At 39.3% G+C, this 244804-nt stretch overlaps 9 protein-coding genes, 2 long non-coding RNA genes and 1 pseudogene across 15 annotated transcripts; 7 read left to right on the top strand and 5 right to left on the bottom strand.

Moving 5' to 3' along the window:
• The first annotated feature begins 8134 nt into the window (after positions 1-8134).
• LOC119894876 lies at positions 8135-9677 on the top strand. The gene is made up of 3 exons (XR_005442989.1): positions 8135-8266; positions 8920-9007; positions 9214-9677. It is a non-coding gene; the product is annotated as an uncharacterized LOC119894876 (long non-coding RNA).
• An 81-nt stretch (positions 9678-9758) lies between these two features.
• Positions 9759-10948, bottom strand: LOC119894877. Its single transcript, XR_005442990.1, has 2 exons — positions 10478-10948; positions 9759-10140 (listed from the first exon to the last, which is right to left on the bottom strand). It is a non-coding gene; the product is annotated as an uncharacterized LOC119894877 (long non-coding RNA).
• Positions 10949-16820: 5872 nt separating this feature from the next.
• On the bottom strand, positions 16821-25872 carry LOC119894861 (excitatory amino acid transporter 3-like). 2 transcript variants are annotated; one of them, XM_038707553.1, is made up of 14 exons: positions 25817-25872; positions 25514-25657; positions 23867-24007; positions 20740-20832; positions 20279-20390; positions 19933-19975; positions 19760-19840; positions 19460-19647; positions 19025-19132; positions 18622-18744; positions 18289-18480; positions 18022-18156; positions 17377-17493; positions 16821-17115 (listed from the first exon to the last, which is right to left on the bottom strand). In XM_038707553.1, exons 2-14 carry the CDS (start codon positions 25644-25646, stop codon positions 16854-16856), a joined length of 1728 nt encoding a protein of 575 aa, XP_038563481.1. In that variant the 5' UTR covers positions 25647-25657; positions 25817-25872; the 3' UTR covers positions 16821-16853. The 2 variants fall into 2 exon arrangements, with proteins under 2 accessions (XP_038563481.1, XP_038563482.1); XM_038707554.1 differs by lacking the exon at positions 18289-18480.
• Positions 25873-30541: 4669 nt separating this feature from the next.
• Positions 30542-43284, bottom strand: sar1b (secretion associated, Ras related GTPase 1B). The gene is made up of 7 exons (XM_038708191.1): positions 43125-43284; positions 39249-39324; positions 35852-35971; positions 35615-35680; positions 34888-34991; positions 34001-34132; positions 30542-32268 (listed from the first exon to the last, which is right to left on the bottom strand). The coding sequence occupies exons 2-7, from the start codon at positions 39304-39306 to the stop codon at positions 32152-32154; spliced, it is 597 nt and encodes a 198-aa protein (XP_038564119.1). The 5' UTR covers positions 39307-39324; positions 43125-43284; the 3' UTR covers positions 30542-32151.
• Positions 43285-44168: 884 nt separating this feature from the next.
• sec24a (SEC24 homolog A, COPII coat complex component) lies at positions 44169-65193 on the top strand. Of its 2 annotated transcripts, XM_038707819.1 has the most exons (24): positions 44169-44555; positions 47139-47741; positions 49940-50104; positions 50538-50615; positions 51209-51271; positions 52275-52441; positions 53567-53754; positions 53837-53939; positions 54559-54685; positions 56274-56383; positions 56536-56648; positions 57033-57151; positions 57538-57593; positions 57849-58055; positions 58280-58403; positions 58780-58938; positions 59257-59430; positions 59581-59691; positions 61240-61415; positions 62160-62297; positions 62564-62668; positions 63089-63181; positions 63370-63473; positions 63632-65193. In XM_038707819.1, exons 1-24 carry the CDS (start codon positions 44495-44497, stop codon positions 63744-63746), a joined length of 3459 nt encoding a protein of 1152 aa, XP_038563747.1. In that variant the 5' UTR covers positions 44169-44494; the 3' UTR covers positions 63747-65193. The 2 variants fall into 2 exon arrangements, with proteins under 2 accessions (XP_038563747.1, XP_038563748.1); XM_038707820.1 differs by lacking the exon at positions 50538-50615 and having other exon boundaries at positions 44170-44555.
• A 2230-nt stretch (positions 65194-67423) lies between these two features.
• On the top strand, positions 67424-77536 carry camlg (calcium modulating ligand). The gene is made up of 4 exons (XM_038707818.1): positions 67424-67735; positions 72506-72969; positions 73626-73691; positions 74880-77536. The coding sequence occupies exons 1-4, from the start codon at positions 67585-67587 to the stop codon at positions 75069-75071; spliced, it is 873 nt and encodes a 290-aa protein (XP_038563746.1). The 5' UTR covers positions 67424-67584; the 3' UTR covers positions 75072-77536.
• Positions 77537-78767: 1231 nt separating this feature from the next.
• ddx46 (DEAD (Asp-Glu-Ala-Asp) box polypeptide 46) lies at positions 78768-90936 on the top strand. 2 transcript variants are annotated; one of them, XM_038707816.1, is made up of 23 exons: positions 78768-78898; positions 79175-79339; positions 79891-80013; positions 80566-80653; positions 80766-80934; positions 81442-81677; positions 82068-82178; positions 82465-82630; positions 83278-83398; positions 83738-83913; positions 84289-84410; positions 84850-84928; positions 85970-86052; positions 86333-86497; positions 86602-86764; positions 87228-87421; positions 87558-87695; positions 87971-88120; positions 88322-88549; positions 88903-89121; positions 89274-89418; positions 89597-89670; positions 90413-90936. In XM_038707816.1, exons 1-23 carry the CDS (start codon positions 78882-78884, stop codon positions 90458-90460), a joined length of 3180 nt encoding a protein of 1059 aa, XP_038563744.1. In that variant the 5' UTR covers positions 78768-78881; the 3' UTR covers positions 90461-90936. The 2 variants fall into 2 exon arrangements, with proteins under 2 accessions (XP_038563744.1, XP_038563743.1); XM_038707815.1 differs by having other exon boundaries at positions 78778-78916.
• Positions 90937-91233: 297 nt separating this feature from the next.
• On the top strand, positions 91234-99849 carry cunh5orf24 (chromosome unknown C5orf24 homolog). The gene is made up of 2 exons (XM_038707817.1): positions 91234-91480; positions 94056-99849. The coding sequence occupies exon 2, from the start codon at positions 94062-94064 to the stop codon at positions 94683-94685; it is 624 nt and encodes a 207-aa protein (XP_038563745.1). The 5' UTR covers positions 91234-91480; positions 94056-94061; the 3' UTR covers positions 94686-99849.
• Positions 99850-101360: 1511 nt separating this feature from the next.
• LOC119895030 lies at positions 101361-102611 on the bottom strand (annotated as a pseudogene).
• A 4683-nt stretch (positions 102612-107294) lies between these two features.
• On the top strand, positions 107295-111511 carry txndc15 (thioredoxin domain containing 15). The gene is made up of 6 exons (XM_038707813.1): positions 107295-107490; positions 107972-108291; positions 109074-109220; positions 109797-109960; positions 110646-110776; positions 111126-111511. The coding sequence occupies exons 1-6, from the start codon at positions 107394-107396 to the stop codon at positions 111320-111322; spliced, it is 1056 nt and encodes a 351-aa protein (XP_038563741.1). The 5' UTR covers positions 107295-107393; the 3' UTR covers positions 111323-111511.
• Positions 111512-111970: 459 nt separating this feature from the next.
• LOC119895028 (pterin-4-alpha-carbinolamine dehydratase 2-like) lies at positions 111971-129091 on the top strand. The gene is made up of 4 exons (XM_038707814.1): positions 111971-112150; positions 113298-113429; positions 126531-126611; positions 128766-129091. Exons 1-4 carry the CDS (start codon positions 112037-112039, stop codon positions 128859-128861), a joined length of 423 nt encoding a protein of 140 aa, XP_038563742.1. The 5' UTR covers positions 111971-112036; the 3' UTR covers positions 128862-129091.
• An 18750-nt stretch (positions 129092-147841) lies between these two features.
• Positions 147842-160241, bottom strand: pitx1 (paired-like homeodomain 1). Of its 2 annotated transcripts, XM_038709317.1 has the most exons (5): positions 160181-160241; positions 159137-159191; positions 154206-154355; positions 152768-152970; positions 147842-149165 (listed from the first exon to the last, which is right to left on the bottom strand). In XM_038709317.1, exons 2-5 carry the CDS (start codon positions 159180-159182, stop codon positions 148617-148619), a joined length of 948 nt encoding a protein of 315 aa, XP_038565245.1. In that variant the 5' UTR covers positions 159183-159191; positions 160181-160241; the 3' UTR covers positions 147842-148616. The 2 variants fall into 2 exon arrangements, with proteins under 2 accessions (XP_038565245.1, XP_038565244.1); XM_038709316.1 differs by lacking the exons at positions 159137-159191; positions 160181-160241 and adding an exon at positions 154456-154696.
• Positions 160242-244804: the final 84563 nt, after the last annotated feature.

Raw genomic sequence — 244804 nt, 5'->3', positions numbered from 1 at the left:
GATGGGGTGCTGAGTGTACATTACTGAGAAATAAAATGAACTTTTTTGATTTTTGGAAAATGGCTGCAATGAAACAAAGAGTGAAAAATTTAAAGGGGTCTGAATACTTTCCGTACCCACTGTACTGAAATGTAAAACCCACTAGCCCCGTCCCGTCCTGTGTTGTAATACCACTTATGCCTCGAGAGGCAATAGTGAGTCACTGTAGTGTCCACTCTGCCCTCTGTCTAACATGTCAAGTTGAATGTGTAGAGCTCATGGGGGAGCAACCATGGCGACAGCAGCAAGAGCAGAGACTACATGTCATAAGCATGTGTCGGCAGTGTTGTGCAATTATTCTCACTGTCAGAAGGGGGAGACAAAAGTTGGTTCCACAATGCAGATTTAAATAATCTCCAACTTCAATATACTTGTAAATATATACAGCTGATTTTATGGCCATCACTGGATTACCCAATAAAATTGGCACAGTAAAATGACCAGATGATAAATCACAGTGTCAACATGCAGATTGTGTCTAATGATCAGAATCTCCTTTACATGTCAATATTTTATTTGGTTTTAGGAAATCTGTGACAATTTATAAAACATCTAAAATATTTGTTATTAAAATTTGTCAATCCATGTACCTCGTCATGCTTTTCTATATATTGATGATTTGAGACATCTCTCTCGAATAAATCAGTCTGTCAACTGATCCAATAGCTCAATGGTGCAGAAACTTAAGGAGGTGTAAGCAACAATCACTGCCACTAAATGTCGCACTGGAGCACCAGCATCTCAGACCAAAACAAACCTGCCAGATTGTAAAACACACTTCAAACTGGACAGAAACAATACAACACTCACCCAAACCAGCAATCACCAACTCTGGTTTGGTTGAAATACATCCTTATTTCACGGCGTTAGATAAGAAAAGAAACAGCCGTTGTATCGCTCTCCTCAAAGCCAACAGTTTCACAGTATGGGACTGTAATGCACTAACATGCACAAGAGCCAGACTGGCTATTGCCAGGCTACTGGCAAAGCAAAGCACAGAGAAGCTCAGATGACAACACACAGGAGAGACGGGGTGTGACGTCAATCTCTGCTCAGGACGCCATTATCTCACTATATCTTTACATAGGAAATAGATGTTTGCTACTGTATTAATTTTCCAGAAATTTGTCACATCATGTGTCACTTGAGAATCAATTATCGTTAAAGAAGGGATTAAATAAAACGTGTGTCTTGTAATTATTTTATTCTTACAACGAACTGTCCTCCCATGTGTCAGTGAGGGAGGTAAAGTATTGATGGTCATCAGCTAGCTCATTATCATTCTAGTAAACACACGTTGCTCTATGAGGAATGCTGATAAGCTTTGTCGTACTCCAAAAGACACGCGGCAGAAGTAGTCTCCTCCAAGTAGCTGGCAAACAAAAATGACAGATGAAAATTCAAAATGTCAAGGCATCCATTTAACAGCCTTTTGTGCTGGCAGCCAGTTAATCTGACACATTGTTGAAAAATCAATAGAGAGCAGAAAACTGTTAGGATAAACTGTTGGCAGCTGACATCCACCACTGTGAAGCCGTGAAATCCACATTAGTTTCAGGACGTCCAGCAACCGACAGAGGAAGGAGGTGGGCGGCTCTGCTCGGGGGGTTTGAACAATTCTATCTGTTACAATCTGATATACTGTCCAACACACACACATGCAGTGACAACATATACACACCAGCAGATCATCATAGTCCTGGCACAGGCACTTGAACTCTCTTTTTCATTCCCTGCTCCCAGGAGATCCTTATCAACTACACCAACACATCCAGCCCAGACCAGTATTTTCACGTTAGGTGTTGAAACTATCCACTATAACTGCAGGCCGAAATGTCAAGAGGCCACATGGGGTTTAGTGTGTTCCTGATGAATTATAAGTCATCTAGTTCCTCTTAAAGCAACAAACAATGGAATCAGCAGAGAGCTTGCCTTAAAAAGAAGAAAGAAAGACAGCAGACCCTGTGGACATGAAAAGATGGTTTGTTTTTGTTGCCCTTGGTCGAGGTCCAGGACTCTCTGCAGTAAGTGACGAAGCTCTTCCCGTATGAGACCCTTTGTAAATACTTAGTAGAGTCAAAAGAGGGTGGAGATGAGATGGGAAGGAGGGAGGGCTATGAAAAAATAAGACCAGATGGAGAGAGCAAAGTGGGTTTTAGCTCCTTATAAATTAGAGCATAACCAAGAATGGGTTTATGAGTTCTATTTATATCTGAGAGTTGATTTTAAAAAGCTAAATTTAGTTATTGAAGTGTTGTGAACAAGATACAGCAGGCTACTGTGAGTTTTAGGCAGGTGTGGAAAAAAGGCTGTAAAGTCAGAATTCTTTCAAAAATAGACATGTCAATAGATTATATCTATTAATTAACAAAATGCAAATTGAATGAACAGAAGTAAAAATCTAAACTAAATCAATATTTTGTGTGGCCAACCTTTGCCTTCAAAACAGCATCAGTTCTTCTGGATACACTTGCAGACAGTTTATGAAGGAACTCGGCAGATAGTTTGGCCCAAACTTCTCGGAGAACTAACTACAGTCCTTCTGTGGATTTAGGCAGCCTCAGTTGCTTCTCTCTTTATGTAATCCCTGCTACTGTAGACTCACGGTGGCGATGAAACAGTGGATAAGACACATGCATTTGGTGTGGGAGCACCTGGTTCAATTCCCACAGCAAGACATCCACCAATGTGTTCCAGAGCTGTGTGATCTCTGACATGTGTAGCAATTGTAAGTCACTTTGGATAAAAGTGTCAGCTAAATTAGTAATTATATGTTGAGATCAAGGTTCTATGGCTTTACGCTAAAGATAGTCCTTACTGACTTTTGCTGTATGTTTGGGATCGATATTATGCTGCAGAATAAATTGGGGGCCAATCAGATGCCTCTCTGATGGTATTGCATGATGAATAATTATCTGCCTGTACCTGTCAGCAGACCATTAATTCTCCGTTTGCAGAAATGCAGCCACAAACTTGCAACAAACCTCCACCAAGCTTCACAGTTGCCTGCAGACACTCATTCTTATACCACTTTCCAGCCCTTCAACGAACAGCCTGCCTTCTGCTACAGCCAAATATTTAAAATTTCAAAATCAGCCCAGAGCACCTGCTGCCATTTTCAGCACCCCAGTTCCCATGTTTCCATGCATAGATGAGTTACCTGGCCTTGTTTCCATGTCGGAGGCATGGAATTTTTGCCACAAGTCTTCCATGAAGACCATTTCTGACCAGACTTCTCTAGACAGTAGATGGTTAAACCAGAATCCCCGTCTGAGCTGATGAAACTTGCAGAGAAACTTCTCTTCTTCCCAGCCATTAAGTTCAGAGATATTAGGGATGGTGGAACTTCAGAGACTTGTGCAAGTCCACCTAGGAGCAGAGGAACCTTCACCTCTGTCCACCATTGCCACCAGGACCCTGGAGCTATGCACAGAGACATAGAGACGGTCTGAACTTCATCAGTGCAGTTGGCATGATCAAAATAGGGACTATGTAGATTTTGCCCAACTGAGGGACCACCTTCTCAAAATTAGCCAGCATGGGATGTCCCAGGGCCACCTCAAGAAGCTCCAGATCTGGCTAAGTTCACCTTACTGAAGATCTACAATGTTTAGGAATAGCGAGCAGTCCTTCAGGTTGAGCAGGACGCCCAGGCTTTTATACCTAATCTGACACCTGAGGCCTGTACTACGAAGCATACCCAAAATCTCTTTTCATTATCTGGCTTCACTAAGCCTCACAACCACAATCACACTAAGAGGTCAATCGACAGTGGTAATCAACTCGGTAAGTCGACCCAGGTTTTCCCAATCCAGACATGAGCACGTTCATGTAAAAAGCGGCTGTGTTTTGTCTACTGGCAGCACAACCGCAGATTTTATAAACAAGAACAAACTATAAAATTAGAGAAATACAAAGAAGTTAAACACATAAGCACAAGCAGATCCAAGTATGATTACATTTGTTTATACACAAATTATATAGTCCCTTAAATGAATGTGTTGCTTAGATGTAGGCCTATTCTTATGCCATGTATTACATTTTTAATCTTATTCTTTTAGCTGCAACCCTGGTGCAATCAATCTCTGTTGTAGGATGATATTGGTATACAAAAGCACAATGAAATGGCTTTGGCATTGCTTGCTGCCAACAGGGAAAAAATAAAAAGACAGGAGGGGGCTCTCCATAGGAGTACACTCCTGCTGCTCCTGCTTTGCGGTCTTTGAACACTCTTACCTTCCTAAAAGAACCTCTCACGATCCACACACCAAGCTCCACAGGATCTTCTACAAATGGTGTTGCCATTTTACAAGACAATTGATTGGCCAGTAGGCAGTGCTTTTATAGGCATTGATCTGTTATCTCCAACATAATCTGCCCGGGAGCAGGTTAGGTGTGCAGCATTTGTTACCATGGAGATGTACCCTGGTAAGAAGTGAACAACCATCGTTACCCTAAAAAACCCAGGGTTAAACCTGAAGTACCTCCAAACTCCAAATCCTGCTTTGTGGGATTTTTCAGGGTATAGGCCTAAAAATAATATATTCAAGTTGTGGGGATTTGCAAGGCCTGTCTATAGTTATACTTTTTTATTGTTATATATAGTCAAGACTGATTTTTTTTTTTTTTTTTTACTTCAGTCTGACCAAGTAATACATATGTATATATAAAATATACCCTACAGCTTAGCTGTGCATGAAATGCGCCAAAATATGCTAAAAACCTAGAACGGTCATTATAATTAACGGGTGACAATGACATAGGCGACTTCCATCTGTTTAGAAGTGATGGGTCATACACACATGCAAGTTGTAAAATAAGAGGGGTAAAAAGTAGGGTGGAAAAAGTGAATCATGCATATGGGAAAACTTGCTAACAATACAGTCACAGGATACAAATTGTGTTCCTGTGAATTCACTGAATATGCTGTATCTCAGTCCACAACAGCCCTCTCCCTACTGCCTTTTCATAGACCACAACTGTATCTACTCCTGAGTAAGTTGCTTCACTAAAGAAATAATATCCAACAGAGCATTTTTCAAAGTAATTGTGTTCTGACAGCCAATTATCATCAGCACACAGACGTGCCTTCAATTCCAGGAAAGAATATCCTCAGAGGAGTTTACACAGCAGTTACTGATACACACACACTATATGGAATGTTTTTTTACACCAAGGTTTACATACATACAGGACTTTTTCTGTGTCTGTGTACTTAAATCTGTATAATATAATAAAGATATAATATAATAAAGATGGAAAAATGCCTTCCACAGTCCTGTGACAGACAAGCTAGGTAAACTGCAAACTTAAGCCATGCAAAAGACATCTCCTAGTCTTTTCCTTTCAACTAATGAATGCCAGTATAGGCTCCAGCTCCCCAATATCTTGAACTTTATTCAATATTTATTATTGTCACCATCAGTGTCATGCATTTTCCTTTATTTAATTAAAAACTGACTTTTGTATAATTCCTGATCATTTTATTTAATCATCACTTTTTGTTCTGCACTGTATATGCAATTCTAATTTGCAGATAATAAATATACTCAGATGTGGAGGGGGCTAAACAGCATGCAAAACTATAAAAAAAAAATATAGCTGGGGTCAAGAAAGAAGGAAACAGCAACCTCGTTGATGGTAATAACTATAAAACAGCACAAAATTACAATTACAAACATGAACTGACATGTTCTGAAAAGACACATTACAAGATAAATACATTTTCTGTGCCTTATTTGACATCAACCTCAATCTGGCATATTGTCCTGTAGCCTTTCTGTTCACACCAGAAGCACTTTTCCCCCCTGCACCGGTCAACAAGCGATTCTGCATTGCTTCTCTTTTCTAATCACCCAAAGAGCTGATCTTTATCTGGGGATATGAATCAGTAGGAGATCACCAGTGAGAGGGACAGAGAAATCAAAAGGATTGGCAAGCATAGGACACATATTTCATCTTTTATAAGAATCAAAAAATGTAAAATATGATCATATATCATCTACATAGTTTATAATAGATATTCAGTGTGTTTTCATGCCAGTTTAAAATGAGAGCTATCTGTTGCGAACACAGCCACCCTGTATTCGCAACAGATAGCTGATTGAAAATGTCTGTTGCAACATAGGGGCGTTTGCGGGGTTACAGTGATTCACAACTTAAAAAGAATGTGGACCAGTGGAGTACAGTGTTGGGGTACATGGCCCCTTGGACCCCCTTCTTCCAGAGGCCATGCTATGGTTGGTTAAGATGTTTCTTTCTTCAGTGTACAACAAATCAGTGAACATGAAAAATAACACATTACATGTTTTTATGTCTTGCACAGACCCACACTCCACTTGTAGTCCATGGCTGGAGCAACATCTGGCAGTGTACACTTTAGGACGCCGTCTGAGCCTTCTGGTCCAAGTCGGGTTGCTTTCTGTTTAGAATTGTATTGGGTATGTGGACCACAGGTCTACCTTCTTCTGCGTCTTTTTTCTTTGTCCCTTGTAGGTTCACACCAGCACTGAAGAAACATTTTCTGACAATTTGTTGTCCTTAAGAATATTCTCTGCTCTGATTATGGCTACTCAGTACTCATTGCAGGTATTTATTCACCACTGTGGACATAATCACAATAATAGTTATTTCCTTGCCATGTTCCTTCCTCTCATACTAGTAATGATCTTTTAAGAATAAGGACAACGCAATGTTCTGTTCAGGGTATGAAAGTCTATTGTGAGTCTAAAGTGTATCGTTACACTTGAGGAAGAGAACAACAGGAAAAACATACACCTGGACCTCATTTGTAGCCCAGGAGATGACAGTTTGTTTCCCTCTGGTAAAGAATTCAACTGAAATCTAGTTTTAAAGACGCACATGTATATAAAAAAGCTCCTGCTTGAGTGAAGAATCTAATTTGAAACAAAAACAAAACCTGCCTCCTCCATTGACGGCAAACACAATTAAAAACTGATTATGCTAACTTAATAATGCACGTTAGTCAAGAGTTGAAGATTTCTGATAACATGTACAGAAATGATTCCAGGCACTGTTGCATGAGCCAGACACAGAGTTTAACACAACTAAACTTTAAACACAACAGACCTAATGGCAGGAGATTGGTGTGGTTACATTCTAAGAGTTTTTTAAGCTAAAAATTATTATCATCAAGGTTAATGATTATAATGATACAGCACATCGGGACAGACCATGTGGTAAAATGTGATATGCATACAGGCAGTCTGTCTGCCTAATGGCCACATTGCCCTAACCCCGTAACCCTAACCCACAAACAAAGCTGAATAATATTTGATTACTGATGGCTGACAAAGTTATCTCTGCACTGTGGGCTGTTAGCTCATTCTATCAACACCATGCACAGAGCAGTGTACAGAAGAAGAATATAAAACTAAAACAAATCTAAAATTGTTGATGCAGATTGTGATCATTTAGCTAAACTTGGCCATAAATAGCATCAGCAAATACAATGCGTGCCAGGTCTAACAAGCTGTGTGTAGAAGACAGTTTTGTCATGAGTATTCAAAAAAAGATTTTAGATAGTAGGTCTAGACTGGCTCTGACCTTACTTCATCACAGTTAACTCTGACTACATGATGGTGAAACAGAGCTCTTTGCAAATATTGATAATAAAACAATGGTTTCAGAATGTTTTAAGCAAAAACAGGTTCCAGCTTCTCAAATGAGAGGATTTTATGTTTTTCTTTATTACACTGAGTACCTTTGGGATTTGTACTTTTGGTCACACAAAATGAGACATTTCAAGAGGGCATTTCCCACATTTTCTACATTCTATGGACAAAACTATTTAATTAATCAAGACAATAACCAACAGATTAAAGGCAGGGTAGGCAAGTTGTTTCTAAAACACTTGTTGTCATATTTGTTGAAACTGTCTATATACACCAATACATATTAAACAGTTAGGTGCACTTAAAAATAGAGTATAAACCTCTGCTGTCTCTCCTCTCAGCGCTGCAGTAAACACAGCCATCCGTTTCATTCGGACCGAATGCAGTGATTGGCTGGGTGACTGTCACTCTCCCTCGCTGCCATGGCTACCAGCCCTGCTGCTACAGGAGCTGCCCCCATGCGCGCATCCGGTCAGCTCTCTCAGACTTGACGAGCGAAGCAGTGAGATCGGGTGGCTTCTCAACGACGGTGACTACTGAGGTAGCCCAATTGGCTGAAGTTAAACCGTGGTCGGTTCATGTCTGCTGGACAGGTAATCTGGCTTTTTTCACTTTGATGGTAATTTGTTACTTCCAACCTAGCCAACGTAGCTACCTACTTAGCATACAGCTAACTGTAGCTACCTACTTAGCAAACAGCTAACGGCAGCTCCGAGTGCAGGCTGGTGGAGTGAGCCAGAGTACAGATGATGAATTATATGTAACTGTAGCTGAGCTGGATGCTAACATTAGATAAGACAGTGTAGGCGTAGACTGCCCCGGTTTAGTTATTTACCACCTAGGGTTATTGTTAAACTATGTTTACACGTAACTTTATTTTTACCTTGTATCTAATCTATTTGTGTGATGATCTTGTGTCTGCAAGCGTTGTTTGACTGTATGTTCCTCTGTTATATCTTTGAACAAGACATTTTTACAAAATGTGGCGATGTAGCTGTGTGTTTTTGTAGTTATGAGAGACATTTTAACATTAGGATAACGTTACATAAACAACACTGGCTAAAGGTCCCCAAGTATCTGCGTTTCTGTTATATAAGCTACTTATATAGTTTGACATTGTTCATAGCTAAACCTGCTGGGTGAAAACCTTTTACTGTAATTGGTGCTGTTATGCCATTATTTATTTTACTAGAAGTAAAAAATCCTGTATGTTTGATTTCTACTGTGCCGCTGTACTTCTCACCAGTATAAGCTGATCAGACCATGTTGGCTGGCCTGTGTTACAACCACTGTGTCCACAGTCCAGCCAGGAGAAAAGCTGATGACACAAATCAGTATGTTGTATTTTTATTACTCCTGTGCATTTTACTCAATATAAGTGATGAGTCAAAAAAATTATACAGTATGAGGAATACAGATAGATGGTGCTGATTTATTGTTGTTATTGTATTTTATGTGCTAATGCTAATTACAGTATAAGAAAACAATGTCAGGTATTGCAAACATTTCACTTAGCTGATTCGCCTTTCTGTGTTATCAGGTACAGCAAGGTGTACTACAAAAAAGTCCAGGAATTGGAGCTTGTACTCAGTGAAGGTGGAGAAGGACTACAGTTACATCGCAGACCTCCACAGTGCCATCCTCCTCCGACTGTTGTTTACTACTGAGGAGCTGCCTAGAAGCAGAACCAGGAGACCTGATGATCCCCGTCAACATGGGGATCAGTCAGGTGTCCCTGCCCCAACTGTGTTGCTAAATACAGCAAAACGTACAACAAAAAGTAATATGGTTGGTTTTGAAATGTGGTAATCATGTCAGAGAGGTGATTGTGATATATTTAATCATCTCCACAGAAGCGATACGATGCTACGAGTAAAGTCTGAACCATCTTCATGATCAGTCAAGATACATCTGGACACACCTTGTTTAAAATTATCTATTTGTGATGTAGGTTGTAGTTTTAGTTGTGTATATATAATAACAATAAACAAGTGTTATACCACATTTGGATGTCATTATTTCAGACATAAGACAAATGTAGTTGCTTGATTGTTTTGCTGCAAGTGTAAAGAAAAGGCATTTATCATTTTCAATGTTTTATTTAAAAAAGAATGCAAATATTCTCCAGAACAGGGAACAGTATACTTCAGTATACTATTCTCTACCCTCCTGGGCATAAAACAATGTACAGGTATTATTCACACAGTGGATGGAATTATTTGTGTAGCAGTTAGTGACATTATATCTTACACCCTTCTAGGATTAAACTTCTGTATTGTCTTAGTTGATCAGGATAGCAGCTGCATATCTTCCAGAAACAGCAAATTAGTATCACGACTCTTTGACAAAGTGCTCCACATTTCCACACTTTCCAACTGTCCATTACTCTGTCCTGGATCTGGAAGATCATGTGTGGTGCATGGAAACACTGTAGTCTGAATGTTGTCCACAGTGCTCAGATTCTGGCCTGTAAAGGAATATATAGTTGTTAGAACCCCAAATTGGAACGATTGGTGAAATAGGACAGGACATCAACATGATCAGATATTTTTACTGAACAGGGGTTTGTTGTTCTCTAACAGGACTTCTGTGTCCACATTACACACCAGGTCAATGTACATGACACAGATGAGCAGAGCTGTAGTTAGTTGTAATCAGTAAACAATAAAAAAGTAATAACAATAGTGATGGATTACATTTTATAGCACTTTATTTTTGACACCAAAAGGGTTTAGGGGGAAACACCAGAGAAACTTTGAGACAAGTACACTGGAAACAATTTACTAATATTAAAATATATATACCTGTTCATATGCAGTTGTTGAAGTTTGAAGCTCGACACAGGTCCTAGAAGATGTGCTCCTTAGCTTGCACCTCGTGCTCCCCGTCCTGCCTCTTCTTCCTCGGACCCCGGCAGCCCTCCCTCCTCTGCTTCGCCTCGAACCCCAGTCCTGTCCTGGTCTGTGCTTGGCTCTGGGGTCCAGTCCTCATCAGAGACAATAATGCTGTCACCGGGTAAGCTCAAACATGCAAAACCACGTACATGTTAGGAGTCTAATACGAAATTCACGTTTGTGTAGTGTAACTGATGGAAACGGGAAAATGTGTATCAGCCTGTTTTTCGCTTTGCGCAATGTTACCACAGCTGTTAGCACAGCTACCTGTTGCTAACAGTTAGCTAGCCAGCTCCTTACTGATTAAAACTCAGTCTTTTTAAACCTATCCAATATTAACATGCTAGCTTGATAATGAGCACTAACAGCCTGGTTAGTTGTTTATTTTCATAATGATAAAGTTAGATGTTTTCTTACCCCTGATGAGAGCCGCTGCATCGCGCTGCTCCGCTTGTCACACTGTGCTCGTCCTCCTGCAGTGTCGGCAACGCACGTTCATATGTTTTCGGGGCGTGGCTTTGGAAGGAGCCCAGAAGGGAGGGGGTGGGAGTTTCTCTGTTGGATACTTTCAAAAATCCAGCAGTTTCTTGCTAGTTTCTCAAACGTACCTACCCTACCCTGCCAATAATAAAAATAGTTACATTCCTATAGTGAAGAGCTGAATACAGTGGTTCATCCATCCACTATGTCTCTTTGTCCACCTCACCTGAAACTAATCCATTAGTGGCTTTGTTTGTAAAAAAAAAAATACCCATCACAGTTAATAATCTTTTTCAGTTTATGATTGTGTTTCAACCTACATATTTAACTAGTGGTCATAAGCACCTTTGGCATAATCGTGTAATCATACACCTGACAACATGTCCACAAAATCCCTGACTTTGTGCAAGTGTACCTAAAAGTAGCAATGCTGTTTTGAAGGCAAAGGTCACATCAAATATTGATTTGATTTAGATTTTTCTTCTGTTCACTCACTTTGTATCTTGTTAATTGATGAACATAATCTATTAAGATGTCTATTTTTTAAAGCATTCTTACTTGCCATACCTGCCTAAAACTCTTGCACTGTACCGTATGTTACCCAGAAAGAGTCTGCGCTGTGTGGAAGTTAGTTTAAATTAATTAAGTATTGACTAACTGGACTAACTCCTTCAGGAGCTCCTGATTTTATGTTTTATTGAACTGTGTGCTTAAACAGTTCATTATCAAGTATAGAGACTGCATCACTGTAGGAAGAGAGAACTGAGGAAAATCACCTCAAGGATCAGAGTAACTGTTATAAATGCTCTCATTGAAGTAAACAGATTAATACTGATTATTGTTTTGGTTTTTTTAAATCAGTCACAGCAAAAATAAGAGATTTGGAAGGACTTCAAGAAAGGAGATGGTGACAGACCATCAGCTGCCTTCCTGTACTGCCCTCTGGTGGCATGATATGATATAACGTCCATCCATCCATCCATCGTCAACCGCTCTGCGTACAGGGTCGCGGGGGGGGCTGGAGCCAATCCCAGCTGACATCGGGCGCAAGGCGGGGTACACCCTGGACAGGTCGCCAGTCCATCGCAGGGCCAATGATATAACGTTTGAAATAAAAAATCTTTTAGCACTGTTTCAGGTAAGCAGCCATGTATTAACTTTATTTTACTGGTCCAAATTATTTCCTCAGATGATTCCTAAAAAGGGATATGCAAGTTGCTACTCCAGGAACCTTCCTAATAAATTACAGTTGAAACCTCCATTTTTAATTAATAGGAAAGTATGGGACCTGTAAAAATAAGGTTTTACCCCTATATGTAAATGTGACCAATCTGCTACACAAAACTGCCAAACCTAGTTACACGTGGTCAAGATTACTTAACTAAAAGTTCTTGATTTTGCAACTTTGGTCACTGTATATAAAAGTAGTCCAACAACAATAGTAACACTAAAACAGTGGTGTCATGATGTAAATAGTTACTCAACCAAAATATAGTGAATACTTGATTCAGTAGCCACTCTGCCTTTCATACCAGCCCCTACCCCTTTTTCCTCTGAGTTTCTTTGATGTTTTTTGTGTCTGTTAAGAGTTAGCTGTCCTCAGTAAACATGTGTGTTTGTGTGTCATAAGTCTCTCTCTCTCTCTGTTGTCTAACATGTTATGGAAAAAAGAGCTCGCCAAGACCTTTTTTCCCCCCCCACTCTGTGCATGCATAGAAGTTGTCTTGCCTTTCTGCATGTGTAAAAGCCTATGTGTACATTTACAGTACTGTACTGCTGCTTTATATGTTGTCTGCCTGCATATTATGACACTAAGTGAGGTCCCTGCATGTCCATGTTGAGCGTGTGCATACGTGTGTTGTGTTTCTGGCAGGCAGCGTTGTTCAATGCAGTGGTGAAGGACACATTGTCATGGACTGTGTAATCCCCCCACCAGGCTATTATATATAGCTTCTAGTGTATTTGTAGTGTGAGTGAGTGAGTGAGTGTGTGTGTTGGTTACCTTTGCTATCAGAGATGTTTACCAGACTGTTGATTAAGGGAAGGTGAAGAGAGAGAGACACAAAGAAAAGCAGGAAATAATATAAAATAGAACATTAGTAAGAAGAAAAAAAATTCAGCACAGGTAGAGGATGAAATAAATAGGCAAGTCACCTTAAATGTCTTCACTTTTTTAAAAATTTTATTTAAACTTTGCAGTGGGATTAGAACCGCAAAGATTAGTCAATAAATTGATAAACTGACTAAAAGAAAATCAATCTGCAACTTTTTTTAAGTGATTCATTGTTTAAGTCATTTTTCAAGCAGAAATGTCAAAAATTAGATGGTTTCAGTATTAACAAATGTAAATGTGTTGCTGATATTCTTGGTCTTACATTATAATAAATTAAATATTTTGGGGTTTTTGGACTGATGGTTGGATAAAACAAGACATTTAATAATGTCACTTTTTGCTCTAGGTTTGGATATTGTGATGGCATGGGCATGTTCACTGTTTGCTGATGTTTTATAGATGGTTACTGGAGAAAATAAGCAGAAAATAAGCAGATTGATCAGCAATGAAAATAATCGTTAGTTACAGCCCTACAATATTCATTCACATATTAAAATAATCATCCAAAAGTATCAATGCATGTATCACAACAATTTACACATACCTATTACTTTTATGCTTGTCATATAAAATTGGCCCACAAACAGTTAGTCAAACATTAAAGCAGCTTAAAAAACAGGAAGAACAAATGCATTCTAACTAGTAGACCTTCTACACAGACTATAAACCAATGCAAAATTAAAATTGAAATCAAGACTTTGTAGTGTCCAAACAGCACTTACAACAACATTAATATCCAGTTAAAACAGACACAGTACTTTTAAGCAACATGACCTCATAACATCAGCCAAGGTTACGCACAATATTACAATAGACATTTTACTCATGCTAAAAGCACCCACTGCAATGGTTCTTCTTTGTTAATTTTTTGTTGCCGTTTTTCACCAGAACTTCTGATCTTCAGATATATACAGTCTATGATCTAAACCCTCCGTTAGTGCCAGCTAAGTAATGTTAAGGTAGAGCAAAGCACCACCATGTTTTTGCATAACTTTAATATGTCTAGTTGTATTTCTTTGGTGATTGGCCTCCATACTTTAATAGTGATAGACATATGTACACAAACTTTTGGACTTTTTATTTCCTATTTGATTTCAACTTATTCCTGAGTGTTTAAATTTTAAGATGGACAAATGTATTGATGAATTATTTGCTTTATTGTATGCTATAACTTTCTGTGAATATCCAGTTCAAATTTGGTGACATTCTGATCATTATTTCCAGAGATACATGTGATAAGGCAGACGCTGTCCCTTTTGGAGAAGTATCACTATTTTAGGTTTTGGGGAGGATCCAAACATCAATCAAATAAACTAATTTTGCATTGAAATATTTTAACAATCCATTTTCATGACCAAACATATTAAAGTAAAAAAAAAACAACAACAAAAAACCATGGTTGTGCTTTGTTCCACCTCGGGTAGAGGTATCGGTTACGGTTTGTGGTGTGGAGAAAGTTGGTGGACCCAAATGCAGCACTCATAGCAGAGGAGGTATAGTTCAAAAGGTTTATTTAAACGAACAAAAGGCGAGCACACTTACTGGCAGAGTGGCTGAGACAAATCCAAAAATGAACATAGAAATCCAACAGAACATCCAGAATGGGTATAATCCAAAATACTAAGAACTAACAGAGAATGGGCAGGTAACAGGACAAGACAGCACAAGCTACAACAGACAGGGCATCTACACTCTACAATGACCAGTCAAACACCGAGGGGAAACAAGCAAGGATATATACACAGGGTTAACGAGCTGGGAGGAGGTACACTGGTGAGGGACATGAGGTTAACGAGACACAGGCAGGCAGACCGAAAGCAGGGGAAAACAGAGAGATTGGCATGCAGAGTGATAACTGGGGAAACAGACATGACACAGGTTACTGAACACATAACAGATCACCAAGAACTGCAACCAACAATGAATACAGACTGGGATTATAGAGAACACAGAGCAGACAAGGGCAAAATAACACAGAAGTACATAGACCAAAAGTAAACACTAAACACTGGTGGTGAGGGTGGTGATGGCGCATAGATAAGATGTTTGCCTTTGGTGTGGGAGACCTTGGTTCGATTCCCACTGTAAGACATCCACCATGTGTCCCTGAAAATACACTTAACCCCTAGTTGATGTATAGCAATTGTAAGTCACTTTGGATAAAAGCATCAGCTAAATGAATAAATGTAATGTAACATGAATGAAACAGAAGCACACATGAATCAATGGCCAAGCCTTTTGGGGAATCAATGGCCAAGCCTTTTGGGGGGGATTTGTCCCTCTGTTAAGTGTTTAAGGACAGCTGGACAAGTGAGGACAGAACAGTTCAAGCACAGCTGTTTTTTGGTAAACCAAAAGTATCACTAGTCAAATGATTAAAACTAATAAAGATTTTCTTAAAGGGCAAAGTGAACTGAAAAAAGGACCTAAAGGACGCATAGGCCATCATCATTTGCTTATGATTTTCTTTTTTGTTTTCATTATTTTTCTTCTTCTTCCTTGCATCACACTAGAAAAACAAGTTCCAAGTGTCATGTTTTACCTGTACTGGTATACACTCACCGGACACTTTATTGCTTATTAACACATAGCTAATCAGCCAATCACATGGCAGCAACTCAATGCATTTAGGCATGAAGATGTGGTCAAGACAACTTTCTGAAGTTCAAACCGAGCATCAGAATGGGGAAGAAAGGGGATTTAAGTGACTTTGAATGTGGCAAGGTTGTTGATGCCAGAGGAGCTGGGTATTTCAGAAACTGCTGATCTAGTGAGATTTTCATGCACAACCATCTCTAGGGTTTACAGAGAATGGTCCAAAAAAAGAGAAAATATTCAGTGAGGAGCAGTTGTGTGGACGAAAATGCCTTGTTGATGTCAGAGGTCAGAGGAGAATGGGCAGACTGGTTCAAGATGAAAGAAAGGCAACAGTAACTCAAATAACCACTCGTTACAACCAAGGTATGCAGAATACCATCTCTGAATGCACAACACGTCGAACCTGATGAGCTACAGCAGCAGAAGACCACATCGGGTGCCACTCTTGTCAGCTAAGAACAGGAAACTGAGGCTACAGTTCACACAAGCTCACCAAAATTGGACAATAGAAGACTGGAAGAACGTTGCCTGGTCTGATTAGTCTGGATTTCATCTGCGACATTCAGATGGTAGGGTCACAATTTGGCGTAAACAACATGAAAGCATGGATCCATCCAGCCTTATATCAACGGTTCAGGCTGGGGATGGTGGTGTAATGGTGTGGGGGATATTTTCTTGACACACTTAGCCCATAGCCCCATAGTACCAATTTGGCATTGTTTAAACACAACAGTCTACCTGAGTATTGTTGTTGACCATGTCCATCCCTTTATGGCCACAGTGTACCATCTTCTGATGGCTACTTCCAGCAGGATAATGCACTATGTCACAAAGCTCAAATCATCTCTCACTGGTTTTTTGAACATGACAGTGAGTTCACATCATGGAAGTGCAACCAACAAATTGGAAGCAGAATTATATTTTGCAATGGGATAAAATACGTAAGACAATCTCTGTTAGTCTGCTGCTTTCTACTCTTTTTATCTGCTGTTTTTATTTTATTAGCTTCTTTTAATAATAATTATTTATGTGTATTTTAAATGCGTACATTACAAACATTAATACATTTGAATCCCCGTTTATTGTCAGATGACATTACACATTCTCATAGTCATCGCTGTCTTGGGCTGACAGATATTCTGGTGTGATGTGCCAAATATCGCTGGACTGGTCCTCACGCTGAGCGGGCTCCTTGTCATCACTCTCTTGGTTGTACAGCTGTTCTGGTGTGATGTGCCGGATCTCACTGGACTGATCCACGCGCTGAGTGGGCTCCTCTGTATCACATTCTTTGGGTGGGATTAGGTTTTCAGGCAGGGTGTCATCATCAGAGACCTGGCTATCACTGCCATGCATCCTAGCCAGGCAAAGCACAACAAGGTCATTAGTGTGAGCAAAAACTGGAAAAAGGCGTGTGTCCCATCTTTGAATCACATGTAGATGTAACTAAGATCAGCATTATTTTAGGGAGATGTCTGCTACATTACTGTGCTGCTAAGGTGACTTATTTCTCTTTGGAATAATCATTTGCGTCAGACTGAAAAATGCCTTTACAGGTTCTGTGAACGTACTGGCTTAAAATGAAGATGAATTGACACTAAGACCTTCTAGATTGTACCTTGTCATTTCCTGTCCCTGTTCCTCCCTTACATCGAGGTCTTTTTTTGACAGTTCGTGAACAATTACCAAGCCAATGCAGTTACCAAGGACATTGACAAGCGTGTTGAAGTGGTCTCTGAAAGACACAAACAACATCAGACAATGAAAGCAGAGGATATACGGTATGCTGCTTTACAGTGACTTTGTTTGTTTGAACTCTTTGCACATCTAATGTTTTGTTAACCTAACCTGCATGCACTATGAACCACGTGCATACATAGACAGGGAAAAGAAAAAAAAGTTACACATACATTTACTAAGGATTGGCTATTAAGTTTACTATATCGCTTGGCATTCTTAAACTGTTATATTTGAAAGTTGCAGTCTGTGACGCAAAAGTGACAGTGACTGCTTTTGATTGGACGGTGCTTCAGGTATTTCCTTGAAACTAATTTGTACATTATTTAACTCTTGCTCAGACATTTCTTAAGCTTTAATGGTGAAACCTGATTAAGTAAACATCTAGTTTGAAACTAGATAACAGAGGTCAGGGTGGATAAATTGCTGGGGTAAACCAATCCAGAGGCAGAAAAGGCAGCTTTACTAATCCATCCATTAGACATTTTGTATCAATTTCTAGTTATGAACAACAGATTCAACTTACAGGAGCCATTCTACAGCCACCAAAATGGAGGCCTCCCTTGCAGGTAACCCAATAGCTGTCAAAACTAAGAGAGTGTTCACTGCTCCTGTAGATGGGATCCCTGCTGCTCCTATGCTGGCGACAGCTGAAGTCATACTGCAGATCAAACACAGATTCTTAAGTAATATAAAAGTGTACCATGCATTTTTAAAGTCACTCTCTCTCAAAGGTTCCATATTATACACGTTTAACCAGTATCAAAACTAACTAACAGGAAGAGTGGCTTACAAAATGATAATTAATTGGCTGAAGTCCAGAGTGATGTGGTTGAGCTGGGCAATGAAAATTGCTGCGACCACTTCGTAAAGGGCAGTTCCGTCCTTGTTCAAGTTGGTCCCAATGGGCAGCATGAAAGAAGTGATTCTTTTGTCGATGTAGAGTTGCTCACAACATTTTAACGTTAATGGCATAGTGGCAGAGCTTGGGGAAACAAATTGAATCCTTTTTTAGTGTTCTGCTTATATGACGAAAAAAAATCAGGCAGCTCTGATTATGAATGTACAAATAAGCAGTGGTGCCAAACACGCCATGAACTCACAGTTCTCTGTTATATCATCCTACCTGGACGAGATGGCCAGTGCAGTCATTAAAGCAGGAGTAGAAACCTTAATAACAGCGTAGGGGTTGCGTCTCACACACAGGAAATAAAGCAGTGGCAGAGTTATTGTTCCATGGATTGTAAGCCTGAAACAAACAATAAATGCACAATCAGTACTGATTCAATCAAATACAATTACTGACAACAGCAAGAGTCTGCATTCACTGTGTAGCTGCTAGGTTGGAGACTTAAAACAAGTAAAGTTACAACTATGTAACTTTTGAAAGAAGTAACACAACACTCCTCTTAACAAGTTAAATTCATGAGTAGCTAAATACACTCACACTAAATGTGCATCACTAGTTGCTCAGAAGGTCAAATTTACTTAACTAAACCCAAGTGCTAAAACAGCGAAGGCGAACATACCCAGCAACAACCACGACCACAAACTTTCCGAGGCTGTAGACAGATTCCCAGTTTTCAATCTCAACAATATGGCTTGCAATCAGGAACACCACTCCAAATGGCAAGTACCTGGAGAGAAAACCATACAATTAAACAAATGAAGGAAATATGTAAGTCCAAAAGAAACCAGTCAGGCTTCTCTTACATTTAATTTCAGAGAATGAAGGAAATTAAATGTAATTATGAATACACATTGTTGGGCACTGAAACCCCTTTAGAACACAACATTTAACAGTGAAAGATGCTGCTATGTTTTGTCTGAAATACAATATTACTATTTCTAATGGCAATGCTGTGAGTACTACACTCTCACTTCCAAATGAGGGATATGTTTCAAAATGTATTAAATATGGAAAAAGAGAATGATATACTTTATAGTATCTTGTTTCACTTTACCATAGTATCAAGTTGACCACACATTTTGTGGCCTCGTTGAAGACAGTGAGGACCTCTACAAGGACTTTCCCTTCTTTTCCCATTATGTTGAGGGTTATGCCAAAAAAGAAACACCAGACAATCACTCCGACTGTGTTGGCTCCTGTAACATAGCGGCCCACCATTTGCACTTCTGACGAGTTCTGGAACTAGACCATAAACTCATTAATGGTCCGAAAGCGACCTCATGTATCAAAGATCATCACTGCAAATAGAAACTTCACAACATAATCTTCTTAGTGACAAGGGGAAAGTATTTACTGTTTCCAGGCTAGACTGTAGTTCATGCTCTTCCTCGTGCCCCTCTGTGTCAGTTTCAAACTCCACCCTCTCGGTCTTGTACTAAAAAAAACATGAGTTCACATGATAAACATTACATGGAAAGAGAAGAAATGAGCAGTATAATCTATAATATGCCTTAATGAAAAACATACCTGTTCGAAGCAAGCCTGAATCAGATTTTGTGGGACTATGTTCCTATCAACAATAAACAAAAGGCACACCATCAGTGAGCTTGTAAACTACACAAGAAATGCAGCCTTATCAAGGGCATGATGTGACATTTGCATAAGAGTTTTGCATAACATTGTAGAACACCTGATATACAGCATTATTTCTGCTTAATACAAACATAAATGGAGGAAGGAATATAAGTGATTTGAAATATCTACTTGGATGTTCTTGATATCTCTGAAATGGCATTGACTGACCTAAAAACCTTGCAGAACTGAGTATGCAGAGAAACCAGAGATGATGTAAGAATATACACTTTCTTCTCACCTTACTAGATCCAGCAGGGAACTGAGAGTGTCGAAGGACTCCTCATCATCTGTCTCATCCTTTTCAACAGCTTTAGCCACTCCTGGATTGATCAACATTACCAGTAGTAACCCTACAACAAATAATCCAATTCCACTTAGTTGTCCAATTTTGTACTTGTTGGCTCACTGAGGTATTGATAACACCTCACCTGTTTTCCTGCTATGATAAGTGAAATTGTTTGCTGTGACAAAGGTCAAATATGCATAAAACACGATCAACACATTTTTGACAATGACCATGGAAGAATTAAGTATATTTTTTACCTGATAGCTTGGTTAAAATTGTGACAAAGGAGTGAGTTTTAAATTGCACATTTACGCGTGCGGGAAAAAGGTGACTTGAAACATTAAAATGCCTCAGGTAATTTGTGGTCAAGCGCACCTTTCCTAATGAAAGCATATGTGCAGTGTTTATCTTACCTGTACTCACAGCCAGAAGAGTGGTTATAAGAAAGTATGCTGCTGCACGTAATGAGATTCTTCTGCAAGTTTCAATGTTTAGAGCAGAAATACCTTAAAAAAACAAAAGTTGGAGGGTCAGACAGGTCATATATGAGTGTTACACAAGGGCAACGGAAGGTTAGGGGAGCACAGTTACATCTCAGGAATAATAAAGTAAATAAGTAAGTTTAGGCGTGTTGTTTGAGACCGTAATTGATCATTTCGAGATATACCAGATGTCATTGCTAAACTGCGAGGCAATGGAGTCAAATACTGTATTATTAAATTACTACTTGTTTGAAATTTAAAACGTGACTTCAGTAAATGCATATTCATAGTTGATGTTAAATTAGGTATTAATCCCATGAAAGAATAGCTTACTTTATGATTATTTTTATACCAGTAACATGACAACCAATCTATAACCATCATCTATGCTGCACAAAATAAACAGCTATTCTACTTGGCATCTATGCCATATAATAACTCTGTAAAATCCGTTGGCTTTGAATCTTTATGAGCCTCCCGTCAGCCATGGGCATTTATTGAAAGTCACAGTGTGTATCAAACAGTGCTGTACCAGTCAACAAGCTGTCAAACATGTTGTTGTACATATTAAGCTCAGCGCAAGTTCAACCAGGAAGACTGTCCTTATGCGTCACTTATTCACAACTCTCTCTCTGTTATGGTTTGGCTTCGCCCTCTCCTCCCTTCCTTGTGTTCTCAGTTTTGTGCCGCCTGCCTGCCTGCCCATTGATTCACCTGCCTGTCTGCTCTTTGCCCGCAAGCCTGTCTGTCCGCCCTGACAGAGTCCAGAAACACCGTCGTCAGATTCTCTCCATGCCTGGAATTCCCCGCTACCTCCCCAACCCTTTGGCTTTCCCTGTGCACGTTAATAAATTCTTCCTGTGTTCCCATAACCATTTTGTGTCGGCACCTGAATCCTTTTCAGTGGAACCTAACACTCTCCCTCTTTCTCGTTCACTTTTTCTGCCCGAACAGCTGACCATGGGCGTCCCCTCATGGTTTTCCACTCAGGTTCCACCACGATCAGCTCAGCAAATCAGGAAGTCAAGACCACACTTTAAATATGCTCTCTCCTCTGCCCACAGCTATCATTCAGTACGGCTGCAGCCCTCCCACACCCCATTCACCTCCTGCCCATTGGATCTAGTCCCTGTTCAGCTCTTCCCATTGAGGTCTTCAGCATCTTCTTCATCCTTCATCTCACCACCACCAGTGTCTAGACTGCATTGGGGGATTTCTATACATCTGCTGCTCTACCCCCTTTCATCACGATGGAGTCTAATCGCCAAATGACTTTTCACATTCTCACACAATGTATCACACATCAAAAATTGTTCAAATCAAGTCTCTCCTGATGTGTGCAACAGCTAACAGAGAGCTTAAGTTTCACCCACTTTATAATTTAGCCTCTGTTCCACTTGCCTCAGCCTGGCAATGTTCCATATTTTACCATAGAAGGTTTCTTTCATTTGTCTTTCTGAAAAACCTGAAACATAACCCTGAAGTATTCTAAGATATGTAACACTAAAAAGGGATAGGTATGTAGTCTCAGTTAAAGATAGATAGATAAGATAAAGATAGATAAAGAAGAGACCACGTAGCACCATGTGGCATAAAAGAAGGCTTTGAAAATGTTTTACACACACAGAACTTAACAAATAATTAAATGTAGCCTATATTAAAATATGGTAACATATAAGATAAATAAAATAATATAAATAAATATGTTTTTCATATCTACACTGCTCAAAAAAATTAAGACTTAATCATCACAGTATAACATCAAGTCAAGTAAACTTCAAGGATATAAATCCTGTCCAATTAGGAAGCATAAGCGATTGTGAATCACTGTCACTTATTTTGGTGGAAATGAAAGTGCTAACAGGTGCACTGGAGAGGCAACAGAAAGACAACCTCCCAAAATGGAATGATTTTTCAGGTAGTAGCCACAGACAGTTGCTCTCTCCTTATCCTTCCTGACAAATTGTTCTTTAGTTTTGCGTTTTGCTGGTGTCCTTGTCACTACTGGCAGCATGAGGCGGTACCTGCAGCCCACTCAGGTTGCACAGGTCATCTAGTGAGATCTGTGCTCATAGCCCAGCACTATGCAGTTCGACTGGCATTCGCCAGACATTGGTGAATGTTACGCTGCCTGCAACATTATCCAGCATGATCGCTTTAGTGGTGGGTCAGTGATGCTCTGGGGAGGCATATCCTTAGAGGGTCGCACAGACCTCCACATGCTAGCTAACAGTAATCCAACTGCTGTTAGGGATGAAATCCTCAGAACCATTGTCAGACCTCATGCTGGTACAGTGGTCCTGGGTTCCTCCTGGTGCAGGACAATGCCCAGCCCCATGAGGCCAGAGTTTGTAGGCAGTACCTGGATGATGAAGGCATTGATGCCATTGACTGCCCCTCATGTTCCTTAGACCTGAATCCAATTGAGAACCTCTGAGACGTTATCTTTCGGTGCGCCCGAGACCACCAAGTAGTGCCAGAGACTGATGCCCTGATCCAGGTCTGGGTGGAGATCCCCCAGGACACCATCTGCCATCTCAGAAGCCCAGATGTTGAAGGAGTGCATACAGGCAGATGGGGCCCATATACAATACTGACTCACATTATGAGTTGCCTTAATGAAATGCATGCAAGTTGGATCAGCCTGTGATTAAAATTATTTACTGTGATTTTCGGCGTGATTTTGAATACAGTCCTCAGTCAGTTGCTGATTTTGGTTTCCAATTACCTTTGTTATGTCATTTTGTTCTCAACTAATTATACAATCTACAGTAAAGATTTTGAACTTCCAATTATTCTGTTCATCAGGATCATCGGGATTTGATGTGTAATTTAAGTGTTTCCTTAATTATTTTGAGCAGTGTATGTATAGAACAGTTATTTAAAACTGTAATACATCCAGAACATTCCAAAGGGCATTTTTTGAATTTACACCCTCTATTTAGGTTTAATAAGCTTAAACTTGCCAAACCACCATCGTGTTCCTTTTAAATGCTGTGTGTATAATATGTATCCTAATGTAACAGTTAACAATGTGAGAAATGTTCCTGTGGCTTACTTCTTATCACATTTGTGGCGATGAGAGGAATTGAGACCAGCTGAAGCATCCGCATGAGCATTTCTCCCGGAAAGCCCACGTGGAGTTCGTCAAATTCAGACAAAGGGACAAAAATTTTGAGAATCAAGCCCAGGGAAACACCTGTAAGACATTAATAAAGAAAGAAAAGGGATGTGTTAGAGGTAAAACAATGCTAAAACTCAAACATTTTCTGGGAAAGGGTTTTCATAATTTTAGCCAACTATAAGTTGTGTACTGGAAATTCATTGAGCACATTGACCAATACACCGAATGCCATTTTTACGCTAAAGCGTGGCTCTTTAATAATTAGGCTACATGCACATCAAACAGATGTCACATAATAATATATAGTCTACACAATCTATTACTTTTTTTCTTTGCTTCCATGTTAACTGTTACTGTATTTGCTATAGACCAGGAGTCGGCAAATAAGTCTGGCATCGGCCAAATTTTTTTTCAAGCCGTTACATAGTGGGCCAGAACAAAGTCAAATTATTTTGTATAGGCTAGATTACTTTTGTGCATGTGTAGCACAGTCGGTACTGTGTGTGACTAACGTTAGGAAGGTTGTACGATCATTCGAAATAACTGTGGATATTTTTTTCTCCCTTGTTAAACAAATTGATTATAAGGACACTTTTTCAGAGGTGTGTAAAGCAAGCCAGTCTCTTTTGAATGTCCTTCAGAGAACTCTTTAAAGTAAAAGCTCTCAATGAACTCAACATAAAGCATTGCTGCAAAGAATGTTCTCACACTTTTATTTTGAAGGCACAATCACTTAAGAGGAAGTGTGAGTAACTGTAGCTGTCATGCCTGAGATCTATTTCATTACCAGCCACTAACAATTTTTGATTTTTATTTTTTTCAGCTATCAAAGCAATCTGGCCCCAGATATTATTGCTGGCGGCCGGTTCTGGCTCGCGGGCCGCCTATTGCCGACCACTGCTATAGACCAATTCTGTCTTGAAGTTGTGCAATGTGAATCCTTATGTGCTTAAAATACATTTAGACTGTTACGGTACATTGCAGTCAGCCACAGTGTTATTATTGATACTACCACTGGATGGCACCAAAGAAATACATAAAATCCTACACATAGCCTAATGGCTTTAAGACATGGTGTACAAGAGACTTTACCTTATGTCATAGAATAGTCCCATATATTTATTAATTATGAAATGATGAAAAGCACACCCTGTTGTACTGTCATGTGACTACCCGAACATGTTGCCAGCACACTAGTTAAACAGGAATAAAGGCGCTACTTGTAGCGACGCTACTGCCCAACACTGCTATACAGGCACAACGTTGCAATCAAAACACAGTTGCAATCAAAAGTATGCTTATGTGATAGTATGATAAAAACGTCAGGGCACGAAAACTGATGGGTCACAGAATCTGGTGCAACAGTAGCGACGGCGCATTTTCAATTACTTTTGCAGAATGAATGGATGGTTTGGTAGCCCAGGCAACAGATTGTGTCATTTTTATTAGATTTCAAACATGTTCCCAGAACAGCATTTCTCTCTTTCTAGTTTTAGTCAGTGCAGGATATTGTGACAGTGGATTTTTGGTGTTATTAGGACGTAACTTCTAACATACAATAGGTAAAAAGAAATCACTTGCCCAGCCCAACAGCTATCAGACTTGAAGCCAGATATGTATTATGCTGAATGTAACCATCGCAGCATTTCTTCATGTTGTAAGGGCATCCAGTGCTGGAAGTGACATGATGCTCCTCAGCAACGTTATTCTCCATTGTGTAGTTGGCTAAAAGAAAACAAAGTGACATTAACCAGCTGTATCGACATACTTAACAAATACGTTTTATACTTATACTGGCTACTTCTAATTCACTATTTGAATAACAGAATTTATGGCATTTATTACTCAGATAAACAGGTTAATTTGATAAAGTAGCCAACTCACCAGAATATATGAAGAGAGCTCAGTAGCATCAGTCAGTCCCTGTTTTGCTCTTGTTTTGGTTTAAACCCGATTTTAAACGATATTGTTGCAACAAATATGATGAGAATTTTAATTTTTTTAATTAAATTAAATTTTTTTTACACACATAAACAGACACTTTTACTGTTTTATTTACTTTGTTTTTAATATATTATTATTATTATTATTATTATTAGAGTCATGATTCTTGTGTCTGAACAATTACAGACATATTTGAGAAAATCTTATGCATGTGTTAGTGCTTTAGGAAGTTACAATATGAGGCTATATTCTTAGCATGACATTACCCTTAAACTGCTGGATGAAATAAATTAGTTAAAATGGCAGAAATGGGGTAATTTGAGCCAAAAGACCTGGGGGAAGTTGAGCCAGCTATTTTACTATAATTTTACATTGTATTCCTGTGCCTCATCGAAATGATGTGACATTATGCATTTTAGACCAGAAACCATGTCATGCTTCTATAAATGGAAAACAGACAGGATTCAACTCTTGTTGTGGGTTTGGACAGAGTAGTGGGAGAAGTACAGATATGGGAATTCGATACATCAGGACAGGACGATCAACAGGATGACTTTAAAGCAATACATTGAAATGAAACAACTAGAACACACAGCTGCAGTGTTTTATCTAAGTGCAATTGAATGTTAGGACCTGGCGTTTGAGTTTGCATGATGAAATGACACTGATGTCCCCGAACCCCATGTGGCAAACTTATCCTCTCCCTTAGCTCAACTTCCCTCATATGGGGCAAGACTGAGCCAAGAGTCCACTTTTTTGGGGAAAGCCGTATTTGAAAACAGTTTTTATTTTTGAAGAATTGATTATTCCTAGGGACGCACTTCCATCATGAATGAGCGAGTGTTTAGTTGCCAGTGTTTAATATTCTTAAACAGTATTCCTGCAGTGAGAGTCTTGATAAAGGGAACCCAGTGACTGCGAGCAGAGGGCCCATGGGCCTCATATGTTAAAATGTCCTGTGATTGAATGTACCTCTTTTTTTAAATTAATGTACCTCTTTTTTTAAATTATAAATTCACCTGATTTATAAGAATAGATTCAGCTGAACATATCTGCACTTAAAACATTCAATCTATAAACTGAAAATGCCTCTGAGTGTGAGGGCTTCAGCTCCCGCAGGGCGAAGTTCTTTATGTCAGGTTCAAGCACTATAAATAATGATGTTCATGTGGACTTCTACTTTTACTATCACATTTATTTTATATTTTTAGCCATGCAAGGGGCCCAGAGGATGAATCCTACTGACTCTTGTGATCCCCTGACTTTTCCTGTAGCACCACCATGAGGTTCACATTTGTGATTTTGAGTGAAATTTCTGGACTACAACTACTGGAGCGTGATAATTTGATAGACCTAAATTACATGTGTTAAAGTCCCTTTGAAGATGAATTGTAATAATTTTGGTGATCCTCTGACTTTTCATCTAGCACTTTCATCAGGTAAAGTAAAGTTTCTTTGTCCAATACTTTGGTTTATGTGGCTACATTGCAATGGCTACAGTATATTTACACACAGAAAAAAATAAAAACTGAAGGTGCTTTAGGGGAATACAGTTATTATTCCTCTGAACTGTTTGTTCAGTAGGCTGTTTTTCAGCTTCTTACATTCACAAAACTTTTTTTGACCTTTAAACTAAGAACCTATAACATTTTATATTTCTTGAGGAAGCTTAAGAAGGTCAAATTCCGGTGCCATGTTCTTGCCAGCTTTTACAGAGGAGCAATAGAAACCATCCTGACTGGAAACATCACTAACTGGCATGGGATTTGCACAGCCCAGGACCAGAGGGCTCTGCAACGGGTGATTAAAACTGCTCAGAAGATCACTGGTATCCATCTCCTGAGCATCAGTGGTATCGGTGAGGCGAGGTGCCTACGCAGAGCCCAAAGGATAGTAAAGGACAGTACCTACCCAGCCACAGTCTGTTCACCCTGCTGCCTTCTGGGAAGAGATAATGGTTTTTATGCTGCCACACCACCAGACTGCAGAGCAGCTTTTCTCCCCAAGCTATCAGACTCTTAAGCTCAAATTCATTCTCAGCACTGCTCCATTGAATATAATTTATTTCTGTTTACCATTTTTATAATTGCTCCTGTATTCATGTATATTGTCTGCTTTGTAGCAGAAGGGAGTTACAAAATTAAATTTCACTATATAAGTTGTTATATTGTGACAAATAAATGTACCTACCTACCTAGCATTTTCACATATTTAAATAAATGCTCTTTTGCTCCTCTCTGTTGCTTACAGACTAATCAAAATTCCAACAGTAGAAACCTATAAACAGGAAGCTGTCAATAATGTTGTTAAGCTATAGCAGTCAAATGAACCATTATTACAAGTAATACTTATTGCCCCCTTTTTTAAATGACCATCATCTTGAATTTCTGCTACTTTTGTCTATGGAATATTCAGGAAATATTCTGTTTTGATTTATACCGTTAAGCTCTCTTTGTGACATTTTTAGCAAAGCGATTAATTTTTTGTCTCAATCCACTTCTTCAAGAGGTTACAGCTTGATTACATGTGGATTTAAGATTTAAGTTGTGCTGATTAATGTAAAGAGCAAGGCAATACATTTAGTCAAAACAAAGTGTGTTAGTGTATTTTTTGTTTTTGTAATTTAAAACTGCTGAATTGAATGTTCTTGATTAGATTAATCTTGTTATGTCATTTTCAAATGAAAACGTTTGTTTTGTTTTGTTGTTTTATTTTGAAAACTGCTTTGGCTACATGGTTTAAATGAAACATTTGTGCAGATAAAGCACACTTGACTGAACTGATTCTGAAAATGCTGATTATTTGTAGTCACATTTTTTCATTACAATCCTCTCATCCATCATCTGATAAGGCACAACCATTTAATAAACTAATTTTAAATTTGTCATCCTTGCAAGAGGAGGCTGTACATATAAAGACTCAATTTCATCTCTGGGAAATCCTAACATACTCTTAGCATAAAAAACCCACACCTGCAGTTGAATTTTTAAGCTATCCAGCTTTTATAGTACAGCACATTTTAAAAGGGTTTACTTCTTTTAAAAAATACAGTACAATACAGTAAAGTGTTAGGTAGCCAGGTGAAGAAAATTAAGTTAAGTAAGAATGCTTTAAACAATAGACATGTTAATATATTATATTTATCAATTAACAAAATCCAAACTGAGTGTACAGAATTTCAATCAAATCAATATTTGGTGTCACCACACTTTGCCTTAAATCTTCTAGGTAGACTTCCACAAAGTCAGGGATATTGCAGGCATATCACCAGGTGTACGATTAAACAATTATACCAAACAGTTGCGGTTGATCACCAATTTAAAATGTAGATTGAAACACAGTCAAAATTATTGACTGAAACTGAAACAGCTGTGTTGGAGACAGCACAGTACTATCAGATAGCATTTCCCTCTGAATAGATGAGTTTGTACAGTAGATGCCTAACCCCCTTCTTGTTAACTTCTGGTGTATTGTTGTAGCTAGGTTCAAGTGTGTCTTGAACGCTGATTGGAAGTGAGAAGAGACACAGGAGGCTAAGTTACCAGTAAAGGGACGTCACCTTCTCTGGTTTCTCATATGCTTAAATCCCTGTGAGGGAGGACAAGCAGCATCAGATTCCTCACCAGACACACACACACACACACACACACACACACACACACACACACACACACACACACACAGGTAAGATAACTGACAACTAATACACTACAATAGATGTATGTATTGATAGTGGCTGTCCAATATTATTGCATTCAGTTTTGTTGCTGGAATAGGAAATCTTTAAGACAAACAGTGACACCAGCCGACAAATCAACTGTATAACTCCAGTAAATCAGTGTTTAAATGTGGTTTTTGTGCAATGCTAAAATGAAACCACTTAACTGACAAAGAACATGCTTGAGATGCTTTGAAAAACTGTTGACATCAGTAAAATGGGATAAAAGCAGATGGTATGATCCAGTGCGACAACTTTGCTTAATGTGTAATTGATACTCAGCAATATTGTTTACTTTATACTAAATATTAGTCATTAATTTAAAGAATGAAGATAAAATTGTTGTGCAGTAGTTAAACATACACTTTTCCGTGTCACGTGCGACACCCAATGGCCTGATAGTACAGTGCTTGTACTGAAGCTAAATAATAGGTAGGTATTTAAATTATCAGTCAGATCAAGAGAATTAAATTAGTTATTTCACCCAGTGGTGGAAACTAAGTACATTTACTCAAGTACTATAGTTGTGTAAAATTTTGAGGTACTTGTACTTTACTTGAGTATGTCCATTGTATGCGTTATTAAAGATTAAACCAGTGTTTTTGGTTTCCAACTTTTTTGTCTTGTGGCTGCTTACAAATGCAGTATAATTGGTGCCCCTTGTTATGTGCCAGATGTCCACGAGTTACAATCTGATTATGTAGTATATATGTATAAATATATGTCACAGGGGCTATTTTCCCACCGAATGACTATTTTTACTTTAATACTTTTAAGTATATTTAGCTGATACATCTTAAGTGGGATTTTGAATGCAGGGTTTACTTGAAGTAGAGCATTTGAATACTGTTCCATTGGTACTTTTACTTCAGTAAAGGAATTCAATACTTCTTCCACAGGTGATCTGACTAAAGAAAAGTGACAAAACAATCAGTCTGCATTGTAGATCAATGTTAAAGCCTGTTATTCATTGAAAACATTTATTACATTTCTTATGATGCAAACAACAGCAAGTCCCACCCTTCTTGGAACAGCTCATCTCGTAGTCATGAGGGAATGAAAGAGACACAAAGGGACAGGGACAGAAAAAAAATGTGTATTAAGCACAATTCCATAGTTTTCGTTAAAAAAAAAACAAAAAAACATGACAATCAGCTCTCATTGTAAATTTTGGCATCTTTTCCCCCCTCCTGTTCTACTCTGGAATAATGGTCATTACAAATCAAAAGAACAAGGCATGCGTAATAGTTTCTGGTAAAGCACATAGATCAAAGGATACCACTTATAAATACAAAATCCATGTACGATGTTCATGTACATTTCATACATATATGGTCCCTTTTCTTAGAGGTGTCTCAGGCCTATTTACCTGTTCACACTGTGGGACAGTGCCCTCAGTTATCTACGCTTGGTCACTAGACTCACCATGTAAAAAGGTCTGCACTGGGAAATACATCTGCAGGATGGACTTAATATTGACGATTACAAGATGTTACAACCATCTGTTTATTTCTCCCTTCATCTCGTACTGCATGTTATTGTTACGCTATTTATCCAAAGGTTTCATTTACTTAAATAGTTTTCTTTGTATCAACTGACCATTGTGCTATCTACACAATTTCATCAAACATCGGTGGGGTTATAGCCAGTATCATTTTCTATTAAAAATCTTCTCTCATCTGCTTTACGATGTCCACCCTATCCACCCCATGCTTCTCTTTAAAAAGGGGGGCCCACAGAGTACTTAGATCTATTCAATGCTGCTGTACCCCACGATATAGAAGTCTAGAAGTCTGGAACCAAAAGTATTTCAACTTCCAAGTTACTTAAAGAAATGGATCTAATTTCTGATACGCTAAGATAAATGCACTGGTCCATTTAAATAAATGGGTGAAACAGCCATGCGTCTATGGTGAAGGCTGTATACGTGGCCACACACTTTATTTTATTGAAAACATGAATAACAAAAAAATAACAGGAAAAACCCAATATGTGTTGGTTAAATATAATGTTGAATGAACTTAACTGTTAAAAAAGTGTACTGCAATGTATACAACTATGCTGCTCTCGTTGCTCGAAATGATTTGAAGAGGGGAAAGAGGCATCAGGGATTGTTGATATACCAAGGGAATCATATACAGATTTACAGTTATAATGCATCTATCATCACACACAACAGATGGCAGGAAGGGAGGGGGAGAGGGCAGTAAACGACAGACACAATATAGAAAAGATTCATCAGTTTGAATTTGAACACCCTTTGCTGTGGAACCAATGCTATGTTACTCTCTTAGAAAAAGACAGATGGAAACGAGTGTGTGTGCGTGCGCGTACAGGTATGAATTCTGTAAGTGCTGAACCAAATGTTCGACCAATAAAAGTCTATTGGGATCAAGTTGTACTGGTTTCTCTGAAGGTGGACAGACTTGTTAAACCAAACACGGGGCTGAGTATGATGGTACTGGTGGCAACGGTGGGCGCCTTGAGTGGTTGGATTTAGCGCGCCCCCCCCCCTTCGATGGTGGTGATGGTGGTGGTGTCACTGGGCTTGGCTGCTTTAGTCGATGTACTGGGAGAGCCAGCGGAAGCCCTCGCCGTAGCCCTGCCTCTTCAACACACTGCACATGAACACCTCCAGTGGTCTCGTGTTCAGCTCCTTCATGGGAATATTACCCTGAGAGAAAGCAGGAAGAAAGTCACACTAAACCCACTTTCTTCATTTTCTCTTCTGCTGTGGTGAGTTTGGAACTTGCAAGGAGATCAAGAGTGAGCACTGGATTGAATTGTAAATATGCATTTTTAACTTGGCAAATAGGTAAAGGCAACTTCTGCAAGACAACAGATTACCTAGCAACTCTTAACTTGATATTTTAAAAGGTTATGCTGACAAATGGACCAGTCAGCAGTATTTGATTTCACTATGACTGCAGGGATTTGGGTCTGCTTTGTCACCATAACTGAAGAACTTTTCACTGTCTTCTGGGGTGAGGACTCAACCAACATCATATGAACATTTTATATACACTAGAGATGCACTGATAGCATTTTTCCTGGATGGTTACGGTTCCCGATGTTTTAAAAAAAAGGTCCCTCTCGGTCTCTCTCTCCCTGTATCTGTCTGCACTGGTGACCTTATTTGTCAGCAGTTTTAAAAAGACAACTTGCGTTTTGAAGCACGGCAGCACTCAATGCTTGGCTCGCTTCCTCTCCTTGTTCTATGCAGAACATATGTGAAATGTGGTGTTATAAGAGCAGCGTAACTCTGAAAACTCTGAAAAGTTACGGTGAACGCGAGTGGAGGAAAATATTCTGGCAGTAAATGTACGGTGTCTGTTAGAGTGTATTAGCTTCTGAAGACCACCTGCTGGAAAAGTGAAGCGGGTTTGCGCTAAGTTAGCTAACATCTCCCCTCCCCTTTTGACTGCACAGCTCAGCAGGAAAGCTTCTACAGTAGCTACATAGCTACTATGTAACTTAACATTAGCTCAATTTATAGAAAGTAACTGGAAGCTGTATTTTATTACTGCCTACTTGTCCAATGTTGAGAACATCAGGTACAAACTTAGACTAAAGTGGTGTAGCCTGCAGCTCTGTCCTGTACAGACTGATTAAATTATTTTTCAGTTTTCAGTCTGAAAAAGTGGTTTTGGAAAAGAAAGGACAGAGGTGACTGGAGGAGCTGAGGTTAGTAAAGCTAATTAGTGATGCAAACTAGTCCTTTTAAGCTAATGAGGAGACGTTACTTTTTGGATTTTAATGTGCAAATAAAATGGAGGACATTCATACGTGCCAACGCAAGAAGGTTTTCTGTGTCTCCCAGCACATTCTCAAGAGCATGGAGGGGGTACTAGGAGACGGGCCTTTACACTAGGAGAGCTGGACAGGGCTGTAGAAGGGCATCAACCAAGCAGCAGGACCAGTATCTACTCCTTTGGACAAGGAGGAACAGGAGGAGCACTGCCAGAGCCCTACAAAATGAACTCAAGCTACCGGTGTGCATGTTTCTGACCAAACCTGCCTCATCAGAGCCATGCCAAGACGTTGTAAGAAGTGCATACAGGCACGTGGGGGCCATACACAATACTGACTCACATTATGAGTTACCGTGATGAAAGTCATGCAGGTTGGATCAGCCTGTGATTTACATTTTTTTTACTTTGATTTTCAGTGTGATTTTGAACGCAGCCCTCAGTTGGTTGGCAATTTTGGTTTCCAATAACCGTTGTTACCTCATTTTGTTCAACAAATTATACAATTTACAGTTAAGATTTTGAACTTTGAACTATTTCGTTTATCATCATCATCTGATGTGTAAAAAGTGTTTCCTTAATTATTTGGAGCAGTGTACTTGCCTGTCCAGAAAACGGTATAATGCACTGTCCCGACAGAGTTCTGAGTCTACTCACCTTGCCTGTCGTCTGTCCGTACAATCCAAACATTTCCCTCAGACTCTCCTCGCTGATGGCCTCTGGTCTGTCGATCTTGTTGCCCAAGATAAGGATAGGCACGTTTCCGATGGTCTCGTCTGTCATTAATGCCTGGGAGGGTAGAATAGGTATTACTATGTGGCTTTCCTTTTTATTCTTAAGATGATAAAAAAAAAAACTTCTACCCTCAGATACTGCAATATTACACATCATGAAACTATGATGTAAAATATATTTACTGCCTTCCAGAAGTCAGAAAGTGATGTGTGCTGTCATGAGCTGTGTCTACTTATTCAACAAAAATGCCATCAAACAGGGAGTTGTATTTCGTGAGCTATTGTGAGAGCAGAAATGTATAGCTTTGCCCCTTCTGCTATGGATTCCTCTTTGCATAATAATTTAACATTAGCTATGAAAGGTGACTGAAGAAACAACAAAAAACAAACTATGCTTCGTTTCTGTGTCTGGTTTAAAAAATATATTTTTTGTACGAACTATGTTGTGCATAGATATAACCGCCACAAAAATAGTGCAGATGTTTTTATCGTTAAATGTGTCTGAATGAATTATTTTAATATTTTACTTCATCTGTAACATTAAACAGCTAATATACTGCACATTAGCTATAATTTCAATATGTCTAACTCAAAGGCTGTTTGAACACTGCATTACTTCTGTTATAACTTACTTGGGTGGGAAGAATTTCTCTTCAGTTAAAAAAACAACAATACAAGACGGAGACTACAATTTATCAATTTCATTGTAAATTCTTACACTAACTAACCTACCACTACTGTGAGTTCTGAAAGCTGTCAAAAATACTGCTCCACAGTGTGCCGGTGACCTACTAGGTAGCAAGTACTTACATCAAGTTCTGCTTTTGATTCTGCCAATCTGGTGAAGTCTGCACAATCCACTAGGAAGACAATGCCATTAATGGCAGGGAGGTAGTTTTTCCACACTCTGCGGGCTGTGTGAACAAACAGACAAACATGAAAGTTTTACAGCACGGCAGGCGTCTGTCTACTCATGTTAGACACATTTTACATTCACTGAAACTGTGATATATTGTATTGGCCTTATTTTAGTAAGTGTACTGCGGGGGAGAATTTACTTTACTTTACACGCTGCATTCTCATCGGGGTCAGGTATGTCGCTCTGAAGGAAACTGCTAATATCTCAATCATTTTATTTCTAGATCATTTCAGCAGTGAAAAAGTGACATTGGAGCATCACTAATACATACTGTGACTAATGAAAGCCAAAAGTGTTGCATACACACACATGTTTGTTCCTCTATCCCTGTGGGGACATCTCATTGACGTGATACATTCCCTAGCCCCTTACCCTAACCACAATCATCACATCTACATGCCTAACCTTAACAATTACCTAACCGTAACCTAATTGTAACCCGAACCCTAAAACCAAGTATTACCCCATCAAAAAGCAGTCTCTAACAGCAGGGACCTTAATTTATGTCCCACTGGTGACACAAGTCCCTATTGTTTAGTGGGCAGTGAGGGTGAACTCCCCACCGTGATATAAAAAAAACTCACTCACTCACAGACACACACAGACACACAGACACACCTTGTGCGTGGCCTCCAAGGTCAAATGTGGTGAAAGTCATGCCAGCGATCGTCAGCTCTTCCGAGGCTGGAGAAAGACAGAAAAACAGCTCACACACATCCAATAGTGGTTTGTTTAAAAAATAGGGCAATCTTAAATGAATAATGTCAATTATCTGCCTGAATGTTTTTGCACGGGTGGCTTTCAACACATAACAAGGAGAATGTGTGTAAGAAAGAGAGTGTAGCACCAACTCACTTGGATGTAAAGTTGGCACATGCTGTCCCAATCTGTCATCTTTGAGCATGTGCAGTAGCGTCGTTTTGCCAGCATTGTCCAGCCCAAGAAATACTAACTTGCCGGATTTCTTGTACAGTCCTGAAACAAGGGCAGAAGCACTTCAGAACGGATCATAAGAAAACGTCACCACATGAACTCAGGTGATCAGTAACAGAATCCCCACAGAATGACAGTATAACTGTTGTGGGGACGCAGCCTTTCAAAACGATTGAAACCAACGTTGTACCAAATGACATCTGGACTGGTGTGTTCATGGTTCACTTGCAACATAATACCAGATACCAGAACATCACTCTCTGCAAAAATTTGACAGGAGCCAAAGATACTTTGGTGGCCATTAATACACCTGGACAGCCGCCCAATTATAGTCTATATGTGGGGAAACTAAGTTAGTTGGTACTGAAGGTCTGTTATGGCTTAAGAATTTAACAAACTAATCTTCAAAACATAAAGGTGACACTTGACAAAAGAGTTGCCAAGCTCGGACATATTTTCAGGCATGCAACTAAATCTTTCATTCACACAAATAGTTTCTTTGATGACACATGCACAAGCGGCTGTGCTCCACCTACTGAGTTTGCCATTTTATAATATCTACTTCACATTATAAATGTTAAATGAAACAAGTAAGGTAAGTAGTAAGTAGTATTTTATTTGTAACTCTTCAAAGATTTTTCTCTTACTATCAGTTCTCTGTGGTGGGTGTACCAACTAACTTAAAACAGGAGAAAAAGGGCAACTACGGTTTCCTCGACTTTCCTAACAAGATTACACTCTGAGTCATGCAGTGTTACCCAGTCGAGTTTCTGACTGACTCAGCTCTACTAGACGTCGTCATTACTCTCAGCACTATACTACCTGTCTGACAGGGAGAACAGGAACAACTGCTTTACGGGAGAAGCTCTTACATAGAAACTAAAACAGCACGCTTTGTGGAGAGGAGCAGCTGGCACACAGCCACCAGGTACACCAGATTTCAGATGGACACAAAATCGTATCTGTCACAAAATCATATTGGACACAAAAGCATTCCTTATTGAGCCTTTCATGTTCACATTACATTAGGGTTGTCACAATAGTCTGTTGACAAACACAAATTTTTTGCTGGGTGTGTTGAGACAAGTCAGTGAGAAATTAAATGAATCATTAAAAAGGAATTTTTACTCTCAATAACTACAGGTATTTATATGCATTCACAACTGTTTTCACACTCCAAACATGCAAGCTGGTCTGAGACTGTGCCAGATGCAAAAGGGATTGTAAACGGGTTGCTTTAAATTAAGGAGCAAAGTAACTGATTAACAGTGATCACCATCACCGCGCACAGACATGCCACTCCATCAGAAACATCTCCTGTAAAAAAAACAGGGGGGGAGCAGATTTAAGATTTTATTTTCTGGAACAATTTAGTTCCTTAATATCCGCAGGTGGAAAGAAATATCGACAAACTCATGGGCAGTGAGCACAAGACTACATAACATATGCCATTTGGTGGATGCTTTTAGCCGAGCCACTTTACAGGAACATAAGCACGTGTGGCTCCAATGGGAATTGAACCCATAAAAGGCCTTTTCACACGAGAAGCGAATTATGCGCTTCGTAATTCATTTTCAATAAGAGGCGAGCGTGTAGGATGGGAGGCACGGGCATTGCGACAAGCGGGCGTGTTCCCGTGAAACTGCTCGTCCCAAGCACACGCCCATCTGTTCACATGAGAAGCGCAGAGCGACCCTGCGGGGCCAGGCGACTACGCAGGCGGAGTGTCGCTTCCCATGTGAAAAGGCCTTAAGCCAGCATGTGCTAGTGCTCTTACCAAGGAGCTATAAAGGTACGTTTCAAGCTACACAGAAACATTTAAGGAATGGTGGTCTTACTACATGGACCACATTAGAAACTGGTCAGTGTGAAAGGGCTTGTGATGTCTTTCATTATGAAATAAACTAATGTGTTTTGACTGACAAGGGCTTTGACTGAGGAGGCAACTGTGCTGAAAATGTTTAACTGCATGAAATCCTGGAAGTGGATTAACAGTTATGGAGTGGTGCTTGCTGAGCGGTCAGGGTATTTGTATTTCAGATTTGAGTCCGTGGGGCACAACATAAACTAACACCAGTACAGAAACTCTGTTTCTTCCTATCAACTTCTACAACAACAGGGATAGAAGGAACAAAGCTCACTATTGTGAACAACACCCTTGTGGTGCTTTTAGACCAAAATTGAAGTGAACGTTGTGGGCGGTGCGCTTACATACAAAGTCAATGCAAAGACGCAGAGAGCATCAATTTCCTGTTGGGTGGTGCAGTGGGGGCGCTGCCGGCAACGCGAAGGTCTTCGCGTGAGTTAAAATTTTTTAAACCCGAGCGAGAAAGTCGCATGACGCTGAGTCGCAATAGCCTATCAGGGTTGAGACTGTCCAGACGTCACTAACGACTTCAGAGTGTTGTTTGCAGAGTAGCAGGCAGAGTGGGGTGGCTAAACCGCCACTGGCCGGCAGAGAGCTACTAAGCTGCGGGAAGATGCCGAGGACAGAGCCGGGAGCAGCGTTGCAGCTTTTGGACAAATAAACACCCGTAGTAGGACTGGATTATGCTCTGACAACTACGCCGTTTACCTGCTGGAGGAGCTCGGAGTAAACTGCTTTTATTAAATTAGCTCTTTATTTTAGTTTTTGAGATTATAACGTTGATTTATCTTCACTGGAGCTTCTCGGCAGCTAGCTTCCATGCACATCCGGTTCCACTGTTGTTGTTAGCGTCGGTTGGCACCCAGAGCTCTGTTGGACTACTACTTCATATTTATATTTTAAAAAAACAGACAAAACTGGACATTACTTGGAGAAAAGAAAGTTGAACTACCTAGTGAGTTCAGAAAATAAGTGCCCTGATCGATCCGAACTCTATTCAGAAAACAAACATTTGTTGTCCTGCTGACAGACCTGACAAAGCATGAATTTATATTTTTAACAAATCTGCATCATACTGTAGTTATTTTGGCATCAGTTTAATCAGTTTATTGCAATGAAATCACAGCAGAATATTTACTTTGGGTTCATACTGCTGTAGTAATCACGCGTTGTGTTTATTTGCGTAATCAACACTTGGCAGTAGTCCAGTTATAAACCTCCAGCGAGGAAAGTGTTGCAAGGATTGAATTCGCGTTTAGTCTGAATGCACAGTTAGCCCCTCTTTTCACTAACACTTCAGACAAACCAGTCGTCGTTACAATTAAAGTGTTGTGGTTGACACTATGGCAACAACATTTTGATTGATAAAATTAATTTGCAATGTTGACAGCAATCTTTTTAAGCTGTCAACACTGAATTAATATGAATTTGTGTTTGATCACCAGTACTCACCTAAAAACTGTAGTACACTATTGAAACCGTTATAAATCCAATCAATTAGGAATGACATATCCGGAGCTGTTGAATCCTGAAAAACAAACGGGGAAAAAGCAGAAATAAGAAGACATGCATGCACAAAGAATGAGAAAAACAGAGCTAGGCTGTAAAATCCATCAATGTCAAACAGCGAGTGGACATAATTGAAGCAAATCTATGCGACAAAGGGGATTTACACATTTGCATTAAGACAGTCTCCTTCATCCCCAGCATGGACAGGATACTGAAGTGCAAAGAGTTGTCACAATAGCTGATATGACACACCTGTAAAATATCTGAGACTGCAGGCTGTTTGTTTCTTCATTATGCTCTAAAGTTAACATGCTCAATATATTGTACAGTAAAGAAAGATGGAAGTTTTGATTTATCGTGTAATATATGATATTGAGATTCAAATAGAGATATTGGGAAGAGAGTAAATATGAAGAAAAATGGGCAAATTTCTATACATAAAATTACTTTTTATCCTCCATATAAGGACAGTGTCTTATAGGGATGAAACGGTATGAAAATTTCATATCACGATTATAGTGACCAAAAGTATCACAGTTATCAGTATTATCGCGGTATTGTAAAAATGTGCCGAAAAAGATGCACACACTGAAACCATTTCAACAAGTTTTATATTGAAAACTACAAATACTACTGCCGTTTTGTTTGCATAAAAAATAAAATAATAGCAAATACCTTTTGTAAATATGAAAATCATCAGTAGGCATTATCAAGATTTTCTATTTTCTATTATATAGGTAATACAATGACCCCATGGACAATTACATAAAAACAAATAAGTCTTTAGAAGACAGTGATAGTTACTGCAATGAGCCCAAAAACTGACATAAATACAGAGGAGTCTGTAGCATTTCTACATATGCTGGTTGGATGACTAAACTACGTAACGCGTTATCATGTGCAGTGGATGAATAGTCTGCCGACACATGACGCACACAGCAGCAGAACAACATGTAGCGTTTTTACAAGAGCAGCAACACTGAGAGCTTCAGTTTACACGCTGTTCGCAAGTCAGAGAGACGAACCAAAGCTAAAAGTTAACTCACCCTGCATCTACTATAAGGTCATTTTCTTCAATCAAGTTTCCCTCAGCGATCTCATAAAAACTAAAATACGACCAGACTTCAGAGTGACTGATAAATCTCTGCAGCGTTGTCTTCCGCTGTGTTGTCATTGACTCAATCAAACCCACGTTGCATTCAGCGCATGTGCGCCTGCTTCTGGGAGATGCTGGACAGTGTTTGCCATGAGATAATAACAGCACGGTTAACTGTACCTGGTTACCATGGTAATTAAAATGTGTACGGTAATAATAACTGTCGGGAACTTTACCATGGTTTACCGTTAAACCGGTAATTGTTTCATCCCTAGTGTCTTAATGCTGCAATTTCAACAGTAACTGTTTAATAATATCCAGATGTCAAGATGGCAGAACTGTTTTAATGGCACATTGTTGGACTAAATAATGGCCTAATATTAATATTTATTACATGTCTATAGCCTACAGGGGAGAGCATGTGAAATCACTGAGACAAATAGACACAATTAAGAGTATCATCCAACAGGAGACAGACAGTCAGATCAATAGGAACCAATCAGCACCCCTCTTCACAAACCTCATACAAGTGATGGCACTTAGCTCTAAGAATATGCATGTTGCCTCAAACTATCAGATAGATTGTGGCAACTGGTGATAACACAGCCAATGATAAGCTTGTTCCAGTAAGAGTCTTTGGACAGCAGGACAGAAGATACAGGGCACTGATCACATACCATCTGACAGCTCCTTGACGGGCAACATGAGTGTTTTGTCCCACACAAACCATCTGCAAGGCCCTTGGAGACGAAGCCTAGTGTTAGCCTTTCACGATAAGCTAGCCAGATTGTTTTTCCATTAAAACAAAATGGATCTGAGATAAGACCTGCTATAACTGTGTGATCTGTGTAATCAACAGTTCTGACTACACGCAACAGCTTCTAATACTGGAAAAACTTTAGTATAGTTCATTTGTTATTTGAGTTCACGCAACTCCCCCCTTCTTTTAAGTGACATGTGATCAAAGGTTTAAGTATCATGAAAAGTTGAGAAAAGGGGCGTGATAACCCTGTAACCAAAGAAGAAGATTTTAGTCGCATAAAAAGTCCTCCCCCGTATATAACCACTATGTTTGCTACATTAGACACAGACACACATGCCGTTTCAAATTTCATCTGATTTCCTACATTTCCTAGCCCTCTCTCTTTGACATGAACAGGAGGCATCAGAACATGGTAAGCTGGTGCTGACCTCTTGCCCTAGTTACGTAACTTGCAAACAACTCCAGGGCTAAAGTATAAGGTAGCCAAAGTTCAAGTCTATGCAAATACAGCTGAACTACACTACGAGTCGGCTGCTGCTGTAGTCCAGTCCCATTTGCTCCCATGCTTGGCCCCATTGGGTGCTACGACACGGTGGGCTGGCATTACAGAGTGATGCTCTGACGTGTGGCGCGATGCAGCTGCGGATGGCAAACAGTGTAACAGTTACTGACAATAATCACGAGCAAATATGGGCTCATTCAAGACCAATACATTCATGAGTTTTTAAAATTCAGCCAAAAAAAAAATATAACGTGGCAAAAGTTCAACTTGTTTCAAAGGATCTGGGGTTGTTTACAGGATATAACTGAGCAAACTGATAAACAAGCAGGACAAACCACACTAAAGTGACAGTGATAAAAGAAAAAAATGCACACAGGAGGAGCAAGAAAAGCCCTGAGAGCTGAACTCACCCTCAATGAGACATCTGCAGTGAATTAAATCTATCAAATGAGTTAAGGACCATTATTTCAAGTTAAAACTTTCAGTACAGGGTTGTTTATGACTGAATAAGAGTAAATATACAAAAACCGCCATGTTTTGACAGCTTCCACGCTCTCATCCTTCCATGTCTCAGAAACAACAGAAAATAAGTTCTCACTCAGATAATAAAGAGTTATTTACAGGTTGTTTATGCAAACATATCAGTGATCATTTAGAAATGTGTTTAAGCTCACAAAGTAAGATGATCAGTAATAGTAGGAGATATGGTCTCTAATCAATTCCCATCTACTAAATGATTTCAGGCAGGTGTTGTGAATCAACATAGAGGTCATGAGAAAACTGTGAATCAATAATAGGCTAACGTTAAAGACACTGGATGTGGTTTGACAGCAGTGTCAAACAAGTCCAGCTTTCACAACCACTGTCAACGTAGCAACAAAGTTAGCTAACCTTTGCCTTAACGGCTACCGTTACATGGATGATTGGTCTCCGACGGGTTCCAAGTTGGCAAAAAAAAAAAACTAACAAAACGTCTCAAATATCAGAATAAAAACAAGTTATATCAAAGTTACACATGTACGGTAAGTGTGATTTTATAAAGCTTGGGTGAGGCCGGCTAGTAGGCTGGCTAGCAGGAAGCCACTAACGTTAGCTACGTGTCATATTCTCTGAGAAGGCGACGTTGCATCGAGGGGTTACTAGCTACGTTAGCTAATCAGCAGTTAGCTAACGTTATAGAAACACTTCACTGGCGTACCAAACACCGGAGACTTGTAATAGTGCGAGTATTGACCTTCCAATAATAAATATTAATGTTAAGATAAATATAACAGCGGATCAACTTCAGTTTAAATCCAACTCGAGGATCTTAATAAGCCGAGTTAGCCAACTTGGGTTTAGCAATGCTAACGTGCTAGCATCGTTAGGAGCCGGGATAATTTGCTAGCCGAGATGCCGAACGAGTCACATAAGAATCCTTTCTGATCATTGTTAAGAAAATGTATTTAAAAAACTTACCCGTTATTTAGGTGCAGTTAATTTACAGAAGACGTTCGCTCTTTTAGTCATGTAATTTAGTATCCTGGTGGAAAAAAAGAGAGCCTGCGAAACGCCAGGTCTTCCTCTCCCTTTTTTCGTGTTTTGTTACTGAGCCACGACACTGCAATGGCTGTCCAAAAACTCTGCCCAGCCGCTTCCTGTTTATGTTTCACAATCATCTTTCCGGCAGGAGAACTGAAATAAAACAGGGTCTAGTCTTTTTCTTATTTTACCCTTTCCGCAAACATATATTTAACTGGATATTTTTTTTAAATACAGTAATTTACAAATGTAACCGCGACTGGATTCATATCGAACAAAACGATCAACACAGAACGATGGTTCCTAGCCTGTTAGATCATAGTATCTAACGTTAGCCTGTGAAGTCATGAAAAACATCTTGTTAGGCACTTAAATGTCCCTTTTCATGTAGGTGACAGCGGGGCTGGGCATTAAAACAATATAACAAATGTTCAATAAATGTTTGATTTAATTCATTTGAATCACAAACAAATTAGCACTTAATTTTTCTAATAAGATATTTATTTTGTTGAGGTAAAGGGGACTGAAAAAGATTTTACTCATGCATATTTGTTGAAAAAAATACTTTATCATAATTGTTTTGAATGTTCTACCTCAGATCTGTTAAGTGATCCACTTGTTTAGTATGATGTGTTTGTCATGTTCTGACCATAAAGAATAGTTTAAAAACCACTACTTTTTACTCAAGTGCAAAATAGTCAGTCTTTAATCTTGAAAGAAATAAAGATTTGGCAATTATCGTGATGACACTGTTGGCCATATCGCCCTAGAATAACTCTGGTGATCGTTTGAAATCTATATGTAAAGATTAGCATATATTTTACTGATTCTGCCACGTCAAACTAAACGAGAAAATGCTTAAAAACACAGTGGTTGTACCTTCTCCTCTTGTTTCCAGTACACTCGAAAATCCAGAGCACAGGAGGAAATGCCACGTGTACATACTGCGCATGCCCGATGATTTTTACGTCGATTCTTCTGGGTGATCCCAACTTCCGGTAAAAGAGGAGAAGTGTCTCACACGATTACTCTTGACGAGGCCTATCGTTACTCACCCGTAGGTAGTTGAACGGGGTTTCGGTAATAGCTATGGCCCTGTGATCGCCAATAAACTCAGCTAATTAACTTTTTTTAAGGAATCAGGAGACGTCGCCGTTGACTCCGCTTTGACTAAACGCCACATCGTCAGAGCCACAGGTTTAAACGTTACCCCGCGACTGTCAGCTAGTTAGCTAGCTAAGGACGCAGCTAGGTTAGCTATTCGCCAACCAAGCACCTCTAAATTTGATCCTGGTGTGTGTTTCAAGATGTCAACTGCGGGGTTCAACTCTCAGAACGGGACAGGGACAGGACAGGCCTATGCGAATGGTGAGTAACATTTAAATGTAGGTAAAGTTAACGCTAGTTCAAGGCAAAGTAGCTAGCATTAGCATACTCGCTTAATCCAAGCAACAAGCTAAAAGCCTAGCAGCATTTCTTGGATCTGTGTCTGTATGGCTATTTGCTAACTAGCTTGCTTAGTAACGCTGTAACTTAAGGTAGCCAAGCAAGAGCAAGCTGTCAGGTAACTTTACAGTTCGACGGCGGGATACCTGCGGTTAATCTTGACCTGTGTTTCCTTACTGACATAAGATGACAAAAATACTTGCTATCGATACTACTGTATGTTAAATATATATGTTTGCTAACTAAATTAGCCAGTGTTTGCTACCTATGGTTTGTCGAGGTGGCAAAAACATGTTGACAAACCATAGTGTCAATAGGCATCCTAACTTTTAAGAAACGTGTTAAGTTGTCCTGTCTTCTCTCAGTAAACAAAACGGTGGTGATGTGATCACACTGTCAATTTAGCACTTGTTCTTCTGTCAAGCTCGTCGGTTAGCCAGAACTTTTCCTGTCATATTTAAACGAGCTTTGACTTGTCTTTTCGCATGTGTCTCCTTGGGGCCTTTCTGTGTAGTTTCATTGCCAGTGAATAATCCTATCTGCAGGTTTATTAGTTCGTGTCACTGTTGTGCAATACTTATTTTTTTAACCATAAATCGCGTTCTACGTTGTACTGTACATGTGGCATATTGGGAATGATCCAGATAGGTTACTGCAGAACTTTCTCCAGGCTCAGCCAATTACTTTGTTCAGTTTGAGGTTACTCACATGGCTATTGGATTCCCATGAACGCTGGTAAACAATCTAAATGCACTGTGACAGCTGACAAATGTGTGATTGTGTGCAGCCTTCAGTAGCTTTTCTTATCTGTGTACATGTAGGGGATCTCTTGTACTGTACAAATGAAACAACTGCAGCTCGAGTTTATAGTGCCTCTGTGGTTTTCCTAAGCTCAGTGTTCACAGTATTACCTGTTAATCTTATTCCTTTTTTCCTTGAGTAAGATGGGAGGTTAATTCAGCTCTGTTCTTGAAAGTCTGATCAATATGAAAACAATGTGTCAACAAACAATGACAACATGTCACTAAAGCTAGGTGGGATGAGTTTTCAGGACAATGCTTGTAAATTCATTCTTATCATGGGATATCTGTAATGCAAATGAACAATTCAAATGGAATTAAGTATCGCAATTAATCATTAAAAAAAATTATATTGCTACACTAAAATATTTCCACAGGTGATGCGCATGCAGTAAGGATATTGTATGGCCATAAGCTTTACGTGTAAAGACTGCAGTTAACTGTAGTGAACTTACCTACTGTAAACTTTACATTAACTCACACTTCAGGATGTCGTCTCTTGATTGATTTTTATTTTCTTGCATATTCTTATCATACTCCCACCTGATGTTAGTGAGGCCAATAGTAATAATGGGTGTGGACCAAAGACAGAGAGAGACTACTTCTTTTTTCTTTGAAGAACAGCTTTACTGGCAGTACATCTTTATTAGTATGAAGAAGCTCTGGTAATAATTTTGCTATCCTCCTTCCCCTTGGAAAGCTCTCCTATTTGAACAGTTAAAAGGTTGGAGATACATTTCTCAGCTGTTATTTGAAGACATAAATCAACCAAATGCTCACTATTCTAAACCTTTCTCTCAATCAGTATTATTATAAATACATTTTTTAAACTAAACTTAATTTCCCCTCTCATTGTGTTGATTTGTGATTGGCTGAGAAATCTTATTCCACACCGGGCTCTTTCTGACTGGACAAGAGCTGTCACTGACTATGAGCTTTAGTTCAAAAGATTTCCTTGCTCTCCGTAAGGGCTAAGGTTTGATGTGTGTTGTGTACTTTCATCTATCTTTTCTCATTGAGAAGAGTTTTTTTCTAATCCCACTCACGCTGCTGATTGTGCTCTGATTCCTGTTATGTAGTGTGGACAGAAGTGAATCTGTTATGTAATAATTTAGGAAGCAAACACTAACACGCTGATAGTGCAGTCTTAGTACTGTTGCCTGTTCATTATTAGATTTGTATTTAAGTAACACATTGACATGAATTGCTACTCCTACCCATTTCTCTCCTTTTATTTCTTACTGACTTGTAGATAAGCATTTGTGTTTTGATGTTGGCAAGATTTTGCATCATCTACTAATTCAAGAAGAGTGAAACCCTGATTTCATATTTGACATTCAGGAACTTGAGAAATAGATGATATCTGTGTAGCATACTTAATTGTGCAAGTGTCTTGTGTTTTACTATTACTGTGTTCATTTGAGTAAGATCAGACTTGGCTTAGTGCCCCACACTCACTGTCACAGATAATTGTGAATTAAATCCAGGTAAAGAGATTAGATCCCAGGCTGTCAGTTCATTGGTCATTGGGTGGATCTGAGTGTCTTTCACTTGGTGTCATCACTACCAGTACTTTGCCATCTGTTTTTCATATACCTTTTTGAACTGTGCTTCAGACTTAATCCCAAGGATTTGCTTTAATTAAAAGACAAAAAATCACAGATGGGGTAATTACATGCCTGTATTTTACTTTCTCACTTTCCAGGTCCATCACAGAACCCAGTTGCCCTGCAGCAGCTGCCAGGGGTTAGCTATGGAATGACCCACCAACCAACCTACAACCCAGTGCAGGCCAAAGCCCCCGCACCCCCCGGCCCTGGACTCTACCCTTCTGGGCAATACCAGCCAGTCAGCTCCTACCAGCCTGGCCCACCACTCACTTCCTACCCAACTCATCCAGGCCAGCCTCTGTTAACCAGGCCTCAAATGGTAGGTCCTTTATCCCATACCCCTCCTCAGTCTGCCAGCCCCAGCCCCAGCCCTGGTCCTAGGCTGCCCCCTGCACAGGCCACACCTCCCCCTCCTGCTATGTCTTCTAGTCACTACTACCCAAACCCCCAGCAGCCTCAGCCTATGGCTCCATCATGGCAGTACAACACAGCTCCACCGCTAATGGGACCACACACTTCTATGAACACACCTCCCCGCGGCCCCATGGCTAATCATGTACACCCAGCTGCAAGCTCGGCGCCACCACCATCATCATCAACTTACAGCTCTGCACCACCAGCCCATGCGTCCCACAGTGCGACTCAGCCCCCAGGCCCAGGGATGCCCCCCACCTCTCTGCATGGATACACCCATCAAGGTAGGAACACAAAGGCTCCACTGAAGTCCAAACAATACCTTCCAATTTTTATTTTCAAATGAAGGACCGCATGAGACACTAATGATGCAGGCACTCCTTGGTTCAAATCAATAAAAGGATGAATCATCTTTTCAGGTTTCTATAAAATCAGGCCAGTGAACTTAAGCCAATTAATTCTAGAGTCCAGATCACTTTAATAAAAAGAAAACATGAGCCGTTTTTTAAACCATGACTGTCCCCTTCTAATAACTTTTCTATAGCATTACTGTGTCTTGTCTCTATAGACCGACATTGTCTTCTTACACTGACATGTGCTGCAGATATACTAGAATGCTGATATGTTGGAGCTGGACATTGCCCTCTGCTCCTACAATGAACATGTTGGCTGACTGCTGTCTCTGGCTCCCTCCCAGGTCCAGAGCCTCATTTTCTTTGAATTGGTACAAAGTCCAAATAAGAATTTTATTGTTTCCAATGCGATTCTGAAGAAGCGGTATGACGTGGCCTTTAGGACAAATTTTGATTCAGGTCCTGATGCAGGTCGTAACGCTAAAATGGTTTCTGGTGAATTACTGGCGATAGTAGCAGAATGCACACCACCATATCTTCTGGGCATTTATGCAATTTTGACAGATTTCAGTAGTTGTTTTATTCCTTTCGGTCAGAGATTAAGGATTTTGTCTACTGAGAGAAGCTCACAGTGTCAAAAACAAAAGACCACTCATAGAGAATGTCAGTAACTTTTTAAAGAAACTAGTCATTAACATTTTCTTTGGAGGAAGTGGCTTTGTTAAGTGATATGAGCATGATAGAAGTTGGTTGTGTAATCTGCAGCCACAGTGTCTGAATGATTTGTCATAGCATTGTGTAAATTAACCTTGATTTCGTTCAGCTATATATAGCGCAGTACTTCTGCATTGAAGAAGATCAGAACAGACCTCAGTCTGTCTGTTAACAGCATCTCTCTCAATCTTAAAGTCAGATTGGCTTGAAAATTGCAGTTCACGGTCACACTCGCAACAAGAGTCTACTTGATTTTTGTGACCTTTCCCCCAGCAGCACCATCCGAGCATATCTTCCCAGTACAATGGTGTCAGTGAAAGTAGCAGCTAACTGGAGAAATTATTAGGTTAATCAGCTAAAATTAATAAATAAATGTAGGTCTTTGTGGGAGGTGTGTTCTCTGTTGACTGCTTTAAAATGTCACTAGCGATTCTAAAATGTAACTCATTTCACCACCAGCAACAATAATCTGAGCTGAGTCTCCAGTAGTCACAAAGTATTATGTCATTACAATGTTTTCATATCAGTGTAACATGCCACAGTGCTAATAATGCAAAAATGTACTATGTACTATGCAGTGTGAAGTAGATTAGATTTGAAATAAAGAGGATTATCATTTTAGTCATTATCATGCGTCTTCAGATCAGTCTAATCTAATAAAGTCTTTACACTTTAACCGCCTTGTGTCCCTAAAATAATAATAAATTCTTCCCTATAGATAGATAATTTGACTGTCACTTACCATTTCTGTCATCACTGTAAGAATTATCAACCTACCTGACAATGGTAATACTCATTATGCCCTTAATGAACAGTGCAAGTACCATTTATAAAAATGGTGTTGTGTAGGACTTAAGTGTCCCACGTTTATTAATTTATAATGTAGTCAGAGAGTTTATTTGATTCCAGACACATCTCTGATTTGGCTGGTTTGTCAGAGATGGACACGTCTATATCTCTGTTTTGACATTAGCTGGCTGAGGGTCAGTAGTGCCACCAGCTGTTGTCGCCTCTAGTCAGAGCTTATAATGTTACACATCAGCGATGGCTCAGATCTCTTCTACATGATATGATCATAGCTCAGCCTAAATGACCTCACTTACAATGCCGTTTCACCCGAGATGGTGGAGGGTGTTGGTGTGTCGTCATCTCTCGAAAAGTCAGTTGAAAGAAAATTGTTCAACAACAACTTTGATGAATGATTAATTGTATGTCATTTATCAAACACAAATGCAAAATTGTTGTAGCTTTCGAAAATTTGAGTATTTGCTGCTTTTTCACTGTAGGTAATTGTGATGAGCATTGCTCGCTATTTTGTCACATTTTATGTACTAAACATGTAATTGATAAATCGGAAGAATGTAATGATTTGAAAAGAATTGGTAGTTGCAGCCCTAAGAATTGTTTTTCAACAGGCACTGCACCTCCACCAGTGAACCCCATGGCTCCCCACACTTACCAACCAAGCAGGGCTCCCTATGGCCCTCCACCTACAGGCCCACCTCCAACCTTGAAACCCACACCACCACCCACTGGACCCCCAATGGCCAATGCCACACCTCCACCCCCCGGGGCAGATGGTAAGTTTATGTTTATTTACATTTTACATTGTCTGATTAATTTTGAGCGGTTTGAAAAGAAAGTGGAGCCGGTTTTCCGTGTGACAACATGACCAGTCACCTAGGTAGTGTTAGTATTTCAGACCGATTGCAGATGGTCAGATAGTGGTATGTTTTAACTAGGTTAGCAAGTTTGGGGAAATGTTGGAGGTCAAATCAGGGGCAGCACAACATTTCCCCCACAAATTGGGCAAGAATAGTTTGGTGTTAATGGGACGGTTGAAGTAAACATTATGAAGGTGTGTACCGATTGTGAAATCAGAATGCTGTCAGTGATGATCATGATGTTGTATTACTTAGGATCTGTAACTGTATGTCCTTTTATAAGCCAGCCCCTTTTGTTCTGATCACCTTCCGTTGTTTCCCTTCCTCCCCTCCTTCCTCTACATGCCAGCTCAGTGTGGGAGGGCAGTTAACAGCATTGTGTCCCCCACTGAGCCCGACTGCCAGGAGGGGGATGTTGAATGTCCAGGTGTGGCCAAATCTGTCAGTAGCTGTTAGATGTTTTGTCAGTGCTGTGATGCCTATCCTATCCTCTCGGTGCTGTTCTTCATTGTATCTAGGGATGCACACTTTATTTTTTTCATCCTTCAAATTGATACCAAATATAAAGTCCACAGAATAAGCTGTCACAGAGCTCCAATCTGTTACTTACTGAGAGCAATGCAGAAAAGAGATATTGGTGAAGATTCATTGCTTTGCTCTCCATAACTTGCGCTTATTTAGCTGGGTGTAAGTGCCTCTTTAGCCCCGTATATTTTAGCATCAGTGCATCCCTGGTAACATATTTCCTGATGGTATTTGTTCGCCTCTCTCCGTCATCCATTCCCACCATATCACACACATGACCTCAGATAGTTCTTTACAACAACGTACATCAATTCCCAGCATCACTGTTCGTATTGTTTTTTTGCTTCAGCACTCCTTTGTCTCCATCTTACATGCATATTTTACTGTAGATCAGATCATTCCATGTCCATCGCCTGTGGTTAACACACTGGGAAAGAAATAGTGAGAAGTGTCACTAAAATTATTCACATCACATCTGTGTTTGCTTTGAAACAGGAACTGCGGCTGGCAATGGCCCACAAGCACCAGACAGCTATAATCATGTTGACAACAAAATGGGTAAGGCCATTTTCTGCCACATATTGGATTCTTTTCACACTAACCACATGTACAGTCTAGGTTTACCAAGTAGGTTTTTAGAGCAGCTACACAGTGGGTAGTCAATGGGCTAATGTCTTTTTTTCAATTCACATCACAATATTCAGATGAGGCAAAGCATTTCTAAAAAAGTGTTTATTTTCCTTACCTTTTATTTCACACACTTTAAAATAGTAAATTCTTCTACAGTACACTTAACACTTATGTAACACATATTATGATCTGTTGCATTGATGGTTCTGCACTAATTACGCAATGTTACAAGAGTAAATCTCCCACAAAGCCCATAAATTACTGTCACTTCTGGCATGCTGTAACCAATTGCAAGTCTCTCAGGTTTAAATTCCATACTTCCCACATTATCAACAAATCCCAAAAAAACATCCAAAACCAAACAAACCTACTAAAAGCTATTATCTGTGCATCCACAGGCCTGATGTAGTGTAATCCTCTGTGCCATAGAGCTCCATCGTTGTCCACAAACTATTAAAAACACATTATTGAGCATCATATTTTCACTGAGTGGCTTGTTCCTTCATTACCATGTAACACCACCACTGTTGTTCATTTAGAAGTCAATCCCACATACACCATTATGCTGCTGCAATACGCATCAGCGACCAAATATGTATTCACACAGCTAAAAATAGTCCCCACCAAATGCACCATTTACTCTTGTTTGCTCAAAACCACAGTGCCTGGCTGTTTTAAGAAATGTTTAAAAAGTGAAACTATATAGTTGCATCCTTCAGTAGAGGCTTGGGACACTGTGCCACAGAGCAGGGAAGTTGGAACATGTGGAGAGATGGACTTAATGCATTGTTGTGTTTGGTATTGTCATGGACTTTGTTCACAGCAGTCAAATACATATAAAGGGCATCACTTTTTTCAGTAATCACTGCTACTCAGGGGGTTTGATCTTTGATATAAACTGAACTCATCTCTGTTCCCTTTTCTTCCACAGCTGGTCCGCCCCAACCCGGAACACCTGGTCGGCACTTGGGCCACTACCCCTCCCTTCCTCCTGGGTACCAGAACACCCCAGCTCCCCACAATACCACCTCTCCCATGCACCCTGCGATGCAGGCAGCCACGCAGCCTTACACTCAAGCACCTCAGCCATACCAGCAGGTGAGAATGAAGTCACAGCCATCCGCTGAGTGTGTACTGTTGGAGCATTTTGCATATACCTCTTGTTAGCTTGTTCCTAATGGTTATGGAACAATGTGCTCTGCCATTGTTATCATGCATTTGCTTTTCACCTATTACACATGCAAAACTTAAGCTATGTGGAAACTTGAGTTATGACAAAGCTGACAAAACGAGGAGCAGTTAGAACCTACATAAGGTTTGCTTCATTTGTTATGTAACAGACCTTTATTTTTTAACAAACTTAAGCACCTCAACAAATTTTAAAAGTTTATGGCAACAAGTGCCCTTTTTTAGGAACCAGGTTGATACATCGGTTTGCTGCTGTATTGGACTGATTGTTGTTTCTTTGTTATATAATGGATGGTAGTCAGTAGCTGTGTTTCCATCAACATTTTTTTTATGCGCATTTTAAAGTATCGCCTTAGAAAAGGTTTTTACGCTTGCTTGAGGTGGTTTTTGCCTTATTTGGAAAAAGTGTTTCCATCTCCCATTTAGCGCATTAACAGTTTTTCGACAAAGTTCTGATATAGCAAACTTATAACTCACGTCTGATCAGCTGTTGCTACTGTCAGCGTCTTGCCGGATATTCCCATAACGTGTGGAGACATGGTCGGTAGCAACTTGCTCGCTTGAAACACATTCCTGAGGACCTCTCCGTTTTTCTAAGATCAATGGCCATCAGTTCCATGCAGCTGGTTTTGTTTCTGGTTTGGAACACATACATCTTGTTTATTACAGCCATGTGTAACGTCAACTTCTGACATAAATTTGCTTGCCATAGCCTGGTTTATTCGCTCCAAACCAGCTGATGGAAATGCACCTATTTCGCATTTCCTTTTTTTTTTTTCCTTCTTGTTTTGCAACATTTCAAGTCCCGCTTAAAATTTGCTTGTCTGGCTACATGGCTAGTCTCAATATTGATATTGAGTTTTATTTGGCTGCACCACGACAAGATAAAAATTCTGGAGGAAATATGACATCCATGTGATCTTTTGAATTTAAAGTAGAAAAAGCATGGGTGGCCATCCACGATAAATGATTCGGCCATCATAAGTTTTTGGTAAATAGATCAGCTGAATAGCTTGTTGTTTTCCCTTCTCTCAGCCACGTGGTGGCGCAGGGCCAGCCCAGCTGAGCCCATCCCTGGCAGCCATGAGCCTCCAGTCCAGCACCCCAGAGGCCCTGAGAGTGGTCAACCTGCTGCAGGAGAGAAACCTGCTACCACCAAACCCGATCCCTGCCCCAACACCCTGCCTCCCACAGGACCTGCAGAAGATTAACTGCCACCCAGAGTAAGCCATGGTGGACAACTATTGATAGTGATCTCTGCATGCAGTTGAAGTACTGTAAACTTCTGTTTGTGTGTCTCTCCAGGGTTTTTCGTTGTACGCTAACCAGCATCCCTCAGACCCAGTCTCTGCTCAATAAAGCCAAGATGCCAATGGGTCTGCTGCTCCATCCCTTCAAAGACCTCTCGGTAACAACTCGGTTCAATATTTAATGAACACACACACCTCAGTGCATGAACTTAAATAAACACGTTATTGTTTGCTCTCTAAAATAACCTTAATTCATTAGATGTCATGTAAATGTGAAAACTGGTTTACTAAGTTGGTGTAAGGGATTAAGAGAAACTTGGTGAAAACAACTACATTTTCCAGACTATCTATGTGCGTAACCAGACTGGTTTGAGCATGAGAAAGACTTTGGATAATGGAATGTAGATATTAATCTGTATTTTATTTATAACAGAAGTCTTTGCCGAATGAGTTTAGAAATCATCTACAGCCTCATCCTTAATTATGTTTCTTAGATTTAGATAAAATAACTACATCAAACTTTTACATTGAGAATCCTGTTTATACTTTTTTCAGAATAGGGTTTGACTAAATACGCCTGTTGGCAAAATCTGTCAGAACGAATTTGTGTTTGTTCCTGTGTTAATTGAGGACACAGACGACAGAGATGTTGCACAACTTGGACAGCAACAAGAAAGTCTTATTGAAATGCCAGTTACAGCCAGCTGCAAACAAGTAAATGAGTTTGCCTGGAGGCACTTCTCACACAGAGGCTGGTTTTGTTCTGTGGTTTTGCAGCAACTTCCCGTAGTGACATCCAGCACCATCGTCAGGTGTCGGTCCTGCAGAACCTACATTAACCCGTTCGTCACTTTCCTGGATCAGAGGAGGTGGAAGTGCAACCTGTGCTATAGGGTCAATGATGGTAAGAGGGGTGGGGGAAGTGATGAAAGAGATATGATCATCTCACCATCTCGTCTTGGCACACTTAACTAAGATAAAACCCTAGTGTGGACAAACTTGGGTGTTTTATTTCTTTTTGTATTTACATTTATTCATTTTGCTGACATTTATTCATTCATTCCAAAGCGAATTACAATTGCTATATATGTCAGGTCGCACACCTCTGGAGCAACTAGGGATTAAGTGTCTTGCTCAGGGACACATTGGTGGATGTGTCACAGTGGGGAATTGAATTTTATCTTATCCACTGCTCCATCACCACCCCACATTTAACTATGAACACCAGAGAACGTGCACTGAACCTGATGCTTGAGTTTCAGGATAGACAGGTCCAGTGTAACAGGAGAAATTTGTGTTTTAAATTATTCCAGCAGGGCTAGAAGCTGCAAATGAAGAGGTACAGCCCTGTTTACTTTTGGTGAACTGAATTCCATTTTAAATAATCCACTGCTTTGATTGTCAGCATTTTCCATGGTTAGATTAAGGAAAAAGGAAAAGAAAGGAGATATCTGCTGTGTTATATGATCATTTATTATGGTGGTAGTAATAACAATACAGTATTTTATCATTATTTTATAATTAATGATACAGTGCATAAAGGGGTGCATTTCAAGTGGCTAACATTTTTATAGTAATTACATAACACCCATATTCTGCTAGCTCTCTCAACCCAGAATATTTGAAAGACTGTAGGGCACATCAGCTTGTAGCTGCGTAGCGTGTGATGCGGGAGGTAAGGGTCACCGACCAGAATGACCGACAGTGTGACACTGACCACCGCTCAGCATAGCAGGAACAGCCATATGGATCTTGTAGTCTGCACTAACCAGCCAGAAGCAGCTCCCGTCAGAATCTCTGTGCTAAGTGCTTGAAACACAAAGTGTCCGCTGGCCGGAGCTTTGACAGTCACTAGAAGCACATTCAAGTTTCTGTGTGGTACCTGTGTTGAGCTAGCGCTTCAGAGAGGCTCTCCTGCGTCTGCGTAGGAATGTCTGTATGTAGCTGTATCCTTGCTGTTTATCATGGGATCATCCGATCATCCTTCTACAGCTGTCAAAAGCACAAGTGCAAACCATTGTGCCCAAATAGGAAAAACTATAAGAGGATTAGCAAAAGAAAGTGTAAGCCCATGTGAATGTTGTGTCTCAATCAGCATATATTTAAAAATAAGCATGGTTTCACAGACTGGCTGGTGGAGGTGGGCCGGCCACCTCTGATTAGAGGGTGTTAACATTCTTTTTTTAATTATAAATAATATGGCGTAAATGTCAGCATTGGCCTTGCAAGTTTCAGGATGATTTAAAACAGTAGTTGTCAAATGTCAATATATTAACACCAGCGGCGATGTGTTTCACCACAGTACAGTCATACAATTTACTTTACAGCTCAAAAAAATGTTTAAGTTCTAAGGTCATTACATTAATAACGATCCTCCTGCCTTACTTTTCCTTCATACTTACGATTGAGAATTGAATTACTCACACTAGTACATAGTATACACTATTTAATACTATGACCTCACTAAATGTTTTGTGTGTGTCTATGTGTAGTTCCAGAGGAGTTTATGTACAACCCAGTTAGCAGATCGTACGGAGAGCCACACAAAAGACCCGAGGTCCAGAACGCCACCATCGAATTTATTGCTCCTTCAGAATACATGGTAGGTTTCGTAAGCTAACAAAGTAAATTAGACAAATGCTTACTACATGTAATTGTTACATGTGACGCATTGTACATACATCTGTGTGTGAATGTGATGGTGTGTCTTTATTCACCCTGGGTTATTTTACATGTTTGTCCTGATTTACCCAGCTGAGGCCACCACAGCCGGCTGTTTACCTCTTCCTTCTTGATGTATCCCACAATGCAATTGAGACCGGCTACCTGAAAGTGTTCTGCCAGTCACTGCTGGACAACATCAATGCGTATGTACAACAATACATTTCCAGTTACTAGAGACGTTGAAATGACAGCAGGGTCTGGCTTTTAAACTGTACAGAGGGTCAATACACAAATTCAGTTTAATTGTTTTGACATTTAATGTGGGGATAAACCGACATACTTTTATAAGTCCCTAATTTATGATTGCTTATGAGGGTGTTTCATCGATTATACATAAACTTGCTTAATAGAATGTTTCCCTGTATTAGTTAAGCATTGGGACACCATGTAAATATTTCTGCCAGAAAGTGGCAAAATATAGGTAAATGGTTAGAAACAGGGCTTTTTTAAAATATAGTTGAAAGTGGATAATCTGTTGTAGCTTAGTTCTAGCTTTAGTTAAGTGTGTGTGGGTGTGTGTTACCTAGGCTTCCTGGAGACTCACGGACAAAGGTAGGCTTCATCACCTTTGACAGCACCATTCACTTCTACAACCTCCAGGAGGGACTTTCGCAGCCTCAGATGCTCATCGTGTCTGACATTGAAGGTGAGACGCAGCTGACAGAAAAGGCCACATACTCATTACAACTCAACAACTTGACACAAGCTGTATGCAAACTTACTGCAAGAATTTAGAACTATTAAATATATAAGATATCAAGAGATCACATACTGCTTGGTCAGTAAATATGAGTGTTAGCAGTTTTGGGGGATTGTTGCTTTCTGCTTTAGGTCAAACTTCTGTGAAATAAATCTAAACATTCAGGTGGATCCAATTTTGTAATTTATAATTTAATATATTTTTGATGTCAAGGAAGCTTCACCACAAACACAACATGAATTGCTTCATGGTAGATTCATCACTATTTTAATATCAATGTGTATATGATTAGTGTGATTGTATATTTTTGTAATAACTTTTGTGTTCCACAGATATCTTTTTACCAACACCAGACAGCCTTCTAGTAAACCTCAATGAATGCAAAGAGGTAAGAACGTTTACCTTGATTTAAAGCTGAATAATACACAAATAACAGTCCAAAACCTCTTAAGTTTGTCATAGTTGTGAATTTTAAGCTTAATTTTACATGAATAACTACTGTACATTTAAACATTGTGGACACACTGAATGAGCGAGAACTTAAATCACCCAGATGGAAGAAAGATGAAATGTGAAACGAAGGTTTTCCCTCAGAGATCAATAATGGGTCACAAAAATAAGTCTTCCTGCATTTGTTTTTCAGCTTGTGCAGGATCTACTGAAGAGCCTGCCAAATTTATTTGAAAAGACCATGGAGACCCAGTCCGCCCTGGGTTCAGCTCTCCAAGCAGCCTTTAAGCTGCTGTCGCCCACCGGAGGGCGCATGTCTGTCTTTCAGACCCAGCTGCCTAACCTCGGTGTGGGGACACTCCATTCCAGAGAGGACCCCAACCAACGGGCATCTGCCAAGGTAAGAGCTCTCCAGAACTCCAAAGAAACGTATGTTGGAATTTCATATGGTAGGATTCAAGAGCTGTTTTATTAATCACCAAATTTTTAGGACCATATCAGACAAGTAAAAGTCAGAATTCTCTGGGGAAGTCAGAGTAACATAGTAATACAAATAAGCCATTGAGTAGTTGCATGGCGTTCAGATTTTCAACTCATGGTCCTTATTGGTGTGTTTTCCTTCAGGACATCCAGCACTTATCCCCAGCAACAGACTTCTACAAGAAGCTGGCTCTGGACTGCTCCGGCCAGCAGGTGTCTGTTGACCTATTCCTGCTCAGTGCTCAGTACTGCGACCTGGCATCGCTTGGTAAGTCCTGGACTGAATGGATGTAAGATAGAAGAAAAGAGGGAGAAAGGGTTTACTGGACCTTTTTTTTTTTTTTTTTTATGTTGTTCACATGTCTAGTGCTCAATACAGAATACTTGGTTTTGCATTGCTAATTTGGGTTTCACAGGTCAAACTTATAATTTAAGGTTATAACAATGTATTATTATGTGTTTATTATAGGGTGGCTTTATACTTATTTTAGTAGATGTATTTATTTTATTCATAATACCAGATGCTAGCACAGTTGGAGAGAGTGGGGTATGAAAAAAACAAAAAAACAACCCAAAAATAAAAACGACAGTCCGCATGTTATTGTTGCCTCATCTTTCCTCTGTGTGCCTTCTCTCTCTCCCAGGCTGTATATCCAGATACTCGGCAGGGAGTGTTTACTACTACCCCTCCTACCACCACCAGCACAACCCCGCTCAGGTGGAGTGCTTCCAGAAGGATCTGAAGAGATACTTAACCAGGAAGATCGGTTTTGAGGCCGTCATGAGGATACGCTGCACCAAAGGTCCGTTGGGACAAGAGCTGTCGCTTGGTCGAGCATTATCCCCCTTACTGCTTTTTTGTTATTATTCATCTTATCATGAATTCTGCATCATTGTTTTAATTGTGATTTATTTAAATAATTTTGATGCAGTATTTATAAACAATACTTACACAGCATTCAAATGTTCTGCATGGATATTTGACTTTAAAGTTTGAACTCCTGTCTGTCGCTTTTCAAGAAAATATAATTTCTCTAGGACATTTTTGTTGTTGTTTTGGGCTTATTGTTTTGCAGTTGAGTTTGGTGTCCAGATTGATTGACTTTTGTCTCTTTCTGCAGGTCTGTCCATCCACACGTTCCATGGAAACTTCTTTGTGCGCTCAACAGATCTGTTGTCCCTTCCCAACGTGAACCCAGACGCTGGCTTTGCAGTTCAGATGTCCATTGAGGAAAACCTGGACGACATGCAACTCGTCTCTTTCCAGGCGGCGCTGCTTTACACATCCAGCAAAGGTGCACGCACACATGCATGCATGCATGCATGCATACATACATACATACATACATACATACATACATACATACACAGCCAAAACTGTTGAGTGAAAACTAGAAATAATCATCTCTGTCTCTTTTGTTTAAATAACATATGTTTTCTTACAGGAGAGAGGAGGATCCGTGTCCACACTCTGTGTCTCCCTGTGGTCAACTCTTTGGCAGACATCTTTGCTGGGGCTGATGTTCAGGCCATCACGGGACTGCTGGCTTGCATGGGTATATACCACACCATCTAACACATTTTTGAAATCCCCTATAGACTTGTTTTAAGACAGAAAAATAATGTGCTTTTAAGTTCCATTATCCAGTTACAAATATTACACCTACCTCTTCTCCCTCATTCAAAAGTCTAGCATCTATGAATATTGATATATATTGATAATTTCAAAAGTTAAACCATTTAGACACAAGATGCTTTTACTTCACTGAAAAGTCCATTCTCCTTGTATGTGCACTGGAGGTTTCAAGTTTCCACATCACACTTGTGTAAGTTATATAATGCACCATGATTGGTTTAACAACTATTTTGTAAGTCACAAAATCCTGCTCATATGTTCACATCTTTAACTCTGATTTAAGAATCTGCCTTCAGCAGATGAATGTGAAAACATTCTTCTAGTATTAGAGTTGGGCCATCGCTGTGCAGAGCGATGTATGTGCAAACATCCAAGTGAAGTAACGATAACCAAACGTGTGTGTGTGTGTGTGTGTGTGTGTGTGTGTGTGTGTGTGTGTGTAAATGCCTAAACTTGGATTTGAATGACATGCATCACTCTGAAATAATTTTTCTTTGTTGCGGTAAATAGTGCTTCGATTGGCCACATACTAAATCACTGCAGGGTTTTCCTCCACTACTCTGTCATTAGCACTGACAGATGGAGATGAGTGTCGACAGCTGTGGTTACCTCGCAACCATCGCATACTGAGCAGTCAAATCTGTCCTGGCTCATTTCACATTCAGTTAGATAACTGACGCTGATATTTTGCTTTCTTCAAAATATGGCACAGAATGAACTACCATTGTTGGTTTGCCTTTTACTGATGTTCTAAACTGCTCTTTATTGTATGCAATGCTAAAAGTTAAAGTTGCATTGACATAAAAGAAATCCATTTACTATTAATGTGTCTTAAAATGATCAGAAATTCTGAAATCACATTTTGTCAAACTTAGAGGTCAAGAATAAACTTTCATGCTCAGGTTTATTTATTAAATGTTTTGGGTTCTTACATGGCATAAGGTTTAGGCTGCATTTAAAAAAAATAAATAAATAAATGCTATTTACAATTGAAGCAAATCTCAAAGGGCTACAAAGTCCAACCATTCATACCATCACAGATTATTTTCCTCTAGACCGTTCACCACATGGTTAGAATTCATTTTAAAGATTAATCCAAACTGGCAACCTCACAAGTTTGTACAGAGCAGTGTTCAACCTGTAAATACTTCACAACATCTCCCTCCCTTAACATACAGTAAGTAACAGAATTGTCTTTTTATGTCTCACCTAAAGTCATTATATGTAGAATGTGTATGTTATCATACCATCTCTCAGAATATTCTCCGTTATTGTTTTGTGAAAAAGTAGATGTATACCTTTTACATACAATACAAAACTGGTGAGGTCAATGTGTTTATGTGGGTTTTGCTACTACTACAGGGGGCTGTCAAAATCAGAAATGTTAAAATCGTATGCATAGAGGCTTGAAAGAATGAGATTCCGACTCCTCCTGCTGACAACTGCAGATGTTTCCCCCCCTCTCCAGCTGTGGACCGCTCGGTGACGGCCAGTCTGAGTGATGCCAGAGATGCGATGACCAACGCTGCCATTGACTCGCTGTCATCATACCGGCAGTCTGTGTTGACCATCCAACAGCCTGGCCTGTTGGCCCCGGCCTGCCTCAGACTCTTTCCCCTCTTCATCCTGGCTCTGCTCAAACAGGTTGGCTTTTATTATGTTTGCTTATTTACTATATTAATAAACACTAAAACACAGTGGGGAGACCTCTTATAGTGATCACGTCTGTCCAGGTAAAATTCACAATAAGTGGATGATTATTATATACAAATAGTTATTTCTTTTTCTTTATTTCTCATGCAGATTTCCATCTAATTGACAAATGTATAGTTATTACAGGAATACAAAGTAATGAAACGGACAGCTTTGTTATTTACTGAATTTTGACTGTTTCAAAATACAGTGCAGCTTTTCAAGTTACTGTACAAATTCAGTTACTGCACTATGTATAATTCAAATACACTATACAGTAATTTATATAAAATATAGCATACTGTAGTTTCAATAGCCTATAGCCTAAAAAGGTATTGTGCTGTTACAGAAACATCAAATAGGCTGCTCAGTCACAGCTTGGCGGTTTCAGTGCATTTCTAAATTTTTAAACAGGCCTGAAAACTGTTCGCTATCAATGCCAAACTGGTTGCAGAGTTTGAAAACAAATATATTTATAAAATACTTTTTTCCATATGTTATTGATAAAAAGACCCCAAATGAACACTAAGTGGACTGCTTGATCACAATAAGCGAATTATTTAAACATAATTTGTATAGGAATGATTCTGTCCCAAGATTATTTGATCCATATAAGCGGTTGATGACTGGCTTTGTAAACTGACCCATCGAGCCGTTAATGATCCAGTTTCATGCGTTTGTGTGTGCACCCCGCAGAAAGCCTTCCGAACGGGCACCAGTACCAGGCTGGATGACCGGGTCTTTGCAATGTGTCAGCTGAAGTACCAGCCGCTGGCTTACACCATGCTGATGATCCACCCTGCTCTGTACCGTATTGATGATCTGACTGATGAGGTGAAGAGGATGAAATTTCCCATTTGTGCCTGCACTACTCAGTTAGTGCAGAGAGATTTCTGAAAGAAGTTTTTAGAAGAAGCAAAAGAGATGTGATTTATTATTTAATGTTTATGATTAATATTACACAGTTGAAGTAAAAAATGAATTTTTTTGTACAGGAATTTGTGGAAAACACTGTTTTGGTAGGGAAGTTACCAAAAAAAGGAAGCTGCAAAAAATATATCCCTGAGTAATCTTTTTCCATCTGTTTCCTACATCCTCAGGGAGCTTTGAACATCAACGAGCGGACAATCCCTCAGCCCAGACTGCTGCAGCTGTCTGTGGAGAAACTCAGCAGGGAGGGAGCTTTCCTCATGGATGCTGGAACGGTACAAAGCTTTCAGCCCTGCTTTTAGCACTCATAACAAGCTAACAGAAATACAAAGCTGATGTCTCAAACTTGGCTGAATCCTGAGGAAATATCTAACTTGAGATTGCACTCAGGGTCTGTCTCATTTAATGATTCACTACATTTTCCCTAAGTATTTTTATCAACAGCCCCAAAAATGCTTTTGATATAGCTTCTCTCTGTAGATGTGGGTTATAGTATGATGGGCAATGGCTTTAATAATCAACCTCTCTGCAACATGTTGCATAATTTGCCCAGTTATTCAGTATGGCTTTTAATTAAAACATCCTCACGAGCTTTGGTTTTTATCTCTTATATTTCGAGCCCCGAGTAATGAGGTATGCAACTGTTTTATTAATTTGTGAGTGTATTTATTGTAAACCTTATACTGTTCCAAAAGGTTATGTACCTGTGGATCGGACGGAACTGCCACCCCAACTTCCTCACACAAGTCCTAGGAGTTCCCAGCTATGCTGCTGTGCCTGATAACCTGGTAGGAAACCTAATGTTGCATCAGCCGTACCTATAAAACACTGTTTCCACCTGCTATCACTGTTCACTCCTTAACTTTGCCTCAAAACTGGCAAAATGGTCACATTTGCCCATCCAGTACAGCTACAGTTTGACTAAATGCATCCTCCCCCCTCGATGATGAAAACTTGACTGTCCCTCTCCTCACAGTATCTGCTCCCAGAGCTGGACACTGCCGAGTCCCAGAGAACCAGAGCTTTTATTGGTTGGCTGAGGGATCAGAGACCGTTCTTTCCATCCCTGCATGTCGTCAGGTGGGCAACAGACAACATCCTGTATAAGAGAGTAAAGAATCAAGGAGCGAGAGTGTGCGCTTGAATTCCCATTGTCAGCACTTTGAAATGAATGAGCAACTAAAACTGACATCTTTTGACTCGTTTTGTTTTTTCCCTCTCTCTCATTTGAATCTAAGGGACGAGAGCCAGCTGAAAGCCACTTTTATGCAGAACATGATCGAGGACCGAACAGAGTCGGCCCTGTCATACTACGAGTTCCTGCTTCACCTCCAACAGCAAATTTCCAAATAATCTCCAGTGGGACTGGTGGCAATGTGAGGATGTGCATCAGCGTATGTGTGTGTATCTGTATGTATAGTGTGTGTGTGTGTGTGTGTGTGTCTGAAAGCAGTGGGAGGCAGACTGAAGGAATGGCTCATGCTGCATCTCCAGGTGTGGTTCACCATCTCTCTGAGGAAAAGCTTCTGAACTGAACTGGTGCGAAGCGTCACTTAAATCAAACTCGGTGACAGACAGTGTGAGAACGGATAGTGACAAAGAATCAATTGTTATGCTTATTTAGCACTTTTTACCCAGCTGAAGCAGTGTGTTGGAAGGAAAAAAAAAATAACGATAATGTATGTAAATGATTGGATGAATCAGTGTTTATTCTCATAGAACAATGTTATCTTACTGAGGTATCGTTCAGATACAGTCCAGGCAAATGGATGTGTGAAGTGTTTTTGTTCAAAAAGCACAGTTGTCTTTACTAAAACAAGTCAAACATATGTGATTGTGTATGCTTACGGATAGGCTTATGAGGATATTTAGTATGTTTGCGCTCAAAGACTGTTATTGGGTGTCACCAGGAGTGTTTGCAACAACAACACCTGAGCTCTAGCAACACTCTTAATATCGTACCTGAAGGACAGAACGTGTGCTTTTTATTTGTCAGTCATTATAATTGTGTGTCGAACAAATCTGTTTAGGCTCTGTTGTAAAAGGCAGAATTGTTAAAGGTGTTTGAAGGGCGGCTCGACCTCGCCGTTGTCGCTGCCTTGAATACTTGGACTCTGCAGTGGAAAGTCGTTTTCCTGATCTGTCCTTCGGAAACTCATCTTTTTTGTGTCCGGACATTCAGAACAACTATGACGACATCACTGTTCTGTTTGTTTATTTCTTCTTTTATTTTCTTTCTGATAATCTAATAATTTATGAGACTCCCAATCTGATTAAATTCTATAATTGCCTTGTATGGGAACTCACTTTTTATTATTAAACCTCTGTTCAAATACAGACTCTATATATGAAATATTTTAATATAATAGGATATGGGAAATTTTAACACAGACATAACAAAGCCATTGTGATCTTTTAATCATGCTTATTGATACTTGTATATTGAAAAGAATGCATTATATAAAGGTGAAGAAATGCTGATGATTTTAGTATAAACATTAAGGTGAAATGACGCTAAGAGAATAAAATCTTTGGGACTTTTTAAATGTAGTTGTGTTTTGGCGGGTGTTTGTTCAGTGACGACAAACGCTACAAAACTGAATATGGACCAATATAGTCAATTTTTCTCTTGACTGAGCGTGAATTGAAGGTTTTTGATTTGGTCTGATTTCATACAGTTTGTAATCTAAATATAAACAAATGTATTTAGGGAGAGACAAATATGTTTTGGTCTTCATGCACAAAATTGTCTTTCATAAAAAAATATATATATGAAAATAAAAATAGCCTGTGTTTATTACCAGAGGTTTGTACAGATTAATCTGCAGTGGTGTGGACTCACGTCACATCACTTGGACATAAGTCTTTAATCAAATACCGGTAGACTTACAACTCAAACTAACCAATGATTTGTGACTTCACCAGTCCACAAGAGATGGAATGTATGGACTTCCTAAACAACTTGACTCCACTTGGACTATTTGATATCCTCCCTAATCCCCAAGATTAAAATGTTATTAAAACATTTGAAATTATTAAAATTGTGCAGGATATCAACTTCTTGTTTTCCTGACAAAAGATATGTTTTGAATCAATTCAGTCAAGGCGCGTTTGGCTGTGCCAACCAGCAGACAAAAAACAGATTATATTCCTCAGATTATACAAAACATCAGGTCAGAAATAACAAATTATAATTGTGACACAAATAACAGACCAAGGCTTATCTGATCATTTTGCTTGAGTTAATTTGAAATTAATACATATTTTAAAAGCATTCATTATCTCGGTAAATTAACTGTTGCTGCACAATAACTTGTTTAGGACTTGGACTTGACTTGAGACTTACTTTTCATTAGCAAAACAACTGCTTTGTCCCACCTCTGGTAAATTGTGAACCACAGCAGTTCCAGGTAGAGAAAAAAAAACCCCATAGATACAGTTTTTAACAATCAGTATTTTCCCAGCCCCATCAGCCACAACCATGTGCATATTTTGAAATTGTAGTTACTGCAAAACACAAAGTTAATTTTAAAGACCATGATAGTTTTACATTTTATCATTGTTTAACTGTACCTTTAAGTGACACACCTGGACCCTGGAAAATAAATATTAAATACATACGTTAAACATATTTGATCAAAATTGTTGCTATTTGTAACTGTTAAAGGCCAGTAACATATTTATTATGAATTCTGTTTTTATATCCAAAGGGCAGGATTATATAAAGTTGCGTCCTATCAAACTGGAACAATGTCAACTTTACTTTCAGGTGACCTTTAATAAACTGGCTGCATTGCTTTAATATAAATTCTACTTCTAGGTGAAGTGAATCCAAAGTAATGCTGTTGTTTTAATTCTAATTGTATACAATGCCTCTCATTTGCTTTAAAACAGAAACTTTAGTACAAAACAGAGCTGGATGTTCTTATAAATCTGATTGTTGAGGATAAGTCCCCGTCCCCACTGCTCTGCAGGGTAGTCTGAGCATTGGCAGTAACAGACGATATTTACTAACCTTATCAGGACACTGTTTGATTTTAAAGTTCTTTGCTGTTTAAACTTAAGTAGTTCAGGTATAATGAGTGTAATGTGTGGTGTGTTTTAATTCAGGCTTTGTCAGATCTAGATCAGGCATCTGTTTTCTACCTCAGCATGAATATATATATGATATTGTATGACTGGACCTGCCAAACTACTGGCACCAGACTTATTTTTTTTGTGCTGTAGGCTTAAAACCAGTTTCTGCAGTTTGACAGAAGAAAGCCATCACTGTGCTCTCTGCTGCATGAAATGACTGCAGTTTTTATGATTGTGTACATTTTCTATTAATCCGAACAGAACCACAGTGCTTATGGAAATGTAATTTCCTTAAAGTAGTAGTTTCTGACCCCGGGTGACATGACCCTCACAAGGGGTCGCAAGATGAATCTAAGGGGTCAAGAGATAATTACTGGGGCAGGAAAGCAAAATGCAAAACTCTACACAAAATGTGTGTTTTTCGGACTTTTCTCTAATCTTGTGTTTCAAAAGGATAAAATTAAAAGAACATTGTTTGAGTCCTTTTTTAAAGCAAGAAATGGCAAATGGCTGGTTCCAATTTCTCAAATGTATACTTTCTGGTTTGCTCAGTCTTCTGTAATAGTAAACTGAATATCTTTGGGTTTTGAGCTTTTGACATCTGATGGTGTCACCAAGGACTGTGGGAAACTGTGGTGGGCATTTCGCGCTGTTTTCTGACATTATACAAACCAAATGATTGATTGATTACTTCAGAAAGTAATCTGTAGATTAAACCAAAATGAAAATAATCATTAGTTGCAGCTCTAATTATGGCTACACGTTCTTCTTTTATGAATATAATTTTACATGTGGCAAATGCCATTTTTTTTAGGGTGGTCCCTCGCCAAGCCTAGACACCCAATATCAAATCACTAGGAGGGAACCCCTATTTTATTTTCACCCTTTTCCCCTGCAAGTCAGCGTTGAGGGCTCTATACCCGCACAGCTTCTTTGTCGCGCTCGGCGCTGACATCATCTTTGTGCGTCCCTTTCTTCAGACAACGCTCAGTCATGTTTACCGTTTAATTCAGTGATCCGAGGCTTTTTGTGTTGTCGCCATTAAGCTTTTCTATCGCTATTGTTTTGTATTTATTGTTAACAGACTTTGTAGTTAACGCTAATTTATTTCAACATGGAGTCCGAAGCGGCCAACGAGGAGAAGACAGCCGCTCTGTCGGCGGCGCAGAGACGAGCAGAGATCCGGAGGAGAAAACTGCTCATGAATTCAGAGGACAGGATGAACAGAATCGTGGGCTACACTAAAAACGAGTCTGAAAACAACGGTATGCTGTGATAATTTAACCAGTTTACACTACAGTGCTGTTCGTGACGATCGCCTGCTTTATATGCTGCTGTTGTATGAACAGTCAGCACATTGACCTTTGTCCACCATCAGTATCATCATTTCAGTATTCATATTCAGTACAAATGTATGAACAGAAGTATGTGTGGCCACAGCCTGAGATTCAAACCAGCATCTACCCAATGAAACTCTAACACAAGATGGCGCTGCTGTACCTGAAACAGCTGGATTTATAGATTAGGCATGGACAGAAAATTTAATTTATAGTTGATAAACCATAATTTTTAAAGCTAATTTGCAACAGCAAGTTGCAGCTCCAGTTTCTTAAATGTTGTCAGTGTTCATATCTGAGGATTAAAGGCCCTGCACTCATTTATTGTTGCTGATTTGAATCTCCTGTGGTTAATTGACAGCTCACTCACTCTTTGATAAGGATTGGCCAATGTTGCTTTTGTTTATTCGTTTTATTTCATAGTGACAGTATAAGTGCAGAGAGGGGAATGATATGCAACAAAGGAAACCAACAGTTGTTATTCTACCACATAATAGCAATTGTTGGTTTCCTTTGTACAAATGCCTTTTAACCACTGACCCACCATGACACCACCTAAACTTATTTTTTAAGACATTTTACACTTGCACAATGCACCTCTGACACTGTTTCAAAACCACTAAATTATCTTCTCATCTCTGGCATTACTGCGCTGCAATTTCTTGTAACTTATCAAACTAACTTAAATGGCAATACTTAAAAAAAAAGCTTATTTTCCAGGAGCAGAACTTGATTGCATGTAGTGTGTCGGAAAGAAACTTTCTGACATGTTATGGACATATACCACAAGTTTACTAGAGCTGAAAAATTTTGGAAAATAATCTAATTGCGATTTTTTTTTTTTTTTACCAATATTGCGATTGCTATTTAAAATACGATTAATTTAAGCTCTTTACCTTCTGTATTATTCAAAACGGACAAGCAGTAAATCAGTGTATGGTATGACCAACACAATATTAGATTGAACATACACTGTTCTTTCTTGTGGGTCAGGCCTGTGTTATGATGAAATTAGGTGATTCATGAATTGCACGAATTATTATTATGAGCAATGGTGGAGAAGAAGTATCAAATTTTAATAATATGAGAAATATCGTTATAACTTAATATAACTTAGGTTAGCCACACACTCGGTGATGTTATGGTAAGGATAATTGGCTTCGGGGGGCTGTCAAGAGTAACATAGCTAGCTAGCTGGCAGTATCAAGGTCCTAGAAATGCAGTTCCGGTCCTAGGATTGCGGTCCTGAAACTGCAGCCTCCATGACACCGGTACTGCAGCTACATACTACTCGAGTTCCCCCGCAGCCTCCGATGCCGCAGCGCACTGGCTGTAACCAGGCTGTAACCAGGCTGTAACTCGGGACAGACTGGGCCTCTTTCGGACTTTTGAGTTTGGTTTGAAACGCCGTTTCACAGATACAGGTGCTGGTCATATAATTAGAATATCATCAAAAAGTTGATTTATTTCAGTAATTCCATTCAAAAAGTGAAACTTGGATATTCATTCACTACACACAGACTTGATATATTTCAAATGTGTATTTCATTTAATTGTGAACTACTGAAATTCCAAATTCAGTATCTCAGAAAATTTGAATATTATTTAAGACTAATACAAAAAAAGGATTTTTAGAAATGTTGGCCAACTGAAAAGTATGAACATCAAAAGTATGAGCATGTCCAGCACTCAATACTTAGTTGGGGCTCCTTTTGCCTGAATTACTGCAGCAATGCGGCGTGGCATGGAGTCAATCAGTCTGTGGCACTGCTCAGGTGTTATGAGAGCCCAGGTTGCTCTGATAGTGGCCTTCAGCTCTTCTGCATTGTTGGGTCTGGCGTATCGCATCTTCCTCCTCACAATACCCCATAGATTTTCTATAGGGTTAAGGTCAGGCCAGTTTCCTGGCCAATTAAGAACAGGGATACCATGGTCCTTAAACCGGGTACTGGTAGCTTTGGCAGGTGCCAAGTCCTGTTGGAAAATGAAATCTGCATCTTCATAAAGTTGGTCAACAGCAGGAAGCATGAAGTGCTCTAAAACTTCCTGGTAGACGGCTGCGTTGACCTTGGACTTCAGAAAACACAGTGGACCAACACCAGCAGATGACATGGCACCCCAAACCATCACTGACTGTGGAAACTTTACACTGGACTTCAAGCAACGTGGATTCTGTGCCTCTCCTCTTCCTCCAGACTCGGGGACCTTTCATCAGAGAACATAAATTTGGACCACTCGGCAGCAGTCCAGTCCTTTTTGTCTTTAGCCCAGGCGAGACGCTTCTGACGCTGTGTCTTGTTCAAGAGTGGCTTGACACAAGGAATGCGACAGCTGAAACCCATGTCTTGCATACGTCTGTGCGTGGTGGTTCTTGAAGCACTGACTCCAGCTGCAGTCCACTCTTTGTGAATCTCCCCCACATTTTTGAATGGGTTTTGTTTCACAATCCTCTCCAGGGTGCGGTTATTGCTTGTACACTTTTTTTCTACCACATCTTTTCCTTCCCTTCGCCTCTCTATTAATGTGCTTGGACACAGAGCTCTGTGAACAGCCAGCCTCTTTAGCAATGACCTTTTGTGTCTTGCCCTCCTTGTGCAAGGTGTCAATGGTCGACTTTTGGACAGCTGTCAAGTCTTCCCCATGATTGTGTAGCCTACAGAACTAGACTGAGAGACCATTTAAAGGCCTTTGCAGGTGTTTTGAGTTAATTAGCTGATTAGAGTGTGGCACCAGGTGTCTTCAATATTGAACCTTTTCACAATATTCTAATTTTCTGAGATACTGATTTTGGGGTTTTCATTAGTTGTCAGTTACAATCATCAAAATTAAAAGGAATGAACACTTGAAATATATCAGTCTGTGTGGAATGAATGTATACATTATACAAGTTTCACTTTTTGAATGGACTTACTGAAATAAATCAACTTTTTGATGATATTCTAATTATATGACCAGCACCTGTATTTCCTGAGCTGACTGGTGGCTGTGTGTGTGTGACGCAGGCGCCGATCGCCACAATACGCTTACCTTACTACACGTGTCTTTCTGTTGTGCATTTTCCTGTCTGTCAAAGCTGCGGATGGCCTGGTGATTTCACCCACCACCACCACCAAGTTACCCGCGGGTGGCGGGTGCTACTTTCATTTCCTCTGTGACACTAAGGTTTCTGTAATGTTAGCTTCTGTCAAGCTTAAGGCCATTGTACAACAACAAGTCAAGTTACATAATAAAGTGCGAAGTTGATGCTTCCTCTGCAGACTACTTTACTCTTGGGTGTCATGTGACCAGAGTGTAATCGTGCCCTTTGCAATTAGAAAATCTTTATCACATCGCGATAATATCGCAAATGCAATTAATCTTTTAGCCCTACATTGAACTGTTGTGTCATGCTGGTACAGAGGAAGGCAGTGTGCCAGAATCAGATTTTTGGGCAACCCTTTCTGTCAAGTTGGACTGAGGTAGGATTTTGACATTTAAAATGATGTCACTATACAGCAGAGCCTCTTTAGTCCACGGGGCCAGTCACAAAGACGCTTCCTATGTAACTTGCTTGCCATTATACAGTCGTGGTCAAAGTTTTGAAAATGACACAAGTATTGGTTTTCACGAAGTTTGCAGTTTCCGTGTTTGTAGATATTTTTGTCAGATGTTACTATGGTATACTGAACTATAATTACAAGCATTTTATAAGTGTCAAAGGCTTTTATTGACAATTAATTTAAGTTTATGCAAAGAGTCAATATTTGCAGTGTTGACCCTTCTTTTTCAAGAACTCTGCAGTTCACCCTGGCATACTGTCGATTTAACTTCTGGGTCACATCCCAACTGATGGCAGCCAATTCTTGCATAATCAATTCTTGGAGTTTGTCAGAATTTGTAGGTTTTTGTTTGTCCACCTGCCTCATGAGGATTGACCACAAGTTATCAATGGGATTAAGGTCTGAGGAGTTTCCTGGCCATGGACCCAAATTTTGATGTTTTGTTTCCCTAGCCACAAAGTTGTCACTTTTGCCTTATGGCAATGTGCTCCATCATGCTGGAAAAGGCATTGTTCATCACCAAACTGTTTTTAGATGGTTGGGAGAATTTGCTGTTGGAGGATGTTTTGGTACCATTCTTTATTCATGGCTGTGTTCTTAGGCAAAATTGTGAGTGAGTCCACTCCCTTGGCTGACCTTGAAGCAACCCTTCACATCAATGGTCTCAGGATGCACAGGATATAGCGCTCACCTTTCTTCTCCGGATATGTTTTTTGAGATTAAGTTCATTTGTATTGCAAGGAGGGACTTTGCAATTAATTGCAGTTTATCTGATCACTCTTCATAACATTCTGGAATATATGCAAATTGCCATCATAAAAACTGAGGCAGCAGACTTTGTGAAAATGAATATTTGTGTCATTCTCAAAACCTTTGACCATGACTGTACAGTTCATGTTGTTTCTAAACTAGAAGAAAAACATTCTGTACCTGTTTTCAAACGTACGGTTGCAGTTATTAATTTGTCGAATATTTTTAAGATTAATTGTTTAGTCTATAAAATGTCAAAAAATAGTGAAACATTTTCAGAGCCCAATGTGACGTCTTCAACTAGATGTTAGTCTTTTTCTTAGATAAATAACAAGTGCATAAAATCATCATGCATATTATTTCAGCACTAGTTAAATCTGATGTCACTGATATTGTCTTACATCCACAGCTGGAGCATCCCTGCGTCCCACAGAACCCCGCTTCCACCTCGATCTCGACAGAACAGAGCCGTGGTCGTCATCCTCATCTTCCCCGAGACCGTCTCCCTTCCTGCCAGAGGCTTCGGGGTTCGGCAGCCGCTCCCACACCGCCACCCCCGAGAGGAGGGGCTCACCCCTACCAGGCTGTAGTGAGCCACACGGAGTCTCTCTGGAAGATGACATCGGAGGGGTCCGACAGAGACCGAGGGGGGAGCGGGCATCAGACGACCTCAGCGGCTCCCCACGCCGAGGCCTCCAGAAGTACCTGTCCCGTTTTGACGATGCCATGAAACTACGGGGCCAGCTGGCCAATGAGAAGCCGGCCCAGGACGGGGGGTCTGACCCTGAGGAGTTTGATCCTTTCAGAATCTTCAGGCTCATCGGCAGCATCCTCCTCGCCATTTTTGTTAGGGTTTTTGTCTGCAAGTATCTGGTGAGTCTGCTCGCTGTATACCCTATGTGGCTGTAATAACTGAGATTGGCCCGTTGCGCATTTTACATGTTAAAGTGCTGAGAATGTAGACACTAAAATCATCCATTGGCATCTGATAGATCATTCACAAGGTTAGTGAAGTAGGTGATAATTAGCAGTATCCAAGTAAGACAAGTGACCATTCCCAGATACAGTGTTGGTAATGGTTTTGGTGGAATGACAAATTCTTACATATAAAACATATTTAAGCCCCCTTTGCTTCTGTGGCTCATAGTAGTAAGCTTTTAGTTATGGTTTGTCTATATTCTCCTCTACTACCAGGTTAGCTAACCGACAGGCTAGTCGTAAACTTTGTGTAATCCTTAGAAACACACCAGCACCGTGTTTTCACTTCCAGTCTTCATATTATCTGTGTGCACTTACTCAAACTTAACAGTACAGACAGATCATAATTTTTAGTCATTACATGAAAATAAGAGATCCTTTCAGGTGTGAAAAGGGCAAAACAAATGAACGTGTCAAGACATTTTACATGTTTTTTTTTGCATGCATTCATTTTGTAGGATTGTCATATCAGCCCATATTTAATAATAGTACATCTGACTACCAGAAACATGATATTATTGTGATGTGACTCTCGTATTGTTTCACTCTAGTCAATATTTGCTCCATTTCTGACCCTTGAACTGGCCTATATGGGGTTGTCCAAATACTTTCCAAAGGTGAGTTTGCACTAAATATTTTATGATCCCTTCTCTACTGTTATGTTCAGATTCCTATATTTTAGCCAATATTTCCAAGAAGTAAAACTGCTTTAATCGATGTGAAGACACACTTTGGAGTGGGACATTTAAAGCAGAGACATACATGATTTTGAAAAATGTTAAGTAAGGTTTTGTCATAATTATGGTTTGTCAATGTGTTAAACTTTTTATTCTTTATTTATTCTTGGCCAGTTCACAGTTTTGACCAAAGTTGTGTTTCCTGTAGACATGAACCATTGTTATTCCTCTGACGTCCTTGTGCTGTACTTTAGCTGACAGCCCAGTCTTAGTAGCCATGTCACTGCTGGCCACACCTACAGTGAATGTTATTGAAAGTTCATGTAACCTGAAGGGTGACATAGACACACACACACAGCAAAGTTAAAAATGTTGTTTTTAATTATAGAAATTTTTAAGTATTTACATTTGAGTGGCATTTTTTTCAAAAAAGTATTTTGCTGCGATAAAAGGTATATCTCAAAGGCAAATAGTATGGATGAAAGAATTAATTGACAGAGAAATCATCAACAATTTTGATAGCGTCATTGTTTCTGTGTGGCCAAATATGAAGCTAGAAGCAGCCGGTGATTAGCTTAGCTTAGCTTAGCATTAAGACCAGAAGCATGGAGAAATTGCAGTCTGCCTTTGTACAATATTCAAAATACACAAGGCACCTGGATGTGTGTCTTGTCATCACTGTGAGGATCTCAGGCAACCAACAGATAGTCCAGGAATTCCACTAACTCCCTGTAACACCACAACTTGTTATTTTTTATGGCTGTTTTTGAATTTGTTACAAATGAGGTATAACGTGTGGAGTAGTGCGCTTTAGAGGTGCTGGTAGGTGTATTTTTTAACTTTGGACAGAGCCAGGATAGCTCCCGCCCTGCTTCCAGTCTTTGTGCTAAGCTAAGCCAAAACATCAAACAATGACAAGTCATTTAACAAGCAAAAATATGTGTTTTATTCGCTGGCTCCAACTTTTCAGATGTGAAGATTTTTTTTTTTTTACTATTTTATTTTTTATTTTTTATAACAATTGGTTGATTAACTGTAAAACATTTGGGACAAATCAATAATGAGAGAACCATCATTAGTGGCAGCCATGCATCACAGCGTCTTTGCATGATACTCCTGTTCCCCCAGGTAGAGAAGAAGGCCCAGACCACTGTGCTGACCGCTGCCCTGTTGCTGTCTGGCATCCCCGCTGAGGTCATCAACCGCTCCATGGACACCTACAGGAGAATGGGTGACGTCTTTGCCGACCTCTGCGTTTACTTCTTCACCTTCATTCTCTCGCACGAGATCCTGCTGCTCATTGGCTCAGAGACTACCTGATGGACCCGGAGGATGTCAGTAACCCTGCTTCCCCTTACTTGTTGTCCCCTCCCTTTGTCTCCCATAGAAACAAAGCAAGGCCATTTACATCGGCCGACGTGGGTTTGTTGTTGACCGTCTGGAAGCAAATCCTCGCTGCCTTATGATCAGTGTCGAGCTTCAGCTGGATGAGTGCTCATTAATTCAGCGCTTCAGGATTACAATAAGGCTAAGCTACATGTGACCAGACAGTGCAGTGTTTGTTACGTCATTTTTGCTCTGGACTGAACCTGAGAAACAAGGATAGTATGTGTTTGCTTGTGCGAACAATGCACTAAATGTAATGCATTTATCGTACCAAGTTATATTTATTTGTCATATTCAAGAGTGGACAACAGTACAGGTCATCATCAGAAAACTGACATCACATAATTTATTTACATTCTTGATATTGATGCATATCACATTTTTAATAATATGTATGCCAAATCACACAAAATATTCAATGCAAAGAACTGTCTTCCAGTACTATGCGTTACATAAAAAAAGGAGTGTTTTGCTGCCCTCTCTGGTTGAACATTTAAAGTGTGCTGCACCTGTAACCACACCCAGCAGAAATGTCATATTATACTGAGGGTTGCACTTCTACATCACTGCAACAAGGTGAAACGTTAAGCCAATAGAGGGCTACAATAAAATAATTTTCAGCTGCTGTTAAGTTCTTTAAAACTAAAATTGTTTGCTTGGAATCATTAATCTAAAGGGAGATTATCTAATATTTCTTAAACAGCAGCCACTGTGGCCACAAGCAGCAAGTACTGGTTAATGCTAAATGCTCAAATGTACCAACAGTGGCACATGTTAGAGATGAGTCACAAAGTCAGCAAACTTACTCATCAGGATCAGCTAATACGACTGAGTAGAGAAGCTGAACTAGTACGCACCCCTCTGAATATATGTTTGTCAGATTAGTCAGCCCTGCAGTGCGTCAGGCAGGGTTGGGGTCAGTATATACAGTATATTTACATTTCAGTGTATTCAGTGTGGGTCAGTGTAATTACAGTTCATGCCATTCAAAACCTCAATCTAAACTTCACATGACTCTGATAGCCTGCTGGATAAAGGCAAACACTTGCTCAGCACATGAATTAACTGAAATGACTTTGGAGTGAAAATGTTCATTGGGGTTCTTGACTCGTTATGATTGACGGTCAATGACAGAAAGCAGAAAACTGAAGACAGAGTATCAGTAGGATTGACAAGCAGGTGGTTTCCTTTTCATTCATAAATATCATCACCTTGGCTGATTTGTTGCAACATCTGCACCTCAAGCAGTCAGTGACTTGATGAATTAATCTTAGAGATCTGACCTTTTTCTTTCAAATCTGGCCCACTTCTCTGCCATGTATACATCAGCTAGCCAGAAAAGTAGAGCCACAGTTTCACACTGACCATCATGGCTGCATCTTCATGATGATCTAACTGTAGGAGAAACAGCTGTGTGATCCAGAGTGCTGGCTACTAACTTTAAAAATACACACATGCCCCTCCAGCTTTCGGTTAGTAAGAGATTAAAAATGTAGTTTGAGTAGTTAAGAAACTTTAGAAGTTGTTTTTGAATTAAATATGAAAATATTAATTGATGCAGTGTCTCTTAAAATAATGACGATGACTGTAGATTCAGCGCAGTCCAGGAAGGGACGCCGCATTTTACTCAAATTTGCTGGCAGGACCACTAAGTGTAAAGCTGAGTTTCTCTAGCTTTAAATTAAGTCTCTAAACCGTAAAATATAACCGTGAGGCAGTTTATGTGCTTGTGTTGTGGCAGATTTCCTCACATGCTTTTAAATGATATTTTCTGTTGTGATCTGTCATCCAGTGTCCATAAGAACAATGAACAATTGTTCTTCCTTCTTATAAGTTGTGAAGGCAGAAGAAGAAGCATTTAGTCCTTGAACGTGGAGTATATAATTTTGCACGGCTATGAGCTTAAAAAAACGCAGTAAACTTCATCACAGTGTATGTACATAATGAGAAGTGTGGTTGGTGGGAATGTTTTAGGATTTGCTGGAAAGCACTGTCACTGCACATTAATGTGAGGCAGTGGCAGTTTGTACGCTTATTTGTGCTGAGTAATTCTGGTGACGTGTCTTGCTTTGCTTTGTCCATGCCTCATTCATACTTACTTAATATATATACTCTACTTCTGTGCTGTTATGTCCTCTCTCCATACTTCAAATGTCATCCAAATTAATTTATTAGTGTGAATATTTTATTTTTATGTAAATGAATTGGTGTGATTTATCCTATGACTTGTCTGACCTACATGATTGTTTTTGATAAGGTTTACAGAATAACTGTTTTTAATGGCTCTTACAGTATCTTTATTTAGTGTTGACATTGTATAAACAGTTTCTGCTTAAAAACATACACAGGAATGAATAACCAGACAATTCATACCAAATAAATACTACTTGTGTGATGTACTCTGTTTTGACTTTCTTCATTTATTTTATTTATTGGGTTTCGTAATAGGGGCAGTGGACATTAACAAACATTGCTGAAAACCTGCTTTCCTGTGATAGTTTACATGCAAGCTTGAGTTGATGTTTTAACTACTATTAACAAATGAAGAACAATTTAACTAAATTCCAATTCATTATCAAATAATATTCCAGTTAGAAGAGGTTTTAGAGGTGCGGCTGAGTAATAATTCAGTATTATCATTGTTGAAGGGTTTTGTCTGATGAAATGCAGGCCAATGAAATATACAGTATGTAATTTTTCGGACATTTTACGTGTCATTCCTCTTTAACGTCATGATATTAATTTTGATAATACTGTATTGCCCAGCCATATTTACAGGAAGACAGGAGTGTTTCTTTTAACTTTTAGCTCTGGGAATAGTAGGGTTTACAGCTGTTAAAAGCAGTATACAACCGTATATAAACATAATAATTTTCATGATACAATTTTCATCAACAACATAACAAATGTTCAATAAATGTTTGATTTAATTAATTTGAATCACAATTGGTGCTTCATTTTACTAATAAGATAATTATTATTAAAAAGGACTGACACAGATTTTACTTAATTTTACTCATTTGTTGAAATACTTTATCATAATTGTTTTGCACATTCTTCTTCAGATTTGTTAAGAGATCCACTGTCTGGCATCATGTGTCATGTTCTCACCATAAATAAATTTTTAAAACTACAATTAACCATCTGGTTTCTTTAACTTACATTTGAGCACAAAAATCAGCCCGAGCCCTACATTAAACAAAAGAAAACAATACAAATTAACCCAATACCCAATCACAAGTTAAGATTAATTATTAAGTTGGTATATAAATATGACCAAATAGATAAAGTTGTCTTCCCCTATTAATTCTCCAAAATGTTTTAAACATCATTATAAATGTAGCAGAGTGAACAAGTACAACATATTCCTCTGATATTTGATAGAATAAAAACATTGGTACTTATAAATAAAAAGAATATATATACTGTATAAACTGTATACGTCTTATATGAAAATTGTTCCAATTCTGCCAACATCTGCAAGATCCTAAAGAGGTCTGTGTTTCTGATGTGTCTCTCTTCGGTGTCCCTCTCTTCAGTACACCTTTGTGGCCGACCTTCTGACCTCCCACCGCGGGGTGGCGCACTGTGCTGCTCACGTTGCGAGTTTGTGACTTGAACGGTCGCAGTTTTATTACGCGCAGGTTCAAAGTCACAAACAAACGTTCACCGCACAAGAGTCGTCGTTATCTGTGAAGTAATTCGACTTTTGTGGTTTATAAGACATAACTCCGTGGAATAGCGATGGGACGTGAGTCGAGGTATGCCAGAATGATCAGGTCAATTTGGTGTTTTTATCTTCGGTTGAATCTTTTGTGACTAACTCTTGTGACTGCGGCTGTACTCATTTCGATGGCTAATTTCGATTAGCATGCTAGCTGCGACATCCTGTTGTTAATGATAATTAGTCAGTTGTAGATAATCTCATACAGCCGTGGGATATGAATTAAAACGTTTTGTAAATTTAGTGTTAATGCTTTCCATCGACAGTTAGCTAACTGCCAGCTAACATGTGCATTACACGGCTTGGTCCTCAGACACTACAGAAAACGGTCTGCGTCTCGGGGACGGTCAGGGAGCCGATCTAAGAGTCGATCCCCGGACAAACGCTCCAAGAAAGACGACCGAGACCGGAACAGGAGGGAGCGATCACGGAGCCGGGACCGCCGCAGGTCCCGGTCCAGAGACAGAAAACGACCCAGGTGGGTTTTCAATATTATTGTGTTGAAGAGAAGAGTACACCTGTTTATACTTTAAGGAACTATACAGTGGCATTGATAAGTAAACCAGCTGCAAGTGGATTCAGGTCTGTTTGCATTTGCAGCCTTATAGTAAAGGTATATCTATGAAAAGACAGAAGAAGAGAGATGGAGAGAATCCTCTTGCTGCAGCACCATCAGAACTAGATTTAAGGTGTTTGTTGAACATTTGACATAATATTAACATGATCATTTTCAGCTGCTATCATGAGGTTTACTTTTAGATGCATGTCTTGTTCCAGTTAAAATTGTAAAGGCAAAACAAAGAGTATTGGGTCTGTGTTGTGTTTACGATGGGCAAACCGGTTTAACCTAATAACAAATCTCAATAAAACAACTGCAGTGTATTTTGAGGAGGATCTGGGTTTGTATATGCTCCAAAACCCATGGTTTCAATCGCTGTTTGAGATCACTTGAGATAATGAAATGGACCATGTGTGAAATTGTCCTGAGAAGTGAAAGTGGTATATGACGTGTTTGCCTTTGCTGTCCAGGCGCTCAAGGAGCAGAGAAAGGAGAAGGTCCAGAAGCAGAGAGAGGAGGAGGTCTGGCAGCAGGACCCGAGCTCGGAGGTCCCGATCCGGTAGCCCCAGCAAGAGCAAGAGACCAGATGAAAAGTGAGGCTTCTTAAAAATAAAACCAAACATCTCAAAACATAATTTACGGCTCTGGTAACCAAAACCCCTGGAATCATCAAGTATAATGTGTAAACAAATGCATCTTTATGGTGTATCTTTCGTATTTTAGCAGTACAGAGGTTCTTGTATGTCAAAACAGCTTTGCATAGTAGGACCAGATACTTTCTGTACAGTTAACAAAGGCAGCAGAAACAGGTAGTTTGCTCTTCTGTACTAAACAAAAGTGATCTGCTAGATAACATGCTGGCAAATGATTATGATTGGTCGGGTTTCTGTCAGAGGTCTTGCAGGCCTTAAAATCTAAATCTAAAAAGTAGGTTTGTGATCTTAAATAGTCACCATCATTAGAAATGGTAAATTGTTGGACAGAGCTCCCCTAGTTCTGACGGTGATAAGGTGTCGGGGAGGTGGCTTTGGACCTGGTTTGCTGATTCTTTCAAGCACTACAATGTTCTCGGTACCGTTCAATTAACTCATAAGAATAACATGCTACTGTTTTTCTTATTTTCCTCATTGTGATCTTCCATGCAGGTCAAGGAGCAAGGAGAAAGACATAATTGATCCTTTATCTGAAAAGAAAAAGATTAAAGAGGAGAAAGAGGATGAGAAGGTTGAGGATGTAAGTGTTGTGTTTATGTTCCACATATTCGGTTCTTGCTCATCTATAATTGATCACCATATAGTATAGGTCAGGAAAGGGGACTGTTTATGTTTCCTTTGTGTCCATGCAGCAAGACTTTGACCAGAACAAGCTGGAGGAGGAGATGAGGAAGAGGAAGGAACGTGTGGAGAAGTGGAGGGAAGAGCAGAGGAAGAAGGCAATCGAAAACATCGGAGAGCTCAAGAAGGAACTGGAGGAGATGAAACAGGGCAAGAAGTGGAGCTTGGAGGATGACGATGGTGAGGAAGCACTATTACAAATAACCAGCAACACTTTCATTTAAAACCTCCCTGAGTTATCACAATAAAGAAGCTACCAGCCACCAATAAAACCAGTTGTTTTATTGTGGAGAAATCTTGGTATCTAACTCACAAATTCTCTTAACTAAAAATGTCACAAAATATCCCCGTCTCCAGGAATTTAATTGTCAATTAACCATTATTATACTCCATCACAAGTTGATGTGATGTTTTACCATCATTTACTTTTAGTAAAGTATAGAATTTTACTATGTATTCTTTGCTTATTTTAAATAGTAAAAGCATTGTTTGCATTGTGAAACTGCAATCAGTTAGGTATTTGTACTTGATAAGTAAGTTTAATTTTTTTATAATTTAATAAGTAATCATTCCATTCAAGTCAAGTTTTCACTGATTATTTATACTTTTATCAGCAATCCGATCACTTGACAGGTACAAATCTTAGCTTTAGCGCTTCAGAGCTTTATAATTGACTCTTCATTTCAGACGATGACGAGGATGTTTCAGCTCCTTTGGAGGGAGACGATGATGAAGACGGGGAAGAAAAGGGGGAGCAGAACGAGAAGGAGATAAAGGAGGAGAAAAAAGAGGAGGAGGAGAAGGAGACTCCTATGGAGCAGCAGGTAGAAGAGGATGACGTGGATCCCCTTGACGCCTACATGGAGGAGGTGAAACAGGAGGTGAAGAAGTTCAACATGGGAGCCATGAGAGGAAATGATAAGGTGAGCACGAGAGGTAGATTCTGCTTCACTTCAGCTGGAGCCAAGTCTTCTGATGTTTAGCATTGGCTGTTAAAAATGCTTTTTTTATTGTCCAATGTCATTTATCAATGTCAGATTTTCTACTAGTGTTGCAGTACATAAAGTAAATGTAAACCAACTTTATTGGTCACATACAATTAAACACAGCACAATGCATGCGAAATTTGATATCTCCATTTAACCTATCCTAATTAGGAGCCGTGGGCAGCCACTGCACAGTGCCTGTGGAGCAGTCAGGGGTTCAGGGCCTTCCTTGAGGGCACCTTTTGGCAGTGCTCACATGTCATCTTTGTGGGTGCTTTCTTCTTCTGTTTTGTCAAATGCTAATCAAAGTTTTTTCATCTTCAATAGAAAGGATCAATGACCGTAACCAAAGTGGTCACAGTTGTTCAAACCAAGAAGGGAATTCACACTCACAAGAAGAAGGGTGAGCTGATGGAGAATGACCAGGATGCTATGGAAGTGAGTTTTAAAGCCTCATCCCTGTTTTGTTTGTGAAGGTCACATGTTCACCTTCAATATGTACGGCTTTTTTTAATGTACGGAAGTGCTCTTCTTTTTACTTACTCTTCTCTCAGATTTAAATTGTGTACCCATCAAAAAATATTTCAGTTTTCCTGGTGTTTCATGAATGAAATACAGATCCTGATTTAGACTCTCGTCGGACAAAAAGTTTGACAATATCATCATGTTACCCCTGATGGTACACACAGCTAACTATCCCAAATGTAATCTATTTGTTCGACAGTACTCTTCAGAGGAGGAGGAAGTGGATCTGCAGACAGCTCTGACAGGCTTCCAGACCAAACAGAGAAAGGTCCTAGAGCCTGTTGACCATGGGAAAATCCAGTACGAGCCTTACCGCAAAAACTTCTACGTGGAGGTCCCTGAGCTCGCCAGAATGAGTCCAGAAGGTCAGTAAATGGAAGGGAGATTTCAGTGACGATTAGCTCTTATCACTGCTGAGACTTTGAAAACAAAAACTGCCATATATCACATACCTACCTATTTTGGATGTATACATCCATGTCAGGGCTTACAATGAGACGCCTCCCAGTTTACCAGGCTGATATTGGTTAAGTGTTTGGGCTGTGTGTGGAACCTCAACCTTTCTGACCGAAATGTGATTGAGTATCGAGAGAGGCCATGGCAGTAAAAATGTCAAGTATTAAAAGTTTTATTTAATTTTAAGATAAATGCTTAATCACATTCTTATGCTTGTTTACTAACTCTTCGATCAGATATTAAGATAAACCCAAAGAAAGTGTTGTTTATCCAGATTTTAGGTCAATACATTTATTAAATGGATGTTTTATGTTGACATGTTTTTTGTCAACCTTAAAATAAACACTATATCTGTCAGTATTAGTAAGGAATAGTATTAATCATTAGGTGCAAAATACACTTCTTTCTAGCAGTTCTAGAAAATACAGTGCTGTGTATCTTTAGCACACATATTTAATTTTAGTAACTTGTATTACTGCCTTGTAGTAATCAGAATATCTGTCTTTGTAAACCTTAGCTACCATATAACATCTAATTTTTTTAAAAATCAATACAGATGTGACTGCGTACAGGCTGGAACTGGAAGGCATTATCGTTAAAGGGAAGGGCTGTCCCAAACCCATCAAGACGTGGGTGCAGTGTGGGGTGTCTATGAAGATCCTCAGTTCTATGAAGAAGTGAGTGACTGATGGTAACTGCTGGTGTGATGGATTAGGCAAATTTTGAGGGCAATATAGAAATGTAGCAACAATCCTGCCAATAGAAAATGAAAAAGATTATTCATTTCATGAAAAGATAGCTTGTGTGTAAATAGCTCAAGTGCTTATTTAGGTTCATGTGCAGAGAGCAGCTCCCATTTTCTAATTTTGAAATTAATTCATTTTAAGACATATAACCACTCATATCCTAGTTAGGATGCCCCTGAAATGTATCTAAAACAGCCAACAATCATATTCAGATTGTACTTGACCAACATGTATTTGTATTAATTTCTTTCTTCTCCCAAATGTACCCAGGCATGGCTACGAGAAGCCCACCCCCATCCAGGCCCAGGCCATCCCTGCCATCATGTCAGGCCGAGACCTCATCGGGATCGCCAAGACCGGCAGCGGGAAAACCATAGCCTTCCTGCTGCCCATGTTCCGACACATCATGGACCAGAGGCCCCTGGAGGAGTCTGAGGGGCCGATCTGTAAGAAATAGATTGTTTTATTCTTTGTTTAGGCTTTACTCTAATGTCTATTAAATATTCAAATAAGAACAAAAAGGAATAACTGAAGTGGTTTAAGACAGAAAGTAAGAATGTGGAAGTGGAGTGATGTCCTACTCCTGTGCATTTCAAAGACTTGGTTCAGGGCCCAAATATAGGACAAAGGAAGACTAAAACTGGATCCATTTTCACTGTGGGACAATAAACCGCAGGCTGTTATGCTTCCATAGCATTTCTGATCTTCAGTTTTACCTCAGTTAATGTTTCTATACCTAGTGTGAAAACTGGAGTGCTCAAAATAGTAAAACATAGGAAATGGAATCTGTATTCTCATCCTGTTTTCCTCCGCCGCCACAGCTGTAATCATGACTCCGACCAGAGAGTTGGCTCTGCAGATCACCAAGGAGTGTAAGAAGTTCTCTAAACAGCTGGGACTCCGTGTAGTGTGTGTTTATGGAGGCACGGGTATCAGCGAACAGGTAAACACACATACTAATGTTGCCTGTTGATTTTATTTTCCCTCCAAGGGCTATTTCAATTACAGTCCATCCAACACAGAAGCAATGTAGAGTTAAATACCACACAATAATACAAATACATCTCTCCTTTCATTGAGTATAGTTCTTTAAATCGCTTAGATTATTATTTGGCTGTCACCTAAAAAAGGGATAGTATGAGCAATGCTAAATTGGTGGTGTACTTTTTTTAAATGGAACAATTAATCCCTTCATTAAAAAATTCTCCAACTGATTGATCTGATGAAAATAACAACTGGTTGCACCTCTCGCTTGGTAAGAGTAAATGTAGAATATGGAATACTCCAACACAGTCTGCAAAATAAATAAGCGCCGCTGTTTCTTTTACAGTTGAACTTTGAACAATGCATTAACATTATCCATTGATGTTGGCGGTTTCCAGATTGCTGAGCTGAAAAGAGGAGCAGAGATCATCGTGTGCACCCCGGGAAGAATGATTGACATGTTGGGGGCCAACAGCGGTGAGTTCATACACCTTGACCCTCTCACTTCTTTATTCTGGTAATATGCAAATAAGCATCTTTGATGCCTTGTGAGCCTTTTGTTAATTACCTTGCATGGAATAATATTACAAAATGATAAAGTGCATAATGAACTAAGTCAGTACCACTTACTAAACTGTTGACATTATTTGAGCACCTTTTGGGATCAGTCATATCTACAAGACAATGGTGTGTTTCCTGAAGATCAGGGCAAGTACAGGTAGGTGGACCTGGTGCTGCCTCCGTGGTTCTTCAAACTCCCAAGCAAGAGACGATCAAAATGTTTGATAAGTGTATTGTAACATGGATGTATCCGGATCTGTAATTGTGTTTGTATTAAAAAAGAGTAGCCTGAATGCTCAACGGTTTTGCAGTGTTGTTTTAGTAAATATAGTCTCGTATATAAATTATGCCTAGAAGATATAAAAGGCACACACTTGCATCTTGTATTTAAAGCACAGGGAGAGTTTTTCCAGTTATTTGTCCAGTACTGAGTATTTGCATAGAAATATAAAGACATACTGGAATTTTATATGTTAGAAATATTGAATTATATTTGCTGACCATTTATTATTATGTTGTGTATGATGTAAATCTTTTATGAGCAGTTATTATAATAGAAGGGTTTTTTGTTTCCACACATGCGAGGTAATCTGTAATATGTTTCCCTTGTAGGTGAGGCGCTTGGTCAGATAATGCTTGATGGGGCTCCATCTCTTGTATTGTATCTTGAGGCTGTTTTCTGACTTTTTCAGGTCCCTCATGCCCATGAGATGGTACGCAAGACCAGAGACAACCCAAAACATTTAAAAATGGAAATCAAATAAACTCTGGCCACTTGAAACTAGTTCTCTGAAGAGTGTGCTGATGTTAGGATGACTTGTTTTGTTGTTAAGTAATGTGTAGTCCCAGAAACCAGAAAAAGGTTCTGTGTTTGATTGTTTAATTTTAGTTTAAAGGCAGGACAGAATTATTTGGAAGTTAACCGTTTTCCTCATGCTCCTCTCCCTTGGTTTGTAGGTCGAGTCACCAACCTGCGCAGAGTTACATATGTGGTGTTGGATGAAGCTGACAGGATGTTTGACATGGGTTTCGAGCCACAGGTGGGTGTCACCCAGATTTATACATTAGCATGTACACAGTTACTCATGTTTGCTCTGTTTTATGGGGCTGTTGTCAATTTTCCATATTTGGCAGGTTTCTGCTTACTTAAGAGTTAAGAGTTATCTCACACAGTTACTAACTAGATAAGAAATTGGAAGTATTTCATTTTATATTGAAACTGTGTTATAACAGTGTCAGTTTCAAAGACAGTAAGGTAAAAAATGAGAATGAGTAGACAAAATTCACTAACCTCCAGGTGCTGTCTGGTTTGTCTTCCAGGTGATGCGTATTGTGGACAACGTGCGTCCAGATCGACAGACGGTCATGTTTTCGGCCACCTTCCCTAGAGCCATGGAGGCGCTGGCTCGTAGGATCCTCGCCAAGCCCATTGAGGTCCAGGTGGGAGGCCGCAGTGTCGTCTGCTCTGATGTGGAGCAACATGTGGTAAATCATCTATGTTTCATCTCTTTCTTATTGTAACCCAGTCCAGATCCCTCGTCTCTCACAGTCTCCCTCTCCTTTTTTATTTTTTGCATTTGTTTCTGTAGCTAGTTATTGAAGAGGACAAGAAGTTCCTGAAGCTGCTGGAGATTCTGGGTCACTACCAGGAGAAGGGCTCGGTCATCATCTTTGTGGACAAGCAAGAGCATGCAGACTCACTGCTGAAAGACCTGATGAAAGCCTCGTACCCCTGCATGTCACTGCACGGAGGTAAGGGTTAACATTTGGGATGCACTGATTACAGCTTGGTGATAACTTAACTATAGTAATCCAGAATTCAACATTTGTGACGGTATATTCAACATACATGTAAATGTATTAATCTCAGGGTAAATACTTTAGAATGACCTGGTTAAAATGATTTCTGTTTTTGATAGGGGTATGTGGCATCTTATTACCTGTACTGACCAAATCTTTTGGAGAGCACTTTCTGATTTTCTGCTCTGCTAACAGGAACATAAGATGAACTATAATCAAGTATGACATTTTGCAACTGATTTTATAATTATGATCCAAGTATGTAGACTATACAGGAAATAACTATATTCAATATCAGAGGCTCTGATTCCCACCTTCCCATAACCCATTTTGAATAGCATCTGTTGTCGGCTTTCTGCCCCGGATATGTCTAAAATTTGGTCCTTCATACATTCCTTTCCTGTCATCCTCTTAGGAATCGACCAGTACGACAGAGACAGCATCATCAACGACTTTAAGAATGGAGCATGTCGTCTGATGGTGGCCACCTCCGTGGCAGCCAGAGGCCTAGATGTCAAGCAGCTGATTCTGGTGGTCAACTACAACTGTCCCAACCACTACGAGGACTACGTCCACAGAGCTGGACGCACAGGCCGAGCAGGCAACAAGGTCAGTTACTTAAAACTGAATTTTGGGTTTAGTGGGTTTTCTGTTCTTATATTTAAAATATCAGGCTCTGTAAATGGCTTGGAAGTCATGGAAGTTTCTATCTTCACACGTCTCTACATCTTGTTCCTTGTTCCAGGGCTATGCCTACACCTTCATCACAGAGGATCAGGTTCGCTATGCTGGTGATATCATCAAAGCCTTGGAGCTGTCCGGCTCTCCTGTCCCGCTTGAACTGGAGCAGCTTTGGGCGTCCTTCAAAGACCAACAGAAAGCGGTAAGATGAAGGAAAGGGGCATTTGAGTTAAGAGTGTGCATTAAAGCTACATTTAATCTAATCTGTGATGTCTCAATTAGCAAGAAGACCTAATTAGGTAATGTAGAAACCAAGGTTATTCTAGATTTTGTTATTTCATTCGTCTTCACTAACAATTATAACCTTGGTAGAAACTCATTAAAAAGGCATTCTTGGACTGCTGTAAAAATGGTTTATGTGACAAATAGATCTTATGTCCTCTGTCCCTCTTTTGCTCCCTTCCTCCATGTTTGCAGGAGGGTAAGATCATTAAGAGCAGCAGCGGCTTCTCAGGAAAAGGCTTCAAGTTTGACGAGACAGAACATGCATTGGCCAATGAGAGAAAGAAGCTGCAGAAAGCTGCCCTTGGACTGCAGGACTCTGATGATGAGGACGGAGCCCTGGACGTGAGTTCATTAAATCAGCAACATGTTCCTAGAACAAAATGCAGCACTCACCTGTTTTGAGGCCTGTCTTAATAAAGATGTATTAACTTCTTAGTAACTTACATGTGCTGGCCTCCCAGTTACAATTACAAAATAATACTAATTTTTATCTCACCATTCCATCCCATCTTAATCATTTCTCCTACTTTTCCCACTCCTCAGATTGAGGAGCAAATTGAGAGCATGTTCAACTCCAAGAAGAGGGTGAAGGATCTGTCTGCTCCCGGAGCGGCCACCGGTGCTGCGGGAGGAGTTTCCACCACAGCAACCGTCCCTGGAGGGCTGCCAGGCCTCGGACCCACGTCTGCTGGAAACATCCAGAAACTGGAGATGGCCAAGAGGCTGGCGCTCAAGATTAATGCTCAGAAGAACCTGGGCGCTGAGGCTCAGGTACGTCAAACAGAGATGGAATATGTGCGCAGGTGTGACTGTGTTCACTGCAAGATGGGAAATGACAGAGAAGACAGAAAGGGATTTTTATCTCTAAATATCATGTCTGTAAATGATCACATAATGTACTTTGTAATTAATGACTTCAAATGCAGTTATCAGTCAGAAAGTTGAAAGTTTTTGTAAGTTTAACACCAGCATTTAGACTCAAAATGAGTAGCCACCTGCCTGGGTGGTGATTTAAAAAAAAAAACACACTAAAATCTGAATGATGTGCAGAATATGTTCCCTCCTTGATGTGAGCCAAAATAAAGTAATACTAAAGTCAAACCCTTTTTTCCCTTCATGTTCAGGATGTAATGCAGCAGGCCACCAATGCCATCCTTAGGGGCGGCACCATCATGACACCTTCGGTGTCAGCCAAGACCATCGCAGAGCAACTGGCTGAGAAGATTAATGCCAAGCTGAACTACACCCCTGTGGAGAAGCTGGAGGAGGAGCGGCAGGCGGCTGAACAGGCCGAGACCATCAAGAGATACGAAGAGGAGCTGGAGATCAACGACTTCCCTCAGGTCAGCAGCACACAGTGCACTAAACATTTCAGCACATTCCTGTTTTTGTTTTTGATCTTTGTTTTGGTATTTCCTTTGCCGGGGGAAGTTCAAATAAAGAAAGAATCAAGATACAAGTCTCATAAAATGTTCTTCATTCTGTTGTTTCCCAGACGGCCAGGTGGAAGGTGACATCTAAAGAAGCACTGCAGAGAATTGGTGAATACTCTGAAGCCGCCATCACCATCAGAGGAACCTATTTTCCTCCAGGCAAAGAGCCCAAGGAGGGGGAACGCAAGATCTACCTCGCTATTGAAAGTATGTTTCAGGGAAATTGTTTTTCAGATTAAATTCTAAAGAATTTTTACTCTTTAATAATGCAACTCCTGCCTTTTAACTACAGCACATCTCTGAATTTACATCTACTGGAGTGTCCTGTTGTCTTGTATTTGATCAACTTGATATACTGTATATTAATGTTGGGTTTGTTTTCTAGGTGCAAATGAACTGGCTGTACAGAAAGCCAAAACAGAGATTACACGACTAATCAAGGAAGAGCTCATCAGATTAGTAAGTATCTTCTGCCTTTTGAAATCAATTACCAGTAGTGGATATCGTGCTCATATCAGGCTAAATTAGGAGCCTGTTTCAGATTTTGTATGGTACTAGTAGTGTGTCTCAATTCGTGCCCCTCCATACATACACTGACCATTTTGAGTGCATACTGAGAAGTATGGCAAGGCACTATGATTACCCGGATGGTGTACTCATAAGGATCAAAAAGTTGAGTGGAACACAGGACAACTCTCACCCCCAAGGGTCGCCATATTGACTACGTAGCGAAGGGGAGGGACCGCCAACGTATTTTCAAATGTGAAAATGGCAGCACAGGAACCTGAAGCGGTTGCAACTGTAAAATTAAAATGTTAATTCTTATTATTTTTTTAATAAAAGTAAAGTGAGCAAACAAGCCAGCAGATATTTTGTTGGGCGCCAATCACGGTCAAATGATGGTGACAGTGATCCTGCGTTTTATAATTCACCATTAAGAAGAAGAAGAATCTGTCGAATCTTGCCATCATTTCCGGTTAGTGCACAACGGCAGTGTTTTGATTTGAGACAACACTACCCTATCGAAATTCCTGAATTACGCAAATAAGTACCTGGAGTACATAGTGTAGCTCATGTAACGGTACTAATGGAAGTTTCCGAATTAAGACACACTACAAACATGAAACATGATAGGTTTGTTGTTCTGCAAATATTTATGAAATATGTCGCTCATTGTCCTGCCCGTTTTTTTTCATTCCAGCAAAATTCCTACCAGCCAACGAGCAAAGGCCGCTACAAAGTGTTGTAGAGGAGGAAGCAAGGCTCGCTGGAGGAGTGTCCCTCTCATCCCTACAGTTTCATCAAAGTGGTTGCATAATATTTTAGTCTATATTTTTAAAAATGTTCCTTTCAGTTATGTAAACTTAGTGTATTGTTTTGTCTTTGTTTTTTTCCTTTCTCCCCCTCCGTGTCCTCTGTGCTTCACTTGAGTTTCCAATGATTTTATACCTACAGAACATTAAAACCAAAATATCTGGTTGTGTGTTGATTCACACTGTCATGAGACATCAAAATTCTACAATGAGCAATCTGCAACATGTGTTTTAGGTATAATACATATTTTCTTTAATGTTGTTTTTTGGGAGCAAACAACATACCAACCTTTAGTCCTTATGATGGGATCCTCAGATGAAAGATGTTTTTACTTTTCCTCACAATAAAATGACGTGTTGCCAAGGAAATAAACTTGATTTGTGGAGCTGTTTGCATTAACAAATCTGGCAATTCTGTGTACCCTTTCTGACTGTTTGAATTATTCAAAAGGCTTTTCGTTTGTATATTATTCATCAGTAGTGATGTGATGTTTTGTAAGCACTGAAACTGGATTGTGGCTCAATTTCAGGACAGTAACACATTAAAAAAACCGCAGTTTTTTTGCAGCTTTATTGCCGCTTATTGGATGTTGTTTTCTGTATTTTAAAGTGAAAACAGCGTTTGGATGTCAAAGTGGTTCAGGAGGGGAAGGAGAAAAACCTTGACGTCCCTTGTTTGGTGCTCTGCGCATGCTCAGACTGCGCTCCCGTCTTATTAATTTTTAATGGAAAATGGCTGCGTTTCTCAACCAAACCTCTGGAGCTGGGAAATAAAAATCCGTCCAGCTGAGCCGCCTCGTTAACACCGAAACAATCTGATGTGGTGATTAAACGCTAGCTAGCCGATGTCCTGCGCTGCGAAAATATTTGGGAAAATGCATCGACTCAGGCGCTGAGAGATGAAAGATCATTTTTCTCCTTAACCCTTTCTGCTCCGAGATCTGCGAACAATCGAGGTACAGTAACCTTAGCGCTAATGTTGGTGGCAGGAGGGTGTTTGTATATTCATTATATGGCCGTAGATGTGAGCAGCCACATTGGTTATCTGCGCACTTTTCGCTCGTTGGTCAAGCTGTTAAACCCTTAATACGGTGCGAAAACGAGGCTAAATTCAGCCGATTGTGTTATAAAGTGACAAGGGGAGCAGGAGGTTTTGTCCTCTGCACGCAAAGATGCTGAATCCATGTGCATATTTATTTGTGTGAATGAATATTACTACAAACAGTGGAGTATATGTGATAGTAAAGTCCACACCTTCTTGCATCCTGTGTCCTCTGCAAGAGAAATCTCAATCAGCAGCAGTCTGTTCCCCATCGCCTCTTTAAAGTATTTATAGCCTTATATTAGTTGTGAGCATTGTATTGCAGGAAGTAAAGAGCCAGAAGGGTAACTAATTGTAATTATGAGGTTATTGTGTATATTATACTTGCCCCCTCCACATGGAAGTCAGAGGTCACAGTCAGCTGCAGAATACCAGCTGGGATTCAGCATCTTGCTCAAAGGCACTTCAGCACCAATTTAATAAGGTTTATGCTTGTTATCAAGGTCTTTAACCCAGGCATTTTTTGTATCCATAATCACTACCCCAACAAAATTAGAATTGTTTTCTTGATCTAGTTAAAACAAGGTCAACTGAACTCTTTGACCTCCTGTCATGTTTTGATTTTTGGCTTTTGAGGAGTCTGAATGTAAACCACAATTTATGGGTTTAGATACTCAGGCCGGAAATACCCAGCTTAACCCAACAAACTGAGTGTGAACTTGGATTCTTCAACATACAGGCACACATCTGGACACCCTGATGGAACATAAGGGAAAAAAACGTGCATTTCTAAAGTATTCATAATTAGATTGAGATTTGTTTTTGACTCATTCCTGACACCAAAATCTACAGCAAGACAGAGTGACAAGTTACAAAACCCAATTCACAAAATAACATTTTATTGACAAGCACTTATACATTGGTAATAAGGAAAATGTGATTCCAAAGGAAAAAAGATGAAAGAAAACAAACTGTTATTAGTGTTAAATTTTGAAAGTAGTACTAGTAAATTTGATGACTGGTTTATTTTGAAAGTAGTACTAGTTAGTTAATTAGTTAGTTAGTACACTAACGACAATGAGGTGAAGAAGACTCCACACTAGAAAACTTACTTAGACAGTATAAAGGTGAGATTTATGCTTTATCAAAAGTGTACGTTTTACAAGAGAAAATACTTCATGGATAAAGAGTATATGCATATGCACATCTGGTTAACATCCCCACCTCCAGTAAAGAGCATCAATCAGCGTCTTCTCTAAGCTTTTCTGCTTGAACCATCTGAGACTGACAGTAGATAAGAAAGTCCCCAATGGGGCTAGCCCCTGGCCCCAGATTCCTTTTGTTTTCACCTGGCATCATACTACCCGGACAACAGCATTGACTCTACGCAGATATATTAGTTCAGTTTATTTATTTGTCATATACTCAATTATGGTGACGCAGTCGTTCTCAGGCTCCCTCCCACAGCGCTCATACAAAAATGTATAAAGAAATTAACACAAGTAAATTGAGAAGATAATGACATAAACTGTGCATAAGTTAAAATCTAAAAATATAATTTGTGAATGTGAATCTATTGTGAATTGAATTTATTGCCAGGTATGTGCACACATACGAGGAATGTGACCCCGGATCGTACATTGCTCACGATGAGCTTACTCATACAATAATACAATAATAAAATCAGACACAGGCTACAGTATAGAGAACACATATACTGTATACACACTATAAACAAAAACAATATAGACAGATTGAGACTAGTGCAATGAGCAGAGTGCAAAGGATGCAGGAGTAAATTATTATTACCATTATTATTATTATTATTATTATTATTATTGTTGTACATGACGGAGGTGGATGAGATATACAGGTACACATACACATACATGCATACATGTACACATGCACACAGTGTGATGGAGCATAGTGCAAAGGATGCTGGAATAAATAAGTGTTATGTGCAGGTGTTATGTGAGGTAGGTGGATTGGTACATATATATATATATATATGACAATATGAATAGTATGAACAGCTCTGAAATAGAGAATGATGAATAAATAATAGGTGGTAGTCAGTAAACAGGTGACTGATTAGAGACAGAGTTACTGGGTTATTGCACAGGAATTGTTCCTGACACTGTGAGACAGAAATCAGCTGTTCATCAGAGTGATGGCTTGTGGGAAGAAACTGTTCCTGAGTCTGTTGGTTTTGGCGTACAGTTCTCTGTAGCGCCTACCAGAGGGGAGGAGCTGGAACAGGTTGTGTCCGGGGTGAGATGGATCTGCAGTGATGTTTCCTGCCCGTTTCCTGACACTGGAAATGTATAAGTCCTGAATGGAGGTTGGCACTGATGATCTTTCTGCAGTCCTGACTGTCCGTATATAAACAATAAAATAAAATATTTAGATAGACTGTTGTACAATAGTGGTGAAATTAACAAGTACTTTAATCTGTGTGTGATAACACAACTTATTTCCGCCCTCAGCTGAAGATGATGCGCCAGGTGACAAGCAGTGACTTCTGCATGAATAGCAGGCCGTCATGCCTAGCAGAGGATGGCCACCACCCTGCCTCCCACTTTGAACTGTGCACCTCCCAGTCCAACAAGTTCTATCCTCCTCCCCCTCCGTCGGCCCTCCAGATGACGCTGGCTCCCATGGTCTTACCCGCCCAGAGCCACAAGTCCATGGTGTGCCAGAGACAAGAAGTGCTTGGGGGTAACACCAGCTCGCCTGGAAAAATACCTGGCATTAAAGGCGCCGATCAAGCGACGGATGACGGCAAGAAGAAGAACAAGGCTGTCGGGAAGACAGGCAGGCGTGGGAGGCCTTTGGGAACCACCAAGCTAGCCGGATACAGAACCAGCACGGGGCGACCCCTCGGCACCACCAGAGCTGCTGGGTTCAAGACGAGCCCTGGAAGGCCGCTGGGTACTACCAGAGCAGCAGGGTATAAGGTCAGCCCCGGACGGCCTCCTGGCAGCATCAAGGGCCTCTCTCGCCTCAATAAACTGGCTTATGGTGGCACCTGTAGCGGGGCGGCTTTCCCCTATCCACTACCACACAAGGAAATCCTCTGTGAACCTTCCTGCAAAGAGAAGACACCGAATGAGTGAAGGCTCTTCTCTGTTTCTACTCACCCTCCAACAGTTGAATAAGAGACGCATGTGTACAGGTTTCCTGCCAGATACTGGGGGTGCCTGTTATCTTTCCCAGTCTGCTGTGACGCTGAGAGGAGGAGATTTTTTATTATTCGTGTTGGTGTCATCTGTGTGCCTGCCACCTGATATGCTCCATAGCGTGTGGAAGATTTCACTACACATTACGGTATCTGTTTTGTTGGTAAAAAAAATCATACTAGATGTTTCTTGAGCAAGAGGCTTTTATCTTACTAACAACTGTAGTGATAGTTCATGACAAGTTTAATTTTCTTGTGCTTTATGTAGCATTTTAACACAAGTGAATGATCGAAACATTCGTTTTAAAATGTTTAATCACTGTAAACAAAGGAGACCATCATGAGAAGAGTGATAGCCACAATTATGTGAAATCTGTTGGGTTGTTTTGCAGCATAAAACAAGGACACATTTTACTTTGTATTTTCATAATGCTACAGTTTAAAGTTAATATTAGCTTATGTCAGATATTCTCTCTTGCTCTTGCTCTTTAAACAACCACATGTGAAGCAAGAAATGTAGAAAAAGAGACAAGTAGGCTAGCAACATTGCTTTTACAACAGGAAAGTTTGTTGGAAATGTGGTCTTTCATTTATAAATCTAAATGCTATATGTAGCACCTTTTATGTGTCACATTTGTAAAATAGGAAGCATCTCACCCAGATTCTTTATTTTGAGTGAAAGATAGTTAGATGTACAGATAGCACCCTGAAAGTGAAATCCAATTAATTCAACACACTAAACACTAAAAACATGATTCCTGCTAATACTGTCTTACTGTTCACTCTCTAAATGTCATCTCGCGAAATGTCTATATATTATTTGCATGCAAATGTCATCAAAGCAACTGAGTCAGCTTACAGATTGTTGTGAGAAATAACACTGTTATCCTAGTTTTATTTTTTTTACTAAAAGTATAAAAGCATAAACATTGCCAGCAACTCATACCACCTCCTGCTTTTCTTAGAACCTGCTAAAAATTGGTTAATGTGGGCCGTGGTTGCCTCGTTCTTTGCGCGTAAACGTTTGGATGAACGGTGTTTGTGTGTTCAGCTTGGTACTGGATCGTTCTTAATTACAGTCAAATTTGTGGTAGTTCATCTCAGCCAGTTCAGAACCCCTACTCACTGGTGGTCTCACTGTAGAAACGGGATATTTGGTAGCTTACTCCTAGTAGAAAATCCGATTTTTTCTGCCCATGGCAGAGGGCTGGGTGTCACTGAAAATGTTTAAATACATCAAAAGAAGTAAGTAAAGTTTAATTTTGTCTCAACAGAAAGCAGGTGAAGATGCATAAATAGCAACTATTTCGATTTAAAATATCTGATCAAAGAAAAAGTAAACAAGACTAAAAATCAGACCAAGCATTCCATTCCAACTTTTGATATTTGAAAGCTTTTGATTCTCGTTGCTAAAGACACATTTTGTTCGGTTCCTCAAAAAGTATTGAATTTTGACACCCAGCCCTCATATTGTCATCCAAAAATGTCACTTATTTCTAAAGTTGATTTTGTGGTTATTATCAAATCTGACCATAATAAATCTGGTAAGTTTTGTGCCTTTGTGACTGAGAGACTGACAGAGAGAGAGAGAGAGAGAGAGAGAGAGAGAGAGAGCAAACAAACAAAATTCAAGTACAAATAAGAATGTATTTTGCTTTAATGATACATTTGTCCCAAGAAAATGAGCAGATTGGTGTTCAAAATATCATAATATCTTATCTGTAACATGAATGTGTTGCTGAATGCACTGACTATGATTGATATGGCAGTTTACATTGTAGTTATAAAACTTTACACAAATTATCTTTTTAAAAAAACATTGATTTACTAAGACATTAATGTGACAGACATTTACCCAACTAAAGCCTCAAATATCTTTTTGTAATCTTGCTCAAGAATATATGTTTTGACTTGAATCATAAATAAATGAGACCATCACTGAGAAGACTGTCGGCCACTGCTAGCCTCTATTGATAGAAAATCTGCAGACAGGTGGCGCTTCTCCAGAGCAAAGAGCCAGTGCTGTAGAAGGAAGCAGTGAACAGGTGATGGAAAAATCACTTTCATCATATAAGTCTGAAGAGAAAAGAACAACTTATAGCCACATTTATAAAAGCTTATGAAACACTTACAACCACTATCACGGGTGTGAGACGGACTACAAATTATCCCACAGTCTCATTTGTTTACGTATTATCTCACTTAATTGTAAGAATTTAAGAATCATGTATTGATTATGTCCTGATCTAATTTCTACATCGTAAAGTAATAGTACGGCTTATGAATCTTTTAAGATTTGATTTTAATGTATATGTTCTAATGTTATTTTATGTTGCTATGTATTATTTAGTTTAAGGTTCATTAGCTGCCCTGCAGAACACTTGAACCTGACTGCTGGGGCAGCTGGTGTTTTTGTGAAATGCTCATGTCAGCTAATTTAGTACAAACAGGCTGAAGACAGAAAAGAAAGTTACAGTAGTTTTAATGGTTTAATATTTGTCATTCCACAACATGCTTGATGCACTGTAAATACAGTAGATCATATAAAGTAAAATATGATTTTCATCCAAAATAACTGAGATTTGACTGTGTTGCTGTATTTTATTCAAGTCGTTTTTAATCGTTTAAATTGAAATCTTAAAACTTGCCCCGATGATCATTTGGTTTTTATTATTATTCATATACAGTGATTTGAAATCTTGAGAGTGAAGAAATAGTACAGCTTCACTGTTTCGCTGATTCATGACAACATTTAAAATCGTTAAATTTGGTGCAATAACCTGTTGTATGTATTGTACTGTGAAAACTTTGATACTATCACTTTTTATTATGGTTGTATTTTTATACTTGTGTACAAGGCCTTCTGTCACTTGTTTTGTTGATGTGTGTGGTGTTAACAGAGGTTACTGAAATGTCACATACAAAAACCTTTTCACCCTCCTTTACCAAAGAATATGATGTTATCTAACTGTAGGCATTTATGCTATTTGATTTTTAAAATATTCCAACATCTCATAATATAACCTTAGCATGAAAGTTACTGTGTACAATGTAAATGAAAAAGCACTTGGAGACCACTGTCCCATAAAAGACTGTGATTGTTTGGATTAGTACAAAACCTTTAAATTGTCACATCTGAAGCTATTAAAACACCACTTTCTTGAAAGCATTGTAAATTGCTCAACAATGACAATGTAAACTTAGTTCCTTAGATTTCATTGTATTTATATTGTTATTCTCCTTTGAAAATATTTCTCTTTTTATATGTAATTCTTATGTAGCCATGTTTGATATTTAACTGATCTTGTTTTGTTGAGGTTATGGCTGACATGATGCCTGGCTGTCTCACAATCTGAAGATTGTGTTGTTTTAGGCTTTAGGTACATATTGTGCCGTGGAGCCTGATGGGATAAACATGCTGGCAGAATGCACTGTTAGCTGAAGAAATTTTGACATGTCTCAGTAGGAAAAGCACTGGTAAAAATAATAAAATGAACGATGGCTCAATTCCATTTAGTTGCTTCAGTTTCGGGGTCCTGGTATTGTGCATGCTGGCTCATTGTCACACTGTCATGGCTTACTGGGACACTTGAATAGGCCGCAAATGTTACTAGTAACACTGTTGCTTCTCCTTCTATCACAAGTCAAAATGTCTGCTGTGACAAAGGCCTTTTGTCTGTCCTGCTCCATCTTCTTGGTAACCTTGCTCCACTAGCTTCTGCTACTTTGTTGTTTTCTCGTTTTTGTCCATATTTTAGACTAACTGGATATCTACTCTTGTAATGTAACAAACATAAAATAATGATTATTTTGCCAACCTTCAACAACTACAGCTCCCATGAGGCTTTGACAGGGTGCTAGTGGAACAGTGGTTAGCTTCTCCACCAGTAACGTCTCTAAAGCCATGCAATCTCCTATTGAAGGTTTCTTTCATCGGTGGTCCATATTATGATAAATGGGAATTCCAAAGGTCTTGGGCTTGTGGGAAATGATGTTTGATAAAGGCAGCTAAAATCAGAACTAATAAACAATAATACTATGATATAAAAAACACAGAGGTTTTTGTTCCACTTTGGCTCTACATAGTGAGATATATTGTTGTTGTTGAACACTAACAAAATGACTGTTGTATTGTCTCCAAATAAGGAGTTGTACAAAGTTTACTATCCAGTACAGCAGTAGTATATATTCATTTAGCGTAAAATATGGACAGAAATGCCACAAACATGTTTCAGCATTTTATGAAGGCAGATGAAAGAAATCCCACTGAGTTACAAATGTTAATAAAAAGAGATGCTAGCTAGGACAGCGGGAGTAGGACTTCTGATGGTATGTTGAGATTCGGATTAGAGATGGCTTGGGTCAAGTAAGTGTTTGACATAATGAAAAATTTGGAAAGAAATCAGGAGGACTTCTCCATTACAACAAATCTGTGTCATATTATCTGAGATTTTAGGCTTTCTGCATTGTTAACACACTTTTTGTTAATGGGAAAACATTTACGACCATGAAATGATAACAGTGTAATGACTGATTGCCAGTATATTAGGTGTAACCTCAGAGCTCCGTGAAGGTTCATGTTCAACATGTAGAAAATACTTTGTTAAATATAGGGACATTGTGGAACGTATATATTACAAAAAACAATTTCTCTCCTAAATTGTTCGCTTGACAGAAGGCACTGACATTTTGGATGGTCATCGCAGAAGGGATAGGAGATAATTATGGAAGGTTGATTACTCAATGACATTGTTAAAATCTTTCATTTTCAGCTGTAATATTTCAAGTTAAATCAGTGCTGACACAAGGCACAGGAGGTGATAGTTTGTGTTGCTTTTCCATCATTGTCTTTTGAGTGATTTCTTTATCTCACCATCTTCAGCATTAAATCAACACATGGTCTGTTGTCTGTAGATGATGATTTCAAAAAATATTACCTCACATTTTGAGTGTTTTTGAGAAGACGTGAAGCCCAGTAATTCCTACAGTGTGATTGACGAAGCCTGTAAAGCTTTGTATTTTTGCCATTTTATTCCTGCATGATTGTTGTGGAATGTTCAAAAGTTGTATAATAAATCTGAAAGTAACACATTCTGCTGAAATATTGTCCTGACATTTTTTCCTTTTGCAAAAGAGTCAACTTTTCACAAACTTCATCATTTCATGATTCTGCTTCTTCTTGTGAAGGAACCTGTCACCTCCACCATAAAGTGGAGGATATTTGATAGAATCTCTGCGTGTTTTTCTGTTACCAAAATATCTTGAAAATTGAATGACTGAAAAGAAATTTAGCATGAAAATGACAGAAACTCTGACAATAAAAGGTAAAAAAAAATGCTTTTATCAGTGTGATTCTTTACAGAATAGCAGTTTGCTGATAAAATGATGACAAAGCTATTTATTTATTTATTTGTAAAGCTTTGATTTTTCATAAATGTTTACTAAAACTGTCACCATGAAAAGACACTCTTAAAAATATGATAAGCAAAGTTCAATTCAAATGTATATAAACTACTACAGAGTAGCAAATTTTTTTCATGTAGTTTTTTGATGTAAAAAAGTAATGTGAGTTGCAATATTGTGTGTAGTACAGACTGCAGTATGTAGAGTACTAAAAAGGTTAATATTAAAATGTCATGTTCCTTAAGATATACAAAAAAATTACACTTTACATTATTTTACATTCATTTGGCAGATTATTTACATACATGATGCTTTTATTGATGTTGTAATTTTTGACATAATTAAGCCAATTTATATAATAACAACAATAAAATTCAGGTTTAAGAAGGACAAAAGCAGATGTTTCATCAAACGGTTTGCATGCAGATGTAATATTTTCCATGTACAGTCGATAATTAACACATTTAGTAAATAAAACATACAAAACCAACTATAATAAACAAGATAGTTTAATCCCTATCTAGTAAATTAAAAGAGAATTTATTTATTTTTCATTTCACCGTTTCATCGACACAAACAAAATAACATTAAATCCAACAAAATATATCACAGTCCGAATCCCTGGCTTGATCTCTGCAGTGCAGACACACCTCAACATATACATACATACAGCACCACAGATAAATCACTTTTTAAACTCCTGTTTACTTGAGCTCACAAAACTCAGCAGTGTCTCCAGGGGTATTTGGAAGCCAAAATCCAGGAAAGAGAGACTGAGTGAACGTGGTCTGGACTCTGTGGAGGAGAGTCATGGTTTCAGAGATGTTGTAGTAAGACAGAGTCCCTGCCCTATGATCCAGGTAAACTCCTATTCTAGAGGACCGAGGGCCTGAGATGGAAGTAGAAATACTGTTATGTATGAATGTATAACCATAACTTCTACAATACAATGCCCAAGATTTGTCATTATATCCAAATCCAGACTCATCTCTTGCCCCTGTTCTGCTAATATCCTTGTATGCAACTGCTATATAAATGTTCCCGCTCCATTTCACCTCCAAGTAACAACGTCCAGTCAGACCCTCTCTACTCAGGACCTGCCACCTTGCAAGAAATCTGTCTGGGTGACCCAAATATAACTGGTCTACTTCCATTAATGTTGCTTTTCTGTCACTCAATCCTAAACGTGTGTGTGCTGTATTATGATCCAGTGTGATTTGACGAGAATATTTCAAAGATTCATCTCTGGTTCTGGGCTCTGGTTGGGGAGCCACATCAGTCACTGCCAGTGAGATCTTTGCCCACTCCTCACTCACAACAGTCTGCAGTTTATCTCTGGCCGCTGACAACGCCGCTGTCACATCCTCAAAAGAGCACAGAGGAAGGACAGCAATGCTGGGTGAGTCTTTAATCTCGCTCAGATGTGACAGCGAGGGGTAGTTGTTCAGGAAATGGAGGTGATCCTCTGTGTGTGAGAGCTTCTCCAGCTCACTGTCTCTCCTCTTCAGCTCAGTGATCTCCTGCTGCAGCTTCTTCTCAAGCTCCTTAGCTCGACTCACTTCAGTTTTCTGCTGGGATCTGATCTGCTGCTTCACTTCAGAGCTTCTTTTCTCAATGAGACGGATCAACTGAGTGAAGATCTTCTCACTGTCCCTCACAGCTCCATCAGAAGAAAGATTGATAGCTTCCACCCTCTGCTGAAGCACCTTGACGTCTTTCTCTGTGTCCTGGACTCTCTGTTGGATTTTTTGTTGAATCACCCTGAGCTCTGTCTGCCTTTCAGTCCTTTCTGCTGCAGCAGAGACTTTGTCATGGCCTTTATGATCATCCATGGAGCAGAGATAACAGATGCACTTCTGATCAGTGCGGCAGAAAATCTTCATCACCTCATCATGGCGGGAGCAGATGTTCTCCTGAAGCTTTAAAGTGGCTTCAACCAGCTTGTGTTTCTTTAATGCAGGTACATCATAGTGAGGCTGGAGGTGTTGCTCACAGTAAGATGCCATACACATCAGACAGGACTTGAAGGCTTTCAGCTTCCTCCCAGTGCAGAAATCACAGGCCACGTCTCCAGGTCCCGCATAGGAATGATCAGGTGAAGGAGCTTGAAGTCCTACTTTCTTCAGTTCCTCCACTAACTCAGCTAACATGGTGTTTTTCTCCAGGACAGGCCTCAGTGTGAAGCTCTGCCTGCATTGAGGGCAGCTGTGTGTTTTCTTCTGATTCTCCTCATCCCAGCAGTCTTTAATACAGCTCATGCAGTAGCTATGCCCACAGGGAATAGTCACAGGATCATTGAGGAGATCCAGACAGATTGAACAGCTGAGTTTTTCTCGATCCAGAATCACTTGCTGTGCCATTTCTCCTCCAGACGACAGTGAATGTCAGTAAGTTTCACTTTCTGTTAACAGATAAAAGGTGTGCTCATTTCCTTGAAGTTTGTTCACTGATCTGCAATGTAGCGACTTTTCAGCTCTTTCATTTAATCACATGGTGTTCACACCCATCTGTAAACTGTGAGATCTGTGAAATGGGAGGATACAACAAACGTCTGAGCTGAACAGACTCTTAAGAGTTCTTTGGAGCAGGAGGGGCCTAGCTTAGCCAATGAATTTAGTCTGATTAGGTTAAAAAGTTGTGCTTCATTCCAGGAAGAGGAGCAGTCTGGGAGTTGCAGTTATTAGTTAAAAGTACCTTTCAGATTTAACTACAGAAATGTTCCCAGTGTAGATATACTACTAATGCTACTACTAGTACTACTAATTGAATTTCAACACCCAGCACTCATCTTGTCCTCAAATGTCTCTTGGCATTTTTTTTCTAAAAAGTTGATTTTGTTGTTCCTATCAAATCTGTCCGGAATGTGTGGTTTTTGTTTTAATATTCCTACTCTTACAACAAAATTTGACCTAATCAGGTAACTTTTGTGCCTTTCTGACTACTGGAGTACTTATATACACATATACCTGTGTATATGTTAAGAGTGTGGGTACATTGGTTTACTTTAAAAGGGACACCTTGTCACATTGTCATGTCACATTAGTGAAAGTCTGTCACCGATAGGAAATTACTGTGTATCTTTTGAGTTATCCATCTTATCCACTTGTTACATTATTTTAAGTAAAAAAGGAAAATTCAAGTACAAATGAATATGTATTTTGCTTTATTACTGCATTTTTTCCAAGAAAATGAGCAGATTGACATTCAAAGTATAATCTTCTATAATCCATAACATGAATGTGTTGCTGAATGCACCGAGTTTGATTGATAGAGCAGTTTACATCTTCGTTATAAAACTTATTTACACAAAGTATCTTTAAAAAACATTTATTTGATGTGATATTTGTGTGACAGACATTTATCCACCGAAGCCTCAATGATCTTATTTGTATTCTTACTCAAAGATAAAAAAAAAAACAATACATGTTTTGATTTGTATTTTAATGCTGAATCATAAATAAATGAGACCATCTCTAAGCAGACTGTTGGCCACTGCTGGCCTCTATTCTGTGTTTTTAAAGCATGAGCCAGCAGGATATATTTGGTGAGAAATGTGCAGACAGGTGGCGCTGTTCCTCCAGAGCAAAGAGCCAAAGTAGTAGTCAAATCAGAAGCAGAAGGAAGCAGGGAACAGATTATGGAAAAATCATTTCCATCACATTCATCAAATAAGTCTGAAGAGAAAAGAACAACTAACAGCCACATTGAAGCTTATGGGGCACTTACAGCCACCATCACAGATGTGAGACGGACTACAGATCATCTCAATCACTGTCTCATTTGTTCACTATTTTCTCACTGAAGGGTAAGAATTTAAGAATTATGAATTGATTCTCTAATTTCTACATCGTAATGTAATGGTATGGCTTAGCAATCTTTGAAGTTTTGATTTTAATGTCTGTTCTGTCTTATTTTGTTTGAGGTACATTTGCTGCCCTGCAGAACAGTTGAACCTGACTGCTGGGGCAGCTGGTGTTTTTGTGAAATGCTGATTTAAAATAATTTAGTGCAGTTGCAGTAGATTTATTGATTTAATATTTGTCATTCCACAACATGCTTGATGCACTGTAAATACAGTAGATCATATATAGTCAAATATGATTTCCATCCAGGATAACTGAGATTTGACTATGTGTCGCTGTATTTTATTCAAGTTTTTATTGTTTTAAATTGAAATCTTAAAACTTGCCCTGATGATCATTCAGATGGCTCTCAGTCCTGAGAGTGAAGAAATACAGCGTCACTCGTCAATCTTCACTTATTTAATCTTAAAAAAGACGATTAGCAAACAATTTTTCAGAAACGAATATTACAAATGATATAAGCTACAGTAGAGTAGATAATTTTACAGGTGTTTTTCATGTGCTTTTCAGGTACATATTCTGAAAAAGTAATGTGATTTTGCAAAATCATCAAAACAGCAGAACAGTATGCAGTAGAGACTGCAGTATGCAGAGTACTAAAAAGTAAATATTAACTTATGATGTTCCTGAATATATAAGTAACTAAAATTAACCTGTTCTTTTTTTTTTTATATAATTGAACTCATTTATCTAAAAACCAAATTCAGATTTAAGTAGGACAAAAACAGATATTTCATCAGACATTTTGCATGGGCAATATTTTCCATGTACAGGACATGATGAGCGGGTTTGGAAAATATAACGTAAGAATCAAATTTCAACAAATAAGTTAGATTACTCCCTATGTAGAAAATACTTGAGCTCACATAACCCAGCAGTGCTTACAGCAGTTTGGCGAAGCCAAAATCCAAGATAGAGAGGCTGAGTGAACGTGGTCTGGACTCTGTGGAGGAGAGTCATGGTTTCAGAGATGCTGTAGTAAGACAGAGTCCCTGCCCTATGATCCAGGTAAACTCCTATTCTAGAGGACCGAGGGCCTGAGATTGAAGTAACAAAATTGTTATGTCTGAAATTATAACAATCACTGTAACATTCTAATGCCCAAGATTTTTGCCATTATGTCCAAATCTACGTTCATTTACAGTCCCTGTTCTGTTAATATCCTTGTATGCAACTGCTATAAAAACGCAATGCTCCACTTCACCTCCAAGTAACAACGTCCAGTCAGACCCTCTCTACTCAGGACCTGCCACCATTCAAGAAATCTTTCTGGGTGACCCAAATATAATTGGTCAACTTCAATTAATATTGCTTTTCTGTTGCTGTCATTCAAAGACAAACGTGTGTGTGCTGTATTTGAGCTCTGGTTCTGGGATCTGCTGGAGGAGGTAAAACATCCACTTCAGTCACTGCCAGTGAGATCTTTGCCCACATACACACACATGGTGTTTACACCCATCTGTAAACTGTGAGATCTGTTAAAGGGGAGGGAATGACAAACATGTGAGCTAAACAGACTCTGTTTGTCAAAGCAGGAGGTGCCTATCCTATCCAATGAATAAGGTCTGGTGGGGTAAAGCTGTGCCTCATTCCAGTAAATACCTTGTAACATGAATGTGTTGCTGAATGCACTGACTATGATTAATATGTCAGTTTACATTGCAGTTATAAAATGTTTTCCCCCACATATCTGTATTCTTGCTCACAGATAAAAAGAGACTACTTTGTTTTGATTTGTACTTTAATACTGAATTCAGAACTCAGAAAAACAGCCCTGTTTCCTGCTGATCTAAGTTAGGTTTTAATAATTTATTTAGATTAAGCAGAATGGATCATTGTCTCAACCCTTAAAGGAACAAGGACGATGATTTCAAAAAATACTACATTACCTCACATTTTGAGTGTTTTTGAGATGACCGGATGCTCAGTTATTCCTACAGTGTGATTGGTAAAGCCTGTAAATCTTTGTATTATACCCATTTTATTGCAGCAAGATTGTTGTGAAATGTTCAAAAGTTGAGTAATAAATCTGAAAGTAACACATTCTGCTGAAATATTGTCTTAAAATATTTTTGTTTGCAAGAGTGAACACTTCACAAACTTAAAATCATTTCATGATTGTGCTGGTGAAAGTACCCATCCTCAACCATAAAATGGAGGTTATTTGATGGCTCCCCATCATGAAGGACAAAAATTAGATAATAAATAAATCAATAAGTACTTATTTAAATAAATAAATAAACAAACATGGAAATACAGAAATAATTAGCCTACATGTTGAAATGCATAAATAAATACATTTTAAAATACCAAAAGGTATATAATTCTGCGTTTTCTTACCTCATGTTTGTATTGTCTTTTACTTTAAATCTCCCTCACTTTGTGTGTGATTGTGCATGTGTGTGTGTGTGTGTGTGTGTGTGTGTGTGTGTGTGTGTGTGTGTGTGTGTGTGTGGAGGGGGTGGGGTGGCATTATTGTCAGTGTCTTTTGTTTTTATAGTGTGAAGCACTATAAACTGTGTTACATGGCTTTGTATGAAAAGTGCTATTGCTGCTTTTTCTGTCCAGTTTCCGTGCAGAGAAACATGCAGCACATATGCTTGTAATTCTTCGAAAATCAAAAAACAAACAAACAAACAAAATGCAATTACTTTTTGCAACATAAAATAAATTCCTTCTTTTTTCAAAAGATGTTTTCAGATCCCGCTGACAAAAGAGGTGGATGCAAATCTCGGCAGGAAGCCTCCAACATCTGGGGCGAGTTCAGCGCAGACAAAACGAAGCAAAACGTTTTTTTCAACGGAAACGGCGGTCCCGTGAACACCCTGTTGCGCACTGCATTTTCCTGGCTTTTTAACGCCGTTGTGTTTACAAACTTGTTACACTTGATTGGGTAACACATGAGACACGCCCACCAAGAGAAAACATACTCCGAAGACCGTTGCAGAACGTTGCGCAACGTTTCAAGGAAACATGCCGTTCAATCTGAAAACGTTGCAAACCGGTGCAAAACGTTTTGAGATTGAACTCGCCCCTGTTCTGCCGAATGAAACATCCACCTCTTTAGGTCCTTTTCAGACACTTTGCTGGGCACATTGATCAAACGGCGTTATCATATTTTGCTGAATCTCAAGAAAGGCTACTTCTTCTAAGTGTGATAAAATATTGATGACTCTAAACGTTCATAAAATATCAAAATGCTTAATTATTTATCACCATTGATGAACCCCATAACACCGGAAGCAGAATTCGGAGGTGCAGCATTTGTTGTCTTCCGCCACATCTCGAAACATCCTATCCTACAAGCCGAACAACATCACCTCACGTCTCAACATGTCGTGATCACAGTTCATATTTGTATCCGGCTAAATTAGAAAAATATGACGGGGAATTTGAACAAACTTCACATCTCTTATGTCTTATTATGTATGTTGTGTCATTTTGATCTATCGAGGTTTTCGTCTGTGAGCGCACAGGGTAAGTTAACCGATGAGACGTGATTGTTAGCTAAACAGTGCTAGCACAAAACTGATGTTTATTTACAGCTAACTGGTTTTCATTCTGACTGTTCCTTTAATGTCAAGAAGCTAGTCTTAATGTTGTGTTCACGTGTTAACAATGTTGTGTTCACGTGTTAACAAAGTGTCAGTTAAATTGGAGATTCAGGTAGTGAGTTAGAGGTCTGGAACCAGGCTAGACCTTTTCAGTGCACCTTCTTTTAATGGGACAATTGCAACAATTACAAAGATCCACTCAGTCAATTTTAATAGCAGGTAATTGACACTTATGGCAAAGAAAAAGAGAGCTGTTACTAGAAATAAGAGATAATCTTCAGAGATATTGGTTAAAAGCTTGTCTTTAGCACTGTGGCTTACCCTCCCAAAAGGAAAACCGGTAGGACAGCCGTGAGTGAAACGTGTTATGTACTGACCTTGGTCTATATTGTACTTTTTTTCAGAGAATGATGAGTCACCAGAGCTCATGTTGTCAAAAGATGCAGTGTCCGACTTGGAGAACATTCCCAAGTTTGTGGAGTCAGAAGACTTGGACTCTCTACCAAAGAGGCAGTTCAAGACAGCTGAGATTGCAGATGCTGTGATGGGTACTGAAGCTCCAATCGATCCATCTGACATTGAGTCCCTCTTCCCCAAAAATGTGAAAGACTTCCAGTCAGGCTTCTCCCCGCCTTGTGATGACAGCAGTGGCCAGTGTGGTTCACCTGTTCTGGCTTTGAAAGGAGCGTCTCTGGAGGAGAAGAGCACTGAATCATCACAGCAGGTAACTCACCAGAAGCAGGATATTGTGAATAGGGGTTGTTTTCACATTAAAAAATCCATAAATTCCAGCTTAAAGAGTAGAAATACTAGAGGTCAGGTATGAACACCTGCCTTCAGGAAAACCATGATAAAGTTTGGCTTGAAACTCCATAGGTTTTACTACATCCTCCAGTGATGAACAACCAATGTGTGCAGTTTCATGTCTCCCTAAAGTTAATTTCTTGGATTTGGAGAATGTCTATGTTTAAAGAATTATTCCTACAACTACTGACAGGACAGACTGATTTACAATAAAACAATCCACAGTGGCAGCAGAAGGTAGTGAATTGCCAAATAGTTGGTAAATACATAGTTTTAACTAAATGTGAGTTCCTAAGATCAGTTCTTATTGTGAGTGCCTGAGGAGGAGGTAGCAAGTTAACTTTGGGGAAGTTGAATGATTTCAGGATAGGGGGGAAAAAAAATCTCCAATATGCATTACTATTTGTATAAATGATAAATTGTTTTCTTCATGTAGTTAAAAAAGATGTTTGATAATTTTGCTTCTTTACATTTTATTATATTTTTAAAATTGTTTTGAATGTGTAAGTTATGGACAGAATTCTAATTTAAAATATTCAACAGTTGTATGTATTATGTTGCAGAGATATCTACTGAAGTTAGCATGCTAACAAACCATTCCGTATTGTCTCATAATACCATGTTGTTCAGCTGTGAATAAACAGTGATGAGTGCAGTAGCAGTAGTGCAGAAGATGACTTCTCCTTGGATTTTTACCTCCAGGTCACCCTTGAAATAGTGCATGCTGACAACACACCAACTGAGGAGCAGAACGTCACAGAGACCGCCAAGACGTACAAGGTGAACTGTGATAGGAGGAACATCACAGGGATGGACACTTTTACCGTGCAGGTCCTGAATGCTTCACAGGTAATCATGCTGCCCTCTGAGGCACACTTTTTGAGGAGTGCCATCAACACTGTTAATGTCCGAATGCTGAATTTCTTCTTACATTTAAGAAGTTTGTGCTTAACACATGTTTTAAATTTGGCCACTATTCATCCATAATATTGGAAGTCTATTATAAGAATTAGAAATGTATTGTTGTGTAAACTCCAGAAAAATTCAAATTTTGCTTCATTGTAATAGACCCAAGACCCAACTGTTAGTATTCAGCTAAAAATGGCCAATATATCAGTTAGGTTTTCATTCCTACCAGGCTATTCTGCTCATAAAATTTAATGGAAACCTATTTTCAAAACGACAAATTACTTCAGTGGGCAAGAACAACTACCTCAGCAGAGGTGTGTGTGTCCTTTGTCAAGCACTACATTAATAATAAAAAAACAGAGTTTGCAAACTAATTTGCAAATAAAATATGAACAAAATTACAGCCATGCAGAGAGAAATTTTACTCCTGTTCTGAGAAAAAGGCACAATATGCCGCTTTGTGTTTGACTGACTAATTGTAGGAGAGCAAATTCGTTCATTCCTCATTTCTCTTAGGACCTGATGGATTTCCTGAATGCTAACAGCACAGAGTGCTCTGTAGTGCTGTTTTTCACTGCCTGGTGCCAGTTCTCAGCCAGCCTAGCACCTCACTTCAATGCCCTGCCCCGAGTCTTTCCCAGCATGCACTTCTTGGCGCTGGATGCCTCACAGCACAGCAGGTGAATGGGTAATTTTTCTGGTATTAATGCGTATCATCCCTCCCTCTTTGAAAGCCCACTTTAAAGGGGCATTAAGGGATTTCTGTTTTTTATTACCCTTTGTGGTGTGTGGCTTGGGTAACATCAGCTTGTATCTGGTAGAACTGTAACTCACATTTTTATTTGCTAGTAGACTAGCTTATTAGATTAGTGATCCAAAATACAATACAAACTATAAAATAAGCTTTTTTTAAATTGTGTTTCTGGGCAAAAATAATCTTACTTAAAACTTTATATGACGCAAAAACTGTAAAGTTAGACCAGTGGTTCCCAAAGTTTTTGGCTTGTGACCACCTAAAATAAAGAATTGTTGGCTTTGCTTCCAAAGTAATGTAAACAATGCTAACTGTACATCAAGATACCAAGATAATCCAACCTAAATCTTAACATTTTCAGGATTTGATGAGACTGCATTTTGATTCCATCCTTTGATATGTATTTAGTGCTGGTGCTCTAAATACATATGGTAGTAGTCCTGGTCACCCCCCCCCCTTCCCTCAATGTGAATAACATTTGAAAAACTCAAATATAATGCAGATCCACACAGCATCACTACAAAAATACAGACTTCAATCAATACCATTTTGTAAGAGTCTCATCAAAAACTGAACATTTAAATGTAAGCATGTGCATTTTTTTGTTTTAGTCTCTCCACGAGGTTTGGGACCGTGGCAGTGCCCAACATCCTGCTGTTCCAGGGTGCCAAGCCCATGGCTCGCTTCAATCACACTGACAGAACGCTGGAGACACTCACCTCCTTCATCGCTAACCAGACAGGTACAGGAAACAGTCTGAAATAATGCTGTTTTTATGTTTAGGACACTATAAAATGCACTATAAAACCTTCTAGACAGTCAAAATGTGTTCATTTGTCTATTGATGCCAAGTTCGGATTTCTCTGGACAGAGTACTCGCTATGCTGCTTTAGTTTTGATTGGTCACTTCCTGTCAGTTACTGCACTTCATGAAATAAAAACAATTTGACAGTAGGTTAAATCCGCTTTTTCTCAGGAACAGGGGTTAAGTCATTCCTCTGTGTACTGGCTTTGCTTCTGTTGCTGGTAAACGCAATGTGTATACATATATCAAGCATGCTGTATTTTCTGATAAACTGTTTGTGTTCCAGGGTTTGAAACCACCGCCGACAAAACCGTGATGGATTCAGATCATCTCGGCCCCCTCCCTAGCGTCCCGGTGAAGAGCATCGACTGGCTGCTGGTCTTCTCTATCCTCTTCATCGCGGGCTTCACCACATACGCCATCCTGCGGACAGAGAGCATTCGCTGGCTCATCCCGGGACAGGAGCACGAACATCAGGACTGAAAACACACACACACACACACACAGACTGCAAATCATTGGATGTAAACGATTATTTGATGAACAATTTAGTTTGTTAATAAATTCAACAGTTGCTAATTTACATATGTTTTTAACTTGTTTGATAAACAAATTAATGCATGTGAGCCATTGTGACTTATAATAAAGAATATAATGATTTGTAGCTTTTAACATTTCAGTGCTTTTTGCCATGTTAGAGAAGTCATAGCTATAGATTTGTGGTTCTGTGTAGTTTCTCTTCTGTGCTTTTTATAGATATTCCCTTTCAGCCATAATCCTGAAGTACAAAATAACTTGACTTTATTAACGTGCATTGGAATGTAGTCCACAAGAGTTTATCCAACTTATTAAACTGACCAATGGTATACTTCAAATTAATCATATTCTATAAATAATAATAATAATACATGCACTAATACGAATACTACTGGAAATATAATAGAAATATCTTTTTGTATTAATTTTATTTAATCATAATTATTAATCATCACTGACTGGAGAATCTGGTTTGCAAATCCTCCATTCGTGTCACTGTAGGAGCAGGCACATTGGGATAACCATACTCCCATCGAAAATATGGGATTTTAATCAGGCAGTAAACTGAACAGCTATGGTGAAGTGTGAGAGGACACGCAGAGAGCAGAAGAGGTGATAGGGGTGGTGAAAGAGCACAGCTGAGCTGACAAAGCGCTGGTTATGTCTAGGTTAATGTTTAGCCTGAGGACGGGCAGCTCATGGCTCTGCAAGCGTCCGTTCAGGCTGAGCAGTCTGCTCCTGCCTCCGCTCTCCGGGAACAACTGCTCTAAAATGGTGAGTGCTGCAGTGACAGTCTTTTAGCATTAGCATTTATAAGCATCTTATCTACGTACTTAATACATGGCTAGAGTTGTGTACACGTGGGCGTAATGTCACGAAACAAGCAAGAAGTGCACAATTTTGTATGCTGTGAAATAGCAAGCCACAGGGAAGACGCGCCGTGGTTTGTTGTATGACAAAACGTACGCCAAACTCTACTCAAAACTCTGCGAATTAAATGTCTACATGAAAACCAGTAAAAGGAGACACGTATTAAGAAAAGTGTGTGGTATTTCCAAATACCTTCGGAGATGTTGTTATGTTCGGCGTAATAGTTTGATGGATATAAAACTCACCAGACAATATTAACTTGACATTTTATCTTTGAGTTCAGCCTTGCCCTTTCCTCCCCGAACATTTAACGGTATTTAGTTAAGGTCACTGTATATTTCATTTATGTGAGCATTTGTTATGTCATAAAGTTCAGGATTTAGAAATAAAGTTCTGGTGTGTGGATTAGACGAGTGGACAAGTCCTACAAGGGTTAAATTCATATTATTTTGTTCGACTTTGCAAATAAGTAAGCCAAATATAAACAGATTTAAAATGACCAATTACTAAAGTTTGTTTTTAAAAATTGAGAATTCACGCTCAGTAGTTATACAGTTAAAGATGAATATCACAGCAATATGGCTGTAACTTTAATTTCTGTGTGGCCTGCCTGTTTCTTTACAAAGTAGGCCAGCGTTAGTACTTATTGTTGGTGCCAGGACTCCACCTTGTGGATGCAGCACTAACAGCACTAGGCTACAATGAAGGTGACAGTTCACCAGTGGCAGTAAAGGCAGAATCTGCACGTTTGTGTTAAGGTTGGTATGGGTTGGAAGAAAAGGGCGAAAAAAACAAGAATAAACATGTATGTGTATATTATGTATTTTTTTTAAATACAGTTTTTTATGTATTTATTTGTTAAAATGTCAGTTTTTGAAATGTGAGTGAGATTTTTTTTTTTTACAACAATTTAATACAGCTTAAAGAGCACAGCAGATTGAGAAAAGACAATAAACACAGAATCACTGCTTTTTCCAATGTAATAACTCCAACATGAACAACAAAATGATGTTGTACACATTCTGAGATTTGTGTGCGTACTTGTCTACAGTCGTCAGACTCCAACTGGCTCTCCCCTTCAGACCGGGATCAGCTTGTGATGGAGCTCAGGGCCACAGGCTGGGTGGAGGTGGACGACCGTGATGCCATCTTCAAAGAACTTCATTTTAAAACATTTAATCAGGTGTGTGTGTGTGTGATGTACTTCTGACATGTAACATTTTTGTCAAAAGTGAGGGTATTTAGTCACTTGCTGTGTTTTAGTTTAGTCTCAGACTGGGGTTTAAGGCTAAGATTACATTTAGGCAAGGCTGACGGTCAGTTATGTACTGTATGGTCTGTTACAGTTAGGGTTATCTGATTTCCTGTTCCTTGTCCAGTCATACATACTGTGTATGCATTCACTATGTACAAGACATATAGTTTGTGACATGGCCATCATTTAAAATAGTCTGTGTTGATGTGATTCATCTGCCATGTAAATAAAATAAATATAGCAAAACAGACAGCGATGCACACACACAGTAGGGTTGATTTTAGTTTTTCCGTGTTGAATAACATCAGAATTTTGCCATATTGGCAACACTTACACATCTGAGTTCACTGCTTTTCATCAAACAACATTGGTCAGGAGTTGGATGTAGGTAGCTAAAAGTGTAAGTAAAATAATTTTGTTCCTCAAATTATTGTGATAAACAGTCAGAATTAATCACTGGGATCATAGATTGGACCAAATCTGCATCACTGTGCAGCTGGTTAGAGCGTGTAAATGGGTTTTATTCAATTTAACGTGAAAGAAAGAACACGCGCACAGGCAGTTGACATCTTCAGTCTTTGTAGTTTTCTATTCCAGACGGCCAATAAAGTCTGCGACGAAACTCAAATTTTCTTTTAGTTTTTGGGGAACTCTGTAGGTCTGCTGGGGTCTTCAGGGGGCTGTTATAAGCTGGGTGGGGGTTTGCTTGATGGGGATCAGGACGCAGACCTCCAGATGCACGGCCATTTTGTTAACCATCGGAAACACACAAATTCATCTTTGTTTATACGCTGATTGGTTGCAGGTGTAGCAGGGGGCAGGTTCCTCTCTGCTTTCACTATTTTCATTTGGTTCATAGATTTTTTTTTTTCCTTTTGTGCAAAGAAAAGCACTGATGACCACTGAAAGGTTGTTGGGTGTTTATGAAGCTATTATTTCTACTGTCTGTGTTAATCACCGATCAATGAGGCAAGCATGGGGCGCTAACTTAGACAGAGCATGCCGAGCACCTTGCATGAAAATGGGGATTCTGAAGGTTTTAATAAAGTCATGTTACTGCATGTGAAGCTGAATGTTGTTTAACTAAATTACTTGACTTATTTCTTATAAAGTAGCGCTTTAAAGCATTTGAAAAAACATATTCTTTCAAATTAAATTTTTTTAATACTGGTGCCACTACAATACACAAATACAGTAACCACACCATAACTATACTTTTTTCTAATCCCTTAATTTGAGTAATATTAACATGTTTTTCTACAATAAATGAAAGACTTTTTTTTGTGTGTCATGCCATCAAAGTGGGATTACGTGACATACAAAAATACCACAAATAAAAAAAAAAATCCATAATTGACAGAAATCTTCTAAGATACAAAAATGACTGCACATACAGTCCCTGACAAAAGTCTTGTCGCTTGTGTACAAATTGACCTGAAGTGCCGTTGAAATATATTTCTAATCAAGATTTTTTTACAAGAAATTGCTCATTTTAATCCCAACAGCTTTTGTAATAATGTTTCAGTGCAAAACGAAACTGTCAAAAAGTATTCTAATATTCACAGCTTGGTAAAGCCCATTGAGTCAATTTTTGCAAATACACAAGTGTCGCCTTGTCATATGAGCTTCACCTGTGACTAATAATGGATCAATTAGGTCTCAGGTGTGTATAAAAACAACCCCAGTACACTAGACCTTCACATCAACAGCAACTAGACCTCTGCAAACATGCCTAAGATTCACCCTGAGACTAAAGTTTTTATTATCAAGAGGCTGAAGACCAGATCCACTGCTGATGTGGGAGACACCTTCAATGTGTCTCAGCGTCAAGTACAGAGGATAAAAAAAACATCTGAAGACACTGGATACATTTTTGACAAGCCCAGGTCAGGCAGACCCTGCAAGACAACTGCTCGAGAGGACCGTTTGTTGGCCCGAAAATCCAAAGCCAGCCCATTTTCCACTGCAGCAGAGCTCCACGAGACCTGGTCACCTGAAGTCCCTGTGTCAACCAGAACAGTTTGTCGGATTCTGTCTCGAAATGGCCTCCATGGTCGAATCAGTGCCCAGAAGCCAGCACTAAACAAAAGACAATTGAAAAACCGTGTGGCAATTGCCAAGGCCCACAGCCTGCAGGATGGACGCTGGAAAGGTGGAAGAAGGTGGATTTTTCAGATGAATCTTCTGCTGAATTACACCACAGTCGCCGCAAATATTGCAGGAGACCTACTGGAGCCCGCATGGATCCGAGATTCACCCAGAAAACAGTGAAGTTTGGTGGCGGAAAAATCATGGTCTGGGGTTACATCCAGTATGGGGGTGTGCGAGAGATCTGCAGGGTGGAAGGCAACATCAATAGTGTAAAATACCAAGAAATCTTAGCTACCTCTTATATTCCCAACCATAAAAGAGGCCAAATTCTGCAGCAGGATGGTGCTCCATCGCATACTTCCATCTCCACATCAAAGTTCCTCAAGGCAAAGATCAAGAAGCTCCAGGATTGGCCAGCCCAGTCACCAGACATGAACATCATTGAGCATATGTGGGGTAGGATGAAAGAGGAAGCATGGAAGACGAAACCAAAGAATATTGATGAACTCTGGGAGGCATGCAAGACTGCTTTCTTTGCTATTCCTGATGACTTCATCAATAAATTGTATGCATCCTTGCCAAACCGCATGGAAGCAGTCCTTCAAGCTCATGGAAGTCATACAAGATATTAAATTTGGATCTCACAGCACCACTAATTAATTTTCTGACATATTTTTGTATTTGCAGTAAATTTGTCTTGCCAAAATTTGACCTTTCTGTCTTGTTTAAATGATAAATCTTTTTTCAGTGAAACTAATTTATTTCAGTGCATTAAACATCATTTGGGAGGGTTTTAGCTTTTCATATGAGCTATTTCTAACACCAATTGATTAATTAAAAGTCAGGTTAATAGCAGGTGTTTCTGCAAAATAGATAAGCGACAAGACTTTTGTCAGGGACTGTACTGTGTGTTAGATATGAAAACTACCTCTGTAAAACATCTTTGTGTCCATGCACTGACCAAATGATCAGATATAGATAGATGTTTATTTAGTCCTTGTGGAAATTCATTTTGTCATACAGCAAATGTCAGATAAACAACATCAACAGACTAACAACCAGACAACTGCTTTGCCAACACAAACATCCCCCACGAGTGCTATACAATTTATACCAAGGTGCAGGTCCCGCACACCCCAAGGTTTTATCATCTCAGTGCTAATAAGCACAAATGACCTGCAGGCCTGGTTGGTTTGGAGAGATGGCACCCTAAACCTTCTGCTTGATGGTAACAGCTCATACTCGCCAAATAGGGGTGGTGATACATCTCTAATAATCGCCTGCCCCTTCTTCACCAGGTGCAGGTTGTCACAGGTCATCGTCATGCTAGTTTGCTGTATCCCGGCAATCTTACTGGACATATTAACTATCTTATGCAGTTTATTTTTATTATTTACTGACAATGTGAAATACCAGGGAATAGAACAAAAAGTTAGTATGCTTTCCACAAAGCAGTGATAGAAGAGGACTAATATATCTCTGTCCACATTAAAAAGTCTTAGTTTATGCATAAAATATATAGACGCTGCAACCCTTTCTTATAAATAACATCTGTATTAAAATTCCATGACAGGCACAATAATTTATGCTAAACTAAGTATTTATAATCATCTACCATTTCAATACTCTCTTCATCCATAGTAAGTGGTTGGTGGGTGTTGGTGATCTGACGGCGTGACTGTCCCAATCTTTTTTTTTTTTAAATTTAACTGAATTACCTGTTCCTCTGACCACAATACAAAAACCACCCCTGCTTTGTAATTTCACAAAACATTCCTAACTTCTCAGTGCCTCAGTGTTTAATGTTCTCTCAGTACAAGCAGCTGAGCCACAACTTTGCACAAATAAAAAACAGCCTAAACCAAACAAAGTTATGATTCATATCAGTAAATGTTTGGTCAGGGAATAACTAAACCAAATTATGAATCTAAACAAGCATACAATGCCAAATTTTGAAACATGACAGCTTTTCAACACATTTTGGTCAGTACTCGACAAGTTGTGGGTTTGATGCTCAGCCCTAATCACATCATGACAGTTTAGGTAATGTCAGTCACTTTGGCATTTCATGTTGCTGAGGTCAGTGTACCATGCAATTTGTGCCATTTGACAGAAGATTTATGTATACCTTTTGCACATTAGTAACAAAGTATTTTTAAAGGCTTTTCAAGCCACCGAATGGCACTGTAGGTGAAGAATTAAAAGTGAAAAAAGAATAGAAGTGCTAAAAATAGATTCAAACAGTGAGAAAATATGCATCCATGTGGAACTTGTGTAGTGTATTTTTAGTTGGTTTATATTAATGTTGTCCTGATGAGTTGTGAGAAAATGTGAAACAAGTCTAAATACACTTTGATTGAATATACTGGAGCCTGTGAAATTAAGAAAAAATATATCGTTTTTTGTAAAACAATCTAAAGTCAAGGTTCACTTACCAGCTTTTATTGGAGCTTTCAACTGCATCCCATGGCCCTCTTTAGCAAATGGAACTTGCTCAGGTGTTATTATGACCCATCTACATAAGAAACAGAAACAGGTGCTGTAATCTTCCTTTCATGTATCGACAATTGTCAAAGCTATGGGAAATGATAGAAAGCTCCAGGAAGAAAAGCTAGTAGTGAACCTGAGATTAGTATATTTTATCACACATAGATGTTGCATTTGTAGTATGTTTTTTGTTGTGTTAGAGATTTTCCTGAGCACATTCTTCAGGATCTGCCTCCTCTGTGTTATAAACCTGCCTCAAGTAGTTCAGCAAACAACTTGAAATGTTAAATTTAACATGCTTGCTGTACCTGACTTTTTTGATGATCACACTTATTGTGACCTACACGGGAGTTCATACCAGGTCTACGACTTTTGGAGGTAAAGAAACACTAAAAGCGATATATAAATGTTTTTGGCACAGCATTGGTAGGTAGATTTCTACTTTGCCTCAGCCGTGCATTGGGCGAAGTAAACTGCAGCATCTCAAGGCCACTTAGTGGACTTCCTATAATCCTGTCGTTAGTTGTTTTAGCCCCTAGAATAGTCTGTTTTTACACTTTCCCGTGTTTGAAGTCGAGGGGCGAGCGCTGACCTCCCCCAACTGCTCCTCCTGGCTCTAAAGCCTCTCCTCTTACCCCGACACGTCAGGCTGCATTACCCTGAGACATGACAGGCGGCCAGTTGGCAGCGGTTGGGGTTTCGATCAGAATGATTACTTTCACAAACAATCAAATTGGTTAAAACGTTTCAACTGGGTCACAAACCACTAACAACCCCATCATTCCTTCTGGTAGATGTGCATTGCTTTCTGCTTTTTTTCTTCCTCGTTGCCACCCGCCTTTCCCCCAATCTCTGTCTCTCTTGTCTTTGTCTGTCTCTCATTCCCATTCTGTGCCCCATTTTATTGGGCAATGAGCTCATGTTGTTCCAATTTTACATGTTGGCAACTCTCTCTGTCTGTCTCTCTGTCCTTCTTTTTCACCCTCTTTTATTCTCTCTCCAGCTACCCCCCCAAATTCTCCGATGCATTTTCACAAACTCTGGCTCATTTTTCATGGCCGTTCTTAAAGGGCTTTTACCAGAGGGGAATGGAGATGAGGAGCGACATGCTGGCTGATTTCCATTCGCCACTTATCTGCGAGTGATGGGCTTGAGGAAATCAGATCCCCAAGAGTTTATAATGAGAATAACAAATCCCCTCTCTGTGAGTTGAAACCGTTGTGGTCTCTAGGGGGCGGTAGAGTTGTGTCCATGTGAAAATCCTCAGTGGCAGCCTGTTTAAGTGGGGCTGAAAACATGAGGCACAGAGCCACTCATAGCTACAAATGAACAAAAAAAAAGATGACAGCTGGATTTGCTTGTTTGAGTTTATTTTTCTTTGATTATATGCAAGTGGAAAGTGTTATGATGCTGTTGTGATCAGGCCGGTAATTTATATGCGGCATGTGGGTAAACTGTGCCTTGTTAATGGCAGCCGTCTTGAGAAGTTACTGTGAGTTATTTCCCTCATCAAGTCCGCTAATATTTAATCGGGTTTGAGAGGTGAAATCCTCTTTCTGGAGTCGCTTTGGTCACTGAGAATCCCTGCAATCATATGTGGAAACATCTGTGTGTGTGTGTGTGTGTGTGTGTGTGTGTGTGTGTTTAATACTGTAAATTTTGGCTGGAATTGTGCTTGTTTTAAAGTTGCAGTCACTGATGTTGTTTATGCATCAAGCTTCATGTTATGTATGTTTACAAATGACCATCTGCTTTACATTTCAGTGGATGACGTGGAAATATTCATGTGACACAAGTGAAATGGGTAGCCTTAAGATGCAGTTTGTATAGGCGAGGTGAGCTGTGCATGCTCAACTGCTGAGTTATGTTAGCTGAAGTTGGCAATGATGGCAATTCATCTTTCCCTGCAAATATTCGGCATCATGCAGCAATGGAGAAAAAATCACTAATAAGCTGCATTTGCGAAGGAAAACAGGCGAGTTGTTATCTTGAGTCTCTCCTGCAAAGTGAACAAGCTCCTCCTTAACTAAGGAATATAAACCACGTATAGAACTAAGTTCATCTCGTTAATTTAGGTGACATGGTGCAAATCATCAGCTAAAGGATTGAGTTTAATTGTGTAGTACGGGAACCTCGTCTCTAACTGTACAGCTATTATGGCTGCCAAAGACTTAGAAATGAGCAATGTTAAAATCTTTGACTCACTTTTCACAAACACAAGTCTCAAATGTTGGCCTCATGTACAAAACCATTTTCAATGTACAGATTAAAATCAAGTATTAAACAGTATTTAATTGCATGTCAGAATAAGCATTCAGGAAAGGTATTTGGAGTGAAGAGGGTGTAAGGATTTACAAAAGTCATGGTCTGATGGGAGATATTTTTCAGCAGTAATAACCAAAATGATACAATATATTGTTACATTCTAAATATTTGCAGTAGTCACTCAGTGGTATCTTCTTAGTAGGGGCGATATTTCTGCATTTATGTTCCTCCTAACCTTTCAGTGACATCTGTACATGTGCAGGTGTAAGAAGAAAATATGTATATTAAAAATCAGATAGAAAGGGTAATCAGGCATCCAAATATTTAAAGGACAGGGAGGTGTGTTAGTTGGCTATATTCAACAACACAATGAGCATGGAAATGTCACAGACGTGATGCAGTAAAACCTTCACAATGCTGCTTTAGAAACCTTTTTTTTGGGGTCATATTAGAAAGCTATTCCATATCAAAGTATTTGCTGAATTAAAAACATGCAAAAATTGATATTTATAAATTCACAACATTCACAGTCATAGTTGTGCAATAATGCAACAAAAAGAGAACATGGCACAAACTTGAGACAAACAACACGCCAAAGTTGTGGTTCACCACACACTATATCCGCATTACAAGCACCGTTAAAAAGCTGCAGTGTCCACACAGCTTCTGGACTTAAGTTCCAATTTTGAGACTGAGGAGAGCGCTGCTGTGTTTCGAAAGCTCCCTCCGCTCCGAAGGCTGATCCCCCTTTTTATATTCAGTCAGGGGCTCCCTCTCCACCAAATCTCCTTCAAGCCTCTGCCTCTCGTTACAGGCCTTGCTCTGCTTGTGTTGAATAAGATGTCTACAACTAAAACTGAGCCCCTGGGTAAACCAAACTCCCAGAGTCACCCCCCTCCTGCTGCGCGCGCGCGCGCGCACACACACACAGGCACACACACACTTGCTTGCACAACATTGGCCGCTTCCTTGATATCTGCTTGTTATGCTCCCTACTTATGAAGTAATTTCTCCTCTGAAATACAATTTACAAAGTTGACGATTCAAAAACAAATGAATGACAAATACTATAAATAATTATTATAAAATAATCAGAGTCAACTCAGAGTGAGAGGCCTGTTAATCAGCTCAGCGGTGTTCAGTTCCCATTCTGTCTCCAAAATGGAACTTTCCCTGGGAACTGGAGGCATCCTGCATTCATCTTGTCCTGTGAAAATGGCTGGAGGGAAGCCGTGAGGTGTGGCACCCAAGCGGAGGTGGTTAGATAATCTGGCTATCAGTCCTTTGGGTAAGCTAAGATGGCATTGACGTCTGCTGTCTTTTGACGAGCCCAATACCTTTTTAAGCCCTTGCTGGTAACCCTGCAGTTAATGAGGGGGTTTGCATATGTTGGCCTTAACACCATGCTTGAGTATTACATGACACTCTTTACATAAATAGGAGCTGACTTGCCTGAACATTGGTTACACAGGATGTTAGTCACTTCATGAGTGTTCGCAGCGTGCATCGCCTTTGTCAGAATATCAGATTAAAGTCCTCTGTGTTTCTCTGCGTTAACTTGAGAAGATTATGATGTTACACATGCCCAGTAGAGCGCTCTCTACAACAAGAAAGAACTTCAGCGCTTGGCAGCTTTGCATCATAATTATTCAATATTTTGCTTAAAGTTACATTTCAACTTACATTTCAACTTAGCGGGCGGCCTTGTCCTGCCAGCTGGAAGCTTGTGAAGAGTGGTTTGGGAAAGCAGAGAAATGAGACATAAGAGGTGTGGTCGTCATCATCATCATCACCACCACCGCCACCACGTACAGTTCAGTGTTCTTGCCTTTCACTGTGGAGGAGCGAAGGTTTTCCAGGGGGCTGACGCGGGTGATGATGGGGCTCGTAGGGTAATCATCGGGTAGTCATGGCGGTGTGTAATAGAGGAGAGCGGACTGTCTTCATGTGTGCGTCGACACAAACTTGTGTGTATGCTGAGGAGGTTTGAATATGTGCATTCGTACATGCATCAGTGTGCATGTGTGTGTCTGTCAGAGGCTAGTGAAGAGTAGGCACAATCTGCATGCACTTAGTCCTGGCAAGACAGAGCAGGCGTTTCTAAGCCCCTGGACCGCGCGGCGGTGGAAAACCGATCTGTAAATAACAGACACATGTGTTTGAAACTGAGTCCTGTATTCCAGCCCACGGCCGCAATGAGAGAGAAAACACCACTCTGCTTCGACGTCAAATTGTCTCATCCAGTGTTGTATGACAATCATGCTGTAATAGCACCAAAACGGCTCCTCAAAAGCGGGTGTGCGGGGGAAAGGGGCATAGCGGGGGTCTGCCGTTTGGGTGTTTCTGATTATTTGAGATGGGGGCCTGCATAATATCATGTCAAATTATCTGACTTTGACAGCTACAGCTTGTTGGGCCAGTTGGAGAGAATGGCTGGCTGGCTGAATGGATGGATAGCCGAATGGCTGGCTGACCTGTTGGCTGGAGAAGTGTGGCCCGTACAATACAAATGGGGTAAACAAAGCACTTTGAGTGGGAGAGTCCTTGACCTCTGTTGACATAAGACCTCAGCTGGGAGTTGAGGGTTGGTTTTATTTACTTGTTTGACCCAAGTGGAGGGCGTTGAGATGACCTACAGGTGACAGACAGACGTACCACCACCACTTTGCCAGTATTGTGTCCTGCTCTCCTTACTGCCCCCAAGGGACCACCACCTAAGAGAAGATGTTGATGTAGGGCATGATTTTTAAGGCCTTTTCATGATTTCAGGTTTTTTGGACATTTAACTCTAATTCATTTGTAGTGGGAGATTACTGCTTTTCATGCTTTTTCTCTCCTCCTTTTCTTGAAGTCTTTTCTTAGGGTTCATGTTGCACCCAGGCTGAACTTGTCATCTTAAGTTTCTCATTCCGCTTTCCTACAAATTACATTTTTCTCTGTGGTTCAATTGCACATCAATGAGGTCGAAACGGGGACATGTAAGTGTGACACTTATTTTGATAAAAGCTGCGCAGCTCTCGTACTGTACAGCACTTTGAAGTTTGGATAATGAGTATAAACTCAGTTTGAGGTTGGTTCACTGTCAATTCAATTGATTCGAAATGCAAATAAAAAACACACTTTTTGGATACTAATACAGCATTTGTTCATAATCACTGGCGAACTTCACCATGCCATGAGCTGGCTTTGGAAGAAAAATATACTTCTTGAATTAAAACTGAATTGAAGTGACCAATTATTGGTCCAGACTAGAAGTTCTTTCTTCTGCCAAGTTTGGAAATCTGTGGAAACGTATCATACAGATGTTACTGCAGATGTTTGCAGTTGCAGACCCCTTGTAATGTCAGTGGATCTGTAACTGTGTTATTGTGATAATGTTGCTTTTAAAGTGTTGTGACCCAGTTGGCAGATGTGGTGTTAAAAGGGATCCTCCCTGCATTAAAGAGTGAAGTACATGCTTCATTCACACGTGCTAATTTAAAAATATCAAACTGTTCCAGAAAAATGCAATCCTGTTTTCTTACAGGCATATAGCCTGGCCACAACCAGCATACAGCATTTGGACTGCTGACCAAAATCCTCAAATTAGGCTAGGAAATGAATGGGTATTTTTCAACCTGGACCTTATTTTCCCATGTTTTTGTGTCTATGTAATAATAATTGGGACATTTTTTTTTTCCAGCAGCGAAACAGGGCTGCAATATAATCCTTGCGGGCAATTGCGCCCTGTAAAAGTCCACTGAAGTGACCTGTAAGCTAGCTATTTGCGTTAGAGATCCAACCGTAACGTTTTGAGAGGAGGGTACTCTAGTTAATAATACTACACAAACATCATTAGCATCTGCAACTGAAAGGTTCACAGAGTGCAGACCCACCACAGCAACAAGCGTCTGCAATGATGGTGGCAAAAATAAAAAAAAATTAAAATGATTGATTTTAGTGTAAGTAAAAAAAAAAAGTATTCTTAGCACTAGTTTGGCTAATCAGGAATCTGTCTAAATACCAAGGGCTGAGTTGGTGTTCCATAAAAGAGTCCAGGTGGAAAGTGAGTTTTTGAAAGACGATGGTGTTTTTAAATGGGACAATGTGCAGGAACCCTTAAGTGTTCACATAGAATCCTTTTACCTGTCACTCAATGTTCCTGAGCAGCAGATTAGCCTGAGCTTGGCCCTGAGAGAGAGAGAGAGAGGACATGTTTGGACAACACCTGACATGACAGGCTGCTTAACCATCTCCATTAGAGCCAATGAGAACTGAGAAAAAACAGACCGCCTCGGTCTCCAAATTGGTGCCAGTGGGGTCAAGTTGCAGGAATATGCCAATTACTTAAATTGATCAGGAGATGGTTTCCTTGATAACCAATTTGATCAAGCTGCCGATCGTGTTACATGTGTCGTGCTGCTCGGGCACCTAACAGGACGTCTCAGAAATTGGTAACAACGCACTAAAAAGGCTAAACACAATTTCTTCTGCATGAGTAATTCTGTTTTCGTCATATCAGGTGGTGGATGGGGCTGAAGCCATGGCTTGTAAACAATGGCGTTTCAGTTGATTTAATTAGGCAGGGAGGAAGTATTTAGGGGCTTAATTGAGATTGCAGTGGGAAATTGCTCTGAAATAGGTCTACCTGATTTACCCCCCTCTTCACAGTTGGTATGACGAGGGATTTCACTCTCCTCTTTGTAGATAATTAGAATAACCGTAATCACTCCCTGGATGGCCTGTGATTGGAGAGAGCCAAATGCCAAGCTCGAAATATGAAGAGTGTTTCTGACTGTGTGCCTGCGTGCTGTCTGCTCCTTACGCGGGTGTGGAAGTATGCACATACATGCCTTCTTGAGGGTTTTCTACATGCACAGAGACGCTGTCTCTGCCTTCAATGGAAGCATTGCTCTTTGTGCTTTGTGTTGGCCGCTATATGTTGTGGTGTTTTGTTTTTTTTGTGTGTTTTTTTTGTTGTTGTTTTGTTTTACAGCTTCAGTGATTAGTCAAAATAGTTGATTAATCAAGAAGGTAATTATAATTTAATCTATAATGTTAAGATAAGATGTTCTTTTTCAATAGTTATTCCGATCATACAAGTTGCAACACATTTTTGGGTACAGTGGTACAAGACATTTTAACTATATACGTTCTGGAGCTGAGCAACTCGTTTTTCCCTCTCTTCTCCCCTCATCTAGCATACTACTCGGTGTGTTTCGTAAACCAATAATGCTTTAAATTGTATGCCTTGAGAATGGCAGCTTTCCTCTTGCAGCTGAAATTTGAAGCAGTCACATTAAACTCCATGAAAATATAATCTATTACCCACCTCTTTTGAAACGGTCTCTGCTCCAGGTCAACCTTTCTTTGGTAACACTTTATTTTAAGTCTCATTAAGATTTATGTGAATATATAGTAATTTAATAAATTGTTAATAACATCTTATTATGTAGTTGTTAGAGTATTTGTCAACAAAGTAACTTGTCCTGTGGGCATCCATGAGTGGAGGCTGGTGTAAAAACAGATAATAGTTATGTCTTCATGGGATAAGTTTTAATTACTGTCAAATACTGTACACTTAAAAATGTCCTTATATCCAACTACATGATAGTGTGTTATAAACCATTCATTAAATGTTTGTATACTGTTTATAAATATGCGGATTTAAAGTGTTACCTCTTTTGGTAAGGTTTAGAGAATGATGTTTTTGTGTCAAGTCAGAGTGCAGTGGGCTTCAGTGTTTATGCTGACGAGCAGTTAGGCAGAGTTTGCTAAATATGAACTAAAGAGGCAGTTTTAAAAATATATAAGACTGCGGGAAAAATAGAAATGGGAAAGAATGACAGAAAATTTGCGGGGGAAATGTAAAAATAAATTCTAACGTTGCCAGTTTATCAGAGTTACCTAGGTTACACTAGCTGCACCATAAAACAACAGCCCTATAATAAATCCTACCTTTACGAGGGTTATAATGTTTAGATTTTGTTTAAACTCTTTTATAGAAGTGGTGATTCAACTTTACGGTAATTTAGGAGGCTGTGTTTCTGTTTTGCATTGCACTGAAAGTGGTTTCTAATATTTTGTCCTCCCCATTTATGTCATTGAGGGTAGACTAGACTAAAAAGTAAAAAGAAGTGTTTTAGAGGAGAAATCCACTTCCTGAAATGTTTTTGATTGACAGTTGATTGTTTTCTTCTTAAACAGGCATTTGGCTTCATGTCACGAGTGGCTTTGCAGGCAGAGAAGATGAACCATCACCCAGAATGGTTCAATGTTTATAATAAGGTAATAACTTTCTTCACATTGTGGCCCAAATTACAACTTGTAATAGTGATTGAGGAGTCACTCACAGTGCTGCATTTGTTTAGTATCCATTACAGAAATCACAGCTTGTAGAATCAAACAGTGTTATCACGGCTGTGTGTTTGAGTTACTGTCATATTTACAATGCTACGGTTGGTTTATAACAAATTACAGACACACCGAGATCAATCAACTCTGGATAAAGTCAGATTTTTTTCAACAATCCTCACTGGTTTTGGAGCGATCTCCACTCAAAGCCAGAAACACTCGGTTAGTCAGAACGACTTCACACTGTAATCTCATAGTTTTTCTTGTGAAAAGCTCTGCAAATATCTCTACCTCCCCTCCACGAAGCCTGCACAACCCTGACACTCACGCACACACTCTCACTTTCTCTGCCTCAGAAATAAAGTAGTGGTTGATATGACAAACCCAGTCCCTGAAAATCTCTCAGCATTAGGTTGTAGCCACTGAGTTACAGTGTGGTGGACCCGGCCGCTCTGTCAGGAATGCTGCTCCTAATCCACTCTTTATTAAAGTGGCTGTAGAACGGTGCTACAGGTCTCTGGGCCCCCACAGCACTTTCCACCAGACACTTACACATAAATCCCACTCTGACTGATGTTCATCCTAAAATAGATGCTGTACACTGAGCTACTAATAATATTCTATTAAGGTTCATTAATGTTCTGCTCTCTTTTCTTGGCTCTCAATGTAAAGTTTACAAGATATAACTCTGGGCTAGAGCTGGGCTGCATTCAGCCCCGACAAAACACTATGCAAAAAGTTTATTTAAACAAAACGGTGCTGCCTTGAACAACTTGTTGTGTACGCAAGTGCACTGACGTTTTAATATTGGTGTTTATATACTGTACATGTCGCTGCTGATTGGGAAAAACCTCTGACCCACCCACCAAATGAGAGAAAACGTATCTCATAGGCTGTTGCACACCATTTTGAGGAAACATGTTGCTCAACTCAGAAACCATTGCAAAACCGTGCACACCGTTTTCAGATTAAACGTGCCCTTGCTCTCCAGGGCGGAACTTCATTGGTGGAGGCAAAAACATCCCCTCAAAATTTCAAGGACTCTGGATGGCCGTCCACTGAATTTATCACCGTTCCTGACAAATAACAGGACAAGATATGTCACTGTATGTGGATCGCAGCTTAAAGAAATAGTTCAGTATTTTGGGAGATATGTTTATTTGCTTTCTTTCCAAAATTGAGGTAAGAAGATAAATACCAATCTCATGTTTGTGTGTAAAGTACGGAGCTGGAGTCAAGATGTGTCTTGTCTAGCCTAGCATAAAGACTGTAAACAGCGAGTCTGGTTCTGTCCAAAGCTTTGTCCAAAAAATAATCCAAACCAACACCTCTAATGCTCACTAAGCAGAAATGTAAAAACACGTGGTTTTGGGGGAATTTGTGTGCTGGAACTACTTTTTCGCAGAAGTGGTGCAAGCTTCCTGAATTGTCATTACAGTAATGTCACACAGAGACCAAACCAAAACTGCTTAATCTGGCAACCCACACGGTAACTGGCGACACTGCACAGGATAAACTGCTGTTAGTCAGGCACAATTACACCAATATACACTAATGTCAGCTTCTGCTTCCACAAGCATGTATAAAAGCTTATTCCAGGGCTGCAAAACAACATAAGTGTGACACTTAAAGGAATACCGAAAAACTGTGTCTTGATGATCAAATACTCCTGTAGTCTCAATATGTGGCTCTGAAAAGTTTGTATCTTTGTGGAGAACAGCAGCTGTAGTCAGTAGTTACAAGGGATCCCGTGGTAAAAAACAACAAAGAAAAAGCACATAGAAACCACTCCTTTACATCATCCTCTTCTTCTATATTGATTCGCATGCTGTTCACCTTCTAAGACTAATAATGATTAATTAATGATTTCTATATTTTGACCCAATGTTTTTCTTTGCCATCCAAATGGCAATGACAATTACATAACATGCACTGGGAAAATGTTTGGATTTTTTCAAGTGTTAACTATTTTTTTTAGTTAACAATTATTACAGCACTAATTACCAACTAAAAATAATACTAACTTATGATTTGTTTGGTTGACCTGTTATTGCTTCGCAATTGCAAACTGTGTTTGTGTCCTCACAGGTCCAGATTACATTGACTTCACATGACTGTGGAGGGCTGTCAAAACGGGACATCAAAATGGCCAAGTTTATTGACAGAATTGCACTTTCAATGTAATGTTTTTGTCAGAAAGTTTTTCTTTCCCAGTTTCTTTTGTTTCCCTGCTTTCAGTCACAACTCTGCCAAAGAATGTCAAAGAATTATTTCTCAGAAAAATGTATTTACTCCTATTGACCCATCCATCTTAAATAACATCTGTGTAAGATATTCTGTTTTGATGTTTGTATTTTGTTTGCAGCATATTTTGTACAAGCTTTCTGTAAGAATAAAAGTTTGATTTTGTGAAACGTTTCTGTAATTGATTCATAATGATGTAGCTCTGCACTGACTCTTGAGTAAGATGACATTTCCAAGGCTCAGTAGAAAACCTTGGTTTAGATTCAAGATTCCACCTTTAACTGATTCTGGCAGATCTAATTTCATTGTGTGTCTCACTGTGTGGTTCTCTTGTTTTCAACAGTGTTTATTTTCACGCATGGAATTCAAATCGAGTGTAATTGCTCTGCAGTACTCTGTCCGGTACTCGCCAGTGATCCAGATCCTGTCAGTCCTCTACCAGGCCACATGTTCTCCTTTTGGCCCTGGAGGGTGGAGCAAAATGAGGAAGGGGTCAAAGTCAGTAGGAGGGGATTTATTTGATTTGGTAAGTGATGAGTCAAATAGGGCTGCTATGTTTTCCTGACTGGATCGCCATCAGGAGAAGATCAGCAAACAGAAAAGAGTGTAATAAAAGCCAAATCAGTAGGATTGTTCACTCTGCCAACCTGTGTTGCAAAAAGCCACTTTCTCTGTCGTCGCACAGAGCACAACTTGGCACAAAGACTGGAGGCAAGGGGGAAACCGCTAGTCTGGCTCTGTCCAAAGGTAACAGAATCTGCCTACCGGCACCAAGTTTACTAATTAACGGGTTATATCTCATCTGTTTAATCTGTATAACTGCGGTTTTGCTGGGGGCTATGTGCTGGACTATTGCCTAGTTTGGCTTAGTAACATCCTGGAGTCTTGTCACTATAAGGTTGCCAGGCATCCAGCAGAGACCAGGAAATTACTGTGCCAGTCCAAGAGTCTGGTGTTGTGCCGAAGCCTGTTTTCTTGTCGATGTACGTTATGTGCCTAAAATCTCCTTACTTTAACCTGACCCCAACCTTACTCTAACCCCAACCAGTTATGTCTGCTTCCCCTAACCACAACAGTGGATGTGGACTGAGTTATAGATCTTCTATCTGAACACAAAAGTGAGTAATTGTATTTTCCAAAGTGTTGAACTTCTTTAATTGCATTACTTTGAGTGCAACTGGATCTTCATTTGTCTCTGAGAGTTTAGTTAAAGACATCTGCAGGAATAAACCAAAAGTAAGCTAACTACATTCCTATTGATGCTAGGGCTTATCCTCCCAGGTTGCTGTAACTTATCTTAGTTGCATTTGGGGGATTGCTGTCTCTACTGCAGATGAAATGAGTGGCATAGCTGCGGACGCCTAGCAGTGACTTTTGTAGTTAAAGCAATTATGAGCATGCAATTAGATGCTGAGCAGCCAATGTCATTACAATTAATGCAAATAGCCTGGCCCCGGCAAAATAGAATAGCCTTTCACCAATGTGTTGTGAAAACGTTAAAATTAGGTGCACTAAAACAAATATGTTGATTAGGATCAAACACCACACATCACCCCTACGAAGTGAAATTAAACAACAAATTCATCCATCCCCTCGGCATCATTTACTGTAAAGCATCACAGATTGACTTTAGCGTTTAGTGCCAGTATTTCACATGATTTCTAAAGGTATTAATTCATGCTTTTCAATTAACCTTTCATTTGGATGGGTCATGTTGAAAAGCAAACCCATGATACTCCATAACCTATGCCTTAAAGTAAAAAACTAAACTATGTTTCTCCATTTCTATTAAGTCTTGACTAACATTGTAAATTCAACCTCATAAGCTATAGACTGGCTACATTTACATTATATTCAATAATTTGCAAACAAATTTTTACTTACAGTAAAGGCCAACCAGGCCCACACACATGTTGGTAAGGCACACTCAGAGTTGGATTAAATATATCATATTGCAAAGATGATTTTTGGGGAACTAAACCCTCTGTTCATTCATCTGTAGAGTCAAGTTCTGACCAAAATTAGAGAACCGTTGCATCTGTTGTGTGTTAATACGCACCACACTGACCCAGTCAGCCACCGCTCAAACTGTTTTTTGTGCAGGGAGGCAACTGCAAGGCTAGAAACAATATGAGACATTTCAAGATTAATTTAATGTCTCTGTATGTACCGTGTATCTCATTTGAATTGTCTCAGGTGGACACAGCAGCAAGACAACACCTTCATCTGCAGCAACTCCTCCTTTTGAGGTTTTGATGTGTGTAGGAAGCATGTCAGCAGCAGTTAAAGTATCAAAAGTAAAAATAGTTCTGCAGAAGGTTGGTCTCTGATATACTGTACATGTTATACTTTAGATTGTTATTATTATTTATTCATTCAGCTGACGCCTTTATCCAAAGTGACTTACTTCTGGAGCATCTAGGGGTTAAGTGTTTTGCTCAGGGACACATTGGTGTCTCACAGTGGAGTGAAGTGGAGTGAAACCCGGGTCTTTCGCACCAAAGGCATGTGTCTTATCCACTGCTCCATCGCCATTACTTTTGTAGCTGGACAAGGTGGAGCTAGTTTTAACTACTGTGTAAACAGTAGGTAGTTAGTTTTCCAACCCAGGGATCGGACCCCCTCCTGAGGGTCGCAAGATACATCTGAGGGGTCTTAAGATGATTAATGGGGCAGAAAAGAAAAAAAACAAAGTGAAACCATCTGAGTGGTTTAGAAGGTGGTTTATCTCTTTTTGGTGGAACTGCTAACAACTCATCTCAAACCTAGCTGCTAGGCCTGTAACTGTAAGTTTAACCAACAGATAGAGAGTGTATTGATCTTGTCATCTAACTCTTATATTTAAATTATAATATAATATGTATATTTCCCAAAATGGACTATTCCTTATGTCCAAAAAGAAAAAACTGAATTATCAGGAATTATGTTATTATTATGTAATTATGATGCAATTGAATCTACTGGATCTATAAGAAAGGGTGACACACATTAATAATTATTAAAGGAATAATTATTTCCATTGATCATTCAATCTGTCATTTTTGTTTCCAATTTATTGTTTAGTCCACAAAATGTCAGAAAATCATAAAAAAGAAGTCACATTACAATTTTTCAGCACTCGAATGAGGACTTCAAATTCTTTGTCTTGTCCAACTAACCATCTAAATCTATCTACGTAAATTTCCAATCCAATCCTCACATCTTTAAAGCTGGAACTAGTAAATGAAAATGTTCCTTGATACATGACTTAAATGATTATCAATGGCTGTTGATTAACTCATTTCTGTCAATCAACATAGATTCATTGACTAATTGCTTCAGCCCCAGTAGATTCTCTAAATAGCCGCCATAATCTGACCTCTGTGGAGAAGGAGGGGGGTGTGGGGGGCTTTCAAGTCACCAGAGAGGCGTTCCAACAAGGCCAGGCCGGGCCAGACCAGGCCAGATGTGGCCCCTTCAGATAATTGGCCTCAGCTGATGGACAGAAGCAGCAGGCAGTCAAGCCAGCCCTCCCATTAGTGAACTCCCTGGATTCTGGCTCCTTAATCCGTTTTCAGCTTCACCTACTAATTCTGCACCGCCAGCAGTTCAGCCTGCACACACACACACACCCATGAGAGCCAGAGGAAGACAGACAGACAGACAGGGGAAGGAATGAGGAAGGAGGAAAAGGCAGAGAAAGTGGGGAGGGCTGTTGAGGGGGGATAAGAGATTGAAGAGGTGGAGGCAGGGATAGAGGAGTGGGAAGGAATAGAGCTGTGAATAGATGAGAGGGACGGGCCAGGTGGGCGAAGCCTTTTTTCCTTTTTTTTTGTGTAGACCTTGAGATGGAAAAATAATAATTCTCCCCAGCATAAATGTCTAGTGCCCCTGAGAGTGACAGAAGGGGAAAGAGAGAGATGGAGTAGGGCTTTCATCAGTGAGTGAGAGAAGAAACCAAGAGCAGGAAAGAGGCTTTCTGGGATTTTTCCAAGTAACTGCTGTAGCGGCCCATATTTCTCATCTAGTGTGTGAATCGCAGTTTCACTCTCTGGCCATGTGGGGATGGGTTGGCGGACCGGTAGTTGCAATCTGATACTGCCAAATAAAGATAACAAGGTCAGAGAAAGTTAATCTTGACTTAAGTCTGCTTTTGGAGTCTCCTGGGGGAGTGCACAGGCCAACGTTTAACATGTGGACTCGTCTGTTGTGGGATTCACTGCAGACACAGCGCTGATAGTAATCACAGTGCTTGATGCCAAAAAGCAACCAGGAGCTTAACATTTGCAGACATTTGTATGGCATTTGTTATTTGATCAAATGCACCCCGTGTGTACGTTTCCCATGTGGTTCGGCAGTAACTATTAGAAGATTGCTGACAGTTCTCATCTGTGTGAACAGAAACATATTGTTGTCTGTTGTGCTGATAGGCTAAAAGGCAGTTCCACGCTGTCTTCTTCCATTTAAAAGACAAGTTGTCAGTGGTCTTTTTTTTTTATGAAAAGGAAAACACATTTTCTCTGGGATATGAGGGATCACTGTAATGGTTGTCATGCTGATTCTAGAGTTAAGTAAAGTATCAGCAACAGAGGTTCCCCAATACAGACATCCATCACTATTGAAAACTTTTCATGAGCAAAGAAAAACAAAGTTTTAATGCATTTTTAAGATAGTCAAGTGGGATTTTAAAAGGTTTATGCTACACTAAAAGTAGGAGACTTTCCGTCTAAGCCATAAATAGACAATTAATTCTTAATTTTATCAAATAAATGTAAAATCACCAAATTTGAGATATATGACTTACTGGAACGCAACAATGTGTAAAGTAAACTGATTTTGTTTTATAGCTGTCTAGAAGTGTTTACTTGAGTCCATTTATTTTTTGTACCAAGAAAATATGTAAGTGCATGTTGACATCCACGCTAGCAGCTCTGTGAGGCTGTTCTTAGGCACAGCAGTGTTTTAAGGTAAATGCTAACATCAGAATGGTAACATGCTCACATTGACAATGCTACACTGACATTGATGACTGATGTTACACAGGTATTTACCATGTTCTTAGTGTTAACATACTAACATTTGCTAATTAGCATTAAACCGCACAAAATAAAGCTGAGATCGATGGGAACGTTGGTCAAAACCCAATGTATTAGACAAAATAAACATTTTTGACCTGATAATGGTGCTAGATGAAAAGTTAAGGGATCACCAAAGTTATTATAATTCATCCTAAGGGGAACATGGAAATCTGAGCAAAATATCATGATAACCTCACTAACAGTTGAGACATTTCACAACAAACAAAAATTTAAAAATGTCACACGCATGAGGCATGGCACTACAAGAAAAGCCAGGCATATTAATGCCCATGGTTTTGAACATGTTTAGCAATCACATATGGACATGATGTTTACATGTACACATACTTTTGGCCATGTGGATCAGTATTTCATGTACAGTTTATTCCATAAAGTGTTTTTTGAATTACTTTTTTAGCATAGCATTTTTTCGGCTGCGGCTTAGGAGTTAGAGCGGGTTGCCCGTTAATCGGAAGGTCAGCGGTTCAATCCCCGGCTCCTCCAGGCAGCATGTCAAAGTGTCCTTGGGAAAAATACTGAACCCTGAATTGCCCCTGGCGGCCATATCGCCAGTGTATGAATGTGTGTGAATGTTAGTTTCTGACTAGAAAGGCGCTATACAAATACAGAGCATTTACATTTACGTGTACATTTCTGTTGTGCCCAGTCTGCTTTAAGTAATGATTTCCTACATCTCCCAGAATTCCATCCATCAACAAGTGGGTGTTTCAGAGAGCAACAGTTAAGCTCAGGATTTTTGTTTTTTATCCCTGCCCATGAAAGTACAGTAACTGTGCCCACCAGTCCTGTTGAGGAGCCTTAAGAATTCATATAATTGGCTTCCTTTAAAATAAATAAAGTATGTTGAACCAGATCCTTCATACAGTAGGTTTCATTCTTTACTCAGCCACCCACAGCTATTTTCAGTGTGCTTTAAACACAAACTTGGCTGTGAAGTCACTACAGTTCGACTCAGCACGGTCACTAATCCCAAAATGACTGTCATGTGTCAGCTTTGTCAGAATTACTGTGGTACTGAGACTTGAGTCTTGGAGGTAATTACATCATTTTCTCAGGACACATATAATTATAGTAATTCATGCTGTTGTACTTTGGTTTGCAACAGCATGCAGTTATTGGCCAAATGCTCTTTTGATTGTGTAATCCAAACCTTTGTGATAAATCTTCATCTCCATAAATCTTGCAGCACATCATAAATACTGGCTTGTTATAGCAGTTAATTTTAGAATCATTATTGTAATTAAATTAAAAGATGTTCATAAATATAACGTTTAACTTTAGGTGCATGCTAAACATGGGTACATACAGCTCATGAGATTGCAATAAGTGCGGGAGCAGCCACTGGTCCCTTTGAGACATTTGGTTGATGCTCCTATCCAGGAAGATTTTGAGAGAGTGTCTTGTTCAACTGGAAACAGAAAATGTTACACGGATCGTTCCTATAAAGTTCCTTATGCACTTAGCTCTCTGCCTTTCAAATACGTTTTGGTCATGCTGAAGGTAGTTTTATGTTTTTATGGAAAAATATGCCTTCTTTAACTGTATTTCAGTTAAAGGTTCATTGTGTAATATTTAGGAGGATCTTTTGACAGAAATGCAATATAACTATGTTTTCAGTGGTGTATAAAAGACCTTACATAAAGAACTGTTATATTTGTATTACCTTAAAATGAGCCATTTCTATTTACATACACTGTGGTCCTCTTAGATAGATGTCGCCATGTTTCTATAGCATAAAATGGACAAACGGCGCTACTGCGTGCCATATGTATGAAGAAGAAGAACAACGATAAATAATGCTAGTAGTAGCAGTAGTAGTCGTCCCACACATATTATTTAGCATTTACGTTCAGACTGCAGGCCTTAATGCTCAATTCCGATTTTTTCCCCAGATCCGATTTTTTTTGTTTTGACAGTTCACATTATAGTTTAAATGTGGCCCATATCAGACTCCAGTGTGAACTGTCCGCGACCTGAAAATGACCCGCATGCGCAGAAGAATAACACCATGTCACACGCAGCACGCTGTTGCAGGCAGGAGAAGTAAACAAGGAGCAACATACCTCCGGTTAGCTCGCGGGAGACTCCCGTTTTTCAGTGTCCTCTCACGGGTCACATTTCTCCCGAATTATGATAAGTGTTCACAACTTTCTGTTCTTTTCTTTACGGTTTTTGGCGCTGTGTACAACACAACTGCCCCACAACACACACCGTCCGTCTCTCTCTCTCCCTCTCTTCCCACTGTGTCCGCTCGGACAAGTAACACGCACAAAACTGGATTTTAGGTATAAGAAAGGGAATTTGTGAGCAAATGATAGCGAGGTAGAGAAGGAAGAGAGCCACATGTTTAATTATGGGATTAAGAGCTTTTTCGTTCAGCGCGGCTCAGTCTACAGCAGAACAGCTGCTCTACAGTGACGTCAAAGTCGCATCAAATGCGACTCAAGTGTCCAGACTGAGGTCGCATTTAAAAAGATCCGATCTGTATCGGATTTGGACCACATAAGGAAGTGGCCCAATTCCGAACTGGAAAAGATCAGATTCCATGTGACTTGGCCTGTTCACACTGTCATAAAAAGATCAGATCTGAGTCACATAAGGGCAAAAAAATCGGATTTGGGTCACATTGGCCTGCAGTCTGAAGGTAGCCTTAGACATAAAGAAGTTTATTTATAGAACTTTGATTTGTGCAAAATCACGTATTGCATATACATATTTTGCAAGCATATCATTTGTAATATGGTTATAATGGTTAGTTTGCTGTCCATGTAGAGTGAACTAGATGTTTGCATGTTGAAATATGCTTTGATAATGCTAATCCAACAGATCTTTCTAGTAGCATCATGCACGTGCAGAGGGGGGTGCAATGGGTGCTTGAGCACCTGCCCTTTTGCCCTTTGATGCCCAAAGTGCCCTTTTGTCAATGACAAATTTAATTAATTAATTTTTACATTTGTAAAGGTCCTTTTGTGAAGGCCTGCCGAATCAAACTGTTAGTAAAATGAATTAATAATAATTTCACAGTAAATGACCCACATTATGACCTTTCACCTGATGATCTCATCTGTGACAGCCCTCCCGTTCACACACCGTTAGTGAATCAGCAGCTCTGACTACAGGACACCTGCGATTCCGCCGGTAAGAGGGGTTTGCCGCAATGTGCTTGTTGTGGGTTGTTGTATGTATTTTACAAGAAAGACGCAAAGAGAGCAGCACAGTAGTTGTATATTTCTGTGTGTCGCCTGTAGAAGTAACGTTAGCTGCCGACTAACACTGTGCCGACAGCTAACGTTACTTCTGCACACAGATAAACATAGGTGCTCTGTTCACTTCGTTCTTGCTCTTTGAGGGAGAAAAGTTTCACGGGCGTCGCGAGGTATTGTATTTTTTATGTCATTTGATTAAAAACCTTTCACTTGAACTAGGATTATTACAATAACTTAATAAAAAACGTAGTGTGGCTTAAAATAATTATAACAACTTTGGTAAAACAGGTTTATTACTTTAATTTAATTAATTATCTATTATTAATCTATTTAATTATAGCCTACTTATCAGCCCTTTTTAAAACGATCATTTAAATCAGAACAGTAAAGAATGAAGAAGAAATGGCCCTATATAGATTTCAGAGAAAGGTATGAAATGTTAATGTGAAAGGTAAATGCTGCTCTGTCATGGTTATTATGGGCCAACAGAATGAACACACACACATCTTTTTAGATTTATGATTAGACATCTAGTCAATCAAAATCCAAATATATCTCAGATTCACAATGCAATATATAAAATCATTATCACAATATACACACACACACACACACACACACACGCACACACACACACACACACACACACACACATATACACACACCTGTCTATAGATTTGTCTCACTCTTACCCCTGCCTTGGCTAACCTAGTCCTTTCTCCCAGTACTGTTTCCTTCCCAGATTATTTCCCACAGTTTTTTGGACCTGGTATCTTATTTGCTCTACCAGCGGCTCTCGGTGTGCAGCATTCTGCGAGCATCTCCCTCTTATTTTCTCATAGCAGCCAGCCTTGGCAGCGGCTGCAGCACTACAGCAGTCAGTCATAGTGAGCCAGTTCCAAATACTGTCAGCAATCTTTACATCTTGTCACATATTTGTTTCATCAACTAATATATATCCTATGTTTGTTATAATATCTCACTTCACTTCCAGTAGTATCAGCAGCAACAAAAGCAGCAGCAGCAACATCTCCAGCAACCCCTCAACAGCAACTGTTCCCTGTAAGTTATGTCAGACCACCGTGTTTTAAAGCTAGATCTGGGTATTTCCTGTGTTTCTTTTTTAAAACTGTGTCACAGCATTTGTTGATGTATCGATACGGAAGCATCTGTATACGCATATAATCAAGGAATACATAACAATATATTTCTGTATCGATATTTTGAGAACATCCCTATTTAAATCCTTGTTCCATGTGCCCCTGTTATACTTTGAGCACCTGCCCTTCCAAAGGTCTCTGCACGGCCCTGAGTAGCATCCATGTTGATTCCACATTCCGACTTAAGAGCACATGGACACACACTCAAGTTGGAAGAACGACTTCACAACTCAGGAAATGGGACCATCCAAGGAGCATGTGAATGCACCGTGAACCACTGGTTGCAATTTGCAACCCTCACCACTAGACAGCCTCTACACACTGAACCTTTATACGCAACTCACCATGGCAGGTCCAGTACGGAAGACGCACTGAAAAGCATCACACCTGTTTCATACTTGGAGATTCTATAATTTTGCCATTTGTCAACAAATTCCATGAAAAAACAACAACAATGTGTTAGTACTAGGGCTGGGCATGTTAATGCATTATTGTGTTAACACATAAATTAATTAACGCTGACAATTAGGCTTGTTAATGCAGTTTTTATTTATTATTATTTTGAGAGTCTGTTGCTCACTGGCTCTGAATACACATACAGTCAAACCATGGGTCACAGGAGGGGTGGGATTTTGATCAGCCTGCAAATCACCCACCCAAACAAGCAGCGGAGGGAGGCTACGGCAGACTGGGAGAATTAGATAAACAAAAGCAAGACAAGCACTCTGCGCTCCTCAGGTGAACAGACAAGGAGACAAGCATTCTGCGAGTAAATGGCGGGCACTCTATGGAGAGTAACCATGGCAACGGATTCTGTGCGCTACACAGCTGTAGCCTATTTAACTTACATTAAATTATAGATAACTTTACCTGATAGGACTTTATCTAGTTTTGCGGGGATGCTCTGCCATGCGAATTCCCTCCTGTTGATGTCCTATTTAGTAAACAGTAAAACATTCTACGAACTCACAAACAACGAGCATCAGTCTCTCTTCTAATGTTTTGTGCTCCGCGGCGCGCACAAAAAGTTCAAGTTCGGCAGTGGACGGGCGAGTACGTGAGGCTAGCACTTCACCTCACTCTAACAGGGACACTAATGAACATAGACTGTTTATGCTGCTCCCTGATAAGAAAAATATATTTTATTGTATTATAACAGTTTTTAGGATGCCTAATAACATCTGGCAAGGGGACTGCCGATGAAAACTAGCTTGTGGCTAACTCGGGTACGCTTACATTTGCTTTGAATGTTGATCTTTTCAAATAAACAAATAAAAAATAAATATTTTCTGCTGATACCTGTTCAGAAAAAAACCCAAGAAAACAGATTTATATAGTTAACCTGCTGCTCAGAAGGTGCCTGTTTTGATGTTATGATTGTGGCTCTGGACTTGTTTTAACAAGCTATAAAAGATAATGCCCTGGCAGTGACAAATTGCTTTGGTTTTATATTTGATTTAATTACATTAATGTTTAAGTTGAGATTTACGAGAAATATTTTATTGTTACTGTGTAAAGGGAGTACTTCTGGTAAAAAGCACATTATTTATTTAAATTGTTTGCAAACCACATGTTATTGCACTTGTGTATGTAGAAGTAAATTTAAATTTAAAGTTCGCAATCCACTACTTTAGAATTCATTATTCAATTCTGCGATTAATTGTAGAAAATCATGCGATTTATCGTGATTAAAATTTTTAATCGTTGCCCAGCCCTAGTTAGTACATCTCTCAACATATTCAGACTTCACCACTGTGTCTGTGGCTCCCAGCTTGAAGCCTATTGGTTCCTACTGATGATGTAAATCTTTAAAAATGGGTCACAAATACATACTTTCATTTCTAAAAAAGGCCTAGTAATTTATTAAAACAGCTGGGCACTGTAGCTGAAGTTACTTAAATGGAATAAATAGTGCATTTGAACTATTTCAAGTTATGGATTGATACACAATTAAGGTTCTAGCAATAGAACCTTAATTGGGTGGGTGTTTCTGGCAGCAGGAAGGTAAACGTGGGAGTTAATTCAATCTAAATTATAGTGCAATGATCAAACATGCCATCCAATGCAACGTAATTAAAATGTTTTTAATGCTTGTAAAGGCTGACACAAATTGTGCCACATCGTCGTCTTTTTTTATTGGCAATTGTTAAACCAGCTTATAAATTCATTACCGCCATCTACTGGACTGGAGTATAGCACAATCCCCCACACACAGCACCTCACACAACCACACTTATATATACCCCACAAGTAACTAAGGAGTGGACTACACCAATAGTAGAGGAGTTCACCATACGCATATATATAGACAATCTGGCCCCATGGATATTTACAATTTATATGGTTTTGTTCACAAATGAAGTACAGTGCAGTGCCAAAGTTATATGTAACCAACGGTATCATAAATACACCTTTAATCAAAAACAGACATATGCTCTTCCCCACCCTTTCAAACATGGTAGAATCAGGAAGTATAAATAGATGAAGAACAGAAAGAAGATTAGTAACAAAGGTAAGACAGCGTTGCAAGTGTGTTAACAGTACTATCAAACAGTAGACTGCACACATGCCTGGTGGTGATACAAGCACTTTGTGTAACTTTGATTTTGGCTCTTGAACAGACATTACTACACACACAGCATTAAATGTAACACTATGAAATGGAGGAGAATCTCCATCACCCCTTATCTGCAATTAAATACTCACACGTCACAACTAGAAATGTGTTAAATGCATCAGCAGCCAAAGTAGCAGTGACTTAGAAATTTATACTTATATAATGTATTGCTGGTAAGTTTTGTTGCTGTTTTTCTTTTTTTTCCCCCTGTCAAGTATGCTGTTGTAACATAGGTTGCAATTGCAAGGTTGATACCTGCACAACCTGTGCTTACCATGTGAGGCACTGAATCATACTGTAAATGAGAAGGTTATAGATTATCTTAACATAACACCATGAGGGTTTCTGTCAAATGTAAGGGTTGTGAGGTTTGCCCTGACATTTTGGGTTGGCTATGCTCATCTTATCCATTATGTGCTCCGTTCTCTTTTCTCTCCGAGCGTCATTACACACTTCATCTAAGGGTAGAGATTCCACTGAAATTAGAACTGCATTGTGAATTCATTTAATACTAAACTGAAAAAAAAGTCTCTTTAATTTGGTGAAATCTTGAAGTATTGTGCTACAAGGGTTGTAAGTCTGCCAATAAAGTTAACCACTATAAATTGCTAGATTTGTAAATGGAGCTTGGTGTGACACACAAATGATCAGTTGACTCTACACCTATAAAACTGAACATTATAACCTAGGTTGTAATTCAGGACTGCTGTATTAGACTGCATTAGTTTTAGTTGGGGGTGCTTACTAAACACACCAAACTCAGCAAAAGTAGTCTGGTAAAGATCACTTAATTGCAAAGCATCCTTTTATGTGCATACAGGTTAGTAAGAAGTAAGCTACTTAGGTGATGGCTTTTCTAGTATAATATTAATATTACTATATGGCCAAAACTGAAGAAAGTATTTGGACACACAAACATTACTGCATTCCAACACTACAGTCATTAATGTACTGCTAGAATAGTCTCTGCGAAGATTTTCCAATAGATGACCATGGATTATTTCTTTATGGACCTAGCTTTGTGCAGAGGGGGTTACACAACTATTGTTGTGTGCTGTAGCATAAATCCACAATCAGAACTAAATGTGGGGTATTCAATTCTGGAGAAACCCAATACCAGGACAAATACCTTGCGACACTCCTCCCACTGTCTTGGAGGTTGTCCTGGCCAACCTCAGCGGGCAATTGGCTAACTTGGGAGGGTTGTCAGCTGATTGAGCCCTTGGGCCATAAAAGCTGGCCCATGTTTTCAGTTCTGTCCCTCCTTTCTTACAGCTTAAATCTACAATGTGGCACCTTCTTTTACGCCACAACACCTATACAGTACATATGCCACACATCATGCATTGCTTATATTGTTGATAATGCTGCTTTCCACACCTCATTGTTAACATGTGTTTACTTTAGTTGAATAAATTACACTTGTTTTAAGTAAGTAGCTTACATGGACTCCTTCCTTCTCACATTTCCTGAGCCAGTTTGTGACACGAGATATAGTGAAAAACGTCACAGCAATAATGTGACTAACGTTAGCTAAGTTGTGGGTTAGCAAACTGTCGCTACAGTTACTGCTGTGAAGCAGAGAGGACGAGACGGTCCCAGGGCCAGCATTCATGGGGAAGTCATTTAACTTTACCTGACACACAAATGGCTAGAACAGCTGTAATAATGTTGTGTGGCTCAGTGTGAGTCCCATTACAGAGTCAGGGCTGTGTACAAATGAATTCAGAGACATGTGATCTGTGGTACATGGTACTTATATTCGAACATTTAAGTCAGTATTGGTCCGTCACTCACCTGTGGCAGTTATCTTAAGTTTGTAACCCATGACACATTGGCTGACCCGCGGTTAGCTTGCACCACAATAGCACACCAGACAGAAAGCCAAACTGTGACTTTAAGTGGTATGTGCTTTGAAGATGCCTCTGTTCAGTCAAAACTGAAAAAATGAGATACGATAACCCCAAATGTGTTTTTGAAATGAGCAGAACATGCAACATCTTGAGTTACTGTTTGTGATGTTGTGAGTTTCATGGCAACAGTAATCCAAAAGCAATCAAATGTGAGCAGCAATTCAGGATTCAGCCTGTTGGTTCACTTTCTTGTGAAGGTGTGTTGTTCTTTGCAAGAAAGATTTGAAAAGCCTCCACTTAATGCTTAAAAAGATGGATTTTGTCCTCAATGACTACACTGTGTAGCGGTAAAGGACCATACAGCAAATTTAACAACATTTACTAATAATGTACATTTTATATCACTGCCTATGTTTTTTCAAATCATGCCAAAGTGTTTTGGACTGAAAGTGTTTTACCTCCGCTCCAAGCAGCTGTTAGTTTTCGATTTTAGTATGGTATCAAAATCAACCTGCAGAGACTTGAAACACTCTTGAAATGGGCCTATAAATAAGTCATCTATCACAATGAGTGTCTACTTTTTATAGATTAATTGGAAGGTCTGCACTGCTTTACAACACAGTAACTTTGCTGATAATAAAAACAGACAAGATGTTCATTGTGATGGATGACCCATCTCACGCACATCTCAGGTATTTGATCTTCATACCATATTAAAATGAATAGAAGCTAATGGCTTCCTGGAAACACATTCATAATGCTCAAAACCCACGGTATAGTCTAGAAAATGCCCAGCAGTAATATAAAGTTCATGACTACACCTGATTTGTGTGTACTGCTGTCTTGTTTTTGGGGTGCAGCAGCTGCCCTACGCCCAGAGAGAAAAAGTCACTCATTAAAAGAGATGAAGACTGGTGCTGCCGTGTCCTAATAGACCACTGCTGCTATTGTTTATTACAGGGTCAGTATTGTTATATTATAGAGTCAAAGCAGTGCTTCTGAATAAACTACAGGTTTGGATCTAAACAGGGATGTGTTTATAGGATGCAGCAGCTGCAGTGCAGGTTTCAGGATCAGATGAGCTGCTGCGGGGACCTGTTGGCGGCAGCAACAGCAAAAAACTAAAAGAAGCTGGTCAGCATTGTATTCATAGCTGAGGGAAGGCCTCGGCTTGTTTTGTTAATTAGGGTATACCAGATGGACTGGGTTGTAGAGACTATTCAGATATCAGTCACAGAAGGTATAGTGACATGCAAATAGCTTCAAATAATACTTTCTGACTTTCATGGTGGTGTTGCCTGTCAAACACTAACATTTTTGCAAAGGAGGATGAGTGCTGCCTCCTTTACGCAACTATTAAGCATATCTGCAAATACTATTTGACTCTAGTCTCTTGGTTTCTTTACCACTATTCCTTCATAGACCACTACAGTATAACCTCAGCCAATGCCACGTTAACCTCTTAGGGGGCTCCAGGCCAAAACCAAAATGCTGCTGGGCCCCTATTGACCCCAACACCTAACGCCCTCATAGCAATGTCAGAGTTTGTTAGTGTATAGTCTATATTTGCTGTAATTTGATTGATCATAAACAGCTTGGTAAGGAATCTGCAACATATGAGCACAGTGAAAATAAAAATAAAAGTATTTTTGGGTCGGTGGTAATTCGTATTTCCCTTGGTACACTGACGTGGCCAGGAGCAGCACAGTTGAATTCTAAAGGGGCCTCATGGAAAGCCAGTCTTGTTATTTACATATTCAAAGTAAAAGTACACAATGACACATTATGATGTTTGTTGTTGCGTTCTTGACTTATCTGACTAATCAGAAAAGGTAGGCCTATGTGATGATATTTTAAAGTCCTGCATAATTTATTATCAATGCTGTCTTTATTTTTCATTGCAAATTTACAGTGATTGTGAACGGAACACGTTGAGTTCAGTTTGGCTACAGGTCTCCTACTTGATGCTGTCCCATTAAGTTGTGGGGGATGCAACTAACAATTGTTTTCATTCATGATTAATCTGCTCATTATTTCCTCAATTAGCCTAACTGTTTTTACAAGTGAATGCCAGAACACCGTGAACCGTGTTCAATTAGCCTAATTAGGCTATTTTTTATATGAAAGAAATAGCTAATCCTGATTTGTAGGCTACTTGTGAACACACAGACATGCACAGGCTCACCAAAATAACCCACAGGGTTACATGTGTCCCATATTATAATCTACTAATGTCTAAAAATGTAATGGGACTTCCTTAGAAACACTAGTTCAAATATTTACCGGCTATAAAGCGGCGTGTTGAACTTTGCCCTCCAGGTTCAGACCCGTTGGCGGTGCCGTGCGGTCTTATTTACAACTAGAAACAGGTATTATGGATACCATTTATGACCGCATGGGCGCTTTGTTTTTGTTACGAATCACTATGAGCCTGGAGTGCGCTTTGTCCCCTTGTCAAACATTTTCAAATCAAAGTGAATACTTAGAGCCAATGCGCATGCCTGCCCTGAGTAAACGTCTGCACCTACGTGCATACGGGCGCGCCCAAAGAAAGAATTTGAAGCGGCGCGCGCTGCTGATGTTACTGTTGTGACTTGTTATGAATGATAAACCTCAGCGACAAAAAGCTTCAGTAACCCTGTGACAGAGTTAGAGACAGACACAGAAACAGTGAATAGAAGTTAAAATATTATATGATAAAGTTGTAACTGTTTTTGGGAGATAAAATCACCAAAACGCACCTACGTTTTGGATAAACTCCCCTTAAGTGCCACAGACACAACATATTACTGGGATATTTTAGAGCCACAATAGGAGTAAAATTCACTAACAAAGCACCCTGATATCAAGAGACTAACTTGAGTGTCAGAAACAATATGGTAAAATATAGAGAAAGTTTTCCCAAAAACCTTAGGTTTAACATAAACTCACTTCTGAGCATCACAGACACACTACAAGTCAGGATAAAATATTAATGGAATACTATTGAGGGACGAAAGGAAGATAATTACGAAAAAGCCACCATAAGGTCAGGAAATATTATAGAGCCACTATAGGAGAATACATTTTTCGAAAAGGAACATTAAGGTCAACAAACTGGCTTTTTTATGTGTCACAAACTCACATTAACGCACATATTAAAGTAAAATATTGTAGGAATATTACAGAGCCATTATAAGAGAGAAACTCATTTGAGTGTCAGACACACTAAATGTAAAGGTGAAATTTTATATAGCTAATTATTAGCCTAAGTAATATTGTGGTCACTGTAGGAGACATTTTCCAAATAGGCACCTTAAGGTCAACGGTCAACATGAACTCGCTTTTGAGTGCAGACACAAAAAATATTAGTGGAATATTGAGGAGCTTGAAAAAATACGAAAAAAAAACATATTATCAGGAAAACTGACTTTGAAGTGTCAGACAACACTGTCAAGGTAATATATTACAGGACTGTTATAGAAGATATATTTTCCAAAAAGACACCTTAAGGTCAAAATAACCTCACTTTAAATAGTTAAGATAAAATATTATAGAGCTACAATCGGAGAATAATTACCAAAAAGCCACCAAAGGTCAACAATAAACTGTTAAAACTTACTTTAGAGTGTCACACTTCAGATAGTGTATATTTTATAGGACTTTATAGGGAAGCACCATGAGGTCAAGACTCACTTTTAACAAACAGAGAAATATTACTGTAGAAAATTAAAATGGCAAACACGTAGCCTACATGAACTATAAGCTCTTGAGTAATTTAGATTGTAAAAGGAGCAAAAAGTGAAGCACACTGTTCACGTCACCAGGATAGGGATTTAAAAAAATGTTTTGCCAATAGACAATGGTTTACATAGTCTGTTGACTTATAACACTGTAGGTCTAAATAAATAATTTAATAATTCTTCAGGAATCGTAAGCTGTTTTATTAGTCATTAGAAGCCTGTTTCACATTTGATGGTTTATTAAAGTGTTGCCTCTAATCCTAATATCCTCCCTTCACAGAGCACTATCGGTTAAAGCACACAATCGTTAGTGCTACGCACTAATATCAGCCTGACTGTGAGTAATATAGATATGGGGATCTACAGGTGTCAGAAAACAAGATATGGTATTGATTGATTTCATTTTGTTTGCACTTGGACAAACGTGCGCGGGATTGTCGCCGAAGAATGGCTAATGCAGTTTGCATTTTGAGACAATAGAAACTTTTTTCAGAGTTTTGTATATTATTTATAAAAAAATAAATGTCGTCAACTAACATAAGATACTATTTTTTTTTTCAAAATGGTGTTTAGTGTAAAATATGCAGGTGGGATGTAATCATCTGAGGCTGAGACACAGCACTGAACCACACACACAATATATGCTCCTAAAAAATGCCAGGCAGGTAGGCCCATAGAAAGGTGAGTCTGCCTGCCAGACCGCAGTCTGAGTGATCAATCTAATCGTTAGTAAGAGCAAAGATCACATAAATAGTCAGCTTCATCTATTTAGACATAATATAAAATAAAACGCATCAGAGGCGGGCTTGGGACTACTTTCTGCACTGAGCGATGAAATTAGGTGATTATCATACTCACCAAATAACAGTCGCCCATAATATTAAGTAAGGCTTTAGACAACGACCCTTGTAATTCCTAGAGGAATATGAATATTAGGGTCCGGAAGTTTGCAAGAGGCGTATAAATTCCAGTGGACTTATTTCCCTCCAAGTGTAATTTGATGTAGGTGGAAAAGGGGGCAATAATGCAGCAATAAGCTTCAAAATGAACAAAAGGAAAAAAATATATCATGGTTAAAGCCCACATAACTACTGGCTAGTCCAATTAATCCTTAAAAATCTTCATATTGCTGAGGTAATCCTTTTAAACTGAGAGGATCAATTAGAAAGCAGAGAATATTTAGCCATGTTAGGCCTATGCATTTTGCTCCTCTTTTGAATTTGGACCACTGCGGCTCCTCTCGTTAAAAAGAGCCTCTTCTGAAACATACTTGAAATAAACCTCTCTTTTCCTGGAGTTTATTCAAACAAACATGTTACCATAAACACATGGGGACGTTCAATCACCTTTTTGTACACAGTTTAGGCTAATGAACTTACTTCTGCAAAGTCTTACATTATCGTACAAAACACGTTGCACCCAAGTTAAACATGCGGGGTTTTCTATTTCAGTAAACAAAATGAAACATTTCAAAGTAAAGTCACTGAACGGGAGGCGTCATGAGTCAAACGGGCCGGTGGCACCCTGCATAGCGGTAAATAAAAAGCACACAGAAGCGGTATAAAATATGTACAGTATGGGCTATATTTCTTTTTTTTTTTCCTTGAGTCTGGATTCATGATATGCTCGACACTTTATTTTTTCTTGCAAATTCTTGTTTTGGTCGAGAACAACCCCCCACCCTCCCAGTCTTCAAAAGCAAGCAAGCACAAAAAAGAAAAAAAAAAAAATCCCATCGTCTATTTTATATGTTAGGCCTGTATATATTTACATTTATATATTTACAGTGCAGCAATGTAACACGTCTTCATCATTTAAAAAAAAAAAAATTCCAAAAAACTTGGACATTTCAATTGCTGTGCAAGTTCATTGGTAAACACAAATAACCCGCATAATCCATTTATCCTCTTTTTTTTTTTGAAAAATGACTGCAACTAATCCAGTTTAGTTGTCTTTGATTTTTTTTTTTCCCCCATCCGCAGGTAGCCCAAGCTCTGACACCGTGTCCGTTCATCACATATATATTTATTTATATTTGAAATTCAGGCCTTTTGGCCCGTCAGCTGTTGTATTGACAGGCGTTCAGGCTCGAGCCGGGGCTCTGCAGGCCGCTGTATCCAAAAGTTGGATGCTGTTTGGATTTGAGTCTGAGGGTGGCCAGGCTGGAGTTGCAAGTGTCCCGGTAAACGCTGTAGGGAGAGCCGGGAGGCCCGTACGGACACGCGGGCGATGACATGGCCGAGTTGATGCTGGACGTGCCGATCCCGTTCAGGTTGCTGATGTTATTGAGGCCCGGGGTGGGCATGCCCGGCACGGCGGAGTGGCCCATCCCGGAGGCCATGGTCATGGAGGAGATTGAGTTTGGCGCCGAGAACATGGACTGCGAGGTGAGGGGACTCATGGAGTTGAAGAATGTGAAGTTCTTGGTAGACAGCGGCGCCGGGGTGAGGCCCTTGTTGGTCCAGTTGTTGTAGGTGTAGGCCGGGTACATGTCGTCATAGGGCTGCATGAGGCCGCTGAACTGCGGCAGGTAGCTGTTCTTGCACAGGTCCATTTGCTGGTTCCGCTCCCGCTTCCTCCATTTAGCCCGGCGGTTTTTGAACCACACCTGGAGAAGACACACGCCGTTAGTACTGTGGACATGAACTGCAGAATAGTGTGGAGCAGTCACCTGAGGAATGAGCGAGATTTTTTTCCCCTCCTATGTGTTACAGCTCAAAGGCAGGCAGTAGGCTATAATATGTTGTCATAAATCCAGCTTTCCATTACGAACCAGTTTCTTCTTAATATCATGGGCTATTTTTAAGTGAACTTTTAGGGGGCTCCAAAGTGCTGCTGACTTCAGGGGGTGTTGGTGTTTAGGCCACAGAACACACAATTACAAATACAACAGTGTTTGCTATTTATAAACAAAAATCTAAATGAATGGTCTTTGAATGTTACTCCAATTGCATAGTGTAATTTCTTGGGGTTAAATATTTTAAAAGGTGCACTCAAAAACCCTACAGCAAATTTCTACATTTGAAGCTGCTTTGTATTGATTGGCATTTCTTTAATAGGACATCTGTTTAATGTTCCCCAGATGTCTAAATATTTGTTTACAACAGTCTGTAAACACAGCTAAAAAGGCCTAGACTGTATTTTCAATTATCCTCATTTGAGAAAAAAAAAAAAACACACACAAAGGCCTATTTGTGTCATGGTCAAACTTTTCAGTTAGGCTTGATACATTTATATATTTTTATATGATCAAAAAAAATATAGAAAATAACACATTTTCAAGTAAAATCCATCCTCAGTCTTTGAGTGCCCAAGTCTTGACATGGGAATTTGTATTAGAGCTGTAATGCGCCCCCCCCCATCAAACTGAACTTGTTTTTTCCTACTAAAATACTCAATTAGTCCAATTTGCTGCATGGACCCATATTTAAATTTAGAGAAGCAGCTGCTGCTGCCCCATAGTCTGGCAGTGTCAACTTTCAAATTCAAGTAAGATTTATTAATTTTCCCCAAATCACATTGAGTAAAAACCAAGTCTTGGAAATCAAAATATAACTGTAGAAGGTGAAACAGTGACATACTCTTAATTCCAAACTGCTTTTACTTACTACTAGAATTGGCTTTTTATTAAAGCCTTATTTCTTTAAGCTGCATTTATTTATTATTTAGAGTTGTGTTTAGTTATTTGCGCAAGAAGTGTTAACTGAACTCTAGTGAGTGCAAAAGTATAGAAACAAATTAAACAATTAAATGGCCAACTTGTCCACAGTCATTACATATAAAAATCTTAAATTTGTTTTTCAATTAGGTCTAAATATTCGGTTTAGAAATAATATTTTAATTTTAAATATTAAAGACCTTGTTTGAAAATTCTGCAATAATTCCTGTCATGACAGATTAGGAAAAAAATGTAAACGAAATATATGCCTTTTGCAGTTTATTAATGACCTAATTTAAATGAAACAATAGTAACAGCTTACAATAAATGTTTTGACTTAAGCTAGAGCCAATGATGTGTTTATAGTAATGAGTCAGAGTATATATTTGTAGTAGGCCTACATCTTGTCTAGTAATGAAATTAAGCTCATTTCTGTTGTATGCGGGTGAAGTTAATGGTGTGTGTGTGTGTGTGTGTGTGTGTGTGTGTGTGTGTGTGTGTGTGTGTGTGTGTGTGTGTAGCCTATGTAGGTCAGACTGCCCAAAGTAAAAGCAACAAGTCTACGACATGGAGGTGACCGTAAATGAATCAGAAACGTGCCTCTGGATATCCTCACGCCTTATCGAAACCTGACAAATATCCGTTAGTCGGCACTCTGCAAGTCATTTTTAATTCATAGTAGAAACAGTTTACAAGTGGTATCATCAGACGGGCTCGTGGAGGCTATTTCTAGCAGTGCAGGGAACAGGGTGCTGCGGACAAATTGTCCACAAAGACTTGAGCGATGTGACAGAGAGCTGCGGAGGAAACACGCAGGCTGCATTTCACAGCACCGCCTCGACTCCTGAGAGCTTTCAGCTTCCTGCACCGAGTAAAAAAAAAAACATACACACTTTAGGTTCTAATGTCATGTTAACAAGCATGACTCATTAGAGATAATTAAAGAATCGTAGCACTCAAAATAGTGGAGCCCGCAAACATCAGTCAATCTCCACATATTATCTGTCAAGATTTAACACCGATAGCCCTAACAGGTCAAGTCCAAACACTTTAAAATGTCAAAACGTTTTATTAAATGCTCAGAAATGAATCAGGAATATTCAGGCTGCATCGTGTCATGCCACGCCACGCCGTCTTTACAATGTTTTCTTTTTTTCTGCCAAAATAAAAGGCTGCACTGTTTGACATTCACCCTCCAGAAATGAAAAATCCAGCACTCTAAACTTGTTCTGAGACTCTTTTTACTTCCCCCCGCACTTTAAATAACTGCGCGCACTTTTTTATGCAATCTGAGACGTTGGATTTTGCAAAGACGGGCCGACAGGCGCCAGTTGCTGTAAATGAAAACCAAGTGCGATTGTTTTGTGTTTTACGCGCGCTTCTTTCTTCCACGATTGTCCTTCGAAAAAGCAGCTAGTATGAATGTGTGTAAAAACTGCCCATAGTGACGAGTCCAATATTTTGTCACCAAGAGTAAAAAGCAATATATTGTGTCAGCTATATTCTACTTCAAGGGGCCCTATAAGAAATTAAATCTTATTGTTATTATGATTAAAGTTGGTTCAAGGAGATATTGTTCAAATCAGATTGTATCGACCTGATGCTAAAAACATCCTCCCTGAATAAATAAAACCACATGCTGTTCGTATTAATTGCACAGCTCCAGGTAGATTTGGCTGCAGGAGCAGTCTCCTCCACGGGGACAAATAAAGGGTCCAGACTGGTGGTGATGTCATCAAAAGACAAATCCCCCATTGGGTCCATTAACAGCGCGGATACACCTTCAAAAAGGGCACGTCATTTTCAACAGATTCAAATAGTTAAAGACAGCTTTTCCGCAAAATTTTCGACATGAATTATGGCAACAGGAGCATGCGTTTTAAAACGTGCACTTTTAGTCCTGCTTGTGTCAGAAATGCGAGCTGACAATTGTTCAGAATTAAGCACGTGTTTTAATAATGGAAGGCTTACTTTTTGGATACACCGTCGCTGACAGTCAGGGATGACTGCAGTTTAATATCTGTTAACGCTACAGACTTGAAAATCTCCCAGTTTTTTGTCAACGGATTTTTTAAGCGTGTCTCTGAATTATCACACATCTAGTTTCCAACTGAGTTGTTTAAAGTCACTGGAGTCATTTATATGAAGTCTGTTTAAAGGGTTTTCACGCTTTTATTCAGTAAGAGCACACGAAAAAGTCGACTAGATGTTATGTCTTGTCCTGATATGAAATATAAATGCCGGGAGTCTATGGTGATATATATATATTTTTTTATTTATTTTTTATTATCCCCCTTTTTTAAATTGTTATTTCATTATTTCTCAAAAACTATTCATGTGTGTTGGAATTATTTTATTTATGTAGGCTCTCAGCCAAAAGAACCACCCCCCAACAATGCTCTAATTTATTTGTCAGGTCGTCTTTACGCACATTTACGCACGGGCGGTGTTCCATATACTTATGGAGATGTGCTACTTAGCGGTTCTGTGCATGCAAATCGGTCAGGATTGGAGTTAGGGTTAGACTCTACTGATTGGCCACACCGGCTTACCCGGACTCTAGCCTCGGTCAGGTTGGTCCACACGGCGATTTCCTCCCTGGTGCTCATATCCGGGTAGCGGTTCCTCTGGAAAGTGGCTTCCAGCTCCTGCAGCTGCTGGCTGGTGAAGTGAGTCCGCTGCCGCCGCTGCTTCTTCTTCTTTGGATCGTCCGCGTTCCCGTCATCACTCCTGTGTTCAGCGCTCCTCTCCTTTTCTGTGGATGACAATCTGGGTGAAATTGCTGTAAACTACAGCTATAGGGAACTTTGAATTGCATGCAAAAGGGACATTATCCGCGCTGAAGAAGTTAGTATTTGCACCGGTAAAACCGCAAAAAGAACTACAGCTTTTGGTCAACTACAACAGAAAAGGCCTGTCAGCATGAAATAAGCAAAACCAAAGCTCTAAATAAATTGTATACAATGTTGTTCATAAAAAATAAGCCTAAGAAGAGAAGTGACAGGTTAAAGCTAAATATTTACAAACATGTCTAGGAGTTTTGTATCGATTCTTTCAAACACACTTAGATGCGACTGCTTTACGTTGACAGATCAAAATTACTTTATTTACGACGAGGTCTGCCCATGCACCCTTATCTCCCAACTGCTATCTCCTATTCGTGTCCTAACAAGATTGCCTCATTAAACTGGAGGGTCAACACGTGCAAAGGTTAATCACAAAAAGGGAATCATCTCTTGAATGTTTGCCAAAAATAAAATGCGGCTTAAGATTTAAAGTCACCGCATCATTTTTAATTCAAGCCCCATAAATTATTTCAACAAAGGAAATGAGACATAAATGACATTCATCCATATTTGCAATATCCTCCTCATGTGGACTGAGACAGAAGAACGAGCCCTGTTTTTTTTTTTTTTTTTTTTTTTTTTTTTAATGTGGCAAAGTTGAAGAACAAAAAGCTTATCCAAGAATTGTTAATACAGACCTTCTGGCTTTCAGTTTAGACGGGTGGACGGGCCCAATATTTATAGTTTGTTTTAATGCATTTACTGACAGCAGGCCAGGCTGTTCTGCACATTTTTCCCTGACAGACCTCGGGATCCTGCCAAATGTTTGGTTCAGCCAGCGCAATAAACAAAAATGGGGTGTAACTGCACCAAAACTGGATTATTCCCCCTGTTCAGCTGCATTTATGCGCATTAAACTGGAGATTAGAAATGGACCAATGTATTTACTGGAAATGGGTTTTGGTGTATTATCCATGAGCATGTTGCACCGGAACACACGGAAATAAATCGTCATTGCAGTGAGAATAAGCAAACATTGGGACATACAAGTTAACTATAATATTGTCTCCTTTTTCCGTAGTGTTAAACTGCCGGGATGTCTCTGTGACCAGCCCACCGTAAACGGACTTATGGAGACGTAAAATAAACTGTTAGTGCACTCAGAAGAAGGAATCGAGTTGCTAAAAGCACTCTGACTGTGTACCTGCCAATTCTGTGTCTGAAGACTCGCTGCTTGAGTTCTCTAAAGTTTCTCGACTGCTGTTTGAAGTTCTTGGTAAATGAAACGCGGGGGCCACGTCGCGGGGCGGCGGTGCTCTCACTGCCTCAGCGATTCTGTCCAAATTCATCCCACCTTGAAGAGAAGGATGCGTACAAAGAGGAAACTGGGGTGAATCCTGGAATGCACAAAGCTTTCCTCAACAGCTAAAAATCCACCCCGCTGCCAGACACACCAGGACATGAGAGGATGAACCATACAGGGAGAATTTCCACCAGAGATTTGTTCTTCCACCCCCCCAAAAAAAAGACTTGGAGGAAAGAAATCACACAGCCCTCTTTCCCTCCTACAGCAGCAACGACCCGGTGCGCTCTCCTCTCTCCGGTGCAGTGAAAAGCTTCTACCCTGCTGTGACCGAGAGGAAGATCCGGCTCTCCAAACCACACAAGAGACCCACCCATCTGCTGCGTTTAACCTTACCAAAATGAACGAGTCCCACCCACTAAGCCTGCCCGCTGCAAGAAAATATCCACCTAAACAAAATATTTTGACCGACGTCAAGCTAAAACCAATGCAAAAAAAAGTACTATTAGAGTAAATCAGTAAATGTCTTCAGTCACGTTTAGTTGGAGTGAAAACTTATTCGTATTCCTATCAAGTGAGTTTATACCTCACCAGTTTGTTCGCTCGTCAGTATCGGACTGACTGGTAATCACAGACATTTTTTGCAGTGTTCATTTGCTTTTTTTCACTTGTCGGGAGCGCGCAATGCTTTGCACTTTAGGAGTAAAATAGGCCTTTTATTCGTGCAGGCATGTTTGAAATTTGTCCAGCGCAACGCAGCTGGGTGCACACATACACTCCAACACCAACACAATGTATATCTCGGATATGTACTGAGCTGAATAAACCTTTGCCACCTTTACACGGGCCAGCCCTAGTTACTGTTTCCTCAGTATAAAACGTGCACGATAATATGAAGATTATTGTGTGTACGAATGGCGCGCACTGTAAACTGTGTTGCTCTATCAGCTCATTGTTTCACCACAAATAAACAATCAGGACTGATAAAAGCCAGGCAGATCTGAGCTCTAGTTCCTTTAACACACGCTGTACCTGGGCTGTAGGGCCAACACCAGGCTGTTTCCCAAGCAACTTAGGTGAACAACAATTTGACACTTTACCCAAACAGCCACCGGTTTAAAACCAAACTATGCAATAGCTACTGTAGCCCACCCTTTCAGCGCAAATCCCATTATGATTGATGGTCCGTTATTATGATCTGATTACACATAACCTAACCTACTGATGGTGTTGGCTCTGTGCCTTTTGTTGACGCTGACGCACAAATGACAGCCAATGGAGGCCAGTTGCATTTTCATCAATGAAAATGCGGCATTACGCTTTTTATCTGTTTTACCGTGGAGACTGAAAGCATTCAGGCAACTTGGAATTCAAACCCAATCAAGTTTTGTTGTACGATTTAGATAAAATTGGGAAAAGCGCTGTGGATTTTAAATCAATCTTTCATATCAGATCAGGGTGTCTGGATTACAATCTGTCGTCCTTGACGCGCATGCACAGTGCTTGCATTGACTTGAAGCGCATTTAATATGGACAGTAACCCTTTGAACATTCATATGACTGTGTGGAGAACTACATAGCTCAGTCCAGATGTTGACTTGCTGATCTCAGTAGACCTATGTGCTGCGCTGGAGTAAAACTTGCAGTAAAACATGCAGGCTGCAGTAGAAATGAGATTTTTAACCCCGTTAGAAAACGCAGCGGCACCAGATGGACACAAAACACGAGGCCAAACCTCTTAGTTTCAATTATTTGAAGTCAGGGTGACGCTAGGTGTGGCCTTACTGTTATAGTTTAGGGTTGCATTTTGGGAAGTCCGGGATGGGATTTTATTTTATTTCATATCCAATAAAGCGGTAATTTATTGTTTTTTTACGCAATGTAGGCTCTTCTGGACGCATCAGCGTTGTGCGCGCACAATTGACCTCTGTGAGCGTGTTATGATATTTCAATGTGATTGCGCATGTGTAGTACCATACTCAAAAGTTTCTGGTTTTAATCATTTGCTGTAGACAGTCTTAAAATTGTATTCCGTACACTCAAATGAAGGCAAACATTTTCTAATGGAGTTGGTAACGTGTTCTTATTCAAAATGATGTTCGTGAATTCAGTAATTATTTTTCCTCCAGAAAAATCAATCTGCCAAACTGTTCAAACACAACAGCAAAATGAATCTCAGGTCTGAGTGACTTAATTGCCAATCAGGAAAGGACCGATGTTTTGTTATGTCTCTTTGCAATGACACTTGACCAAGTGCAAAACATAACAGACGTAAATTTACGCACTTATTTGATTATAGATTCGTCGCTTCCGTCTCCCCTGCAATATGAGACCAACTGACCTGCTGACTTGCCCTGGCTCGGCCTGTAGCCTATGTCATGTAAATGTGCTCAGGCCACCGTCTGAGACTCTGTCACCGGCGCCAGTCTCGAGCATTTTCGGCCATTGTATGATAGTGACTTCTGACATGAGATCCCCGTCCGACCGGAAAAGTACCCCCGAAGGCGCTTTCAAAACACAATTGTGCAAGCTCTCAACAATCACTTGCCTTTTTCCATATTTGTTCAGTCTCTCTTTGCGTAGAGCAGTTCTAAAGAGTGGGGTTCATATAAGGGGTCCGTATTAGATGTCTGCACATTAATGCCTTCATTAATTTATTTTAATGAAGACATTTGAAAATTAAATTGAATTAGCCAACCCATTTTTATATCAGAATGCTGACATTATAAGACGGTGCAGCTCCATGCGTAATGGAGGGTCTTTTGTGTGCAGTCAGACAAATTAAACTGCAGAAACGAGAATATGCGGAAGAGGGCTGTCCAGAAATGACCTCGTGGATCAGGTCTCCCTATTGTGTCAGCAGGTGGTACTTAATATGCAGATTGTGAAACTCGAAATTGGTGCGTTTTAGTTGGGTTAGTGCATATCTGTGAAGTGTATACGGCTCAAGGTGAGTCGATATGCGGTGATTTTAAAAGCAGTAGTGCAGTTGTATCCTAAAATATGAATATTACTGCAGATAATAATCACATTAAACTCAATGACCCTTGAAGTCCCCACAGGAATATTAACGGATTTAAAGCACAAGGAGATTTTCCATGGAGGAGTTCATACCTTCCTCTCTCCTCCAGCAGATATTACGGGCTGACAGATGGGGGTAATCTAAATACCCAGCCTCCTCAGCCTGCATCCCTGCCTGCGTCCTGCTCCTCCTCTGCTATGGAGGGCACTTGCGTGTGATGGATGACTTAAAAAGCCTTTCCATCCGGCAGGACAGGTTAAAGGCCAGTGGCAATGCAAACACTCATATTTTTCCTCCAAGAAGTGAAAATAAACTCTGCGAACTCCGTTAATCACACACCAAACACTCACACAAATACAGCCTTGGTGTGTTTTTCCCCCTCTCTCTTAACTGTAAAGCAACCAAACAAAGAAAAGCGAACCACGGGGACAAAAAAACAAAGCACATAGAAAATTAAAGCTGGCGAGCAGATTCAAAGGCAGGACAGCAGTGGAAATGTAACTGGACACGGTGGGTAACTGGAGAAGGACAGAGCTGATTATTTCCTTGGTGATAGTTTCCCTGCTTGGTCCAAGGCCTGTTTGACCTGGAGCCTGACAACCAACATACAACCTGACAGAAGGGATGCAGGTGTACATAGAACAACCTCTAATGGCCATCACAGGGAAGCACTACTATAAAACTATTTTTAAAAATCCTCTAAAATATGGGATTTGAAAAAAAATTCTATCATTACCTCCCTTCTAGTTGAATTTAAGCCATTTCCAAGCCTGCACACATACATCATCCTGCATGTTTACTAAGCCCAGCAGTGGTTTTACAAAAAAATAAAAAGCTTTATAAAAAGAGTTTAGGTGAATATAGTCCTGGAAAAAAATACACATTTCACACACAAAATGAGTTTCTTCATAGTCATGAATCACAAAGGCTATTCCACAAAAAATAAAAACTCTATAAAAACGCATTTACCAATTTGAATCTCTTTCCGCAGTACAAAAATTTCAGCCATTTGTCTTTTTGATTGTTTCCTATTTGTGTTGTGCTGTTTAGAGTCTGACCTTTAAGTTTAAGCTGCTTTATTATACATTATTATTTCCTGAAAGTAAATTAGATTTAAATGGATTGTACACAGCCAGTCTCTGCATCACGCGCACGTCTGTCATTGTAAAGGTCTAAAACCCCGAATATCTTCCACGTTATCACGTCGACATTTTAAGCCCTTTCTTTGGTCTGTGATTAAATCCACGTTTACAGAAAACCTTCTTTTTTAAAAGTTGTGATAAAAACTTATTTATGAAAAAACAAATTACATATAGCCTACTTCTGCTTTTGGAGTTTTCCTCCTTCTGAATAGAGATTGTTGTTGCTTGCTGAGAATCTGGCCTTATGTTTTTCCACTGTTTTTCAGATGCAAAGAACTCATCAGAAACCAGACACACAAAATATCAGATTTATATCTGGAAGTAAAACTGAACTACATTGTTGAAAATGTTGTTTCAGTCTGCTTTCATTCGATTTCTGCACGCTTCCATTTGCATCTCATTATCTGCTATTTCCTCATATCAGCATGTCATAAATGCGCATTAATTCGACACATATTGCGTCTAAAAGCATAAAAGCAGACGCCTGTGAACACGCACAGTCTGTGTGCTGCGAGATTTACTAATAACAAGTTCTGACCCTGAGCCAAACCCAGAGGTATGTAGGTCCGTATTTCGACCACATCATTATTTTGCTTTATATGACCGTTTCTAGTTTTGTATATAACTCTCTCAAAGGCAGTAAGTATCGAGCAGAGAACAAGTCATACCTGCGTCCCCACAAGAAATCCCATTCTTCGACAGATTCAGTTCCATTCCAGTTGGCTGTAAAGAGAAGAAGAAAGTTGCATCAGAAGAAATAAATCCTGCATATCAAATACTTCATACAAATATTTCACTCTCTTTCACAACGTAGCGGTAGAATTATAATATATGATTTTTGCTGATCCATTTAATACATTTATAGGTAGGCTAATTCAAAACCAACAACCAATAATCCTTTAATAAGGTGGCAATACCAGGCTGTGATACAACATATACACCACAAGAAACTTCACATTCATGTTTAATTCTTTTTGCGTCTGTGTCTGAAGACACATGCACTTTTTTTTCGTTATATAAAACAAATTCCAAGGCAATGCAGCCAAAACACAGCAAAAAAATGTACTAAGCATCAAACCTAAACCTTTCACCACATACCTTAAACATTTAAACTGTCATTCAACCATTACCGTGAATGTTTCCACGCAGATTTTCAAGTTTTGAGCCCCTAGAAACATCCCTAACCCAACATCACACACACACACACACACACACACACACACACACACACACACACACACACAGAGCCCTTCTTATCTACAGGAATCTCTTTGCTGCTCTATGTCCTCATTAATCTTCACTCTGACATTAATGTAGAGTTTCGCTGGAGTACACTGGAACTATTACAGCGGCCTTCAGGTTATATCCAGCTGATAATGGCGTCCAGACGCTCTGACTAGCCTTGACCCTCTTTGGCCAACTACTGATATTTTCTACATGCACTGCTGTTTAACTCCAGATATCGTTGCTGTGTGTGAAGCTCCATCCACTCAGTCTCCGACCTCTCTACATCCACTACAGCCTCTTTGACCCCAACTCATCGACACCACGCACTGCTCAAAGAACTCAGTACTTGTCAACATTCAATTTTCTTTATCTTGCCTAACCCGGACTCATATTTGCAACATCTCAAGTTGCGCCCAAGAGGGGGATGCCAGCCAAACCTTCAGCAGAGTCCCTGAGCTAAAATCCAAGGTGCCTGTTTTACTCACCGGTTGGTTACCAGCAGAGGCAGACGACAGGGAAAAAAATGAATAAAGCCTCAGAGTTTCCCCATGCAGGTGTTCAGTAAATCCACTTTATTCGTCGGCTGTGCGTAAATGCTGCGTCCGCGGTAATCAGCGCTTTGGTTGTGTCTCTGCCGCGCTGCCTTGGTTTTCTTCGCCAGCGATCTGCAGCACGCCTCGCGATGACGTCACCACACCGCAACCCCACCATCTCCCACCTCCCCGGTTGTCTCATCCTCTTTATCCTCCTGCACCTTCAGTCTCCTCTCCATCCCAGTGCTTTTTTCCCTTCTCATGTTCATCATTTTTTTAATCCTCATCGAATTCCACAGCTTTATCATCCTCACCTGACATCACCCTGATCTTCATCCCCGAATGTATCCTCATTCTCAGTGTGTGATCTTATAAAATATTCATCATCATTTCTCAACCAAGTAACAAGCAGGGCTATTATACTATAATAATAATATTGTAGAATTTTATATAATAACATTAATGCCCTTTTTATTTTAGTTTATAGGCTACTTATAAAAACAATCTGTCTTGTGCATACCAGCTTACATTATCCTCTCTGTGATAGCGGCTGGGAAGAACAAATTTATGAGCCCATCATTTGTCCACTTTTTACACAGCTTTTCTGTAAACTCACAAAGGTTATCTTGGACTTGCAAAACTGTTAAAAATATGTAGCCTATTATAATATTATATACAATAGTTTGTTCCCAGCTACGGTCTGCCGTCTCACCCATGTAGAGGAATGAAACGCACGTGTGATGTTTAAATTTTTACTTTGCTCACACAAGAAAAATCCCCAAATTATACTCATTTCTAAAAACAGCCTAATTTACAGGAGGAAGCCTTTACAGATTGTTTGGGTGGTAATGTTTTTTAATGTAAACTTTTCGATAATTGATTTTGCAAACAGTAAGCCGTCTGACCATTATAGCCTGAAGCCCTTGTTAATGATGATTGAAACAGTTAATTGTTCGTATTCCAATATTTACACGCAGGTTAACTAGTTTTGTTCTGCCATTGGTTTTACGTTAATCAAAACATTTTGATTGTGCTAACATGCTGGGGATAGTGTTAAATTAGAGTTTTTGAATATATAAAAAAATCTTTTCTAAAAACAAAAGATGGTCAGATTGAAACATTGAGCTCTTTGAGTGTCTTTGAGCTGCTGCAACGCAGCGGCAGACACAAAACACACCGAACACGACGGAGACAAACACTTTTTAAACCTTTCAGCTAAAGTAAATAAACTGATGATTCGGGTCAGGTCTTAGGTCGCTTTTTTTAAGCGCTGCAGCCCGGTTGTATTAATACACAAAAGGCCTATAAAAAGGCAAAGTAACACAGTGGGCCTAGGCCATCAGTAGCCGAGACCGAGATTAAAGTAGATTTAGACAGTGAGCCTTGGGCGTACTGGATCACTGATTTAAGGATTTTAATAAAACAATGAAAGTGAAAATAAATCAGCTACAATAAAAATATTAAAATAATTTAATTTGCATTCACAATATCTGAAAAGACATTACACGAGTTTTTTCATGCATGTCCTTATCCACATCCTTGTTGCAGAGTTGATCTTTGAATCGAGACAAAAACACACACTCAGGCTTGATTTCAAACATCCACATCCACTACAGCGTCTGTGTGGCAAATAATATTTCCATCTCCACATACAAGCTCCTTATTTTGGCCTGAGACATGGGAGAAAGTGTGAAATTTGTCCCACCCTTACACTTTCCTTTTTAACTCGGCCAAGAGCTGCGCACGAAGCAAAGCCCGGCTCTGAGAGAGGGATCCTGGAGGGATTAAAGGGGAGCTGCGGGCCTCCCTCCAGGACACGGACAGACCTACTTCCCATGGTGCCTCTCCGAGACACCACAGGCTCTTTCACCTATCCTCATGTCAGCTGTTTTTTCTTTTTCAGGAGCACACCAGGTTATTTAAAAATGGACGTTTGTGCTGCACATACGTGAGACGCAGCGATGTAATAACCAGGCCTGAACTGGCGCAGAAAAATCCAGTTGGACTGGAGAGTTTTGATATTTCTGCCAGGTGCTTAAAAACGTACAGCCCAGGAGCAGCTCTTGATTTGTATGTTAAATAAAGACTACACTGAGATGTATTTGCCTAAAATAGGCAATAGCAGAAGACAATGAGCTAAAGAAAAACAATTGTAAAGAACATTAAAATTTAAATTTTAACAAATTATCCAAAATTAGTCCACTGCTGCAACTTAAAGTCTGCACCTCATGCCTCAGATCTGTCATTCTGATTGGATTGGGGCCACATTATAACTATATTGTTGTGACTCCCCTTAGGCCCCAAGACTGACAATACTGACCCCAGCTCCTTAGCATCCAAGTGTATCCACAAAATAGTAATACTAGGCAATATAAGCCTTCTCTATGTGTGAGGCCTGCATTGCTAAATAATGAGTCTCTCTCTCATACACACCCACACACACTCTCTGTATATAATTAGATAGTAAGCAGGCAGGTAGGAGAATGCTGTGATTACTCAACGAGTGACTCGAGGAGTTAAGTAGTGCCCTGAAGGTGAGGCCGTGGCCTCATCTCTCCTGTGTAAATAGGTGGAGGGATTATTTAGCTAGTTTAGTGTGTGTGTGTGTGTGTGTGTGTGTGTGGCCAGGACCTGTCTGATGGTCACCCCGCAGTGTAAATAGTTATTCCTAAATAACAGAAGGGCTGATATACACTGGAGAGGTGGAAAACAAGCTCACACCCACGTCAGGAGAAGGGTTTGAGTTTGGAGGAGGTTGGATGCGTAGGTGTGTGTGTTGAGGATACACACACTTGCAGAGTTGTGTGTTTTTTTTGAATCCAGTTCTTAGCAGAATCAGCTGTTTTAATCTGGTCTAACCCACAGGAAAAGAGGACAGTTGTCCTTTTTCACTTCACTGTAGCCCTTCAACAAGCAACTCCCAACGAGATCCCCATCCAGGACCATCATAATGAAGCAGAGCTAGTGGCATTAGTATGTAAGGCCTGTTTCCGCTGAGCGAGGAGCAGAGAAGTGCTTTTGAACCATACGTCGTCCAGACTCTGTGGAATCAATCAGGAGGGTTTTGCGAGCTTGACACTGGGCAGCTCGACAGGATGGAAAGCCTTTTGTAACGTCACAGTCGTTTTTCTAACTGGGAGCAGAGCCGGAGAGTCCGCCTGCATGTCAACAAGCCAAACACCCAACCAGCCAGCCTGCCCAGACGCTCAGACAGATACACAACAGACTTTTAGACGGACTGCCAGCAAGCCATGATATTTACTGCAGAAAGTTTCCACTACTATGGATATCTCTCTACTTCAAAACATGTGAGTGGACGAGTATGAAGTCACCCTCTCATCACTGGGGCTATTATGAAGAATGGATGCTTCACAGTTGCCTTTTTTTTTTCTTTGATGAAGTCCCCCTTGAAGTGCGTTGAAAACGCAGATGTCACAGTTTCCAATCTGCAGTGAAATTAGTGTTGTTTTGATTGTGCAGGGCTCAGAGATTACCAACATAAACAGGTCTGGTGCAGAGCTCATCATTTCAAGAGGAGGCATCATCCCTTTTTTCCACTTATTCCAAACTCTGCGGGTCTCTTTGGCTTAGTACTGATGAGAAGCGGACGTCCAGCTTACAGTTTTTTATCTGAGCATCAACCTAATGCTGGCTAAAGTGATATTTCCTTTTAGTAGAACATTTAAATGGCTGACCACCAAAACTGGCTATTCTAGCACCACACATGGACTGAGCTTGTCTAAAAAATGTCTTTCGATCATTTCCTTTGGCCTAATAATTAAAAAAGGCGAGTAATAAATATGTCATCTTCTTTCATCCCAGATTTTAACATCTCTTACAAAAACATTTTCCTGTTGTCCAGGGATGCTGGTTTTGGAGGTTTAAAACTCCAAAACACTAAATTTATCAATTTTAAAATCATCCATAAAGCATTAATTAAAAGATGACATTTGCTCATTATTGGCTGCTGGGGTGAAAATGCGGCACATCCTGGTTGGAGATGCAGTCATCTGAAGACATCTGATTCTAAAATAATTCATTGTTTGATGATAGATTCACATTATTTTTATACATCTCCAAAAATGAAGCCCAATACATCCGCAGTACTTCCAGTTGATGTGAATACTGTCAGAGAGTAGATTTTGTTTTCTAAACCAAATCAATGTGGTAATTTTATAGGAAAACAAAAGTGTTCAAGAGATGAAGGCTCAAGTCATATTTAAGATTTAACATGTCATACATGACGAAAACCACATGCACTTTAAATGTGTAATTTAGCCACAAAGTATTTCACTAGTGAACACTGAATCCTAGAATAAACATAATTTAAATAAGTAATTTACACTCGTCCTTTGTTTGAGGGAAGTCGGGTACTGAACAAACTCCAGCAAAGGCAAAAAACTATCAACTGGACCTGCCTGAGATTTTTAACCACAAGAATAATACTGCATTTATGAATACTGCAATTATGAACTGGTGAACAAAACTGCAATAGGCTATTGTGCATGGCGGCGGCTCCAAATGGCAGCAACAGGTAACTGTAACTGGTAACTTAAACTGTTTGAACCTCAATACCTTGAAATTCTTAAAATCCTGAGATGTGACGCCTTTAAACTACTCACAGCACTCTCATTTACATCAACGCAATGACTCTGAGAACAGTTTAGAAGAGCAAAAGATCTAACATTGTGCAGATGAAGACTTCTAATTCAATTTTCAACCTCCCGTGACTTGATTAGAGTTAATCACTAGAAGTAAATTTCATCAGATTTAATGAATCTGTTGGGAGGGAGTTCTACTAATAGTTCAGTTTTCAATTCAGAGTAAGACGAGAGCATACATGTGTTTTCATATAAAATTCCTCACTACAGTAGCTGTAAACCCCCCCAAATACTCTACTTTCTCTCTGGTAAAGCATAAAAATTCTTAAACATCAAAATGTTTTAAGGGAATCTGCGTAGTCCGATCCCGTTTTGTCTTTTGTTCATCAAGCCAACTGAAAGCTGAGAAAGATGCAACAGCAGCAGGGACAGAGGATACAAATAGGTCCTCCAGGATTCAGTCCCCGGCCAGCAGGAGTTCATGTCTACAGGCAGAGGTCTTAAACAATAAACCATCACTATGCTCTGCACAGTAAGATTTTAAGCTGTGATATTTATTCCACAATGAGGTTTCTATATCTGTTTATCCCTTCAATCCACCTGCATCTACAAATGATAAAAACTAATCCAGAGGAACAGGCCTGTTTTGTATTCAGAAACACCTTGAACTGCATGGAGCGTATGGAGCTATAATATCTGTGTTGTCCCAAATGGGATTAAAGTGCTCATTGACGGAGTTTGCATTGGACATGATACGGATGTGGTTGGTGCTGTATATCCCACACAACCTTTTTGATAATCGCTTAAAACAGATTTCAAATATCAGTTCCACAAAAAAATGTATTTAAAAAAATCTTCCCCAATTTTTTTTTTTTTTGGTTCTTCAGTTTTGATAGATTGTTTTATTTACTGTCTCTCTCCAACATCTGGATTCTGGCCTTTGGAGCGGCACACAGCACTGAACAAGCTTGGCTGTGGCTCGGTGAGCCTGGAGATTTATGGCGGAGGCTTATAGCACTCTGCTCTGTTTGGGATAGCATTGCCCTACGCCGTCCCACTAAGATCACCGTATTCTCTCCTCCCCTGCTTCCCCGCTTTCAATCCACCCTCTGGCTCATTGAGGAAAGCTATCCACCCCCTTCTTCCCCTCTACTGCTTCTGTCACCAGCGAGGGACAATAAAAATGACGAGGTCATGTGGCTGCTCTGATTACAGTAGAATGCTGACTATTCAGTTCATGGCAAAGGGGCTCAACAAGGCTGCGTGGTTCTTCACATTTGGGTGGTTTAAGTTATCTTTAAGCAATACAAATAGTAAAATAGATGGAGTATTCATGTAAATGATTCAATTGTTTGACATTTTTGGAAATAAGCTAATTTGCTTTCTGGCAGATAGTTGGATAAGAAGATCAATAGGACAGAGCAAGGCTAGCCGTTTGCCCCATTTTCTAGTCTTTGTGCTAAGCTAACTGGCTGCTGGCTTAGATTTAGGGCATGTTTGTTTTGATCGCCTAGTAGTTTCCTGCGAAGTGGACTGCACAGGGTATTCAGCCATGTTCAGCAACTGTTCCTCAGTTCGCCAGCAGTTGACAAGCAAGATTACCCATAAGTCATTGCGCCTCGCTGGAGTGCTAAAAAAAACAGAGCTCACAAAGGAGTTTATATGTCTGTATTGTTGTTGTAACTCTATCATTATTAGTATTTACAACAACACCAAGAAAAACGGTCAAATAATCTATAAATCAAATACAATATGTTTAGGTAAACAAACTGCTGTTGACCATATGACTACTAGTAAGCTAGACTTTTACGTTGGTTTATTATTATTCTCGCTCTCTTAATAATCTACATATAATGTAACATAATAATCTTTAAACAATTTGCATAATATTAATCTCTTTAGGAATAACTGTACATTTGGTAAATTAATCAAATCCCATTTATTCCCAAGTTACATACATTTCAATAGAATACATTTTGTAATGGTATCAGTTTTTGTTTCAATAGGCATATATATTCAATATTTTATTTCAGTAGCGTAAACTTTCCAATGTAGCAGCAACTGAAAGGTATCAGTATTTACATTACCAGGGTAACGCACAAAGCAAATGACGTCTATGTTGGTGACGTCGCAGGATGTTTTGAATGGAGGATATTTGTTGAGGGAAGATCTCTTACTGATATTCCATGAACAGGGAGCAGGAGTACTGTTTATGTGCACTGTGGAACAGAACCCAGTTTAATATGTTCACAGACAGAAATTTGAGTGATATCAATCTTCTCATCTAAATCTTGCCAAATATTTCCGAAAAGATTGAATTTTGGCTCTAATCAAGCAGTTTTAATTGCGCAAAGCTAACTAAAACTTAACCAGAGGTGGAAGATCAAAGAAAAATGCACATCAGTTGTTTTTGTAATGGTTGTTTTTAACAGTTTTGGAAGGCTTATTTTGTCATTTTTTTTGTTAGGTTGGAGGACCTGTCTTTTCTTTTTGAATAATTTGCAACCGCTTGATGCTTGAAATTGTCATACTGGTGAGACTTTCACCTTTCACATGTTTCACATAGTTTGTTGTTAAAGAGAATTAGTTATTCAGTTGATTCTACATATTATATTTTACATTATATTTTACAACAAAAAATTGCTCTAATTAACAACTGTTTAAGCCTTTTCAGTAAAACTGAGTCATGCTTATATTGGTGATTTCTAGATACGTTGTTTTTGGCATAAGGGCAGAGCATGAAGCTTACTCAGCACATAGCTTGATAATTGGCTTATTTGGAACTTGGCCACCGCTAATGTTAGATTCACAGGACTTGGATCATGTCAGAAATTTGTATGACAACAAAATATTTCTAGCATGTCGATGCTCTCTGTAGCATGTCTCGGCACCTTGCTCTAACGGCATGTAAAGGTAACAAAACCAAGGGCATGAAAACTGCCAAAGGTTCCTCAGAGGAAGGCAGCTCCAGCCTCTGCACTGGGCCTGATACATGTGTATATAAACCTACTGACAGCAGGCTGGAAAAACAACCTGGCAGAGAGAGAGAGAATGGAAAGTAGAGTAAAGAGTAAACGAGAAAAAGAGTGTCCAATCCGACCCACCCAGTTTTCGACCTATAGCTCTCTTTGTATTCCCCTGACACAAAGATTTATTATGCAAACATTACCGTTCCCAAAAATACATATTGAAACAATTTTTGGACAAACACGGTAGACAAAGTAAGCGTCCTGCACTGTCATGGGAGTTTGGAGCTCAGGGCGAGGTGGTGAGGCAGGGAGGAGAGCAGCAAGTGCATTAGTAGTCTCGCTTCAGGAGCCCTGAAAAGGTAAGCAGGCCGGGGCGGCGATGTGGGCTGTCACACAAGGGCGAAGGACTGTCAAAAGAGAAACAAAAAGGAGGGAGACATGATTAAGAAGCTGCCACAGCCTCCCTGCCTGTCAGGGTACCTGCCTCCTTGGTGGAACCAGGCCGAGAAAAGGCTTGAACCCGGAGAGTGTAAACAGTTATAAACACATTCCCATATACATGCGCACAGACTCACATACACATACTCACACACTTGTACAGCTGTATGTCCTCAAAGCACATGAACTCATGAAAATGTATGCATCGCTGCAGTTTTAAGGTCATTCACTAACTAGGCTACATGCTGACTACAGGCTTTATGCTGATTTATACTTTTGAACTGAATTATTTTACACAGGTGCCTGTGGTGGCTCTGCAGGTACAGTGAGTGACTGTGATCCGCCTTTTCAAAAGTAGGTTATTCAAGCTGTGCAAACACCAGGAAAATTATGATTGCTCTGTGTCTACTGCTTCAAATTACCCACTACTTCATCTAATGGTCTCACCAGAAAGTGACGAAGTGAAATTCCATCAGATGTTGTTGCAAAATAGGAAGTACCTGAAGTGAGTTGGCTCTCTAGCTGAATGGAAAGCAAAGCACATGTAAGATATATTTCACACTGTCATGACTGATGGCAAGCTGTATATTGCAGGAGAGAACTTTTCTGCTGGTTAATCGAGTCTAGTCGCAGTGATGGAAGGGTAAGGCAAGGTAAGTCAGGTGTTCTTCTCCCCAGCCACGTCCTCATCTCCTCCTGGGAGATCCCAAGCATTCCCAGGCCAGATGGGGTACATAATCTCTCCGGGGGGTGGGGTGGGGGGGGTTCTCAGTCTGCCCAGGGGTCTTCTCTCTCTGGTACAAGACAGTTTGCTATTCTTTGATGTCAAAAATTTGTCAGAGTTCCCTAAACTTGACGCTAAACCTCAAATTTGCTTCGCTGATTTGAGCATATCCTTTGGTCACAACAATTTTGAAATTAGCTAACAGGCCAACCTTTTTTGCGGCACTGCAATTCCAATAATGCTAGACAAATTAGCTCTTTCAAATATAACAAATCCATTTCTAGTCCTCATCGCTATCACCATTATCACGTCGAGACAGTGAGAAACGTAAACACTTGGGTCTTTTTACAAATGCACACCACTGCCACATAGTGTTGCAGGGGACTTTGACAGCCAATGGGAAAAGTTGTAGAACATATTTGTATAGTGCCTTTCTAGTCTTTGCGACCACTCAAAGCGCTTTTACACTGTATCGCATTCACCATTCACACGCATTCATACACTGAGCCTAAGTGCTCATACAGAAACTAACATTGACATTCATACACTGGTGGAACAGCCATATATGTTTTGCACTTGATCAATATACTTTTGAAAATGCAATAGAATTTAGTGTTCACTCACTTTCTTGCTGAGAGTTAGGTTAGGAGATTGATAATACATTCATATCTGTCCAAAATGAAGCTACATCCAGGAGAAAAGAACCGTTAGCTTAGCACAAAGACTGGAAACGAGAGGCTCTGGCTCTGCCTAAAGGTAAAAAAGTCCACCTTGCAACATCTCTACTAATTAGCACATTCATCTTGTTTGTTTAAGATGTACAAAAGTTTAAAAATGTCAATTTGTGCTTTTCAGTGGTTATGTGCTGGACTATTTCTTGACTAGTGACATACTTAAATCTTGTCACAACAAATAAGCATATTTCCCAAAATACAGAACTAATTCTTTAACTGTGAGGACATTGATGGAGGCTTTAGGATTGTTGCTATTTTGATTAATAGACAAAATATTTGTCCTTGAAGACTAGAAGTCTCACTTTTTTTTATAGGTTTGCTGCATTATTAGTGGAGTCATGAAGATGGAATACCTGACACACTGTCAAGTTAAACTTATGGACTTTTATGAACTCAAATGTGGTTCTCACATCCAAAAATAGATTCATATAACACCTCAGCCTACAGAGAACTGAATACACGCCCCGAATTGACCGCAGCACTACATTATAAAACCACCTGTGGACTTTATTTCTGAGAGGTTAATACATCAAAACAGCATCCTGCACGTTAGCCAAATGGGGTGACATGTTCTTGGCGGGGTTTGAACTTTTCTGCAGCAAGTAAGCGTCATATATTGATTAAGAGAAACCACAGAGGTTGAGCGAGCCTCCTCTACGTATTTGCTCTGGAACCTCAGCCTTGTTTGTCCATCAACAAAAGGTCAACCACATATTTTATTTCTCACAAAGCACTGCACTCGCTATTCACTTCATCTGGGAAGTTGTTGGACCTGAGAAAGTCATGGACTGAACAGCATTCAAGCACATATTTACATGCACACACACACGCAGCTCCACCTCAGGCTTACATCCTCCCTTTAAAAAAAAAAAGTGATTTATGTGTTTTTCGGAAAGGACACGTAGGGGAAACTCTACATGCCTTCTCTCTTGTCTCTTTTTCTCAGAGTGAAAGATATTCAGGAGGGAGAGGACAACGTCGCCCCGCTGGACAATTTACTGCCCTTCTCTGGGAATTCCACATGATCCAGGTATGGGAATGGAGAGTGGGAAAAGCCTGAGCAGTGAACTCACCCTGGCAGTTTTATCTAGATTGTCAGATAAAATGGTATCTGCTGCTCTAAAGCTGTATATGAGAGTCTGTAGCAAGAAGCACTTTAGCTCCTTCTCACATTCTGGCTTCTGATAAAAAATCACACAAACACTGTCATTAGCAAGGCCAATAAAAGTGCACAGAGGCCTGGAGCTTCTTCTGAAGACTTCTCTTTTAAGCAGCAACACACTTGTTGGAGAAATAAAAATCTTTCTTTCAAGTTCATCAATCAAAATCTCTTAAATACTGGGCCTAAATGAGCACTGCATCCTTATATAAGAGTAAGGATAAAACTGTTCATAAAGATTTAGGATCCCGATAGCTATGATTTACAAAATAGGCAACAAAAAGTTTTTATATACGACTGTGTTTCTGCCAGATGCTTTTTTTGTCCAGAAAATAATGTTTTCACTGAAACAAACACCAAAAAGGGATGATCAACGTCTTTTCACACACTGAAAGCTGTTTTACATTTTCAGTTTTGTCGCACCACAAAATATCAGAAATTAGGCAATTTTGACATCAAGATTATATGTTTCAATGCACACCAGCTTCAGCTAATATTCTTTCTTAACCCCAAATGTTGTTAATGAGAAGTTTCTATATATTTTAGGCCTTAAAGCTAGAGGGAACTTCTTTCCCCCTCCTCTCTGTTTTCTCTTCATTCTTTCCCATGCTGAGCACTCAGCCAGACACGCAGACACAGGTATGGATTAACACAGGTATAGACACACACACACACACACACACACACACACACACTAATGCAAACACATACACACAGTAGCCTGACTGAGCAGGCCAGGTTAAAGAGGAGTTAGGGAGGTGGAGGAGGATGAACTGCTGAGACTCTGGTTATCCTCAGTCAGGAAAAATTGTTTTCCCACAGCAGCACACGCAAACAGCTTCACTTGGCATCTCGTGTAACATAGTGTTCAACTCCCCTGTCTTTACTGCTCCCACTCTGTCAGTCTTATTTGATGATGTAGTTTTCAATAAAAAGTGATATACTAATAGTGAAATACTGTATAGCCAAAAATCTGTAATGCTTTAATGTATTCATTTATGCTGTTGTCTCACTTGCAACCCTTATTTTAAAATTTCTTTGTTAACAGTTTGAGCTTAATCACTAAACTGTGCAGTGAATTCATCTCAAAATGTAGTGAAATCATTTCATTAGCTTCCTGTGCGTAAAAATGTGCTTTAGGGGAGTGGCTTGGGAGGGAAGACTCGGATACTCGGATACTTTCAAAATTTAGCTGTCTCTTGCTAGTTTCTCCAAAGTAACCTACCCTAACTTTAGGGTTAGGGAACCTTTATTTCCATCGTTACAGTAATAAACACCTGGTTCAGGTTCTGTTACCATCAAGTTAGTAATTTGTCATTTAATTAAAGCGCAATTATATGTAACTTCCTAAAGTCACTAGACTGTCATCCCAAGAAGAACAACAGCATTAGCTGTTTCAGCACGTTCCCTAAAATGACTCATGTTTATGTTGAATAGACATCTATCGGCCATATTAATTATGACTGAAGGGAAGTCCACGAAGGGGAGGAGGTCAGGCTGGATGGGTCTGCTGGACTGGAAGAGTGTTGTTTCCCATTTTAAACAATTTTTAATGCATGACCGGGATTGTTCCATAACTTTAACCACATGTTTAATATTGCAACCATGACGACGAAGCTCCCTTAACCTTAATGAAGTACTTACTTTAGCCCAAATGATGATCATTCTCTAGGGCTAACAAAGTTGTTTTTCTGCCTAAACCAAACCATAATACAGATTTGTAAGAGGAAAAATGTGTTAGCTTTTAATTGTCCTACCATGCTAGAATAAAAAGGTGTTTAGGCTATTATTACATGTAATAATTGGGTTAATAATATTTTTGTGAATAAAAAACGTTAGTAAACTGAGTCAAGGTAACCTGTGTTTACTCACCATTACATCCCTGATGATCTTTTCACCATGTCTCATTATCCAAGCTTTATTCTTTGCACTCCTAATTCTGTTTTTTGGTCCTATCTCTCCCTTCCTCCTCTTCTGTCCCTGTGGTCGTGATCTTCCACCATCTGTCATCTGCTTTGCAGAATGAACCAACTGATTCCCAATGTTTAGCTGGAGGAAAACACTAGAACTACACTCCAGTGATAAAGCAGGTGTGGGTGGTTTTTGTTAGACTCTTGTCTTACGCTGCAAGACTTTATTCCCAAATGTTTTGAGTTGTTTGGAAAGGCTGAAGTTGGCAGGGATTTGCTGCTTCAGTGAGTGTGTGTGTGTGTGTGTGTGTGCGCACGTGTGTGTGTGTGCGCATCTCTGTGCACTTAAGACAGTTGTGTGTGAGGGAGAATTATACACATATCAAACCAAATGTCATTGGTCTATTGCTCTGATAATTTGGGTTTGACCAATATTTGTTACTTAGGATGATACATTTCAGTTTCCATGCCAAAACTGACAAACATTCAGTGTTTCTCAAGAATTTAAAAAACAATTTTAATAAAAACAATGAAGATTTGACCAATATGGAAATGTGATGCTGCTATTTTTGGACTGAAGCTGCTAGCAAAAAACATAACAAATCCACATATTAAACATTGCAGGGGAAATGTTATTTTTGGGTAGAAAACTCTGAAACAGCATTTAAATTGGACGCTCTGTGGAGGTGCAGCATGCTGCACTAGATCCTTGAATTTAATAAATATATCTTAATTTTAAAAGAGCCATTAAGTCATCTATGGATATTATTAATCTCTATTACCAGCCATGACTGGACTTCAAGTCTCTTTGTATGATGTCATGCATAAATAGTTGTGTAGCATGTCATCCTGGCCAAATCATCACATCTTTTGCACTTTTTCTGTCTTGTGAAACATGTGAAAAATTAAGCCTTGAGGTATCTCAAATACAAAATGATTTACAGCTACATCCACTAATAGTTGTGGAAGAAGTAACTACTCAGATCTCACCATGTCCTTAAAAGTACCGATACAACAATGATAGAAAAATACTTGCCCCCTGTGACTGACAACAAATTAAATTGTTATTACATTAATGTTGTAGCTGGTCGAGGTGGACCGAAGTTTCTTTATACGCAGTTGGGTAGTTTATTTATGAGCGTTACCCAACCTAGGGGTCGAGCCCCTTCCAAAGGATCATAAGATCACTCTGAGGGGTTGTGTGATATGACAAATGGGGCAGGAACGAAGAAAAAAAAGTCTCAGTGAGCCTCAAAGTTATTTAAATGGAACTATACCTGTGAAGTTCTGAGGGGAAATCTCTTTTTAATGAGCTGATAAGGACTCTCAGACATCCCAACTGTTTTTTTGTAAGCGGTCATTGGCCAAAAAGGTGTCATATAGCCTATGTGATTTTATGTAAATCCTAATATGTAAAGTAAATTTAGTAGAGTACAAAAGACAATATTTCTCTCTTGGGTATAGTGGAGTTGCAGAAAATGGTAGTAATTAGTTACAAACACAACATTCTGCAGAGTAACTAGTGACTTTGTTATGTCACCTGTCAGGCCTCTAATTTGCGTAGTCTCTGAGTTCATAGAGCTCCTCGTTTCTGATCCGGTTTACGAAGCAAAGTTAAATGCCGGATGGACGAGGGCAAAGACCGAAGGAGAGACGGAGACTAGGAGAAAGAAACTAAGAAACCTTGGGGAAGAAAAGCCGCAGACTGGAGCCGATGATGGTGGGAGGAGGGTGTGTCAGGTGAGGCTGAGAAGGGTGAGAGCCTTTTTCAGGTAGGTCTGCCCAAACATGATGGCTTGTTTACCTGTCAGGTTGTTGCTTTTGTCTGGGCCTCCCATGAGAGACAAAGGAGAAAGAGCTTTAGCTCTTCTCCAAGCAGGACCACCAATGTAGTGGGTGTGTGTGTTCGTGTTGCAGAAGAGTGCGCTCATGTTGGTGTGTTTGTCTACATGTGTGTGCGTTTAAACATCCTCATGTGCTCGTGTATAGTTGTGCACATGCATGTTATTTGAGTGTGTTTATACATGCATGCGTGTATGTTTGGGCATGCGTGTATGACCCTGAGAGCCTGTTGTGTTTGTTTCTGGGCGGGTTTGTGTACAAATGCAAACATGTGTGACTAATTCGTTTTCGGGAGCAGCAGACAATGTACGCGGTAGACAGCAGTGGAATTGGGTTTAGGTGAGGTGTGTGTGTGTGTGTGTGTGTGCGTGCGCGCGTGTTTAAGGGAGTGTGTTTTTCTTTGTTCCTATATATTTTAGGGTATGTGTGTGTTGTAATTCGAGTACTGTCCTTCAAACAAGCACATTATGGAGTCCTGCCGTTGACTTACTGTAGCTGACAGTAGGCCTATACGGTGTCATGCAAACATATTGGCCATAATGGTCTGAAGGTAAATGTAGCCTAACTGAGAAACGCCAGAAATCGCAACATACATGTACATGTTTACCAAAGGTTTTATGCACATTTTGCGACCGAAGCGCGGCGTTTTGGTCATGTAACGTGAAAAACGATCAAGGAGGCCATCTGCATTCAACGCCATAGTACAAAGACCCCCCCCCCCCCCCCCCCATGACTGAAGCAAAGAAATCCATCTCCATGACAACAAAGGCCATGAGCATACTGTCTTTGGCCACAAGATGTGACTGGAAGCTCGGGAAACAAGTAGAGATTTTTTGGTCAATGGGCTGTTTCCATGGTCAAGAATGAACTTCTGAAACCTTCAGTGGTAAACAGTTTGGTAAAAATAACAATATCAGGGATAGCTTTTATTCATTAAATCAATTAATGGTTTTGGTCTCACCAGTTAACACTGATATAGGCTAATCTACGGGAAGAAAACTGGGTAAAAAGGTATAGTGGACATAATGGAATCATAGATCACCAGAGCTTCAGGGAGGTACACGTTCAACTTTTATTCTATTTTCATAATGTCTGCCTGTATGGTATGTTGATGGTTTATAAAACATAGTACCCTTTATATTATCTTTGCACATAACTTTTACAGTTATTGTGAACTTTCTAAAAATATTTTTATTATTTTCTTGGGATGACAAATTATGTTTTGTTGAATGCAAGTGTAATGATAAAGTATATTGAATTCAATGTAATTTAATGAGATAATAAAAATAAAAATAAAATATATTTTATTTCTTTTTATTACGGGTGTTTGGCAGCTGATAGAATTAAAGCTCCTGATTATGTTTTGTATTGTTTTGTTTGAGTGCTGAGGAGGATGAAGCTAAATTCCAGCTGGAAATATTTCACAGAGACAGAGAGAGAGACTGAGCTGAGCTGAAAGAGGGAGAAACGGGAGAAATAGAGCTTTGGGGAGAGGAGATAAATGGTGAGCGGACAAGAAATGACCGTTTTCTAGAGGGTCATTGTGTTTTTTCTTGTTGCAACAGAGGCTCTGAAACAATACTGGGATCATCTCAGGACAAAAAAGCTCTAAAAAAAAGCTTTACACCTAGACTAATAAAAATCCTGTCTGTAACGCAGGGTGACTACACCTGTCCAATAACAGGAGAAACTCTGCAATGCAGTGCTACCTTCAAATGAAGAATTAACTCACAAGACATCATTCAGCAATGAAAAGAATACATTTAATGTGCATTGTAATATGTCATTACATGTGTTTTATTAAGCTATTAGGTAGGTATCTGCGGGGACTCAACAGTAAAACACATTTGTATTGTATTTTTCAAATAATCCATGTTAAAAAGCACATGTTGCAGGGCAGCTGCTGCTCAAACATTGCAGTTTTTTTGTTTGTTTACGTTGTTCTGTCTATCCAGAATCTAATGGCTCAGAAATGCACATGAAATCTCGCTCAAGCTGCATACGCTTCTGAAAACCAAATAGTTGCAAATTGCTTCTGATTTGAAAGAAAATCAACATTTTTCACTGATGCATCTTTGGAAGTGATAGAAAAGCTCTTTTTGTTATATTTGAACATGATAACTAATTCTGCTGTTTTATTGATCAGAACTAATCTTGTGAGGAACAGCTGAAATTGAACAGTACTAGATCAGTTGTACCTTAAATTCTTAGCTCCTGTCTGCTGGTGTGTGTGTGTGTGTGTGTGTGTGTCATGCATGTGTGTTTGTCTACCTGTGTGGCAGTGGGTAAGCTCAGTAATCTCTGTTTGTCTCAGTCTGAGAAGTATAATGCTGTGACTCATTCCTAGAACGGGTGTGCTAAAACCCAAAGCACTCTATCTATCATAGAAATCAGCAGTCGCCACTGTAATTTACGAAACTAATCCTCAAATGCCAAATTAATATGTTAAGTATAGGTGTGATTAAATGATGTGAAAGATGCCTCTAGACTCCAAATGTTAAGTCACTGTTCTCATCTGTGGTGAGTGAGCGCAAGTTTAATGTAGTAATGCCAAAGATTTCAGCTTTTTCTTTCATTTAGGACTGCGTGGGCGATCCTGCGGTGTCTCTCTTCTTGGAATTTAAGTTGATGAGAGGTGGCGCTCTTGTCATTACAGCCCAGATGGTTGTTGTTGGCAACGCTAACAATGTAATTTGTCTTCTGTTTAATCTAAACAAACTGCTTGTTTGCTGCCTGAGGAAGAGCTCTGAGCTTTAATCCTGTTGCCTATTCATATCTGCACATTTCAGCCACTTCATCTGTTGCGCTGTGTGTTTTTATTTCTGCACATCAGGAGCTCTAATGAGTATTTTCTGCTTCTATCTGGGTCTTTTGGAAGCTTAACTGTAAAGCACCTAACCTCCTGTGCAGCTGGGAAGCAGCCATAGGTACACTAAAAATAGAGTAGCTAGTATAAACATGTTACAGGGTGGCACGGTGGTCCAGTATGGCACTGTGGCCTCATGGCAAGAAGCTCCCTGGTTCAAACCCTGGTCATCCCGACCTTTTCTGTGTGGAGTTTGCATGTTCTCCCTGTGTCTGCGTGGTTGCTCTAGTCCCCCACCATACATGAACATGTTAGTTTCAGAGAATGAATTTCGCTGTGTATGTGACAAAGTACCTTTCCTTCCTTACACATTTTACCTTTTGCTCTTTGATGCCAACCCTGTATCATAAAATTACTGTTATGTACAAAAGTTTTTTGCAACAGCAAGAGGTGGTACAAACTAAAGCATCAATAAATGTTATGGATATGTTGAGGCACTTACAGTACTTGTTTAAAGTTAGGGAAGCATATGGTGCATATGGTGAACAAATGAATGTGGTTTTGGTGAATAAAACAGCTAACATAAATTGAGGTCAATGTTCTCCTGCAACACCAGCCTGATCACCCACCAGCCTGATCTCTACACCACTACTTCCTGCACTGACACTGATTGTTAGCACTGGATGTACATCATGAGGTGTGGATCCAAAGTGGGAGACATTCTCACAGGATGGTACAGGGCTGAAATCTATCTTCAAATTATCCCACATCAGCAAATCTGTTCTGTTATGTCTCACTCTAGTTTTCCCTTGTCCATTGTCTCTCTCCATCTCCCACTCTTCCTCTGTCACCTTCTACCATATTTCTGTCTCCCACTCCCCATATCTCTTTTCCCATCTACCCCCCCAATTCCCCCATCCATCCATCCCTTCCTCTTGTGTAAAACCAGCTGCTTCTCTTTCTATCTCTTGGGTTGGTGAGCTGAGTGCTGAGGAGGAAGAAGCTAAATCCAGCTGGACATATTTCACAGGGACAGAAAGAGAGAGAGAGAGAGAGAGAGAGAGAGAGAGAGAGATACTGAGCTGAAAGAGGAAGACACGGGAGACAATGAAACAGAGATTTGGGGACAGAGGAGATAATGGGTGAGAGGACAAGAAATGAGGGAGAATGTGAAAGATGAGGAGAAATGGCGAAAAAGGAGAAAAAAGGCGAGGCATTGAGACGCAGATACATATTTCAAGCTGTAGTGGGGGTCTGTGGAGGCTGTCAGGCTTTGATCTGGCCTACACACTGTGTGTAAGTGTGTGTTTGTGTGTGTCTGGACTGTGAGAGGAGTTCATTGCCAGAGGCCACGGCTGCAGGATTAGGGAGCAGCTCTCCTCTTCTGGCACAAAAAGCAGAAAAACTTCTCGGTTTTGGTTTGGTTTCTTCCACAGTTGTTTGTTTCTTTGAATCTTTTAGATACTGAGGGAAATGTACAAAATGACTGAGTGAAAGTGAATATATTTAACCATGGTCTTTAAAATCCTCAGTTTAATCCTCTATCTAATTAAAGGCACAACAATTTATTTGTCAATATAAATTAAAGATTTATTCTTATATAATTTGACTTATACAATTTTGGTCATACTCCTTTGCAACTTAAAAAAGTCAGTTTATGCAGCCTGATTAATGCTAATTAGGCTCAACGAAATATCCTTTGGCGCTGGAGGTGCTCTGTAAAGTCTTAGAAAATAATCCTGATGTCATGAAAGCCTGCATTACAAATTGGGGTGTGGAGTTTGAAAGATGTCGGCATTTACCAGGCAGTAAGGTTGAGCAGGTTTAGCAACAAAAACATGCTATTAGTTGCATTATGACAAATGTAGGATTCAATGTTTTTGAGTCAGCATACCTCAAGATCAAATTTCTTGAAAACCCGTCTCTTGTGAGTCCCCTTTGCAGTCCCCTTTATAGTCAACAAATCCATGAAATACTTAAACGAGTATCTTGTCAGTCCGTCTCTCAGTACTTGATGACTTCCCTGTCTGTGGTTCCAAACCCATTGGCTCATATCTTTAAAAACAGCTCACGAATACATTTACTGTACTTGCTCAGTGAAACAGCTGGCCAATGTAGTTTTTAGCAAATGTTACTCAAACAAGATAAAATGATAAATTTGTTGGGCACTATTTTAAGATGTGGATTACAGTTTTTCTCGATTGCTTATACACATTTCTTGAAATGATGCCTCTTTTTTTCTTGAAACTCTAAATACAAATCCACAACTTCTCACTCAAGTCCTCAAACATCCTATTTTCAGGTCAAAATGAAGCTCTCCACTCAAAACCATTCAATATTGCTGAAAAAAAAAACTTTGCCCACATTGCCCAAATGTCTACAATAAAAATAAAATATATGTATAAATAAAAATACAATAAAAAATATGATAAATAGAGATATAAAATAGAATCTAAAAAGTGTAAACATCAGATGTAAAGAAAATTAACAATATACACTTCGTTGTTGTGCAGGCAGAGGAATTAAACAGTTGTGCAACTGATGAATTATATACATGTAGAAATTGTGCATGGAGCAATGTGCAGATGTGCAATAATAGTGCAATTAACATGTTATGGCACAGTTTAAAGATGGGCATGATTATGGAGTCCATGGTACAGTAACACACAAGCCCTCAAAAACACTACAACACCGTTTTACAAACTGGTGAGAGAAATTCAAAACATTAGTACAAAAACTGATCATTAGTGATGCTGCTTGTGATTCTCCCCCTCAAAAACCTTTTCACATGATGAACACAACAAAAGAAATGACAAATGTAAACATTCGGACATTTTTTATCCCTTAGTGTGCTATCCAGTACAACACTCCAAACAACTAATTATTCTGCCATAGCATTTTGTCTTTGGGCTGGGACAGGCCAGTGATTCTTGTTCTTTACCTCCTTCTCCACCTCCTCCTCCTCCTCCCTCTACCTCGTCCACCTTGTTCTCCACCTCCTGCCCCACCTCCTCCTACTCCTCATCTTCCTCCTATCCCATCTCCTACTCCAACTCCTACTGTTCCTCTTCCTTCACCTCTTACTCCTCTCCATACCGCTCTTCCTTCTTTTCCTCATCTTCCTCCTTCTCCTCTCTGGTGTCCTCTACCTCCTCCTTCAGATTTCTCTGGGTCCATTGTTCCAAAACTGAATGAACTGACTCTGCCCCTTTTATCGATCTATTGAAGCTTCTGATTGGTGTGTTATCAATTCTGACTGTTTGTGTTTCCACCTGGGTAGTTGTGTGCTAAATGAGCTCAACCGATGCTGACTGAGTGAACAATATTGAATGTTAGTGCTTTCTCAATGACCACATGGTGTAGGCAAGGAGAAATGAAGGGATTTGTGTGTAGAATTTAGAGAAATGGGTGTTCTTTTTGAAAAATAAGTTATGGTTTTAAAATGTTAGTACAATAGTATGGTTATAGTGTTTAAACAACTGAGAAAAACTGTAATACAAGTTTGAGTGACTGCGCAGACAAATTCTCCCCCTCTGATGTATTCAGAAACTGATTCTAGGAGAATTTGCAAAAGCCTTACTTACCAGATTATAATGAGAGAAACAAAACTGAGTGCTTGGCGAGGTGGATAAACTATGCTGGTGTCTCAAAATTAAGGAGAAGAGTAGAGTGTAAAAGACTGAATAAAACATTTCCCGTCTGCCTGTCCTTTAACAACTGGAGGATAGTTTAGTTTTTCTCCAGGTGTGTTCTCCTCCCAGACAAATGTCTGTGTTTCCTGCCCGGTCAGTGGGTCTAACCTTTGCTCTGTTTTAATCAGGTAAAGTAGTGCTTCAGTAATCCACTTGTTAGCAGCCGTACTGTGTTGAGGTACATATGAGTGTGTGTGTGTGTGTGTGTGTGTGTGTGTGTGCGCGCCTGCTAGTCAGAGTGAGGTCTTGTAGAGATTGGAGTGTCGTTGAGTTCAAAGGTCAGATAAACACAGCTGGCACTCTCCTCCTGGCTGGCTTAGAAAAGCTGTTTTCTCCTTTTTCCTCCTCCCCACTCCCTCTTTCTTTATCTCCACCTCCCTCGTCTATCTGTGTCAGTCCTATTTTGTCTCCCTTGTGATCTTTCTTTCTCCGCCCATCTTTTCCTACTTTTGCATCTGTAACTTTTTCTGCCCCCTCTGTCTTTCTTTCCATAATCCCTTCTCTCTTTTCTCAGTCATATCTCACTTCCCTCTTTCTTTTCCTTTTTGTAACCTATTTCCTCTTTTGTTTTCCCTTTTGTCTCTTCAATCTATTTTAATTACCTCTCATCTTAGTCTTTTTCTACTTTTGAAACATTTGCTCAGATTTTCCTGTCTGACTGTCTCTCCTGTTTCCTTTCTTGTCCTCTCTCTCACTCTTTTTGTCTCCCCATCACGTCTGTTCAGGGAGGAATGCTCACTCAATGCCCAGATCAATCACATCTCCACATTGTTGTCAATAAATCAGCCTCTTCTCTCTCTTTCAGAGTCTTTTGTGCTTCTACCCTGTCTTTCATCTTTGACCTTGTCAGAGGTCTGTCTATCTATACTACATGGTCAAAAGTATGTGGACACCTAAACTGTAGCTAAATATCTGATTCAAAAATCCAGTGTATTAATAAGATGCTCTGACAGCCTCCACTCTTCTGACAAATTGATCATTTGTAGCCAATGGGTCCAGTAAAATTTGAAAAGTCTCAACAAGCCCCACATCAGTTTATTATTTCAGTGCCATCAAAGTGTGTGTGGAGCCGGGAAGATCTGGCTCAACATGAGAAGGACTCTAATGCACATGCTCTATTGGCCCAAAAATGTGGAAGCCTGAAAATCTGGAATTTGCAACTGGAGTGAATGACCCTTCTGGACCCTGTTCTCTTAATACATTAATGGGGACATTGTCACGCTGGAAAAGGACTTCCCCAAACTGTTGCCACAAAGATGGAAGTACAATATTGTCTAAATAGTATGCTGTAGCAATAACAGTTCTCTTGCCCAAACCATGAAAATCAGCTTGAAACCAAATCTGTCTACTGTTTCTAGCGCAATATCAAGTGACTGGTCTGTTTCTCTTAAATAGTTGTAACAAGACACCAATAAGAGTCTACAGCCATGCTAGCAACTGGGAAGCGGTACATAAACACAACGGTACTTTAAGCTAAATGCTAACATCAACATGCTAACATTTTCACAAAGACATTAATATGCTGATGTTTAGCAGGTATAATGTTTATCATGTTCACCATGTTAAATTCAGATTTATAGTTATAAACCGATTGACCAGCATCGCCTTCACTGACTGCTAGCGTGGCTAAAAATTAATAAAACGTATTTGTTTCTAACATAATTGCATATTTTCTGATAGTAGCAGTTCCTGAGCACATGGTCCAATGTAAAAAAAAAACAAAACGTTGTATTCCTGTGTTCTTTAACTACTAACCACATTGACCAAAACGAGGACCCAGTTTATGCAAAGTAAACATCATAGTATCATAGTTGATGTTTAACCTTGCTCAGTGTTGGCCTTTCTTTAACCCTCAACCCAAGGCTACTCTGACAATGTTTCCACTTTTAAGCAAACACAAACTGGTATTCTCAAATAGATCTTACAGACTTACTACGTTTCCCACAAATCTCTGTTCTTAGGTTCAGATCTCAGACTGGTTCTTTAATGAACAGCAGTAGAAGTATACACCTTGGACAGTCAAAGTGTTCTTTTGAAGCTTTCCCCCTTCAGTCAAGAAGATTATGATGTCAATCTACAAGATTTGTGTGTCTAAGTGATTCAGTGTGTATATGCGCATAAGACATTTTTACTCTTTGTTTGAGTGTCTGTGTCATCCGAACTCCACACTGGAGAGTATTTCAGTATTTGGTGGAGTTTGTGAGGAGACTTCAGTTATCCCTTCTGGTATCTTCTTCCATCGTCCAGTCAGACACCTCCTCCGGTTGATGAAAGTGTCTCCACAATAACATGAGAAAGTGTCTTCTTCAGTTTTGTCAGTTGCTCTGACTCCATCCATCACCGGTTCATCCTTAAGTGTCAGAGGGTAAGTTCATCCACAGATATCTGGGAGAAGCCTCAACTGGGCAGATGAGGTGAGGTGTTATGTTAGTATGTTTGTGCTGTTTCAACGGTCCAACTGGAGGACTGAAGGGTTTAAGCAGTTGGGTGTGAATCCTCTTCTCGACTGATTAAATCATGGCACGAGAAGGGAAAGTGTGAATCTCTCTCCTCCCTTTGTAAATAGCATGATTGTGCCCTTGAACAGAGCCTGTGCACCCAGCTGCTCAGTGGTCAATAGTTCACACCTTCTGCTGGTAGATGTAACCAGTGAAAATGGCTGTTTTGTTATTGTTGAGGTCTAATCGACTTAAGCGCATGCAGCTGTGGTGATTGTATTAAAAGACATTGCTACAGGTGTGCACGTTTTCTTCCTTTGGGCGTATTCGTCATTGGATTCAATAAATTGCTGCTTTTTTGTTTTTTGCCTTACTATTGTTATGCACACAGGATGTGTCACCTTGGTGGTGTTTCTTGTTTTTTGGTTGTGCCTTGTCTTTGCCACTGCCGGTGGTTTTGGGGCATTTTTCTGATCCACAGTCTTGCATTACTGTCTACCTGGCAGCTGTTCTTGGCTGGTCTGATTGCATTGTCCTATGCAGATGTTAACACTGTTGAGAAGCGCAGTTAGAATAATTCATGCCTTCCCCTTCCTACCACTAAAGCTTTACACCTCCATTACAGATTGTCTCCAACCAGCTCTCCCTGCTTAATATGAAGACTGGCCTGCTGCAAGTTAGGCTGGAACGTTCACATTGCATGCCAAGGAGTTGGTTGGCTCCTGACAAGAGGCCACAGCTGCCAAATGAGAGACAGCTTCATCATTGTCTTCATGTTACAGATGGATGGCAGTGCTGACAGACAAGCGGAATAAATTGGCAGGGATATCAAGGACAGACGAGCTTACATTTCAGGGCTTCTCGTTTTTTTTCTTTTCGCTCTTGTTCTTTCAGCATCAAGGTGCATTTTTATTTAAATGTAGAGAGAGGATGAGAGAGACCGTTGGCCCCGGTGCACATGTTTTGTTAAGGTATACCAAAGCATTTGCGTGTATCAGTTGCCTGTGTATACAAAAGATCTCCCTCTGCATAACTTGACTGTGGTGTGGGGCAGAATAGATATGCACACTGGAAACAGCATTTATTAAAACACCCTTGTTTATAGCTCCACCGTGAACCACAATTTGTAGTAATGCAGAAATGACTGTTAGTACCAGACCTACGCTCTCAATGGATCTGTTGATGGACTGTACAGCGTATTTGAGGAATTAGTTGACCAGTGACAATATTTAAATGTACAGCTTTAAACTCCTATGTCTACTGATGATCTGAATCACTGTGTTTGCAAGTTTTAACTCATCACCTATAAATCATATAAACTTGACATTTTTGCAGACTATTTTCAAATGCATGCTACACAGCTTTAGATTTTTGGTTTTATTTGTATCTGCTGTTTCAGGCAGTGATGTTTTGAGTTGTGCAATCCATCACGGTGAATATCGAGTTTGTGTTATCTTTTATTGATATTACTTCATCATATCATGGTAGTGCAGGATGACTAATAACTATGTGACTTCTAAAAAAATATCTTTCTGTTCACTGTGATGGCAGGTAAAGCAAGTTTCAAGGATCTTCCAATAGATTTTGCAGAAATTAATGGAAACCAAGGCAGGCCTCGAAAAATAAAATAAATTTCAAATACCCATGGTTTTGCAAAACGTATGTGATTTGAATGGGCTAAACATGCAAAATGCTGCTATGGCATTATAGCTTCTGCTGTGATATAATATATATATAATTAATATTTATACCCAGTGTACAAACCTTTATATTTATTCATTCAGCTGACGCTTTTATCCAAAGCGACTTACAATTGCTGTATATGTCATAGGTTGCACATCCTCTGGAGCAACTAGGGGTTAAGTGTCTTGCTCAGGGACGCAATGGTGGATGTGTCACAGTGGGGGACTGAACCCATTGCGCCATCACCATCCCATTATAAATGGGTCATAACACAGTATAGTGTATTTGTCATCAATTATAACCCCTCCTATGATGCATCTGTAACTAGTGTATAATGAATACTTGATAACACAGTGTAACATAGCTTTAAAGATTTATAAATACACACATGAACAAATGCTTAAAGGAAACATACAATGGGCCTCGATGGGTCAGAGTGCCATATTACTTTTCACTGTGTAAATGTGTGTCAACTCTACAGAAAAGCAAAACTTCTATCACATTGCCCGTGGCTCCACCAAAAGAATGTTGCACTTCACAGTAAAAACATTTATTAACTTTTCATACACATGTGCAAATCATTCACAGGTGGGGTTGAAAACAGTTTAAAGTATATATATGTATATAAAGTATATAATGCTCAGTATAAAGCATTGATTAACTGTTAATACATTAGTAATGGGTAACCCATGGGAGAAGCTACAAGGGAGGAGTTAGGTATTACATTTTTAAGTGTTTACACACTGCTACACGCCACTTTTAACTACTAAATAGGGGGTTAAAATAAAGTGTTACCAGAAGTGTGTTGTTAAAAAAATAGACATCCACTAGTATCAAGCATTTCTAGCATCAAACACTGTAGCTCTCCTGTTTTTCAGCTGTTTGACTGTACCTGTGTGTTTGTACTAGCATTGTTGGCTTCATTCTTTACATAATACAATACATGCCTCTAAATGTCCTGTTGCATATTTTTATATCAGTGTGCCAATACAAATGTGATTTATATGTTTTAGAGTGAACTCTTCACTTATTGCAGTAATTAATTAATAAAATCTAAATTATGCTTAAACTCTCAGTTCTTTCTGGTATAATAATTTTCAAAAGCAGTGTTGAAAATGTACAACTGGAAACATGCTTACATACTTCCATTTTTACATTTTCAAATGTATCCTCATTTGTTTTGGAGCCAGACTTCATATCACACTTATATCACGTTTCAACACACATTTTTCAGTCCTGGTTTCAGCCAAACACCTTTTACTGGTGAGTTAGGTTTCGCAATTCAAAGGGGCTGCTAAGGTACTCGGGGAGAAAGGGACAAGCAGTATATAAAGCCAAATTTCCATAAGCCTGGCCCGAAATTAGACGTATGGTGGTGCTTTAAGTAAAACCTGAAGGTAGCGGAGGCCAGTGTGGAGCCGGAGAGATCAGGAAGATATATGTTGACATCAAAGCTGTTCTTTGCACCCCACAAAACCTCGATAGAATCAGAAAAATCCACCTAACTTAGAAGTGGAAGAGGGCACGTGAAATCTGTTTCTGCTCTTTGTGCACATGTACGTTTGTGGCATGAGTATTTGTAACAGTATCATTATGTCAGATGGACAGAAACAGAAAAACTGAGTGTACAGTATGTTGGCGTGTAGTATAAGAGAAACAGAATTAGTTATGTTTGCACTCAGAATGTGTGTGTGTGTGTGTGAGCACATGAGCAAAGTTGAAAAGTAACTTAAGACATCTGTACTTACAGTTTTTCTCGATTGTTTACACATATTTTCTGAAATAATGCCTCATTCTCAGAACTCTACACACAAATCAAAAAACACACAATGGGCAAAACCCCTCAATTCTGCAAAATTCAAAACAATGTTATTTCTTCTCAAAATGGTATTTTGTTTTCAAATGACACACACAAACCATCATATGAATAGACATTCATAAGAACCAGTTAAACACTGAAGTGCTCAATGTATAACACTATGATGAATGGAAAACACTTCTCCATTCATCATGATGACTTAGGCCTTTTTTTGTTCAGTGTTACACTTACTACAGATAGATACAAATATTTGAGAATGTTGTTTTTATACTCAGAACACACGGTAACAAATATTTTATCCGTCCCACAAAAACAATGTACACAACGTACATCCCATTCCCAACCAACACAAAGTTGCACATACACTACAACAGAAGAATTTACTGTACACAGTTACAGTAAAAAAAAACAATGCTGCATCCTCTCTTCTGTTGCGGTCTGGCCACAGCACCTCATCCACATCACAAGCAATGTTTTCCCTGGCCAAGCAGCGGGGGAAATATCGCCTAGCATGGCGATTCCAGCCATGAAAAGCATCAGCTGCTATATCTCCACATGCATCCTCCATAGCTTGGAGAAGAGGTATACGCGTTTGTGGATTTCGGTCATACACTTTCCATTTCCAGGCAGAAAAAAATTCCTCAATAGGATTGAGGAATGGAGAATATGGAGGGAGATAAACAGCTAAAAAGCGTGAGTGGGCAGTGAACCAGTTACGAACCAGAGCAGCCCTGTGGAAACTTACGTTGTCCCAAATGACAACGTACCTGAGCTGCTCTGGGCCATCTACCTGATCTGGTGGAATGAGTGCGTTGTGTAGGGTGTCCAGGAATGTGATCAGATGGCATGCTGGCCGATGACATTCCTTCCCCTCTTTCGTCTTTTTGTGAGGTTGAACCCAACCGTGCTCCACTGCAGCCACCTCTAGCTCAAGGACTCTCTGAAACACACATGACAATATCAGAAATAGACATGGAGTGGTCACTATTGTGAAGCACAATCATTATGATTACAATATTGAAATATGTATAATTTACTGTATACAGTGTTGAGTTTGCATCAATTGTGGGACTCACTTGCACATAGTTATATTGCAATTCTCTGACTCTTTCTGAATTGCGTTCAAATGGCACCCTGTAGACCTGCTTCATCCTGAGATGATTTCTGCGCAAGACACGGTCCAATGTTGATAAGCTTACCCTGTCAATATTTTGAAATATGTCATTGTTTTCTATTATTTTTCTTTGTATTTGCTGTAATGTTATGGTGTTGTTTTCTAGGACCATGTTTATGATTTCAGTTTCCTGTTCAGGAAACTGAAGACGTTCCCGACCACCTTGTGTTGGTAATCTTTCAGTTCTGCCAAACAAATAGTAAAATACTGTAAATACAAAGTAGGTATACAATACTTGAAACATACTTTACAGTATTTTTACAGTCCTACAGAACAGTCCACAGGCAATACTGTACTACTGTACTCATTGAGTACTGTATTGATATGCAGTACTGCAATTTGCAAGTGAGAGTAGATTTCTTACCTATTCTCATTTTGGAAAGTCTGGATGATGGATGCTACAATGTACCTGCTCAGATTTGGCTGTACTCTTTGCCCAGCCTCCCTCATTGTTAGACCATGGTTGACCACATCATCAACCAAAGTGGCTCAGATCTCATCAGAGATTACGGTCCTTGGCCTTCCTCGTCCCTCGTCCTCGTCCTCGTCCTCGTCCTCGTCCTCGTCCTCGTCCTCGTCCTCCTCTGGCTCTGCCTCTGTTTCCAATGTTGGCATCCATTGCTCCATTGAAGAGCTCACCTGTTGCCCTTTTATGCTAAAGCTCTGATTGCTAATTGGAAAACTGTGTGACGGGTGTTTGCCCTTGTGATGAGTCAGTGTGCATATTTGAATGGCAGTGTGTTCCTTGTGAAAACAAGATATTTTCTGCATGAAACTTGTGCCAAAAGCAGAGAATTGTGTGTAGTGTTTTGAAAAAAGTGTGTTTTAGAACTGCAATTTGAGTGTAAAGCAGGAATTGTGCTTATAGTTTAGCAGAATTGGTTCAGGGGGTTGGTGAATGAGTTACATGTTGTGGTCATTGTGTCTCAAGTACCAGAATTTGTGTGTAAACAATTGAGAAAAACTGTAAGTACAATTTTTGGGTACTTCTCTTTGCCTTTTATATTTATATTTCGGGGGGGAACATAGTATTTTTTACTTCACTGCTTGTTACAGTGAAGATTTTACATCCAAAATATTAGATCAGATTATAAATATGATGAATTGCTATATCTTAAACTACCCAACACCTTAGAGAGCCTAAGTTCCTCCCTTGCTTCCACCCCATGGGACGTTATTTCTGAAAAAATATTTATGGTAATCAACAGCAAGAGAAAAACAAATTTTTTCATCCCGTTTGAATTGTGCCCCAAACTACACCTATGATGTTTGTCAATTTAAAATGTAATTAGTCAAGGAAGTCACAGTTTGTTGTAAAACAGTAGAGTAACATTTAGCTTGTGTGAAACTGCTTAATGATCTACATCTCTTGTCTCGCACATGTTAACGCTGTAATGCCGGCCAGCGTTCATTGCTTGGTTGCTACTAGCTGGGTAACTTAGCAATGTTCCACCTGAAATGTTTAATCCAACGACGCCTGGTCTTTTCATCACATCATCTACATATGTAAGTTCTTTGATATTAGCTTCAGCAATGTCAGCTTCAGTCATTGAGAGAAAACATTACAACGTTGCATACAAGTGGGGCGGCTGTGGCTCAGGAGGTAGAGCAGGTTGCCTGTTAATCAAAGGTTGACGGTTCTATCCCTGGCTCCTCCAGGCCGCATGTCAAAGTGTCCTTGACATGCAACCCCGAACTGCCCCTGGCTGTTCTGCCAGTGTGTGAATGTTAGTTTATGTTTGAGCACTTAGGCTCAGTGTGTGAATGGTGAATGCAGATGTAGTGTAAAATCACTTTGAGTGGTCAAAAAGACTAGAAAGGCGCAATACAAGTACGAAGCATTTACATACGTGACTGGTATGGGTAATTCAGGGCACAATTCAAACAGGATCAATATCTCTTTCCATTAACTACCATACATATTTTTCAGTCGGAAGGCAAGGTACTTAGGCTCTCTAAATGAAGTAGCAGAAATTGGTTGAGCTTTGACAAGCTCAACATTTACAGTAAATAAATACTGCTTACAGTTTAATGCATCAGTAATAATCATAATCTTATTTAAATGTTCTTAATAAAGTGTTCTATGTTGACCCTGATAATGTACCAAATATATCACACATAGTTAAAGCAGCTAAAATCAATATTTTTATATTAAAGGGGCTAAATGTAGGTTGTCAATAAAATCACTTATCAATAAATCACTTTTTTTACTGCCTATTTGTCAACGAGCCATAACCTCACTTAGAAATGAACCATTCGCCTGTTTTCTATGTTGCTTGGAGCAGCCACTATTCTGCTTCTTTTGTGAAGTGACTGGGTCGGGTTCTCTGCATGCACGCTCCGGAGCCTCTTGCAGACTACAGCAACAATGCTGCAGCAAACAAAATGCAGTCCACTAACGCTACAAAACGACCAGCTCCCAGCACAACACAGACTCCAAACTAAAAGACTGCAATCTCCATGTGAGGATAAAAAAACAACAACAAAGTTTTATGTGCCGAAGCCAAACGAGAATCAAACTGATATCGGGTGAAAACACAGTCAACATCAGAAAGTGTTCTATTGGACAAGTAAACTAACATAACTGCAAAAAGCATATGAAACATATTGTGATTTTGTGCTTTAGTTAGAAAACATTAGCTCACCGGCTAAAGGCGAGCATTTGCTAGCGTTATCTGGTTTGGCTTTCCACATTACTTTTCCAGCTAACATGACCCAAATTACTATCCTGAGTACTGTAGTATTCTGTCAAAGTGTTGATTTTAGCCTGGAAGAACTGATGTAAGAGAGTTACAAAGCAAATTTGGAGTGATTTGTTTATACTAGCCTAGTTTGATTTGTAACGTTCAATTTAGATTTATTGTCTTTTTACCGATACTCAGATACACAGCTCCTCCACCATCGCTCTAACTTACGTGAGCCACATAATATACAATAATGCAACATAACAGTGGAGGACAACACCACAGTGGAAGAACCATTTACTACAGCAATGTTACTTACAGCAGTGCAACTGTTATAAAGTATGGCAACAATCTCAATATAATATTCAGTCTAGCTCACAAACCATTTTGTTATCATCCGATACATTTAGCTGTGTTTGTGCATTGCTGAGCATTAACAGTAGTTAATGAAAAGCAGGCAGGCGAACTAACGCCAATGTATCATGTCGACTAAATGCAGTCAATGTAACGTTTTCATGTGAGGAGCACCTCAAACTGATAAAAATATTACTACATTGCAGTGGGAGTTGACCTGAGTTTCCAGCATGTTGTGTGAAGCTGTCTCCCGGTGAGTCGCGCACCTGGTTGCAATCTAAAAAACGCATCTCTAGTGGCCACTGAAAACTACATCTAGCCTCTTTAACAATGGATTAAATGACTATGTGTAATGTGAAAGAAGCGATATCATAGCGATTAACCAACAGAGAATTATAACCAACCGTGCAGTTCCCCTCAGCTCTGCAGAGCTTTGTAGGGTGTTTTAGCTCATTGTTTTTGTTTTTCGATCCTTATACTATATTGTCTTGTTTCACTCTCACTGTCCAGCAGCAGGCAGCTGTTTTTAGCAACAAAAAACACCCACTGTATGCTACCTTTCCAGCACCAGACAGAAGACAGACAAAGAAGACAAACCGCCTATAAGCAGTGGCTATTTGACAGAAACAAATAAATGCTGGGGCCAGTCTGTATCTACTAGATGCTTAAATAAATAACTGTGTGCTAACACACTGACCATATCACTATTAATGTGTCAATGTTAACATTTTGTTGCGCTGTCCCAAAGTGGCAGAAAAATCAACAAATTCAGAGTTAATGATACAGTTTTCTAGGTGTTTTGAGTGCATTTTGCTGATAGTAGTTTTAGTCAAGATACAAGATATTGAAGGAAAGACTAATGCAGTACTTTACTGTTGATAGTACGTGACTAAAGTATCTGAATACTTCTTCTATCTCTGCACAGGTCTCTGTGGATGGTTGTTATATTAGATAAATGGCTCTCTGTCCTTTCTACATATAGGTATCAATATTAATGACCAATGTGAGATGACAGTGTCATATGAAGTCTGCATGCCTGAAGTGAATTTGAAAGTAGATTTGTCATGATCCAGTCACCAGAGGGGGAAACTGTGTTTCTCCAGTCTAGAGGTCTGCATTTCTCACTCTTTGTATCCATTCTGCTGGATTTCTGTTAAGTCATTTTGTTAAAATTAGCAAAGGTATGAACACAAGCCTGGGAGAGATGTCTTGAAGCCAACATGTGGTTTGTGACAGGTTTTGTTAGGTAAGGAAAATAAAGCGCGGGAGAACGCTTAATCGTTTTGAGAAGTTTAGGGTTGACGTTGTGTGTGCAGGAGAATAACCGCTTTATTTTCTTCACGGCTTACAAAGTTTAGAAGGAGGTCTTCTGTCCCACGTGACAATTACCTTTGTCAGAAAATTGGTGTGATTTGGTTCTTTTCAATCACACTGTGTTTATCTGCCATTAGGGCATGATAAACTTAAATCTGCTCATCGAACCTGAACTTTATAAAGAGGTTATACTTTGATTTTCTCTGCCAACACTGGCAATTTTTGGGCAGTAGGATATGGTTGCCTCAAGACAGTTATTCCCCAACACACATAATTAAAACCAATTATATACCTGTGTCATTAGCTCTGCCTTTCCCTGCGACTTCTTGCTTTCCTTTGATGTTTCACTCTACAGGCTTTTGAGGGCCTTGACTGTATGATTTGATCATGCTTATAGGTTTGTCTTCTCTCCTAAAGAGAAAATAGCATGTGATTAAAGAGAAATGTCAACATTCACTGCCAAATGGTAACCCTATGCAACATCTAGGGCAATCCAACCCAGAAATTATGATCTAAAAAGATTGCTCAACAATTGAAATTAGGAAAAGAAATTACATCTAAAAAGCAGCTAAACAACATCTCTCACTATAAATATTTGAGATTCCTCAACCAAACAAAATTCTGGCATTCAAACTGCATTATTTTTTTATGTATTACTCAGTAAAGAGAATACATTTTTATAGATTGTTGCTAGTAGTGTAAAGTAAAAGTACATTTACTGTACTCGAGTACAATCTTGAAATGCTTGTACTTTGAGTATTTCTGTTTTGTTACTTTCATGTAAATGCATCAATAAATGCAATGCATTAATGCATAATGAATCAACAATATAATTACAATGACAGGGGCCATTTGGCATGATGACTTTTACTTTAGTAGTGTATTTTGCTGATAATACTTACATACTATTACCTAAGTAAAATTTGCAATGCAGAAGCTTTACTTGTATTTTTACAGCGGGGAATTTGTACCTTTAATAAGGAAATTATGTAACTGGTTGGAACTTAGCAATATATTTAAGGAAAATTAGCAAATGTTTTTCATTTTTTATGGCAGTTGTGTTTACTGCACAGCATGAGTTACATCCGACGTTTTTAAAAAAATGCTATTGTGTGTATTTTTACAAGTCCCACCTGAATTATTCAGACGTGGCCAGTGACGTCATTGCACACAGAAACCCTATGAGCACTTTGTAAGCCCTGACTGAAGCGAGGCAAAAAAAGACAGAGAGAAAACAAAGAATATGAAGAAGAGTACATGAAAAAAAACAAGAGAGAAAGACAGAAAAATTGGAAAATCAGAAAACAGTGAGAGAGCAAGGTATAAGTCCTCACCCTGTCATTCTGCTATCTAATGCCTACACCTAAGTGGCCCTCATTAGTCTGTTAGGAGCCACCCTGGTCAACATGTGTGAGTGAGGTGGAAGCAGAAACAGGAGAGGAGGGTATGTGGGGGTTAAAGCTGGATTGGCTGGATTTGGTGCAGTGCAGACGTAATCCTGCCTCTCCGCTGCTTGAGATTCGAACTCTGTTTACAAACCCATGTGGAGATTTGTTTCCAAACCTGGAGATGCTGCATCTTAGAATTTCCTTCAAGAAACTGTGCCGCCAATTTGGTACAGGACAGAGACACAGTGTGTTGCGGAAGAGAGAGTTTACATCTGTGTCCCCGCCGAATCCTTCTAACCCCCTCTGGGGAGATTTTGGTTTCTTCACTTCTCAGCTTGAGGTCCTGGTGGTGTGTTTAAAGCAGCAGCGCAGCGAACACACAGCTTCACTGTCTTAGCTACCTTCACACAGGCTACACACACAAGTGCAGACAAAATACTGAGCTTACACCTGTAAATGTGCCTTACTGAAACTGTCTGTTGTAATCCTGTGAGCTTCCACAATCTGCCAATACAAAGGGATATGATGATAGGGTATTATGGCAGTATACTAAATATGGCCCACCCTTAGAAGTGCCTGAGATGATATATTAACACTGTTTCCCTAACTGCAACTGTACCAACACTGAGCCGCTTTTTAGTTTGTAATTAGATGATGGATTTTCAGATCAATTGCTAGATGAAACTACGCTGTGATTAGGGTTCTTTTTCTAGATTTGAACAGCTTAAAGAATAAGTGGTGTTTAGCCAAAATTGTTCTGATTCATTTTTATCACACAATGTTATTATGATAATTATGTTCTGCAAAATCTGCATACTTAAATACTGCAATAATAATGCAAGTATTACACTTTAATGCCTGCTCATCATGTCCCAAGATTTTTCAAAATACAGACTGCAACAGGATGATTGTTACCATCAATGATGTCAAAGTACACACAGTGCTACCTCACATTGTAGCCATCCTATCAGAGATGATGTGGTTGATTAAAAGGTGGTTAAGTAAATCATATTTTAAGAAAACTATTGACCTATTATATGCTTTTCCCCCAACAAACCGTATCTTAATACAGTCTTAACACCCATAGATTTTATGCTAATTACAATGCCACATGCATAACCACATCCCTGGTTATAGGGATCTTATGTAATCTAAACAAAATATAATCTGTTTTTCTGAAGGAATTAAATGTTTTCTTGGGGTTTACTATCTATATTTTGAGATGAATAATAACCTACTACAGCACTTGCTATTAGAGGGTAAAACAAGTACAGCCCCCATTACAATTTAGCAGCACGCTGGCACAACAGCATTGCAGTCGCAGTTTTGAAACCGCATGTTAATTTATTTAAGTTTGGGCAACAAAACTACTTGGATAGGTTTAGGAAAAGATCATGGTTTGAGTTATAATAACTACGTTACATAATTTAGTTGACTTACGTAAATTAAGTAGCATTACTTGCATAACTTATGCAACCTACGAAAGTTTAATAAAAACATTTAATATCAACCTTTTGTTTCACACGAGAAACGAACACCAGCCTCCTGGTTGAAAGTCCGGTTTCTGGCCCACCGTCGACCCCAACCACCTCTTTACTCAGACTTTTCAGTTAAATATTTTACACCTACCTTTAGTCTTAAAGAATTACTCTACAGGGCTTTTCTCCAGTGCGCTGAACTATGACGCTAAGGAGCTCCCCTGTGTGTTAAAAACTGAAGCCAATGGGTCTTGACCATACCATGTGTGACGACTGGGGAATGAGAATGGGTTGTGAAAATATGACCTTTATTTTCCCCACCAACAGGGCGACGAGAATGATGTGAGACTTAAAAAGTTGTCGCTTCATTTTTCATCCAACCAACAACTATGCTTTCTATTTTCTGTTGTTTAATGAGTATTAGAGCTTCAGTGTATTTATACACTTTCAGGCTTATAGAAAGTAAGTCAACTCAAGAGTGGATTTATTAAAGATCAACATTGATGTGGTGTTACTCGGAGTCTTCAAGCTGGGCCTGACAAGTTGGTCACAAAGTGGCTTTGCTTTACTAACATTAACTGACATGGCTCATTCAAAATAAATTAAAGTAACAGCAACATCAAACAACCCTGTTGACTCTTGTTTGTGTCAGCAGAGCTCATCTGCAGCCTGAACACAGCACATGGCAATAATAACTTCCCAAACTATTTAGTACGAGTTCACCGCCTTTGAATGGCATATATATCCGAGTTACACAAAAACAATGGAGTCTTTTCTGAGTGACATCACAGCCTTGAGTCATTTATACAGGTACACAGGCATGTGGATACAAAGGACTCTGAATACACACTGGGACGCACAAGTTTACACACTCTCTCACTCTTTTTTTTCTCTCTCTCTCTCTCTCTCGTCCCGGCACAATTGGTGTGTCAAAGTGTCAGATGAGCATTTGAAAAGCTGTAGTAATAACAGTTAAGGCAGGGCATCAGCGAGACGCAAGACTGACACTCTTAACCTGCCTCCATCAACACATGAACTGCCTCACTGGCATGGCAACAATTCTCTCACGGCACTAGTCAAAACAAAGTGCGCTGTTCACACACTCTGCACTGGCCAAAAGGCTCTCCTCCTCTTCACACAATGTGTTATTTGTTGTATCCACACAGAGAGCACCAAAACAACATGCTATTCTCATGAAATCAAAAGACCCCTGAATCCAGGTGAAAGCCCTTATTTCCTATTGATTTCACCTGTTAAATCCACTTCCAGTGTGAGGGGAAGGAGACAAAAAAGAAAGTTTACAAAAGGATTTTCAAGCCCTAAGAAGATTTGGATGGTGACTGTAAAGAGTCTGCAATTCACTATCGGAAAGATGGTCTTAATAGCTTGTAAATTCACAGTAGAGAATGCAGCATTTTTCAGAATCTGGGCTGAGGCCCAGAGTTGAGTCAACAAGGGATTAAAATCGGCTTTCTGAATCAATCTTGCGAAATTGATACAACAAGATATTGGCTGTATGATATTGCCAAAGCCTTTTAGAATCTCCTCAACTGTACAGATTGCTGGATAAAGTATAATGGTAAATTATCTTCAGTAAGCCTTCAATATTTCTGGTTCCAAGTGAGAAAACATAGATTTTCAGAACACATTTCATGTGAAATGTAGAAAGTTCCCTTTTTATCTGTTTTATTCTCTTCTATTCTTTAGTCACAGCAGAGAGCCTGAGGTTGACTCACTTAATTGCTCTTTCTAAACAGCAAAGGTCACCTCTAATCACCTTTAATCACTGTGGCGGCTCTTGCTTGTGGTTTGCCTCAATCTGCCACCATCTTGTTTCTTGCCCTTGACGAGTCAAAACAAAACTAGCTCCACCCCATTTTTTAAGAAAAGAAGAAGAAGAAATCTGCCCCACAGGCAGCCTGCATAATTTCCACTCTGAAAGATTCATAGGGATATTTTACACCCTGATTGTGTTTACACAAGTGTACTAATGAATGTTTTATGAATTTATATCCCTGTGATAGTAAACTACACGCTGCAAAGATGTAATGAAGGACAATGATATCCTGGACAAGTCAGAAGAGGGTAATGATTGGGTTTTGAAAGGTTTGCGCAAAGGTTTGGCACCATGAAGATGGGCGTACATGTGTAAGACACTGAAGAATGAAATTGATGCTGAAAGGCGTTCGAAGTCAAAACGTCAAAATGTAAATGTAACTGTTGAAATAAATGCCAATGAGTTAAATGGGTTTAATCTGCTTGCTGCTGTCATCATACGCATTTTGTTTGTAACTTACATTTTAAGCAAGTTCTACCTTAAAATTTGAGTTAAATGAATTAAACTTGAATAATTTAAGGTTAGTACATTCTAGACCCAGGAAACGGCAGTAAGGTATAATAATTGCACACAAGGTCAATTTAGTAGTGGTTCTGGAGCATTCAATCACATCACATTGATTTTCTGTTTTTGTCGTTGAGGACTTTTCATCCATGCTGGCTTAAAAGCTGATGTTCAGATTTCAATCTTGATGTTGGAAACAGCAGTGGAGAAGGTCCATTTAGAATTTGCTTTGGGAGCTTTTCACTGCAATCAGTTCACTTGAAATCAATAAAATGTGTATTTTTTCTAAGTTAATAATAAAAGATAAAAGGTAGGTAAAAGTATAATGTTTTACATTGCAGAGAAGAAAGCAAATGGTTAAATCAACTTTAAGACACAGCCATGACCAGTATTTGAGTTCCTTTCAAACAATTGGTCAGTCTCCAGATATAATTTAGTTTTAGAAAACGTTTCCTGTAGAGCGACAGGAATGATTTGATCTATATCTTGTCAAGGTTAAGTGGAGGAGGTGAAGGACGGTGTAATTATTACTGCACAGGTTTTCCCTACAGTCCTCCACGCTGTCTCTATTACTGTCTGAGTTTCCTTTCTCAATATAACAGAATGCCCTACAGGGTGAGCTGTCAGTCACTGTTGTCACAGTAACACACACACACACACACAAACACACACATGGAAGAGAGGCATTAAATGTGCACACATGAGTAGAAATGTTGCAGTGACATGAAAAGAGTTGGGAAGACAAGATGAGATCACACCGTGCAGGTAGTGGAAAACTGTTACTCTTGAAGTTTGGTAACGCTCTGGGGTGCGTTTCCGTACAACGACGAAAGGTAGAATTTTATGCTGTCTCTTTTCATATATGTTTGTAATGAAGACTAGAGAACACCCATCTTCTTCATAGTCCTAGAAATGTATACATGAAGGTAATATTGAAAGTCTTGTCTTTACATTCTCCATTTTGTCCTTTGTACTGGGTGACTAATATTAAATTAAGTTATCTGGGTAATCTGTGAGAAAACACAGTTTGTAGATGGTCTACATTTACATACTTATACTGACTCAATGCAACCCTACCCATAACCGACAAATACATTTAAAATAATATTTACAACTACATTTTAAAAAACTTCACCTGAAATATGTTTGTACAACAGGACTATAACATTCCCTGCTTAGACACATCCTAACACTGCATTTTCTGCTGTTTGTGACGTAGTCACCATGAACTAAGCTTCAAACCACAGGTCAGGAGCTGTAGTAACTATGTAACTTAACGACAGTGGTTGCGAATGTTCTATGTTGGAACAATGGTTTTGGAGAACACCTGCGTCACTTAACAATGGTTCGTACCATGTAAGTTACCAACTTAGTTACCGCCATAGTTCGAACTAGGGATTTGGGAAAGAGTTTCGCAACTGCGTTGTTCCAACCAAGGAAGTTGCTACTGTAGTTAACAACGATGCTTTTGGGAAACCCACCCTTGGATAGAATAGTCAAAACACACACATGCAAAGATAAACACATTGTGACTTCAGTGTTGGAGTTTGTGTTTTTACTTTTGATTTCACATGCACATGCACACAAGAAGTGCGTTGTTTGACTTTGAACTTTTTTTTAAGCAACATAAATAACAACACACCCGAATGACTCATCATGGCATGGTTATTAAGCAAAACTGTAAATGATCTTTTGTCAGTTGGCTGCTGCCTGGAGGGGATTGCAATTGTAGCAGGAAATTAAAGTTTCATAGAAGCTGTAGGAAGCCTGTAAGGCTGTACTGAAGTTCAAAGGTCTCTGGAAGCCTGCAATGCTCCACCTATGTACAATGTAGATCAGACAAATAAGCAAAATAATTAAAAACAACTAATAAGCGAATAGAGTGGTGTAATGTTGGGGAAGGACGTAACAAACTGAAAGTTTAAACCAATAAGGTATCAGTTGGACAGAGAAGAGTAGTTTGATTTGGTGGGAGGACCAGGAGGAAGGGACTTTTCACTTTTGAAGATGTTTTATTTTGTAGGAAGTGAGAGTTTCCAGGAATTTAATATTTCAAAGTGTATTCAGTGCACTTTGATGCAATGATCTCTTAACAATCTATTAGTTATTTTTGATAGATTCCCTTCCTCTGTAGTGCCTTGATGAGCTCTGTTACAGGTATTCCAACACTGTCAGCTATTAGTTTGCTTTAATATTCAGAGCAGAATAGAATAATAAACTATTCCTCGTTCTTAAATAAAAACTTCATGGATTGTCTCAGATTTGAGAGACATCTAGGAACAGCAGTCTTCTAAATGTAAAGTGTTGATTTCCCAACAACGTAATGTGAAGTGTTTTTCTCATTTGTCATCTATCATATATTGAATGTTGGAGTGTCAAAACAGTCCCACCTTGAAATTTAATTACATTGTGATGATATTGATATATGATATAAAAACAGACTAAATGTTTTTGTCCCAGATTAATGAATTCTCAAAAATTATTCTTGACCTTGGAAACAACGGTTGAGAAAATAATCTCACCACACAGACCATTTAGTAGCCACTCTTGAGCTTCATATATCACACAATCTCTATCAACTGATGGAGTCTGTCCAGTTGTCATTTTTGATTTTCAGCTCAAGCATGTGGGATTCGAGAAATTTGTGAACATCAACCTTTTTTAATGTTCATAAAAAAAATACCAAACTCACATTATTCTTTTCATGATGGTAGTGTTTAACTTTTACTGTTGACTTCCCAACAAGATAAATATCCAAGTGCAATGGTTGGGAGGGTTTTAATGCACCATAATGGAATAGTTTTTAACACATTCCTAGCTTGACACTCATCACAAGTGATGATAAAAAAAACCCTGTCTACAATATTTAATTATTGATCAAAGTCATACCATTCTGGCATGAACAAAAAGCAATGACTGCCCGAAAGTTAAACACTATCTCTAAACAGTTAGGATGTGCTTTAGAGAGTGTATGATAGAAAATGTGTAAGGAATACCGGTAAGGTCCTTTAGGAAATATTTACCAAAATTTTGTATTATTTCCAAAAGAGTTTCGTTATTTATCAATTCTTCTGATATATTGAAAGATCAAGCTCTGTGACTTTGAATCAATGACATATTCCTTGTACAGTCTGCCCTACAGGTTCTCTACTGGTTTTACCTGCTTCTGTTTTCTGCATGTGACACGGACAGCTATTCACAAAGAAAACATCTGTACTTCATCAGACAGACAGATTCTTTTAATAACCCCTCTCAAATATCATCCTCCTTTTTTTACACAACACCATACTGCTCTTTCACAGCTGTACTACAAGCAGTTGCAGTTGAGTCGAATGTGCAGCTTAAAAACAGCTCTCAGCCTCTGTGTTGAACCTACGTAATCAAACAGATGGGTGGAGCTTACTACATCAGATAAAATGTCAATGACACAAAAGGTATGCTAAGTCTACTTATTTGTGTAAGATTTTTTTCTTTGTTATATTATTGTACAGCCCTTTTGGTAACTCTGGTTGTTTTTAAATGTGCTTTATAAATAAAGACTATTCTTAAGCCTCACCCATTTGGTACATCTGTAGTAGTCTACTAAACATGTAATAAAGGCAATAAAGCCAAAGTATCTTTTACATTATGACCAATGGCAGACATTCATAAAGGTAATCTGACACAATCATCATGAACCAGCTATTTACTTTGAAGCTAGTTAGGATGTATTTTGTATAGATTAGTTTGGAAAAATTTGTATTTGTAATGTTGGCATTTGCGAAAACGCAATCAATCCCTTTATTTCCACCACAGTCCAGTGTGTTTGTGTCTCATGAACTAGTAAAGATGCCACCATTTTTCAGATCATGAAGCTGACATCAAACTGTCTGCTGAGGCTGATAGGAATGTCTTTGGTTTTGCAGGTATTTTCTCATAAATCAAAATATTGGACAGAGTGAAAATTTTACCTGATAATGGTGCTAGATGAAAAACAAAGTCATTACACTTCACCCTGAGGGGGACATGAATAGTCTGTACCAAATTTCACTGTATCATCTAACAGTTGTTGAGACATTTCACTTTAAATTATTTAAACAATAAATGTCAGCCTCATGGTGAAAATGTCAGGGGATCATCAATGACCAACATTCCCGACTAAATATATACTATAATTTGATTAAAATGCTGGCAGATAGACAAAATAGACACATGATGGATCGGCTATGGTAGTTAAATAGAGTACACTAAGATATGGGTGCAGCGTTGGTACAATCACTTTGCAGCCAAACAAACCCTCCCACATTGTTATATAAAATGGCTCACGCCAGTTCCGTGAGTTAAGTTGAGCTCTACTGGACTTGCATGATCCAAGTCTGCCTCTGACAATTCTTTATGAGTCATACGTCTGTCATCACAAACTGTCAGAGCTACACAACCATAGCGCAAACAACTAGTGCCAAGTATGTTGCAAAGGTCAGCTCATGACTTCCAGTGTCACTCATACTGGATGTTTTCAAGTGATTGTTGTGACTTTCTGCTTTTCAGGACTTTGAAGTCTTCAGAGTTTCCTGTGAATTAAGGGTTGGGTTTAATTTTCATAAATGGTCCTACTTCTCAAGTACATTGACACGTAACACAGTTCAGGTATGATCAAAGTGCTCTGCTGCTATTGATAACAACTGCACCACATAGCCTTCTAGCACATCTTTCTCATCTTCTGTTAGTTGGACTGTCAATATTGGAATGTTCATGCTACCCAAAAAAAACACCTAACATATTTCAGCTGCAAACAGCCTTGGTCAGGATTTACGGTCTCACAGAAAAAGTAAGGTGAATGCCACGTTATGATTAAACAGATTTTGTTGCTGTCAAACTTCACTGTCAATGTCAAAAATTTGTTCTGTAATCTACACACATGGAGGCTGTCAGTCAGTAGTATTTCAAGTAAAGCAGCCTGAGGCCAAAGAGACATTAAACATAACTAGTGACAGCTTACACTAAATACAATCAACACCTGTGGATTTTCAGATATCAAAACATTTACAGTCTTTGTAAAGGTGAATCTTGGGCACGGCTGCCTCAGGACATGAAAGATTGTTTTGTTTTTTTGATCAGTGGAATCAGTTTGCATTTTCCCTCTTTTGTCTCCCCAGCTGTTGTTTACTCTCTCTTGACCTGAATCAGGAGGAGATCTGAGGAAATGACACACATTGCGCTGCATGAAAATACACATCAACTCACTCCATTGACATTTTGAAATGCATCTTACATCTGGAGCTCTCAGCTTGGCTGTTAATCACAACTATGTTCAAGTCAGAAAGACAACCTTGAAGACAAACAATAAACATAAATTGTTCAGGCCAAAACTTCCCAAATTGTTGTTATGTTTCCCTTTTACCCCAAAATTAAGTCTTGAAATATTATGGCTTGCAAGCATTGTTTTCCGGTAGCTGCCTCTGCCACTTCATTTCAAAAGGACAATGCCAACAAGTCAACAGTCACTTTTAAAGGAATGAAGCATGCATTTGTGCTGTTAGCCTGTCTGTCATCTTAACTGATAAGTTATGAGAATTTGAACACAAGTATACTGAGAATTTGAACACAAGTATACTGAGCTCATTAAAGCCTGGCACAGTGTAACATCACGTACTGTTGGCTATAATATTCTCTCGTCTAATACCTCCACGACTGTCATATGACCACCTCTCATATTAATCATGGACTGCTGTACTTTAGAAAGATGTTTTGTTAGCATCTAACTTTATTTCAAACCATATCATCTTTATTTCTGTAACAGTGTATCACAGTACAGCGCTGCTCTGTTGACACGTCATTGACAATTGTACTATTAATACTTTGCTTCAGGTCCTCTAACACAACTGACACTGCTATCTTTTTGTCTGATGATTTCCTAAAGCAATAAAATTGCAGTGGTTGCAGTCCATAGAGACTTAAACTTTCCTTGTTGCCAAGTAACCTTGGTGGGAAATGGAGACTGGGTAAAGCTCAAGAATGAAGCTTGTTCTAAAAGGACACATGCATTATTTTGATGTCTATGTTCATGTAAGTTAATGGCTGATGGTCGATGTGCCAATGTGCCAAAAATGTAATAGTCAAAATGGTGTGAATAGTGAAAAACTTGTAATAGTTCTTTAAAGCAATCAAAGGATGAATGTGAAAACTTTACTGTACAGTGGGATAATTTGTCTGGTCCGGAGAACTCCAATAACAAATGTCAAGGTCTCTATTTAACAAGTGTTTTTCTCTCTTGGAATTCACGTCTATGCTCTGGTGTCAAACTTGTCCTTTAATTTCCCTGAAAACCTATATGTCTATATGCATCTTTCACCCGTAAAAAAAGTTCCAGGCTCCTTTAATTGACTCGTCCACAAGATGGGCTGTCACGTCTGTCTCTCTTAACAACCACATCCACAATTCACCCACTGGAGGATAATGGCCAGGAGGAAAGGTGCCTTTAGGTGCCTCCAAGCCCTCTCTTTCCTGCTACCTTGGCCTGATTAAAACAATTGAGGGGGAACATGCGGAGTACTTGACCCAAACGGTGTATCGCACCAAATTGCTTTTGTTAGGTGAACGCAACGCTACGCCTGGCCTGCCTGTCTGCCCGTGTCCAGAGGGGATTTTGAGATGCATATACATGAGCGCTGCAGGCTGGGTGGGGAGTCAGGTGGAGTTCTGGAGGCCAATTTAGGCCTGGCGGGAGAGGTGAGGAGGACAAAAGAGAATGGAGAAGAGGGCAGGAGGCGAACCTAATAGAGCTTCCTGCTAACAAGCCCCATCTCTGGGCTTTAAGTCACACCACATCTCCTACTTCTTCTCCTGTTCCAGCAATGCTCAGTTTTCCTCTGCATAATTTCCCACATTCATTTTGTTATGCTGCTTTCTCGCCCTTTCTCCTTACACACCAATTTGGATGGGCAGCAGTGAGCTAAAGACTTTTTCTCTTTCTGCCTCATTTGTGGAGGCACAGAACAGGACAGGTTCTGGTGTTTGTTTGTGTGTGTCATCAATCTGTCTTTGTCAGACAGGTGCTTTGTTAAGCTGCTGCCAATCATTGTCTGGTTCAGTTATTTTTTTCTCTTCCACGCTCTGTTTGTAGGTGAGCATAACCAAAAAGCAGCAGACAGGTTCAGGAGAGTTTTCTTACCCTTTTTGAGATTTCTCATGCGTCCCATGCTCCAGACAGTCACAGGAGTTCATTAAGTTGGAGCGCCTCATAGCAGTGCTTCTGGCGTGGTAGGTAACAGGTCAAAAAGTTTCCCCCAGGCAGTGTCTGCCTCTTTAACAATGTCAGAGAGAAATGTTTTAAAATATTTTTTTCATAATTTGACTTAAGGCAGCCAATTTATGTTTCTTGTACTATATGAGGTTTGGTTTGGTGTAGGCCTACTGTTTTGGTATAAATACCAAAGTTTCAGAACAGAAAGAAAATATTTGTTGGTGGATTCAGAAACTTTTTGGCTTTCAAAAGCTTTTAAAATATGTGCTCCATGCTAAATTTAAGATGTTAAACCTCTGCAGGCTGATATCAGTTGCGTTGTTTTAAGCACAAAGTAATCTTCCTGTTAACTGATTTCCTCTGTGTGGTAGGTGACTTAAAGCACTTGGTATACCCTCAGTATTAGTTAAACCTTCAGACTTAGTTACCATCACAACAATCATATTAGCAACCATAACCAACCAAGCTCTAACCTTATTCCTCTTTGTTATAGAGATAGATGTTTTATGTGCCCATCTTGATATTTTATTTACTGATATTTTATTTACTGACAAACCAAAACCCCAAATCACAATCTTCACAATTGGTAAATATTGTGAGGTTGGATTGCGATTTTGTCTTTCTTTCGTCAGCTTTGATGACAACTGATCCAAATGAAAATGGCTTCATGATCTTGGGATTTCAATATAGACAGTCCTATCCATAAGCAAACTGAAACTGAAATCCATACATTTCCAAACAAAACAAAACCAATCGTCTAGTGCACACCACAACATACTCTACTACACCCAAAAATACTGTGCACATTTACCACTAATGTGTATTGGACAACAAGCCAGTAAACCAAACTCAGTACCTTCCAAAATTGTGCTTATGGACATTTTGCTGACGCTTTGCCTCCATCAGTAGGGTGAAGACACTTTGGTGTGACTGTGCTAAGAATGTTTGCCACAGGATAGGAGCATTATGCTTCTTCCTGCTTTGAGACTGAACGTAATAGCAGTGCTAGGGTGATCATTCATCCTCTTCACCCGGACATGTCCTCTTTTTGGGACCAAAAAAATGCATCTGACAGGATTTCTAAATCGCCCAAAATGTCCGGGATTCGACTTATGCTTTTTACAGTCAGCTTGGATCAGTACCGGCACTATTACATTTTACTCTTTGGCATACCAGGACTTTTTTTGCATACTGGCACTTCTCACAAGCTGCTGTAAGGCATCTTCCCCCTCCACCAGTGGAGACGGAATAGGGAGAAGATTGGGTGATGCAGTGTGTCGTTGTTGTGTGTGTGACGCGGAATGCATGACCTGCAAAGCTGGTATACACGTGTCAGTGTCAAATAAAGCTGCTAGCAATGAATTACTTAATCTCCCCCAGCCACAAGCTTCCACTGTTTGCGGGTGTCCGTCTGCCTTCTGCCCCAACTGTCCAAAACCAAAATATGGTCACCCTAAGTAGTGCCGAGTTTTTTGAACAAAATTTCAACTGCTGTTTTTCTGGTGCGTACACTCTCATGCTTGCAGGCTGTACTTGTACTAGGCTCAGCGATGCTTTAAACTAAATGCTAACATCGTAATGCTAACATGCTCACTATGGCAATGCTAAAACGCTGTCTCTTAGAAGGTAATGTTTACCAGTTTAACAACTTAGTTTAGCATGTTAGCATGCTAATATTAGGTAATTGGCACTAGACAAAAGTGTGATGGGAAAATCATTAGTTTTGGTCTTAAACCTAAGTATTTTGACCTGCATTTGATGAAAATCACAAAAGTGATTAGAATTCATGCTCTGGGGACCACAAATATCTTCACTTTTTAATGGCAAACCATCCAATAGTTATTGAGATATTTCAGCCTAGACCAAAGTCAAACCGACTAATGTTGCTATCCATTGAGCAATCCTGCTTGCATAGCTAAAACTACCCACCAGGCACCTCAGCCTGCCCAGAGGGTCACCAAAATTTGTGGCAAATTCAAATGCAAACCCCACTTTGACCCCGTAAAACCTCTTGAACATGGACAGCTACTTAAAATGAGATGTGTTTCTTCTTGATAATTCAGGAGATGTTCTGTCAGACATGGAGGGTTAAACTGAGGGCTTGTCTCCCTGTCAAACAAAGCACCATGAGATGAACATCTCTGTCAAAATTCAGCTTCATCCCCCCTCCCACTGTGCCGGTGTGCTCTCATTTTGACATCTGTGTTAAACAAGGACTCCAACAAATCCTCCCTCTGCAGGCTTAGAGCAGCTACCTGGGGAAATCACAGCTGTCTGGGTGTGTGATTGTGTGTATGCGTGTGACATACATAACCATGATGCCACACTGCTCCTCTGCCAACATGCAAGAATGGTTGTGCATGTGTATGTTAGCAGCATGCGATATGCTTTGGTGTACCGACTCCTGTGGGTAATTGACAGGCTCAGGCTCCATGTTTAGGCTGGTCTCAGGGGGGGCAGTTAGGCTGCCTGCGCTCAGAGCTGCAGACCTCCACTCATGGAGAATGCATAGAGGGATCTCTGGTGTATTTGCGGATTAGCTATGTTCTAAAGGGCAAGGGGGCAAACAAGGTCAAGTATTATTCTACACACTGCACTGAGTGGTTGAGGTACAAATAGTAGCAATAATTATGGCTGGACAATATGACCAGAAAATTTAAAAATGAGTGGACATAATAGCCTTAAATGTGACAATTTAAAAATAATCAGTACAGGATATTTCTTACTGATATGTTTAACATGATTAATTACAGTCTGAGCAGCTTGACAGTCTTTGTCTTCTGAACTGGACAGATTGGTCTGTTGAAGCTCTGTTTAGATGTTATTGGTGGTCCACAGCTTGGTTTTGATTCTAATTATCAATTGAATGCAAATTAAGTAAATTTGGGTTAAGAGACTGTAGAGAGGTTTTAGTACTATCAATCCAAGTTGTCATCAATATTGACGCCAATTCATTCTAAATGAACTGTGCTGTGCTGGAAAAATGGAACGGACAAAATACATCCATGAACATAAATGCCATATCTTCAGTGGCTTGATGCTGTTTTGTTTCAATATTAGTAGTATGGGATATGATAGCAGAGGCGGGTGTAGCTACAACGCTGTAGCTAAGGTGGACTGGCCATCACTGAGTTTGTGGTTAGATCCCCAGCTCCTCGTCCACATGCCCAGTAGGGACAAAAATACAAAGTGAATATAATGTAAAAGGAGTATTAACAGTATCCGTTGTAGCAATACAACGGATACGGTAGTTTAATTATTAGCCTCATTAACAGCAGAAGTAGTTGGTAACTTTCTTTATTAGCCCATAAACTCCAAGTCAGAAAAGAGATGTAGAGCACTTAGACACTAAATAGTACTCTATTTAGTGTCTTAGTGCTCTGACCTTTCCTGTCCTTCTCTCTGCAGGTATTTCCTCAGTGATGCTTCCCACCCACAGTCTGTCAGACATGACCCAACCTGCGGCAGTGCTGACTTGGTGGGTCTCTGCCTGCGGGGGCAGCATTAACAAACACTACCTCTCATCCAGAACATCAAACAGGGCAGGGCCTCCATGAGGAGCCTGAGGAGAGGTTAGCAAGTATAAGGATGTTGTATTTAATAATGTTAGAATTAACATTTGATGAGCACTTGTACTCACGATGACTCTCAGCATGACATTTTTATTTTCATAACACAAAGTTCTACTCATTGAGGCATGTAGGACTAATTTATACAGTCTTGATTCTTGTTGTTATAGTAGTAATAACAGAAGCACTAATAGTAGTACTAATACAAGGGATAGACAACATGATCCAAATGCAAAGGATTTTATATCTAGTACTTCCTCACTGTTTGAAACTCCAACAATACTCTCTTGAGCAATACTCATTTTGATTTGTGGTTGTTTTAAAGGAGCGTGAGAAAACTACCAGAGTTTCAAAGTGGCCAAAACATTGGTGGCCAAACAGCTGAATAAATTAACACATCAAGGAGAACAAGAAGGCCACAAGTTGAAACTATCTAACATGGATATAAGATTTTTCATGATCAGACCTCACACAGCTCTCTGTTCTCTGAAAACATGACACCAAACATAACCTAAGAGACACGCAACACAATTAACTATCATCATAATAGCAACCGTGCTCACAAAACCTCACCTGACCCACTGATGGAGCAGGAGAGTGACGCATACTCAGCACTATCATAAAAAGTCGGTATTTCATGCTTCACTGGATTCCACATCTGCAATGAGACAGATCTGGTGATTGTGTGAAATACAACATGTTGTCAGTGATGTCTACCAGGCGTGAGAGATCACACAGGAGGTGTTTATTTTCTGTGTCTGAGCCTGGCAGTCACGCCTGGCTTTACTGAAACTCCTGAAGCAGAACGCGCTCTCATTAGACCGCTGAGATAAAATTATTATGATCTGACAGCGCGTGGATCTACAGAAATGACTGAAAAATGAGTGAGTCATCATCTGAAGGGGGATGCTGAAGTAACAACAGTTTTTGATGGGATTATCTGTGCTTTTATTGTACCATTTATGGCAAATAAAGCCGTTTACTTGCATTGCTGCACAGCTCAGACTAGTAGATCTAAACTCTGACAGTGTCAGGTTTGAACACACAAGCACATGATAAGGTAATGCAGTCTGGGTAAGAACGTCCCATGTAGGAAGTAGGATTTTTGGTTGTAGAACCCTTTTGTTTACATTATAAACAACTTAGAGAAACATTTGAGAAACATTAACTCACATGTGATTTAGATTACAATTCATCAACTTTGGTCACATTTAATGTTAAGGTCACATATGATTTCAGGTAAGTGTAATTATATCATTCTCCAAACTTTAATAGATAATGACACTGACGTTGTGTAACAAATACTGTATGTATATACCATAAACTATAAGTATGCAAACACAAAATAATTTTGGACAAAATACATTTGCACATTTGAAAAGGGGCTTTTATTGTTCACTGTATTCATAGATAAACAAGCAAACACTGCTACAGAGGTGAGTCACAGTAGTTTACCAGTTAGTAGTATTTGTTAATCCCCTTTATACCCTGTGTCTGTCATATCCCTCTTAGTTGACCTGAGCCTCTTCAGATTAGTAACCCACATGAGGAAATTTGTTTGGGCCAGTGCTCCAGACATCAAACACCGTAAAATCACAGTAAAAACAATAGAATACACAAGAAGACCATAACATAATCCTTATAAAATTAAAAGAGTTCTACCAGAGTTTAAATGAAAAATGTTCCTAATTAAATATTCAACCTAAACTTTTGTAGGCTAGTGTACAATGATGAAGAGCTGTGATTAGTCGATTGACAGATAATTCATCTGCAACCATTTTGATCACTCATCAAGTCATTTCACTAATTTTTAAAGACAAAATGCCAAATAATGTCTGGTTCCAGGTTCTCAAATAATTATCCTAATAATATCTTTGGGTTTTCTTTGTCTTTTATGATAGTAAACTGAATATCTTTGGGTTTTGAAGTCTTTATTATGTTTGTCTGAGGTCTGGGGTGTTATTTTAACCTATTTCCTTTCATTCTATAGACTAAACAATTGATACATTAATCGATAATGAAAATTGCTGGTTGCAGCCGCACAATCAGTTAACTTACTTCAGAGTTAAAGCTCTTTTCCTTAAGCAGTTTTGTTTATTTCCTAAATTTTGGATTACCTGCATATTCTACTGTGTGATGAACTGTCCCATTTTCTTACTACATACATATATGCTGGTTGTCAAAAAGTCTTTTCACACAGTGTAAATTGTTGAACTTGCTTCCAGTGTCACAAATTCGTGCACATATACCACAGGTACATTCTGGGCAATAGGTTAAAGAACCCCCCCGCCCCAGCAGGTAGGGCCTATCCTGTGGGGCCTATTCAGGAACCGGTCTACTGTTAGGGCTTGGCTAGGCCTTTCCTTGTGGTGAACAAAGGCATACTCTATTCCAGGTCTGCATATCATTAATCTTTGTCATTTGATTGTACACTGTGGCACTGTAATGACAAACATGGTGTGGTGGTTTCTGTCTAAGGCCACACGCTGCAAAACCCCAAGGTGTGGCTGCCTGGTGTGTTCACCTCCTCTCCAGATGGCTGGTTGGTGTTTGGGCAAGTTGACAATTTGATGGCCTGATTGACGGTTTGGTTGGTTTGTTAATTGAGCTGAATGACTGTTTGTTTGATGCCTGCTGTGTTTCTCTCTGCTTCAGATGACTATTTGGTTGGTTGGATTGTTAACTGACAAATTAGATTGATAGCTATTTGGGTTGGGATGTTGGCTCATAGATTTTTTTTTATTCATTGGCAGATATGTTAACTGGTTTGTCAGCTGACTGCTTCTTGTCTTTTGGAAATAAAGTTCTGTAGGTTTAAACAATTTTTGGCTGCTGAGCATGAGTTTGTACTGACTGACCCACCGGTATGACGGTACTTATAAACTGGTTAAAGATAAGTATATTTGGGTTGTGCACTCCATGATTTGCAGATCTCTCAGGTGCACTCAGGCACTGTGATTGGCAGGCTTCAATATGTTGCCCCAAGTTAGGGTTTTCTGGCCCCAGTAACTGACAATGATGACCATGACCTGGTCTGTTTTGGTGACCAGTTGTCTGGTTAACTATATGGCAGAGTGGTTGGCTGGTTAGTTTGTTGGTCTATTTGCTCTTTGCATAGTTGACTGGCTGTGGCATCACCACAAACAACAACACAACTCCCTCCAGACAACCACTCATGCAAAAGGACTTTAAAAACACAAGCTACAGTTGGCCCTGGTGATGTGAACCACATCTGGTTATACACAGGAAAACCAAACCATAAGCAGCCAAGCAAAATAATACACAAATGTAATCATTTGCAATAAACACAGGAGACAGGCAAAGGATCAAGATAATGGTTTCTGATCTGGATGCATATTGGCTTGTTTAGCCTGTCCTTCTAGAGAGAGAGAGAGCGAGTCTGTGATGGGGTATGTGGCTCTGCTGTGTGTCTCAGCACAGGCTGTAACAATGTGTGGCAGCTTCATTGAGGCTCAGCAGCAGATGTCTTTTTATTTGGTTTTATTCTTTGTTGTAGTACTTTATTTACATGTTTGTTCATGTAGGATCCCAGCCAGTAAAATAATAGACTGAATAAGACTGAAATAGAGAAGGAAAGCAAGAATTAAGTGAAACGACACCATCTAGAAGATTATTTTTACTTGAGTAATTGTTGTGTTTTGGGGAGAGAACTGTTCAGAAGTACAACAATTTCTTGCTGAACGCCACATTCATTTGTGGTATTGTATCATCAGTTTATTTGACAAGATATATTTTTATATATCAGCAAAAAGAGAATCCCTTGCTGTTCGTGTACACATGTTTACTTTAATATTTTAGCCAATTTGTTCCTGGAAGGAGTTTAATTCAATGTTTGCTGCTCTGCTGGCTTCCTTGACACTTTTAACAGGTGAGTAAAACATGAAAACAGAAAAGAGACTCACTATCAGTTATGACTAAGACTCATCCCGGTAAGCCCGACTTTCATGGATCATCAGCAGCCTCTTTAGTTGATCCAACATCAGTCATGAAGTTCATGGGTGGGTTGCTGTCAATCGCCACTGTGTGGCTTTCCCTGCTCTTATTAGCACAATGGAAAAGCTAATGCATTTACTGCAGACATGTAAAGGTTTATATGACATGAAGAAGGATTCACAGCATGAAAAAACTGTGGTTAAACACAAAAGGCTTCAGATCTTATATTGAAGGATTTCAGATGGCCTTCTAAAATCACCTCAAGCCAAAACAACTTCAAGAAATCTTCATTATACCAACAGTATTTTATGATTGCTTTCACTCAGTTTTCACAAAGCAAATGTGAAAAACGATGAAAGATGAAAACTGTATTAATTAAACAATACAATATTAATCAACATTATCATCTTAACATTGTTTTGTTTGTCATTGACTTTCAATCATTATAGCAAATGAAATGGTCATTATCAAATGATGCTGTCCAACAATAATTCATACTTATAAAAGAGTATACCATTTTCATTTTCAGCAAAGATTATACAGTGTGAATAGTGTGTGAAATCATGTAGAGTAAGAATTCCCCCTGAAAACCTTATTTTAAGTAAAGATCATACAGTCCAATTACAAAATTGAATCATACATGCTGTTTAATGTGCAGCACTAATCCCAAAAATTATTTTTACCACAGTATGTCTACATATGCGTACATAATTTAATAAATATACATAGGCAGTCTAAATCTGCAATCTCTAAAAATACAAACTATATAATTACAATGTTTGTGCATTTGATGTTTAATGAGCCTGTGTGCTCATACCTGGCGGTACTATTGTCAGACATTTCATTGTTACTATTGAGCAAACCATTCATCCATTAATCTTACTATTCTCAATCAAGTGTTTGTTCAGACAGAATACAGGATGAAGGTGTGTGTAGTCTGGATGTTATTTCCTGTCCTATTGTGTGTTGTCATACAGCGATGTGGTGGGAACCTCGCGAAACGCTCTCTCGTCTTTTCACAGGAGTGTTTGTCTGTGTTTCTGTGTCTCTGGCTGGCTGTGGTTTCTCACACAAACTAGTTTCTGCTTGTCTTGCGGCTACATCTGAGGCTAGGAGTGTGAGTGTATGTGTGTGTGTGTGCGCTGTGCATTTGTGAAATGTGTACACGCGTACGTGTGTGGCATGAAGTCTCAAAGCGTCAATCAAATTTAAATCCGGAGATAAAAGGAAGGGGATGCCCTTCCCTGTCTTTTAATTATAGTGTTTGTGGTGAAAGAGTCAGGAAACTCAGATGCTAATGTAGCGTACAGTTGCCACTGTTCCGCTTACCTGGTCAGGTGGACAATACAGTTCTCTCATTGACTCTCATGCTTAATTAATCATTTACATTACCTTCAGAGAGTGAGGCAGTAGCGCAGAGAAATGCTGGTGATTTCACTGTTTTAGTGTTTTTTTTAGTGTGATGGGATGGAGGGAGGAGGAGGTACAATCGGGGGTTAAAGGAAAGAGGCTAGTTGCCACAGTAACGCAAGTATATATTGTTTAAGGTAGAAGAGAGAGGCTGGAGGCAGACAGGTTAATCCTCTCCAGGCAACCAATTACAGACTTCCATCTCCCATCCTTCCTGCCCCGTATAATCTCACTGACTCACCCCTACACTCCCTTACCCTCCTCTTTACCTGAATCTTATCCCAGCCACCCCACCTTCCTTTCCTCTCTTTCTTTTTCTCCCACAACGCAGCCCACTATTCTTAGGAATAATATCCATATCGGACAGGTTCTGCACTTAACAGTTTGCATCCAATGCCAACACAGGAAGTAGTGTTGTTTATGTAGCGAGGCAGAAAGTTCGGGTGTAAAGCTTGAGGCAGTAAATGGGCATGGGTGTGAAGCATGTCTGACTTTCATGCAGTAACTAACCACAATTTCCCGCTTGCAAACACTGGTCAAAGATAGACTTTTTAAAAACTCTGGCTTTGAATGTAATCTGAGTTTTGTTCAGAATCAATGTTGATAGTGAGACTGTCCTCCCATGAAGAATGTCAGCATCAGTTGTTTCAGCAAGAGCCCCAAAATGACATGTTCAAGTCCTCTAACGGCTGTAGGAACTACGACAGGACCACAGGAGGAAGTCAAGTGATGTTATTATATAGCAACAAGAGTCTGCATTGGGAGAAGGTCAGAGTGATGGATGGGTCAACAAAACATCTGATTTTAACCCTGGAGACCGCTGTTCATTTTCTGTTTCCAAACGTCAGTCAGTATTGTTTTTTTAAACCATGACTATGATCCTTTCCTTTCCTGAACCAAATGTTTATAATAACTTCCCTTAGCTATTTACTTATTTCAGCCCAATCCATGATCTTTCTCAAAAATTAACCAAGTAATTTTTGTGCCTAATCCCAAACAAACTTTAGCCATATTGTTGTCATACCATATGACAAACATGTAACAAACAAACATGGACAAACTAAGTATTTTGTTGTATAATTTGGAGGAGTTGTTTTTATGGTCTTGTCTGGAGGGTTGCACAGCATCTTTACTGTAAAGCTGTGAGCACCTGTAGCGATTATGGCAGGTGTATTCATGGACGTCCACTGCAAAATTGGTTTAAGTTTAATAAAAAGACACTACCACAATATGTTGCACGCAAAACTGGTGTTGTGGTTATGCATGTTATTACAGTAAACTACGAACTTGTACACCTGAAGTTATTGAAGTGATTTGCTGTATCTATCAGTTACTGTACTGCACTGCTTAAACACCTAGTCATGCATTCAGAAACACAAGTTGTGAAATGTGACAGGACATGTTACCATTTGGCAGCCACCACAACTGAGTGTAATCCAACACACAAGTACGTCAAGATTAAGCTCTTCTAAGGTTCTACTTTGACCCTATTCCTCTCAAACAGATAATTTTGATTGGCACAGCTGAGGTGACCACTTTCCTATCAAGCCTGTCTCCTCTAAGTTAGGTCAATATAGTACTAATATTTTGTTGCTAAATGCGTTTTGAAGGAAATGTTATTTCTTCTTTGATTTTGTTCAGCGGCAACGCTTTTTCCCATCGTGAGAAGTGCTACTTTTTGTAGCACACCAGGGTTTCCAGGAGGTGGCCGGAGAGGATGCTGGATGTGCAAAACTGCTCAGAATTATATATTATATTATGATATTGGTGAGGTGCCTACGCAGAGCCCAAAGGATACTAAAGGACAGTACCCAACCCAGCCACAGCCTGTTCTTCCTGCTGCCTTCTAGAAAGAGATACAGAAGTTTAAGAGCAGCCCCCCCCCCCCCCCCCAAGCTATCAGACTTTTAAGCTCAAATTCATCCTCAGCACTGCTCCATTGAATAAGGTTTATTTCTGTTTACCCTATTTATAATTGCTTCTATTTTAATGTATATTGTCTGCTACATAGCAGAAGGGAGTTACAAACTCAATTTCACTCTAGAATCTGTTATATTGTGACAAAATAAATCTACCTACCTACAAATTGCTGGACTTTGACCAGAGATCAAGATTTGCATCCTGAGTCCTGCAAGGCGTTATGTTTAGGCATCTAAAGGACTTTAGCTTCAGGGGCAGGAAGGATCATGGGTTTGGTGAAATGTTAATAAAGTCAATATGTTCTGTCCCATTTTTTAAGTCCCTTTTGACAATTAATTTAAAAGCAAGACCACGATCATCCCTTCACATGAATAAAGTCATTTGAGTGCCTAAACATAGCTATAAAAAGTTTCATCATGTTTTACATGCTATCACTTAACAACATATTACATTTGTTGTTAAGGAACGTTTTGCAGATACTGTACAGATGAACATTTTGCAACATTCAGGCTGCATTATGTTTCTCTCAAAATGTATTTGTTGGAACAAATTCGAAGTACATGTCTGTAGTTTCAAGGAGACAGAGCTGATCTAAAGTGCCATTAATATCATACATGTTTTTCTCCTATTGTGAGTTTTATTGAGCTGGTGGACAAATTTTCTTATTGTTCTGCTGTTGGACTGATTTCATTTCATATGCATTGTAAAACAGTGTGGGACAGGAAAGGTGACATTCTGGCGCAGACAAGATAGTTTGCTGAGGCTTTGATCTGTGAAGTAGCAGAATACTGTCTAATCCTTTAATGGGTGGATGCTGAGTCGTCCTGATGTTCATCACTCGGAGTACCATCTGTCACACAGACAGCAGGTTGTCAGGTCTTAGCCACATTATGCATAAATGTGATGAGAAGAGTGTTAAAAAATTAGGTGAAGAGAAAGACAGGGTGAGAGAAAGAGAAATGAGTTCACCAACTCTGAGTTGTTTATGTATCTTCTCATAATTTAAGTAACAACTGACTTCAACGATATCATATTTCCCGCTGTGGTTGATGTACTAATCCTATAGTTTTATCTGAAAGCAAAAATAACTTTCCATTTTTAGTTGCTATCCCTCATGTGGATATCATTTTCTTAAGGTTTTGATTTTTCCGTTGCAGTTAATTATATCCAGTTACAATGCCAAAACCACACAGTTTGATTCTGGGTCATGCATTAATGGGTTTCGCCGAACTGTGTTTGCTTTCTCACTGTTTAGACACTTAGAAAACAAACCTCTTTATTCTCAAAGTCCCCATGATGTGCAGCCAAATAAGACACAGACTCCAAACACAATAAACTTTCACTTTATGCAGCAGCTTTGCAGAGACCCAACATCCCCTCAGACCCGTCGCCAGTGGTCACACTCAGGGTTTTATTGGGTCAAATCTCAGCCTTTCTGCAAAACATGATGGTGGCCAACACTGATGAATGGTAAATGACATCTTAAAGGCACTAGACTGGTCTCATTAAAATATTGTATTGGTGTTACTTTAAAACCTGCAATGATCATTGGCCTATATCTTGTTACATGTTGATGGTTTGATTCAAATGAAATTAAAGCACTACTGCAGTTATTGCATCTTAATCAGATTCTGTTTTAGCTCACACAAGCATGCCTTGATTTGAATACCTTAGTCATATGTCACATGTTTGATTTTTTGTTGTGTGTACTGTAAATACCTGATTTCTTACAGTGTTTTGAATGTGAATATGTAGCAATAACATCAGACTGACCCTGTTGCAAAAATCTCCATATACAAACAGCAGCATGACTAAACATGGAGAGAAAATTACGTTGTTTATTAAGTGCTGGGGATAAAATTTTCCCTCTGCGCTTTTTATGTTGTTTCAGCCAATATTCAAATTATCTGACAAATCGTGGCACAATTCTCTTCCCTCACCTACTACTAAGGCTTCTTATTCGTGTGTAAGATAATAGGTGTTTCCATTTGTGCATGTGACACTCTTGGTGGGTTTACATTTAATAAGCTGGAGTCACTGAGGGTCTGCTGTGTGCTGTTCTGCTTTAAAATGTTCCTTTCTGTCTATCTGCTTATTTACAGAAGTGCGTGTGTGTGTGTGTGTGTGTGTGTGTGTGTGTGTGTGTGTGTGTGCGTGCGTGCGTGCGCGTGTGCGTATGCATGTTATTCCCAGAAGGAGGTATTAGTGTAGAATGGGTTGGAGGCACTAAAATGGCTCCAAAATGGCATGAGTGACGCTTATGCTTTGACACATTGCACTGTAAAACAGGTAGTCCATTCATGAAGCTGCCGTCATCACACATCCAGATTTAAAGAGCTCCCACCATTTCTCATACTGCTCCTTAGGTGGAGGATGACACAGACACCTCCAGGATCGGTACTTCAAAGGGCTCCGCTGCCCTGTAAGCATCCAACAGCCACAAAATTATCACAGGTGCTGTGAAAGGAAAAGTGTGAAATGATAAAAAATAGAGTGAAGTATGCCCCCACTGTGTGTGGTTAGAATATAAAACGCCAAAGTGCTCATATTGTTAAAAAAATCCTTTACTTAAAGAATAAATTCTTTAAAAATAAGTTAAGGTAAAATCTTACCTTGACTGAATTGTAAAAGACTTTTTGTCCTTTACCTTTTCGTTACGAGGTCAAGATTTGTCCTAATTACACCCAGGGCTACAAGCTCTCTGTTTTATCCCCCGCTAATTCCTTACTCTTTGTCTCTCTTTTTTCTCCACAGACATTTCTATCTTCAGGCACTTTCAGTTTCTAATATGTTTAGCTGCAATCTTGTGAGTGCCTTTACTGACAATGTGTGTGCTTTTTTTCTACTCTTGATTCATGCGGAAAATGTTACAAAAAGTGACAATGTTTTTCAAATTACACCATCCTGTCAAACGGTGTACCTGAAAAAGGCCAAAGAGCTTTTTTTTCAGGTCAATCTGATCAGACAACACAGCATCATGGCAATTTGTGAAATAGTGACAAAATAATGCAATCTATAGGATTGGTGTACATGGCTGCGAATGTTACTTTTTTTTTGTTTGACTTTCCATAAAATACATTTCAATTGGAAGTATCTTTCGATCAGATTGAAAACGCTACTCTCCCAGTCCTGTTTTAGATGTAAAGCTGAACGGCTTTTCTCTCCCTTTCTATCGTTATATAAAAATATATTTTCTCTCTCTTTGTTTCAATCAGATTTTTCACAACTCTCGACCTCTTTGTATTGGCACACTGTTGGTTCAGACTTGAAACACACACACACACACACACACACACACACACACACACACACACACACACACACACACTGACGCTTGTCAGGCCCTGGCAGAGAAAAGAAAAAAACTTAGGTAGCAAAGGGAGGGAAGACGGAAAAAAACGATCCCTGAGGTACCTTGTAAATTGCGCTGGAATGCCGATGCAGCCAATCAAATGGCAGGAGACGGAGCCAGATTGGGAGGGGCGGGTGTACAGCAATGATGATGCTAATGCAGCCAATTAGAGCTGGACTGGCCACGCTCCGTTTTCCCCCTCCACAATGTCAATGGCAACATTTATCCCCCAATAAAACAGACATGATCTCAGGAGCCTGGGCCCTGCCAGGGCTTTCCGTTCCTACAAATTTCAGTTGATTGTACAGCGCTGTGCCTGGAAGCACTTCGAGGGATGATTACTGAGCTTGTGTTACATGTTTAAAGGGAGATTCCAAGCCGTTTTTTCAGGGGTCTTCTCTCTGTAAGTTGGAATTGTTGACTGAATTATTAAAACGTAAACAGTACACAGTTCTCTCCTATTCCCAAAACACAGAAAAAAATAAGATAGATGCATGTGCAATATATGCACACACACACACACACACACACACACATATACCCAGCCACTCAGGCAGTAGGATTAACCTCCTGAGGCTGGAAACAGTAGGAAGGACACAACAACTTAAAACAATTAACAATGGACTGAAATCAGGAATCTAAATCTCTTAAAGTGTACTGAGACGAGTTTAGGTGGTTATTCTTGCAGCTGGGCAGAAATGTCAAATCTTGAAGATCTCAATTTAAAGTATCTAAATCTTTTTTTTCAGCTTAAACATTATACATTTCATTTGGTTGGTTTGAATGCATGGTCCAGAGCGCTTGGTGTTTCCTCAAACAATAGAACATATTGACCCCCAACTTTAGTCAAAAGATACTGGCAACAATGTAACACCATTACTTATTAAAGCAATACTAGAACATTACTTCTCTACCATTAGACATGGTTTCAAATATAATTTTGAAAATGTTCTTTGTAGTCTACATATTTTATTTCCTAGCATGTCTTTGTGGCTTGAAATCCACACAAGTGCAGTGTTTTTCAGGGGGTCGAAGGTCTTTAAGTTAAACTAAAGTTGTATAACAAACCAAATCCTGTAGCCTGGGAACAAGTCAAATCAGCGAGATCATGTTTTATTTGCTCTGTCAGATTGGTCTACCCCCCACTCAACTGCACTTAAAGCTTTTGTTGATAAGAAGGTGTGTTTGCAGACAGAACTTGGTAAATTTAATTTAACAACTACGCTACGTCACACATTTCGCTGCTCTGATAGGTTGTAGGTCTATCCAGTTGCTCCCAGAGGTATTTCGGTCTGCTCCTATTGATAACACCCCTTGGAAATCAAATACACACTGAGAGGTTCCAGACTAAAAATCCTGCAATATGAATTAGAAATCCACTCTAATCCAGAAGCCTAAATACCTGGATCTTTTGTACTGATTACATCCATCATTTCCATCAAAACATGCAGATGACTCTGAGATGAGTCTTTTCATGAGATGCGATGAAAATGGCCAATTTGTGGAGAGCCTTCAGTTGTGTTGGACACAAGGGAGAAGAAGGAGGGTACAATGCTTCCCCTGACTCCCCCTTATGCAACTGAAGCATTGCAGCAGGGAGACTTGGAATTATTGATGCTTCACACAATTTATTTTCTCAAGATTAGTGTAGGAATCCCCTTTCTTTTATTCAGTCTGCTTATACAAACAGAGAATTTGACAGAAGTGACATTTCAAAATCCATTAATTTAGTGGATTCAGTTAATAAAACCTTTGTAAAGGACTTTCCTGTGAAGTCATATTGTTTAAAGGCACACTGTGTAAGAGTTGTGACTACTCTCCACCTGTCGAATTCATACCCCCCCCAAAATAGGGCAGCATATCACATCAATTCATAACTGCTGCTAACTGCCATTAGTTAAGTTAGCCGTGTAGCTAACTTAGCGGTCCTTGGCTGACTGAGTCTGGAATGTGTACCAGAACTGGAGGCTGTCGAGCAGGAGAGGAGCGAGAGGGAGCTTGGGCATCATAGAGAGACACCAACAGTATGTGGAGCCAATGTGTTTTCACATATAAGTCGGTGAATCAAGGGTTTATTTCAATCAAACCAGAGTTGGTGATTGTTGAAACAGTGGAAATATTTACCAAGATGGTTTTGGTGAGTTTTATTTTGTTTCTGTTGAGTTTGAATGAAATGTGTTTTACAATGAGAAGGAAATTCAGTTAAGAGAGAAACTTGAATTCAGGAGATGCATGGTTTTATTTTTCAGTTTGATAAGGAAAATATGTGTAAGAATATTTCCATTGTTGACATTTTGTGAGTATATTTTGTTTATTAATTAGACAAAAAATGCTAAGAGAGCTTGTGTAACATAGCAAACTCACCACTCGCACACATCTCCCAGCTGAATCTACAAGGTGAGGCATCAACTTTAGGCCTACTATTGGACTATTGCCTCTTGAGGTACAATGTGTACAAGACAGGATGGACTGGAGCTAGCTGGTTAGCTTGGCACACGTGTATTTTGTGAGGGAGACCATGGTTTGATTCCCAGTGTGACACATCTACCAATATGTCCCTCAGCAAGACACTTAACCCCTAGAGTGGTGGAACCTCTCACACAGATAAAAAGTTTCAGTTAAATTAATGTAATTTAACTTAAATAGATATTTCTGCAACACAATACATCTGTTTGACATGACGTCAGAACTTTTACTTCTTCACTTTCTGTTGATAGTCTGGCCATATCGTACACATTGTACCTTTTAAACAATTCCTAAAAATATCTCTCACACATTCACATTCCCACTGCCACAGCTTTTCTCTTAGGTTTAACCTATTAAAGACATTAGTCAGAATATTAGATGGTGAAGTGAATAATTAGCTGTTATTCAACAGTGGCCTCTTTGTTATTATGCAGTGCTCTGTTGCTGCCTGCCTGCTCTGTACTTGCAGGAAGCAGTGGAAATGTTACAGCCAATCTTGTTGATGCATCTAAAGACCATTATGTTGTGAGCCGCATGACAATGGTCCCTTAAGCCTCATAAAGCCTGCTGAATTAGCTACTTAGTATGTTTGTCTGAGTCGTCAGTGTTATATCGTGGATGAGGAGTAAGTGCACACTTAAATTCTTTCTACAAAGCGCTTTTTGCACATAAACTGTCCCTGCTGATGCAGGTCACCTGCATGTGTGTATGACTTGGGTTTGTTTCTTTGTGCCACATGTGAAATAATGTTTTCTGAATTTGACTCTAAATCGAAATGCAGAAAAGATGAAACAAAACACAAAAACAAAACAAAACAGAGATTACACTACATTTTTGAGAAACAGTCTTCTCCACCTCTCCTGGTTTCATTTTGCATCTTTGTTCGCAGCCTCTTTTCAGCGTATATAGAGGGTCCATGTTTAAATTTTAATTTACAATTTTAAATGCTCAGTGTAGTGTGTACAGTAAAATGTATATCTGACATCATCTTATTGTTATTGATCTTATTTAAACTAAACTGCAAAAAAGTGAGCCAAAACCAACATACTACATAGACGTGGTGGCAATTTTGTTGTCTTAACAGTATCCTGCAGTGTTTTCTCTCACCATCACACTGCTTTCTTTTTATTCTGCATTTTTTCCATAAAGACAGGGTGTTCAGCATTATCCAGCAATGATCCACACCTCCCCCTTGTCATTAGCAGAGCCACTTAGCAGCTCTGTTATCTCCCTGAGACAATGCTTCATCACTGGATTAGACTTTAATTGGCTGCATTAGCTGCCTGCCTTCCCCCTGGCTCTGCAGCAGCTGTGATTTTAAAGGTCCTGTCCCTGAGTCAGACTCACACTGAGGGCTTTTGCCCTGCCACCACCAGTCAGCAGGTAAGAATGGAAACATGTTTTGGAAACTTGTGAACTTTAGATAAATGATACAATACAACACTTGCATGCGATTACACTGCTGTGGTTGCTTTTCTAACTTACTATGCCAATATATATGGGCATAGTAAGGACCAAAATGGAAGCTCGGGAGATAAGTGAATAAAGTGGCATGATCTGCGACAGTGGAGCCTCCAAAACCAACTGACTTTGTGAATCTTCTTTGCTTGTTAATGTTATTTTTCTCCAATTTAAGTATTTAAAGGAAAATTACCTTGTGTTTTACAATGCTCATTTTTGTCCCCAAATCCCAAAAATGTTCTCAAAGCTCATGAAACCTAAACAGGATTCCAGGGGGACCATATCAAATCTTGCATAGGACCCCGAAAAGGCTTGGGCTGGTCATTTATGTGCCGGTATTTTGAAGCTGTAAAGGGTTTCGATTTTTATACCCTCACATAAAAAGGTGAGCAAGTTAAAATGCAAAAACAAACTTCCAAAACCATGTTCTCGCTCTACATGTAAACTCGTCACATAGATTCCAGCGGCCTTTTCCCCAGATAGATAAACAACACATGTACTCATCTCTGAGATTTTTCTGTAATCTCATTAAGACTATCTGGCTGAATGCAATTAGTTATAATTGTTGCTTTAATTGATAAGTAATTTAACAATATAAAAGGATCCATGGTGAGGCTTTAATGTAGTAAATGTTTCAGCTCGGCTCAGCCAAGGCCTTATGTAAGGCCCTGCAGCACTGACCCCACATCTGCTACACAAGCCTTCCTATAGAGGCCAGACAGGGCCTTAATGTGTGCGTGTGTATGTGTGTGTGTGTGTGTGTGTGTGTGTGTGTGTGTGTGTGTGTGTGTGTGTGTGTGTGTGTGTACGTACGTGTGTTTGTGTAAGTGAGGGAGAAGCTAATGGCTCTGTTGGCTTAGAGAACAGCCCGCCAGCGTTTATAAGTAAGGACTCTATTATAAAGTGTTTTGCCTGCCTGTTTGGAGGTAATGTGCGTTCTCACTGTAGGAGACTTCAGCATAAATTTAAACTCCATATTACATCATTTAATTTCTTCTTTTTATTTGTTTGTTATTTATTTTCTTTCTCTTGATTGCTCTGTTAAGCATCTTGTGAAACCCTTGGATCTAGAGAAGTGTTTTAACAGCATATTATCTACTGTAAACTCATGTTCACCGCTTATCACCACTCTTTGCAAAGCGATTCTCAGCACTAAAACTTGTTGTTTACATATATAATAAAGCCTGAACGATTAAAGGTTGACCTTACACGTTGGTTTTCGTTTAACTTAAATAATAATTTAAAATCAAAAAGTCAGATATGATCAATCAATAAAAAAAGTATATATATATATATAATTTTAGAAATTGTGGCTAAATGTTTTCACATCATTTACTATGTATTTTTATTTAATTTGTATACAAAATGTTGAAAAAACGTAAATAGTGGATAAAAAAAATTGTTAAAGGCCTAAAAATGGACAGTTTAAATCTTTATTACATTTTTAATAGATTTTTGAACAAATAAAAACATGATTTCATGTTGAGATTAAACATATTCGTCCTTCATCTTGTTCACTTTAAATTATATGTTTGACTTTTAATGTGTCTATTCATCACAATACAAAGACACATCCTTAAACATCCTTAATTTAGAACCACAACAGATGGCTTTGGCAGAATAATTTCACATATTAAGAGCATCAGTTAAAGATGCTTAAATTCAGATGTCAACATCGTTAGGAGGAGCCAAATATTAAAGCAGTAACACACACACACACACACACACACACACACACACAGTGGGAGGCATCCAGGGATGATTCATGTCTGTTAGGCGTCCTCAGCTGGAGACAGGGGTCTAAAGGCTGGAAATCGATCTGTGTCCATCAGATCAGGTGACATTTTCTGCCTCCTCTGAGTTAAATGATTACTTCTGATATTTTCACTCTTTTTATCTTCCTTATTTTTTTGGCCTCATGTTGTCCCACCGTAATCTCTTTCCTCTTTTCTCTGTGAGAACCAAAAAATCCCCAAAAGGTTTCATCTCGTGAAGCTTTGTGGATCCAATTCTGGTGGATTCTAGTAATTTTTTTTTCATTTCTAGAAAGCACCACGATGTGTGTGTCTATGTTTTTTTTTATGTCAACTGTCTGCGTCTTGGAAAATGCTGTATAAAATAGTGTATCATCATGGTGTATCCTGACTCTGCAAGAAAACTAATAGCCTATCTTTTCCTGTTTCTAGTTCTTTTCTTAAGGTAAAAGGTGGACATATTGTTTTTTTTTTCTGATCTCTAGAGGCTGAGAAGCAGCATTTTAAGTAACACCTGGAATCTATATTTCTTAGAGGTTCAAGTGTGGAACAATAAGGAGGGTAAGTCCCCTTCCTCAGGGGACAAAAATTAAAAGAGCTGGACACCCCACTAGAAAGAATCACCTGCACACACACTTTTTCAGAAGAGCACTGTGTCCCTTTCATTCTACATTATCATAGCATTTAGTTTTTATTTTTTGTTTTCAAAGTACATTGAATACATTTTCAGATATGCTCCAACTTCCTCAAAAGTTTTTAACTCTAAAGTTGTTAAAATATTTCTGATACTTTTCTGTCTATAAAATGGATAACATTGTATGCACAATGTTATTATTCTATTATAATAAGCCAATATAAAGATACATGTCGACTTTTTACCTAGTTTCAGCAAGCAGATTAGATTTTACAATTTAGGTATTTTCTAATGTGTTTCTGTTTAGGATTTAATCAAATTATGTTACTTTCTAGATTTGAAACCCGTGTAAATTAAAGTAAATAACAAAACGCCGTCAAAATAGTCCCTTTTAAATTATAAATGGGCCTAACTGACAGAAAGTGTCGATTTCTGTCCTCTTAGTTTCCTTTTTTATGTCCATTTTTGAGATTTAATCCCGCTTTCATCCATTTTCATCCTCTGGCTTTGTTTTAAACATCAACCTAAATGAAGCTTATTCTTACCACTGAGATCTTAAATATATGTCTCCTCTGAATGCTTCTTTTTGACAAAAGCTTCGTTTTAAACCTCTCGGCCATGACAGAATATTAACAAGCAGAATGTAAAAGCCAGCGAGGTGAAATTAACGTCTGATTTCACTCCTCTGCGTGTTTGAATCATTTATTTAAACCCGATTTTTATTTAAAGCAAATGAGCTCATAAGGTTTTCGCTGTTTTCAGCGTAGTTTGCGGCTTTTTTCAAAGTGGGAAAATTCAACAGCTACGATATTAAAATGGATAAAGACGCGCGTGAAGCTTCGCTAATCGCCTCTTCTGACACAAATAGTTTTCAGCTTTCAGTAGTGGCTTACAATTAGAGCCTAAATAACATCGCTGTCATGGAAAAGTTAACAGGCTCTGTGGGCAGACTGCATGTGGAAATACACAGACTAACCAATATTTATTAGTCTCATTCCAAATGAAGCTTTGCTGGTGTTTTTAATTCTAAAAAGGATTAAGAAGTTCAAATGAGAGTGTGATTTAGCTACACGGACTGCTGGCACGAATGCAGTTTTCTTTGATTTGAGTTTAAATAGCCAAACTCAGCTTCGACTTTGACTTCGCAATCAAATGATCAATTATTCATGAGAGGTTCAAATTGGAAATAATAGAACTTGTGCTGTTTTCTGGTGCAGGAAGTTTAAATCTCCTGCAGCGCACCTGACTTTGTTTTCTGCTGCAGATTTCACAGACCAAACCTCATGACATTCTTCTCTTTCCACAAACTGAGCCAAGTGGTGTTTTTTTTCTTTTGAAAGGGCGGTAAATTCTTCTCCCCTCCTTCATTTTACCAAACGGTCTGTTTTTGATTGTGGCCTAAAGGTCAGCTTTGGAGTTTTTCTTTTAAAGCATCTCTGACTCCAGCTTTGTGGCCAACGCTAACAATAAAGCCCTCATCTCCCCTTGAAATAACGGAGATTTTTATCAAGCCTCTGAACACCCTTTTTCCTTCAGAGGGCTTAAGTGCTTTCATGTCTGTAATAACTTTGTATACAGCCTATGTATACACACTAAGCTGCAACAAGGTGATAATAAACCAGCTGCTAACTGCTCATGGTGAGGCTAAAGCCCAGCAGAATTAGCACTATCCTGCCATACATTTCATAAAAAAAGAAAATTGAAAGCATGTCAATAGGTTTTGATTTAATATCACTGTGGTCAGTTTTGCTGCAAATAACAGGCAATTTTAATCAAATTCCTGGACTTGTTGGAGTAAAGTGCTGCAGCTTCACTGTAATGGAGCAGCGTGGGATTTCACTGTCATCAAGGAGGGGAGAAGCTCTGATTGATGCTGGAGAATACATATTTCTAAAGTTTCATCTCAGCAACATAACCTTACCTAAATTCAGTTTCTTTTTTCCCCCCAGTCTTCAATTGAGCTGCTTGATTTTTTAAATCTCTTTTAATGCTCCAAAAAGGTCATTTTAAAGTACTCACTGTCTTGCAATGTAACAAAACACTTTAGGCCAGTAGTGCTTGAATTTAAGAACACTGAGTCAGTGTTTTTTTTTTCCAGTTATTTTTGCATAAAATATACATTTCTCCTTAGTCATATTTCTTCATCATATCCACCACCAGGTGCTGAGTCACCTCTTCATTTGTGTTCCGAGCCAATATGATGGACCCTGACTAATTGCAGCTCATCCAGTCCTTAATAGCCTGTGCAACTTCTCCTGATTTTGGTTTTCAGAGAGCTTGATGAGTCTGATGATGATTGTTTCTGAGGGTTTTTCATCCCACCAAAAATTAAACACAGAACAATAATGAAGAAAACAGCTGGATTTAAGCACACTGAGCTAGTGTTTGAACCACCGTGACTAGTTATACCTGATATGACTGCTGAGATCCCTCTCATCCAGTCCTCAATGGCCTGTGCAAGTGCTTTTCATCAGGTCTCAAGTGCTCTTCATACTGAGTATCGTTGATAACATGAAGCCTGCACACAAACACACGGGAATATCAGCGTGTGAATGTGTTGTTTCCTTCAGGGTTTGGCATATTTGTATTTACTAAATATCAGCGATTCACCTGCCACAGTGATGGATTATGTTCAGTTTGTTTTAGGCGCTAAATTAGGTTTGAGAACATTTATTTGATGTCTCCCAGAGTGTCTTCTACCATTGAATAGGTGTGAGTCAGCCTGCCTTTAAGACAATTAAATTATTCTAGGTTTATGTATATTTGTTTTTTAATGTACATGATGGTCTACATGCTGTTTGTGAGTCACAATTTTTTAATTTTTATTTTGTGGCTTTTGAATTCAGTTCCCCCCATGTTAGTACACTGAACTTTAATACACTGCATGATAAATAACATGTTTATTAACTTATACAGTACATGTGCTTATAGTCTTCATGTTGGACCCACAGGTTGAAGTAACACTAAAATGTGCACAGAATAAGTGATTTTTAACAAATATTGTTTAATATTTCTCACTTTTTTTCTATCCTATCAAATGTTTCTAGTCAGTTTCCTCACACTTCTAAGAGCATTTTCCCCTTTCTTCCACCTTTATGGATTTTTGTCTCAGAGGTTAAAAGGCAGCTGAAATATCTTTACACAGATTCTAGACTGGAAGAAGACTATGGGAAGCCTTGTGCTTTGAAGTCTTTTTGAAGTTTGAAGTTTTTTTGTTGCGTGTAAGCTTACATAGATTTTTTTCACCCTTTAATAACATCAACTGGCTACATTTTGTTTTATCATCTGCAGGGCTAAAGGGCAAAACATTATTATCTGAATATCATATTGCCCCCCTCCAAATAAATATTTTATACTTTAAAATAATTTAAAAGCAGCATGTTTGCACATCATGAAGCAAAATCAAAACTATTTTTGAACTATTATTTTTTCACATTTTTCCTTTTCCATACACTTAATGAAATCAAGAGTTGCTTCACCACACCAAATTCAAAAGATAAACAGAAACAAAACATACTACACACACACACACACACATTTTACATGTATATTACATGTGAAACAACATTTGCACATACATGGACATGCGGTTTTTGGACAGTTCACATGTGAAATACATCACACAGAGCATGTTTGTTCTATAAGATAAACAACATTTAACAGTTAACAGCTAAATCTACTGTAAATCTACACTATAAATGTTTTTGATGTAGTTAGAGGTTTTTAACAGCTGTAATGTTTGTGAATACAGCAGTAGGCCTATATTTTATTAATTATGACAACATTTCAACCATTTAAAATATGCAGAGAATACACAAATATACCTGTAACTTACATGGTCATAAAAGACAGACATACAGATTGGGCCTCTAAGGGTGATTTTTTTGCTGTGGGCATAAAAAAAAACTTGAATCAGTGAAGAAGTGGATGTCTACTCTGTACCTCTGTTAGTCATGCAGAGGCCTCCTGTCCTGCCTCCAGCTCTGGTAGACACAGAGGCACTTTCTCAGGGCTGCAGCTCAGCTCTGCTGTTCCGTGATAATGATAAGGCCTTAAATCCCTGTGTAGATTTGACCTTTGTCCCCCACCTCTATTTTTAAACTGTCTTGTGCGTTCAAGAGTTGCGATCTGGCCGATGCTGGGAGGATTAGGTGTATGTTTGGGCAGAGGTGACTTCAGGAGCCCCCCTCTGTTTGGTTTGGCAACCCCGCAACCACCACACAGCTGCCGGCAAAACCCTGCTTGATCTACCAGATACCCAAAATCATTATGTGGTGTTTGTTATGGAGGGGGTGAAAAGTGAGGAGAAAAGAAAAGAAAAGAAAAAAGAAAGGTTTACTTTTGTTTGAGGAGGACTTTGAGGGTTTGAAGTTCGGTCAATCGGACATGCTACAGACGTCCTTTCAAACTTGACTGAGATGTTTACCTTCAACTTCCCCTTTTAAACGGCTATCAGCAGCCTATTGACTGAGATCATGCTAAACTGCATCACATATTTAAACAATATTAGTGTTAAAGAATGATCAGAGCTATGCAGCATGCAAAATGGTACGAAAATTCCTTTACACTTTTATCATAGGACACCTAGAGAGTAACTGCCACCCTATGGAAATATTTGGGAAAACCAGTTTGCATACTGCCCCTGGTCAGAAAAGTTTATTGTATTTAAATACGTTCATGTGCATTTTATTCAAATAGGCAGCAGTAGAAGACGTTTTCAGATGCTTCGCTTATTAAGTAACATTCACAAACGTGTACCACATTGTCCAAATACTCCTTTGGAAATAAAAATCCTATATTGAAAATTGTACACAAGTAAACCAAAATAATGTACTTAAATTTCAAAAGTAAACTCTGTAAAATGGCCTATTTCAAAGTACTTTATTATTTATTTATTAGATTATCATTAATGATGCATTATAGTGTAAGGAGCATTTTTATGTTGTGGCTGGAGACGGAGCTAATTCATCCTACTTTATACAAGGTAGTTTAATAATCTGTATCAATACATGTAGACAACTAGTATCTATGGCTGTCAAATAAATGTAGTGGAGTAAAAAATACCTCAAAACTGGACTTAAATACATTTAGTTACTTTCCATCACTGAGATTTGGGCTCAAAGGAGATGGAGGTGGTGTTCAATCAAATCAGAGCTGGTTTTGTTCAAAATATTTGAACATGAAAGGTTTCCAACATCTTATCTGTGAAGAAACTACAAAGAATAAAGACTCTGTAAAAGAGTGAATACAGGCTTAGTTTTTAATTCTAAACTCACAAATGTGCAGAGCCCAGCTCTGATTCAAACGCCCTTTTTCTCAGCTACCCCAAGCTGTCTGCTACATTTGAACAGTTGAGCAGTCCGTCATTCTTACGAAGACAAAGTCGTCCCTCGCCTGACAGTTAATGGGTTTGGCTCACTGATTAATTGTGATAAATGGGAGCTCATTCATAACCCATTGTGCAGTTAGCCCTGTGTGCTGTCAGTGGTGCTGGATGCAAAAGCAGCAGAGACAGAGTCTAGTCAGTGCTTTTAAAGCAGACAGAGGCAAACTACTGCCCCCTATTGGCCTGAGGCTCTCACTGAGATAACAGCATGGAATGAAAGATGTATTTTTGCAGCAGGTTTCCAAAGACTAAAATTTAGTACTTGATGGTGACATGTTCAGGACAGATAAACAGGAAGACACACACCGAAAACACAAACGCACACAAAGCCGTGAATTACAAATTATATTTATTATATTATAAGATATTTATCTCCTGTGTCAATTCTTGTGGTAATATGAAAAACACATGAAAAATGTAGCTGCGAGCAGCGATCAGGGGGTTTAAGCCCATATGGGAATGTTAATAATTTAAGGCTGTCAGGGGTCAAGAGCTACATGGGAATGTTGGGAATGTTGAGAGCAGAGTCTTTGGCAATCACAGACATAATGATATGGAAACCATCCACACAGGAGAGGTTGTTTTTATTATTAATATGTTTATCCAGTTTTATATCAGTGTTGTTGTTGTGATGGGTTCACCGCTACTCTCCTGTTTTAGGAGTAAATTCGGTATGTGATGTATGTTTCAGCAGGAGGGCTTTGTGTGCACGACATGTTTGTCCAGGAGTGTATAAATCTACTGTGAGTTATTGTAAGACACACCCAAGCGTACAGACCAGTAGTACACCAAGATACTCAAGTCTGTAGATTCAAACATGCCATGTTTGCCATGTTTTATCATGTCATTATTAATGCCAAAGTATTTACTGTAAAACATTTTAAAAGAACACCATTTCAAAGTCCTTGAAACTTTTTCATGATTCTTACTTCTAGTACTTTCCTTTTCTTACAAAACACTGGTCTATTTGAGGATAAAACCATCTGTTTCCGATGCTAAATTTCAGATAGCAGTTTTTTTCTATTTTCTATCAGGAGAAGATGGCCAATTTCTCTGGGCTCTATGTGTTAATGTGGCTGCACGGTACATTTGTAAATATGTTTGGTGTTGATTGGTTAAACAGTGAAAACAAAAGAAATTTGCTGTTTCGCCAAATTAAAAGTCCATCACAGAGTTGGACAGACACAGATGTCAGATTTGGACAGAAATGAACTGCTACCTCATACTGACCAGGAACCTGTCGTTGTTTTCTGTTCTGTCAAAAAGTGTGTAGAATTTCAACTCAGCAAATTAACTCCACTGCTACTAGTCAAAAAGTGATAACCAGCATTAACTGTCAGCATGAAACGCGTTTCTTCACTTGCCAGACAATGACATCATGTGTCAATCAAACGGCATGAGCTCTTCTTCCTTTTATCTCACAGGTTGATGAAGTTTGAAAGTAGTGGCAAGCCCACAGAGAAATTATCATCAGACTTTGATGTTCCCCTCAGCTATAGAGGTCATTTAAGCGTCTTTTAGCTCATTCAGCTTCACTGTTTGGTTCACTCTCACCGCTCTCATTGTGTTGTTTGTGGCCCTCAGCTCTAAAATGACAACTGCAAGCTAGCTGGTTAACATAGTTGAGGATTTAACAACTAAAGAGACAGACATTTCCCTCAGGAATTGGTGGAGACCAAAAACAGAGCTAAAAGGAGGGTGATCATCGTACTTAAACATTCGCCAGGTGTTATTGCAGGTTTAATATGCCACGCCATCACCCATTAACTTCATCTGAAACATGTTGGGGTGATGAATTCAGTAATGAATTTCCTGTTTCAGTGCGAAAGACTCACAAGTCCTAGTTTGCTTTTGTTCAAGTTAGACCTTTGGCAAATACACGCAGTCGGCCAATAGAAACACTGACACGTTGACACACCCCCAAAGGAATACCTAATTTTAAAGTGCTTGTATTTTCTTTTTTCTTATCCATAGACCATGGCACATTTTTTCCTAAATCCTCCAATGCCCTTCAAGAGCACAAGTGGGTGGTAGGGGACACCAAAGACGCTCATGTTCTTCTTTTTAAACAGAAGATGCTACCAGTCTACAAACAGCAGCATCTTTCTCATAAACTTTTTACCCTCTGTGATCTGAATGCTCAAGTTTGTATTGTTACGCACACTGGAACTGTGACATCACATCCTTTGTTCAGGGCTGAGTGTGGGGAAATGAAGTTGGATGAAAGGCTACTGTGTTCCTATAAACAGGAAACATAATAGACATCACTTTCTTTGTGTTGGGGAGTTTTCCCAGGAAGAACCAGCTGGACTCCGATAGTTTACAAAAGCAAATGTACAAATTCTCTCAAAATCATAACACTAGTTTATTTGTAATTGATTGAGCAAAAAAAGAGCATTTTATTTATATGAACAGATTGTGATACCATACTTCCTCTCCTGTTTTTCTTTTATACTTTGATTCTTTCTGTGTCGTGTCTTTCACTCTCTCAGGCCCACATTGTTTCTACCATGCTCTGTCAGTCTCTCTCTCTCACACACACACACACACACACACACACACACACACACAGACACACATACACACACACTGCACTGTGCAGCTCAACAAGATCTGAGGCCAGATACTTGATTTACACCGGCGGGGTCAAAGAGAATGCATTAGGGCCTTTTGCAGGAGAGGTGCAGGGAACGGCCAAGAGTTATAAAGTGGTCGGATGGATGCTGACACATGGCCCTTCATAACAATCAGTAGAAGAGTTAGATGCACTGGCCCTGACCCCCTCCTCACTAACACCATGATCTATACACTCCAGCCCCCGGCTCCTATTCACCACAAAAACACCAACTCCCATGTCCCATGCCTGCAGAAAATCTGTCTAAAAGCTCCTCTTTTTATTCTCCCCTTTTTCTTCATGTTGAGTTTTTTTTCACACTTTTGCAAGCTGACAGTATTTTATCTTCTGTTTAATTCTTAAATTGTTATGAATAAGTGTCACCTTACGCCATGATGTACTGTACACATCCAAAAACTTGTCTCTTTTGTACATACCATAACCCAGTTGTTAAGAAACGGAGCAGAGGCCATGTTACTCCCATTTTAATGTGTTATCTTTTGGGGTTTTATGTCTCCCATAACAGCTCTCTATCTTTGTTTGAGCTGATTGCAGTGAAAGCCTCCCCTGTTGTATTTAACACACTCGATCTGCAACAGCACTTGGTTTAAGCATTAAGAAGTCCAGTTGTTAAATATTTAGAATTGAATGCTTGTTTTATCATATTTTTTATACGTGAGTGCCTTTCTGCTGTTATCAAAAGTGTCCAGAATTCAGTAAAGTATTTTTATTTTATTTTAAGCTTATTAAAACATACCTATATATATAGTATAAGTATTGCCTGCTGAATGAAAATGTTTTCATTATAGAAGCTAATGGAAACTTATACATTTGGACAAGACCTTACATTCTAAGAAAACCTAATATTTTTAATCTATACATTTTTTGTAGATAGATACATCAAGCCAAACCTCAGCTAACAGTTTTTCATTACAAAATGGATTTATGATAGTTTGCAGTGAAATCCTACAAAGTGTTTTAAATCAAAACATGGATTTAAGGTGAGAAAAATGTACCACTCAGGTATGCTGCTCTGCTAGGCAGAGTATGAAGAAAGGAGTAACACAGTGGTACAGAGATGTAAAGATATAAACACTCAGAACTTAAAGTTCCCCTCTCTTGTTATCTCCCGCTATTTATCTCCATCTTTATCTCCCCCTTCCTTTAAAACCACGGTCCACTTAAAGTCAACTCATTTCAGTTAAGCTTGTTAGGTAGGGTGTTTTGATCAAAATCATTTTGCCAGGGCTTCTCATGATGGCATGACGTTAATAAATGAATACAATATGTTATTAAACCACTTAAATGATATTTCTGTCATACTTTTATAATTTTGGTTATCATTTTACCATCAATTATGATAAAATTGTTCTCACCAAGTGAATGAATGTGGGAACAAGGTGTCCAGTCCAGTGGGGAAAGAAACACAAGCAGTCAGACAGGTTGTGAACAGACCGACGCAGATTGTCCAGATTATCTAAACACTTTATTTGGAGGTAAAACTGAAAGTGAGCGCACCCAGAATGTTGTTGATAATTCATTGTCGTCCTTCACTGTACAGAAAAAAACTCTGTATGCATAAGTACAGTAAATGTAATAAGTCAAAGTATGACAAGGAAGTCACTCTGTAAACTGTGCTGGATGTTTACAATGTAACATTTTATTGTTTGTTTTTGGTTCGGAATAAGTTACCTGGAGGGTTTGTTAACAACCTGTCTGTTGAAAGAGAAATACACGAAAGGGTCCATTTTCAGTTTCCACATAAAACAGTAGAAATGAATGATAGTTTGCCAAGAAAAAAAGTCTAAAAAGATTTTAAACTTGACTGAAGACTGAAGGAAACGTTTGTGTATCGAGAAAGGCAAAATGCGACAAAGTGCAATGGAAATGGACAGATCATGTTTTCTACATTGTTTCTGTTAATTTGGTTTGACTGCTGTTCTGTTCTTTTAATAAGGTCATTTTGTTGCACCATCTTCTTCTGCAATGTTTTAATGGCACCTAATTGAAGAATTCGCACCATCAGCTGTTTATCTTGATGGGCCCAACTCCTAATAATTAGTGTAGTGGAAAGGAAATCACTTTAATAAGAATTTTCTTTTGCAGATTTACTGGAAAGTCGGTTCAAATCTGCAGTAAATTTGGGTGAGTTGGGTGAGTAACTTGACTATTAATTCAATAAAGGAAAGACGGCAAATTATGGATATTGCAATATATAAAAGTTTAAATAAACAATAACAGAAAATGAGAAGTTGGTCTACATGAATATTGTCCTGCTCTATGATAGCCACATATTGTCCTGCCAGACCTCTCTTCCTCCCTCTCAGGCCTCTCTCAATGTTTACATCACTTTTTATAACTCCAGGATGACAGACACAGACCTACTACAGCCAAAGCACTGCACTACACACAAAGACACACACACACACTTGTGTCTGGACAGTTTCAGGCAACACTTCAAAGTGCAGGATCCCCTTTTTTACAAGCCATATTAGGCTCACATCAAAGCTCATTCTGCACTTCAGACCAGAGTTTTCTGGTCAAATGAACATCTCTACCTCACAGTGTGGTGATGAAGCACCACAACACAGTGAGTCACGTCCGACCTGAAACCAGAATAGCTGCATAGACATATTACAACATGGACTCAGATCAGGGCACCAAGGCTTTGTACCTTTGTACCTTTGTACTCTTTAGTACCGGCTGCATGTAATGTCAGTGATACAGATAATTTAGTCCTACTTTTGTGTTTGTTCTGGATGCAACATCTGAAACTGAGTTTTTCTGAAGAGGTTTAATTAGTTCCGTATTAGCTTGAATGTAATTTCAAGCTTCACAGAGTAAAACTGAATATACTTTGGCAGTTTTTGACTTGCAACTAGGATTTGGCAGCAGTGGTGGTTTTTAATATCAGAAAGAATCTGAACTACATCACATTTGTTTGTTTTAATAATAACTATACTAAACAATCTAACTCTATCAAATCTATCTCAACTCAGTCTTAAATAAACTCGCATGTCGAGACCAGCCTGTGCATAAGCACAATTTATATTTTTACATTTACACTAATCTTTTCAAGATGCAGAAAACAGTAATGCTCTGTCTTCTCGTTAATTTCAAATCTCTGTGTTACTGGACTTATTTTCTCTGTTTACTCAGGGTGTCAAAAAACAGTGAGGTAAATTTTGAGGCAATCATTATTTTCTCATCCTCCCGTCGATAATCTCTTGATGAAAAGCACTTCAAAGCGTCACGCAGAGCCCTGCTTAGCCATTGTTGCCTTAGTGTGTTTCAAGCCTGGATTCTCATGCAGCGCAGAGTCCTGGTGAAACACTGGATGTGTCATTAGAGAGAATGGCGTTGTCAGAGCGTTGAGAAACCCCATACATCAAGCCTCTGCAACTGTAGTCATGGCAGCAACCAAATAAATAATGAGGGTCATTACGCAGAATCATGTTGACAAAGAGCAACTATCTGTCTTTTTGACAACAGCCAAGTCCTTCGATAAACACAGCAGCACCCACGGCTGCTCACAGAGACTGTAGCCTTTGTTGGAAAACCAATTTTCCCCTCCTCAGCATTAGTTCCATTACAGGAACGTGTACACAAGACAGTCGATCATGACTTTAAGTGTTGTAAATGGCTGCATGGTAAAGCCACTGTGCACAAGTTGATTATGTTTTATGTACCAGCATTTTCTCCCAACTCTGTTGTTGCAAGTGGAAATATATAAAACTTCCTGTAAAGGTACAATGTGTAAGATTTGGCCAGAAGGCTGATTCACTGTTTTTTAAATGTACTAACCATATCATCATACTAACCAGCTAGCCCCAGCCCATACTGCCTCGTAATACCACTTTGTTCCCTGAGAGGCGATAGTCCGATAGAATAACTCAGGCCTCTCTTTGAAGATTCAGCTGGGAGATGTGTGCAAAGGGCAAGTTTGCTACGTTTCACAAGCTGTCTTAGCTTTTTTTAGTCCAATAAATAAACAAAATAAACTCTCAAAATGTCAAGAAAGGAAATACTCTTACGCATATGTTCCTTATCAAACTGAAAAAAATTAACCGTACACCTTCTGAATTCAAAAATGGCTGTAATCATCACTATACCTGCTGAATCATGGATCAATCTGAAACAGGTTTTTTTTTGGACAAAGGTGTGACTAATTTCACCACCACTTGGCATGAATTGACAGTAAACTTTGACCACAGTAGAAAATGTCAGACAACATTTTTTTCGTGCGTTTCACTCACCACTCCTCATCCTGCCAAACAGACATGTAGGCCACCTATTCATCTGCATTTGTAACTCTTTGTTTCAGACCCAGCTTGTTTTTCCAATGAGCCGCATTTTAAACGGAAACTCCCTTCTGAGAAGTTGACTTTGTGCAACTGTACCACCCGTCTTGATGAAAAACTGCCATAATTTACTCGTTCCTCTCCATCACAGGGCTGTTGTCATCAGTTGCCAGCACCCCTCACCTACTGTACCTCACACCTCTCTGTATGTGTTGTTGCTCTCTCAGGTCACAAAGTTGAAATCAGGCTACATTGCGTCTACAAAAGATACAACTCTGTATACTGCTTGTTTCATAATACAGATAATGCTCCCATGCAACATAACTCACATCATCTGCTCAGACTGTGATCTAATTAAAAACTCTGCCCTGAATATCTAAGGTTATCAGGAGTGTAAAGTAGTGCATTTATTCAAATTCTGTACTTAAGTTACTTTGCAAATTAGGATTTTATTTGCAAAACATATGATCAGCCTATAAAATATGGTGCATTGATTAAACTATCCAACAACAACAACAACAACAACAATACAATAATATTAAAAATGAGCTCTACCTCGACTGGTGTAAAAGGAAAATGCTGCTAATGCATCAGTAATTATATTGAAATAATATAATGATAAAGCATCTTAAAGGACCGATTTTTTTTACTTTTAAAACTACATATCCTGCTTTAATATGGGCTCTTACTTGTAGCTGAGTAGATTTGCTGCTTTTACTTGTCATGTATGTGTACCTTTTATTATTGAGGGAAAATTGGCCATTTTCTGAAATGCAGAGACTCTATGCCATGTTTAAAAAGCAGAAAGCCTCATTTACTATATTATTCTACATGATATGGTGGCAGTTTCCCTTTAAAATTGCTTTGCTGTTGCAGCAGAATCTGGGCAATGCCCCTTTAAAGAAAGGTCATATGTTGGTCGATCACATAAACTTGTAAAATCCCAGTAAGCTTTAGCAGCAAGAAAGCGGTCTTCGGTGATTTGGTTTGGTTTAACATAATGTGTTGAATTAATTAAAAGTTTATAGCTCTCAATTTGGCCCCAAACTGTATCGTTACTGTAGGGAGCAATTAAACAAACAGCACTTATCCAGAGGTGTACTGTTAGCTGTCAAAGTTATGACCAAGGAGGAGCAGAGTCGCTGGCTAAGAGTGAAAAAAACAACACAAAAGCCTCACACCTCGGTATCCTTCAGGGCAAAAACACATCAAGTGAAGTTGATGAATACAACACAAAAGTATTTCTCTGCTAACAATGCTGGTTTGTGTTAAAATAGATCCATGGAGACATTTTTACAGCCGAAATTAAATAAATATCCAGATGACGACAGCTTGGCCTTTAAGAGCTGTGCGCATTGAACAGACAACTAACATTTCTGATGTATTTCGGGCAGGGAACACAAACTATCCCCATTTCCACGTTTAAATGCTTGGCTGTGTTTTTAGTTATTCATTCTTTTTTTTTGTATGCAGAATGAGTCACTTCAAGGCGTTTTCACTGCAGAGTAAACCGGGCAGAAACTCCCATTCATCAAACAGTGTGTTGTCTTTGCTCACAAGTAGGGATGCAGAGGGGGGAAAAAAGGCTGGTGAGTTATTTTAGCAGTGTTTGGGCTTCCCTCCAAGCTTTCATACCATCCCTGGGCCGTCCTATCTCCCACACAGAGGCCCAGGGCGGCAAGGGACGGCAGAATCCCTGCAGGATTAACACAAAGTCCTCTAATGGAGCCTGAGGTGGAGAGACCCTGCACACAGCAACAAAATTTAAAGATCACCACTTGAGCTTTAGGTACTTAGGCTATATACTCATCTAGTCTGGCTCCTGGTGTTCAGCAGCGTGGTCAGTGTTTGTGTATTTTGATGGTTAAATGGTGATTGTCAAAAATGGAAATTGGCATTGTGAGTTGACATTCTTTGTAATTATATAATTCAGTGTTTTCTAAAGTATGTGGCTGCTTATAATATAAATCAGGAGTCTGTTTCTGCTCATTTCTAATTAGCCTTAATCCCAGTTTAATCCTGAATTAACCACTTCTGCACCTGGTTTCTAAACTGTTTATGGACTGCTGCTACAATTTATTTTCAAGTCAAGCACAGAATCAGCACCTCTTTCTGCTTGTGGACTTTTCGTTTCAAAATTCTTGCATGTCATAAATATCAAAGTGCTCATTAACCAACTTTCTAAAACCACATCACTCCTGGCAAACTATGAGGAAATGGTCATCTGCTGCTGTTTGAACAGGGATTCATATCTCCTCCAAAGAGAGAGGGGACAAAGAGGTAAAGAGAGATGGGCCACCGAGGCCAAATCCTCCAAGATTCATTCACCCAAACTACCTCTAAGTCATTGGGCATTAACAAGGATCTAATGGGCTAATTGCCATTAGTAATGGTTGTTATCAGTGAGGTTTAGGCAGGCTATCGCCCAGTGTGAAGTTTGTGTATGTGTGTTTGTGTGAGGGTCCTCGCCCTGAGGAGAGGCTCTTGGGTAATCCTGTGTTGACCAGAGGGCTTCGTGGTCCATTACAGGTCACGCTCTAGACGGAGGGTAAACAAATTCCTAACTAACGAGGGATGAGGAGGGAGGAGGTCAACCTTCACACCCTCCTCCTCCTCCTCCAGAAGACACGACCACGCTTGTGTCGTGGAGGCAAATCCAGATGTAACAAACTATTACTGTTTTTACATTGGTTGTTGAATTTTGGGTCAACTTGAGTCTAGTCTTTTCAAATTTTATATTGCATCTGGTTACAGCTGATACACTTACATAAGCATTGGATAATAAACCTATGAGGACCTGATGTGGCATCAAATATTCAGAATTGTGTAGAAAATGTTAACAGAATGAAACATATGCTAAATATATGATTGTAGATCAGCCAAAAGTTATCAATTCAGGTTGCCTGGTCATGGTTGGTGTAAGTTTACCATCCTAACTCAAATGTGTATGTCATTTTATAATTATAATATAATTATTTTATTTGTTTTTTGAAACACGATGTAGGTGTTTGTTGTGTTTGTTTTGTTGGAAGTCGTCACCAGGAATCTTCCATCTTTTCCAATTCTACGTTGATGACCACAATGGAAACAGGTCTTAGAATGTATTGTGTTATCTGTGTGTGATTTAATTAATAAACAAACATAACACTACCTACTTGCTCAGTTATAGCAGATGAATACTGAAACAATTTACACTTATATTACAGACTAAATAATTATGCAAATGTCAGAATATTATATTGATAACAACACTCGAGCATGGGGCCTTTACGCAGCTGCTCTTCCAGCCTCTTCGTTGTATGACACTCACCAATCACATATGGTAGCTGGCGCTAAGCAGAAATATAAAGACCACTTTCTCAAACAGCTCTGGAGTCGTGCACAGACCTGTGAGAGCTGACTGTGCTGTTTTAGGCCACATTTACACAGGATCAGAGAGTACATTTAACTATTTGTAGAGCAGATGCACATGAAGGATCTCAAAAGTGGGATGAAGCCGAATCAGTGTGTTTTTTGGATCTGTGTCGCTACAGAGTTAAAACTCTGATCGTTTGTTTCTACAAGCTGAGCAATCACTTTAACTTGTTTAGAGATGTTCAGTTAAGTTAAAGACACACATTTACACTAAACTGTCATTTTTAGGTACTTCCCGGCTGAACACTGAGATTGTCCTGTGATGCAATCACCACCTGAAGCAAAGAATAAAAAGGATTTGTAAAATACACAGACAACTCAGTTTAGCAAGATGTTAAAAAGTCATTATTTACCAAGAAATCTATAATCAGGCTTAGACATAATGGTCTTACTTTTACTGTAGTAGTCAGCAAATATCAGCTCCTTCTTTTGATGTTCAGTCCTGGCCTGCAACTAATGATTATTTTCATTACCCATTGTTTTTCTCAATCATTTGATCTTCCAGAGCTTCCAGAGCCTAGCATGACATCTTAAACGGTTTCATTGTGTCCAACCAACTTCCAAACCCCAAAATATTCAGTTTATTATTATTATAGAATACTAAGAAAACCAGAACATTTTCTTCTTATTATTATTACTTTCACCTCCACGTGAGTCATACTTTAATTACCTTCATGTCTGTATAGTAATTTTGTCATTGTCTTCACTTCTATATGTGCAGATTCTACATCAACAACTATCAAATGCATTTAAGGCTTTTCACACTGAAAATAACCGAAAGGTATTTTTTAATATCAGAAATGGAGTTAAAGTCAAAGTCTTTATTTTAACATCACAAATTGGAGACGTCTGTCCCCTCAGTCGCAACCAAAGGCATCCGTGGGTGACTTTATTGAAACCTTTTAGCGTGAATTCCAAATGCTTTTAAGCCAGCTCTGTACACGAGTTGACACTTCCTCTCATCCTACACTCCACCCCTGGTTTACACAAGCAGCCGCTGGCAGTGGATTGTTTCCTCCATGTTAACATGCAGATCAGATAAGGACAACATTCCCACCCTCACTAAGACTCTGGAAAACACAAATCTATCCACTCAGACTGTCACAGTAGTGGGAAGCCACAGCGTTACACAACATCACCTTGTCTTCATCTTATGATGTGTCATTGTGACATGGCAGTCAACAATGCTTCTGTAAGCAGACATGATGCTTTTTTGTGAATGTCGGTTTCAAATAAGCAAATAAGCTTGTTAATGATCACATTATCTTCAAAATCATACTCAACTGACATTCTATGTTAGTATATTTCCATCCATCCATCTTCATCCACATATCTGGGGTCGGGTCGCGGGATGTTACTATATTTTTTCATTTCAAATACTTATTTTGTTTTCTGGTCACTTCTTCATCCACTGAAAGTGACAAATTGACCCTGATTTTCAGTGACCATAAGAATTAAATTCAGATTGAAATCCCTCTGACTCCTGAAGTTTGAATGAGCATTTTCTGCTCTACTTTAATATGTTCAGTTCTCTGACATCACATTAAAGGATTTTTGGGTACTGTTCAAGTCTTTCAGTTACTTTGCGCTGCTGTTTGGAACTGCCTGTTTTTCCTCCTGCAGCTTTTATTAGTTTGAGTTTAGATGTTGTTCTCCTTGCAAATCAGGGCTCAATAAATTGGATGACCTGGGTTGTCAGATCGTATTTACCCCACTTGTATTTTAAGTGTAAGTAAATAATGAATGAATGAATTAAAATTACCTAATTGCATTGTAAGTATATACAAATTTGTTCTAAGGCAAATAAGTGTTTGGATGTAAGAAACAAAATCCTCTTTTCAACAGCAAGACCTTAAGAAAAAGTGTTAACAAAAATCTGATGTACAACTGAAAATAATTATCTGCCAGGTAATTAGCTGCTCAGCTAGCTCACTCTCATCACAGAGAATCACAGTTCTGTATTACCCTCTCCAAGTATTCAACTGTGTAATGCTGATTGAACATGTCAACAACAATCACATGGATTGATCTGAAATTTGGCACAGAAATCCACGCCTTCCTCGGGATGATTTGTATTAACTTTGGGGATCCCTTCACTTTCCATCATGTTCATTTTTTAATTTTTAGTTTGTGACTAAATACCTGCAGCACTAATGACTGTCAGCCACAGTTTTACTTTGTGTTTAGTGCTAATTTGCAGCTCTCTGCTAACATGCTAAACTAAGATGGTGACTATGGTAAACATTATTCCTATTAAACAACAGCAGATTAGCACAGTCATTGTGAGCACGTTAGCATTTAGCTCAGTGTAGCAGTGTGCCTAAGTCTGGACTAGGGTACAGATCTGCTAGCATAGACTTCTTCACTTAATGGCTATAATGTATCCCGTTAAATAAGTGTGCTTTGTCATTATATTAACACAAAAATATTTTAAGTTGTTAAAGTGTTCATGCTGATAAACTACAAACAAGAAAAAGCTTGTGGAAAGCTTACCTGAAATTTTGGCATTAAACTGTAAAATGTTAGGAAATTATTCATCAGTGAAACATATCTGTGGGTAACCCTAAAACGTCAACATTGATAAACTCATTATAAATGTTTATGTTTATGTGTATTTTGAGCCACTAGCTTGAAAAGACATGAGAAAACATAACTCACAGTGACATTATCTCTTGGACAGTGAAAGGAGTAACTCACGGACTATTAAACACACAGATCACAGATCAAATCAAAAGTCTGACAAAGTGGCCTCTGGCTTATAAAGACTCATTAAAATAAAATCCTATTTTATTTACACATTTGCACAATGTGGACACACACATTCTCACACACACATTACAACATCCCCTTTGTCATTTCAGAACAATGACACATAACTTCAGCTCCTGTGTTCACGTTTGCAGACAGTGCAGCAGCCGGACGCCCTGGAGCAGTGTCTCCCCCTGACGCCACACATGTCATACTAACATCACCCACGTCAGCTTCATTTTAACACCTTGGGGAGGAAATGGGCGGAAAAGCAGCAGTCCAGTTGACAGACAGACTCCTCTGACCTGACTTTCACCGCTAACCTTCCTGTAGAGGCTGTGATACACCAGCAAAATATTGAGACAATGTAAACGCTGCCCACGGGGATTTGTTAACATGACGTATGTACTCTCGCTGTAGGCAATGATATAGGCTACTGGTATTACAAAACACCATGTCAACAGATTGACCTCTTAATTTAAGGACAAACCGCTATCAATGTTTTTGAGAAATGTATATAAAAATTTGTTCAGCTGGGCAAGACAAGAGTTTTTAAATTGATAATGTGTGACATGTTGCATTGTATTGTTAAGGTTTGTCAATGTAAATTTTATGTAATTTGTCAGTCAAAATGACATTTGTTTAGCTGGTTTGAGCTTTTCAAATTTGAGGATTTGTTGCTGTGTTTTCATGAAATTAATTGAATATATTTTGGTTTGCACTTTTGGTTGGACAAAAACAGCAAATTGAGAATGTTTGATAGGCTATACAATTAGTCAATGAATTGAAACATGGTTTAAACCAGGCAAATATATTTTCTTAT

Source organism: Micropterus salmoides, unplaced genomic scaffold (genome assembly GCF_014851395.1).
Source record: "Micropterus salmoides isolate LMB-PRFRI ecotype aquatic unplaced genomic scaffold, ASM1485139v1 Ms_hic_scaffold_9, whole genome shotgun sequence".
Taxonomy (NCBI): Eukaryota; Metazoa; Chordata; class Actinopteri; order Centrarchiformes; family Centrarchidae; genus Micropterus; species Micropterus salmoides.
The sequence above is the reverse complement of the archived record's forward strand: the minus strand, read 5'-3'. Positions and strand labels throughout refer to the sequence as shown.

Excerpts from the sequence above, each read along its gene's own strand:
- LOC119894861 (XM_038707553.1), bottom strand. The coding sequence starts at position 25,646 with ATGGAGAATAACGTTGCTGAGGAGCATCATGTCACTTCCAGCACTGGA. Across the intron at positions 24,008-25,513 it reads TCTGATAGCTGTTGGGCTGG|GTGTTTCCCTGGGCTTGATT; the intron begins GCAAGTGATTTC and ends AATGTCTTACAG. Across the intron at positions 18,481-18,621 it reads GCACTGGCCATCTCGTCCAG|CTCTGCCACTATGCCATTAA; the intron begins GTAGGATGATAT and ends TGTTTCCCCAAG.
- sar1b (XM_038708191.1), bottom strand. The coding sequence starts at position 39,306 with ATGTCATTCCTAATTGATTGGATTTATAACGGTTTCAATAGTGTACTA. Across the intron at positions 34,133-34,887 it reads AATCAAAAGCAGAACTTGAT|GCATTAATGACAGACGAGAC; the intron begins GTAAGTACTTGC and ends CTACCCTCCCAG. Across the intron at positions 32,269-34,000 it reads ACGGACAGACGACAGGCAAG|GGTAATATTCCCATGAAGGA; the intron begins GTGAGTAGACTC and ends GCTTTCTCTCAG.
- sec24a (XM_038707819.1), top strand. The coding sequence starts at position 44,495 with ATGTCAACTGCGGGGTTCAACTCTCAGAACGGGACAGGGACAGGACAG. Across the intron at positions 58,056-58,279 it reads ACCAACGGGCATCTGCCAAG|GACATCCAGCACTTATCCCC; the intron begins GTAAGAGCTCTC and ends GTTTTCCTTCAG. Across the intron at positions 63,182-63,369 it reads CTGCTGTGCCTGATAACCTG|TATCTGCTCCCAGAGCTGGA; the intron begins GTAGGAAACCTA and ends CTCTCCTCACAG.
- camlg (XM_038707818.1), top strand. The coding sequence starts at position 67,585 with ATGGAGTCCGAAGCGGCCAACGAGGAGAAGACAGCCGCTCTGTCGGCG. Across the intron at positions 67,736-72,505 it reads AAACGAGTCTGAAAACAACG|CTGGAGCATCCCTGCGTCCC; the intron begins GTATGCTGTGAT and ends TTACATCCACAG. Across the intron at positions 72,970-73,625 it reads TTTTTGTCTGCAAGTATCTG|TCAATATTTGCTCCATTTCT; the intron begins GTGAGTCTGCTC and ends GTTTCACTCTAG.
- ddx46 (XM_038707815.1), top strand. The coding sequence starts at position 78,882 with ATGGGACGTGAGTCGAGGTATGCCAGAATGATCAG. Across the intron at positions 78,917-79,174 it reads AGGTATGCCAGAATGATCAG|ACACTACAGAAAACGGTCTG; the intron begins GTCAATTTGGTG and ends CTTGGTCCTCAG. Across the intron at positions 89,419-89,596 it reads GATCTACCTCGCTATTGAAA|GTGCAAATGAACTGGCTGTA; the intron begins GTATGTTTCAGG and ends TTTGTTTTCTAG.
- cunh5orf24 (XM_038707817.1), top strand. The coding sequence starts at position 94,062 with ATGATGCGCCAGGTGACAAGCAGTGACTTCTGCATGAATAGCAGGCCG.
- txndc15 (XM_038707813.1), top strand. The coding sequence starts at position 107,394 with ATGACGGGGAATTTGAACAAACTTCACATCTCTTATGTCTTATTATGT. Across the intron at positions 109,221-109,796 it reads AGGTCCTGAATGCTTCACAG|GACCTGATGGATTTCCTGAA; the intron begins GTAATCATGCTG and ends CATTTCTCTTAG. Across the intron at positions 110,777-111,125 it reads CTTCATCGCTAACCAGACAG|GGTTTGAAACCACCGCCGAC; the intron begins GTACAGGAAACA and ends TTTGTGTTCCAG.
- LOC119895028 (XM_038707814.1), top strand. The coding sequence starts at position 112,037 with ATGTCTAGGTTAATGTTTAGCCTGAGGACGGGCAGCTCATGGCTCTGC. Across the intron at positions 113,430-126,530 it reads ATTTTAAAACATTTAATCAG|GCATTTGGCTTCATGTCACG; the intron begins GTGTGTGTGTGT and ends CTTCTTAAACAG. Across the intron at positions 126,612-128,765 it reads GGTTCAATGTTTATAATAAG|GTCCAGATTACATTGACTTC; the intron begins GTAATAACTTTC and ends GTGTCCTCACAG.
- pitx1 (XM_038709316.1), bottom strand. The coding sequence starts at position 154,681 with ATGGGTGGGTCTCTTGTGTGGTTTGGAGAGCCGGATCTTCCTCTCGGT. Across the intron at positions 154,356-154,455 it reads GTTCATCCTCTCATGTCCTG|GTGGGATGAATTTGGACAGA; the intron begins GTGTGTCTGGCA and ends CTTCTCTTCAAG. Across the intron at positions 149,166-152,767 it reads TGACCGAGGCTAGAGTCCGG|GTGTGGTTCAAAAACCGCCG; the intron begins GTAAGCCGGTGT and ends TGTCTTCTCCAG.